Here is a 286,497-nt window from a genome sequence, read left to right on the forward strand (position 1 = left end):
TTGTAGTCATTTTGAGTTTGAGATGTCTATGCTATAACTCATTCGAAATATCTAACAGGCAATTGGTGATTTCTGGCCTGGAATTCAAGAGAGAGACTAAGTCAGGATATGTAGATCTGGGAATCATGTCCACAGAGTTGATATTGAATCCATGGATGCTGATGACATCTCCAAGTGGGAAAATGTTGAGAGAGAAGAGAATGGGGCCTGAGGTAGAGTCTTGGTGCATACCTATATGGATGTGGGGGATTTGGATGATGACCCAGCAAAGAAGATTGAGAAAGAGTCAGAAGAGAATCAGGAGAGAGCAATGTCACAAAAGCCCAGACAGGAGAAAGAGTCCAGCCAAGAAGAATAGACAGTCATTAACATCAAATGGGGAAGAAAGGTCAAGAAGGATGACGACTGAGAAAAGAACATTGGATTTGGCAGTTTAAAAAAAATCACTAATAACTTTGGACAAAGTTGTGATAAGGTTGAAGGCCAGATTGCAAAGGGTTAAGAAGTAAAGGAAATGGAGGTAATGATTGTTGGATAGAGATTTCTAGGACTCTGACTAAGAAAAGGAAGAAAGATATAAAATGATATCTTAAAGGGATGATAGGGTCTAGTAAGAGGTGTTTGTTGTTTTGAGGCTGGAGATACATATACACTTATGGGGGTCATGTTTGTAGACAGTGAGGAAGGAACCAATTAAGAAGAAATCAAAGATTACTGAGAGAGAGGATGATTGTGGGGGACAATTTGCTGAAGAAGACAGAGCAGGATGGGATCAAGGGGACATCTAGAGGGGTCAGCCTTGGTGACAAGAGTCACTTTGTCAGTGAGAGCTAGATTAAAGGAGTAAAGCATGAGGAATTGTCACACGGTTGGGGAACACAGAGAACAGGAGAATAGGGACCTCACTGTAAGGGTAGCTGGAAAGGCTATCTTTTCAGGGAATTGCCACAAACCTGCCTGAGGCAACAGTGCTACACAAGCATTTATCACCATTTTACCAATGAACAAACTGAAGCATACAGTGTTTAAATTACTTTCCTCTGTTACATAACCAGTAAGTATTAAAAGGCCACATATGAGCCTGGATCCTCCATTGGTAAAAGCCTATTATATATTTGTGGGGGAGTGTGAACGGATCCATGAGAGAGGCAAAACTAAAAACAGTGCCCCATTATACATGTGTGTATGTATCAAGAACCAATAAAATAAAGTCAAAAGAATGAAAAAAAAGAAGACAATCTGAAATATCTCATCAGAAAAACAAATGACCTAGAAAATAGACAGAGGAGAATTGTTGGACTACTTGAAAACCATGATCTAAAAAAGGGCCTAAGCATCATATTTCAAGAAATTATCAAGGAAAACTGGGCCAATATCTTGGATCCAGAAGATAAAATAGAAATTGAAAAAATCCATCAATCACCTTCTGAAAGAGATCCCAATATGAAAACTCCTAGGAATATTATAGCCAAATTCCAGAGCTCTCAGGTCAAGGAGAAAATATTGCAGGCAGCCAGAAAGAAACAACCCAAATATCATGGAGACAGAGTCAAGATCATATAATATTTAACACCTTCCACAATAAAGGAGCAGAGGGCTTGGAATAGGCAAAGAGGCCAGGATTGCAAACAAGAATAACTTACCCAACAAAACTGAGCATAATCCTTCATAGGAAAAAAAACAGATATTCAATGAAATAGAGGACTTTCAAGGATTCCTGATGAAAAGACCAGAGCTAAATAGAAAATTTGAGATTCAAACACAAGACTAAAGAGAAGCATTAAAAAGGTAAACATGAAAGAGAAATCATAAAGGAATCAATAAAGTCAAATTGTTTACATTCCTATATGGGAAGATGATACATGTAACTCCTAGGAACCTTATCATTATTAAGTTAATTAGAAGTCTACATAGACAGAGGGCCTGGGTATGAGTGAATTATGTTGTGATGATCTCAAAAATAAAAGGAGTGAGAAAGAGGGATGCACTGGAAGTAGGAGGAAGGGAGGGGAAGAATGGGGGAAATTATCTCATATAAAAGGGGAATGCAAGAAAGAGTTGCTACAGTAGAAGAAGAAATGGGGGAGCAATGCTTTAACTTTACTCTTGTCAGAACTGGTTCAAAGAGGAAGAATATATATACATACACAACTGGATATAGAAATCTATCTTATCCAACAGAGGAATGGGAAGGACAGGGGATACAGAAAAGTGGTGGAGGGGCAGTGATAAAAAGGAGTGTGAATTAAGGGACGCAGTGGTCAGAAACAAAACGGTGAGGAGAGACAGGGTAAAAAGGGGGAAGGACATACAAAAGAAAATAGCATGAAGGGAAATATATGGTTAGTGATCATAACTATGAATATGAATGGGATCAACTCACCCTTAAAACAGAAGTGGAGAGCAGAATGTAGTAGGAGCCAGAATCCAACCATACACTATTTATAAGAGACACACTTGAAACTGAAAGACATACACATAGAGTTAAAATAAAAGGCTGAAGCAGAATTCATTCTGCTTCAGCTGAAGTAAAAAAGGCACGGGTGGCAATCATGATCTCAGACAAAGTAAAAGCAAAAATAAACCTAATTTAAAAAGATAAAGAAATTATATTTTGCTAAAAAGGGTACCATAGACCAGTGCTGTCCAAAATACGGCGCACAGTGCAATTTGTGCAGCCTGCCTATGAGCATAGAAATTTACATAAATGCTTTAGTAAACAAAGCTGGGCTAGTGCAGAACTCTTGCTAAAATGGTAAATTAAAATATATTGTCTATTGCTTCAATAAAAACCTAAGATTGGACAGCCCTGCCACAGACAATGAGGTAATATAAAAAAATACTGTAAACTTCTCTGATAAATTCTTCATTTCTCAGATGCATAGGGAAATGAGTTAAATTTATGAAAATAAGAGCCATTCCTCAATTGATGGTCAAAGGATATGACCAAGCAGTTTTCAAAAGAAGAAAACTAAGTTATCTATAGTTATATGAAAAAATGCTCTAAATCATTATTGGTTAGAAAAATGCAAATTAAAACAACTCTGAAGTACCACTTCACACCTATCATATTGGCTGATAATGACAAAAGGAAAATGATAAGTGCTAGAGGGAATGTTGAAAAATGGGGACACTAATGCATTGTTGGTGGAGTTATGAACTGATCCAGCCATTCTGGAGAATAATTTGGAACTATGCCCAAAGGGCTATAAAACTGTGCATACCCTTTGACCCAGCAATACCAATACCAGGTTTGGATTCCAAAGAGATCAAAGAAAAAAGAAAAAGACCTATATGTACAAAAATATTTGTAGCAGCTCTTTTTGTGGTAGCAAAGAATTGGAAATTTGAGGAGATGCCCATCAATTGAGAATTGATTGATTAAGTTGTGGCATATGATTGTGATGGGATACTATAAATTATAAGAAATGACAAGGGGAATGGTTTCAGAAAAACCTGGTAAGTCCTATATGAACTGATATAGAGTGATGCGAGTGGAATCAGTAGATCATTGTATGCAGTAACAGCAATATTGTAATGATGATCAACTGTGACAGACTTAGCAACTCTGGTCTATACAATCTATACGATGATCCAAGATAATTCTCAAAGACTCCTGATGAAAAACACTAACCACCTCCAGAGAGAGAACTGATGAGCTCTGAGTGCAGATTGAAGCACGATTTTTTTCACTTTATTTTTTTGCTCTATTTTTGCAACATGGCTAATATGGAAATATGTTTAGCATGATTTTACATGTATACTTGATATCATATTGCTTGCCTTCTCACTGGGTGGGTGAGGAAAGCAGAGAATTGAAACTCAAACATTTTTAAATATTAAAAATTAAAAAAAATTGAGTGAGAGCAGGAAATGCTCTTAGTTTTGCATTTATATCCCCAGCAACCTAGCACAGTGCCTGGCACATAATAGGGCCTTAATAAATGTTTGTTAAGTGAGTGAATGAAATAATGTATTAAAGTGCTGTGTATATGTATAGCTGTATATAAATGTCAACCATTCTAAAAAGGAGGAAGAGGAGGAGGAGAAAGAGGAGGAGGAGGAGGAGAAAAGAAAAAAGAAAAATATTTGTTCATATCCTTTGACCACTTATCCATTTGGGAATGTCTCTTGATCCACAAAAACACTCCAATACATCCATATATTCTAATTTGTTCATCTAATCCTTCATCATTTTCAACTTTGTTCTAAAGGCTACTATACAAAATCTTCTCTCTGGCACTGCATAATTAAAGACAAGAAAGCTATATCCCTCTCCACCCCCCAAAATATAAAGCTTTGACACCCCTGCTTGGACCCCTAGTTAGTTCTTTAAAAGTGATAAAAGTTGTCTCGGTTTGCTTTTGGCTTCATATTGAAAATAACTCTCTAAAAGTATTTTAGAGTTGGTCTAGACTCATGTACTATGTTGAAAACAGATGGTTCAAGAAAAATCATTAGCCCTGCTGGATCCAAATCTTCAAACACTAACATTTTTCAATGATAACAGTTGTTTCTGAATGGGCCTTAGTTCCTTTATGCATAGAATGAGGGTATTGGACTAGGTGATCTCCAATTACTCTTTCAGCTCTACATGCTGTTCCTTTCCAGTCAACAAGCATTTATCAGTGTCTCCCTTTTAGGCACCACTGATGATAAAAAGATGAAAAAATGACACAGTACCTTCCATCAAGGAAATTACTATAAGAGGAGAGGGATATGAAATATATACAAATATATATGACACAAGATAGAATACAATAAGACTAAAAATTAGCTCAAATTTCTTTCTTCAAAGAAGTTTAAAGAGTGAGAATAACCTTCACATTAGGGGTGGGAAAAGTGGGGAAGGAGGCAGGGATGTTAGAATATTCCTTGCTCCCCACTGCCAGTTCCAGGTTCTCCCCCCACCTCCATCACTGAGTAACCTCTCTTCTTTTGAGGATTGTTCTATTCATATCTACAACCCAAACCAAATCTGGGTAGCTGTTGTCCAACCTTAGTCTATTGACTTTTCACCTCCCGTTCTGCCTTCCCTTACAAAACCTACTCTCCATTTGTACCATGATCTCCAATCTTTTGGATCCTCGATTCTCTTCCAGGCCATCTCGTCTGCACTACCCACTCTCTCTACTTTTCTACATCTTGACCCTTTGGTGAATCAATTCAACTCTAATAAGTTATATATCTTGACCGGCTTGTCTCCTGCTAAGTAAAGAATGGAATTTCTGCTTGTTAACACAGGTCTAGGTATTCAGTGATTCTTTATAGTAATATAGTCAGCCAAAGAATAGCTATGAAATGGCAAACAATGAATCAGGACAGTGAGTAATAATGCAAAAAAAATATTATCAGAACCCATTCCTGAATTAGTATGAGAGCCTGTTCCCCTCCCCCCATTAGTAATTTTGGAGACAAGGTCCTCTGAAAGACTCAGAGCTCTTCTACATGGATTCCTACATCTTGGGTGATCTGGGCATGCTCCAAAGCACATATAAAATTTATACACCATAAGCAACCTGGTAACAGTTTTGAAAGACTTAAGAATTCTGATGAATGCAATGACTAACCCTGACTCCAAAGGACTAACGAAGCATGCTATCCACCTCCTAAGAGCAGGGTGATGGATTAAAAATGCAGAATTAGATAGATAGATAGATAGATAGATAGATAGATAGATAGATAGATAGATAGAAAGTAGATACTTTGGGCATAACAAATATATGGATTAGTTTTGTTTAACTATGCTTATTTGTAACAAGGACTATTTTTCTTTTTATTTGAGGTGAGAGGAAATTTGGGATGAGAGGGAAATTAGCAAATGTGTAAATTCATAGTAAAATAAAATACATTTTAAATGATATTTTTTAAAAACTCAGCAGAATCCCTTTAGTAAGTTAGCACACCCTATCAGAGCCTGTTATTTAACTTTGCCTTCACTTTCTTAATGTCTGACCTAATGTCTGAAACCCAAGAGAATCAAACAAATTCTCAATGGATTTGCATACTTGGCAGGTTTTTCAGTCTTCACACTCTCTATTTCTGCCTTATTTTAGGTTGTAGTTACTCTCCATCTGCTGTTTTGAGAGAGAACTGAAGAGAAGCCAAAATACCAACTCTATACTATCCTCCTCCCTGGAATCCCTTTTCACCTCATCATATCACCAATTATGCCCAGTGAAGCCTCAGCCTTGCATCACTTCCACCATTCGTCACCTACACTTCTACATACAGGCTTCTGAACAAACATAAAGAAGATCACACAATTATTATGACTGGGTCAACTACAAATTTATGCAACACAACCTCAACTGAGACCCCATTGTTGCTAGACAATACTACTATACCTCCCTTATCAACTCATTATCCCACTGTCCACAGCTGCTTTTCCCAATCTTTTCATCTTTCTTCAAATCTTTTATGGCTCAGGCTTCAGAAAGCCTAAGTTTGCAAAATGGCAAGGCTTGATTCATCAGCAAGTTTTGAATTTGTCTGCGTACTCCACACATGGCTTAGTTGTGACAGAGTGTATGAGAAGCACATGACTTTGAGCAGCGGCTAGTCAGGTTCTGTTCATCATTTGTGTGAGCTGGTCTTGTGAGCTTTTTGCCTTCATCAGTTTAAACTGAAATATTTTCACATGTGCAAATTTCCAGACAGCAAGAAAATTTGGGGGGTTTGGCTTTTTTTTTAACTTAGCAAAACACTTCTGGGGAATCTATACATGAAAAGTTGAAAAAAAGTTTTTGAGTGGCAAGAATAGAACAGTTCCTTGTACAAGGGGGTGGTAGGCACTGGAGTGTAACACTTGAAACAGTTTTGTGGTACTATAGCTACTCTTTGTCTCTCAAGAGGTATTAGTGATGAAGATACTTTGTAAGCCTGGAGAGCAAGCAGAGAGAGTTTAGCAATTCCTGTCTCTTCAATCCTTCCTCCGATGAAGGTAGGTGAATATATGAGATAAAAGAATAAGAGCAAGAGGTAAAAGGAATCCCCTTCCCTATTCCAATGCTTCTGCCACATATTTTAAATGGCAACAGAAGAGAAAATAAGAGCTTTTCATCCCAAAAGAAGATGTTCCACAAATATCAGTTTCCCCATCCCAAAAATATTTATTAGTTTCCTACTATGTGGAGCTATACAATATAGGGGGATACAAATGTGGCTTTCCTTTCTGGAGTCACCCTAGAGAGAAAATACTTTCTCAAAATTTTACCAACCACTGACATGGAACTGGGGCTATCATGGATTCTTTGCAAGGAATTCTGGGAAGTCAAGGAAAGGAAGCCAGATCAAAAGGAAGAAAGCCATGCACAATCTAGCTCCAACCTATCTTTCCAGCCTCATTGGACATTGCTCCTCCTTTCACAGTCTGTGATCCAGCCAAACAAGGCCTTCTGTCTGTTCTTCATATATAACATTCTATATCCAGTCTCTTTTCCTTTGCACTGACCACCCCAATGTGCCTGCAATACACTGTCTCCTCACCTTTGCCTTAGGGCATCACTCTTTTCCTTTAAGTCTCAGCTCAAACACCATCTTCTCCATGAAGCCTTTCCTCATTCACCCAACTTCTAGTGCCCTCCTTCCTAAACTACCTTGTATTAAACTACTTTGTACGTATTTGCATTTATTCACTTTATGTTGATGTTGTGTATATTTATGTATGTATATGTTGTCTCTCTCATTAGGATATCCAGTCCTCATAAAATAAAGATTGCTCCATTCTTTTGGTACTTGTATCTCCAATAACTAGCAGTGTCTGGCACATAACAAGTGATTAGTAAATACTTGTTGGTTGATTCACTAACTGAAGATGAAGGGATAATAGCTGGACAGTTCAACTGCTAAGTTAAAATACGCTGAGAAAGGCCTCCAGGATAATGAGTGGGCCTTCTATGGAAGAGTTATGGAAGGACATGAATAAAAGCCGTTGTAGAATTAGAAGGTTTAGATTGGTTAGGATCTGAATTCTTGGAGGAAGGAGCTACATCAATGAATTCAAAGATACGTTGAAATACTTAAGTAATTAATAACCCACATTTCTATTGGTACTTTGAAAAGTGGGGTTAACGAACATTGTTTTAGTATAAACCTGGCAGGGCTGCATGCCTACATAAGTAAGGGTTTTCTCATCTGAGAATTATCTATATTGATTAAAAACTAATTGAGTGTAAGCTGCTTGAGGGCAGGGATTGTCTTTTGCCTCTTTTTGTATCCCCCATCCTTTAGCACAGTGCCTGGCACATAGTAGGTGCTTAATAAATGTTTATTGATTGATTGATGAAATCATATATCTAGTCCCTATCATTTATATAGCAATGTAAAATAAGTTGTTACCATTCAGTTGTTTTCAGTCCAACTCTTCATGTCCCCATTTGGGGTTTTCTTGGCAAAGATACTGGAGTAGTTTGCTATTTCCTTCTACAGCTCATTTTATAGATAAGGGAACTGAGGGCAATAGGTTAAGTGACTTGCCCAAGGTCACACAACTAGTAAGCATCTGAGGCTGGATTTGAACTAGAATCTTCCTGACTCTGGATGTGGTCCTCTATCCACTGTGGTAGCTGCCCTAATATAAAATAAAGGAAATACCAAAAAGCAAACAAACTCAAAAGAAAAGGCATGGACAATGCTGCTGCCAAATTTATTAAAATTAAAGCACACATCATGTTTTTCTGTTAACAAATGTTAAACTACCAAAAATGGAGAGTGACATGTGCTATCAATAATAATTACTCCATTAAATGGTTTCGCTTAACTGTTTTAAGGAGATATTCTTTGTGGGAGACTTTTCACAGGAACACAGTATCACAGATTTAGACTCAAGAAAGCTTAGAAGCTACGGAGTCAACCTCTTCACTTTACACATGAGGAAACTGAGCCACAGAGTTCAAGTAGCTGACCTGGGATCACAGAGAACTAGCATGTTGTATATATGTTGTATCTGAGCCCGAATTTTAAGCTAGGTCTTTAGCAGTCCAAGTTCAGTGCTCTAATACACCATACTGTCTCAGCGTCTGCTGTTCCAAGACCTAAGAAAATAGCAGTGAGAATGGACAAGAAAGGAGAGATTTGAGAAATATTATATGACTGGGTAGATTTTAGTGTGTGTCAACAATGACTCTGAGGTTTCCATCCTGGTTCACTGGAAGCATGATGACACTGTTGACAGAAATAGGGAAGTCAGGATTGGGAATTGGTTTTGGGGGGAAGTTCAGTTTTGAATACTAATTTGAAGTGATACTGGAAAATCCAAGTGTTAGCGTTCAGTAGAGAGCTGGAGATATATGACGACATTGGGAGAAAGAAAGCTTTGGGTGAACAAGTATAGTTGGTTTGGTTTGGGGAGAAATTTGATTTTTAAAAGTTATGAAATGCCGGGGCAGCTAGGTGGTGCAGTGAGTAGAGCACCGGCCCTGGTGTCAGGAAGACCTGAGTTCAAATCCAGCCTCAGACACATGACACACTTACTAGCTGTGTGACCTTGGGCAAGTTACTTAACCCCAACTGCCCTGCCTTCCCCCCTCCAAAAAAAAGTTATTAAATGCCAACTATTTACAAGCCACTAAACAATGTTATAGAGATACAAGAATGGATGAGACAATCAATCCTTGCCCTCAAAGAACTTATAATATAGTATGGAGGATAAAGCAATGACACAAATCACTACAAAATAAATTATAATGTTCTAAACATATAGGAAGGGAAGCTAGGTGGTGAAGTGGATAGAGTGCCAGCCCTGGAGTCAGGAAGACTCATCTTCATGAGTTCAAATCTGGCCTCAGACACTAGCTATGTGACCCTGAGCAAGTCACTTAACCCTGTTTGCCTCAGTTCCTCATCTGTAAAATGAGCTGGAGAAGGAAATGGAAAACGATCCTTGCCATAAAAATCCCAAATGGGGTTACAAAACACTGAACATGACTGAAATGACTGAATGACAACAATAAAAATGTGTGGGAGAGTTCTAAATTTTTTGACATTTTATGACAGATTTGAAAATGGAGAGATTCCCTTGAACTAAGCTGATCAGAGAAAGTTTCTTAAAGAAAGATGCTATCTGAGTTAAGTCTGGAAGTTGGAAGGAATTTCAATATGTAAGCGCTGGGGAGAGAGGCAAAGGGAATGCAATCCAGATACTGGGACATAGTTTATTAAAAAAAAGATATGTGCAGAGCATACATTAAGGGAAAATTAAGTAGGGCAGTTTGGCTAAGCAGAGATTATATGAAGAGGAGTCATGAAAAATAAGGCTGAAGCTAGATTATGGAGTTCCCTGAATGCCAAATGAAGGAGTTTGGGTTTTGACGGATATTGGGGGGACACTGAAATCTTTTTGAGCAAAGAAGTGACATGATCAGATATATGTATTGGAGAGATTAATCTGGCAGTGATGTATAGGACGGATGGGAGTGAAAATGAGACTGGAAGCGGGGAGACCAGTTAGGAGGCTCTAATAATGGTTTAGGTGAGGGTTAATAAAGATCCAAAATTAAGGTGGTAACAGTCAGAATGGAAAGGAAGGGATAAATTTGATAGATATTCCAGAAGAAGTGACAGAACTTGGCAATTGATTAGTTATGGGAGGTGAGGGAGAAGAAGGTATCAGTGATGGCTCCTAGAAGTATAGACTGTCCAACTTGGAAAAGACCTTAGAAGTCACTGAGTCCAACCTACACCTGACCAAGAATCCTTTCTATTGTGTCCCCAGCAAGTGATCATTCAGGCTTGTCTTGGAGAACTCAAGTGAAGGAGAATTCACTATCTCCTTAGGTAATCCATTTTACTTTAAGAGAACTATTGGTAGGAAATATTTCCTTACATTAAGCCTACATTTGCTGTTCTACACCTTGGACCTACTGCTTCCAGTTTTTTCCCTAGGTCAAGCAAAACAAGTCTAATCCCCTTCCAAAGATAGAACTGATGTCAGAGAATGAATCAGAAATGGAGTAATTAGAAGGTTGATAGTACCTCCCTTATGTGGTGGTTTTGAGGGTAAAATGAGATGAAATACTCTGAAAGACTTTAGACCTATCAACGCAAAGGTAAATCACAAGTCCAGAAGCCTGGAGATGAAACACATCCATCAATCACCGCCTGTGAGAGGGGTGATGAACTTAAAACCAGACAGAGCTATTTTGGAGCACGGTCAATGTGGAAATTCATTTTTCTGTATTATGCATATTTATGATGAGAGTTTAATGTTTTTGTTGTTCATTGGAAGGGAGCAATGGAAGAGACAGATTATAAATGCAAGTAAAAATAAGTGAATACATTTTAAAATAAAATACAAAAATAATTGAGATGATGTATGTAAAACTTTGTAAACCTTAAAATACTATTAATTTAAACTTTTATGTTTATCAGTATATGTCAAGGGAACAGAAGCTCAGAGTAGAGTTCCAAGAAGTAGGGCCACATCAAATGCAACAGAGGAGCTGCAGATTGAAGTCTGAGAAAATCTGACTACTGGATTGGCTAATCAAGAAATCCTGGATGACCTTTGGGAGAGCAGCTTGAGTAGGAAAGTGAAGACAGAAGCACAATTTAGGGCAGTGAGCTGAACTAAGGAAATCCAAGTAACATCTATAATGTTGAAAGCTGAAACATGATTTACTTATGGGGCAGCCATTGCTACACTTACATTTGAATAGAGATTACTTAGTAGAAGAATGCACTAAGTAAAAGGCTGAGTGCCATGGTAAGGGAACATGATATAACTATATGCTAGTACTCCAGGGGTTCCCCAACTTATTGGGCCTACCACTCCCTTTGAAAAAAAAATTACTCAGTGCCCTGGAAATCTACTTTCTTTAACCCTTTAATGTTTTTTTTTAAATTTGTGTCATTTCAAAAATATATAAAATATTTTTAAATGATGCATCTTAAATTTAATAATTTATTGTTAATTTGTGTTATTTTTCTGCATTGAAATTTTGATGATGCAATAGTGCATCATATAACTGATAGTACTGTATCATAAACAAGTCATTACATGCACATATTCCTGCTGATGCATGCTAGACTTCCCAACCACGGGCGACAGACTCACCTGCCAACACTTGCTTGTTAAGACCTTTCAGTAGACTTGGTCACTGATCAGTTATAATTTGCATTTTGTGGGTTTGTTTGGAAAATCATGTAATCACTATGGCTTTAATTCTGTTACACAACAGATGAAACGTACAGTTTTTTCAAAATTCTCTTCTTTCCCTACGCTTCCACTGTCACCTCATTTTTATTCAATGCCCCCCCAATTGCACCCAAGGCTACTACCCACCCCCATCATTCCAGTGCCCCCTAGGGAGCAGTATCACCCACTTTGGGAACCTATGTAACTAGAAGCAATCTTTGATTAGCATTTAAATTTGTTTTCTGGGGTCTTAATGTAGGTCCTGATTTTAAAACCAAAAAAGGCACTGTTGTCATCATCCCTACCACAAATATTTTCAAATGCCTCACTGTTAATCTAAAAGGTATTTGTCATTGAGTAGCTTACCATCACAGGAAGAATTAATTGCCTGTTTTCCTGGAGCTTTTTATCTCAAGATCTTCTTGTACTTTTTCCGACAACCCAACAGCTTGGGGAACAATATATTTCACTTTTGTTCTTCACTTCCATGCACTTCAAATTTATTTATTCAAAACTAACTTCGGGATTCCCCCCTTTATTTGGTGCCTGTTAAGAACACATTCCTTAGCATTGCTTCTCATATCTATCTAGACTTGTTCCCCCCACCACCCCACCACCCATTAACTAGCTTTCCCTATAAATAAGGTGGGGAAGATAGTATGAATCAAAAGATTCTGTAAAAATTTAAACTGTGGATTTCTCTACTGAACTTTTCACCCAAGAAATGACACAAGAAACTGTTGACTGGATCTGAGGGATCAGAGTAGAGAAAAGGATATCCTTAGCAAAAAAAAGGCAGAGACTTTGGGGGTCTGGGTAAGAAACAGTGGGCCAGTACCACTGTTCTCAGGTCAAATTTGCTGTTGCTGCTACTGTGGTGTTTTCTCTCTCTCTGTCTCTCTCCATCAGTTGTCATGGGCTTTTCCATCCCCTCTCCCTTTCTACTATGCAATATCCTTTTGCCCATCTATGCTCTCCACCTGTTATTCCTTCTTGCAGGAGAAAGTGCCAGCTCTCAATTATCTAGATGGAGAGGAAAGGGCTGCTAACATCCCAGCTTTTTAAAAATGAAATATCTAGGGCCAACCTGCCTCTGGACTATTGGTATTCTCTAGCTCTTTCATAAGTATGGGGCCAGAACGCTTCTAAACTATTGAAAACCTACTTTTTCATTCTGTTCCCATAGTATCCACCTTCCATACTAAGGGTCACTTTAAGTAGCTGTGGGGATTTCACTGAGTCTACATTTTTCAGTTCTTTCTGAATTAAAGTCTTTCCTTATATAATTTCTCTCTCCATCTCTCAGGTGAGGTACCTGCCACTCACTCAAAGCCTCCCATTGAGTATTCCAGTTCTGAGGGAATCCCTTCATTCCCTCTCCACACTTGGCTTCCCATTCCATGTTTTTGTCTTATGTGGGCCATGGGAATTAGTCTTGAAAAAGAACCATGCAGGGAGCCATCCTGGTGGCTGCTGCTCAGATTGGCACCTTTGATAGAAGTTGTGGACAGAGAGAAGGTCAGCCCTGCCAAAATGTCAAAGTTTCATGGTTCCAATATAGCTATCTTTGTGGTACCTTGTGCTACTAGGCTGTGAGCAGAGAAACTTTTGCTGGCAAGATTCAGAAACTCCCCAAAATAACTGGGTTTCTCAGCAGCACAAAGTACAAATAGCATAAGTGGTTAGGCTAAAAGGCTATAATTGTTTCCCTAGGGAGGAGGGAATAATGATTTGGTTAGGTCAGGTGGTGGAAGTTAGCTCACATTTTCACCATCTCTAGGCTTTGTTGAGGCTCTTAGCCCAGTGCAGACAAGAGACATAGAGTATGGTATTAATTTGTAATTTTTAAAAATGTGGCTTTATAAGAGTAAGGGAGGCAAACAGGTGAGTATTCTCCATTTATGGGACCCTGGGCCACCCCAGATTTGCTGCATCATTCCGAAGTGCCAAAAACTTCAGCCCTGAGTTAGACCACCCCATGGTCCTCCAGAAGCAGTCCAGTGCCCTGCAGATCAGTGGGGTCACCTGTTTGCCCCCAGTATGTAAACAGGTTGCTTTCAGGTCAGTAAGAGCTGTTATTCCAACTTAACTATCAGCTCTTCAAAGGTAAGGGAGAAATCATCTATTTCTTTTGAATCCTTCAGCTTAATTCCTCTCCCCTTTATACTCCATGTTTAATAATAAAAATAATATTCATTATCATTCCTATAGGGCTTTAAGGTGAACAAAATATTCTCTTCAAAACAGCACTGTGAAAGAGGAAGTGCAATAGTATTACCTTCATTTAACATATATGAAAGTCGAGGCTTAGCCATGTGAAGTGACTTGCCCAGGGACATTCATGCATTAAATAAGTCCTGAAGCTAGGACTAGAGCCCAGGTATTCTGACTCCAAGTCTATCATACCTTTCATTATATCATGCTATTTTTCTGTATGGTATGATCCAATGTACAACTGCAGAATATTACTAACAGGGAGTGAAAACAGAAATACCAAGAAACACAGAATAAACAAATCAGACATTCAAGAATTTCTCCTTGGAACCATAAAGATTGCAAAATAGATAGTTAAACGAGATAAACATAAGGGCCTTCCAAACACTTAACCCAACATTTATAGTTCTATATTTCTTTTACTGGAGGAGCTGTTGATTCCTTTGAGCCTTTCAATGTTCATAGTTTTACAACTGGGGGAAAGGAGAATCTTGTCCTACTGTAATATATTATCATATGACATGAACATAAAGTGTCATTAAAAAATTAACCTGGGGAATGGCCAATGGGGGTCCAGCCTTTGGGGCATGCCCAGTATACCCTATCTGGCATCAATCGATTGGGTAGCCATGGTGAGCCTGCTTCCAGAAGTGCATGACTGAAGTATAGCCTTTTACCTCCTTACACAAGGCACCTATGTTGCTTCTGTCCCTGTTGTGTTTATTTTTTTCCCTAATCTTACATGATAAAGTATCAGAGAAACACATCAGGTTTTTGACCTTATGACCAGACCATCAAAAGTCAAATTAAAAAGCATTTATTAAGCACCTGTTATATGCCAGGCACTGGGTTTTACTGACCTTTGAGAAGTCAGAAGAGTCAACAGAAGGTCCAGCAATAGGTATGTTTAGAAAAGTCTGCTGGTAGCTGCAGTAGCTAACCCTGGTGAGGAGCCAGCCCTGAAGAGCAACTGGTACGACTAACCTAATGGGGGTTAACCCAGTAGCCAAGACACTTTATCCTGTAAGTGAGAAAGTAGCTCATTTTTCAGTTATGTTACTCCCAATAGTATATTTGAGGAATAATATTGGAAAAGTCACCACTTTTAAGTTTGACTTCACTCTCTCCAGGGACTATGGTGGTTGAAAAGAGTACATTCTTGATTTGGATGAGTTTCCTTTTGTTTTGTCTTTTGTTTGTTTTGCACGTCAGGTCTTGCTTTAACTTTTCAGCAAATAACCTGTGCTGTTGAATAGAAAATGCTTGTTGAATGTTTTTAAAAGCTAATTAAGTCTGGCTAGCTAATTGATATAAACTGGAAATCAATGTTAGAAGTAGTCTTGCTCCTTTGACCCAACTTGCTAGTCTAAGAGTGGGTGGAAAGGCCCTTTTTGCACCACAAAAACAAAGCCTTTAAATCAAAAGAGAAATTAGAGTGAAGCCATGGAATCACCATCTTGGGTCTATATCCAGGATTTAAACCCTGAACTCCAAAGTTAAATGGCTATCATAACAACCTGGCAGGAGAGTGGAGGGTTGTTCTTGAGGTTATAAAATGTTGCAGTGTTCTATGCCACTTAGCCTTAGGATTTACCCTGGTGAAAAAGGCCAGGCACAAGTAGCCAACATTTCAAAGTTAACACAGTTCTGAAACTTCCCCTCACCAATGGACCCCAAGCATAACACCCATTGGAAAATTCCAGCCTGACCTCACTAGAACCCAGAGAGCTGTGAGTATCCTAACCTAACAATCATAGCTCACATTTCTCACTTTAGGGCTTACAAAGAGCCTTTCTCAAAACAACCTGCTATGATAAATAGTATAAATTAAGTATCATTATTTTACAGATGAGGACACTAAGGCTGAGAGAGGTTTCAATTGACCTACAAATGCGCAGCTTATTAATTTCAGGTATAGGATCTGAACCTACATCTTCTGACTCCAAGACTGGTGCTCTTTCTCTAACATCATACTAACTCTACCATGACCAATTAGAAACAGGCAAGAAGCTGTTAGGTCACTTTGAAGTTTTTCAGTCACTAAGTAAGAGGAATTCAGGAACTAGAAATGCTGGTGTCATATATTTCAGTCCCTGTGCAATTCCCAGAAAGTGGGTAAGCAGGTTAATTCCCACATTTCCATTGTTCCTCCCTTTTTTTTTTAAAGGGGAAGTAAGCAAAAGATGACATTAACACATGCAAAAGACCTGTTGGGCTGATGCAATATGTTCATCAAAGCAAGGACTAGCAGGAGCAAAAATTCAGAGGCCTCAACTCATTGGAAACACAAAAGCAAAATCAACTTTTTTTTCTATTTCAAAAATCCATGATTTCATTGATGTGGGTTCTCCCTCCACTGATGCTGATTACACCCCTTGGTAGACATGCCTTGGTAGACAAGCTTTAACAGATGCTGTGCCCAAAAAGTCCATTCCCTTGCTGGCCAACCTTTAGATGAGCTTCTGCATACTAGGGTACCCATTCTAGGGTAGCTGGTTGTCAGATGATAAGAATACAAGCCAGAACCCATGCTTGACTGACATAGTGTTTAAGTGTCACCTCTGTGCCACAATGAGACATAAGAAGAAAATTTCAGTGGAGGAATACAATGTACTTTCCCTTTATTCTCCATCCTAAAAACATTTCTGAGGGGAGTATGCAGCTTCTCCTCCTAATCTCTTTATCCTAGATATGGTTGCCTAACTTGAATAACTCTGCCAAGCTGCATCTAAGAGAAATTTCTGGGGTCTTGAGAAACAGCTGGGGAGGGAAGGAAGAATTAGGATGTTTTGTTAAACCTCTAGACTTATAGGGAACACTTATAATGGGAGGAGACATACCATCTAGGAACCTAAAGAAAAAAGAAACTCAGGCTTTAGGGTCACCATGTCTAAATTTGATGTGAATAACTGAGATGTCTTAGGGATGACAAGGGCAATGAGTTCCTAATGTTGGGGTGAATTTTGGAGAGGTCAGCATGAACTGTAGTATGGTGGAGAAACTACAGAACAATGCATTGTCTGGATGAGGTAGAACTGTGAAGCAGGGAAACTCTGGAGTCTTCCTCTCCATAGTTCTGAGATGGGGCCCATGGCAGAGAGGGCTTTTACTTCCCTCTGGAAAAGGGAGAGTAACACCTGAGGAGCTACTGTAGCTAGAAGAACTGAAATGGGGAGGGAGAGCCATAAATGGGCACAGATAACTAGGGATTTTGACACAAAGCATCAATAATTGGGGGGGAGGGGCAGGTGGGCAGCATACTTACTCACCATGGGCATTCTTTGGTTTACCATGGCAGAATTACATTGTATCTCTAGGATCTTGCCTCTGTCTCTGCTGTGTTGGGGGAGTTGAGTCAGAATCGCTATCCATGAGGCAGGTGATAAAGTTGGAGTTTTGGAGATAAACCGCCCCACTTCCCAGCATAAGTCTATCCAACCAGGATGGGTTTACTCCCCTGGACTGAATTTGCCAAGGTGACAAAATTCATAATTAGGGTTCTGAAGAAGAATACCACTGCCATCTGCTGGAATCTATGCAAAACTGCAGGAGAAACAATCTGCTGAAGTACTTTGAGAGGCAATGCCTCCTTGGACCCCTGCTTCATGCATAACTATATACAGGCGCTTGGGGACAATCACTAATTGGTGTAGATATTTCCATGGATTATGTAAATACAGTGAGTTTCTTAAATTTTCAGGATGGAACAAAGTATAAGAGAATTGAGAAATCTCCCAAAGTATACCTGAGTCATTTGTGTCATATGAGAGCTTCTGATGAAAATTTGCATAAATGTGGAACTTTTAAATGTGATCATGGAGCAAAACTTTAAAAAAAAGTGTCAGGTAAAAACGTTATCAATAGGCAACCATTCCAGTTTAATGATTTTTAAATTATTTTTTATTTTTCATGATTTGTCACATTTTTCCAGCTTTTTAAATAGATGGGATATTCCTTCAAGGTTCTTGCTTATTATTTCATTATATCTGTGACACTGAAGAGTTTAGAAATTTCATGCTGCAAGTTTATAGGAAGAAAATGCTGCTTATTAAGAAATTCAAATTTACCTTTCTCCACAGGGCTGGTCTAAGGCAAAATTGTGAAATACATCAAGTTTATCCTGAGTACCCCAATATCCATATCTTCAATAGCCTTTCCCCCTCACCCCATCAAATTCCCCCTGTAAAGAAAGACCTTGGAATTTGTGAACTTTGAGGGTGACGTGACTATCAAATTGAAATTTGATCTTTTTGAGATGTCAGAAGCATTGGATCTGTTCTGTAAGTAGGTACCTCTTCTTTCTTGGCAAAGACGACAAAATATGGGAATAGTCAGGTTGTTTTGAATCAGTACAACCATTCTGGAAAGCAATTTGAAATTACACAAAGTGACCGAGTGACACAGAGATTCCTTCGGACATATATTTACCCCAAAGAGGAAGCATCTACATACGTCAAAATATTTATAGTAGCACTTTTTGTGGTGGAAAAGAACTGGAAACAAAGTAGATAATCATTGACTGGGGAATGGCTAACAAATTATGGTACATGATCTGAAGGAGAATGAAGAAGAGAAAACAACGTATGTGATGATTACAACAACGTAAATGTAAAGAACAACAATACAAATATCAAAAGTAAATGTAGCAAAATTGCAATGAACAAGCAAGATATGAAAAGATACCTCCAACCTAGTCCTTTGCAAAGGTGGGAGGTTCCCAGGTGTGGAGCACTGCATATAATAATTATAATAATAATAAACATTTATATAGTAATTTAAAGTTTGCAAAGAGTTTTACAAACATTATCTCATTTTATCTCCACAATAATCCTAGGAAAAAGGTGTTATTATTATCCCCCATTTTACAGATGAAGAAACTGAGCAGACAGATGTTAAGTGACTTGCATTTATTTTCAGACTTTAACATGTATTGATCAGTTTTTCTCTTTTTCCTTTTTATTTTCTTCTTTAAAAAGTATTTGTTGCTCTGGAAGCCCAAAAAATATCACCCCAGGAAAAACCCTGGAACAGCTTAGCCAGCAGAAAGTTGGGGGTGTAGTAGTCTTGTAGCCCAGGAAGCTTGGGGGATTAAGGGAAAAGGCCCCTCTTGCTCTGGGGGAAGAAGAGCAGTACAGATGGGAGGCGCCCCAGGAAGCCAGTGGCAAGCCCTACCTCAGCAAACCAGGGGGAGATCCTGAGCCCCGGGGTGGTGGAAGAGTCAAGCAGCAACACGAGGACCCCTGAGTGCCTCACCACAGGCAGTACAACCCATAGACACCAGCTCGGAAAACCACCAGCATTCTCCAGCAGCCAAATTTCCCAGTGCTTCAGCACAACTCTAGGAAGCCCAGCTCCAGGAGGCACAGCTCTAGGTTGACAGACATCCTGAAGCAGCCAAACATTCTAGCGCAAGGCTTGGGTAAGCAGGCATCCTCTAGGGGCTGGACTTCCCACCCCCACCCTGAGAGCTCCAGTGTCGCTGACCCAGCTTTAGCACTAGGTAAGCTGCCAGATCCTTACAGCCTCTAGCTGCCAGCACCTGTGGCACCGGCACACAAAGCAAGTGACCAGGTCCTGGGCTCCTAGTACAAGAAGCTTGGGTCAGTGCCCCTTGTGCTCTAACAGGAAAGTTCAATTCTAAAAGCCAGGAATTAGGCAAACACCATGTGCAAAAAGCAAACGGACAATGACCATAGATTTTTTATTATGGGGACAGGGAAGATCAAGAAACAAATTCAGAAGAGTACAATATTGTCAATATACCCACACCTGATACCTCAAATGGGAATATGAACTGGTCTCAAGCCCAAAAAGCCTTCTTGAAAGAGCTCAAGAAAGATTTTAAAAGTCAAATAAGAGAGGTAGAAGAAAAATTGGGAAAAGAAATAAGAAGTATGCAAGAGAGAGTCAATAGCATGGAAAAGGAAGGACAAAAATTTATTGTAGAAAACAAGTCCTTACAAAATAGAATTGGCCAAATGGAAAAGGAGGTACAAAATCTAATAGAAGAAAACAGTTTGTTAAAAAAAAATTAGAATTGGGCAAGTAGAAGCTGATGACCCTATGAGAAATCAAGAATCGGTCAAACAGAAACAAAAGGTAAAACAAACGATAACAGTAAGGCGATAATAACAATGTAGATGATAACTGTCAAAATGCCTATGTGGTTCTGTATCAAAAAGTACACGAGACTCTCCCCATAGAAGTTAGAAGTAAACCATTTATTCAGACACAAGAGAACTATATTCCACAAGCCATTTGTCCAGTCTACCACAGCAGTAAACATTCCACACACAATATAACAACCTGGAGCCTCACCATCCCAAAACCTCTCCGACCCCCTGCTGTGATCTCCCCCAAAACAAACTCACAGTACAGCTAAGTCAGCCTGTTCAGTTCTAATAATCATGAGGGTGACCACTAGCAGCCATTAGCAGTCATAATGTCTCTCTCTCTCAGCATTTCCTGTGACATAACTTCCTTTTCCTGTCAGGAAGCTCCTCCTACCACATACGTCTTAGGCTTCTTATGACGTAAGCAGGTCACATGGCCTATTAATGGGTGGGAAAGATCTTCAAATCCAAATTGCTACTATAACAACTGACCTGGAAAATAGATCCAGGAGAGACAATTTAAAAATTACTGGTCTACCTGAAAACCATAATGAAAAAAAGAACTTTTATAGCATCTGTCAGAAAATCATCAAAGGAAAACTGCCCTAAGGTCCTAGAACCAGAAAGTAAAATAGTCATTGAAAGAATCCACTGATCACCTCCTGAAAGAGACTTCAATTGAAAATGCTGAGAAATACTGAAATTACCAGGTCAAAGAGAAAATACTGCAATGAACCAGAAAGAAACAATTTAAATATCATGGAACCACAGTCAGGATTACACAGGACCTTGCAGCCTCTACATTAAAAGATCAGAGAGCGTGGAATATAATACTCCATAAGGCAAAGGAGCTTGGATTATAACCAAGGAACAATTACCCAGTGACACTGAGCATAATCTTTCAGGGGAAGAGATAGATATTCAACAAAATAGGGGACTTCCAAACCTTCCTGTTGAAAAGACCAGAGCTCAACAGAAAATCTGATCTTCAAATACAAGACTCAAGAGAGGCCTAAAAAGGTAAACAGGAAAGAAAGAAACAATAACATGTTATTAATAAGGACAAACTGTTTACATCCCTACAACAGAAGATGACACCTATAAATCCTGGGAACTATTGTTGTTATGCCATTTAACATAGACAGAGGGTGTGGGTATAAGTTGACTTTGATGTGATGATAAAAAAAATCTAATTAAATGGTGAAAAGGGATTGTACTGGGAGAAGAGGAAAGGAGGAGGCAGGCAAGGGTATTTACATCACATGAAAAGGCACAAAAATGTACTTCAGTATAGTAGGATTTGTTTATTTTTTTGGGGGGGGGGAAGGCAGGGAAATTGGGGTTAATTGCCCAAGGTCACACAGCAAGTAAGTATGTCAAGTATCTAAGGCCAGATTTGAACTCAGGTAGTAAGGGGAAAAGGAAGAAAAGGGAGGGGGATAATAGAAGGGAGGGCAGACTGAGGGAGGCAGTGGTTGAGAGGAAAGTTCTAGTGAGAAGGGAAAGGAAGAAAGGAGAGAGAAAAGCATAAGCTGGGGGAAAATAAGATGGCGAGAAAGAAACAGATAGTAATCATGACTGTGAATGCGAATGGGATGAACTCTCCCATAAAATAGAAGCAGCAGCAGAGTGGACCATAAGAACCATAATCCTACAATATGTTGTTTAGGGGAAACACATTTGAAACTGAGGGATACACACAGAATAAATGTAAAAGACCGGAGCAGAATATATTATACTTCAGCTGAAGTTAAAAAAAAAAAAGCAGGGGTAGCAATTCTAACATTAAATTGAAAAGTTTCTGCAGAAACAAAGCCAATGCAACCAAGATTAGAAGGGAAGCAGAAAGCTGGGAAACAATTTTACAACCAGTGTCTCTGATAAAGGCCTCATTTCCCAAACATATAGAGAACTGAATCAAATTTATAAGAATGCAAGTCATTCCCCAATTGATAAATGGTCAAAAGTCAGTTTTCAGAGGAAGAAACTAAAGTGATCTATAATCATTTGAAAAAATGCTCTAAATCATTATTGATTAGAGAAATGCAAATGAAAATGACTCTGAGAAATGCAAATCAAAACATCACACCTATCAGATTGGCTAACATAACAAAACAGGAAAATGATAAATGTTGGAGATGTGGGAAAACTGGAACACTAGTGAGCACTAATGGTGGAGTTGTGAACTGATCCAACCATTCTGGAGAGCAATTTGTAACTATGCCCAAAGGGCTATAAAATTGTGCATACCATTTGACCCAGCAATACCACTTCTAGGGCTATGTCCCAAAGAGATCATAAAAATGGGAAAAAGACTCACATATACAAAAATATTTATAGCAGCTCTTTTTGTGGTGGCAAAGAATTGGAAATTGAGGGCATGTCCATCAATTGAGAAATGGCTGAATAAGTTGTGGTATGTTAATGTAATGGAATACTATTGTGTTATAAAAAATGATGAGCATGATTATCTCAATAGATGCGGAAAAAGCTTTTGACAAAATACAACACCCATTCCTATTAAAAACACTGGGGATCATAAGAATAAATGTAGTCTTCCTTAAAATGATAAAGTAGCACCTACCTAAGACTATCAGCAAGTATCATATGTAATGGGGATAAGCCAGAAGCATTCCCAATAAGATCAGGGGTGAAATAAGGATGTCCATTATCACCAATGTTAATCAATATGGTACTAGAAACATTAACTCTACCAATAAGTGAAGAAAAAGAAATTGAAGGAATTAGAATAGGCAAAGGAGAAACTAAATTATCACTGTTTGCAGATGATATGATGATATACTCAGAGAATCCTAGAGAATCAAGTAAAAAACTCTTGATGTAATAAACAACTTTAGCAAAGTTGTAGGATATAAAATAAACCCACATAAATCATCAGCATTTCTATACATTACTAACAAAGCCCAAGAGCAAGAGATAGAAAGAGAAATTCCATTTAAAACTGTAGACATTATAAAATATTTGCGAGTCTACCTGCTAAAACAAACCCAGGAACTATATGAACACAATTACAAAACACTTTTCACACAACTAACAATCTAAATAATTGGAAAAATATCAGTTGTCCATGGGTAGGCCGAGCTAATACAATAAAAATGACAATTCTACTCAAATTAAATTGAAAAGTTTTTGCACAAACAAAGCTAATGCAACCAAGATTAGAAGGGAAGCAGAAAACTGGGAATTTTTACAACCTGTGCCTCATTTCTAAAATATATAAAGAGTCAAATTTGTAACAATACAAATCATCCCCCAATTAATAAATGGTCAAAGGATATGAAGAGGCAGTTTTCAGAAGAAGAAATTAAAGTTATCTACTATAGTCATATGAAAAAATGCTCTAAGTCACTATTGATTAGAGAAATGCAAATCAAAACAACTCTTAGATACCATATCACACCTATCAATCAGATTGGCTAACATGACAAAAGAGGAAAATTATAAATGCTGGAGAAGATGTGGGAAAGTTGGAACGATAATGCTTTGGTGGTGGAGTTGTGAACTGATATGGAGAGCACTTTGGAACTATACCCAAAGGGCTATCAAAATGTGCATACCCTTTGACCCAGCAATACTTCTTTTGAGGCTGTATCCCAAAGAGATCATAAAAATGGGGAAAGGACCCACATGTACAAAAATACTTATAGTAGCTCTTTTTGTGTTGGCAAAGAATTGCAAACTGAGGGGATACCCATCGACTGGGGAATGACTGGACAAGTTTTGGTATATGAATGTAATGGAATACTACTGTGCTATAAGAAATGATGAGCAGGCGGACTTCAGAAAAACCTGGGAAGACTTACATGAGCTGATGCTGAGTGAAGGGAGCAGAACCAGAACACTGTACACGGTAACAGCAACATTGTGTGACGACTAACTTTGATAGACTTAGCTTTTCTCAGCAATGCAAGGATCTAAGACAATTCCAAAAGACTTAGGATGGAAAATTCTATCTACATCCAGAAAAAGAAATATGGAGTCTGAATGTAGATGGAGGCATACTATTTGCTCTTTTTTTTGTTTATTCTTTCTTGTGGTTCATCCCATTGGTTTTAATTCTTCTTTACAACATGACTAATGTGAAAATGTTTAATATGAATGTACATGTAGAGCCTATATCAAATTGCACACCATCTTAGGGATGGGCGTTGGGAGGGAGGTGGAGAAAATGTAAAACTCAAAAGCTTGTGGAACTGAATGTTGAAAACTAAAAATAAATTAATTTTTAAAAATGATGAATAGACTTCAGAAAAACCTGGAAAGACTTATATGAACTGATGCCAAGTGAAATGAACAGAACCAGGAGAACATTGTACACAGTAACAGCCACATTGTGAGATGACTGATGTTGATAGACTTAGTTCTTCTCAGCAATGCAAGGATTTAAGACAATTCCAAAAGATGGATGAAAAATGCTATCCACATCCAGAGAAAGCAGTGGTGAGTCTGAATGCAGATAGAAACATACTATTTGCTCCCCTTTTCTTTTGTTGTTTTGTTTTGTTTCTTCTTTCTCATGGTTCCTCCCATTAGTTCTAAGTCTTCTTTACATCATGACTAATGTGAAAATGCTTAATATGAATTAAGTAGGGCCTATATCAGGTTGCCTGCTGTTTTGGGGAGAAGGGATGAGAGGGTGGGGGAGGAAATTCCAAACTCAAAATCTTATGGAAGTGAATGTTGAAAACTAAAAATAAATAATTATATATTAAAAATAAAAAAATATTTGTCCTATGAAGTAGCTTCTTGGAAGGTGAGAAAAAGATACAGGAGAAATTCTGATGCTATAAAAAGCAAAATAAATCTTTTATTTTTTAAAAAGAAAGTTAATGCCACAATACTACAAAGAACAAGCATGGCCCCAAAGAAGATTGATGAGAAGACACCTCCTCCTACTCCTTTGCAGAGGTAAGAAGACCGCAGTTAGAGAGTACTGCATGATTATTTTTTGTATTCTTCCTTTTTCTTTCTTTAAAAAAATTTTTTTGTCATATAGGAGGGCTCTGTGAGGGAAGACCAGGATTAGGATGCAGGGGAAAATTTAGGTGATGTAAAAACCCCAAAATACCAGTACTTATTTTTTTAAAATTTTATGTTCCTAAGATAAGCTATATAGCTTTTTAAGATTTGGAAATCACTTTACATCTGTTCTCTCATTTGATCCTCACAACCTTGTGAGATAGGTGCTATTACTATTGTAATTTTACAGATTTAGAAACTGAGGCAGAAGAGATTAAGTGCAAGGAGTGCCTGGGGTCACACAGTATGTATCTGAGGCAAGATTTGAACTCAGATCTTCCTGACTCCAATTCCACCATTCTATCCACTGTGCCATTCCCACTAGTGTACATCAAAATCCCTCCACATTTAATTTTCTGCTTTTCTTGTCCATATCACTTTCCATAAAGGAGCTACCAAGGATCTACCTAATATGTTGGAGGCTTTCTATGGTTCTTTAATATCTCAAGGGTAATATTACTGTACTCAATGATTCATCTATCCTCTTTCACTCTCACTACATGACAGAATCACTTTCTCTTCTGGTGGTATGTGTCTTTAATAATGTCTTTTATGCCACTTATATTGCCGTTTGCAAAACTCACTAAGTGTCTGCTCATGGCTCTTTATAAAATTATCATTATAATCCTTTATTGTAGTTAATATCAATAATACTTTTCTTCCAAATATCTTAAAGATGGTTATTAAAGGATTTTCCTTTAAAGTTGCAAGGGATCTCTGGTACTTAGTGAAGATTATTTTCATGCTCTAAGTAATGCCTTTTCCTTGGCTTCCTGGGGAATCTGCAGCATAAAATGTCTATTTCTAGAAACTCCACAATGTGCTGTTAAGAGTGTTACGGTGATTCATTCTAACAAACTCCTGAACTAAGGGAGAGTGTGAGACAATATTTAATTCAGCACGGAAAGAATATGTCTGAATCTGTGTGATTTGGAGCTGGTCAGTTTCAGTTTCCCTAGGTACAAAAATGAAGATAATTTCTTCCCTTTCTGGTCCCTCCTATCTCTCCACTTCAGCCAATGGGGCACAATAATGAAGCTTTCCACAAGGTATTGACAACACGGGTCCTGAAAGGAGCTGACTAAACGTTGCCAGAATCTCAGAATTGGAAGAGGTCTCCAAGGCCCTCTAATCCAGTCCATACCTGACTAAGACTCCATTCTGCAACATCATTGATTAATGGTCATCCTTTGTGCCTTGCCTTGGGGACTTCTAGTGAGGGGGATCCCACTAGTACCCAGTTTAAAAAGGCTCTCTGTTAGCATACAAAGCCAAGAGTATACAAATTTCAGAAGGACTTGGAAAGGAACATAGCAAACAGATTTTTGGTTGTGTTCTGTCTTTTCATTTATTTGGTTCTAATTTATTAAATGCTAAGCATCTCCTTGTCTGAAAGACAGAGAAAGAAAGGGTTCTGTCATTGTTGCCAAGTGAAGTCTGGGGCTTTCACAGTAGGTTAAGGGTCCAAGTCCCTTCCTGGCAGGTTTCCTCCTGCAACAACTCTTTAGCTCGAGAGGAACAGCTGAGAACTCTCAGGTGCATCATCTGTGTCTGGTGACCCGACCTGACAATGACAGTGGGAATTTATGTGGTTCTGATATGTCTACCCACCTCCTTTCTCAAGATTACAAATTCAGATTAATCTCTGTGTGAGATTAAGAAAACAGTATATGATTTGTACTTTATTGAGGGCTAACTCAGCACAACTTAAGGACTTTCAGTAAAAGAACAGAAAATGCTTTCTTTGAAATAAGAAAATTCTCCTAGAATTCAAAGTTGGAAAGGGCCTTAGAAACCATCCTGTCCAACCTCTTCATTTTACAGTTGAGGAAAATGAATTCTGGAAAAGTTTAAAAATTTGCCCAGTCACATAGGTAGTAAGTACTAGAGCCAGGATTCAAAACCAGATCCTCTAACTTAAAACTCAGTGGTGCGGCTGGAGCGGGGAGCGGTTTCCTATAAAAACAATTTGTCTGCTATTTGGGGGACAAGATGCTGTTTTTGTTGTCCGTCCTTCATTTTTGAAGAGGACCAATGACATCACGATTAACATCTTGACTTATGTGTAAACTAGATTTAAGTGAGGCAGAGCTATACAAAGTCATCAGCCCCACTCTCATTTCGAGTCATCAAACTCGAGTGGCAAGACAAAAGTCAGGATGACTGGCAATGGCTCAGAATGCAGTGAATGACCTTCGGGTCTTCAATGTCTGACCAAGCTCTAAGTATTCCACAGCACCTGCTTTAACCACCTTTGCGGCCATTGGAACAAATTGTTCTCATCTGCCCATTCTGCTAGAGAAATTTTCACTTGCTGGGGTAGACACCTCCCTAATTCACTGACGGGTTTGAGGAGAATGTTAAGAGTTGAAAGGAGATCATCTTATCCAATTCCCTCATCAGATAGATGAGAAAACTGAAGTCCCAGAGAGGTTAAGTAATTTATTCAAGGTCACACAGCTAAATATAGCAGAGTTAGAAATAAGATCCTGTTCTCTTGATTAGCAATCCAATATATCTTGCATTTAGCTATATTGCTTAGTGTACTGGGTAAATTAGTAAGGAGATAACCAGGGGTGTATTGAAGTCTGTGTAAACCAGCTCCAGAAAGCTAGTCGCTAAATTTCCAGTGACAACATTTATGCCTTGGAAATCAACAAGTGATACAAATTAGGGCTTGATTTATTGTTTTGTTGATTAAAACTTAGGAAAGTGATGGAGAAAATGTTAATAATGCAGACTAAATGTAAAAAAAAGTCATTCTCCTCTACCCCTTCCCCAGAGTCAGGTGACTGATGAGGTTGAGGATTTCAGGAAGGAATGATCAAGATCACAAGCTCTCTCATTCTGCAGATGAGAAGAAAACCGAACTGCTGAAGGAGGAAGTGGCTTGCCCTAAAATGCACAGGAAGGAAGCAGAAGGATAGGGATCCAACCATTGGGTAGTGTGACACCAGACCCAGTTCCTCCTTCTCTTTCATTGTTCTTTCTGAGTTCATGGTTATGAATCCCAGTCTAGCCAGGTTAGCCTCACACAGAAAAGATCATCTCACTTCTCTAATCCCCACTGGCCGACTATATCCTTAACCCAAACATTTACTTTGAGTAAAAAGCAGAACCAGATGAGAGAATAAATTTAATGTGCCACAGTTATGCATCAGACAAGCACACATAAAAAGGTTCATTATCAGGTTGGTCACAGGACAAGGAGCTGCCAGAAATTTCAAACCATCCTGTCCAACTCCCTCATTTTATAGTTGAGGAAACTGAGCTCTGCAGAAATTTGACACAAATATCTCAAAGAATATTTGTATCAGTGGAGTGGCTATACAATGATTAAATCATAGATCCTTAAAGTACTGGAATAAGCATATATTAAATACCTACTATGTCCAAGACATAAGGCATCTAGGTGGCACAGGATAGAGCCCCGAGCCTGGAGTCAGGAAGACTCATCTTCTTGAGTTCAAGCTGTGTGACCCTGGGCAAGTCACTTAACCCTGTTTGTCTCAGTTCCTCCTCTGTAAAATGAGCTGGAGAAGGAAATGACAAACCACTCATAGTATCTTTGCCAAGAAAGCCCCAAATGGGTCATGGAGAGTTGGACATGACTGAAACAAATGAACAACAAAATATCTAAGACAGCAGCAGGCTGAACTTAGAAGAACTGGGTTTAAAGCTTGCCAGAGATACTTAATAGTTATGTGACTCTAGGTAAACCATTTAATCCCTCTTTGACTTGATTTCTTAGCCTGAATTTTCCAGACAACTCTATTTTCCATCAGCAGCTATAGTTTCTACTCCACAGAATATCACGCCTCACATAATATAAGCTGATCACCTGAAATCTCATCATCATATGGATTGACTCAGTTTTTGATATTCAATACCCTGACAAGCCCCTCAATTGCCCTTCCCCTCTGATTGGAGGGCTAGAGGCTTGTAGCTTATCCTCATTAGAGATAATGCTTGATGATGGTTTTAGCTAGAGACTACATATCATTGTAAGGAAAGCTGCATTTATTCCTATGCTTTCTAGTGTTTTTAATAGGAATGGGTGTTGTATTTTGTCAAAAGCTTTTACTGCCTCTACTGAGATAATAATATGATTTTTGTTGGTTTTGTTACTGATATGGTCTATTATGCTGATAGTTTTCGAAACACTGAATCAGCCCTGCACTCCTGGTATAAATCCCACCTGGTCATAGTGCAGGGGTGGGGAACCTGTGGCCTCAAGGCCACATGTGGCCCTCTAGGTCCTGAATCCAAATTTCATAAAACAAATCCCCTTAATAAAAGGATTTGTTCTGTAAAACTTGGACTCAGTCAAAGGGCTGCACCTGAGAACATAGAGGGCCACATACAGCCTCGAGGCCCCAGGTTTCCCACCCCTAGATGATCCTTGTGGTATACTGCTGTAATCCCCTTGCTAACATTTTATTTAAAATTTCTGCATCAATATTCATTAGGGAAACTGGTCTATAGTTTTCTTTGTCTGTTTTTGCTCTTCCTGGTTTTGGTATCAGCACTGTATTGTGTTGTAAAAGGAATTTGGTAAGACTCTTTCTTTGCCTGTTTTTCCAAGTAGTTCATCTAGTATTGGAATTGTTTTTTTAAATGTTTAGTAGTATTCACCTTTGAATCCATCTGGTCCTGGTAGTTTTTTCTTAGAGATTTCATTGGTGGCTTTTTCAATTTCTTTGTCTAAAGTGGCATTATTAAATATTCTATTTCCTCATTTGTTAATCTGGGCAATTTATATTTTTGTAAATATTCATCCATTTCACTTAGATTGTTAAGCTTATTGGCATATAGTTGGGCAGAATAGCTCCTAATAATTGCTTTAATTTCATCTTGATTGGCTGTGAATTCATCTTTTTCATTTTTGATACTGGTAATTTGGTTTTCTTCTCTTTTTTTAATTCAAATTAACCAACAGTTTATCTATTTTATTATTTTTTCCAATAAAATCAGCTCCTAGTTCAATTTTTTAAACTTTCAATTTTATTAATCTCTTCTTTGATTTTCAGGATTTCCAATTTGGTGTTTAATTGGGGATTTTTAATTTGTTCTTTTTCTAGGTTTTTTTTTAGTTGCATGCCCAGTTCATTGATCTGCTTTTTCTCTATTTTATAGATACAAGCTTTCAGAGATATAAAATCTCCCCTAAGTACTGCTTTGGCTGCATCCCATAAATTCTGGTATACTGTCTCATTGTTATCATGCTCTTTAATGAAATTATTGATTATTTCTATCATTTGTTCTTTGACTCACTCATTCTTTAGGATTACTTAGTTTCTAATTAATTTTAATCTATCTTTCCATGGTATTACTTCTATGGAATCACTGAATATAATTTTTATTACATTGCAGTCTAAAAATGAGGCATCTAATATTTGTGCTTTTTTGCATTTGGTTCTAAGGTTTATATGCCCTAATATATAATCAGTTTTGGTGAAGGTGCCATGTATAGCTGAGAAAAAGGTATACTCCTTTCTATTCCCATTCAATTTTCTCCAGAGGTTTATCATATCTAACTTTTCTAAAATTCCATGCATCCCTTTAACTTCTTTCTTGTTTATTTTATGGTTAGATTTAACTAGTTCTGAAAGGGAAAAGTTGAAGCCCCCCACTAGTATAGTTTTTACTGTCTATTTCCTCCATAAGAGCTCTTTATGGTGAGTTGTTTGTTTGGCCAAGCTGCCAGCCTACTTCTTGACTTTGAATTTTATGTTAGAGCTGAGTTCTGCACGCATTGGGGAAGGGAGCATGGAGGGACGTCTGGCCTGATCTTCTGTCCTCTTATATCCTTTTGGTGCTTTTCACAACTCAAGATGAACATCTTAAAGCTTTCAATGCTCTGAAAGTAGTGTGATCTGGGAGGAGGTCTGTTTATTGTCTTCCTGATCTGAGTTCTACAAGGTCCTGACTCAGGTCTGAGTCTTTCAAGTTGTCCCTGATTGAGAGTTTTAGCAGGCTGCTGCTGGACTCAGCTACTATTAACCGACTTGGAGGTTCTGCAATATTCAGAGCAACCAAACTGCAACTTCCCTTTGTTCTTGGACACTGAGCTTTGCTTCTAGAATAAGAGCTTTCTACAACTACAATTCATTTCTAGAACTTGTTCCTCACTCAGTGTACAGCTAGGGTCAACACTCACAAAGGATCCTCTCCCCCTGTGACTTGGAACTGGGTAGTGGGCAACAGAGCTTCCAGACGACTATTCCTGCACTTGACACTAGTTCAGGGATGCCCTAGGATCCCTTTCTGGCTTGGTGCTTCCTGCTTTGGTGTCCCATATTATCTCTCAGTCCTGATGCACTAGACCTGGCCAGACTCAGACTGCAGATCTCAGTGTCCACTGACCTCTCTGTCTTTCCCCTAAGCTGCCCTTGGCTGGAAAAAATGTTCATTGTAATTTTTCCTGATCAGAATTCATTTTGGTGCATTTTCCAGATCTTTGTCAATCAAGGAGGCAAGGCAGGTAAGCTAAGGCTTCCTTTTACTCTGTCATCTTGATTCTGTCCCACTAGACTTAGAATCAGGAGACAAGTATCATTTGAATCCTCAAATTTACTAGCTGTAGGGAAAATCTTATGATAAAACTCTCTGAGCCTTAATTTTCTCATCTGTAAAATGAGGATAACAATGCCTTTAGTTCCTATCTCAAAGGATTGTTGTGAGGATTAAATGAATTAATACACATAGAGTGCTTTGTAACACTGTAGCTAACAGCAGCTAACATTTATGTAGCACTATTTCTAGGTGCTCTGCTAAGCACTTTACCAATATTATCTCACTTTATCCTCACAATAACTATGGGAGGTAGGTCCTATTATTATCTTCATTTGACAGATGAGGAAACTGAGGCAAACAGAAGTTAAATGACTTGTCTAAGGTCGCAGATCTAGTAAGTGTCTGAGGCTGGAATTGAACTCCAGGTCCAGCCCTCTATTCACCTAACCACCTAGTTCCCTGTAAAACTTAAATATATCAACTATTATTAACTAGACACATGGCCTTGACAAATCTAAATCCTCGGAACGTATGACATCTCTGAGTGTCTGTTTTCTCATTTGTAAAATAAGATTACACTAAAATAAACCCTATCTAATAGCTCACATTTTATATACAATTCTCTTTTTCTGTTCTTTATATTTTAAAAATGTCTGCATTTATTGATGTTTGTTAAATTCCTGATAAAAACAAAGTAAAAGAAGATTAGACAAGATAACCTCCTAGTTTCCTTCTAGCTCTAATGTTGTATATTCATCACAAAATTTTTTTATAAGGACATCACATTTCTATTCAGAACAGTTCCTTATAATATCATAATACATAGCTCCACCTAGTGTCTAGGTGCACATTTGAAAATTTCTTCAGAAAGAATCATACATCAGAAGATCCCAGATGTAGAGCTTAAATGGACATCAGAACCTACCTAATCCAATACTCTCATTTTACAGTTGAGAAACTGAGGCCAAGGGATGTTAAATATCTTACCCAATTTCACACAAGCAGTAATCGGAATGAGGATTTGAATCCAGGCTTTCTTATTAGGGAACTCTACAGTATTAGTAGAAACTACAGTACTCTTCCACTAAAAGCTTTGAGTATAGATCCATCCCATTTTACCTGGAGTCTAATACATTTAAAACCACCACTTAGCCCTAAAGTACTCTAACCTAGAAAACTGTCATTATGAATTACATGCTTTGAAATGTATTCACCAATGCAAAGTCACCATTTCAAATGACAAAAATCATTATTTTCAACTCTAATCAATTGGCGTTGATTAAAGGTCTACTGTGTACCAGGCACTAGGCATGGGGGACACAAATATATCTCTCAAGAAGCTTACATTCTAGTGGGAGAAAATAAAATGTAAACATAGAAGTAGATACACAATATTTGGGGGGAAAAGAACACCAACTACAGGAGGAATCAAGAAAAGCCTCTTGTAGGAGGTAACAATTTAGTTAAGCCTTGAAGAGAGTTAAGGATTTTCAGAAATAGAGGTAAGAAGGGATAGAATTCCCAGCATGGGGGAATAGGTATAGGCCTGACTACTCTGTTTATCACTAGATGTATTTTGAATCATAGTGGAAGCAAACTGTCTAAAGGCTTAGGGCCTTAAATTCATTTTGTTTCACTAAAAATTCTTAAACAGATTTAGTGTTGAGGGGCATATGATCTAGCAGACATGGCCCTAAATGATGCTAGTGGATAGAACTACCAGGTTTCAATCCCTAGAGACTTGCAGGTAACCTTTTGCATATCACCAAAATTTCTCCCAGTGTCCACATTTTCCCCTCCCAGAGACCCAAGTCATATAACAATAATTTTAAATCAACTTTTTCAAATTTATTTTTAGTTTTCAACTTTCATTTCCACAAGATTTTGAGTTACAAATTTTCTCCCCATCTCTACCCTCTCCCCCATCCCAAGATGGCATGTATTTTGACTGCCCCTTTCCCCAGTCTGCCCTCCCTTCTATCACCCCACTCCATCCTCTTTACCCTTACTTTCTTGTAGGGCAAGATAGATTTCTATACCCCATTGCCTGTATATCTTATTTCCCAGTTGCATGTAAAAAACATTTTTTTAACATTTGTTTTTAGAATTTTGAGTTCCAAATTCTCTCCCTTCTTCCCACCCCACCCACCCTCCTTGAGAAGGCAAGCAATTCAATATAGGTTATATATGTATCATTATGCAAAACACTTCCATAATAGTCATGTTGTGAAAGACTAACTATATTTCCCTCCATCCTATCCTGTCCCCTTTTATTCAATTTTCCCCTTTGACCCTGTCCCTTTTCAAAAGTCTTTGCTTTTGACTACCTCCTCCCCCAATCTATCCTCCCTCCTATCCCCCTCCCCTCATCCCCTTCCCCCCTACTTTCCTGTAGGGTAAGATACCCAATTGAGTGTGTATGTTATTCCCTCCTTCAGCCAAATCTGATGAGAGCAAGATTCACTTGTTCCCTTTCACCTGCTCCCTCTTCCCTTCCAACAGCTCTTTCTTGCCATTTTTATGTGAGATAATTTACCCCTATCTCTTCCTTTCTCCTCCCAATATATTCCTCTCTCACCCCTTAGTTTTATTATTTTTAGGTATCATCCCTTCATATTCAACTCACCCTGTGCTCTCTGTCTGTATATATGTATATTCCCTTCAACTACCTTAATGTTGAGAAAGGTCTTATGAGTTACAAATCTCACCTTTCCATGTAAGAATGTCAACAAAACATGTTCAACTTTAGTAAGTCCTTTATGATTTCTCTTTCCTGTTTACCTTTTCATGTTTCTATTGATTCTTGTATTTGAAAGTCAAATTTTCTATTCAGCTCTGGTCTTTTCATCAAGAATGCTTGAAAGTCCTCTATTTCATTGAAAGTCCATATTTTGCCCTCAAGTATTATACTCAGTTTTGTTGGGTAGATGATTCTTGGTTTTAATCCTCGCTCCTTTGATCTCCCAAATATCATATTCCAAGCCCTTTGATCCCTTAAGGCTGAAGTTGCTATATCTTATGTTATCCTGATTGTGTTTCCACAATACTTGAATTGTTTCTTTTTAGCTGCTTGAAATAGTTTCTCCTTGACCTGGGAACTCTGGAATTTTGCTATCATATTCTTAGGAGTTTTATTTTTGGGATCTTTTTCAAAAGGCAATCAGTAGATTCTTTCAATTTCTGTTTTACCCTCTGGTTCTAGACTATCAGGGCAGTTTTCCTTGATAAGTTCTTGAAAGATAATGTCTAGGCTCTTTTTCTGATCATGGCTTTCAAGCAGTCCAATAATTTTTAAATTATCTCTCCTGGATCTATTCTCCAGGTCAATGGTTTTTTCAATGAGATATTTCACATTGTTTTTCATTTTTTCATTCTTTTGGTTTTGTCTTATAATTTCTTGATTTCTCATAAAGTCACTCACTTCCACTTGCTCCATTCTAATTTTTAAGTTGGTATTTTCTTCAGCGGTCTTTTGGACCTCCTTTTCTATTTGGCTAATTCTGCCTTTTATGGCATTCTTTTCCTCATTGGCTTTTTAGAGCTCTTTTGCCTTTTGGGTTAGTCTATTTTTTAAGGTGTTACTTTCTTCAGTATTTTTTTGGTTCTCCGTTTGCAAGTTGTTGATTTGTTTTTCATGATTTTCTTGTATCATTCTCATTTCTCTTCCCAATTTTTCCTCTACTTCTCTTACTTGATTTTTCCAAATCCTTTTTGAGCTCTCCCATGGCCTGAGACCAATTTATATTGTCCTTGGAGGCTTTTGATGTAGGAACTTTGACTTTGTTGACTTCTTCTAGCTGTATGTTTTGATCTTCTTTGTCACCAAAGAAAGATTCTATAGTCTGAGTCCTTTTATGCTGCCTACTCATTTTCCCAGTCAATTACTTGACTTTTGAGCTCTCTGTCAGGGTATGACTGCTTCCAGAGTGGAGAGTGCTTTGTCCCAAGCTTCAGGGGTTTTGCACTGTTGTTTTCAGAGCTACTTCTATTCTGAGGTGGTATGATACTCCTCTCCTGGCTTGTACTCTGGTCTGTGAGTGCAAGCACTCCTTTCTGCCATGTAACTACTAGCAGGACTCCCTCTCCACAGCCACCACAAGCTCTGCCACATCAGCACTCCTCCTCTCCCAAGGACTGCCAACCAGGATTGTGATCCAGAACCAAGCAAGGCAAAGCAAGAGAATGTTGCCTCAGCACCAGCAAAGACATCCCTACGCTCCTGCTCTGATCAGCCACTTGATTCCGCCACTGTCTGTGGGCATGGAGCTCGAGAAGCAGCGCAGCAACTGCGGCCACCTCTGCTGCCCTGAGGCTGGGGCCAGACCATGCACTTCTCTCACCCATGTCCAACAGTTTTCCCACTAACCTGCTAAGTTGTCTTAGGTGTTTGTGGGTTGACAAGTCTGGAAACTGCCACAGCTGCCAGTGATTCAGTGCCCTAAGGCCTGGTCTCTTCTGGCACAGCCCATGCTGGGCTGCGCTCTGCTCCCAGCACGGTGTGATAGACCCTTCCCGGTGACCATTCAGGCCTTGTTGGGCTGGAAACTTGTTTTAAATCGATCATTTTGTGGGTTCTGTAGCTCTAGTATTTGTTTAGAGTCATTTTTACAGGTGTTTGGAGGGATTTGGGGGAGAGCTCAAGTAAGTCCCTCTTTTCACGCCACTGTCTTGGCTCTGCCCCCTAAATCAATTTTTTTTTAAATCAGCAAAACTGAGCAATACATTGAAAAAGTCTGAAAATATGGCAGTGTACCACACCTGTGGACCTCCAGCCTCTTGCAAATATTCCTCTGGCTTTTGATAAGCAACTTCAACCTGTCTGTATCAGTCACCTCCACTTTGAAATATCACCTGCTTCCCATGTAACAGGCAGTACAACGAGTAAAGTAGAAAAATTTAAGTCAGAAAATATAGGTTTGGTTCCCAGCTCTGCCACCAACTACAAGATGTCACAGAGTGTGCTTGGACAAGTCCCTACTCTGGAACTAAGTTTCTGGCTTTTTAAATCTATAAAATGAGGGTGCTGGTCTAGGTGACTTCTAAGTCCCTTCCAGCACTAAATCTATGATCCTAACAATAGAATTCTAAATCAGATAAATCTGTTATGAATTTCTATTCAAAGAAAAACCTAGTGAATAACTCCAGACCTATCAAAAAAGTATATGCCAATATGGTCATCTCAGGAAACTTAGGTAGCAAAGCCATGAGAACTCCAACTCAAACCTATTTTTCATTTTTTCATTATAAATATTTGTTCCCTTGTCTTTATTTTTAAAACCCAACTAATTATTTCATCAGTGTTGAAAGGTCCAGTAAGAACCTGTTCTGCCAGTACAGATGGGACTTGTTCTGCAATTTGTGACCTAAGAAAGCTGCTTGGAGTCACATAGCTGTGTGGTCCACAAGGTCCCAGAGGTGGACTTTCTGACCTTAGGGGAAGACCTGGAAGTCCCTTATGATTTGTATTCTCCAGAGCACCTGGCTCAGGAACTTGCACTTACTAGGTGCTCAATAAATATTTGCTGAATTGGAAACTGTTTACAGGGGAGATCTATGTAACTCTCTGGAAATCAGATTAATTCAGAATTTACCCTCCAGGCTTATCAATATAATAATGAAATTTTAAACAAATACACAAGACCAGCTCCCCCATGTTCATCTGAAATGCTCCCCTCACCATGAGCAATAACAATTCCTTGCTTCGAACTGCTTCTTTCTCCATTCTAAGCACCACATGATGTGGCACCATATTAGATCCTTCTAGATCCAATGGAATGAAACCTTAAGCTATACAATCATGGAAAGGTTTTTCTCTTAAGTCTCTAAATTAAAGGTCTTCTGACTCTTTCTTGCAGCTATCACTAGCCTCAGATACTGGCCTCAAATTTCAGACCATTTCAAACCCTTCTTTAGGCAAACCATAGGAAGCTTGGATCCAGGTTGGTACTACAAGAGATTTTAGACTACATGGGATCATTTGATCCAACTTGTCCATTTTACAGAAGAGAAAACTGAACCAGCCACAAGGAGATTAAGTGACTTTCCACAGGTAATAAATTAATAAGGATAATAAGGAGCAGAACTAAAATTTAAGTCCTGATTCTCTCACCCCTAATCTAATGCTCTTTCTAATATGCTACATTAGAACCTAATCAACCTTCCAGCAACTGATTTGGATGAGTCTATTTTTGTGTCCTTCTATGGTTGACTCTCCATGTTCCTATTTTGGATGTGGGTATGGACTATTCCCCTCCAGGGACATTCCTGATTCCTGCAGTGAATGCTTAGTTCCTCTATTTTCTTACCAGAATTAGTTTATTTTGACAGCTTAGCAAGAACTGTTCCGCTTTTTATTCTTAGCTACAATAGGAAAATGTTTTTCTCTCACAAATAGAAGAGATATTCTGAATAAGAGATATTCCTCAGAATCATCACAATGTAGTTATATAACTAGACTTGGACTCTGCAAATAACAGGCCATTTCTACAATTTTATAATCCTATTTTATGATTTTTTTACTTTGGGGAAATAACCAGGGTATCAAAAGCAAAACCAACAAAGGTCAGTTCAAAGTTATTCCTGGTTGAACTTCCAAATATAACTTGGGAAAAATCACATTTTAAAGATAAGGGGTGGTTGGTTCCTAGCTTACCATCCATTTATCTTGGGCTTCTTTACAATAACAGATGTCAAAACATTACAAGTCAAATTTCTTTAGGATGAAAATCTAAGTCCTAGCCAATGGCCACTTACTTTGAATTGATGATTCACTGAGTGGCAATGTGGCATAGACAGACTGAACAATGGACTTGGGAGTCAGGAGATCAGAGTTCAGATCTTTGTTTTGTTGATATTTTCTAGCTATGTGACTACATATCCTGGGTTTCCTGGTCTATAAAATGGGGAAAACATATTTCCTATTGCACAGAGTTGGTGTGAAGAAAGCACTTCATAAACCTTGAAGTACTATATAAATGTGAAAGAAAAAGCCATTTAAAAGGCAGCATGCATAGTATAGTAGATGGAAAGCTAACCTTGGTTTAGGCCTTGCCTCTGACACATATTGGTTAAGTGACCTTGAGAGAATCATTTGACTTCTAAGGTCTTTAGGCCTCTCTTTAATTCTATAAGTTGTAGAGAAGGTGCCGATCTTCACTGATAGAGGAAGTTCCTTCCCAGAAATTCCCTACACAGAATTAGTGAAAAAAAATTATTTAACAACCATGTAATAAGTGCCTGCTTATTAGGCTTTATGGAAGATACAGTGGTAATTAAGGCACAGGCCCTACTTTATAGAGCCTGAAGAAGGAAAATGTACAACATATGGACAAATATACCATACAACAGCTACCCCAAAGAACAGAATATAAAAGAGGTACAGAGTGTTATATAAAGCAGGAAGAAGGAAAGACTATAACCTACTGAAGGGATCAGTAAACAAGTTGGCCTTTGAAGTAGGCCTGAAAGTGTGAATAAAACTTCAAAGGCAGTGAGAGAAACGATTATTAATAACCAGTGATTTAGGGAGATCCAGAGGTCCCCCCTTTTTCTAAAGTCCTGATTTTAAAAGTTCAGTCTCTTGAAGGACATTCCATGTACCACGGGGGGAAGACATTGTGCTCTACTCAGGTTAGGGTAAGAATAAATTCTTTTAATAGACTGACCAAGGCTGGGAGTAACTTAGAAATGACATAATTAAAGTTTAGGTCCAGCCCCTCATTGTAATATTCATTCTCTCTGTTAACCAATCAGAGTTGATTGCCACCCTCAGGAACACTCCTCTTCCAAAAGATATAAGCCATGAGACTGCTGCCATGATTGTCTTTGGAGAGAGAGACAACCAAATGACCATCTTTTTATTAATAAATATGCTGGCATTATTAATAAAATTCCCCAGAAATTATGCCTCAAAACTTTTTAAACATCACAGCAGTGACAGTTGGTGAAGGCACAGGGCATAGCATGGTATGAACAAAGGCATGGTAGCATAAAAGTACTTGGAAGTATACGTATGTAAGTAGTCTCAGCTTGACTGGCATATATAGTGCACTTCTAATGGGGAATAATGTGTTCTGGAACTATTTTCTCAAAAATTTTTTTTGGGTAATGGGGCAAGGGATCCTCAAAACAAGTTCTATGGATCAGACATGTATCTGAATTGTCTCTGAAAGGTCCTTTCATCACACTCAGTCCTTACTGGAATACTGATCTTGGCCCTATAGGTTTGGAATCAAATGCTGCCATGAGACAGCAGATATACAAAGAAGGGACATAAAAACGTATACATTGTCCCTTGAGCACTTCCTTGTTGGTTTTGTTGCTAAGGAAGGGATTAACCCTTGCCAGAGAAGTTTTTCCTCAATTAGCCCAGACAATGCAGTAGTGAGTGCCCTTCTTATATATTTTGGCCCACCTTGGCACTCTTCCTTTATTCAAAATCCAGCCTATACAAAGTTCCAAACATTAGCCAGACTAACTAAACCTACTATGGTGTCACCAGTAACAGCTCTTTCTCCTCTTTAGAAATCCTCACTGATACAGGTTCCCACATGCTATAGAAGTTGACAAAATACAGGCCAGCTATAGTGTTTTGCTAAATCAGCAAGATGCTCTCAGGCTCTCTGCCGATCATAATGACCACTTATGTGACCACTTCTCTGGTAACTTTTAGAAGTAGGAGATAAGACTTAATAGATAAGCAGGTGTCAGCTTGTGGGAGATCGTGAACGCCAAGAAGACAAGTCTGTACTCTATTTGGAGTCACTTATAAAAGTTTTGAGTAGAGGAGTAGGATGATGAGATCTATGCATACTTCAAAAAATGTATGATTTTGTCGTACGCTCACTCACGGTCCTTCTATGCCTTAATAGATGGCTTAATGAATTGTTATGAGAATTTCTGAGAATTCCATTACCTGATGGCCAGTCTTTGGTTGATGAGCCTCTCTCAACTTAGCAAGGCTTGGGCAGTCCCTGGATGAGCCCATCATTGAAGTTATACTCAAAGCTTGATAGGACTTGTTAAAGCTCAAATTCTCCTGGCGAAGGCTTACAACAGTCCAAGATAATTTCCAGTCTATTACAGAACTTCAAAGGCAGCAAAATGGAGTCTGAACTGGAGGACAAAGAAACTGAAGGCAAGGAAATACAATAAAATTAAAGAAACTAGGCACTACCTCATGGCAGGGTTCGTTATATCAGAAGTTAATCTAGAGTAGAATTTTTTTCTTTTGATGATCACTATTCATCCAGAACTGGGCCAAAGTCACCAATTTCTTTCCTGTCATAGAAACAAAAAGATTATTACAAGAGTTAATTTGATAATGGCTTTAAATATAGCCTTAGGTATCCTTACAAAGGTATCTTACTTTAAGCAACACTAGTACATAAGAATCCACATTAATAGAAAAGATAAACTGGGAATGATTGATTATTCACTTAACAAAAGGGTAACTTTTTATACAAAAGAATTTTCAGAAGGATTCTTTTGGATAGGGAGTTCCATCAGGCATTATAGCACATGCTTGTAATCCCTGCTACTGGGAAGGCTGAGGCTGGTGAATCACTTGAGTTCAGGAGTTCTGAGATGAAATAGGGATAAAACCAATCAGGTTTCTCACTAAGCCCACCTCCAATGTGATAAGCCTCAGGAGCACGGTCCACTAGGCTGCCAGTTAAAACTTCTGTGTTGATTAGTAGTGATTGGCCCATGGATCACCACTGAATTTCCATCCATGGCGAGATATGGAGACACAGTATCAAAAAAAAAAGCCTTCCTCGTGCATTTATAACATAAAATGATGATTCAATTTATTAGTATTTCATGAACACAGATTATTTCAGGGGAAAGCATAACCATTGAGAAGCTAAGTAGGAAAATGCTTGTCCTGGGAGCTAGATCTGAATTGTACCCAAGGCTCTTTTATTAACTATTTATATTATGTCGGGTGAGTCACTTTCCCTTTCAATATCTGTATCTTCATTTACCAAAAAGGAATTGATTTGGATTAACCTCTAGTGTCTCTTCTAGTTCCAGAGTCCTAGGAGTTACCCGCTGAATGATGAGCTACTACTTAAAGAGACTACATCATCACTTACAAAGATTCATTTTTATTTAAGGTTATCAAGGCAGACTCCTTCCCTAATTGTTTCTTTTTACTTTAAGCTATTCTGTTCTCTTTTCCTAAGATAAATCTTGGTAAATTCTCAGCTAAAAGAGATGGTTTTTATTTTGGAGTTTGTTTCAACTATTTCATCTATGTAGTGAAGGGTATGGAGTAGATGATCTCCATGGTCTCTTCTTACTCCACCATTGTATGACTTTATGGCTCTTATAATTAAGCCTTCTTAATTACTGATGAATTTAGGAGAAAAAACATCATGTACAGAGGGAGACTAATCCACCCCCTCCATAGGACAAACAGATGACTTGGGGACAATTAACTAGCCCAGAGGAAAGAATCCCACCCCACAGAGAAATAGGTCATGGTTTAAGTCATGGACAAAGAGAATAAACAGGATGCCCGGTGGAGTCAAGCCAAAGCTCAAAACGTAAACAAATCTAAAGTCTGGGAAGTAGACAGGAAAAGAAGTTTGTAGTCTTGGCCCTGAGCTGGAGAAGTCTACATAGAACCACGGAGAACACCTTAAAAAGGGAAGTGGCAGGCATCAGCAAGATACCTATTTGTCCCATGAACTTCTCTGCCCATTTAAAAAATATATTTTATTTCCCTCAATTACATATGAAAACAATTTTTAACATTCTTTTTTTCTTTTTAAGTTTTGAGTTCCAAATTCTAACCCTCCTTCCTTCTCTTCCCCTCTCCCTGAGATGGTAAGCAATCTAATGTAGGTTATACATGTTCTTCCCATTTAAAAAAAAAAAAAAGATGGCATTGGTATGCTAGCCACACCAGTTGTTTGATCTGCTATAGTGTCCTCATCATGGTTTGGAACATGACATAAATAGTCCCAAAATATAATCATTTATTTTGCGTGAGATGTAAGGCACATAGGATTTCAAACGCTATTTTGAAAAATGTGTTTTGTTTCAGAGAAGGTCAGATATTACTTTACAGAATCATCCCAGAGGGTACAGAGATTTTTTAGTGACAGGAAAAGCTGAGCAGGATCCACCCAGTGTTTACGTGCTATATGGCTGGGTTTTAATGACCCCTTGAGATTTTCCCAAAAGTCTTGAAGTTCTTACCAAGAGTCTCCTTTGGATAATTCTGAGAAAGAGAAAGAAAAGTTGGAAAATCAGAAAATATGCCGAGGAACATATGAACCATATAATTTCACTAGATTTAGGAATTCCAAAAATACTTATTGATGTCAAGGGAGCTCAAGTTCTAGCATTTCCTTGTGGAGACCTGTAAGTCCCCTTTCTCTACCAACTTTTTCTTTAAATCCAAAAGATAAAATGAAAGTTTGAGTGTGGAGTTTAAGAGTAGAAACTATATATGCATTCATAAAGTTCTTTCCTTCTACCTTTTATCAAATTGCTAGAGCAGAAAACATACTGGATCTGGAGTTGGGGGCAGGAGAGGGGGGAGGAGGCTGGGTTCAAATCTCAGCTTTGGTACTTATTACCTGTGTGACTTTGATCAAGTCACCTCCCTTCTTTCGACCTCAGCTTCCACTGTACACCTCCCCACTTTCTACCTATTTTCATTCTATCTTCTACACCTTTAAGACTATAAATAAGTTGGCTATTGAACAGAAGGTTTAACACAAAGGATCAGGAAATCTACAGCCTTTAGTAACCTTCCATCTGGCCTTTTCGTATACATGTCTACATAAAGATCAGGGATTCATTCTGATAAGACAACAAACAGAGACTTAGAAGTAAGCAAAATATCTGCCTTTTTTTTCTCTAGGATTTTCTCATTTTTTTTCTTTATAATCACAGTAATGATTATAATGCATTTATACAAAACTCAGGAAAATTGCTTCACTGTTTAAAGTGGGTCTCATGCAATGAAGAACCATGGTGTGTAAATCAATATTTTATGCATGACCTGAATAAAAGGGTGCCTGTATACCCATATGGTTTATATGGCTAGGTTTTAAATGACCCCCTTGAGATTTTCCAAAAGTCTAATCCTTATTAAGAGTCTCCTTTGGATAATTCTGAGAGAGAGAAAAGTTAGAAAGTAAGAAAATATGCCTGGGATCATATGAACCATATAATTTCACTAGATTAAGGAATTTCAAAATATATATTAATCTCAAGGTAGCTGTACTTCTAGCATCTTCTTGTGGAGACCTGCAAGTCCCTTTCTCTAAGGACCAGGAAGACCAGCCAAGGTTGAAGATAACAACAGAGAATAAAGAAAAATCCTCGTTTCAGTCTCTTCAATGACACTTGCTTCATTATCACTAAAAAAGAATTATGGTAAACATGAAGAAATACAACATGTCTTTTGTGTGCTTTTGTAAACATGTATCATGTGGAAAATGTAATCTCTTTATTCCTTTGGACATAACACGGGCTTTTCTGCCTTATCAGGTTTGCACAAAACTTGAGTATGGCCTATAATCAGTGTTATTTTTCAGTGTATACTTATAATTTTTTACCTTTTAAAGAGAGCTCACTATAGAGATGCAGTCTGGGTGTCTAATGTACAGTCTTGAATGTGTCACTCAGTTTGGTATTTATAGTCTTACACAATCTAGCTCTTAATAACTTTCTTTCTAAACTGCTTTCACATTACTCCCTCTCACTCACTCTACATTCTAAGGAAACTGGCTCCCTTGATGTCTTGGCTAGTTGGAATTACATCTCCCACCTCCTACATGCTTTTGTATAGGATATCCTCTATACGTGAAATGTTCCCATTCCCTACTTTCTTTCAAAATCCCTAGATCCCTTTAAGGTTCAGCTTAAGAGCCATTTCCCACAAAAGGGCTTTACTACTTCCCCTAGTTGTTAGTGCCCATCTTTGCCCCTCCCCCATATCACAAAAATTACTTTGTATCAATTTTCCATATATTTTGTATTTGGTATCTGTTATACATGTTTCACCACAGTAGAAGCAAAGTATCATAGATCTAGAATAGACCTTCGAGGTCATCTAATCCCATTCTCTCGATTTACAGATGGGTAAACTACGGCCAGAAGAAGTGAAGTGATTCGCCCATAGTCACACAGATAAGGAGAAGAGCCAGGATTTGAACTCAGATACAGTGACACCAAGTTTAGAACTCTTCATTGCACCATGTTATAATGTAAGCTTCTTAGGGACTGTATCTGTTTTGCTTTTATTCTACCTATCTTGTTCCATTTTGAATACGGTATGCCCTTCTAGCTCCTAACATAGTGCCGTACATACTACTAAATGGAACTGAATTGACTTTAGACCAATATGCTCATTTCCACTGTCTATTCTGTGGGCTGATGAAAACTCTGTGGATCAACTTTTGTCACACTAATGAAGAAAGTTCCTCACTTCTGTTAAGTCAGTCCTACTCACTGAGAATTGTCTAAAAGTTGTGTGAACTTCAAGACTAGGCCATTTAGCTGTCTGTTAGGTAACCTGGCTACACAAGTTTTTTTAGTGTAATAGAATTTGCCTGTAGTCATAATAATAATAATACATATTTCTGTAGTACTTTAAGGGTTTAGAAAGTAAACCTTTCCTCCCAACAACCCTCTGAGTCACAACTGAAAGCATTAATATCCCCATTTTACAAAGCATTAGCCGACATTGACAATAGAGAGGATGGCTTCCTTCTCAGGCCATGCATCCAGGACATGACAAAGAGATTTCAGTGACATGTCAGATCTGATGATAACTACCCATTTCAGTAATTCACATGAAAACCAATTATACCGCTAGAAAAAGTCTAGAAAGAATTGCCACCATGGGAATGGTTATAATGCAGTTGCACAAAAGTCAAGAAAATTGTTTTACTCTTTAAAGTGGGTTGCATGCAATGAAGTACCCTGGTGTGAATTTTTGATTCTTGAGCTAAAAATTGAAAACCTGAGGGTTAGGTTTCATTTCTGCTGCAGCTTGCTGGTAGAAAGCAAGGGCTTCAGAAGACAAATAAACATTTGGGAAATAAAATGCTAGTTACTATGTTGTAGGCACTGGGCTAAGGATTGGAGCTGTAGATAAAGGCAAAAACATGGTCCCTATCAATCTATCGATCAATAAACATTTATTAAGTAACTACTATGTGCCAGGCACTGTGCTAAGCACTTGGGATACAAAAAGAAGCAAGACAGTACCTGCATTCAAGCAGCTCACATTGTAGTGAGACAACATGTAAATAATTATAAATATAGTTGGTTTCCTTTGCAATCTTATATACTTGATCTTATGAATTTTTAGGCAGGGAGGCAATCGGGGTAAGTGACTAGCCCAAAGTCACACAGCTAGCATTTCAGGCCACATTTAAACTCAGGTCCTCCTGACTCCAGAGCCAGTGCTCTATCCATTGCACCACCTAGCTACTCCTATTTTATGCATTTAAAAACACTATTTTGAGGAGTCCATAGGCTTCACCAGACTGCCAAAAGGGTCTATAACACACACACAAAAAGATTAAGAACCCTTGCCATAATGAAACATTAGAGAAAGACTTTAGGGGAAGAACTTACCCATATTTGTACATCCTAAAATCTACACAGTCAGCACTTCCCCCCATCCCCTTCCCTGCCCCTTATATTAATAACCTAGAAATTTGGGGAAGTTTTCTTAACTTATTTAGATTGCATTTAGCTCAATGAAGAGGTAATTTACCAAATGGCACCCTAAAATCTTAAAAGGACTTATTAGGTTTCCGGGGGTATCTGATTTTATTTTTAACATGTTAACTGGTCAATGGGATAATATTACATTGTTACATAATGTATGACGTATATAGGAATAATGTATACAACAGAGATAAAGCTGCATGGTATATATTAGAGAGAGTGCTGGACTTGAAGCCCAGGGGACTTGGATTTTAATTCTGCATCTGACACTTAGCAACCATGTAACCCTGGGCAAGTTAAAGAACCTCTTGTCATTTCTATCTGTTGTAATAATAATATTATTAATAACATACAATCATCATAATACTTGGATAATAATAACCATAGTACTTGCCTTACAGGATTGTTGTAAGTCTCAAATGAGATAATTACATCAAAGTACTTGGCAAACTTTAAAGCTCTCTGCCAGTTTTTATTATGAATTAATGTTATTATGAATTGCTAACTATCATGCTATGAAATTTTGAATTTCCTGATTCTTAACACAAATCATCCTACCTGGTAACTGACATTATGCTTGTTACTAAAATAATAATGGCTTATATTTATCAGTAATTCACAGTTATAAAGGACTAAACTGAACATCATTTGTTTGGGCTTCATTATAAAACTATGGGTATCTTAAATTATATTATCTCCATTTTAAAGATGCAGAAAATAAAACATAGAAAGATTAAGAGATTTGCCTGAAGTCACATAACTAGAAAGGGGTTGAGCCCAGGTCTTCTGTCTCTTAACTCTAGTGGAATTTCTATAGTCTACATGTTGCCTTCAACATACCATGCACAGAACAAGACTTTAATTTTTTTCTTCCTTCCCTCCTTCACCTGTCTTCTTCCTTCGTCTCTCCCTCCTCTCCTCCCTCCCTTCCTTCCTGTCTTCCCCTCTCTTGCCCTGGCTGGAAGTGCAGTGGCCATTCACAGAAAACCAGATGCCACTGCTGACTACAAGAGCTCCTTGATACTCTCGTAACCTGAGCTGCTTTACCCTTCCTTAGGCAGCCTAGTGGTCTCACGCTTTGGGGGCTCATCACATTGGTGCTGAATTTACTTTGACACTTGATTCTGCTCAGAACTCTCAAACTCAAGTGATCCACCAGGCCCAGGCTGTCTGCTAGCTGAGATTACAGGTCTGTGTCACCATGCCCAGCTTCAATTTCCTGATGTCTGCTATGATGAGCTATGTGTAAAATGGTGCTACTTTAGTGTATACTCCCAAGAACTCTCATTAATGAACCCACAATGGAAAAAGCTGCAATAACAAATTATTTCAATAAATTCCTAGGAAATCATAAGGCAATGAATGTTTAAGCAGGTATTTCTGCTAAATGGCTTGGCCACCAGAGGGAAGTATTTGAACAGTGGTAGAACATTCAAAAAAGGTACTATTTAATCCCTTAAGTGGTGGTATCCTAAGATGTTTGCCATTTCTTGGTAAAATATACCTATGATCTATATGTATATATACACCTATGGCATTTATACCTATAATCTGTGTCAGAGAGGGGAGCTTTGCAACCTGTACTGGTTTTTAACCACAGGGCTTGGTGACAATGTATATATAATAATTAGCTCTACCAAAAATGTCTGGCATCTGAGGTAATAAGAATCTGTTTATTTTCAAAGCTGACCTGAACATTCTGGGGAATTAGTTATTTGCCTATCACATATAATGCATTTTCCCCCAGACATAAATAAGAGTAAATAATTCATTTATAAATGTTCATAATTCATTTTATCAACCAATCAGCAAATATTCATGAAGCGCTTATTTTGGCCAGGTATTGCACTAGGTGCTGGCTGTAAAAATACAAAAACACAATACTTTTTGACCTCAAGAAATTTACATTCTACTAGGAGATGCTACATGTTCATAGAGAAAAAACAGAATATATACAAAATAAATATATAAATCACCATGCATAAAAATGCATAGTAATTCGGTAAGGGAGAAGAGGGAAGGGCAAAGTGCTAACAACTGGTAGAAATCAGGAGATGTCACTTGAGTTGATCCGTGAAGGGAGATAGTTGTTCCAAGAGGTAGAGATAAAGAGGAAGAAAGTTCCAGGCATAGAAAACAATGTGCAAAGGGACAGAGGTAGGTGATGAGATATTATACATAGAATACAGCAAACAGACCAGTTTGATAGAAGCACAGAGTAAGTGATGAAGAATAATGTGCTTGGAAAAAGTCTGGACCCAAAATGTGAAGGGCTTTAAAGGCCAAACAGTGGAGTTTGTATTTTATCCTCAAGGCAATAGAAAAACATTGAAGCTTCTTGAGCAGGGGAGTGACTTGTTCAAGCCTGTACTTTAGGAATATCAATTCAGAAGCTGAGTAGAGGATGGACTGGAGAGAGGAGATGATGGAGCCAAGACGTCCAATTAGGAAACTATTAGAGTAGTCTCAATAGAGATGATGAGGTCCCAGATGAGGGTGATGGTGGAAAGTAGAAAGGAATGTATGCAAGAAAAGTTAAGGAGGGGGAACAGAAAAGACATGGCAAATGACTGGATATGAGGCGGAGTGAGAGTGGATTATGTAGGGAAAGATGTGAAAAGGGCTCAGAGAAAACCCTGAAAGACCCTTATGCATAGGAGGTAGAGCAAGGGTGACAATCCTGCAAGGGGGACTCAGAAAGATATGTCAGACAGGGAAAGAATTTATATAGCTAAAGAAAAATCCCACCTCCAAGTGAGTCAGCCACTTCTTTTAAATACCCAGACCAAACTATCCAGTCTGGTATGGGTCTGTAGTACATAAAGAGCACTGCCTCTGGAGTCTGAAGGTTGAGGGTTTGAATCTCAGACATATTCTTATGAGCTGCATCAGTAAACAAACATTTATTAAGCACCTACGCTGTGCCAGGAATTGTGTGCTAAGCGCTATGTGATTCTATTGATTTATAATCTAAAACAAGGGTGTCAAAAACATGGGTTGGCCACAATGTCCCTACAGACCCAAACCATACTAAAGTGTAAGCAGGAAATATTTAACGTCATAAAAATTCAACAGAAGATAGATAATGTTAATATGTGGTTTTCTGAGTCAATATGTGGCCAGGAGGAATCCTTATGTATGGTTTAGTGGCTCTGCTTCTATTTGAGTTTGACCAAAACTATCCTTCAATGGTAATAGTAAATGATATATAACTTCCTTCTGCAATCCGTTCTTGGGTCTTATAAATAAGAAATCTATTCTCATGGCTTATCACTGATATACATGCAAATGACCTCCAAATTTATATCTGCCATAAGCTCCAGTCCCACATTTGCTGTCCTATTCCTCCTCCTGTAACACATATCCTCACATTCTTTCCCTTTCTAGGTTCTCCCTTAACCAAATTTCAAGAACACTCAGGAGGATTAGAGGGTAGGACCGGGTAATATGAGGGGTAAAGAGGAGACTATTGTACGATTTGCTATGTGTGCTGAACTTTAAATCTTCACTTGTATAATGTAATGTATATAATTATTTATACATTGACAGTGTTTGGTAACAGGCTTGAATGAAGCACATCCCATAAAGCATATATGGAAGAGAACTGAGCTTCCTTGCCATTTCCAGGGATATATGTGCTATAGCTTAGCGCTGGAGGACTTCCACTTTGGGATAATGAATGAATCAATCTCCTTACTGGTACCATGGTTCCCATTATGGAAGCGGGGGAGGGAGGTTATGTCAAATGCCCATTTAGCAGCTGTGACCCCGGACAAGCCATTTAACCTTTTTTCTTAATTTCACCAGCTGTTTCTAAGAGTTCCTCCTGCTCCTTGTGGCTGCTTTGTACCCAGATGGCCAGGAAGTAAGGTCAATAGTCTGAGCCCTTAGTCCCCTGAGCCAACCAAGTCTAGAGGAAAGTATCAATACTCAATAGGAAAGACTAATATAACCTGTAAGGAGGTAAGGGTTGGGATATTAATCCCACCACTAGAGTGCTTTTTAATGATATGGGAGAAATGAAACTGTTTTTACATAATCATAGGAAAGGTGAATTCACCAGGAAGAACAGGGATCTGTTGATTAACTTGAGAGTGATCTGAAGTCCCTCTATGAAGAGTGCAATCCCTCAGCAGAGCCCTCTATAGGAACAAAACCTGCTATCATCTCCTTTCTGAGATTCTCAAGGAGGGTGTGGTTTTTGCTGATGTGTTAAGGAAAGATGAGTGAGTTAATTTCAGTATCAATTTAGATCCCAGGACTGGTTGTAAGCAAAAAGCTTATGACCTTTTACTTAACTTGCTACAAGTGACCTTGACCTGTGATGGGATTTGGAAATGGTGTCAGAAGAGTTGTCATTAAAGCTGTGGCCCTGATATGCCTGATGCTTCTCTTTCTTTTCATTTTATATGGGGAGAACTTTCATGAATTAGCCCTCATATCATCTCTCTGGCATGGATTATACTTTTTAAAGGCCCTTTTGTAGTATTTTGTGTTTTTATCATTTGTATTACATTCCTCTGGTACTGCTTATGCTAGGCTTCTTCCTGAGGTCGGAATTGCTTTAAAAATCATTTTAGTGGTAGAAGATGCCTTAGAAAAATTTTAGAACATTGCCATCAAGGGGTGGGGTATGGGAGGAGAAGCACTAATTTTATGTAGACTGGCCTGGTTTTCCTTAAATGGTAAAGGGAGGGTGTTCTTGGATTTTGGTTGGTCCAACAGATATGGGTTTGAATCACTGATTTGGTTCCTTGTTGCCTGAAGGATAAAAGACCCAGCCTAAGAGGTCTGGGTGGTAAGGAGGTAGTAAAATTTCTGCTGCCCAGAGGGGACATCTTTCTGGCCTAACAGCCACTACTGTGGGGAATATGAAGGCAGAGGAGAGAGAAACAGTTTTTCTTTGGTTATTAACTAGAAATTGAGAAGGTAGCCTGAAATGATGAAAAGTGCATCAAGTTAAGAATCAGAAGACAAAGTCTTTGAATCTTGGGCTCTACCACCTACTGAGTGACTTGTACCTTTCAAATCCAAATCTTATGATTATCATTTTCCCACAGTCGCCCTGCTCTCCTGATCACAAATCTATTGCTATTCTCTATAGACACTGCCTCTCAAAGGGCTTTTGCATTTCTAACATTCTGTGCTTCTGTGAATATAGTGCCTGCAGATTCCCTCCCTGGGATACTGTCGCTCAATTTCTCTGTCTTAGATTACTTGTTTATGAAATGGGTAAACTATTATATCACAAGGTTGTTGTGAGAATCAAATGAGATAATACGTGTAAAGTTCCATGATAACCTTAAATGGCAATACAAATGTCAATATTGTTATTATCCATCATCCCTAGCAGTTACTGCTAAACTTGAATCAATCCACTGACTTGATAGAAATAGACCCTCTTCTCCTCTCTCTCGACACTCTACTCTTGATCCCATGGACTTCATTACCGTGTCTATGCTGATGACTGCATTTCCAATCTTAGCGTCTCTCTTGAGCTCCAGTTCTGTAACATCAACTATCCACTGGGCTCAGACTCAACGTGTCCAGTATGGAATTCATTATCTTTCTACCTCAAATCCACTTCTGAATTTTCCTATTTCTATCACGCAACCACCATCATTGCAGTCACCTAGGTTCAGTCTTACTGCCATCTTTAACTCCTTACTTTCATTCAACCCCCTGAGATTATCTTCAATTTACTCTGTACCTGTTTGTATATAGTTATGTATCATCTCCCTCCTTAGATTGTGAGCTCGTTTTAGTCAGAGACTGTTTCTGTCTTTCTCTTTATCCCCAATACTAACTATAGTACTTGGCGCATAGTAGGCATTTGATGATTTGACTTGACCCTACATACCCGGTCACCAAAATTTGTTTTTACCTCCACAACACCTTTCCCCTCCTCCCCTCCCCCCCTTCTCTCCACTGACAGTGACCACTCCAATTCAGGCCCTCACCACCTTTCACCAGGCTCCTATTGCAACAGCCTTATATTTGGACTGTGCCTCAAGTCCTTCACCTTTGCAATCCATTCTTCACACTTGACGGTGCAGTCTGGCCCAACTGGCCTTTTGGCTGATGCTCACACATGGCACTCTACTTCCTGCCTCCTGGCAGGGGAGTGATGGAAATGAACTCCGTTCTCTCTGCTCCCCATTGTCCTTCGAGGTTCAGCTCATGCTCCATCTCCTACAGACCTTTCCTGAATTCCCTTGCCTATCCCGTCCCACTCCTATCACCTTGCATTTATTTTGGTTATACCTACACAGATACACGTTCTTTCTCTAGACAGACTGAACGCTCCACGAGGGCAAAGGCTTCTTTCAGGCGTGTCTGTGCATTCTCAGTGTCAAGTACCTAAGAGGAACTTAATAAACCTCGTGGTTTGATTCGGATCCCCCGGCTAGAGCCACCCCGAGTTTCCGCCCCGAACTCTTAGCTCAGCTCTCCACGAGATTAACCAGTGTGAGTCAAGCACAGACCAGATCCCGCCCTTTCTCCTTCCCAGGTCCCCACCTGAAGATCCCACCAATGGGAATGCGGGGATCACGAAGGGAACCACGCTCAGCCTGACCTGAGCTTCCTAACTCCGCTGTCGGTTACATGCACCACCCCGAACTTGTTGCAGTGATGCGCCCCAGATACCTTTATCTGAGCTTTCTCACGGCTTTCTCTTATAATCCGCAGTGCTGTTTTCCACACAACACTCCTGGGTGGCATATAGGTAGTGCAAGGTTTATCCCCACTTTACAGATGAAGAAGCTGAGGTTAGAAACCGATCGTTTATTAAGCGCCCGGTATTGCAGTTAACGCCGGGAAAACAAAAAAGCTAAAGGAAAAGCTTTCGACCACTCGGTACGACAGGGAGCACCCAGGGCACCCCGGCAATGGCGCACGCGCACTGAAGCCTCCAGGTGGGGGTGGGGGGGGGGGTGGGGGGCGTACTCGCGAGACAAGTAGGCGTAATTTCGAGGGGCGGGCACACGGGAGAGCGCACGCACTCACCTGCTTCCCCCCACGTCGTCACTCCCTCCTCGCCACTACGCCGCTTGGGGCGTGCTGACGCACCGTGCGGCCGAAGGAAGGGGCGGGGTCAGGGCGGGGCTACAGCGGCCCCCCCTCCCCTTCCACCCTCGACCCGCCTCCCTCCCTCCCTCCTCCCCCTCCCCCTTCCCCTCCTCCCTCTCCCCCTCCTTCCCTCCCTCCCTCCCTCCCTCCCTCAGCCCCGTCAGCTCCGGGGAGCGAGCGTCGCACAGCGTCGCGTCGGCCTGGCCCGACCCGGCCAGCGGGCAGATGCCCCGAGCAGCCACCGTCGCCGGTGCTGCTACCGGTGTGGGAGGCAGGGGTCCGGCCCAGAGGGGCTGCGTGTGAGAGGGGGGGGTGGGTGGGGGTGGGGAAGGGTCCGGGGAAGCAGGGCCGGCGACCCGGCGGCGCAGAGGCGGCGGCGGCGGCAGCGAAACAGCGGGGGCCGGTTCGGGGAGGACCATGTATTTCCTGAGTGGCTGGCCCAAGAGGCTGCTGTGCCCCGTAGGGAGCCCGGCGGAGCCTCCCTTTCACATCCAGACCGACTCCCAGAGAGCCTTCTTCGCCGTGCTAGCCCCGGCCCACCTCAGCATCTGGTACAGCCGAGTAAGTCCAGGAGGATACCCCGCCGCCTGCCCAGCTCCTCCCCCTCCCCCATTGTCTCTTCCCCTCCCCCCTCCCTAAATCCCTCCGCGGCCGGGACCCCTTCCCCCCGCCCGGCTGCCCCGGGACTAAGTACCTACCCCCCGAACTTCTGAGGCTTACCCTCCTGCCGGGGATCTTCACTCCACCAAACCCCCCCCCACGTCGCCACCGTGACATTCCCCAAGCCCACGCATCTTGCCTTCCCCGCGTTGTAATTCCTCTCCCCGCGCACCCCTTGCAGTCCTGTACCTGCTTAAAGGAGAGTCAAGGAAACTCCCAGTTCCCTCCTCCCCTTTCCTGTCTACCTCCTCCAACTGGGGGCTGGAGGCGAGGGGGGAGGGGGGCTGGAGAGGGAATATCCTAGGCTGGAGCTTTAACAAAAAAAAAGGTGGTTCATTACAGTCTCCGAGCATGTCCGCTTTTAGGAAGGCTCCTCGGTGCCAACTCAAGTTGCACCCCTGCCTGGGCTCCGACTGTGTGGTACAGAAAACATTGGCAAAGTCCGTCTGAACTTTTTTTTTTTTTACAATTAAAAATAAATGTCTGGGGAGCGTACACCCCCAGCTTTCCCGTGCACTCATTCTCTCTGGCATAACTTTGGTACCGGAAAGTTGTAGCTGATCTCTCCCCCTCCCCCTTTTTAAAGCGCTGGATGATAAATTTGCGAATGTTTAAAGTTCTCGTTTTTTTTTCTGCGCCCCCTTCTCCCCCCTGCCCCATATATGTTTTTGACCTTAATCTTTGTAGATTGTTTTCCTAGAGGAGAGACAGCGGATAAGGACCGTGTTACTCCAGTAATTGTTATATTCCTTAGTACTAGCTCTGGAAAAAGACTTTTTAAAGGAAGGCGATGTTCAAGTTATTTTTCCCATTTTCTATGAATTTTAATCATGTTCTACTTATAGCTTATTGTCGTGGACAAATGAGAGTTAAGTTTCAAAATAAACCGTGCATGAGATTTTCCTCCCCCAATCTCCCAAGATGCTGTAGGCCTAATTTTTGAAGTCTGCAGAATGCGAAGATTGATAAGAAATGTCCCAACCTTTTGTTTATAAAGAAGACACTACCCACCTATGTCAGGGGGTAGTGTTTAGATGTTAAACATCTTTTTTTCTTTTTGAAGATAACAGGACTCCGTAGAGATAGGCTGTGACCTCATGTCATGTGACCATGTGAACCAACTGGCCCAATTAAGTTAATACCAGAAATCCCTCAAAGTTACCATCTAAGTGTCTATAATGCCCTTGACTGTCCTCGAAGTGTAGGGAGATTAGCTTTGGGATGTTAGTAATGCTGCTACATTTCATGATTTGTTACATTAAATATATGCCTGATTAGTTTTTCAGTCTTAGAAATAGGATAAAGAACAGTAAATTTTTGAGATAGGACTATTCTGAGCTTGATTGTGTTTGTGAATACGTATTTTGTACATTTGATTATTGATTGAGGTACTACTAACCAGATTTTACATTGTAAACATCAGTTTAAGTAGTTATATCATTCATAGCACTTTGATTAGCAGTGATCTTTTGAGCATAAATTTAGAGCTGGAAGAGAAATTAGAATTTATCCATTCCAATATCCTCATTATACTCATGAGGAAACTGAGGCCCAGAGAGGTCAATGACTTGGCCAAAGTCACTTAGCTTTGTCACAATGGCAGAATAGATATTTGAAGCAGATTTTTAGACTTTAAAATCGAACCCAGCCTCTATATCCTACCAAGCATAGGCAGAAATAATCGTTTGGACTCAATTTAAAAAACAAACTTTTTTGTCTAGAATTTTGCCAGAATGTGATATATTGCCTTTGTAATAGCTGGACTGCAATACTTTTGTTTTTTCTTCCTTTAAAATACATGGCCACTTTAGTATTAGATAAAACTAATAGGAGAGTACTGAACTGAAAGTCACTTTATCACACTCTAAAATGGATAACATTCTAAGACTGTGGTCAGGATAATTCATTCCAACAATACTTTTCATTAAACTTTTGATAGTAATACACACTTAGTTTGGAGGAAAGGTACTATATAAACTCAGTAATCTAATACAGGCAGGAAATAGGTCCCTTAGAAACAAATGTCTGTCTCCTTCGGTGGTGGAACCCCTAAATTGCTACCATGAGAGTCACTGTGAAAAATTTTGAAGATATTGTAGACTCTGAGGGTTTAAAGTGGAGGAAAAGAAGAAACCAAAAAGTTTGGAAGAGCTGACTTAAAATCAGGTCTTTCAGATGCCAACGGACAGACTTGCCCTGTGTATTTGCCATCTTGCCCCAATATGTTTTTTCTTTCCTTTGTTACACTACTTGAAATCATAAAGTTTGTATATTATTTAGTTTGTATTTTAGTTTAACCTGATGGCTTATAAATCAGTTTCATTTGACATTTAAGTGTTTTTTTCTGTATGGATTTGTGCATTATGCTTCACTGAAGAAATGAGATCTTTGAAAGGGGAAAGGAGGTAGATAATTAGGGAGCAAAACAAAACATTGGGGAAGTAATGGGTGGAAGGTATGAAGGGCAGGATAGACCTACTTAAACTGACCTCCCAAGTGAGAATCTTACTTGGTGGATTTAAGGCAACTTGAGGTCTGTGGTTAAGGGGATCAGGAGGTATTAAAAAAAAAAAAGGAGATGGGCTATTTGAAATCTAGGCCTAGTGATACACGGAAAAAGGTTTCTTTCTTCTCTTTTTTTTTCCTGGGCCATATTACCCATTCCTCTCAGGATTCAGAACTTTAGCTAGTACTATATGTGGTTCAGTTACATCTGCTTTCATGAACTAACCTGCCGAAGCTCAGCATTTTTTAATTTGTAACATTGTTTCTGTGAGAAGAATTTGTTCTACTTCAAACATAACCTCATCTGGACCTCCATTGCTCTTGGAAATCCTATTCTACTCTTACTAACTACTTCTCTCCTTCCCAACAGCAGTTGTTCCAAATCTTTTCCTCTCTCAATTCCTCAACCTCTAGATTTATAACAGATGATTTAACCTCCTACTTCCCGGAGAAAATTAATCCATCAACTCCTCAGATTATCAGTGACATCACTTCTTTCACACATGGGGAATAGTTTATCACTTTTTTTCAGAGGCTAATCCTTCAACCTGTATTCTTGATCCCACTTCCTTCCTGCTTCTTTCTATATTTGTTCCTAGGAATCCTCTCTATTGTGTGTGTGTTCTTCTCCACTGGCTTTTTCCCCTTTGCTCATAAAAACATATTCAAGTGTCCCTAATCCTTAAAAACCTTTCCCTTGTCCCTTCTACCCAATCTAAGCTGATTCCTGTCTCTTCACTCTTTATGCAACCACTTCTTCATCTTGCATTTTCTTAGCAGTTTGTAATCTGACAACTACAACTGCTCTACAGAATGTATTTTCACAAAGCTCACCATGATTGCTATATCTAGCGGCCTTTCTCAGCCCTCATCTGCTGTGACTGTTCTGCAGCATTTGACAGTGTTGATTGCACCTTCCTTTTTCTTTGGTTTCATGATTGTGATTTAGTAAGTACAGTCAAATAATGCACGAAAGTGAACAGCCACCACACTTTGCTTGTTCTATTACACTTTTGGTTATTCTTTCTTTTTTTCCTTCCTTGTCCATTTCCTAGTGCCTTGAAGTGGGTATTCAGTATTCTGCCCTTGGCACTCCTCTCTATAATCTTTCCCTTGATAATCTTACTTGCATGAGTTCATGCCTGCTTTCTAATTTTATATTATTTCTGTCATTGGTGCCATCATTTCCTCAGACTCCCATATTTTAAAACATTGATTTCTTTAAACACTTCTTTCTCCCTTTTTCTTCTTATTGAATTGTTACTGAATCTCATTAGTTTTCACTCCAGTATTACTAAGTATTGAATTCCCTTCCCACTGCCACTATCGTAGCTAGCACAAAGCCTCATTACTACCTTGCCTGAACTATTGGAATAGCTTCTTACTGGCTCCATCTGTCTATTGTTTCTCCTGTTGATTCTTCATTAGTAATACCATCAGATTAATTTTATTTATTGTCATGCCATCCTTTGCTAAAAACCCTTCAATGGTTCCCTGTTGCTTACTGAGTAGTTTTAATTCCTTATCCTGGCATTCAAGACTTTCCACATTCTTGGATCATTCTACCTAGCCAGCTCTTCTTGTTCTGTCCCTTACGTCTATACTTTATGACCCAACCAAAGTAGACTATTCACTGCCATTGCTAAATACCCATATTTTACAAGCCTCTGTATCCTTGTTCATGCTGATCCTTATGCCTGCAATTACTATTTACTATTAAATTCTTCCTATCTTTTAAAGTCCACCATTAAAGTTGTTTATTCTGTGTTCCTTTAAGTCACTAATGACCTTTTCCCTTTCCAGTCTCTTTACTTGTGTCTTTTGTGGACTTACATATTATGGTTACATGCATATGTGTCTTTCCCCTGACTTAAGTTCCATTAGATTAGAAAGCATTCAAATCAATTTTGGTATTTATTGAATGCCTACTATGTGCCAGGCACTATGCAGTTCCTCTGACTCCAGATTCTGAGCTCACCCCAACATGTCACTTAAAAAAAAGTTTTTTGTTGATATCTTTTGCTTCTCCTGTGATTATAGTTATCCCAAGTATCCTTCCCCACCCTGTCCCAGAGAGTACTTCCATATAATATATAGTTGTTTTTTTTTGAGAGGGAGAAAAATCAGCATTACTGATCAGGGCATTGAAATAGCCAGAAAACATGTGTGATGTGTAACCACCTGTGGGCTTCCCACTTCCACAAAGGGGGGATGGGTTGGGGATGTCCTCTCATATCTCTTCAGTTGAGTCTTGCTTGATCTTTATAATTTGGTTACCTTTACTTTTGTTTTTTTGGTATGTAGTTTTTTTTATTTTACATTGTTGCAATTACTATGTTATGTTCTTGATTCTGCTTAATTCACTCTGCATCAATTCCTATAGATCTTTCCATGCTCTGATCTGGCTACGTTGTTCAAATGTAAAACATATACTTGCCCAAAAGGGCAAGTACTACACGGAGGTCAGAAGATGTGATACAAGGACACTCTCAAGGTCTCTGTTAAGAACTTTAGAATTGGTTGTGTGACGTGGGAGACACTGGTAAAGGACCACTCAGCATGGTGTGCCCGTATCAGCGAAGGAGCTGTGCTCTATGAGCAAAGCAGAATTGAAATAACTCAAATATAGTTTCCTTGTTTATTCCGTTTTATTTTTTGAATTTTTCTTTTTTGCTTTAGCAAACAGCATAATTGCAACTCCTGCTTTTTGGATTCACTTGATGAAAAGTAAATTTTCCTCACCTCCATAGTTTTATTTTGTGTCTTTGTTTTTTAAATGGCCTTTTTGTAAGCAACAGATTGTACAGTTTTGTTTTCTTATCCAATCTGTCACTTTTTCATTTTACTGAATTATTTAATCCATTCACATTTAAAGTTAAGGGGTAGATTTATATTTTTCTCCATCTGTCTTTAATATTTTCTCTTCAAATTATGATTTTTTCCCCTCTTCTGCTATAAACATAGTACTATGTTTCTTCAGTTACTTTACCTTAATCTTTTTTAAGGTGGCCCTGTTATCACTGGCTCTCTTCCTCTACCCCTGATTTTTTTTTCTCACTTGTTAGTCCTTTCCTTTTGGGATTTTGCTTATTAGTTCCTTTTTCTCTGCTAGTTAAATAATTCCTTCCCCCTTTCCCTCTCAGTTGATTTCCGTATTCTCTCCTCCTCTTTGATTAGTCCTGTTCATTAGTTTTTAAAATTTAATTTTTTTGTGCCCCTTTCCAAAAAGGCTTTCTCTCATTCTTTTCATTATTGTCTCTTCCTGTCTACTCTAGATCCTCATTCTCTGATTCATGACCCCTGTAATTATCTGGTCTCTCTCTTTTCTCTGTATTCCTTATGGAATCAGAATTTCCAAGGTATCCTTTCTTCTATATGTGGTTTCTGCCACTGTCTTGTGGAGCTTGCCCCTTTTCTATTGTGCCTCACTTCCAGAACAATGCCAGCTATTGAAGGTGTTAGAGAAGATACTGCCCCATTGTAGAGCCCCTCCCTCTACCTCATCCTTGATTATGCAGCCCAGTACCTATTCCCCGCCCCCCATTTGTTCCAGAATCATCTTCCTGAGTTCATACTCTCCCACTATCCCACTTGGCCTCAGGATTTCTAAATCCTCTCCTCCCCAAGTTGGACTATTGGATTTTTGAAGCACCAAATCCCCCATGACATATTCAGCACAAGGTTCCTATCTCCCTTCATAGATCTTCTCTCTTTTCCCAAAGGCATGCTCATCAGTGGAACCCCCTCCCACCACTAAAGCAAGCCCTTTTTCCTTCCACCTCCTTTTCAAACTCCCCCCTCTCCATCCTCATTTGCCCACTCCCTTGTAGGCTTTTCTCTTTCTGATCCCACAGAGGCCAAATTCCCCCCGTTGCTAGTCTTCAGTTTGACCTGGGCACATCACACATTCCTCTCCATCCTATTCCCTTCCCTCCCCATTCATGGACCTTCTCATATTGTGATTTAGTCTCACACACACAAAAAAAATAATTCACCTGTAGGCAGTGTTGCTAAATTCTGTCCCTGGTGCTCCAGGCCTGTCTTTTCACTGTTGTGTCTATAAGACTTCAACCTTTACCCGTTAACTTGTATATATTTAGAAAGTTGTTTTTTTTTTTTACTGGTCTCTCTGCTATCACTCTGTTGTTGTCCTTGTCTGCTGCATTCATTCACTCTTTCTGCATTTCTATTGTTTGGGGTGTTCGAGAAGCAAATAATCTCTTCATTTCTGGTTTTCTTTCTAAAAAAATGTTTCAAATGTCTCTTTATTATTAAAGGTCCATCTATTTTTTTTCATTTATGTCTAAGCTCAGATTTGTAAGGTAGGTCACCGTAGGCTGCATCCTGAGTTCCATTGCTCCTTGGAATGGATTGTTTCATTCTCTCTTGAGTTTTCTGGTGGGTGCAGAATAACCTTGCATTTTATTTCCTTTCCTTTGTATTTAAAGATCTTGCTTCTGATTATTTACAGAACTTCCATTGTTAAATTCAAGCACTGTGTTTTAGGTTTTTTTCTGGAGGTGAAATGTGAATTTCATTTTTTGTGTATTTCATTTTCTTTGTCCAGAAGTTCTAGGCAGTTCTCTTCTATTATTTTCTGAATTACGTACGGTGTTAAGGTTTTTTGTTCTGTCACGTTCTCCCAGGAGACCTCTGATCCTTCTGTCGTCTCTGTGCATCTTGTCTTCAAGGTCAGTATGTTTGGTTTGCATAGTGAGAATATTTTCTTTTAGGGTTATTGTTTCTTACTTCTCTTCTAGCTTGTCTTTCATTTTCGTATATTCATATTCCCAATCTGTTGTTTTCTCTTTATTGCTTGGGTGGGACTTGCCTTTGAAGGTTCCAGTTTTTCTATTTCCCATTATTTTTGCTGTGAAGGCCATAAATTCTGCTCTAATAATTCCCATTTTTCTTTTGAACCACTCAGAAACTGAGTGTTGTGGTTCCATGTTCTTAAATTCCACTGAGTCTTCTGTCTTACCAAGCGTTGGATAATTTTCCTTTGTTTGTCTGTGTTTATTCATAGGTACTTGAACAACTTCACTAGATCTGTAGGCTATGTTTCCTTCTGTTAATGTCTTCCTTCTTGATTTATCTGCTTATGTCCAAGGTCTTTGAGTTTTTATCTTCCAGACATCTTTGACTGTCCTTTCTTATTCTTTCATCTTTTTCTGACTCTATCCTCTCTAATGGTTATTACTTTGGCGACTGGATCTCAAAGTATCTCATCCTCCTCCCATGCTTTGCAATTCTTAGTTCACCAGCCCAGATCCGTGCCACAAGTGACTTGGGTGGTTAGTAAACTAGCCCCAGGTGGATGCAGTGCTCTTTCCCTCAGGATTAATAGAATACTGCACAACACCTTCACCTCCCACACTCACCCACACACCGTGTCCTCCCCCTCCTGATTCCTCTGAGAAGATCAGAAAGCTGCTGTGCTGGTACGACAGGGTTGTCTGCCCCATCATGGGCATTTCAGACCTTTGTTTCAGTGGTACTACAGGGTTTGGGGCCTTAGCAGGCTTTTACTCCTGAAGAGCTATTACCAGTCCCACTGGCTGGCTGTCTCTGCCTGAGCAAACTTCTGCAACTTTGAACCTAGGTCATACTGTAAGGAAGGCATAGAGATGGAGTGGTGTTTGTTTTTGTTGCAAGCCCTGACCTGTAAGTAGAGTTCTGGATTTGCTAGTGCAGCCTTGCACCCTGTAGTGTGAGAGGTGGGAGAGGGGTCAGTGAGGGTCATTTTATGTTTTGTTTTTTTTAAACCTTTTGTATTCTCAGTGTCCTAGACCGTAGAGTCAGCTGAAGTTGCTTTATCTTTGGCACATTACTTATGTTTTGGAAGGTTTAAGAAGTTGTGGGGAATCAAAAAAATGTCTAATCATCCATCTTAGTGCTCATTCGACTCTATATCAGCCTTATCATTTGCTTGTCCTAGGTACAGATGAGGTATAAGATCAGCTCCTTTTTGCATAGGGATATTTATATTCCTTTCGAGAAGACAAGATTACACAGAGAATATGACTTAAAATTAAGTCTTAAATTGTATGCTCTAGAAATATATGTATGTTTACTTATTAATAAATTATGTATATAATTACTTTTGTATAATTATATGAATACTTAAACCTATTATAAAACTTATACAAAAGGTACAAGAAAATAAAATAAAGTTTAAAATATTATTTCGTTATCAATGGCATAAAACTTTTTTGTTCTCCCTAAAATATTACAAATGACATTTTTAATGAGAGAATTTGAATTTGCTTGAATATTTTTGAAAGGCTTTGCTTAACACTTTGTGGTAGAGGGATTCAAAGGTCTGATTCTAAGTTCACTTTATTTCAGTGTTTGGTTTTAATGATTGTCATAGCTAGTTTCACAATCATATTTAGATCCACAATTTCCTGTACCAATAATGCCAAAATTATTGTTGGTATTTGGCTAATGTATTTTCATCTTTCCTGATAATGGTCTTTGCAGGTTTTCATTAGTTCTTGCAAACTAATGGGAAGATTTAGCATCTTCCATAATTTTAATAAATTAATTCAAACACACTGAAACCTGATTTGGAAGATTTTTAAACAGGCAGTTTTGTTTCCAAGTTTTTTAACTTTACAAATATGAGAGTTTTTATAAGTGATCATTTTCAGCAAGACATGAAAGATTAAGTGTCCAGGAGGAAAAAGTGATCAACAGCGTGAAATGCTACAGAAAAGACAAGAAAGATGAATATTGAGAAAAGACCATCAGCTTTGGCATTTGGGACCCTTGGTCACTTTAAAAAGAACAGTTTTGGTTAAGTGAGGAATCAAAGTTAAGAAGGTTAGAACTCGGGAAATGTAAAGGAGCCTCATGTCCTTGATGGAATTAAGGAAGTTGGAAGAGGGATGGGAGATATCATGTGATGATCTCTGCCATGTAGAGAATAACCCATCCATGTTTGTTCATCCAGATTAGTTTATTCAGTTCCACAGGGGAACAACAACCACAAACAAAAATGGAAAGCAGAAGGGGAATATGACTTATTTACCCACCGGCTGCCTCAGCACAGAACCCACCTGGCTGAGGGGTAACTAACTGCCATGAAGTAATTTGGGAATAGGATGTGAGTATCCCGGGAAGTGGAGATTGTTCAAATGGGTCCTGCATACACATTGTACAGAAGGGGAGAGTTTGAGAGTTTGCATAGCTATTGGGAGAGCAGGTCAGATGCAGGAATGGTGCCTTATGATGAATAAGGATGGTGGTGTAATTGTGTTAGAGGAAAGCTCAATGAATGACTACAGCTAGGAGGGTGGACTGAGACCCATCTTTCCACTCTTGATTTGTTACCTCTTATCATTATGCCACTGTCCACTGGGGTTATGCAGCCCCCATATTGGAGTCCACTGCCACAGCCTTCTAGTACTATGGTAATTCAAGGATAGGAGAGATTGTGTTGGCTGTCAGGAAAGGTTTCTTGAAGGAAGGACTCGGGGCAGGTGGCACAGTGAGTAGAGCACTGGTCCTGGAGTCAGGAGGACCTGAGTTCAAATTCGGCCTCAGACACTTTACACGCTTACTAGCTATGTTACCTTGGGCAAGTCTCTTAATCCCAATTGCCCTGCCTTCCCCCTTCCAAAACAAAAAAAAAGGAAGGACTTAGTCTGAGCCTACCAGTGATATAGATAGGCTTCAGATAGTCAGAAAAGTAGAGAGGATATTCCAGGAAGTAGAAGGTGCATGAACAAAGATACTAGGTGGTAATGACGGAGAGTGAATAGAAAACAGTGTGATGTTGGCATGAGTGTGGCAGAGTGTTGCAGCAACTTGGCTAGCAGCTATTGTGGGGGTGAAAGACCAACACAAGCCCAACAACAAGAATGCTGCCAGCATAGGTTCTTTTGATCTGCTTTACTAAGGAATGTAACGTTAAGGGGTTAACAATCTTACATTAATCCAACATATACATATAAACTCCCTTAGTTCAGGAGGAAAAGCCAGCAACCTGAATTTCAGAGCAAGTAACAAACAAGTTACAAACATACACAATATAAACAGACCAGATCACAATTCATAGTTACCAAGAAACCATCAACATTTGGCTTGACCAGCCGGGAGGCTCTTAGAGTAGCTGCCCAGAGTCCCACACCAACATTCCTCCAGGAGCGAAAGCCTCAAGCAAATAGCTCTGTTCTCTCTTTTTATACAGTCTTTGGGTGTCATCAAACATTATCTGAGCCACCAGAACTTAGCCGCATACTATTGGCTTTGGTCTTAGCAACTCCCCTTAGGGCTCTTGAGGGCTTCAAGCCCACATGGGTTTAGCATGTAGTAAATGGGGGTTTGGGCCTGGGACTTTGCACCTGGTAAGGCTCAATCAAAGACAGTTAATTTAGCATTCTAAAACAGTAAAAAAAATCCCAACTTAATTAATATTACAAAGAGGATCTGTATTGAGGAGTTGTGAGATAAGATTGGATAGTAAGGTAGGGCCTAAAATAGGGCTTAAAAGTTAATCAGAGTTTAGACTTTAAATATAAACACTAAGAAGCTACTAACAGTTTTTGATTCTGGACGTGACATGATGAAAGTTTTGATTTGAACATTGTGGTTTTTTTTTTTAAAGTTTACTCTGGTCTTCGTATGTAGAATAAATTTACAGAATGGAGCTGGCATTTAAGATCCATCCCAATCAGCCTCACTCTACCTTTCCAGCACTTCTTATAACATTCTGTGTTCCAGCCAAAATTGACTGTTAAATGTTTCCCAAATTTGACATGCCATCTTCTGTATCCATGTATTTCTTAGGCCATTCTCCCATGCTTGGGATTCATTCCATTCTCATTTCTACCTTACAGAATCCTTCTCTTCCTTCAAAGCTCAGCTTCTGTGGCCTCTTGTCTAGAAAGCCTTTCCTGATCTTCCTGGGCGAAAGTGTTCTTTCTCTTCTCAAATTTTTAGTATCTTAGCAAAATTTGTCCTTTGCTTCACTCATACCCTAAGTAATATATGTCTTCCTTATTTCTGTATATACACATCTCTTGATCCTTTCTTCCTCCAAGTATACTGAAAGCTATTTGAAAGCAGGGATTGTCATTTTTTAAAAGGAGTTGTAGTTACTACTTAATCATTTAATAAATATTTGTTGAATTAAATTGAAGTCAGGAAGACAATAAAAGCTGTTGCAGTAGGTTATATGTTAGGTGACCTGGACTAGTTTATTAGCAATTAGAATGGGGGAGAGGAGAGTGAAAGATATTTTTAAGGATAACAGATTGGTTGTACGGGATGAACAAGAGGAAAGAGTCAAAGACAACTCCAGAATTCTAACTAGACACCGCCCCCCCCCCAAATGTGTCATTACTGACAAAAACGGGGTGGGGGAATGCGGTAACTAATGGGTAACTAATGTGTGAATCAGAGAGAAGCCGCACTTGTTTAACTTTTTGGAATAGCAAGTTCTTGATAAGGACTGCAGTGCCAACAGTACAAAGGGGAAGAAGTGACTCTGTAGACTGGTTAAATAGATGAGGCCAAAGTCAAATTGTAGCTGGTGTAGATGAGTGAAAGTGGGTCCCAGGCCAACCTGGACTGAAAACATCCTCTCAGCCAGAGGTTGAGTGTGTGAAGCTGGGCTATATATATGCCCTTTTTTTTTTTTTTGAAGGGGGGAAGGCAGGACAGTTGGGGTTAAGTGACTTGCTCATGGTCACATAGCTAGTAAGTGTGTCAAGTGTCTGAGGCTGGATTTGGACTCAGGTCCTCCTGACTCCAGGACCAGTACTCTACTCGCCGGGCCACCTAGCTGCCCCTCTTTTACCTTTTTCAATGGCATATTTTGATACAATGTGACACTTGTTTCCTTTATCAACTTTTGCCCTAGCTTTATTAGTTCTCCAAGAGAACTATACAGTGTCTGTAGCAGGGAACATTTTCATTCTTTGTCAAGAAATGCTATTAGGACAGCATTTATTCATTCAGGAAACATTTATTAAGTTTTTACTATGTGCCAGGAACATGGTCTTTATTGAAGAGTGAATATTAGTGAGCTGGAGACCTAGGTTTTGTGGAATGACTAGGATCAGCCCAGAGGGTGAAGTTTGGAGATGTTACTGCTATGTCTAGATACTCAGAGTGGTTTATAATTGGCAGTCGTGTTGTATGGTGACTTTTGAGTTCTCTGCTCTGCCATGGATGCCAGGGACTGCCAGGTTCTTGAGCTATTGTTAAGCTGAAAACATGACATTTTTAAATAAAAGATGTATATTTAAGGTCTTGACGGTAATCATTTTGAATGTCATAGATCCATAGAATTAGGTATACATTGTTTTATCATTTTTTCAGCCCCTAATTACCCATACAGTTGAAAGGGTCCATAGAGTGATATAGTTGAAAGCCTATAGCTCAAATAGAAGTTTTTGGTACTGCCATTTACTGGCTTTGTGACTATCTGCAAACGATTTTACTGCTTTGAGTACAAGTGCCCTTATCTTGTAAAATAGTCAAGTTATTGTTGTCATTATGTCCCATTAACCAGGATTGTTGTGAGGATCCAATGAGATAAACTGAATATAAAAGTTCTATACACTATAAAGGGATATTAATATATCAGCTGTTCTTATATGGTACAACTTTCTTCTTACTTAGAAGTATGTGGGTAACATCTATAACATCTTCAGGGTGAAATTGGTCTAGCATACTAACTGTGATGGAGAGCTGACTACTTTGAAAAGAAGCCCATTTCAAGTTAGCCATTCTTGAAAGAGTTCCTATATCGAAGTGAAATTTGCCAAATTCACTTATACCTGTTGGTTCTTCTTTTTGGAGCTATACAGATGAAATCTAATGATAGCTTTTCAAACATTTGAATAGTAAGCATACCCTTGTTCATCCTTTTTTCAGGTAAAAAACGTATAGTTCCTCAAACTGTGCATCATGCAGCACTATTTCAGTATTCCTCACCAATCTGGTCACTCTCTTATGGATTTACTCTAATTTGCCAATATTCCTTTTAAAATTCCATTCTGAAGTGAACTTTGCACTTGAGATGTGATCTGACCAGGTCAAAGTACAGTAGGACTATCATACTCTATTCTAGGCACTGTACTGCTGTTAATGCAGCCTAAGTTTGCATTAACTTTTTGGCAGCCACTGCACACTCTTGATATAGTTCTGAGTTCGTAGATATTTGCTCTAAATGGTCACAGGGATGAAGGAAGAAAGGGAGGAAGTGATATGATGGGTGAAAGAAAACAAGGAAAGTCTTGAGCTTCCTAGCATATCGATTTGTTAAGCAATGCATACCAATTGCTCAACAAACCAAGACCAGGCCTCCTCAGCTTTGGCCCTGGACCCCAAACACAGGGGGAGACAAACTTCTATGCATCAGGCCAATTAATTAAAAGAAAACAATTAACCAGGATATGAAATTAGGTAATCTGATTTCCAGTTGGATAAATAATCTTTATTAGGAGCATTTGAAGTTGGGAGGAGGAGAGTGAACAAATACAAATTCCCTGAAATCAGAAAAAGAGGTGTCCCAATCGCTTAACCCTAACCCCATCCCCATCCCCACCCCCTCCCCCTGGCCGCCACTGTATTCACTCAAAGGAACATGGAAACAATAACTGACTGACCAGTAGGGGGCCAATTTTCAGATAAAAGATATGAGTTGCTTGAGATGTGTAATTGTGAAAAAATTCCTTGCATCAGTCTTTGGATCTGATTGGGTTTCTGATTGACATAGGCTAGACCCTTAGTTAAGGGTTTCTTTATTATTATTATTATTATTTTTTATTTTCAACATTCACTTGTATAAAGTTTTGAGTTTAAAATTTTTTCTCCTTCCCTTTCCTTCCCCCTCAGCATGCAGTCTGATATAGGCCATACATGTACAATCATATTAAACATATTTCCACATTAGTCATATTGTAAAGAAGAATTAGAACCAAAGGGAAAAACCACAAGAAAGAAAAAACAAAAAAAAGGAGAAATAGTGTGCTTCAGTCTTCATTCAGATGCCATCATTCTTTCTCTAGATGTGGATAGCATTTTCTATCATGTGTCTTTTGGAATTTGTCTTAGATCAGGGCTGTCCAACCTTAGATTTTTATTGAAGCAATAGACAGTGTATTTTGATTTGCCATTTTAGTGAGAGCTCTGTGGTAGCTCAGCTTTGTTTGCTAGTTTACTAAAGCATTTATGTAAATTTCTATGCTTGTAGGTGGACTGCATAAATCCCATAGGCCTCATTTTGGACAGCCCTGTCTTAGATCATTACACTACTAAAAAGAGCTAAGTCTATCAAAGTTGGTCATTTCATAGAGTTGCTGTTACTGTGTACAATGTTTTCCTGGTTCTGTTCACTTCATTTAGCATCAGTTCATGCAAGTCTGTTTAAGGGTTTCTAAATACTTTCACAGCCACATAGGGCTAGGTTCAGACAAATCAATAAGATTTTCTCACAATTCCCACAGTTGAATAAAGTTTTCTTACAAGACAGAAATTGGGCTGGACCCGTAATTGAATAGAAAGAGAACTGAGCTAGCTCCAGAGTTGAGTCACAAGATGGAGTCAGTGTGGTTCACTCAGTTCCCACTACCACTTGCTGTTCTAAACCCCTCAGTTTGTGCTGGGTACTGTGTTGAAACATTTTACAAATATGATCTCATTTGGTCCTCACAACAACCCTGAGATGTAGGTGCTGTTTTTCAGTTGAGAAAACTGCGGCAAAGAGAGGTTATGACTTACACAGAGTCACACGGCTAGTAAGTATCTAAGGCCTCATTAGCCTATTGAGCTGCTTTTGATAGAAATCTCTGAAAAATAAAATTGAGAGTATAATAAGTAATCCTGATGTGGACTAAAAGAGAGAGGCATCTAAAGAAACCATTTTATCACAGAGATATACAATAAACTTGGACCTTAAAGAACATGCCCTCCCCAAAAGTTAGAAGGAATAACAAAACACAAATACAAAAGAATTACTTGACAAAGAAGTAGTGCCAGAAATTCAATAAGTATTGAGTACCTGCCAAGGGCTCAGCAGTATGTTAGGTATCATGGTGGGTGCGAAGACATAATCTATGTCCTCAATATATTTTTCCAAATTAAATTTATTGATACTTTTTAAAGATAAGATGCTTCCCACCAAACACTCATTTGTTCCCTCCATGCACATACATTCCCTGAAAACAATTTGTTTATTGTTAAAAGAAAAGAGAGATATATCCTGTTGTCTGAGTAGAGTTTTGTGGCCTCTCAAATTTGTCTTTATTCATGTTATCATAGGCATTGTCTATATTGGTCTAGTTTTTTAAAAAATTGGTTCTACTTTCTTTATACTACGTTACTTCAATTACATTGCTAATGACTAGTGTACTAGTCTTTTTGTGGTTCTCTGAATAACAATTAATACTGTTATGATTTTTTTGTATATATTGATCTTTCTTTCTGTTTGGAGCTTTTGGAGGGGTACATTTCCAGTAGCAGAATGTTTGTGTCAAAGGACATGAACAATTTAATAAATAATTTGAGAACGTTTTCCAGAAGTTACTTCAATGTACTTTAATTTTTGGTAAGCCTCAACTCTTTCTGGGCATTATTCCTCTTGGCACTATTTTTATTTGTTCATTACTGCTTTCCTGTATATTCTCTTGATTTAGATATGCTAGCTTTTGTGAGTGTCTTTTTAAAATCTAAGTCACTTAGAGAACTCTCTCCTCCCAAAGAACAATCCTTTCTCAGGGGTTCCAGAACGGGGAGTTTTCCTTTGCTAGACTGGCTCACTACTTATTGCTATTTTTGTAGGTAAGCTCAGGGGTGTGTGAGGTAAATAAAATGTGAAGACTTCACAGGGAAGATATGTATAAATATATATATATATATATATCTGTATCTATACTAAGAAATGTTTAAAGATCACGAAAAATGGGAAGTGGAAAAATTCTGAGGCCATGAGAATCTGATGGCTCAGCCTCTGGGAAAGTTTTCCCTGAAACTTTTTGTTCTTTTTTCTGGTTCTGGTTTAAAGATTTGCTCAGTAAGAACAGGGTCATAATGACCTGTTTTTCTCTACTTAACCTATTCTCCTTCTTTAGATTTATAGATGTCACCTCAGTTGTAATCATTAAGGGAATGGAAATTGGAGTTTCTGTGCCTCAGTTTCCCAGTTCTTTGTCTAGCTTTCATGCTCAGATTGTAAGCCCACCTCCCAGCCAGTGGTGAGAAGGGTCAGAGGTGGGTGGGAATTCTCTTGTGTTAGGTATAATTATGGGTGCTTTGCCCCTTGTAAAGCACCTCCCTTGCTGGATTTGTTCTAGTGGGGGATGTCCAATTCTCGAGAATTGGATAAAATTTATTTCAGTTCCCATCCTGAGAAGGCTCTTTATTAACTTTTAATTGGTGAGGATCTTTCATCCCACACAGGGATATGTCTGATTCTTTTAGCTAGTTATAAGATGTTTCTTTTGGTGCACCATCTGCCTTCATCCAGCAGGCCAACCCTACATTTCTTTCTAATTCATAATGGAGTGGATTGAGTTGTTTTCGGTGTCTAAGCCTATGGTGATTATTTTAATTGAGATGAGAGAGGATCATCCACCCTTACTCATGAAAAAGTAGCTCTCTTGAATCATGGTCTCTTTAATCTACCTTTGGGACTTTTCCTCTAAAGCCCTTCCTTATTGTCCTATCTTAGAGATGACCGTGAGTTATCAGGTCTGGTAAGTCCTTCCAAGATGGAAAAGGCTGGAATTTGGGCCTAGTTTGATAGGTTGGTCCTCAGATGAAAGCCTACTCTAGCTAAGACATAGGTAGTTTTTGGAGAGACATTACTGGTGGGTCGTCCAGCAGTGGATGGTGTTGGATTTTGGCCTCAACAATTCACAAAACCGTAATTTGTTTCCTTCCACTTTAGCAGCCATGTTTTGTGCTATTTATTTACACAATTTATTTTGTTCCTTGTTGGAAATCTCATTAATCCTTTATGGCCCAACCTTTCATGAAGCATTCCATGAATAACCCAACCAAAAGTGATGTTTTCCTTTTCTGATTTTTTGTCTTTTCTTGTTTAAACCCCCGTATGGCACTTAACCTATTTCAGCACTTAAGGGAGTTGTGATTTTATCAGATTGAGTACTTCTATCAGTATAGATATCTAAACCCCTAGAGTAATTAGATGGTTATTGTGAATTTGTTGTGGACCGGCAAAGTGACATGAGAAATTTGAGGAGATTGAGAGTGGGGGAACTGTCAAGGAAGGCTTCAGTAAGGAGGTAGGGACCAGGGGTCCATATTTTATTTGGCAAGCTATGGGGAGTCACCGAAGGTTTTGGGGGTTTGCTTGTTTGGGTTTTTTTGTTTGTTTTTGACTAGAAAAGTTTATTAGGAAGATTACTCAGGCAGCAGTGTAATGGATAGATTGGAAGAGGATAACCTGTTCATTTTTATATGATACTTTCTGGTTACAAGAGGCTTTTTATGTGTGTTCTCTCATAACTAGTATAGCAACAATATGAGGCAGATGCTACAGTTAGTGATATACACATGTTATAGGAGAGAAAATGAGCGTCTTGTGCACAGTCAAACATGTCTCAGTGGCAGAGCTATGGAGCTGTTTTCTGTTAACATTCTGACTTGGAGGTTCTGAACCTGACTGTGAGAAAGGTATATTACCGTTAGTAGAAATAGGGAAATTAGGGGGAAATGGTTTTGTTGTTGGGTTTTTTTTTGGAACAGTCTTGCTCTCGCAATTTCTTCTGGCACGTTTATCTGGATTTCTTCTTTGCCTTTATTATATCCCAACTTGTACTTTATCCCTACAGCATGGGGCATTTCTTCTGCATGATAAATATCTGATAAAATGTTTCACAGTTATGAATTTGGTTTTAGACAAGTTGAGCTTGAGGTTACAAACATCAGTAATTAAGTGTGGGCTTGGCAAGTGAAAGGTAGTTTAGGTCTGGAGATAAAGATTTGGGAATGATCTTTGTAGAAATGATAGCTGAAGCCATTGGAATAAATAGGATTTCAGAAGGGGAGTGTATAGAGGAACTTAGCAAGATATTGCATATTCAGATTGTTTAATTCTTTTCCTAGTCACAATTTGATCTCTGTACCTTAAAATCAACCATGCTGTTAAGATATGTAGTTTCATATATGGTAAACATTAATTAGGAAGCCATTAATTCCAAATTTGTGAGAGTTAAGGCAGGGGCTTAGCAGAGGTTTACATTAACAGTATTTGGAGAGCAGTAGTTTAATAGTATAATTGCAGGGAATGTTTCATGCTACACAAGAAAGTGCTTCTAAAACATCTACATTTGTTTCAGAAATATTTACTTGAGCCACTGATATACTAATTATTTACTTATGAACCACTGATAAGATAATTACAAGTAGTTTTCATAAAATTAAGGCCTTCATTTAACTGTGCTGTTTACTGTATTACAACGAGGGGCTGGACCCTAACTCATGATGGAAAATGCCATCCACATCCAGAGAAAGAACTATGGAGTCGGAGTGCAGAGCGAAGCAGACTATTTTCTCTTTTGTGTTGTTTTGTTTCCTTTCTCATGGTTTCTCCCATTTGTTATAATTCTTCCATGCAACATGACTAATGTGAAAATGTGTTTAATAGGAATGTATGTGTAGAGCCCATATCAGATTGCATGCTGTCTTGGGGAGGAAGGGGGAGAAATTTAACTTATGGAAGTGAATGTTGAACACTGAAAATAAATTAATTTTTAAATTTTATATTTATAATGTATATAAATTAATACATAATAATATACAATTATAGTGGTTAATTCTTAAGTCTTTCCTCCCCTCGGGCAATCTATTCAAAATATTTATCCCCAGCCAAACCTGATTACTGCACTATAGCTGCCTCACCTGAGTGGGGTCTGGATAGAGGAAAAGGTTAGCTCAACCTTTAGAGACTGAGGTCATAAAAGAAAAAGGGGGAAATCTGAATTTCCCCAAATCATTGGTTATTAATAATAATTTCTCTCACTTTCATATGTTGTATATTTAATCCATTCCACTAACTAACCTCGCTATTTTTTAGCCTTCATTCTGGTGACTACTACTTTGAAGTATAGTTTGAGATCTGATCCTTTCCCCAAATTAGTATGGGTGTTACTGTCCGGTTTTAAAGACCTTGCTATAACATTTTATTGTCAGTCATCATGTTTCAGTTGCTACCTCAGATTCTTCAGTCTTGCCAAACAACTTTGGCTTAACTATAAAGCATTCTTAATTTACGTATGAGATTGTGGCTAGAATGGTGTGGGTAAGATCTCTCTTCAATCATAATTGGCTCTTGGGTAAATTTCCCCCCTCCCAAATTGTGTTGTATCTTCTCATAGTATATAACTTTGATCATCATTACTGACCAGTTTTAGGTTGACTTTATTAGTCTTACTTATAGGTATAGTCCCTTAGTTTTTCAGTCTGCTACACAAATTGTTGATACTTATTATTGTCCTATTATTATTCTGTGGTAAGCGGATTTGAAGGGGGATTCATTAAATATTTGACTATTAACATCCTGATATGGTGATCACTGCTAGGTTTCTATTGTTATGCTATTTAGGGATGGAAAGATGGTGATACATGTAAGTGGGGCCACCACTACTTAAAAAAAAATAGGTTTATAAATTTGTCTGCAAGGATGTTTCTGAAAGACAGCTTAAAAAAAGTATTCATACTTAGACCTATTTTGAATAAAGTTGAGTAAAGACTGCTGTAAAATGGAAGTGGGAAGATAAATTGCAGGAAGAAATGAGGATGTAAATATGAATGGGTAATCTTTTTAAGTTTCATGTTTAGCATATTACAGTATTTCTAGATAAAGTAACATCTTATTTCCCATGGCAATGTTGGTAAATAAAAAATTTCATTTCAATTAATTTTCCAAATAACTTAAGCTTACTCCTTTAAGCAACATTTTTTTCCTGACCCATCTTTTTGGAAATATTTTGAAGTATGAGTTACATACTTGTGCCCTTTTTGAACAGAGTATTTGTTTTGGTCTGAATCTGTGACCTCATCAGTTTGGAAACTTGGCAGTTTTCCTGTAACTTACAGTCCTAGAAAGTTGCCTTGGATAGTGAGGTTAAGTTATTTAACCACAGCTACATACAAAGCTAGTGTGTGCAGAGGCAATACTCAAACCCAGATCTTAACAACCAAAGCCAATTCTATCTACTACATCATATTGCCTCTCTTGAACAGAGTATATTGAAGATAATGGAACCTTTTCTTGATGACTCGGGGTCATTATTGAATAATAGCTACTCTACTATGCTGGGCTATAATGACTTGAGAATTTTTAATATGTCTAGGGCTATTTTCCTCCATCCTAAAATGGGTTCCATACTGTTATGCTTACATGATTTTTCAGTCTTTTCGTAGTTCCTTTATCTTTCCTACTTTCATTAGTATCTCGCAGCTCTCTACTTCTTTACTATTCATTTTCAGCTGCCACAATTTTTATACACAGTTGTTTGTGTGAAAATCTGGAGGTGATGGAATTCTTATGGAGTACATGGGCTTTGTGGTAGCTGTTTTTTTTTTGGGGGGGGTGCTGTTCTTACTATGAATAAGTATAAGACTTTAAATGGTTTTATACTTGGTGACTGTGACTACTGAAATTTGCCCTCCAACAAAAGTTGAAAGAAAAAGTTTGATTTTCTAGATAAGCAGATGGGGCATTATTATCTCCTTTTTGCCATTAAAAAGTTTGACTTCTTAACAGAGTAACTTAGATCTTTCTAATTGTTATAATTCTATATTCTTTTAACTTGCTCCGTTTTATTTAACTCTCTGACAGCTCTTGTATACTTAAAATTTATCTTTTTTCATATTATAAAGTCTATTCTTGTAGAAGTTGGAATTATGTCTGCCTTACCTTTTGAATAAATATCACTAATATTGAATTGTCTGTTTAGAATTGAACTGTTACTTGAACTGATTCTGTTCAGGTACTTATAAGCTGGTTTTCATTGATCTATTAGCATTCCAGAGAAGCAATCTTATGACTGTTCATGTTTGAGAATAAAATCTTCCCCTGGCCATTGAGGAGATGTTGATTTATACTTAGTTTCTGTCAGCCTGCTTTCCAGTTTTCCCAACAGTTTTTGTTGAATAGTGATGGCCAGGTACTGTGGTAAGTTCTGGGAATGCAAAAAAAGGCAAAAAAAAAAACCCATGATTCCTTGGTTCTTGAACTCTCTTTGGCTTTTGTAGCATTTTTTTTTTCTTGAAGCTTTGGGTTTTGCAAATGACTATATGTATATACAAGAATATATGTGTGTGTATATGTATGTATAAATGCCTGTGTGTGTGCCTGTGTGCTCTTGCACACACACACACACACACACACACACAGAGGAGGAAATCTCAGGGGGAAGGATGGTGGGGGGAGCAAGAGAGGTCTCTTGTAAAAGGTGGGATTTGCTCTTGAAGGAATCAAGGGAAGAAGCCAGGAGGTGGAGGAGGAGAAGAAAGAAAGTGTTCCAGACATGGAGGACAGCCTGTGAAAAGACAGTCGAAAGTTGGAGGATAGTGTCTGAAACAGCAAGAAAAGCTGATGTTGCTTGATTATAGAGTATGTGGAAGGTAGAAAGGAATAAAGTATAAATAAGAAGGCTGAAAAGGTAGGAAAGGTTCAGGTTGTGAAGAGCTTTAAAAGCCAAAGGGAGGATTTTATAGTTGATCCTGGAGATGATAGGGAGCCACTGGGGTTTAGGAGGTATCATGGTCAGACTTGGGCTTTAAGATTATTTTGACAGGTGAGTGCAGGTAGACTGGAGTGGGGAGAAACTTGAAGCAGGAAGACCAAGCAGAGGCCTATTACAGTAGTCTAAGTATGAGGGCATGAGGGCCTGTACCAGAGTGGTGGCTGAGAAAAGGCAAAGACATACATGAGGATGGATGGAAGAGGACAAATATTTATTAAGTCCCCTCACTGTGCTAAATATTTCATAAATAAATAACTCATTCGATAGTATTTGAGAAAGAGAACATTTGGCGATAGATTAGATTTGTGAGGTAGAGTGAGTGAAGTCATTTCAGTGCACAAAGAATAAATGTTTATATACACACAGAACAGAAAAAAGACAATCGCATGGGAAACTGCAGATCGCCACTGGGTCCAGCTTTGTTACTTTTTCATTGAGGGGAGAACTTATTGTGGAATGGGAGTCTCCTTATCACTTTCAGCAACAACTGTTGACCACTGGTCCCCAATAAGAGGGTCAGGTGCAGGAGCTCTGGGAATGGCAGTAGCTCCCCAGACCATTAGTCCTTTCAGCCCAGCCATCATCCAGGGAAGCAACTGCTTTGGAGAAGGGACTAAAGGTTATCACCACCAGCTACTAACTACCACCTACAAGGCAGGAAACCTGCAAGGGAAACCACCATCACCACCTTGACCCACCATCTCCCTTCAAATCCTGATGAAGATACATCCCAGTACCCCAAACGCCAAAGCCTTGGGAATAGCACAGCTTCCAGCCCAGTGCCCTCAGCCATCATCCTGGAAGCAGTCGCTGTGGAGATGTAGACTGATACAGCCACAGCTTCCAGAAAAAAGTTCTTGCAAATGGTTCAATATCAGAAACTGCCGTCATTTTATCAGTGGAGATGACATTAAAGAAGTATTTAATATGCTTTGATGCTGTACCCTAAGGACCACGGAACCTTTCTAGCTAACCTGTAGCCAAATCCTTCCATGTGTTGTCTCCCCCAATAAAATAGGAGCTCCTTGATGGCCCCAGCACAGTATTTTGCACATAGTTAGTGATTAGTAAATGCTTCGTTCATTCATTTTTTTAAAAAAGGTATAAAAATTCAGTGGAGAGAGTGGGTGGCATAGTGGATTGAGAGGAGACCTCAAAGACAGGAAGACTGGAATTCATATTCCACTTCTGTACTGCTTCTGTGATTGTAGCCATTTAACTCAGTCTCTTGGTGCTCTGGGCAACTATTGAGATTTAAATTGCAGAGAAAGGTGTGGACTTGCAATATCTGGAGTTTCCTCATCCATTCTCTCAGTAACACAGGTTCTATCCCCTAATAAATTCAACATGAGGCATCTGGGTGGCGCAATTGGTAAGTGCTGAATTTGGAGACAAAAAGACCTGAATTCAAATCCTGTTTGACACTTAATAGCTATGTGACTGCTAGGCATAGAGCAGTAGGTTTCTCTAAGGGCTGAGCTGTTATTTTCTCAGATGGTTTGGTGACACAAGACCAAGTAGCAAAAGACACATGTAGCAGAAGGTTCCGTTCATCCAAACCTACTCCCTAAGAGGGCCCTAGGGCCTAAGTCCTACTTTCTACTATCCACTTATAGAGAGTGAGTAATAGGTGCTTGGTGTCTTATTGCTCCCACGTGCCTAGGTGCTTAGTACTAATGGAGTGCTGGGTCATTATTATTCTTGTTGTTTTTAACATTTTGGTGCTATGGGACAGAGTAGGTAGTATATTAGCATTGTAGGTTATGGATGCTGAATCTCAGGGACCCAGGTAGAGTTGTTTGTGAATCAGTTGCGTATAGGCATTTTAAGTTCTTGTGGGAAAGGTTTTAAGCTAGAGATTTAAAGTTCATTTGTCTAGAGATACTAGTTGAAGCCATGGGAGTGAATGAAATCACCATTTGGGAGTGGATACTAAAGAGAAAAAGGTAACCTCGAAAAAATACATCCATTAAAGGTTTGGGAAGAAGAAGGAGAGCCAGTGATTTAGACAGTTAAGATAGCTGTGGGAAAACCAGGAGACCGTAATGTAACAGAAGACAAAGGAGAGAAGAATTAAAAGAAGGAGGAGAATAACTTTTGAATTGATTAGGAGATCCCTAGAAAGATGTGGAATGTTTAACTGATTGGTGGGGATAGAAACTCAGTGAAAACCAGGGGTTTGAGAAATAAATGAGTGAATAAGCGGTAGAATCACTGGCCTAAAACTCCTAGATTTAAATTTGGGTTTATTACTAGTTATGTTAGCATATCCAGAAAACTTTACCATTTTGCGAAAGTTCTGGAATTATTTTTTAAACTGTAACTTTAAGAAACTATGAAAACTCCAACCCTATTTATTGCTCAGGGCAGCAAGTTTGCACTCATGCTGGCATTGTGACCCCATTATATTTCAGTCATTGTCAGTCACTCAACAAACATTTATTCAGAGCTTATTTTCTGGGCAGTATGGATACAAAGGCACTACCACACTGCATGGACCTCCAGACCCCTCAATAAAGTTTGTTTTCTTATTGTCCTTTATACACTCAAATTCAAGCCTGCCTCTCTCTTCCTTTCCTTTTCCTTTCACCTAAAATGCTCTCCCCTTTTCTCTTCTCTTATTCTAAATTTTTCAAGACAAATAAAATCACATTTCTTGTGAAGACTTCCAACTAATCTAACCCACATAGATCAATGACCTCTTACAGCACTGAAGAGTTCGTGTCCTACATTTTAGTGCTCAATTATATACTACATTGTATCTAAGGGTATCATTTTTTCTCCTTGTCCGGATTGCAAACCCTTTGAGAACAATTCTATCATATATATAATATGTTTTATCTCTCTTAAGAACAATTGAGCACGTCATAGTAAGTTCTTGACTGAATATTGGCTATGTTGCCTTCTCAAAATCCTTTAGAATATTTGATGAGAATTGCCTGAGATTACTTATCTGATTGAAATTATTCTGTGTATTGTTTTGATGTCAATAAAAATGCAACTTTTTTTTTTCTTGGCCAGCCTAGCGTGTTAATCGTAACCTACAAGGAACTGGCAAAATCATCTTCTCAGTTTGGATCCTACAAGCAAGTTGAATGGAGGCCAGATAGTACCATGATAGCTGTATCAGTAAGTAGGGGATTTTCTAGCTTTGATAGTACCTTCTTATAAAATAATTGTCTTGTGGTGTTAAAAAAAAATTATCTTGGATAAATGGCCTTCCTATAGCATTACACATTGTTTTGAATCTATTTCTTCTTGAAAAAAATTTCTCCCTTTAAAAAAAATTTCCCTGGCTTCTGTGGCACTATGTTGTTTTCTAGGTTCTTTTCTTACCTGTCAAGTCACTTATTTGTTTACTTCACTAGTTTAAAGTTTTCTTCCCACTCTGCACTCTATTCTTTGAAAATCCAGTTTCTTATTATATCAGCTATTACTTCTATGGAGATGACTAAGAAATCTGCATTTCTAGCCCTGACTGCTCCTCGTGACTTTTAGTCATACAACATCAGGCTTCGAAACATTTCCACTTGAATATTTTGTCATCAGCCAGTGCATTAAATGTCTAAAACCAATGTCATCATCTTTATGCCGAAGTGAACTCCATTTCTAGATTTCTCCATTTTTGTCTTTGGTACCATACCTTACTAGTAATTCAGGCTTAGAATCTTAGACGTGGAAAGGAACTCAGTGGTCATCTAATCCAAACTGTAGCTGAATACATATCCTCTCTACAGCATATCTATCAAATGGTTGTTCGGCTATCATTTGAAGATCTCTAATGTAGAGGAGCTCACTGCCTCTTGAGACAACCTATTTTACTTTTGGATATCTCTAATTGTTAGGAAATTTTTCTCTATATCAAGCTTAAATTTACCTCTCTGCAACATCAACCTATTGCTCCTAGTTCTTTCCTTTGGAACCAAATGGCACAAATTGAATTCTTTTACAGAATAGCCTTTCAGATACTTGAAGACACCTACCTTATCTCCCCCTGAGTATTCTGTTTTCTAGACTAATTATCTCCGATTTCTTCAAATAATCCTTAAGAGAATATACTCAAGGCTTTTCACTGTCTTGGTCTCTGGCTGTTCTCAAACTTATCAGTCATTCCTAAAATGGGCCCAGAATTGAACATAGTTCAGATGTTGGCTGACTAGTGCAGAACACAGTGAGACTATTACCTTCTTTGCTCTGGACACTATTTTTTAAATCTAGGTCACATTACCTTTTTTGGGCTATTTGATTATACCGTTGATTGGTACTGAGTTTGCATTTCACTGAAGTCCCAGATTTTTGAACATTGCTTAGGGCAGAGCATTGAAGTTATACAAGTTTGACTGGGTGGAAGAGCCATTGCAGGTGAGGGAGAACAATTATAAGCAAAGGCATGGTGGTGAGTTTGGGAAATGATGAGTTTGCAGATGTGGAGCATTGAGTATATGAAGAGGAATACTGCGAGGTGTTAGTGGCAGAAAGAAATACATTTCAGACATAAAACTTACTGATTGAATGTTATCTGCAAGATACTAAGCAATGGACTGAGAGATACTGTATAAGACTTGACCCTTAACACATGGACTCTTGTATTATGGTTGAGGAGATTAAGTATGAAAAGATAACTAGCAATAAAATTTTAAATTTAGGGCTTCTAAGAATCAAGCTTTATCTTACCCACATACTATCCATTTCCTGTTTAGTTATCGTGAGAGTATTTTAACTATATTGTTCTTGCTTGATTAAAATTGCTTGGGAAATATTTTGTTCAAATCACTTTGATTAGTTTATCTCTGTCTGAAGGGTCTTGAAGATGCATTACCGCTCCCTAGATACTTTTTATTGAACAGTTCCTAAATCGCCCACAAAGTAATGTAGATAGATTTTAAAGTCTGTGGGCATATGCACTTTAGAGAGTCTATTGACTGACAAATTAAACATCTTTGAATGGTGATTGCTTAATACAAATTAATTTACTTAGATTCATTGGTGTTATGGTGCTATTGATAGGATCATAGATCTGGACCTGAAAGGGATCCTACAGGTCGTTTAAGTTCAACCTTCTCATTTTTACAAATGGAGAAAATTGAAGTTCATCAAAGTAGAGTGACTTGTCCGATGTCCCTCAGGTAATAAGTGGTAGATCTGGTATTCTAGTCCAGGTTCTCATACTCCAAGTCCAGTACTCTTTCCCCTGTAATATATTGTCTCTCTAGTATTTTTTTTAATTCACTGATAAATTTTTTTTTTGATGTAGTCACTTTTGAAAACGCACAGAAGTTTAGCAAAATTCTAGTAAAGTGATTTTGACCAACAGTATTATAATTTTCTATTTTTGTTGTTTACTATTAAAAGATATAAAAAAAATGTCCATTACATTTGACCTAAGTTTTGTTGCTTTTTGTATTGTAGTCAGTGTATATATTGTTTGGTTCTGCTTTCTCTGTACCAGTTCCTCCTACACACCATTCCATGTTTCTTTGAGTCCATTCCTTTTGATGTAATACTGTACCATTACATGAATGTGTGCTTCAGGTTGTTCAGCTGATTCCCACTTGCTACCACTATTTGTTTCTAACTTCTTGCTATAATAAATAATGCTGCTAGGAATAATTTAAAACTCTGTGACCTGGCCCCTTCCTTCGTTTCCAGCCTCTTTAATACCTTACTCCCCTCTGTACTACTTGTACTTCTGGCCTACTTGCACTTCCTCAAATATGACACTCAATTTTCCATCTCTGTTGCTCTTGCACTGGCTGTTCTTCCTGTCTGGAATGCTCTTCCCCCTCACATCTGCCTCTTGGTATCTTTGGCTTCCTATAATGATGGTAATGATAGCTAGAATTTATATAGCACTTTAAGGTTTGCAAAATGTGTTGCAAATATTATCTCATTTTATCCTCACAGAAACCCTGGAACGTAACTGCTGTTGTTACCCCATTTTACAGATGAGGAAACAGGCAGACAGATTAGGTGACTTACCCAGGGTCACACAGCTGATGAGTATCTAAGGACACATTTTAACTCAGGTCTTCCTGACTCAAGGTTATATGCTCTATTCACTCAAGTAGCTCAAGCCCGCTTCTGAGGCCTTATCTCTTCCCTCCATCTGGTGGTGACTTCTCTCAGATTATATTCTATCTACTCTGAATATATCTTGTATATACCTAGTCATTTACATGTTATTTCCCTCATTAAAATAATATGCTTTTTAAGGCCAAGGCTTGTTTTTTGCGTTCCTTTTTATCCCTAGCATTTAGCATAGTGTCAGATATATAATAAGCATTTTAAAAATACTTGCTAATTGATTGGCATATATTAGCCCCAGTTGTGGTATTAAAGAATGTGAACAGCTCAGTAATTTTTTTCAGACAATTCCATATTATTTTCCAGAATAATTAGACCAGTTTATTGCTCTACCAGCATGTTTTCCCTTAGCTACAAAAACACTTACTTTTTTCATTTTTTTTTTCAGTTTGATAAGTGAGATATCTCTGTTATTTTAATTTGAATTCTTTTATTAGTGATTTTATATTTTTTATATTGTTGTTGATGGCATTAGTCTTAAGGGTCTTAATTGTCTTAAGTGAAAGTCTTGTAAAGAGCTTGATAAGATATAATCATGGTTTTATTTTTTTGCTTTTTTTGGGGGGGGGCAGGGCAATTGGGGTTAAGTGACTTGCCCAAGGTCATGCAGCTAGTACATGTGTCAAGTGTCTGAGGCCGTATTTGAACTCAGGTCCTCCTGACTCCAGGGCCAGTGCTCTACTCACTGCGCCACCTAGCTGCCCCATGATTTTATTTTTGCAGTAAAATTTTCTTGATTTTTGAACATGCTAGATTCAATGTGTCCAACAAATTAAACTAGGCATTACTCTGAAAAATTCATTTCTTTAATGACCTTCATTATTTTTAAATGGCATAAGCATAGGCTTTAAATATTAAGTTAATTTTTCAGGCATCTTTTTTCTTCCCCTCACTCCCTTTACCCTCAACCCCCCTGCTTTTACAGCTACTGTCACCCAATAATAATGTTTTTTATTTCAGCAAGCACTAAAGAATGACTGGTATGGTGTTCAAAATAAAAAGCCAAGCTTACCACTTAGCATAGGAATGAGATGTACACAACTAACATTAAGTTTAAAATGGTTGAATACGTAGAAGAGGCAAATGGTAGATTAAGGTATTCAAGAAACAATAGTTTATTCCTACCTAGGGGACTTAGGGAAAGGATCAAAGAGGAGGTGGCTTTTGAGCTGATCCATGCAGGAAAATACTAGGAAGATAGGCTGATCTGAAGAGACTAGCATACAGAAAGCCACAAAGGTGGGAAAAGTCAGGGTTACAGGGGAAAGAACCCAGGCTCTGGGGTCACATCTCCTGGGTTCAGATCCCACCTATCAGTTGTTACCTGTGTGACCTTTGGCAATTCACTTCGCCTTCCTGAACTGCAGTTTCCTCATCTGTAAAATGAGGTTTTTGACTAGATAGCATCAGGTCTGGATTAGGATCCTAAGCTCAGATTTATGATCTGTTACCTTAAGATAGAGGAACCAGCTCACTTTTGCTGTAGTGGAATGAAGAGGACTGCTGAGAAATAAGGCTGGAGAGTTGGGTTGGACCTGGATTGTGGAAAGCCTTGAATTCCAGTCTGAAAAGCTCTCACCTTATCTGTCAGCCAGTAGGATGTCATTGAAAGTTTTGGAACTGGGTAATGTGATGTCATTAGACCTGGGAATTATTAGGAAGGAGATTTTGGCAACTGTGTAAAGGGTGGACTACAGAAAAGACACTAGAGGCTAGGAAAAGTTAGGTGACCATTACAATAGCCCAGACCACAGGTGTTAAGAATGTGGTAAATTTGAGGGTTCACTTAGGGGGAGAGCAATGAGTAAGTATACTATGTGCATAAAGTCTTTTTTTTCCCCTGGCCCCGAGGGGTCGACAGGAAAATGGTTCTTTTGGGTACAGTTACTTCCCTGCCAAAAAAAACTAGTTTGTTTTAAAATTTTATCTGAGCTTCTAGTTCTGGCGGTTGTCCATATGTTTGTGGTTGCTGAAAGACTAATCTTTTTTACTGCTGTATTATTCTTTTGAGAACTAACTCAGGTATTTCCTTAGTTTATATACTGTAACTGAGACACTTATTTACAGCTTTGAAAAGAAAGATTGCTTGGTCTTTAGCCAATTAACTTGCTATGTTGAATAGGTTTAACATAATGTGGTGTTTTTGTCTAGGCATATATAATTATATCTGAGATATGACATATTAGTAACTATAGTGCAGGAAGTAGACAAATAATTTATGGACCCATGAAGATATTTGCATGAACGGTAGAGTCTTTCACTTTCAAGCATTTTTCCCCAAGATATTTTAGTAATACCACAGGGTTTAGGCTATTTGTCATTTGCAGGTGATTTGGATTAACATTGCCAATGTCTATTTTACCAAAGACAAATCTTACTTCCAAGAAATCAAACTTATAAAAAAGTTATAGTAGTTATAAAGATCCTTTTTTGTACTGTGTACTGGTTAGCATTTTTAACATTCAGTATTACCTCTCTTTTGTTGGTCATATACCTGAAATAGTTAAACTGAGTTACTACAATGATTGAGTCGCATTATGTAGACTTATGGATGAAATTGAAAAATTGAAATGTCTGTATACTTCCAAATATAGAGATGCTCAATATTTCAGTCATCAAGTACTAATACATAGTTGATATTTAGCATTTTCCAGCCAGAGTGCATAACCTATGCAAGTACATAAAGAGCTTAAATGTTTGTCAAATTGTTGAATTGAGTTTTAAAAAATAATGCTTTAACCAAACTTAAAATGTAACATTTTAAATGTTATGTATTATAAAATCAATAGTTGCCCATTTAATGTATTTCTCTTTTCTGTCTAAATTGGGTAGGCTGCTAGGTGATATGTTATACTTGGAGTAAGAAAGACCTAAATTAAAATTCTACCTCAGATACTTATTAGTTGTATAGCCTTGGACAAGTTACTTAGCGTCTTTCAGCCTCAGTTCCCTCATCGGTAAAATGGAGATAATAATAGAACCTTCCTCACAGGAATGTTTTGAGGATCATATGAGTTAATATATATAAAATGTTTTTCAAATCTTAAAGTGCTAAATAAATGCTAGCTATTATCATCATTATTAAACTGTTCCTTTTTCACCGCCTTCATTTTTGTTAGTTTCCTAATTTCCATATCTGGTACCATACCCTGAATTTCAGTATTCCTGTTCCACTCCTATTCCCTGACCTCAATTTCTGGCAGTATTGTGCCCGAGTTCCTGGTTGTGTTTTGATTATAGGTACATCATTTTCCAGTCACCGTCATGGTGCTGCTTTGGTCTTCCATTTACATTTTCTGTTCTGTGCCCTTTCTGATAGTCATTCTGACTTTCTGGCTTTAAGCAACATTGGCCTTTTAAGTACTCTTACAACTATAAACAGCCCCTGTGTGTGAGGCACACACAATCACAGAATCTCAGTTAAAAGGGATCCCAATGACCATCTAGTCCAGCCCTGCCTATATAGAAATCCCCTATCCAGAATCTTGACAAGTGCTCATTCAGTCTTTGCTTAAAGACTTCCAATGTTGGAAAATTAACTGTTTCCTGAAACAGCTGATAATCCATTCACCAGCTAAGGTAGTTAGCTGTCTCACTTTAGGTCAGCTTTAATTATAAGGATGTGTTTTCTTACAATAAGCTAAAAATCTTCTGTGCTTTCCACTTCTGGTTCCTGGCTCTGCCCAAACCAGTCAGAATAATCTAATCCCTTTCTACATGTTAGCTCTTTAAGTACTTGAGAATTGTTTATCTCCTCCACCCATCCACCCAGTTTGCCAAGTCTTCTCTTCTCCAACCTAATTATCCCTAGTTCCTGTCCCAAGTTGCTTGCTATCCTTTCAACATACTACTACTGAATACTTGCATTTATATAGTACTTTTAAGGTTTTCAAAGTGCTTTATAAATATCCCATTTTATCTTTTTTTTTCTTTTTTTTGGAGGGGGGAAGGCAGGGCAGTGGGGGTTAGGTGACTTGCCCAAGGTCACATAGCTAGTGTGTCAAGTGTCTGAGGCCAGATTTGAACTCAGGTCCTCCTGACTCCAGGGCTAGTGCTTTACTCACTGCACGACCTGGCTGCCCTATTTCATTTTATCTACACAACCTAGGAGTTAGGTGATATTATTATCCCCAATGTTTAGATGAGGGAACTGAGGTAGACAGAGATTAAGCGACTTGTCCAGGTTCACACAGCTAGTAAGTGTCTGGGGTCTTTTTGATTCCAAGTATAGCATTCTATCCACTGCACCACGCAGCTACTTTCTTGAATAATCCTCTTGACCATTAATTCTTTAACAACTATGAAACCATCAGGATAATTCTCCCAGTGCCTTGGAGCTTCTAATAACTTTCATTTGAATTTTTCTACACTGTTTTACACATACAATCTTACTTCATTCCCATAGTAACCATGTGAGTTGTATAGGTCAAGAATTAATTTATCTATGATGGATCTGAGGCACAAAGACATTAAGTCACTTCCTGAGGTTCCACATACTAAGTAGAAGCAAGCTGGTGATTGAGCTAGAAGTAGAACTAGATTTTCTGATATCCCAGACCAGTACCTCTCTACTTTACCATACTGCATTATGCTACCATTTGCAATGAGCTTCCAACAAAAACGTTTATCTAACAGGCTTTATAAAACTCAATGACTGTAGTAGTTTCACTAGGCTCTTCAATCAACCAGCTACTCCAAACAAATATGATAGCCAATCTTGACATTAGCAGCTAACAGTCACCCATGTTATAACCTTCTTCATTCATTACATGAGGCCCATTAAGTATTTAACCTAGCCACTGTTGGTTGTGGCAAAGATAAATTGGGCCCAGAGTATGGAATCTATTTTAATTTTTTTCAAAATAAGTAATTGGGAATGGAAATTACAATTTTGAGTTAATTTTGCTTAGGACTTTTTATATGTTGTTCTTATTCCATTTGTACAGTAAAGTATGTTTTCTTCATAAGTGATGAAGACATCTTTGGAATAAACTATAATGTTTTAGAAGAGAATCAGGATTGTTAAAATGGGTGTCTAAATGTTTTGGTGGTAGTGATAAGAAATTTAAGGAATATAGTATCTGAACTCAGGAAATGTAATTCTCATAGTTCAGGAAAGAGATACATCTTTGACCAGAAACACTGACAGTAAAAAGGAAAGCAATGAAGAGGTATGGGAAATATATTGAAAGAATCAACAAAGATGGTATAAAAATGAGTTAAATCACCCAGGAACATCCTAGTTTAGGAGAATTGAAGGTGATGGTGTTACTCTTGATAATGTCGAAGTTCTTTATTGTAAACTTAACTTAAAAGCCGAGAGTAGACTATACAGTCTAGAATGTCTTATAGCCTTTAGGAATAATTAGAATGTACTCATAGTGGTGTGATTTGGAGGGAATTAACAAGGCTTCTTTGCCTTTAAATATCTCCTCCAAACAATTTACTAATGCTGAAATTCTTCTCTAGGTTTGCTAGTGGTAAATTCCCATAGGAGAGATCAGAATCAGTGAATGTCACAGCAAATTCCTTTATCAGGTTTCTGAGAGCAAGACAATGGAAATTTTCATCATGGAGGGAGGAGGGAAGGAATGTGAGAGCTTAAATATAAGTAGGGTATTTAAGCAGGTGTCCCTAAAGGTAGAAAGATGGCTCAGAAAAGGCAGAGCTAGAAATGGAAGAAAACACCACTGTATTTTAGAGTTATGCATAGGTGCTGCTATATACCTGTAATAATTACCTTCTCCTGATTCTCCTATCTTAATTTATATGAGTAGTAGTCTTCAGAATCCTGAAGATTAGAGTGCTCTGCATGTTTTCTTTGTGACATATCATTAGACTCCAGCTTCTATCTTAAATCACTTCTGGGATTGGTCCCTTTTGACATCCTGACTCTTTTAAAATGTTGTGGATTTTGCAACTTCTTTCATTGCAGTATTACTCATGACCCATGGCTTGGTCTTACGGTTTTAAAATTATAGATTATTTTCATGTATAATGCAATATTTTGTTCGAAATGAAAGCTAATAGGATGACACTGAAGGTTTTGGTCAGTGGAATGTAACAGGAGTAAACTTGTGTATTAGGAACATTATTTTAGCAGCTATGTGAAGGATAGACTAGAGAAGAGAAGCAGGAACTAGGGTTGCTGAACTTAGATAAGAGAAGGGTTATAAGGGGTCAGCATACTAAGTCTTCCAAGTGTTTGAAGGGTGTTTGTGTGGAAGAGGTATTACAACTGTTCAGTATGGTCCCAGAGGGCAAAACTTGGACCAGTGGTTTAGAAGCTGCAAAGAAGTAAATTTGATTTTGGTGTAAGGGAAAATGTCTTAACATTTAAAGTTATTCAAAGGTGAAATGGACAAAGATTTCCCTTTATTGGAGGTCTTTGAACAAAGGCTAAGTAACCATTTGTTGAGAATATTTGAGATGGGCTGTGGTTTCAGATAACGGTTTGAATTTGATATCTTTTTCATCTCTGAGATTCTGTGATTATACATGGAGTTTCTGAGTGGTATCGTAATTTGTAGATTAGAAATACTAAAATAGGCCAGTGTAATGAAGTCTTATTTTTTTTTTTTTAGTGATTATGTGAAATATCTGAACATTATGCAGAGAACTAGTGGGAAGATGTGGAGAAAAGTTGCAAGATGAAACTAGGTGTGTAGGTCTCCTTAGATAATTGGATTTAATTGCATCCTTGAATTCTATGGCCTGTTTTTTCTGCCAAGTAAGTTAAACCATACCCTCCTAGGTTGGACCAGATGTTATTTGTCCTTCATTTTCATGACCTAAATGGGGTCGCAAAGAGTCAGACACAGCTGAACACCTGAAATTGGTAAATAAGTTGTCACCATAAGAATTCAAACACAGAGGCCAAGACCATATACAAAAGAAGTTAATAAAGGGCTTGTATTCTGAGTGGAAGACTGAACTAAGAGATTCTTCCTAGGGAGACTTAAGCTATTATTATTCTATTTATTGAATCATTACCTTTAATAGCTACTTTAAACTAAATTATTTTTCGTCCTTTGTTTTAGAAGTGGACCAGTGGGGTCATGTCTTGACTCGAGGGTGAATTCACCCTCTATTTAAGGGAGGCAGAGTTGCATAGTCATCAGCCTCACTCTCCCAGAGTCATCAAACTCCAAGAAACTGGCAAGAAAAAAGTCAGGACAGCTGGCAGTGGTGGGGGTGTAATGGATGACCTTAGTGTCTTTGATGTCTGACCAAGCTCTAAGTGCTCAACAGTACCTGCTTCAGCTGCCTACTGTTCTCACCCACACATTCACTGGGGAAGTCTTCCTATGGTTGGGGTAGACATCCCCCCAAATCCCCTATGGGTTTGGGGCCTGTCAGTTAGTTACCCTCAACCTGGTTTAGCTTGTCTGCAGAGAATGGTTTTTACCAAGGTATGGCTGCTGCACATGGCTACAGCTTCTTGGAGCCACAGGTGAAGAATGGACACAGAGTGAAGGTAGAGTTCACAGTTGGATGAGCAGCCCTGAAAAGAGCTCAGCAGGCCCTCACACCAGAAGTGCTAGCTCTCCCTGAACACCCTGTAAACCCCAGACCAGATAGCCTACAGTCCAGGGAAGTACCTGGAGTCAGTAGCAAGGGGAAATGGGATGAGTGGATTTCATTTTACTCATATTTCATGGCTCCCAATTAGACAGTTAACCACAATAGTTTAGCAAGGAGAGCTACTAATAGAAGAGAAAGTGCTGTGGAAATTTTCTGTAAGGGTATTAAGAGATTAATTCTCAAGGGATATGAAGAGAGACAAGATAGTAATTCAGTTCAGCAAGCATTTTGTAAGCACCTACAACAATGGGAAAAGCAGTTGTATCCAGAGAAGGTGACAAAATTGTGTGGATCTTTAGAGGTGAATTCTTCAGGTTTTCTGAAGTAAGAAGAGAAACCAACGGCATGAAAAAAGGAAGGAAAAAACTCAAACCTTATTAGTATCAGTATCATCTACCACCAGCCAACATACCTAGTTTCCCATCTATGTACCATTTTTATGAGAATCATCTATATCAACACTTCTGAAAGTGTGGTCCTTGGACTCCTGGGGGTTCCTGAAGCTCTTTCAAGGAGTCCTCAAGGTCAAAACTTTTCATAATAATACTAAAACTTTTTTGCCTCTTAAAATATTCCTCCCTTTTCCAAGTACATATCTTTATGAGACCAGATTTCCTTCATATATATTAACCAGAATGACATTGGAGCAGATTATATTCAGAAGCAAATATGAGAATCCAGTTATCTTTTATTAATAAACTAGATATTAAAGGGATTTTCAAAGATATGTAAAGCAATGCCATTCTTTATTTTTTTTTTTGTTTTGGAAAAATAGCATTATTTCTTATAATTTTATTTTGGGAAAATAATTTATTTTTCATTAAAATAGTATTTATGTTAATATGTAATATGTTTATTTTTAAATAGACTATTTTTAAAACTTAGATTTTTGTTTATAATACGGTAAATACCAGTAGATATAAACAAAAGCCCTTTGTGGTCCTCAGTAAGTTTTTAATGTAAAGGGATTCCGTGATCAAAAAGTTTGAGAATAGCTCTTCTGCATATACATAAAGAACATTATTGATGGTATTCAAAGGAAACAGGTGATATTCCGTAGTAGACAAAATCTTTAACATTACGCAGTTATTTGAAAGATTTCCAGAATAGAAGAAAGATTTCACTCCGTTTCTTGTTTGTCAGCTATGTAAAAGTACTCTCTAAAAAGGATGGTAGGGTCCAAAAAGATCTGGACAGATTAGAACATTGGGCTGACCCTAATAGATGAATAGGAACAAATTATGAGTTTAAGAAATCATCTTCACGAGTACAAAATAGAGGCGTCATTGTTACTCTGAAAAAGATCTGGGGGTTCAAATAGACTATAAGTTTAATGTGAATCTGCAGTGAGAACAATCAAAAATGATAATGCAGCCTTGGACTGAATTAAAAGTCATAGATTCTAGAAATAAGGAGGCAATTCTACTTGGAGTATTACATTTAGTTTTTGACATACAGTTTATAAAGGACATGGATTAGCTGGTTCTAGAAATGGGTAGCCAGGAAGAGTTTTGAGTTTATATCATGGGAAGATCAACTGAAGGAACTGAGAATATTTAGCCTGGAGAAGATTCAGGTGTGGTTATGAACTATGTTCAAGTATTTCAAGGGCTACCACATGGAATAAGGATTAGACTTGTTCTTTTTGGCCCTGGAAAGCAGAACCAGGAGCAATAGGTACACGTTTCAAAGAGGCAAATTTGGGTTTAATGTCAGGAAAAATGTCCTAATAGTTAGAGCTATCCATAGGTAGAGTAGGTTGTCTTGGAAGATGGTGGGTTCCTCCTCATTGTAGGTCTTCAAGCAGATCCGGATGGCTACATGTGGATTCCTTTTATGTAATAGCTTGGAAGGGATGGTCCCCGAGGTCCCTTCCAACACAAAAATTATGTGATTGTATCGTTCTCTACATGTTCTTCCTCTACAACAGATGTTGGCATATGAGCAGTAATTGTTTTCAAGATGGTCTTTTTGTAAATGTTTATCATGAGTGTTGGAATTTGGGATGAGAAAATACTCCACAACCTGTTTCTTACTGACTTTGGATGCATAAAAACCAACTCCATCAATTCCTTTATTTGCCTTTTCAATTTGTCTCCCTATACTCCCTTTTCATTTAGCTTTAGCTTCCTTTGGGAAGTTAGAGTGTCAGGTTTGATGCTGTTTAAGTCCTTCAGTTCTCTGTTAGCTTACTGGAGAATGGTCTTATATTTGGAATACTAGCAGCTAAGTTAGTGTTTATAGACTCCTCTTACCTCTGCTCTCTTTTTGGCCACTGCTCCATTGCTACTTTTGAATCAGAATGGTACCTCACTGGTCTGAAGACTCTTTTTTCACTGTTTTGTGAGTTGCCAAGAATTCATCACCAAATGACTGATGAAGCAACCTAGTGATAGTCTTGTTCTGAGCTAAGCTGGCGTTCAGATAGCAGATAGTCCATGATTGGGCTGGTATTCAGATACTTTCCAGCCTAGTAGAACATTCCGCACAGCTTGTTCTCTGAATAGTCTGTGTTTAGATTCATTTAAAAGGTTGCACTTGAGGACCTAGAGGGCCACGTGTGGCCTCAAGGCTGTAGGTTCCCCACCCCTGCACTAGTGCCTTCCCTCTGTTAATTATTTCCAATTTATCTTGAATATAGCTTATTTGTACATAGTGTTACTTTAGCTGTTTATATATTATCTCCGCCACTAGATTGCTCTCTCCAGAGCTTAACACAATACCTGGTCCGTAAGTGTTTATTAGCTGACTAATACCCTGATAAATACTCATACAATATATATTCCCTGAAAATACCATTAAGCTGTTAATGTTAAGAGAAAGGAGGGATGTGTCTTTTATTTTAAATTTTTTTATTGATAAGATTTCATTTTTACATCACTTTCATCTCCCAATATCCCTTCCATCATTTTGCAGAGAGCTTTTTTTTTTTTTTTTTTTGCAACAAAGAATAAAAAGGGAGGGAGAAGGCAATTCAACCCAAGGGACATCACCTTTAACTTTGATTGTATGGTATTGGCTTTATTTCTAAATAAATTTTGATTGATAGCTTTTGTTTCTATACCACCTACATTTTCCAGTATATCCTTCCCAGAGAGCTGTCTCCCATGACAAAGAATAAAAAAAGAGAAAAAAAAAACCTAATTCAGTAAAACCAACCAAGTATATACAAAATCTGATGTTACATGCAATATTCCATGCCTGTAACCCACAACCTCTGCAAAGAAAGTGAGGAGGTATCTCCTCATTTGTCATATTTGAGAAGAATTTTCCATTTTGACCTCATTTATACTGACTTAATTTGACTTTATTTATGCTTATTTATACTTATATATACGTTTGGTATATTGCACTATATTATTTGGGTTCTATTTTCTTCCCTCTATGTCATATACATGTTTTTCCATGTTTCTTCAAATTCTTTGTTGATTCCTTAACCTGTGGTAATATTCCATTACATTTATATACTGTAATTTGTTCAGTAATTCACAAATTATTGGATGGTATTTTGTTTCCAGTTTTTTGTTATTACACGTAATGCTCTTAACATTTTTGTACATAGATTTTTTTCTAATCTACTTGATGTCTTAGTGGAATTTCTAGGTGAAAAGGTATGAATAATTTAGGAACTTCTGTTGTTATATTTAATTTTTAAAATGTTTTGTTCATTCTTTTTGCACAGTTCATTTTCCAGTACTGTCCTCCCCTACCACCATGTTCTCCCTGATAACAAAAAAAACTACCAAGCAAAACAAAATGACACCAAAAGCTAATTTTTTTAAAAAAGATTTATACTAGTTATTTTTGTTAGTGAAAATCCTCATATCAAATGAATTGGATACACTGTACTACTTTTATATGGAATATAGACTTTCTACTGAATCTGTTATGTGTATAAAATATGAAACACAAAAATGTATTTAATTAAAATTATCTTCCTTTTAAGAATGATCCATTTTAGAGCTGTAGCAGAAAACCTTAATTAGCAAAGAAAGTTTGTGGATTACTTTTTAAGTGTACATAGTATAGCCTAAAGTTAGCGTTGTAAGTATTGCTTTCATGTGTATCCAGTGTTCAGGGAGAACTAGCACTTCTGGTGTGAGGGCCTGCTGAGCTCTTTTCAGGGCTGCTCATTCAACTTTGGACTCTACCTTCTTTCACTCTGTGTCCGTTCTTCACCTGTGGCTCCAAGAAGCTGTAGCCATGTGCAGCAGCCATACCCTGGTAAAAACCATTCTCTGCAGACAAGCTAAACCAGGTTGAGGGTAACTAACTGATAGGCCCCAAACCCATAGGGGATTTGGGGGGATGTCTACCCCAACCATAGGAAGACTTCCCTAGTGAATGGGTGGATGAGAACAGTTCATTCCAACAGCCATGAAGGCAGCTGAAGCAGGCACTGTGGAGCAGTTTGGTCAGATATCAAAGACACTAACGTCATCCACTGCATCCCAGACCATTGCCAGTTGTCCTGACTTTTTTCTTGCCAGTTTCTTGGAGTTTGATGACTCTGGGAGAGTGAGGCTGATAACTTTGTGCAACTCTGCCTCACTTAAATCCAGTTCACCTTCAAGTCAAGACATGACCCCAAGATGTCACTGGTCCTCTTCTGAAACAAAGGATGAACAATAACATAGTTTAAAGTAGCTATTAAAGGTAATGATTCAATAAATAGAATAATAATATCTTAGTCTCCCTAGGAAGGATCTCCCAAGTCAGTCTTCCACCCAGTATATGAGTCCTTTATTAACTTCTTTTGTATATGGTCTTGGCCTCTGTGTTTGAATTCTTACGGTGACAGCTTATTTACTGATTTCAGTTGTTAAGTCATTTTCAGTTATGTCTGACTCTTCATGAATTTTGGAGTTTTCTTGGCAAAGATACTGGAGTGGTTTGCCATTTCCATCTCCAGCTCATTTTGCAGGTAAGGAAACTGAGGCAAACAGGGAGAAGTGACTTGTCCAGCATCACATATCAGCTGAGGTGAGAGGTCAACTCAGGAAGATGAGTCTTCCTACTCCAAACCTGGCATTCTATCTACTGTGTCACCTAGCTGCCCCTATTTATGGATAAGCATTGTATATAATTAGTATGAAATTGAGGCATCTAATATTGGATATCTCATAGGCATCATAGGCATTTGGACATCCACATGTCCAAAACAGAACTCTTCATCTTCACCCCAAAACCCAACCCTTCTAAATTTACCAGTTTCTGTTGAGAGCACTCCCATCCTCATAGTTGCCTAGGTTGCAACTTTGCAATTTCATCCTGACTTCTCACTTACTTATACAATCAGTACCTTATCTTGTCATCTCCTCAGCATTTTTTGATTACTGTTTCCTTCTCTCTACTCACTGCCCATTATCCTAGTTCAGACCCTTATCACTTCTTCCCTGGCTGTGGCAATGGTCTCCTAATTGGTATCCCTATTCATGTCTTTCTACATTCCAATTCATTTTCATACAGGTGCCAAAATTGTTTTCCCAAAGCACAAGTCTAACCATGTCACTGTCATGCTAAATAAACTTCAGTGGTTCCCTGTTACCATTAGAATCAGATATAACTCCTCTGTTTGGCATTTGCAACCTGCCCCTGTAGGGTTAATGGAATATAAGATCTTCCCCATCCTTTAATAGGCCTATGTGACACATGTTTCCTTTTTCCCTTGGAATAGAGGCCGTCTTCCTGGGACTAAAGGTGCACAGGTATTTCAACCACAGATGTCTTTCTGCTTTGAGCTCTGGCCCAGTTCACAGCTGTGATATATCCTGAGTCACAGAGAGCCCATTGGGGGAGGAACTTGCCTAAGAGGAAGCTTTCTAAAGGGAAGCTTGCTTACAGGAAGACTTTCACACCTTTTGGTACTAAGTTAATTAGGCACTGAGTCATGAGGGTGGTGAAGCCTTCTGGCTGTGGGCCTATTAGCCGAAAGTGTATATATATTCTGGGGTGAGATTTTGCTTTGGGTCTCACTCCTGGGGAGAATGTTTGCCTGAAGTCAACCCCCCCCCCCCCTTGTGAATCCAGATGTTGGTGCTCCTGTCTGGTGATGTATTACCCTGTTAAGACAGTTGGAGCCTCTGTACTAATTTCTCTCCTTATATTTTCTCCATGTTCAGGGTGCTGACCTTTCCCCTGAACTGGTGAATGACCTTTACCTTCTTTACTTACATTGTTTTATTAAAGTAGAATTGTTAACCCCTTTTGAGCTGTCTTTCCTTTATAAAAGCAGATCAAAGAACCTGTGCTAGCAGACCCCCACGTGTGCTAGGATGCTTGCTAGTACAAGCCCCGACTCACCTTTTTAACCTTATTGCTTATTATTATTCTTCCTCATGTTAAATTGGCCTCCTTATTGATCCTCTTAAATGGCACATCATCTCCTTTCTTCATGTTTTTCCCATGCACAGAATTCACTCCCTCCTCATTTTCTTCAAAGCTTAGCTCGAATGTCACTTTCTAAAGGAAGCCTTTCCTGATCCCTCAGCTACTGGTGCCTACCTCCTAAAATTAGTTTACATCTATTTTGGGTGAATATGTGTTTGTACGTGTGTATACACATACATATTGATATGTATGTATGTATGTTTATATACCCCCAGGCCTAACCCTATCCTGCACAGTTGCAGGAGCTTTGTTTAATTGAATTCCGTGGACATAGGTCAGCCTCGTTCATTCATGTTCAGATACACATTTTGTTGACTATTGCTGATATCTGCAAATATTATCAAAACAATGTTTTATATTTTCCATTTGACTTTTTATCTTTATTTTAAATGAGAATAATCACACATTTTCAGTTTATTTCTTATTTTGAAGATAATTGTTTCCTTTTTCCCTTTCATTTTCCTGCCTGCTTTTTTCCTGTAATACTAATGTAAGTCCACCCTCCCATTGTCCAGTGGACTTAAAACACTTCCTCAAGGTTTCTAGTACATATTTCTCCCTAGTATCTAATGTCTTAGATAATCAAGAGCCATTATATTTAAAATGTTGTTGAGCCATAGGGAAAAAAAGCTCTTAATTTATCATGAAAGTTGTATTGTATTAACTTGATATATCCAGAATAAGCAGATTGGACCAGAGCTGGAAGAGAGCTTTGAGATCATCTAATTATGGTCTTATGACTCTGTATAACTAGTAAGTGAAGCAGTACATTTCAGTTTCAGCTAGTGTGCTAGATATAAAACAGGCTGGCTGTTTGGATTCAGAAAGATAACCTAGCCTAGTACTCTTTTCTTTACTCCTTTTAAAAATTAAATTCTGGGTTCGTTGTTGGCATTTGATACCCTTTTAAGTGGTGAGCCCTTGGCCTGAGTGAATGGAATTCAGGAAAGCTTTTGTATGTTTATGTCATCACTGTTGATACTTTACAGTATTATTTTACTTTTCCTTTCCATGTAAGATTAAAGAAGAGTTCTAAAAATTTAAAAGAGTATGTAATCATTAATACCACATAAACATTGATAAATTAGAGAGGAGCCTTTTCTCTAAAGTAATATTCCCCCTTTTTTAGTTTTGTTTTTCTAGTCCTGCTTTCAATGTATGAGATGCTTTAAAAAGGAATGAGGTTCATGACATTCTCCCCCACCCCCCCCAAAATGCTGCTTTTGCTACAAGTTAAGTGTGTTTCCTGTCATTCCTTTAATAAAAAACAGGAAGCTAATACTGGAAAGGAATTTGGAACTCTGAATTGTTTTGCTTTTTGCTTTTAGTCATGCCCATTTAGCATTAAAATGATAGGAATTTTGAATTGGCATAAAGTATCTTAATAAATTCATACTTCTATCATTTCACTAAATGATGTAACAAATATTTGGTTAGAAATTTAATTTTAGGAAGGTCTTGATATTTACTATGTTTCATATTTGTGCATGTGTTGAATGGTTTGTTCAAGGCTATATCATGTTATATGTCATGACCAGTTAAATAGAACAGATTGTTATTTTGGGCTTAGGCCTACAGACTTAATAGCCAAACACATCCTTCAAATATTTTGATAACTTGGAAAAATAAGCTACTTTTGCTTTAATCTTGGGGATTCAAACTTGGTTCTGTTCCTCCACTTGCGTCTCAAGAGATAATGGTGTTAATGTTGGTTTCTTTCAGTGGTAGAAAATTTGTATATATTCTGGACTTATTATATGTAACTCTAAAGTGAAAAAAAGCCTAGAATTCTTTTTCTTATGATTTTTCTGCAGATCAGTAGTAATTCATGTCCTTCTTGATTTGAAAATAATACCTTTTTGGTCAATGGATTATTTAGTTAGGCAGTGTTTGAAAGGCAACATGGCATAGTACACAGATGGGGTTCTTAACTTGGAGTCTGTGAACTTGATATTTTTTTTAATTTATTATTTATTTTTCATTTACAACACTCAGTTCCACAAGTATTTGGGTTCCAAATTTTCTCTCCCTCCCACTCCTCCCCCTAACCCTCCCGAGACAGCATGTAATCCAATGTAGGTTCTACATATACCTTCACATTGAACTTCTTTACATAATAGTCCAGTTGTAATGAATAATCATAACCAATGGAATGAATCATGAGAAAGGAGAAGCAAAACCAAATGAAAAAGGAGGGACGAGCAAAATTTTGCCTCAATCTGCATGCAGACTCCGTAATTCTTTCTCTGGGTGTGCTTTTTCCATTATGAGACTTTTGGAGCTGTCTTTGAACCTTGCATTGATGAGAGAAGTCAAGTCTATCATAGTTAGGCCTTACAAATATTGTATGTTTGTAATCATGTATAACAGGGCTGTCCGACCTTAGGTTTTTATTGAAACAATAGACAATATATTTTGATTTGCCATTTTAGTGAGACCTGTGGCTCAGCTTCCTTTACTAAACCATTTATGCAAATTTCTATGCTTGTAGGCGGCCTCATAAATCACACTGCTGGCAGCATTCAGCCTGCAGGCCGCATTTTGGACAGACCTGGTGTATAATGATCTCCTGGTTCTGCTCCGCTCACTCAGCATCAGTTTGTACAAGTGCTTCCAGGTTATAATGAAGTCCCTCTGCTCCTCATTTCTTATAGCACAATAGTATTCCATTATATTCATATACCACAATTTGTTTAGCCATTCCCCAATTGATGAGCATCCCCTTGATTTCCAATTCTTTGCCACACAAAAAGAGCTGCTATAAATATTTTTATACACATGGGTTCCTTTCCCACTGTGAACTTGATTTTTGAAAGATTTTGATAACTAAATATAATAGGTTTTCTTTTTAATCCTACATATTTAAAAGCATTATTCTGAGGAAGGGTCCAAAGACTTCTCAAGACTGTCAAAGGGATTATGATTCAAAAGAGTTAAGAACTTTTAGAATAGCAGGTTGGCCTTAGAACTGGAAAAACCTGGGTTCCCTCTCACTGGATCTGGCCAATTCTCTATATTAGCAGTTGTTAATCTTTTTATGTAAAAACTCTTTGCCAGTCTGGTGAAAATTGTGGACTCCTCACAATATAATGTAAATAATTAAATGAAATGCTGAATTTCAGTTAGAGGTTAATAGAAATAAAGATTCATTTTTTTCTTCTTCAAGTTTATCTTACCCAAGTTTATGGAACTTCTGAAATGGGCACCAGGTTAAGAACTCTTGCTCTAGACTGTAGACTGCAGATGAGCTATAAAGCTGCACCTGTAGAGGGAGTTTTCGTGAAAATTCCCTAACTGATTAAAAAAAATAGATGAAGATAAGGAATAAGTGTTCAGAAAAATGGTGTTCAGAGTATAAGATCCAGTTATTTTAACATTTTATAGCTAATTAAATGCATTCACAGTAATCTCTTGTTTTAGAATGTTTAAAAAGGAGCAATATAGTACAGATTGTACAGTATGTTTACAAAATCCTTTTTATTGATAACTTCAAAGAAGCAAAGGTGTGTTTTCTTGGGCAAAAATTTAGCATCATTTAGCACCATGGGCAAAAATTTCACCATCAAAGTTCAATAAATTGATAATTTTTAAAAAATAAATTTTATTGCTACCTTTTGTTTTTATATAAACTATATTTCTCAATTTATATTATTTTCCTCATTCTGCTTACTTCACATTGTATTAGTACATATAATTCTTCCCAAACTTCATCACATTCATCATTTCTTAATAGCATAGTAATATACAACTTGTTTAGCCATTTCCCCAATTGATGAGCATCTACCTTATTTCTAGTTATTTATTACTACAAAAAAAGTGCTATTATAAATATTTTGGTTAACATGAGATATCTTTCTTTTTATCACTGACTTCCTTAGAGTATGTTCCTAGTAGTGGGTCAGTTATAGACATTTTAGTCACTTTATTCACATAATTCCAAATGGCTTTCCCACATTGTTGGACCAGTTTGCAGCTCCACCAACAGTGCATTAACATGCCTATCTTTGCACAACCTCTGTAACACTATTCGTGTGTGTGTATACATATATGTATGTGTATACATATATGTATATATGGAGAGAGAGATATGAAACCTCAAAGTTCTTCTGATTTGCCTTTTTTTTAAACTCGTGATTCAGAGCTGTCTTTCGTATAGTTACTAATAGTTTACACATCTTTTGAAAACTGTTCATCAGGATGCTATCTTTCAAAAGGCTTATTTTTTTAACAGTGAAAGTAATGATTAGCAAATGTGAAGATATAATTCAGAAAAATAAGAACTTTATTAAGGTGACAGGAAAAAAGTATTTTTACTCTATAATTAATAAAATGTATCTCTTTCAGACAGCAAATGGCTACATCTTATTTTTTCATATTGTATCAGCAAGAGGAGAAAAGTACCTTTATGAGCCTGTATATCCCAAGTAAGTTTTTGTTTTTTATCTTTTATTCTTGATTTGTATATTATACCCTTGAAAAAGCATTACAGCTTTGTGAATTCAAAGTAGATTCAAACAAGGGTAGGCTGTTTTGAATATATATCAGATCCCTTTGCCAAGGGACCGTCCAAATTATTTTGTTAGTCCTATCATTTGTGTGTATATGTGGAATGAAATATAGGTTAAAATAAATTAGCTATTAGCTGAGTCTTGGAAATATTTTAAATATTACAGAGATTGTTATTATTATGATATACCTTGTGCTTTTATTTTTTTCCAGTAAAGTTTAGACAGAAACCTGTTGGAATATAAATGACTATTAAATTAAGAGAGAATAGAATAATACTCTGTAATATTTACTGGAAATCATTGTGCTAAATAGACATTTTTATTTAATTTTACACATACACTATAACTCCTGATATTTTAATAAGTTTTATAATTTTTGTCTTTTTTCGAAACTGTAGTGACCAGTTGCTTAAATTTGATCCTCCTTGTGAATCTTAATTGAAATTAATTGGCTCCTTAGTTATGTTTATCAGAAAATTTGTATTCAATTTTTTGTGATTACTACTTTCTGGTTTCTGGGTGAGAGATTGGCAAACACTTGCTGCTCTTCATGGAAGGCGGGTGAAATGAGGGTAGCTTGACTTAGTGGATAGAGGGGTGACCTAATTAGAGAACCTAGAAAGACCTGGATTCAACTGCTAGGCCTACACATACTGGCTATGTAACCTTGGGCAAGTCACATGACCTTTAATTGCCCCTTCTTTCCCCCATTCTTTAAATATGTAAATTGTATTACAATTGCATATCTACTTTGATAGTGGGAGTTTCCTCCTAGTAAACTCTTTATACTTATGGAATCACCCTGCTGCCCTCTCCTTTCCACACCCCACCCCATCAGTATAATAAAACTCAGATATGTACAAGCTACATTATTTCAAACCTAGTTCACATAGTGAAAATTGTGATGTCTAAAACGGTTAGACTGTGTTTTCTAGCTTTTCTTACCATAGATTGTTTCTTATTTTGTAATCATTGGGGAGCATTTTCTAATCCTCTATTTCAGTCACTAAACAATTTTTATTTTTAGAAACTAATGAGAGAAATTGACTAAGTATGGAAGGGCGGTTATATTAAGAAAATTCAGAAAATTTCACTTGTAAGCTATACTTGGTTGGATATGATGGTTATTGGTTTAGAACAGTTTGTTAATGTTAGCCAGTTATGTCAGTAGAGCCAAACCTGTTTTTCTGTATCCCAGGAGCTAAGAATGTTCTTTACATTTTTAAATACAATTAAATATGTTATGGTAAAAAATAAAGTAGAAAAGCTGAATTGTAAAGGAACTTTTTATATAAAAATGTTGCCTATTTATGCTATAAGTTTTAATTTTACTGCTTTTATGATACAACCCTTTTCTGAAACTCTAGGCCAACCTGGTGCCCCTTTTTATGGCTGCCTGTAGAATATGTTGTTGTTGTTCATTCGTTTCAGTCACGTCCAACTCTTCATGACCCCATTTGGGGTTTTCCTGGCAAAGATATTGGAGGGGTTTGCTATTTTCTTCTCCAGTTCATTTTACAGATGAGGAGACTGAGGCACACAGGTCAAGTGACTTGCCTAGGGTCACACAGCTAGTAAGTATCTGAGGCCAGATTTGAACTCAGGAAGATGAGTCTTCTGATTCCAGGCCTGGCACGATGCCACTTAGCTGCCCCCTTGTAGAATGTGTAGTGTTTTGTTAATTATAAATGGAAATACTAAGGTTATGAGAAGTAATGGGCTATGAGTCAGTGTTGACATTGGCCTGTCTAGTGTTGGTGATGAAGTATGGAAGTTACAGGAGGATACATTAGGACACAATTTAGAGGAGAGTTTACTAATTCAATTTGACAGACGTTCATCAAACAGGTATGCCATACAAAGGCACTGTGATAGACGCTGGGAATATAAAGACAAAAACACAAAACATTTCCTATTCTCACAGACCTTACATTCTACCTGGAATAAATCATGTGTACTGACAAATAACACAAGATAACTTGAGGAAGGAGAGCACTAACAATTGGGGGAAACAAGAAAGGACCAAAAATCCCATAGGCAGGGGTAGCTGAGTGGACCCTTGAGAGAAATTAAAGATTCTGAGAGACAGAGAGGGTGGGGGAAAAGCCTGTGCAAAGACACAGAGATAGGGGCTAGAATATGAACTTCCGGGATCAGCTGATAGGTCAGTTACTTAAGGGTCTAGTAGCAAGATTTTTATCCCATAATGGAATGGACTCTATTTAAAAGAGGTGAGACTGCTACTTTTGAAGTTATTAACAGTAGACCGTTACTAAGTGGCAGCTAGGTGATCACTTATCAAAGATGTTATAGAGAGGCTTTGGGTTTTATTTAGGGGCTGGAAATAGGATTATTGATGTCCTTCGCAGTTATAGTCAATAAAAGGTGCCTTTTTGTGCATAGGATCCTAGATTTAGAGCTGAAAGGGAACTTAGAGGGTATCAAATCCAACCTTCTCACTTTACTTCTTTTACAAATGAGGAAACTGAGGCTGAGAGAAGTTAATGACTTGGCCAACATCACACAGCTATTAAGTATCTGAGGAAAAATCAGAACTTGAGTCTTCCTGAACCTAGGTCCGGTGCTCTTATCCACTTCGTTATCTATTATATGAATGAACATTATGCTCTTAGTCAACATACGTTAATAAATCATAGAACTTTAGAGCTGAGATTATCAAGTCTGACACCCCCATTTTATAGATGAGAAAAATGAAGTTGAAAGAGGTTGTGACTTCCTTGTAATCTGATATATGTTGTTTAAAGCCCCTCAGCTTTATCAAAGACCATCTTTTTCAAATCAGGCTGAGTAAAATAGGTATCTGCTGTGCTGGCAAGAAAAAGAAGGAAAATAATTTCAGCTGGGCTTTATGTCAGGGCTTAGACGAATAAGAAAACAAATTAATTGTTTTGGGCCATGGACCTCTCAGCTTCGATTGTGACTCCTTTGTATTGCTTTGGATCTTGTTGAGAAAAAAAAAAAAGGCAGAAAAAGAAAAAAGTAAGGGAAATTAGAACTAGCTTATAACTTTGAAAAATGGAGGGGACAGCATCAGTTGGGAAATGGCTTCACAAATTGTTATAGATGAATGTAATAGACTATTATTACTGTGCTATAAGAAATGATAGATATGAACGTAGGGAAACATGGAAATAGATTGCATGAACTGATGCACAGTGAAGTAGGCAGAGCCAAGAAAACAGCATATACAATGACTGCAACAGTGTAAATGGAAAGAATACAATAAAAAAAAAGAACCATAGAAATTAAATTCCACGAAAGTGTAATGACTCAGCTTGGCCCCAAAGAAGAGGTATAAAAAGATACCTTTCCTCCTTACTCCTTTGCAGGGAATGGGGAGGCAGTGATACATGGATGTGGAACATTACATATATTGTCAGATTATTGGGGTTTTTTTTTGAAAACCTATCAGTTTTGCTTTTTAAAAAAATTATTCATTTATATGGAATAGCTTTCTGGGAAAGAGAGAATAACAGAGGGGGACATTTAGTTGATATAAAAAACAAAAAAGAGTTGATACAAATTTACATTTTTTAAAATAGAGAGGCAGAATTAAAATGTCTCACAAGGATGACAGCTCCTCTTCTGACTCATGTGTGGGACAGTTTTCTCTTGAGCCTCTTTTCTAAATCTTACGAGTACATCAGCTTCTTTTATTCTCTTACTTTATCAGATGCCCTGTATTGGGTGGCAGCACACTTCACCTTAGAAGTACATATCTTTTCCCTGTTACACATCTGAGATAACAGGTCAGATGCCCATATTCATTAATAGTTTCCAACAATATGTTGTTTCAGCTCTGCTTTTAGTTCAGCCTTGGGTGACTTACATTCTTTCCTTAGTTTCCCTTCTTCTCTCTCTCCTTAACTCTGTGAGTTTTATATTTCTTATATGACCTTTTAAAAACCTTTTTAGATCACTGTTGATTAAGCATATCTGATGAAGAGGAAGAAAAACAATAGGATTTAAAGCTAGAAGGCTTTGGCGTCATCACTAAAGTGCCTTTTTCTATCAGTTTTTAACAATTATACTCCATGAACATTTAGGGTGATTTTTTTTTTAAAGGAGCTGTGCTACATTTAATCCAGAAATACTTTCTATTTAGCTTTAGAATGTATTTTCATATTTATACTTGAATGTATTTCTCTTACCTTAGAATTTTCATTAAATATTAAGTTGCTTGAGAGCACATTTCAAAAAAAGTTTTGTATAATAATTTCCTCTCTTATATAGTGTGTTAAGGTTTTTAAAATTTATTTATTTTTAGTTTTCAATATTCAGTTCCAGAAGACTTTGAGTTTTAAATTTTCTTTCCCTCCCCAAGACAGCATATGGTCTGATGTAGGCTTGGTGTGTTAACGTTTTCAAAGCTGTTCAGTAGCATCAGCCTTGTGAAGTAGAGTAGGTAATATAAATATTATTCCTGATTTATGGATGAAGAAGTGGAGAAACAAAGAGGTAAACAGACTTACCTAGGGTAGCACAAGTTATAAGTGTCAGTGTCTGGACTTGAATTCTGATCTTTTGATTGCAAGATTAATGTTCTTTATACTATAATGTGCTGGCCATACTAATCTAAACAGTCAAGTCTCAGCCAGTAGCCTATAGTGACATTAGTTTACTGACCAAGTGATAATAAAACATTCTACACTTAATAATCAAATATTATAATGTGTTCTTATTCCATGTACCTGCTATACATTCTTGATGCCAAAAAAAATACATAGAACACTTAATTTGAGTGTCATTTGTAAGTATGTTGTAATCAGCCTGGCCTTTTATGAGATGATTCTCATTAGCTGATCCACTATGAAAGAGAAGTAGATTTTGAAAAGAAAAGGAAGAGCTAAGCTTTTCCAAGCTTTTAAATTTGGTTTTGGCCAGTGAACAACATTTGCCCTCTAATTCTAGCTACTCTGCTCCACGTTAACCATCTATCAGAAAGAAAGGGATAATTTAAATACCAATATCATGCAATGAAAGGAGGAGTCGACAAGAATTTATTCAGCACCTACTGAACCTCAAACTCTGGACTAAGAAAGAGCTGGAGATACAAAGAAAGGCAAAAATAGCCCTAGTTCTCAAAGAGTTTACAGTCTAGTAGGGGAGACAACATGCAAACAACTACATGCAAACAAGATTTATCTCAGAGGAAAGGCACTAGTACTAAAGGGGACCAGGAAAGGCTTCTTGTAGAAGGTGATATCTTAGCTGAGAATTAAAGGCAGCCAGGAGACAAAGATGAGAAGGGAGGGCATTCCAAGCTAGTGGGACAGCTATTGATAATGTATGGAGTGGGGAGGTGGAATGTCTTGTGAAAAGAATAGCAAGGAGGTCATTGTCATTGGATCATATAAGAAAGATAGGAAGGGACCAGATTGCAAAGGGCTTTAAAAGACAAACAGGAATTTATATTTGATGCTGGAGGTGATAGGGAGCCACTGAAGTTTTGTTGAATAGAAGGGATAACATGGTTGGGATTGGCTGTGGAGTTAGGAAAGATTAGATTCCAAGTCCTGCCTCTGAACATAATAGATGTGTGACCATGGATGGATAAATCATTTAATCTCAACACCCCATGCCCTAGGACTCTTTTACAGAAAAATTGTTGGTCTACCGCTCCAATTAAATCACATGATTGAATCCCAAAAAAATTGTTCAGAAATAGAGAAGTAAACTATGGGTCATATAAACATGTTGGTACAGAATGAACTGGAATTTGAATATTGGAAGATAACACTGACAAAGATGATAGCCAAAAATTACAAATAACTTGTATCAGAAGTAAATATTGCACTCAATTTAGTCACACAGATACGAACAAACTTCTTAATATTTCTGGGAACTTTGACAGCAGTGTTAAATTGCAGTAGCACTTGAAATTTTCAAGTAACAACAAAAATAACTTCCTAAGGATTGTGGCAAACTATTTTATTCTTTGGTCATTTTTCATTAACTGATATTTTTACTGAATATAGAAACATTTTTTGAGTTAGCAGTTTTTATTTACACACACACACACACACACACAGAATCAAAAAAGAGACAAAAATAAAGTAAGGGTACAATATGCCAGTAGTTTCAAAGGTATCTAGTCTGAAGCTATTTTGTTTCATATTTAAAATTAAACTATATGTAAATAAAGACAGATGACTTCGTTTTGTTTTTTATCTTGATCTTTACAATTATATTAGGTTTTGAGCTGCTTCTATTGTTAGCTCACCTTCCAATTCATTTAGTATCTGAAATCTAACTACATTGATATATTCTATGTGCTTAAATTGATATAATAATTTAATAAAGGTGATTTTAAAGGCTTTTATTGGAGTTTTAAATCAGTCTATCAGTGAGCAGAACTATGTACAGAAATATTTCTTGGAGAGTTTACTTTGACACCACACTGTAAATTCAGTTTCTTTCAGAAAGGGCTCACTTCTTGCCTTCCCCTCTACCCCATTACACTGTTGGCTGATATACAGACGTCAAGACTCCCTTCTACTTGTTATATACTTCCCAAACGCAAAGAAAAAAATCTCTTACCTATTTGTAATTTTCAAGTAAAATACGTGAATAAGAAAGTTTTAGTCTTCAAATTTTTTGCTCTCATTCCTTCCTACCCTCATGTTTCTTTTAGGGAAATTTGACCAAAGGAAAGGGTAGAACTTTTTAAATAAGAACTGAACCAAATGTTATTAAGGATTAGCTACCCTTTGTCCAGCTGATGAAGCAGAAAAAATTTTTCGAAATTTTATGTTCCTGGCTGGAAGTAAAGGCATATGTTAGAGTAGTAAGGCTTGTGTTTAAATATAAATACTGTGTCTTTTAAAGCAAATATTTTGATTTTTCTGTTTGATTTTAGGCATGAATGCTTTCATGAATCTCCATGATTTGTAGTTACACATAAAGGAGGAGATGAAGAGATTCACTCATTTAGCAACAAATCTTCATTGAACATTTATTAAGTGCCTACTTAGTGTGATTTACAATTCTAGACACTGGGAGTGAGATAAATATAAATGAGATGCCATCTCAAACCTCAAATTTGGAGTCTATTGGGGGTGTAAAGGATGATGCAGATAAATAGTGTGCATTTTAGAATGTGATAAGAACATAAAGACCTGGCAGAGTTGGCAACATGAAAACTACCAGCTAAAGGCAGTTCCGCTGAGAATCACCTCAGGAATGATAAAGAAAAGTTGCAGATGAAACAGATTCAACAAAACCAAAGAGAAAGACCACTGAACTCTTCTGCCCTTTCCAGGCCTATACCGGGAGATAAGGACTGACTCTTGTGGACTTGTAGTTTGGGGGATGAGGTGGGAAAACTGTACTTTGCTGGAGGATTGGGCCTGGCAATATGGTTTCCCAGTCAGAGACTGCCAGGAGATGGAGAAAGAAACCATGTACTTTGTCAGTGGGTGAGGCCCACACCAGGCCCTAAGCAGTTTCCCAAGCGAGGCACTATGTATGGTAGGGGTGATGGGACCAAGCCCAAGCTACTCCACCAGAATTGTGGCAGGGCAGCAGCATCTGGATTGCAGTAGGGAAGTTACCTAATCTTCAGGCCACAGGCATAGATAAGATTTTGTCCTATCCACTTTACCCAAGGTTAGACAAGGGGACAAAATTTATCTTTTACTCAAAGACCCAATCCAGAAGCTGAGGCCAAAATCATATAAGTAAACAGAAAAATATTTCTACGAATGGGGAACAAAAAATACCCACTATGTGTCAAGAGAATTCCAAGAAAAAATATCTCAGAAGAAAATAACCATAGTAATTAGAAGTAGGATTACAAACACATGAATTGTTTCACAAGTTCTCCAAGAGTAGGTAGAAGAAATGAAGGAGAAAGAGCTTGAAAAAAGAGATAAGGAATGAAATTAAGTCACTTTAAACAACTTAGATTAGACCAGGAACTTTTTTATGTCATGGACACTTTCTCAGAGTAATGATTTTAAATGCATAAAAATAAAATAAATAGGATTGTAAAGGAAGCAAATTATATTGAAATGCAGTTATCAAAATATTTTTTAAAAACAGACTTACAAACCCTTTTGAAGGGGGTTTTTTGGACTCTTTTATAAGAATCTTTGGATTAGATGATGGAAACCATTACTCAAGAAGTGGATACTCTGAAAAAACAGAATGTTGCAAACATTTTCCAAAGTTCAATCATTAAATGAGAATATTAGAATAAAATCAAAATACTGAAAAATTGTAAGAACATGTGAGATGACAGTTATCAAAAATAGCTTGGAAAACAGCATGAGGAGACAGTTAAAGAATTAATTGTACTCCATGGATACCATGACTGGAAAAAAAAATCCTGGATACCATATTTCAAATGATCATAAAAGAAAACTGCCCACAAGTATTATAACCAAAGGACAGAGTGAAAATTGCAAGAAACCACGATTTGATCAGACCCAGAAATGTCATAGCCAAAATTCAGAGCTTCCAGGTCAAAGAAAAATACTGCAGACAGGAAGAAAGTGATGAAATATCAAGCAACCTCAGTCTAGATCACACACACACACACAAAGGACATATTAGATTAAGACCAATATGTGTTAACTTTATATACCACAATTAGCTTCAAATAGTTGCATGACCTAAACAGAAAAAGTTATATCAGAAAAAAACATTATAAGATAGATGTTAACTTGCATAAATATGGCCAAGAGGAGAATTCTTTACTAAATAAGAGGTAGAGGTGGTCATCAAAGATAAAATGATCCGTTTTAATTAAGCAAAATTAAATTTAAAAAAATTTTTTTGCATGTTAGAATGAGAAATGCAGCTGTTAATTAAGGGGAAAAATCTTCACAGCAACTATCCCTGAAAAAGTCTGTTCTCCAGGATATGTAGGTAACAAATACTCAAATATACAAGAGCCATACTTAATAGAAAGAAGTGGAAATAAAGTGAGTGCTAATCAACCTGGTAATGGCAATACAAAGTCTAGTATTTAAATGTAATAGAATATTATTATGCTATAAGAAATGTTGCATCAAGATTCAGAGGAACCTGGGAGGATTTGTATAAACTGGTACAGAGTAAAATGAGTAGAACTGGGACAATAATTTAAATGATGACCACAATAATAAAAAGAAAAATAATTTTGAAGGACTTCAGAAACATAATTAACAAATCATGATTTTAGCAAACTGATGATGAAGCATTCCTTCCATCTCTGGATGGAGAGATACTGAACCAGAAGTGTAAAATAAGTTATATATTTTCAGACATGACCAGTGTGTTATGTTTTGCTTGACTGTATCTATTTGTTATTCTGAAGGAGGGCTTCTTGGGTGGGTGAGGAGAGGGAGTGGAGGTGCGTTATCAGATAGTGATAAAAATGTACCCTTCCCCCCCTTCAAAGGATCACCAATAAAATCTTTAAACTATGGAAGGGGAATTGCAAAGGGCAAAAGGGGACAATTTTCCTTTTAAATTCAGTGTATACTTTAAAAAACTGTAATAATAGCAGTTCAACTACAGTCTTTTTTGTTTATTTGTGAGCCAGTGAAAACTGATGTGGCTGGTACAGCCCCAGCCCCCAAGATGCATGTATGCTAAAGTTCAGGCAACCTGGACATTGTCCCCCTGCCCACCCACTTGCTGTGGCGTAATTAAAAGTTAAGTTTCCTGAGTCCCTGCCCTTCATTTCTCATTCTTTATTAGGCAACTCAGAAAATACCTTGATTCTAGTGGTCCAGAGTACCCCTACTGCTTTGCCCACAGATGACACACAGTTTCCTATTAGTATCTTATCAGCATTTTGTCTAAAACTCATATAAAGATTGAGCCCTGAGTGGCTTTGGGGTCTGGGATTTTAATGTGCCTGCCTTGCCATCCTCCCCCCCCACTCTAGATTGAATGTACTTCAACATCATACCTCAAATGCAGTATCCCGCTGGAATCTACCTCACTTCCTGAGGCTTGTTCACCCTTAAACATCCATCTATCCCTGCAGATTTTCCATTCTTCAACACCATCCCCTCCCATGTGTATGCCTTCATTCCACTCCTAGCCCCTAATCATTTTCCTTTTGTGCGTTGTCTTTCTCCATCTGAAAGCTCTTTAGGAGTAGGGGCTGTCTTTTAGCTTGTCTTTGGAAATGGTTGGAAAGTGGTGTGATGTGGCTTAAGGCTAGATAGGGTAAAACCTCATCATTCAGAGTTCAGAATCACAGAGTTGGGAGACTTCATTCAAAGGTGAGTCAAAGTTAGGAGGGATAGTTATGACAGTGAATGACAGTCATAATATGCAAGGTTCTTGGCAGGCCAAAAAGGCTTTGGGCTGAATCAGATAAGATTGAATTCAATAGGGATACATGTCAGGTCCAGGGAATGATACAAAAATTCAGCTTTACCAATATATGGAGGAGGAGCAGTGCTCAGCAAAGGTAGGGACTCCATGAGTCAACGATGCGATAGAACAAGGAACACCCTCCTCCCTCAGATCCTGGAGGAGACCTAGCTCATCATCAGAGACTGCAGTAAAGGAGTATGTAGTGGAGGATGTCAAAAGATTCTAATATGTGGAATCAAGGAGAAGGAGGTTATCACCATCAGTGATTTATTTGTCAATAAAGCATGGGTCTAAGTCCTCAGCTAAAAGGGTGGCAAGAGTGTAGAAAAGTTGAGAGGTTTGGGAGAGTTAAAGAATCACCATTACCTAATTGATTCAGGCATGATGTAGGCTATGTTGAAAAATGTTACTACACATTTCTAACCTAAGAACTGAGCAACCATCTGATTGTTGCTCATTTGGTAAAAGGCATTAACCTAGAAAGCTTTTGCTTTCTAACTTCATTTTATTGCGTTCTACATCACCAGCTCAAAAGGTCACCATCAGTTTCAACACCTTGTCAGTTTGATTTCAGGTTTTATCAAGCAGTTGGTTACTTTCATTTTTGTGTTGTGCAAGCATAATGTACCTGCATTCACTTTCATTATGTTAAAGAACTCTATAAATGAGTTATGATGATGATGATTTGGGTATTGTTTTATAATTTCTCAAACCATTTGATAGTCTCTGGCATTTACGTAGTACTTCGTCATTTGTAACATGTTTGTTATTATTTATGTTTGTGTTTCATGTTTGTTTTCTCAATTTGATCGTCATAACTTTGTGGGGTAGATAGTACCCCCCCAATATAGATTGTCTCCATTTTGCAGACAGAAACTAGCTACTTATAGGTAGTAAATGGCAAAACCTATATAAAATCTTGATTTTCTGGTTCAGATAGTCTTCTTTCTACCATATTGTATTCTGAAATGAGGATGAAGGATAGAAGTAGTAGTAATTAAGAGGTAATATGCAGATGCAATGAAATGCAAATTTTTGTAATATTTCTACACAATAAGAATATTTGTAGGAGCTCTGTAATCCTTGGAGACAGGATCTAGTCTGCTAAAATTTTTAAACAATAATTTGATTTTGTCATAATTATGTCGTAATAATATATTAGATACATTACTCTTGGAACTGTCCTTCTGAATTTGCCTCACAATTATTTATCCCTAACAAGTTCTGTTGTTACTTGTTTTTGGTTTTCCACTATTTAACAGGCATTGTAGGGATAATAAAGTAGCTATAGTATTGATTGCCTCCTTGGTTTTTGTTGTGATGCTTGAAACATATCCAAAGCAGTTTACCTATTGAAGTAGCCAAAACATAAGGTTGCTGTAAGGTACGGGCCATGAGTATAGTATTACAGCAATGTTTAAATATAGTAGTACCCCAGTGATAACACAGGAACTGAATTACTTGGAAAGTGGTCAAGGGGGCTTCATTGTTTGCATATTAATCCTAAAACTAAAGGTTATAGAGGAGAGACCAACCAAAAATGTAATAGGGAAAAGCAATTTAGCCCAGCTGTCCTCCACAACTACTCTAAAAAGATGCTTAAAAAAAAGAAAGGTGCCAGACTGAGTCCTGATCCAGAAATCTGAAGAGTCAGCCATTTTTCCAGCCCAAGTTGGCATAGGGAGAAAGATAGAGGTCTCCAGACACTGTGGATGAGAGCTAGCCAGAAGGGTCCCTCCTACATATGGAGACTGAATTGTGGGGGAGAAAGAGCCTGTGGCTGTACATTTGGACAAGAAATATATATACACACACATATATATGTATATATATATATATATATGTATATCACATTGTGCATAAACATTGTGTTATGTGTACATGTATGTATATAGGTATGTATGTATGTATAACTTGCCTGGAAAATAGATGGAGAGAGAATGTAAGAATCATTTTTAAAAGAGCCTGGATATATTTCAAGAAATCATGAAAGAAAACTGACCGGATCTCTTGGAAACAGAGAGAAAAATAAAAATAGAAAGAATCTTCCAGACACCTCTTGAAAAGAAATCCAAAAATGAAAATGCCCAAGAATGTAATAGTACAAATTCAAAGATTCCAGGTCAAAGACAAAATACTGTAAGCAGCCAGAAAGAAGAATTGCAGTATCACAGTGAGAATCATATTCTTTATTAGGAGCAGAGAGCATGGAATACAGTATTCCATAAGGCAAAGATACTAGGCTTACATCTAAGAATAATTTACCGAGCAAGACTGAGTATATAATCTTACAGGGTAATAAATGACTCTTTAATGAAATAGTGTTCTTCTGAACATTCTTGATGAAAAGACCCCAGCTGAGTAGAAACTTTATAATATAAGCAAGAGTCAAGAGAAATATAAAATGATTAATAGAAATCACCATTGGAAAGGGACTAAATAAGTATGACATGTTTACATTCAAATGGGGGAGCCAAACCAACAAGCATTTATTCAGCACTTACTATGTGCCATTTACTGTGCTAAGTGTTCAGGGTACAAAGAAAAGTGTTATTTAGTCTCCAGTTTTAATCATTTTGCCAGTGATTTTGTTATTGAACTTATTGAATGATATTGAATTATATAATTGATTTATTATTGAACAGAATTTTATTGCAGTGTGATCATTAAAAGTTTTGTTTAAAATGTCTACTTTTACACTTCTTTGTAAGGTTCTTAGTGTCTTAATGGCATGGTGAGTTTTCATAGAGGTGTCATATATAGCTGAGAAATATGTATGCTTTCAATTTTTGCCAGAGATGCAGCTAAGTTTTTATGAGATTTGTCTTAGTCTGAAAGTGGTATGTTGTAGCCCCTAACTAATATATAACTTTATTGTATATTTCTCATTGTTACTCATTTAACTTTTTCCTTTTAAGTATTTCAGTGTAATGTCATTCATTGCATATATGTTTACTATTGATATTTTTTGTCTATATCTACCAGCATAAATTAATTTCCTTGTTTATCTCTTTTAACCAAGTCTATTTTTATTGTTTCTATGTCTGAGATCATTATGGATACCCTTGAATTTTTTACTTCAGCTGAAGCATAACAGGTTTTGGTGCAAAATCTCCCCCCTTTTTTTAACAAGGTTTAAAAGTAACTGGATAGCCAGCAATTTTTTTAAAACCCAGTTAAACACCAAAAATAGGCATTTCAGAAATCAGAGAGCTTAACAAAATTTAAAGCCAAAAAAAAAACAACTCAATTCTTTTGAGAAAACAATGATATACTAAAACAAATAGATATACTATTAGCTAATTTGACTAATGAAGAGGAAAACCAGATGACCATTATCAAAAATGAATGTTCACAAAATGTTAACAAAATAATAGCAGCACATATCATTTAAGGTTTACAAAGCTTTACATTATTATCTCATTTTATCCTCACAACAACCCTGGGAGGTAGATGCTATTATCTCTATTTTGCAGATGGGGAAACCAAGGCAGAGTTTGAATCACTTCCCAGGGTCATACAATTATTAAGTCTTTGAGACCATATTTGAATTCCAGTCTTCCTGACTTTAGGTCCAATATACTCCTCATGGTGCCACCAAAATGAAGAGCAAATAAAGGATGTTATTAGAAACTAGTATGTCCAGTAATATGCAAATAAAACTAAGAATCTAAAAGAAATAGATATTTACAAAAATATAAGACACAAATAGAATAAGAAATATGGAATTTAAATAACCCAATCCTAGAAAAAGAAATTGAGTAAGCCATAAATGAACTTGCAAAGAAAAACATCAGATGATGGATTTTCAAGAGAATTCAGTCAAAATTCAAAGAACATTTTACTCCAATATTACATTAATGGGGGTGGGGGGGGAAGGAGGGGTGAATCTTAACAAATTTCTTCTGTGAAACAAACCACAGTCTTGTTACCTCACCCAAGGAAAGGCAAAACAGAGAAAAGAAAACTGGAGAACTGATATCCCTAATGAACGTTAATGCAAAGATTTTTAATAAAATGTCAGCAGGGAATCTATAGCAACATATCACAATGATTACACACCATAACCAAAGTGTATTTCTGCCAGGAATATGGAGCAAGACTGCAGAGTACCAAAAAAATATATAGCTTGTCTCAATCTCACCATTGAACAACCTGATTACTAAACAACTCACCTCTCAAACAATCTGTAAATATGATCCAGATCTTCTTAGAGAATGTACTGGCTTCAGATCTTAACTATAATAAGTCCCCTGTGGAAGGAAAGTAAAAGTGAAAGACCAAAGGTCTCAGCTGCATCAACAGGTGGTAATCGTTCCTTGAAGGACTGAGGTGCTCAAGACTTAGGTGCTAAGATCAAAGAAGCAAAAAACTGAACATTGGGGGAGGTAACACTTGTCTTGAGAGGAAAAAGCATTCTCTCAGGCTAAGAAAAGAACCTAAACCCTGCTCTCTACTCCCTCAGAGAAAAGTCCTCAAGTAAATCTTTCACATCTGAGGTAAATATTCTGGGATTTAACTGAAAATTACAGAAAAAGCCTCTCTCTTCATCCAAAAGGATGATTACAAGAGAGGACAACTTTGGCCTCTGTAGTGAAGGGAGAGGGCCTAAAGAAGGACTGCTTCAGCAAAGGAAAGGTCCTTAACTTGATTTGGTCCCCAGAGTAGAGGAGCCCTAGAACTACTACTGAGACTTCAGCAACAAAAAATAATATTTTGTGATGGCAGGGATAATCAGCACACAAACCCAGAAGAGGAGAATAACTCAGTGAGAATTCTTGAAGAAGTGATGCAGAAGCTTAAAATGTGGGAAAATTGGGATACTAGTGCATTGTTGGTCAAATTATAAACTGATCCAACCATTCTGGAGAGCAGTTTGGAACTATGCCTAAAGGGCTATAAAGTGGTGCATACCCTTTGACCCAGCGATACTACTTCTACATCTGTATCCCAAAGAGATCATAAAAACAGGAAAGGGACCCACATGTACAAAAATATTTATAGCAGCTCTTTTTGTGGTGGCAAAGAATTGGAAATTGAGGGGATATCCATCAATTGGGGAATAGCTGAACAAGTTGTGGTTTATAAATGTAATGGAATACTATTGTACTATAAGAAATGATGAGCAGGTGGACTTCAGAAAAACCTGGAAAGGCTTATATGAACTGAGGCTGAGTGAAATGAGCAGAACCAGGAGAACATTGTATATGGTAACAACCACATTGTGCAATGACTCACTTTGACAGACTTAGCTCTTCTCAACAATGCAAGGATCTAAGATAACTCTAAAAGACTCATGATGGAAAATGCCATCTACATCCAGAGAAAGAACTTTGGAGTCTGAATACAGATGGAAGCATACTCTTTGCTCTCTTTTTCTTTTGTTGTTCTGTTTCTTCTTTCTTGTAGTTCCTCCCTTTAGCTCTAATTCTTCTTTACCTCACTACTAATGTGAAAATATGTTTAATATGAATATGTAAGTAGAGCCTATATCAGATTACATGCTGTCTTGGGAGGGGGGAGGAAAGGGAGGAGGAGAAAATTTAGAACTCAAAATCTTATGGAAGTGAATGTTGAAAACTAAAAGTAAATAAATTCTATAAAAAATAAAAACATTTTATGAAAGAAATGAGAACTGTAGAGAAAAGAATTGAAAAAGATCAAAAGCTTAACAGAAGAGGTATAAAATCTTTCCTTAGTAACAAACTGCTCTAAAAAATCAGAATCAACCAGATAAAAATTAATGACTCCGAATGGCAACAAAAAGTCTTATAACAAAGTCAAAAGAATGTGAAAATAGAGGAAAATGTAAGCTATCTCATATTTAAAACAATTGTTCTGGAAAACAGAACATGGAAAGATGATTTAAGAATAAAAGGATTAAGTAAAATTCATGGCACCAAAAAAAAGAGCCTGATTATCATGTTTCAAGAAATCATTAAAGTAGCCAGATGTATTAGAAGAAGAAGGCAATGTGAAAATAGAAAAAATGTACCAGTCACTCCCAAAGAGAAACCCCAAAATGAAAACTCCCATGGATGTCATTGCCAAACTCCAGAGCTTCCTGACAAAAGAAATAAATACTACATGCAGCCAGAAAGAATTCAGATATTGAAGAGACACAATTCAGCCCACGTATGATTTCGCCGTTACAACTAAGCAGAAATGAAGAGCATGGAATAAAATATTCAGAAAGGTAAAAGAGATAAGTATATAACCAAGCATAACTTATACAGAAAATTTATATCATCCAACAAGGAAAAACTATACATTCAGTGAAAAGAGAGGATTTTCGGATATTCTTGATGAAAAAAATGGGAGCTGAAAAGGAACTTTGAAATATAAACATGTAAGTCAAGAGAAAAATAAAAAAAGATTAACTATGAGAGTACATTCAGAAGGGATTTTATAACTGTTTACATTCTAATAGAGAAGGGTGTATGTTAAAAGGGTTTGTTTAGAATCCCATTGCCATAAGGAGTCATAGGAGTAATCATTTAAGATAAAAGACTTATAAATACTTTAGTTATACTTTGAAAATGTGGTAAGAAAAAAGAAAAGCACTGGGCCTGGAGTCAGGAGGACCTGAGTTCAAATCCAGCCTCAGAAAATTGACACACTAGCTGTGTGACCTTGGGCAAGTCACATAACCCCAATTGCCCTGCTTTCCTCCCCCCCCCCCCAAAAAAAAAGAGAGAAAGGCTGTGTGTATAGAGGATAGATTAAGGGGCAAATGGGAGAAAAACTGGAGAACCTGTTAAAACGCGTAATCAGATTATATAAGTAGAACTATATGCAAACATGGCAGTTAAGGGGAGTGACCATCACTTGAACTTCAATTTCATTTAAACTCATTAAAAAAGGGCAAAACATAAATTGGCTTAGAACTACATTCAGCTCAGCCAAGATAGAGATAGGAACCAGAAGAGAAGAAAAGTGATTATGAAGAGAGTAGATTAAGGAAGGTGTTAGTTATAAGCATAATAAATCTTAAGCTTTTTCAAGAGGGGATGGAGAAAAGATGGGTAAAAGGAAATAAAATAATAAATTGAAATACGCAGAGAGAGGATTGTTGAGAATAAAAATTAGAACTGAAGAAAAACAATTATAATTGCAAATGTGAATGGGATAAATTCTTTCACATAATGGAAGAAGTTAGCAGACCTTAGAAAGCAAAATCCAACAATACATTGTGTACAAGAAACATACAGAGTTAAAATGATGGGCTGGAGCAAAATCTATTATGCCTTATCTGAATTCACACACAAAAAAACCAAGAGTAGCAGTTATAATTTCATATAAGGCAGTAGCCAGTAATGATTTTTGAATGGAGAAATGAAAGAGTATACATATATGTGTGGCATGTTTACAAAAATTGATGGTGTCCTAGGACATAAAAACAAAAAGGCAGAAGTATCTCATGCAACAAGAATTATATTTAAGTGCAACTGAAAAAAAGTGTTAAAGATCAATTGGAAACCAATTAATGCTAAAGAATTGTTGGGTTAAAGAGCAAGTCATAGAAATGGTAAATAATTTCGTTAAAGATAATGACAACAATGAGACAACATTCAAAATTTGCAGGGGGTGGGGGATACAGCTAAATCAATCCTTAGGGGAAAAGCTGTATTTCTAAACACTTATTAACCTGACGGAAAAAAAAAAACAACTGATCAATGAATTGGGAATGCAATTAAAAATACCATAAAGCTAACAAATTAAAAATTCCAAACACCAAATAGTAATTCTGATAATTAAAAAAGAAATTAACAAAATTGAAAAGAGAAACTCCATTAATAAATAAAATAAGTTGTTTTTAACAAAAACAAAGTAGACAAACCATTAACTAATTTGATTTTTTAATTGAGAATTACCAAATTTCACCAGTATCGAAAATGAAAAGGAGAATTCAAAATAAGTGAATAACAAAAGATAATAAAAACAATTTCACCCAGCCATATCTCAGTTAAACCACAACTTAAATGAAATAAAAGACTGTTTACAAAAATATAAAATACTCAGAACAAGAAATAGATAATTTAAACCTAATTTCAGAGTAAGAAATTGAACAAGCAATAAGTGAGCTTCCAAAGAAAAAAACTGCAGAACCAGATAGATTAACAAATCTCTAATATTACATAAATTGTTTTCAAAAATAGCAAAAATACCAAATTCTTTCTTGACACAGATATGGTCTTGATGAATAAAACAGATGGAATCAAAACAGAAAAACAAAACTGTAGGCCAATATCCTTAATGAATATAAATGCAAAAATTTTAAAGTATTACCAAAGAGACTAAAACAGTATCACAAAGATAAAACACTGCTATGGGTAGGTTTTATATAAGGAATGCAGGGTTGGTTAAATATTAGGAAAATTATATATTCAATTAACCATATTAATAACACTCAACAAAAGTCTTGATTGTGTCAATAGATGCAGAAAAAGCTTTTGATAAAACAGCATTATTTTAGTTAAAAACACTAGAAATCATAGAAATAAACAGACTTTTCTTTAAAATAATAAATAGCATATATCTAAAACCAAGATCTACCGTTATTTGTAACAGAGATAAACTAGAATTCTTTCCAATAAATTCAAGGGTGAAACAAAGGATGTCCATTGTTACCACTTCTATTTGATACAGGACTAGAAATTTGCTAGCCAGAACAAGCAGAAAGACTAGAAAGAGAAACTGAGGGAATAACCAAAAATAAAGAAGAAATAAAATTATCATTTTTTGCAGATAATATGATGGTGTACTTAAAAACTCTAAAGCATCAACTAAAGTATTAATTGAAACAAGAACTTTGGCAAACCTGGAGGACATAAAATAAATCCACCCAAATCATCATCATTTCTTTATAATGTCAGTAACACCAAGCAGGAAGGGAGAGAAATTCCATTTAAAATTACCACAAACTGTATAAAATACTTGGAAGTGTACCTTCTAAGAAATACACGAGAACTGTATAAATATAATTACAAGCATCTATCTACAGAAATCATGACAGACCTAAATAACTGGGGAAAATATTAATTCTTTGTGGGTCAGATGAGCCAATATAATGAAAATACTACATTAATTTATTCATTCCAAGCCATTCCAATCAAGGTATCAAAGGATTACTTTATATGTTAATATATAGATTAATTTATAAATTAGTTTATAGTTATAGAACTAGAAAAAATAACATATGAAGAGAAAAGTTCAAGAATATAAAGAAATAACTAAAAGAAATGAAGGTATGTGAATTAATGAGATTTCCAAGGGAGAGGGCATAAAAACAAAAGAAGGCCAAGGACAAAACTTTTTTGCAAGTTCATATTTTTTAATGTATTAAAACATGCCAGATTGGGAGCATTTTTAAGTTTTAAAATTCTGGGAGGGCCTAGGAGGAGGGAGTGGATGGTGAGGTGAAGAGGAGAGAGAATGTGTAAAATTAAGAGATTGTTCTTATCATATGTCTTTACTTTTTCTTTTAGAGGAAGTCCACAAGTAAAGGGAACACCCCATTTTAAGGAAGAACAGTATGCTCCATCATTGCATTTGGAGATGAAAAAAGTACTGGATTTACAAGCACCTATCATTAGGTATGCCATGTCTCTGTTAGGTTCAACATTTTGTTATCTGCTGGGCCCTTTCTTACAGCACAGAGTGGTCAGCTGCTCACAAATTTAAAATGGGCATATGAAAGGATAGGTCAGAGAATTGAACCAATAAAACTTGTATTTACTATTTTTGGTGGCGGAAACCCTTTAATCTTATCACAATTTTGTTTTTATGTCTTTAAATAAATTGACTAAGATATCGCAATCATGCACTCGATTAATACTTTTGTGTTTCATCAATGATATCTTTGTACAATGTAAATTATTTGAAGTCTTGAGTTTACATTAGAATCCACATTAAGTAAATCCTATCTACATAATTTTCATCAAATCCTTAAATAATTGAGTAGTCATTTTCATTTAAGCATTTAAAGATATTTAAATTTTCTAGCTACTACCTTGGCCAATTATGAGATTTTAATTTGGGGCGGGGATACTACCCAATTGTATTTGGCAGACTATAAAGTGACAGTTTCTCTCATTTTGTTAAGTCAGAGCTATTGTGAAATGGAGGAAAGCCAGAACTCATTCCCACATGGTCTGTCTACATAATGAAACAACAGGTTATAATACCAGTATTGTATATCATTTATTATATGCTGCTTTCGTATATTCAAACAAAAAAAAAGAGGAATTGAGGAGAAAATGTTTTGGTGATTTGATTTTATCCTTTCCTAAGGGGAAAAAAATTGAAAGAAAAGGAAACCAAGAGGAATGAGAACACTAAGTCATAGTGTAGGGGAGGTGGGTGTAGAGAAATCCTTCACTTACACAGAAATATGTATAGGAAGGAATGGTTGGTGGATTGAAGAGCACACAGAGGCAGCAGAAGCATGCTGCTTCTCAAAAAACAGATTTTCCTATTAAAAGGGTTAATAGATTTTTTCTCTATGAAAGAATACTTGAGTTAGAATGAATTTCAGGTGAACTCAAGATAAGACTCACTTTTACTGAGCCTGGTAGGGAAAAGATCTAAATTTTAGACCTATGTTTTTACTGCACTTCAGCTACACACAGGGTGGTCATATCATTGATCTTGCCATCACCTATGAGTGTTTCACTCAGATGTCTGTGTGCTGTTAAATTATTTTATCTGCTTATAATCTTATGCCTCATAACTCCTAACCTGCTTCTTTGTACCCAATGAGACCTTCACATGCTCACCTCTCAGTACTTTATGCCTGATCTTCACACCTATAATGGCTGTACTCTCTTCCTCTCCCAGTCTTTACCCTTTCTTTGGTGAGCCAGTTGAGTTGTACGCATCCTCAATGTTCAGATTCCTTATCTGCTTGTCCTATCATCTCATTGTGTTTGGCCAGCTCTGAGTGCTAGATTACTCTAACCATCTGTCTCCTTTACTGTTTCTCACCTGCTACTGAATGGAACTGGAGAAAGTCATGAGACTGCTGATTAGGTCCACTGGAAATATGTTATCCACTCTCAACTAGGCCCTCCCTGCAGTAAGACAGGCCTTCTATTCCTCTCATTTATTCTCTGTCCTGCTCACCCCTACTGTCCTAGCTGATTTCCTCCACTATTATTCCTACTCCTCTCTCAGAGCTTCAGGCTCTCCCTATCTTCTGGCTCCTTCCTTATCATTCAATTGAATTTGCTTTTTCCAAAGTTATCAATGATTTATTTGACAGATTGAATGGCCTTTTCTTCCTTTTCATCCTTCTTGACTTTTCTGCAGCATTTTGCACTGTTGGGCACCTTCTCCCCCCTGTACACTTTATCTTCTTTGCCTATTTGTGACTCTGCTTTCTCTTGGTTAACCTCCTGTCTCTCTTACCACTCCTTCTAAGTTTCCTCTGAACTTCCCTTTTACCATTAAGGGCACCACTGCCCTACTCACCCATATTCACAACCTCTGTGTCATTCTTAACTCCTTAACCTCACTTCACATATTCAACCAGTTGCCCAAGCTTGTTTCTGTCTTTACAGCATCAGTCATACATGTTCCTTTCTCTCCAGTCACACATCTACCACCCCAGTTTTTAGGTTTTCATTCTCCCTTGCCTGGAATATTGCAGTAGTCTTCTAATTGGCCTCCCTGCCTCATCTCTCCCCACTCCAGTATATTTTTCATCCTTTTGCCAAAGTGATTTTCCCAAAGCTTAAGTCTGGGTCCCAAAGCTTAAGTAGGTCTTAGATTCCCCCTACTTAGTAAACTTCAACAGCTCTCTCTTACCTCCAGGATCAAATATAAAATCCTTTGTTTGGCATTTAAAGCTCTTCCCATCCTTTCCAGTCTTCTTATACCACATACCCCTCCACACACTATGTTCCAGCCATGTTGGACTACTTGCTGATCTTCAAACTCAAGATTCCATCTCTACTGTCTGTGTCTTTGTAGTGGCCATCCCCTACACCTGTAATATTGTCCTTCTTTACCTCTGACTCTTAGACTTTCTGACTTCCTTCTAGGCTTAGCTTAACCAATTAATAAGCATCTATTAAGTACTTACTATATGCCACAGCAATAACTTCTTTCAGGAGTTTGTACCTATTTATATACATAATTCCTCCATTAGAATGCAGATTCCTTGAGGGCAGGGACTATTTTTGCTTTTCTTTATGTCCCTATGGCTTAGCACAGTGCTGAGTAGTGACCTAGTAAATTAATGTGTAACAAAGGATTGTTGTTTGGTTGGTTGGTTGATTGTTGAGTGGAATATGATAGAGACACACCTTACGGCATTTTTAGTTTTAGTTTTTCTCTACATGTATTACTTCTTATGACACTGATTTGTTGTTTATGTTTATATTTATGCATTATATATGTTTATAAAAGGGTTTTAGGATGTTATTAACAGATTTTTTTAATTCCTTTGAGAAATAGCATTCGTTTTTCTACTATTTTTATATTTTCTTTTTCCTCAAGAGACTTGTCATAATATATATCCACAGTACCTTATCTCATGCTATTCCTCTTCCTATATTATACATTCAGCTACTTTCTATTACCCTGACACCTTTTTCTATTTTTGTTTTTTTTCCTCATGCCTTTGTTGAGCAGGACCCTACCCTTGCAGTAGACTCCCCTCTATTTCCATCAGAGTCTCTTCCATCTTTCAAAGTGCGGTTTATGTGCCACTTCCTACTTAAAGCCTTCTGTGATCATCCCAGATGAAAGTCATCTCTAAATCTTCAAATTTCTCATGTCACTTTGCTTGTTCTTTTAGGCTATCATTTTCTTCCTTATCATATATATTTGTATGTGTGTCCACTTCTCCTTTTTGGAATATATGCTTCTCAAGGGCAGAAATTCTCCCTGTTTGTCATTGTATTCCTAGCACTTTTCTTAGTGACATTTTTGAGTACTTAAGGTAATGTTGAATTTGTCAACCTCATACCTTCTGCCACTTGGTGGCAGCAAAATATGTTGCTGAGGAGAGAAGAAACAGGAATAAAGAATTAACCCTTCCCAATTCACTAAAACACCAATCCAGTGTTATAGTGAGATGGGAGAAGAGGGTGGAAAGCCTGTCTTCATCATAGTGAAAGATTGCACAAGCTCATTACTTGCCACTGAAATATTGAGAATATTAGAAATAACGGTGATAGGGACTAGAGCTGTGGTTTTATTAGGATATAGAACTCTGTTAAAAGCACCTTTGCAACTTCAGTATTAGAAAGTTGCCTAGTGCACTGAATAGTTCACTGCCTTCCCCAGAGTCACACAACCAGCATGGGGCAGAATGTGAACTCAGTTCTTCCTAGCTTCAAGACTGCCTTTCTATCCATTCTTACCATGTTGCCTCTATTAGAAATGATAGTGATGTTAGTAAGGTGGACTACTGCCCATTTTGTTGCTTAATTATCCTTGGAAGAGTTTACATTTTTTGTTTTACTTTAATTATTAGTTTTATGACATTAAATAACTGATAATAGGCATTGCGTATAGATAGCCATCCATGAGTCAGGGAGTTCATGTCCCACTTCTGGCACATGTTTACTGTGTGACCCAGCATCAGTGTCTTATTATCTCAGTGCCCCTAACAACCCTCTAAAACTATGGGTTGCAGAACAATTTCTGATCTACTTAGTAGAGTTTCCTTACCAGGAGTTGGCCAGAGCAATGAAATCCAAATCAGGACTTGACCCTGTACCCACCTCTTCCCTGACCCCACCTCCTGTAAATTAGTATTACGGCTTTAAAAAAATTTTTTTACAATGCTACAATGATATGTGATCCTATAAGAACAAAATGTGTAGTAAAGGAAAAGGGAATAATGATTATCTCTTATTTTAATGACAACAGTGTAAATAGTCTGTACTGTCAGAAGTACATTTGAGATTCTAGCAGAACACATAGTTTCCATAGAGAATCATTTTGTTCATTGGCTTGTATTTCATTTTTTGTTGAAAACTAGTCCTTAATTGTAGATGAGAAGAATAGTAACTCTGTATATTTTAAAGAAAACATACCAGCAATTAGATGTTACCCATGTGTACTCCTAAAATAGTAACTGGAATTAAAAAATTATATAGCATACTGATATGACTATAATTTCCCAACCTGGCAACAAAAACATTTGTTGTGTGGCACAAATTATTCCTACTATTTTCCTAAGAAAACAAGATCTAGGAGAAGCTAGGTGGCACAGTGTAACCACTGGCCCTAGAATAAGGAGGACCTGAGTTCAAAATCAGCCTTCTACACTTAACATGTACTAGCTGTGTGACCCTGGGCAAGTCACTTAATCCCACTTGCCTTACCAAAAAAAAAAAAAAAAAGCAAGATCTACTTTTGTGCTGATTAATTTGCTGACACTTTTAAAATTATGATTAAGTGAAATGAGTTGCCCATCTACCAGAATCCTTAAGTAACTGCGGTAGAAGCTGTATTTACACCTTAACATCTGTATGACCTTTTTTAGGAGAGAAAATCCAGCTTAATAAATCCACATCTTCCATATAGGAGTTTGCCAGACTGTTAAAAGTGATAGCACTGATTAGGGAAAGGTATAGCTTTATGCCATAGCCAATTTCAGCTATGTACATATAAACTTTATTGCAAGAAAGTAAATCAGTAATGTAAGCTTTGTTCTACCAATAGTGCCAACTGTACTCCATTGGTTTAGAGACCAAAAAAAGTATTTGTCAATTGTTTTTATTTAAATAACTTGTCTTAACCTTCCACCAAAAACTTCTGAGCTTGCTGACTGCCTGCCCATTGTAAAAGGCCTGTCTTATGTAAACAAATGGCTTAGTAATGAGTTAATTAAATACATATAATAACTCTAACTTTGCCCTGTTCCACAAATGGTCCTTTTAATTTTTCTTCCTAACAGTTTGCTTTTCTCTCACGATTTTATACACATGCAGATGTGCGCGCGCACACACACAAAGACCTCATTTACTTTCTCACCATGTCTCAGAAATTTTTATGTTCTTATCTCCACAGCAAGTGTTTCAAACCTTTTCTCATTTTCAGTCAGACCCTGGCCCCCCACACTTTTGGCATAATAGGCATTTAATAAATGCTTATTTACTGACACACACACACACACACACACACACCCCCAGTGCTTTTCCGAAAGCTAAGTCATACAGAGACAGTTGTCACAGCTTAGTTTTCTTTTTTTTATTTTGAGGGGGGAAGGCAGGGCTATTGGGGTTAAGTGACTTGCCCAAGGTCACCCAGCTAGTAAGTGTGCCAAGTGTCTGACACCACATTTGAACTCAGGTTCTGCTGACTCCAGGGCCGGTGCTCTACTCACTGTGCCACCTAGCTGCCCCCCTTAGTCTTCTTTTGAGGAAACTGAGTTGATTTGGACAACTTTGTAAAAAAAAAAAAAAAAAAAAAAAAGGTAAGTTTAGCTGGTAGATTCATGAGATCCATACTACAAAGAATAATAATAAATAAATAAAAGCCAAAGGCACTTAATGAACTCTAAGTGAGTCATGCTGAGTGAGCACAGTTCTCATTCATCTCAGAAGGTTCACTGATGTTCTCTTTTAGGTTAAGATAACAAACATTCTTTCATTCAACAACTATTTAGTCTGCTCTGTGCCAAGTACTAGGAATGCAGAAGACAAAAACTGGAGTAGCCATTTCTTTCAAGTAGCTCACATTCTACTGAGGAAAACAACACATATACATATAAATAGAAAAATATTTTCAAAACAAATAGGAAGTCTTGTTGGATGCTAGGTATCTTAACAGTAAAAGAGATTGTCTCACAGCTTCCAAGCTTAAAGGTCCCCAAAATTCCATTTTGCATTATAAACACCTGGGTTCAAATCCTGGCTTATTTAGTTATGATCTATGTGACTTCCAACTCTCAGTTTCCTTAAATGTAAATGAGGGCTTTGGCTTAGATGAGGGTTTCTTTACCTTCTTATATGTTACAGATAACTTTGATAGTCTGGTGAAGCCTATTCCTTCTCAGTATTATATTTTTAAATACATAAAATACATAGGATTATACAAAGGAAATCAAATATTAGTGACATAAAGATATAGTTTGTTTTTTCCTCATCTTAGTTCATAGACTGCAGCTGTGGATCCTATGGATCCTGATCAAAATCTGTGACATCACTAACCCATTTAAGTAGCCATTTTAGATGGAAATCTTCCTGTAATGTACTGCATACTTCCTTGACTTCTTTAACAGACAGTGCTGGAAAAAATTAAACTTTTTCTTAATGATTCAAGCATTATTATCAATGTCATTGATCTTGCTGTTATGATACAGTGATGCGATCAGTGACTGTTGAGGTTAATAGCTGGGAAACTTTACAGTTGGATTATTCTTTTAAAAAATCAGATTTCTTTTGTTATCCCAAGTTTTAAAACTTCCCCATATTATGCTTGAATGTATGTGTTTGTGTGTATATATAGAGACAGAGAGAGGGAGAGAGAATCCATATAAAAAAGCGAAGAGCCATTATTCAAAATAATGCATTAAAAAGAGGCTTTTTTGTCTTTGTTGGTCTGATAACTAGGTGGAACCAGTAGCTTTTTTTCATGAGGGGGACTTTTGAACACTTAAAAGTACAAATTCTTCTTTACCAACATGAACTGTAATAAAGAAGTTTGTTCCAGCAACCATTTGAGTTTTAAATCACGTGGTCTTAAAGCCTGAAGACTTCATATTTTCTTTCTTTTTAAGTTGTAACTCCCTCCTCTGCAACATGCAGCAGTTCAGTTGTCGCTGGCTTCACTGTTGAAGCTCCCCCTACACAATCCTTGTGAGTTCTGGGTAGAGAGAGGAAAGGCAACTAGATGGAATCTTTGGAGTTGAGCTTGAAGTCATAGGACTTGAGTTTGAATCCCACCTTTGTCATTTACTATCTGTGTGACCTTTGACAGGTTACTTCACTTTTCTGGACCTCACTCTCCTCACCTGTGAAACAAAAAAGTTGGGCTCAATAACTTTTTAGGTCCCTTCCTTTTAGCTCTAGATCTCAGTCTGTCAGTAAACCTGTATCAAGTACCTAGTATATGCCAGACACTGTGCTAAGTACTGGTGATACAAAGAAAGTCAAAATGCAGTCCCTGACCTTGAAGAGCTCACAGTCTAGTAAAGGGAGATCTATGCTTGTATTCTGGTCTAACCTCATCATTTTATAGATGGGGAAACTGAGGGAACTGATCTGTCCAACCTAACCATAGAAGAGCTGTAATTTGAACCCTGCCCTCTCTTTCCATTGCACTGTACTATGACTAAGGACTATTTATTTATCTTTATAATAGACTACAGTATTTTTTAAGTAACTTTTTCTGCCATCTTTTTTTTTTTGGTCTTTTTATTTTCTTTTATGCAACCAGTTCTCATTTTTGACTGTGTACTTGCCTCTAGCAATGCATCTTCTTCTTGGCTATGTCTAAATTTGCCATAGGCTTAGAAAGCAGATAAACTTGTTAGAACTGTAGATGTGAGTGGGTATCATATTTTTTTAACCTTCTTAATGGGTGGGAAAGGGAGTGGAGGGAGGGAGAGAATTTGGAACTAAAAATTAAATTAAAAATTTTTAAAACTGTGTGTGTACATATATATGTGTGTGTATATATATGTATATATACGTATATGTGTGTGTGTGTGTGTGTGTGTGTGTGTAGATATATATATATACATATATATATGTAAATGAGCTTTAGGTTTTGGACTTTGTAACCTTTATTTTGGCTACTCTGGTTCTTGGCTATGTTCCAGATAGGTGAGCTGTGACTGTAATTTGCTTGTGATCTTGAAAGCTTATGAAAATTTTTGAGGGTCTGTACTAATGTACAGTCTCAGTGTCTCAGTGAGCTAACAATTTTTAAAGCATTGATTCTAAATTATTGTTTTCCTTACAGTTTGCAGTCAATGCTAGAGGATCTTCTGGTCGCTACATCTGATGGGCTGCTTCATCTTATTCACTGGGAAGGGATGACAAATGGAAGGAAAGCCATCAATCTCCGTACAGTACCGTTTTCAGTAGACTTGCAGTCATCTCGAGGTAATTATACCTCTCTATGTTTGAAGTGGAAGAACCTGCTTTTAAAAATTGTTGATTTTTTAAAAAAAATTTAAGTAACTACAATAAAACAGTCACTACAAATAACAGATTGTAAAATGTTTTCCTTATGATTTCATAAACATATTTTTACATAATTAATTAAATATGTTTCATGGTGGGGTTTTTTAAAAATTCTTTTTTTCATAGATCTTTCTGTTTCTGCACAGACTATGTTTATACCTCTTGATGTACAACACACCATATAGCCAATCCCTAGGTGATGGACATTTGTATTGTTTACAATTTTTTTTTCTATTATGTTTGGGGCAGCTAAAAAACATTCTTAAAAAAATAGATTGGGTTTTGTTTGTTTTGTATTATTTCATTAAGATATTCCTAGTTTTGTATTATTTCCCCAAGATATTCCCGGTGTGTGTCAAAGAGTATATGTAGACTTTGTCTTTTAATTCAGTGTCACATTACTTTCCAAAAATATTCTGTTCTCAGCCATTTGGATTTCATACTGCTTACACTCTTATCTTTCACCTCTCACCCAAGTCTCATACTCGCACCTGTGTAACCTTGGACTGTAATTTTATTAAAAATGTATTTAATGTATTTAGTTTTCAGCATTGATTTTCACAAGAGTTTGAATTACAAATTTTCTCCCAACTTCTACCCTCCTGCCCACTCCAAGATGGTATATATTCTGGTTACCCTGTTCCCCAGTCAGCCTTCCCTTCTGTTACCCCACTCCCCTCCCATCCCCTTTTCCCTTACTTTCTTATAGGGCAAGATAAATTTCTATGCCCCATTGCCTGTGTATCTTATTTCTAGTTGCATGCAAAAAAAAATTTTTTTGAACATCTGCTTTTGAAACTTTGAGTTCCAAATTCTCTCCCCTCTTCCCTCCCCACCCACCCTCCCTAAGAAGGCAAACAATTCAACATAGGCCACATGCATATCATTATGTAAAACCCTTCCACAATATTCATGTTGTGAAAGACTAACTGTATTTTGCTCCTTCTTAACCTATCCCCCTTTATTCAATTTTCTTCCTTGACCCCTGTCCCTTTTCAAAAGTGTTTGTTTTTGATTACCTCCTCCCCCTATCTGCCCTCCCTTCTATCGTACCCCTTTTTTATCTCCTTCCTCCTTCTTTCCTGTGGGGTAAGATGCCCAATTGAGTGTGTATGTTATTCTCCTCTCAGATCAAATCTGATGAGAGCAAGATCCACTCATTCCCCCTTACCTGCCCACTCTTCCCTTCCTACAGAACTGCTTTTTCTTGCCACTTTTATGTGAGATAATTTACCCCATTCTATCTCTCTCTTTCTCCCTCTCTCAATATATTCCTCTCTCATCCCTTAATTTAATTTTTTAGATATCATCCCTTCATATTCAACTCATCCTGTGCCCTCTGTCTATATATCTATATCTATATCTATATCTATATATCTGTCTATACACACACACACACACACACACACACATGCATATTCCCTTCAGCTACCCTAATACTGAAGTCTCATGAATCATACACATCATCTTTTCATGTAGGAATGTCAACAAAACAGTTCAACTTTAGCAAGTCTCTTGTGATTTCTTTTTCTTGTTTACCTTTTCATGCTTCTCTTGATTTTTGTGTTTGAAAGTCAAATTTTATATTCAGCTCTGGTCTTTTCACTGAGAAAGCTTGAAACCCCTCTATTTTATTAAAAGTCCATATTTTGCGTTGGAGCATGATACTCAGTTTTGCTGGGTAGGTGATTCTTGGTTTTAATCCTAGCTCCATTGACCTCTGGAATATCGTATTCCAAGCCCTTCGATCCCTTAATGTAGAAGCTGCTAGATCTTGTATTATTCTGACTATGTTTCCACAATACTCAAATTGTTTCTTTCTGGCTGCTTGCAGTATTTTCTCCTCAATCTGGGAGCTCTGGAATTTGGCAACAATATTCCTAGGAGTTTTCTTTTGGGGATATTTTTCAGGAGGTGATCGGTGGATTCTTTCAATTTGTATTTTACTCTCTGGCTCTAGAATATCAGGGCAGTTCTTCTTGATAATTTCTTGAAAGGTGATATCTAGGCTCTTTTTTTTGATCATGGCTTTCAGATAGTCCAATAATTTTAAAATAATCTCTCCTGGATCTATTTTCCAGGTCAGTGGTTTTTCCTATGAGATATAGACATTGTCTTCCACTTTTTCATTCCTTTGGCTCTGTTTGATAATATCTTGATTTCTCATCAAGTCACTAGCTTCTACTTGCTCCAATCTAATTTTTCAGGTAGTATTTTCTTCAGTGGTCTTTTGGACCTCCTTTTCCATTTGACTAATTCTGCCTTTCAAGGCATTCTTCTCATTGGCTTTTTGGAGCTCTTTTTGCAATTTGAGTTAGTCTATTTTTTAAGGTGTTGTTTTCTTCAGTATTTTTGGGGTTCTCCTTTAGCAAGTCATTGACTTGTTTTTCATGGTTTTCTCGTATCGTTCTCATTTCTCTTCCTGATTTTTCCTCTACTTCTCTAACTTGCTTTTCCAAATCCTTTTTGAGCTCTTCCATGGCCTGAGACCAGTTCATGTTTTTCTTGGAGACTTTTGATGTAGGCTCTTTGACTTTGTTGACTTCTTCTGGCTGTATGTTTTGGTCTTCTTTGTCACCAAAGAAAGATTCCAAAGTCTGAGTCTGAATCTGAGTCTGTTTTAACTGCCTTGCCATGTTCCCAGCCAACTCCTTGACCCTTGAGTTTTTTGTCAGGGTATGACTGCTTGTAGTAGAGAATACTTTGTTCCAAGCTTGAGGGGATGTGCTATTGTTTTCAGAGCTATTTCTAATGCAGCCAGCTCTGCTACACCAGCGGTCTTCCTCCCCCAAGAACTACCAACCGGGATCACGACTCAGATCTAGGCATGCTCTGCACTCCTGCTCTGATCTGCCACTTAATTCCTCCTACCAGGTGGGCCTGGGGCCAGAAGCAACTGCAGCTGTAGTTCTATAGCTGCACCACCCCTGTTGCCCCCTGGGGCAGTGGCGAAACCGCCAACTCTTTTTACTCTGTCCCCTGAAGCTTTTCCCACTAACCTTCTCTGTTGTCTTTGGAGTTTGTGGTTTGAGAAGTCTGGTAACTGCCACAGCTCACTGATTCAGGGCACTAGGGCCTGTTTTGCCCAGCTGCCGGTCTAGTTGGTCCACTGCCCATGCTGGGCTCTGCTCCACTCTGCTTCCAGCTCCGTGCGTGATAGACCTTACCCAGGGACCATCCAGGCTGCCCTGGGCTGGAGCCCTGCTTCCCTCTGCTATTTTGCGGCTTCTGCAATTCTAGAATGTGTTCAGAGCCATTTTTTATAGGTTTTTGGAGGGATCTGGAGGGGAGGTCACACATGTCCCTGCTTTCCAGATGCCATCTTGGCTCCACCCCCAACCTTGGACCATGATTGGTGAGCATTCACCTTTTTTTGCCTAGTCTTAGGCCCCTCTTCCTCATCTCCAGCTTTCTTTCCATCTTTGCCATGTTATCATTTGTGTGCTATCACCCCAACTAATTGCTAATTTAATACCCGTGAGCTGTTATATAATGGTAAATAATTTAAAGTACAAAGTGTTATCTGTGCCAAATCACTGCCAGACACTGATCTCTTTTCAGTAATGAAATGTTTGAGATCTGGGACATTTCTTTTGCTTTTTCTTAAAAGTAAATTTTTTTAAAAGTTGATTTTTATTTCCCATTACTTTGGTTTCCTCCCTCCCCTCTATCCAGAGTATCATCCTTTGTAACAAATAATAAAAAAAAGGCAGTACAGCAAAAATAACACTGCATTAGACATATAATGTTCCAAACTCATAGTCCTTTTCTGTAAATAAAGGAGAGAGATGTGTTTTCTCCTTTTTTTTCAGAGCATTTAATCATTATGATTAGAAAACATTCAGTTTCATTATTTGTTCTTTACATTAAAATGGTTGCAGTTACTGTTTATACTGGTTTCCTGGTTCTGCATACTTTTTGCATTAGTTCATATAAGTCTTCCTAGGCATCTCTGATTTTCTTCCTGTTCATCATTTCTTATGGCAATCATATTTCATTATAACCAATACTGCAGTTTGGTCAGCCACTTCCCCATCATTTGGTTCTTTAAAATGAAGTTATTCAATTTTATTAGATTATTAAATATGCAGTTGCATATAAGAAACTAGTGATCTTCCAAATAATACTGTGAGAACATTGTTTAACTGTTGTGAATACTCATTTCGATATTTTTTTCATCAGCAGGTTCATTCTTGGGCTTTGAAGATGTTCACATCAAAGATATGGAATATTGTGCTACACTTGATGGATTTGCTGTTGTGTTTAATGATGGTAGAGTTGGATTCATTACACCAATGTCAAGCAGATTTACTGCTGAGGTATGGCTTATTTATTACATGGAGGCCAAAGCTTATTTTATTTTTATTAATTTTTCCCATTAGGATGAAATTTCTAATCATCTGCTTTTCCCTAATATTTAAAAGAAGTTTTTATTTCATTGTGTATGATTTTAGGCTCAGTGAACCTAGTAAGCATTTTAAGTTATATTATAACTCTACAAATAGCAGGATATTAAATTGTCCACTTATGAATAGTTACTTCTTCCAATAAAATAGAATGGAAAAGGAGGATTTTTGTTGGCTTTAGCTTTGGGAAAGAATTGCAGAAAACTGGTGATTATGAATGTCTATTAAAATATTTATAAAAAAACAGTTAAAATACTTCTACAAAATACTATTGTTTCAGTGAATTTTTTTCTGAGCATTATACAGTTAAGTTCATATTTATATGAAGTAGATATTTAATATCTCTGAATATTTGTGACTAAAGAAATTACGGGCTATTTTTCAATTACCACTCAATCTTAAAAATATAAGGGTGAGAGTGGTACCACATAAGATTGTGGTTATAAATTTTTTTTTATTTTTTTTTTTGAGGGGAGAAGGCAGGGCAATTGGAGTTAAGTGACTTGCCCAAGGTCACACAGCTAGTAAGTGTGTCAAGTGTCTGAGGCTGGATTTGAACTCAGGTCCTCCTGACTCCAGGGCCAGTGCTCTACTCACTGTGCCACCTAGCTGCCCCATGGTTACAAATTATTAAGAAAAAGAATGTGTTCTACAGTGTACCAAATATATCAAACTGTATTGTACTTAATAAATATTTATTGAATAAATGAATATTTTTAAAGTATATAGAACTTTATAGTTATCAGCTGTCTTAAAAATGTTTCAAAATATGTCTAACAGATTCAAGTCTAAACTGTTGACCAAAAGGATGGTTTTAGATATTATTTCATTTTCTGTCATCAGTTAAAGTAATACACTTTTATTATTAAAATGCTTCATATGGTATGTACTAAGCATTTTTTATAAAGTATATTCCTGTCCTTAGGATTAAATGAACTCTGGAAATCTGTCTTCCAGTGCCTCATTATAATTAAACCAGATATACTTAAGTTTTTCGTAATTGTCTAAGAAATTAAGCACTTTTCTCAATTTAGGGTTGTCCTAGCTTTCGTAAATTGCTAGTTAGATGTGGTGTGTGTTGTAGGTGGGGTTAATGTAAGAAAGAACCAAGGTAGATGAACATATATTTTTAAACTAAGGGGGCAGGGGGAAGCAAACATGCATTTATTAAACACCTATTAGGTACTAGACACTGTGCTGAATGCTTTACAAGTATCTCATTTGTTCTTTACAACAACCCTGGGAGGTAAGTGCTATTATTATCCCTATTTTATGTATGAGAAAACTGAGACAAACAGAAGTTACGTGACTTGTCCAGTCACACAGCTGGGAAATGTCTAAGGTCATCTTTGAACTCAGGTTTTCCTGACTCCAGTTCCAGGGCTCTATCCATTGTCTCACTTAGCTGCCTCTAACAAACAATTGAGCTACCTAATATATTTATAAGAAAAAAGGATAATTATATAGCTTTGTAAATGAAGAGGAATATCCCTTGAGAAAGAGTAGGACAAGGAGAATTTATTACCTCTTTTCTAGTTAGAAAAACCTTCACTGAGGCAAAGAGGTTTCAGAGTCTGTGTAAAGAAAAATAATTTATTAGATTGGGGAGGAGATCAAGGGTGGACATTTTAGACCAAAGTCATCAGAAACCTGATAATTGGAATCAAGGGAATATTAGCCCATATGTCTCCACAAGCAGAGGAATAAATCAAGCCACAGAAAGCAGTAAAAGTGAGTGCATGATGGCCAATAAAGGACAGAAGATCTGGTAGAAGATATTGGCTCTTATCAGAGCTACTCTAGGGCCTTTCTGTAAAGGAAGAATAACAGTCAAGATGATGGGTAGAATAGGTAGCTGTAGGAGTCATTTGGAACAGGGGTCGTAGGGGACAGTATTTGAGCTGGAACACTGGAGAGGAAAATATTGTAGGAGAGGAAAATAATTCCAGTGAGATAAGTGGCCTTTTAGAAATAAGTGAAGGTCATTCAGAAGGTGAAATGAAAAAAGAAAGGAGGCAGAGTGTAGTTGACTGACATTGCAAACAAGGAATACTGCTAATTTGAAAATTACTCAGAAGTGTCCTGTTTGGGAGCTCACTGGATGGCATTAACCCTGATCGAGACTCCCTGATTAGTTAATTCTCTTGTGAAACCATAGTTAATTGCTTGGAAGGGCCCTTTAGACATTATTGAGTTTAATCCCTTCGTTTTACAGTTAAGAAAACTGATTTTCAGAAAGGTTAAGTGATTTATCCAAGATAATATTTTATTAGAAACAGACCCCAGGTCTCCTAATTTCTAGCCTCTTGCCATCATAGCACAGTGCGTGTGGACAGTTTGCTTTGAAATGCCTTATAGCCAAGGGTTATGCAGAAGTAAACTAGGAGAAATTTTAAAACGTAATTAATTTTATCATTTGCACACAATTGAACTTGTGCACTTCAGTCTTCAATTCAACAAACATTTATTGAGTGCCTATCACATGCAAGGCATTGTGCTCCAATCCAGGGAACAGAGAGGAAAAATGAAACTCCCTATCCTCAAATCCTGACCCAGAGTTCTTTAGGCAGATCAGAAGTTCATTTGATGCTTCTTTTTTTGTGTGTGTGAAAATTATATATTTGAATACAAATGTAATTTTTAAAATAAAATAAATGTAACACTATATACAGAGATTATAAAACAAACATTAATATAATTATACATAATTATTATAATCATTAATAAAATGCATTAGATGGGCTTGTTTTTTGGTGCTAAGTTTCTCAAAATGTGATGACTTTGACCTTGTTACTCATACCTCTTTTTCAGCTGCTTATTTTTCCTTTAATAATTTGTCCTTCCCGATAAATGACATTCTCAGTTTTTCCCCCTCAAAATTAGAGGGAAAAAAATAAATAAAAAATAAAGCTCTCAATACACACATGCATAGTCTAGTAAAAAACAAATTCCTACATTGGCTGCATCAGAAAATGTGTATTTCTTTCTTCATTTTAAGTTCATTACCTCTCTGTCAGAAGGCAAGTGAATTGTTTCATTCGTCTTCATTCTTTTGGACTTATTTATAAATAATTGTGTTGATCAGTGTGCTAATAAAGTATTTCAAAGTTATTGTTCTCTGTAATGTTATTATTGTATAGATTATTCTCCTAGTTCTTTTCATTTCAATTGTCGTCAGTTCATAAGTCTAACCAGTTAGGTCTAAAATTGACCATCTTATATTTTCTTATGACATGATAATATTCTATTATATGAATATGCCATATTTGTCTATCCATTCACTATTAGGAAGATACCACCTAAGTTTCTTGTTTTGAGCTACCATAAAAAGATCTGCTATAAATATTTTTTTATATGCAGATCGTGTTCCTCTTTCTTTGGTTTGTTTGGAACATAGACTTAGTAATAGTATAGCTAGGTCAAAGGGTATATACACAGTTTAGTAACTTTGGGGGCATAATTTCAAATTGTTTTCCAGAATAGCTGTACCAGTTTACAACTCATAGCATATAGGTTACCTGTTTTCTCACAGCCCCTTCAGCATTTCACATTTTCCTCTTTCATTATCTTTGTCTGTCTAATGGGTGTGAGCCAGAACTTCTCTAATATTTGTGATTAAGAACATTTTTACATATGAATGTTGCTGCTATGGATTACTTTTGAATACTGCCAGTACCTGTCCTTTGATCTTTTCTCCATTGAGGAGAAAGAAATTTGAATTAGTTCTTTAAATATCTTGTTTGTGAGACCCTTATCAGAGAAATTTGAAACCATATTTTTCTAGTTACCTGTTTCCCTTCTAATTTTAATATCAGATTTGTTTATTAAACAAAACTTTTTAGTTTTGTATAGTCAGAGTTCCTCATTTTATCTTATGTGATCCTCTCTATTGCTTGTTTAAGCATGAACTGTTCTACTCTCCAATATCTGAAAAGTATTATATAAATGTTATTATTGTTAAAATAAAGAAAGAAAAGAGAGAGTTCAATCAGATTAGGTATACAAGGAAGGAGGAAAAGCATTTATTTAGTGCCCCCTGTGTGCTAGTCACTGTATGTTAAGGCAGTATTATTTCATTTGATCTTCATAGCAACCTAAGAGGTAGATTCTTCCTTGCTCATAATTTATTCATGTGACCTTTTATGTCTAAATCACATACACATTTGATGATTATTTTGGTGTATGGTGCGAGATGTTGGTCTAAAAATAATTTTTTGTCAGACTAAAGTTCAATTTTTGTAGTAGTTTTGTCAAATAAATGAGTCCTTCCCTTAATAATTTGGAGTTTGGGTTTTACTAAATACTATGCTACTGTAAAATGGGGATAACAGTAGTACCTATCTCCCAACTTATTGTGAGGATCAAATGAAAAAATATTGTCAAGTGTTTAGCATAGTGCCTGGTACATATTAGGTACTTAATAAATGCTTGTTTCCTTCCTTTCTTCCTTGTATATCTAATATTATTGGACTCTCTTTTTTAATAATAGCTGACATTTGTATAGCACCTTAATGTTTGCAAAGCATTTTACAAATATTATTTTATCATCACAACAACCGTGAGAGATAGGTGCTAATATCATCCCCATTTTATGAATCAGGAAACTTAGAGACAGAAATTAAATGACTTGCTCAAAGGAATTTAGCTACTAAGTGTCTGAGACGGAATTTGAACTCAGGTCTTCATTCCATCCTACTGTACCACCTAGCTGACAGTACCAAGTACCAAGATTGTTTTAGTAATATCTAAAGTGTAATGCCATTTAAGATTAATATTCATAGACTCCCTTCCTTTGCTTTTTTCCCCCATTATTCTTGAGATTTTCTATTTTCTAATTTCTCCATGTGAACTTCATTATTATTATTTTTCTTGCTTTAATAAATTTTTTGGTAGTTTGGTACAGCATCGAACAAGTAAATTAATTTAGATGATATTGTCATTTTTATTATATCAGCTCAGCCTATGCATGAGCAATTAGTGTTTCACTGATTATTTAGGTCTGTCTTAATTCTACAGAAGAGTGCTTTATAGTTGCATCTACATATGCTTCCTGGGTGAATCTTGGTAGATACATTTCCAGATACTTCATAGTGTCTTAGTTATTTTGAATAGAATTTCTCTTTCTAGCCCTTCTGCTTGGCTTTGTTGGTAATATATAGAAATATTAATAATTTTATGGATTTATTTTAAATCCTGTAAAAATTTGTTGAAGTTATAGCTTCAGTTAATTTTAGTTGGCTCTCTAGGATTTGCTAAGTACACTATTGTATCATCTGCAAAAAAGTGAAAATTTTGTTTCCTCTTTCCATGTGCTTGTTAACTTCAGTTTCTTATTGCTATAGCTAGCAATATGTTAAATAGTAATGGTGATAATGGGCATCCTTGCTTTACCCTTGGTCTTATTAGAAAGGCCTCTACTTCTTCTCTATTGCAGATGTTTGCTTTTAAAGTTAGATATTACTAAGGAAAGGTACATTGGAGTTTTTAAATGAAAATATGTATTGGATTTTATCAAGAGCCTTTTCAGCTTCTATTCATATGGTTTTAAAATTATTTACATGGTTTATTATACTTATATTATTCCTTATTGAATAAACCCTGCATTACTGGTATAAGTCCAACATAGTGTACAATCTTTCTACATGTCTCTGTAATTTCCTTGCTAATGTTTTATTTAAAAATTTTTGCATTGATGTTCATTAGGGAATATTAGTCTGTACTTTTCTTTTTCTGCATTGTCTCTCCCTGGTTTAGTTACCAAGAACATAGTTGTATCATATAAAGAGATTAGAAGGATGTCTTCATATTTTTTGTAAATAGTTTATATAGTATTGGAATTAATTTTTCTTTGAATATTTGATAGATTTCAGTTGTGAATCCATCTGGTGTTGGAGTTGTGGTGTTTTTTTTTGTTTTTTTTTTTTTAGGAATTCGTTTGTGGCTTGTTCAATTCCTTTTTCTGATACTGAGTTATTTAAATCTATTTCTTCTTTTTCAAAAAAAAAATTAGAGTACCTTATATTTTTCTAAGTATTCATCTGTTTCCTCTGAGTTATGAGTTTTCTTAGCACATAATTGAGCAAAATTGTTTCTGATAATTTCTTTTATTTCCTCTTCAATTGTTTTGAGGTGTTTTTTCCCCCTATGTTTGTTATGAACAGCTTGGTTTTCCTCTATCTTTCAAAACATTTGAAACTGTTTAAAATTGTTTGAACTTTAAAAAAAAAAGTTCCTTGTTTCACCATTTGAATGGTCTTTCTGTTTTCATTTTTATTAATCTTAATTTTCAGGGTTTCTACTTTGTTAATTGGTTGGATATTTTTATTTATTTTTTAATTGCATACAGAATTTGTTGATTTGTTCTTTTTCTCTTTTGTTGACAAAAGCATTTAAAGATTAAAAAAAAATTTCCCCCTAGATCTACTTTAGTCATATCCATAAGTCATATCCATAAGTCATTTTCTTTCATGAAATACCTATTGATTACACATTTGTTTTTTAGCAGGACAGTTTGATGTTGCTATTATTTGTTTTGGCTGAATCTCGCTATTTTATCCAGGCTGGAATTACAGCAGCCACTCATGGGCCCAAATCAATTACTAATAAAGAGGGAAATTTTGACCTGCAGCATTTCTCACCAGGCCTGGTTTGCTTTCAGCCTGCTTGCCCCATATTCCCAGTGGAAGGGGGCTCACTGTATTGGTGCCAGACTTATTGTGAACACTGGTTAGCTTTTAGTCCTACTACAGCTCAGAACTCCCAAGCTCAATTGATCTACTAGCCTCAACGTCACCAGTAGCAGGGATTACAGGTATACACCACCATAACCTACGTGTTCTATAGAATTCTATTTTTCTGTAGTTACTTTTATTACTTGGACTAGCTAGGTGGCACAGTGGATAGAGTACTGGGCCTGAAGTCAGGAAGACAACTTTATGAGTTCAAATCTGGCCTCAGACACTTACTAGCTGTGTGATCCTAGGCAAGTCAGTTAACCCTGTTTTCCTCAGTTTCTCATCTGTAAGATGAGCTGAAGGAAGGTAATGGCAAATCACTCTGATGTCTATGCCCCCCCCAAAAAAAAAATCCAAATGGGGTCACAAAGAGTCAGACATAACTCAAAAATGACTTGACAGCATTTTGATTCTTTGAGTGCCCATTATTGAGTATAATTTATATTGCATTGTGATCAGCAAATGATACATTTAGTATTTCTACTTTTCTGTGTTTTTGATGAGGTCTTTATGATCAAAGATGTGGTCAGTTTTTGCAAAGGTGCTATATACAGCTGAGATATATGATAATTCCTTTGCAAAGATACATCTTTTCTAGCTTTTCCAAAATTATGTTCAGGTCCTTACCTTCTTTCTTATTTTTCTTTTAGTTAGATTTGCTTTGATCTAAAAAGGGTACATGAAGGTTCCCCTCTGTTGTAGTTTCAGTATTTCTTCTTCCAATTAAATTAACTTTTCCTTTAAGTAAATAAATTTTAAAAAGAAAAAATGTGTGTATACATGTATAGATATGGATAGATATGGAGAGAGAAAAAGATAAAATTGATATGCATTAATTATCTCTAATGTTTTTATATGTAATATAATTTCCCTGCTTATCTTTTTATTATGCCTATATTTACTATAGCCTTATCTGAAATTATGATAGCTACCCCTCCTTTTTTGAGTTCAGCAGAAGCATAATAGAGTGTGCTCTAGCTCTTCATTTTACTTCAGTTTATTTTTTATTCTTATGAACAATATATCATATTTTTATATATTAATGTATTGTATGAACAATATATTATAAGGGATAAGGGACAGTTGAAGAGGGCTCTAACAGAGATGGTGGGATAGGTAAGGGAATGGCCATCATCAAAACCAGTGTTGGAAATTAGAATGTGAGTAGGGGATTAAAAGGAAAGGAAGAGTAAAATCCTGGGATCAAAGGCAAGGTTGTAAGAGTTGTAAAGAGAGAGAAAGCAGGTTGTTTCATTTATAAGATCACTAATATCAGGCACGCTCCTTCCCTTTTATCACCAGCTTATTTGTTTTTTTAAACCATCATTTCTTTTTCTTTTTTTTTTATTTGGAGAGGGGAAGGCAGGGCAATTGGAGTTCATTGACTTGCCCAAGGTCACACAGCTAGTAAGTATATCAAGTGTCTGAGGCTGGATTTGAACTCAGATCCTCCTGACTTCAGGGCCAGTGCTCTGTTCATTGCACCACCTAGCCACCCCTCACCTCCTTATTTGTAAAGAGAGGCAGCAAAGAGAGGAAAAGTTACAAGACGGCAAGATAAGGAAAACACAATTAACAGTCATAACTAACACTATGAATGGAATGAACTCATTTGTTTTCTAATCCTGTATTTTCTGTGAGCCCAAGACAAGAGATTGGAACTAATTTTTCTTTGCCACTTATTAAATAGTTGTGTGTGACCTTGAATAAATTACTTGCCTGAGCCTCCTTTTCCTCATCTGCACAATAAAGTGATTTGAACTAGATAGGTGATCTTTAAGGTGCCTTCCAGCTAGCAATCTGTGTTACCTGACAGAATCTCAGTTAAAAGTGTTCTTGAAGGCCATCTCATACAACACATGCCTTATTCTCAATCATCTCTACTTTGTCAGAAGGATAGCATGCTGTGTTCTTCTGGAATCATGGGTGGACATTGCATTGATCAAAGTTGTTGAGTCTTTCAGAGTTGTTTTGCCTTTACAATGCTGTTATGGTAATATAAATTGTTCTCATGGTTCTCACTTCACTCTGCATCATCCCATAAGGCCTTCTCATGTTTCTCTGAAGCCATCCTCATAATTTCTTACAGGACAATAGCATTCCATTATGTGCCATAATTTATTTAGTCATTTCCCAATTAATGGGCACCCTAGTAGTTTCTAGTTCTTTGCCACCACAAAAAGAGCTGCTATGAATAGTTTCATATATGTGAGTCCTTTCCTTCTTTCTTTGATCTCTTTCAGGGTATAGGCTTAATAGTGGTATCAGTGGGTCAAAGAACATGCACAATTTAGTAACTTTTAGGGCATAGTTGCAAATTACTTTCCAGAATGGCTGTACCAGTTCACAGCAATCAACAGCATATTGGTGTTCCTGTTTTCGTGTAGCCCCTCCAGCATTTATTATTTGTCTGTTTTGTCTACCTTCCCAATCTGATGGGTGCCCAGTTGAGATTATGTAACTTATAAATTTATAGTGGACCCAGTCAATTTTGAGATTTTTCTCTAGCTTCAGTCAGCAGCACATGAGAAGGAGCAAAGGCAGTGGATGGTGGGAATAATCCAACGATGAGGCTTGGGAGGGCAAGTCTGGCAATTGGATAAGGAGCTTGAGAGAAGAGAAGTGTACAGTTGAACAGGTTTCCCAAGGGTCAAGATGGGGAAAGGAGCACAGTATAACCAGCACAGGGGTGAAGGCCTGGGAAAGAATTGGGGTGTAGAGCAGCTGAAGATTGTGGTGAAGCCAAAGTACAGGTACCCTAAAACCAAAGTCAAGAATCATATGCATTGGAGATAAGCTCAAGGCCTTAACATAAGATCAGGAGTACAATAAGAACATCAGTTGTCATAACTATCATTTGATATAGTGCTAGAAATTCTAGCTGTATCAGTAAGGAAAAAAGGATTGAGCACATGCAAACAGGCTAAGAGGGAACAAAATTAACACTCTTTTGCTGATAACACGATGACTTAGAGAATCCTGGAGAGTCAACTAAAATCTAAGTAATAAATAACTTCAGCAGAGTAGAAGGGTATAAAACAAACCTACATAAATCATTTGTATTCCGTATATTACCAACAAATCCTGCAGCAGGAAGAGCTAGGAATAGAAATTCCATTTAAAACAACTACAAAATGTATAAGATATTTGGGATTCTGTCTACCAAGACACACATTGGAACTATATGAATACAATTACAAAACATGCAGAAATAAAGGCAGACCTAAATAATTGGAGAAATCTTTACTGCTCTCAAGTAGGCCAAGCTAATATAATAATGATGATAATAGTAACAACAATTCTTTCTACATTAGTTTACTTCTTCAGTGCCATAACAAACTACCAAAGGACTACTTTATGGAGCTAGAAAAAAAATAAAAATTAAATTCATGTGGAGTAGCAAAAGGTCAGGAATATTAAGGGAAATAACAAAAAAAATGGAAAGGAAGGGGTCTAGCAGTACTAGATCTAACTATCCTCCAAACCTGTAATCATCAAAATGATTTGGGACTTGTTAAGAAATAGGTCAATCACAAATTAGGTACACGAAAATACAGAGCCAAATGCACACAGTACCTAAATGTCTTTTATATAGCTGTTTTCATGTTCTTTCCCCATTTGCCTGTGAGCTTCTTGAGAGCAGGGACTGTTTTGTATTTGTATCCCTAGTGCCAGTAATGTAGTTGGTAATTAATAAATTATTGTTGATTTGTAATGCTTATGTTAAGGAAAGGTCTATTTATTTGTATGTTTTTTAGTAGTAGTTTTTTTTTTTAATAGGAATGAGTGCTATATCTTGTCAAAAGCTTTTTCTTTGTATAATTAAATGACTGTATATACATACATATTTTATATATATACATACATACATATGTATTTGTGGTTCTTGTTAAATTTTGCTGGTTGTGTTGATAGCTTTCTTAATAATCAACCAACTCTGCCTTCCTGGTCAGAGTGTAAAATCTTTATTATAAATGGCTACATTCCTTTTTCATTTAACGAGAATTTCATTTAAAATTTTTGTGTAAATATGTGGACAGGATATTGATCTATAATTTTTTGTTGTTCTTTTGACTGTCTCTGATGTTTATGTATCAAGATCCGACCCTCTCTGATATTTTTGTATCAAAGTCTTATTTGTATTATTGAAGGAATTTGTTCAATTTCCTTCTTTTCCTATTTTCCCAGCAGTTTATATAATTGTTTAATTGTTTCACTCATGTCCATCTATTTCATTTAGATTCTAATTGCTACCTCTCCTTTTTTTAGCTCTTATTTAAACTTTATGTGTGTCTTTATATTTCAGATGTTTTTTATAAGCAATTTAATTTTAGATTCTGCTTTCTAAACTATTTTTCAATCCACTTAAGTTTTATGAGTGAGTTCATGGCATTCACATCCACAGTTATTGTTATTAGTTGTGTATTTCATACTCTTCCTTACACTTTTTCCTCTCTTTGCTCCCTGCTCCATTTTTACCTAAAAAAAGAGATAGTAAGAGAAAAGGTGTGTGTTCAGCACCAGTTCTCTGAGCATATTGCACTCTGCTTCTGTTTTCATATCTCTCTTCTCTTTCCCTCTTCTCTAAGTAAAATTCTTTCTCTTTCTTCCCTCTTAAACCTCTGTTAATGATTCACCCTCTAGTGTTAGAGATTGTTTTGCTTATGAATACAGTTATCCTTTCCATATCACTTGGGTTAGGGGTGCTGTGCCCCCTGGACCTGGCTCTCCCTTCATACCAAAGAATATGTCTGATTTTTTTTTCTTTTTCTTTTATGGGATGTTTACACTACTCTATTATAAAATTTTGATTAAGTATTTGGTCATTGGTTCTGTGTCGACTACTGGCCTTCATGTGTCATTAGCAGCTTTTGCAAAATACCCCCAAAATTCCTATTTAATTTCTTACGTTAACCCATGATATATTGAAACCATGATGGGGAAAGTCATGATGTGGAAGGGATAACTGTAATCACTCTGTGACTATGCCTTCCCTCTTTCCTCCCGCCCCTTTCTCTCTTGTTTTCTTGTTCAATTGACTATTTCTGCTCTGCTTTGTATATACTTGTATCTGTCTTTTACGTGTGTCTTTGTATTCTACCTTTTATTCATGTAAAAGTGAGATTCAAACATTGCCCTCTCCCTTGCCCCTCCTTCCTTATTTGTATAGTCTTCTACTTAAACACCTCAGTTATATGAAGTAACCTCTTATTCTTTCTCCTTCTCATTTTCTTTAGTGTATCACTTTTACCTTTCCTTTCTTTTTTTTAAGATCATCATCTCTGGCTGTCACTCATTCCTGGAATGCTCTCCTTCTCAACGCCATTTCCTGGCTTCTTTTAAATCCCAACTAAAATCCCATCTTTTACAGGAAGGTTTTCTAACCTCTCTTAATTCTAGTGCCTTCTCTCTATTAATTTATTTCCTATTTATCCTGTTTGTAGTTTGTCTTGTATATATTTGCTTATTGGTTGTCTTCCTTATTAGATCACCAGCTAACTGAGGACAGAGACTACTGTCTTTTGCTGCTTTTTGTATCCCCAGTACTTAGGACAGTGCTGGCACATAGTAGGCACTTAATGTTTATTGATTGATTGTTCCAAAAGGTTCTTTTTGGGGCCATCTTAGCTGGACCCCCTACCTACCTCCTGAAAATCTCTGGCTTTCTCTCTATTCTGACTTACCTGGAAATATAACTCATTGTGATTTCTCCTTCCCTACTCAGTCTGGTCCTCTTCCTAGAACTTTATTGGAGTCAGTGTGGAAGAGAACTGGGACATTCTGTTGCTTTTTACTCTTCTATGTTTGCCATCAGGATCCTGCTCTTTCCAATCTCCATGTTTTTGCTCATGTTACCTTTCATGTCTAGAATTGTCTTCCCTTCCCTTCATGTCTTCCCTTCCACTAACAGCTCCATTTTTTTTTTAATTTCCAACCATTTTTTGAAGGTCTAATTCAAATGTCACCTCTTCCATGTAGTCTTCACAGACAACCTTCTCAAAACCTTCCCCCACCCACTTTCAGGTAAAAATGATCTCAGCCTCCTCAGATTTCTTATAGCATTTTGTCTGGACCTCTTTTCATTTTTACTTTGTGAACATATGTCTTTCCTTTTGGATTATAAGCTTCTTGAGAGCAGATTCTCAACTCAGTTTAATTCACCAAAATTTAAATACCTATTATGTATTAGATATATAATGTATTGAGTCATAAGAATTCAGAGACAATAACTAGATGGTTCCTTTCCTCAAGGAGTTAACATTTCATTGAGTGTACGGAGTGGATGTGGGAATGGTTTTGAGATATACGACATGTTCCTAGGTAATAAATTGAGGAGAGGGAGAGTATACTTACAACTTGGAGGAAAACATAGGAGGTGGCATCTATACTGAGACTTGAAGAAACCTAAATATTCTAAGAAACATGTGAGGAAGAAGCACTTTTAGGGAATTTGGGATGAACTGCTCCCCAGCATGGAGAAAGAGAATGGAATGCCAAGTTTGTTTGGGACATAGAGTATGTGAAGGGGAGTGATAAGAAATTAATCTGGAAAGGTACTTGGAAAGCCAGATTGCAGAAGGTTTAAATTGAGGAGCTTGCATTTTATCCTAGAGGGAATAAAGACCCACTGAAAGTTTTTGAGCCAGGGCAATGACATGGCTAGAGATTTATTTTAGGGATATTATTTGGGGAGCTATGTAAAGGATGGATTTGAAGAAGGGAGAGACTGAAGGATGAGAGAGCAATTAGGAGGCTTCTATAATAGTTCAGATAAAAGGTGATGAGGAACTGAAGTAGGATGGTTTCTCTCTTTCTCTCTCTCTCTCTCTCTCTCTCTCTCTCTCTCTCTCTCTCTCTCTCTCTCTCCCCCCCCTCTCTCCCCCTCTCTCCCATGTCTTTTATTGCCCTTACACTATCACCCTTTGAAACACATCTCTTACCCTTACCTGGCCCACTCAAACAATCATCTCCAGCTGCTCCATGTACTCGATGACCTGCTTGGCCAGCTTCCTGAAGAGGATGGTTTGTATTCTCTGGTTTTTGCTGCTGGCACTTGAAGCTGTAGTAATTGCTGGGTCCCAGTACTCTCCTCTCTTCTCGGATGTATGTAGAGTACTTTACATAAAATAGACACTTAATCACTGTTCGTTGAATACATATGTGGGGTTAACTTAAATCCCTCAAATATTAGGGCACCTTGGGAGATCACATCAGTGTGATTACTCCTGTCATCAGTGTAGGTTATTATTCCTCTGATGTCTTGCCATCCTATGTGATTCTATACCCTGGGAATAAGCCATAGAATTTGTTCAAAACAAGTATGATTTGAATACATTGAATATCTAATGAGATAAAATCATTGTTACTGTGAAATCTTTGGGAAAACATTTTAATTCCAAACTGTTGCTCTATTGTAGCAGCTCCGTGGTGTCTGGGCACAAGATGTTGTGGATGGAACTTGCGTAGCAGTAAATAACAAATACAGACTCATGGCATTTGGTTGTGTTAGGTAAGTACTATGTTTGTTTTAAGAACCATTGCCAAAATTTTTACCTTTTTAGTTGAATGGATATACTGTATACACAGCTATTTATTGGTAAAGTTTTCTCTTAAAATAATTACAGTTACACTGTGTTTTTGCTGTTTTAAAATATCAGAATTTTGTTACAATATATTAATATCAAGACTGTTTTGTTGATACTGTAGTTAGGTTTGTGTTAATTCATTAAAATTTTAAATCCTAAATGTAAGCTTTCTTCTACATCTTAAAGGTAGCACACTACTACACAGATTTAGATATTTAGATATGTTCACACATAATTACATATGCATCAAATATATTAAATCACTTGAATTTTTAAATTTCTAAATGCTCTTCCACATTTTTATTTATATATTTTTATTTTGATTTGAACGAGTAAGAAAGTTATTCCAGTAATCTCTGACTAGTGCTGCCATGCTAGAAAGGGAAGAGAGTTTTAGTCTGGGGAGTCACAAAGATTGTGAGCTGATGTACAGTGAGTGCCTAGAGTAAGAGAGAAGGGAAAGGAATATGGGAGTGGATGGGGAGAAGTACTCATAGGGCAGCAAGAGAATTGGCCAGAAGCCTGGGTGGAGAGCATGTGAAGGTGACACATCTGGAAGGTCTCAAATCCATTGAAGTATTTGGTCTATTGGAAGATAGGGAAATCACTGCCTGACCTTTGTCACTCGCTAGGCCTCTATCTACTTATCTGTAAAAGAAGAATCTTGGCTGGATTTAATTCATCAGAGATATGCTAAGCAATTTTTCTGTGAAAAATGGTCTCTGTTCTCAAGGAACTCTTCTACTTGGGGAAGGATGCAATAATATCCCAGAAATTAATACAAGGAAACCTAGAAGGAAAGAAAGCATTAACAATCAGGGTAACAGGAAAGGCTTCCCTTAGAAAGTAGCACCTGCAGCTAACCTTAAAGGAAACCAATGATTCCAGGAGATGAAGTTAAGGAATGCATTCCAGGCATATAAGACAAAACCTGAACTTTGGCATGAAGCAAGAGATGGAATGATGGAGTTTGGCGAGCAGCAAATAGGGCGCTTTGGCTTCATCATAGAGTGTGTGTAAAGGATTAATGTGAAATAAGTCTTAATAAGTAGACTAGAGCCAATGAAATGTCCAAATGAGTAGTTTCTATTTTTGTGTTTGTGGTAGTAGGGGGTCAGAAGAGATTCTAGGTAGGTTAAGAGGTAAAGGTAATGAGTACCATTGTGAACATGTTGAATTTAAGATTATAATCAGACATCCCAGTAAAAACATTGGTAATGCCGGGCCGGGGTTCAGAAGGTATTAAATCTAGGTGTATAATTTTGAGAGTCTTTTGTGTAGAGATGGTAATTAAACCTATGCTAAATCTCTGGGCCTTTTCCTATTTTCTTTTTATTCTCTTGTTTGGTGACTTTCATCAGCTCCCATGGATTTAATGATCATTTCTATATAGATGATTCTCAAGTCTTTATATCTAAGTCTAGCCTTTCTACTAAGTTCCAGTTTTGCATCTTGAAGTTCCTATTTAATATTTCAAACTGGATGGCCTATAGTCATCTTTCTCATCCTTTCCAACAGATTTTACCATGAAAGATGCAGTTGTCTTCAGTTATCTTCTTTTTCTTTTGCTCATCATGAGCACTGTAAGGCAAAATGATCAGTGTTCCATGAAATTGAAGGGTTTTGTTGCCTTTGGGTGCATTTTTAAAAGTTCACCAATTCCTTAACTTACCTCTCTAATGAGAACTTGTGGTACATCCTTCCATTTATCTGCAACTTCTTCTATCTTCTCATTTCATTTATAATGATAATGCCATTATTGAAGTATGTATGATTGTAAAGCCTAGCTGCTCTATAATATGAAAATAAAAACAACCATAGTTTAAAATCCTTTCTAAGATATATTTCAATCTGTTATTGTGTTGGTTATTAAAGAAGCAAGATAAGTGTAAAATAGCTAAAGTTAAGGACCTTACTTTTAAATATGCATATTTCTTGTGTGCCAGAAAGTTACTTTTGTGAGTAGTGATAATGTTACTTCTTATATTTGAGTTTCTGTGATTTTTTAGAAGTAGTTCCCCCCTCAAAGGTTGTGTGATTTACTTTCTAGTGGATCTGTGCAAGTTTACACAATAGATAACACCACTGGAGCCATGCAGCTATCTCACAAATTGGAGCTAACACCAAAACAATATCCTGGTGAGTTATTTTTTATGTTATTTGTAAAGCTTACTGGTGTTGATTTTTGTAATGTGCTAAATTTATGACATAAGTTGAAATGAATGTACTAGAAGTAAAATATTTGAAAATTTGATAGATCTGATGTCTCATTAGTATTACTGATCTCTAACTGGAACTGATTTCAACCCCCTCCATGGTTTCCCATGATGTCCAATTTTTATGCGCATCCATAGTTGATCCATCCCATGGCTAGAGGACTTCTTCTGGTTCTTTTATTATATTGTGACTTCCACTGTGGCATCTAGCTGTCTAATCCCTTACTCTCATTATATGAATAGCCCACCTTCTTTTCCAGTCATCATTTTCTTTTCTTTTTTTTTTATGGCTCTAATGTTTTCTTTTTTTGGAGGGGGGGAGGCAAGGCAATTGGGGTTAAATGACTTGCCCAAGGTCACATAGCTGGTGTTAGTTGTCTGAGGCCAGATTTGAACTCAAGTCCTCCTGACTCCAGGGCCAGTGCTCTATTCACTGCACCACGTAGCTGCCCCAGTCATCATATTCTTGATGAAGTTCATTAATACTATGATAAAATTCTGTAATAAAGATTTTCTTCTCTCACTGGTGATGTGTTCAAAGTAATACTTGGTATTCAGTAGAACTCTATAAGCATGGCTTGTGGATTTGAACATTTCTCTTCACACATCACATCTCTGTGTCATAAAAGCCTAACCTTAAGCTGAGTGTCAAGCCTGTCCTAACCCCAGTGTTACCAAGAGATGCCTAAGTAACCAAATTGCAGCTTAAAACATTCATTAGCTATGCAATTTGTTTAAATAAAATTTTAACCATGGAATAGTGTATATAATAACTTTGGGGATGTATATTTTTAAATTGGGGGTATAACTTAGGGATCTTGAATAATTTGATAAGTTTCTATTAGATATTTCATGCTCCATTTGCTTATAAGATTTTAAAACGAACTTTGATTTGTGATATTTAGGTAATTTTTGTCTGTTGGCTGGTTGTGTAATAGAATTCGTTGGGAGTTATGTAATAAAATGAAAGGGTTGATTTAGGTGATCTTGAAAATCCCCTTCTAGCTCTAATTCATTTGAAACCCATGAAATAGATATATTATGGATTATTAAAAGTATGTAAGTCATATGCATCTCTTTGCTACTTCATATTATTGCTTGAATAAGTTACACATTTAACTTAAAGTGTTACTCAGCGTGTTTGTTTCTGTCTTGGCTCAGTTTAAGTCCCTATACTAGACAAGTAGAGACCAGTACTGGTTATTCTGGGGTTTCAAACTCAAGATTTCTCTGGATTTTGCCTATTCTGAAATGGATCTTACCTGCAGAGATCCTGGATATTTATCTGCATGTCTATGTGTTGTGGGAAAGTTGTATTTTATAGCAAAACATTGAATATTAGCAGAATTGGAAATTTTTTTCTCCCTATCTAACTGTAGTACTTATGTTATAGTATTGCTGTACATATCAACTGAGGTAAGTAAATGACAATTACCAACAGAAGGAAGCCTTACCGTTGGGAGCAAAACCAATTTTAGCTAAAATGGTTAAAAATAAAAATTAAAGAAAGTAATTTTTAGGCAACTATAATACTAAAAAAAATTTTTTTTGCCAAAGGAACAGGCTAGTATTTTTAAATCTGAATTTACTATAGGAATAATTTTATATTAATATCACTAGAACTTTTCCGTCATAGTAACTAACCATAGAAACTGTAGAGAAGCACTACTGGACTCACCAAAAAAAGAAAAGGCAACCCTCAAGAAACTACAATTAATTGCATCTTGCTGAAGGTTACATGGATAGTAAACTGCAAAGCCAGAACTAGAACCCGGGTCTTTTAAACTCCAATTTCAGTGCTTATTCTACTGAATCCCTCTAGATGTGGAATATAACATGTAAAGTATGTTTATGAAATATCTTTTTCCCTTCTTTTAACATTTTTAATAGATATTTGGAACAAAACGGGAGCTGTTAAATTGATCAAGTGGTCTCCTGATAACAGTGTTGTCATGGTGACTTGGGAATATGGAGGCCTTTCTTTATGGAGTGTGTTTGGTGCCCAGCTGATTTGTACTCTTGGAGGAGATTTTGCGTGAGTGAATGAATTATAACTAGTATTAGAAAAAATAACTTTTACAAAGACAAAAAAGAACTTTGTATCCTGGGACTGTCTTCCTTGTTTTGTTTCCCCCCCTTTTCTAAACAGCAATTTCTAAGGAATTGTTTTAGAGCTTTTCATTGCTTTCTCACCTAAAAAGACATTTTTAATGTATCTCTGGAAACCTGTCTTCACAATAATTAAGGTGTCCTGAAAATTGTCTTATTTTACCCCACTGGAGGATAAGGTAAATATCCCAATTCCCCTTGCCAAATTAAGTCCTGACAGAGAATGTTTACCCCCCAAGGTTGTCTAACTTACCGTTGCTTATAGCTGGTATAAAGGATGGATTAGAGGGGAGTGACCTGCAGTAGTCCAGACAAGAGGTGACGAGAGGCTGAACTAGGATGGAGACTGAGTAGAGAGGAGAGGGTATTTGTAAGAGATGCTACAGAAGTAGAATTGAAAAGACTTGGCAGCTGATTGATATATAGGGTGAGGAAGAATAAGGGGTTGAGGAAACTGTAAGGTTCTGCAACCCAAGTGACTTGGACAGATGATAATGCCCCTGATAGAAATAGGGAGTTTTAGAATAAGAACCGGTTTAGGGATTAAGATGATGAATTCTGTGTTGGACATATTGAGTTTGACATGTCTTCTTGTTGTTCAGTCACTTTCCAATTGTGTCCAACTCTTTGTGACCCCATTTGGAGTTTTCTTGGTAAAGATACTAGAGTGGTTTGCCATTTCCTTCTCCAGCTTATTTTTACAAATGAGGGTTAAGTGACTTGTCCACAGTCATATAGCTAGTCAGTGTCTGAAGCCAGATTTGAATTCATAAAGATGAGTCTTCCTGATGTTAGCCCCAGCACTCTATCTGTTGTACCACCTAGGCTTTGGCATATCTCTAGGACATCTGTTGTTGATATCCATTAGTCACTTGATGTAGTACTGGAGAAATCTTCATAAAGATGATAATTGAATCCATGGGAACTGATGAGGTCACCAAGAGAGTATAGAGGGAGAGAATAAAAGAGGGTCCATAACGGCTTTAGAATCTTCCACATTTAGAAGATAAGATATGGATGATTCAGCAAAAGAGACTGAGAAGAAATTGTCAGGAAGTGAGTTGAGGAAAAAATATCTTAGGAGGAGAATGTGGTGGGCTACTACAGAGATGTCAAGAACGCTTATCATAAGAACTTTTTAAAAGCCATTGGATTTGGGAAGAGAAAGATAACTTTGGAGAAAGCAGTTTTTCAGGGGAGTGAGAAGAGAAGGGGAGTCCAAATAAAGGATAGGCATCTTTCTCTCAAGAGTTTAGCTGTGAGAGGGAGAGAACTATAGAATTGTGTATAAGATGAGTGTATGAAAGAGTCAAACAAGGACTTTTAAAGGATGGGGAGACTTAGTTGTGTTTTTGGGCAACAAAGAATGAATTGACTGATAGGAAGAGAAGAAAATTTAGGGAGAGAGGGTGGATAATTGAGGGAGCAAATCTGCTGGAGGAAGTTGGAGTAGGGTATGGTATCAAGGATATTCACAAGGAATATACAAGAATACTATGTAAGTATTAACAAGGGGGACTTGACTTTTTTCTATCCCCAATATGCTTGGTTAGGTAGAAAGTTCACTGTGCATAGTGCTTCCAGCTGCCATTCCTAGGGCCTCTTGGCAAGAAGCTACCCGTCCTGCTATGGATTGCTATATAATATGGATTGAGGAATTCTTTGCTATTCTATTGTATAGATCTGTAAAAAAAAAAAAAACCAGATAGAACTAATATTGTAGTGGTGGATTTTTTAAAATAAATTCTTTGCTTTTTTTTTCAGACTGACAAAAGAATTGTGCAATTTTAAATTGTTAAAAAAGATAATTTGACTTAAAACTTATATTTAAAAAACATGAATTGTATAAATTTTTTCAAAAGAAGAGTCAACGTCTCATCAGAAACTGGAGGAAAAAAATGAGACTGGAAAAAGATGTCATGGGCTTTTGAGATGAAAAGTAGGGTTTAGGGACTTCATGGTGAATAAGTTAAACTCCTATACTAAGAATGTCTTTGTTCTTTTAGTTACCGGTCAGATGGTACTAAGAAAGAACCTCTTAAAATCAGCTCTATGGTAAGTATACCTATAAAAATTAGCACTTTGTGAGAAGTCTAAATTGTGTTTTGTCATGTGTGGTGTTTCTTGTTTATGTGATTTAATGTTCTGCCAGAATATGAATAAATTCTTCAGCATGTAATTTTTGATTGGCTAGAACCATTTTTAAAGGTAAAGGGGAAAACCTAGTTAGTCTTTAGTGTTTCATTTTTTTATTCTTTTTGGTGACGGTAACTATCATGTAGGGCAGAGTTTGTTGTAAAGAAAGTATACCTTTTTTTACTTGGGAATACCTCCATTACTTTTATGATTCCTTTGCAGCTATTTTTTTATTCTTCTCTTTCATATAACCAGGCACAAAACTAAATATATGTTGGACATGTTGCCTTTAAGGTCTTGCTAACAATTTACTACTAAATATTTCTTGAGAATTACTGTTATTATATTATTTTAAAATAAATTGAATATCCTTCCTGATTTTACAGAAATCAGTGGGATAAACCCTTCTATATATAACGTCAGACATAATTTTACACTACCCCACCACTCATAAGTTATGTTTGTGAATAATCCCATAAGAATTACGGAAGCATTTCTTCTAGAAATAAGAAAGGAGACTTTTCCCTGTCATCTTTTTCTGGATCATGAACCTTTCTAGACAGTGCTTCCATAGTTATATTTCCTTTATCATTCAGTGGGGTGGGGAATGTGTGTGGTGTGGGGGGAGAGGAGAATAAAAGAAAGCATGTAGCAAAAAGGTTTTGATATTTGATTATTTATTTGTGCCTTGGACTCTTTTTATTGATCAAACGAATTATCTAAGTCAGAAATGGTGATTTTATATTCTCTAATCCTCTTTTCCTATAATCCAATTAAAGTAATTTAAATAATAAAGTAGAGAGAAAATTTTCCTGAGAATAAAGTCCTAGATTTGGTGATACTGGTGTTATCTATAATTTGTTCCACTGTCCCAAGTGCGGGGCAAGGAATGTGACACTCAGAAAAACTGAATTTTAATGTGATTCTAAAGCATGTTGAATTTAGCAACATTTTGCAATCTTCTACAAGTCAAGAACAATTCTGGCATGCAAGTAGTATGAGAATGTATGCAGTTAAGATGAGATGGAAGAGGTTTTTTTGCTGTTCAAGAGTAATTTTTTGTTTCCTTTTCACACAAGAGTTGGGGTGCAGAAGGTTATCATCTGTGGGTAATTAGTGGATTTGGTTCTCAAAATGCCGATGTTGAGTCTGACATCAAGAGTTCAGCTAATCAGCCTGGCATTCTACAATTTCAGTTCATCAAAAGTGCACTCACTGTTAACCCTTGTATGGTAAGTAGGTATTTATGACCTATAGCATTTTAAAGGGTTTTTTTTCAATTATCTTTTGGGATTCTTAACATTTAAAAAAGATGTCATTTTATAGTGTTCAAATCTTGAACCACTCTCATAGGTTATAACTGTTTCTGATTTTGTTTTCTATCTTGGTTTATTTTGTGCCAGAAGTTTTCTTTCTGGGTCTATTATATGTCCTTTTATATATTTATAGGTTCAGTAAAAACAAGGTGGGTTCAGTAAGAACAAAAGTGGGAGAGAAAGTAGTCTCAAAAAATTGAGTTAGCACTCTGTCCTGTTTGTATTTTTGCTTCTATAGAGTATAACTGTATTCTAACCCCAGGCCCCAGGAGCTATAAAGGAAACTTTTTATAGCGTTTTGTCCATCAGGGTCAAGCCCAAGTATTTATTATTTGCACCTGAAAATAATTTCTTTTCAGTTTCTACAATTTTAAAGTTTCTTTCAAAATCATTCCTTCCCCTCAAAAACAAACAAAAAAATTCCATCTTCAGAATGTTGTGGATTTTTGAAATGCTATTTGACAGCTATGCATAGCCATCTGTCTTTTCGAGTTCTTACTAACTCAATTTCCTCCTTTGCCTCAGGCATTTTTAAATCTTTGGTGCATTTCAGATTGAAACAAAGCATGAAAATGGCCTTTTCTCAAAGCCTTTCCTACAATTTCAACTAAGTGGTCCCCAGAAAAACAGAAACACTCGCAGAAAAATAGCATTGACTTTTATGTAAAAGAAACACTCATAGCAAAGTGACAATAACTGGGATTTCTTCTTGTAATAGAAAGAATAAGTAGTTTTGAAAGGCAAGGCTCTAACTAGCTGATTTATACTTCTCTAAACTTGAAAAACATAACCTTGAAAAATTATGTTCTTTTTATGTTATTTTCAATTAATTTTTTTTCAGTTAAGTATTTTCTCTCTCCTATGTTTTCCTCCCTTCTGAAAAAAAGGAAATCAGAACTCTTATAACAAATTACATAGTCAAACAAAAGAAACATGGGGAAATAACGTATACGAAGGAATGTGGGTAGATAATTTAACTTTCATTTAATTTCTTTAATTTTTATTTTAAAAGTTTTATCTATGCTTTTTTTATATAGCATAATTCCTGATAAGCCCTTCCCCCATTGAATCCTCTCCTGTTATATAAAATTAATCAATAATCATTTATTAAGCATAAACAGTAGACTAAAAAATTTAATCCAAACCAGTTAATACAGTGGAATCATCAGATAGCATATGCAATATTATGAATCCCTAGGCTTCCACCTCCCTAGTGAGAGGAAGGAAGTATGTTTCATCATCTGTTCTCTAGTGGCCAAGATTGTTCATTATACTTTATCAAGGTTCAGCTGCCTCACACTGTTCTTTTTATTTACAGTATTGAAATCAGTGTTATATATATTTTTCCTCTAGTTCTGCTCTCTTCACTTGGCTTAGTTCACTTAGTTTTACTCAGGTCCCTTTTTTTGTTTAATCTTACAGTTGCTGTCTCTATCTTGAATCTTCTACCTACTCCAACCCATGTTCTACTAAAATATCAAAGAATCTTTCTAAAATGCAAGTCTGACTATGTCATACCCTTCTTCTTTTTCTCCAGTCCCCTTCCCCTGCCAATAAACAACAATGGCTCCTTATTACCTGCAGGATCAAATATAGCATTCTCTGTTTGACTTTTAAAGCCCTTTATAACTTGGCCTCTTCCTACTTTTCCAGTCTTCTTATACCTTACTCTCCTCTACGTACTCTACAATCCAAAACACTGGTCTCTTTGCTATTTCTTTCACAAAGACATTCCATCTTCTGACTCCATACATTTTTACAGGCTGTCCCTCATGCCTGGAATGCCCTCCTTCCTTGTTTTCACCTCCTCCTTCCTGGATCTCCTTCATGTTTCAACTAAAATCTCACATTCTACAAGAAGCTCCTCTCAGCCCTTTTTATGTGCTCCTGCTGTTCATCTGAGCTTACCTACAGTTTATCCTTTGTGTGTGTGTGTGTGTGTGTGTGTGTGTGTGTGTGTGTGTTATTTGTTCATAGTTATTTGTATATTGTCTTCCCCTTTAGATTGTGAGGTCCTTGAGGGCAGGAACCATTTTTACTTTTATTTGTATCCCCAGTGCTTGAAACAGTGTATGGCACATGTTGTTGTTGAGTAGTTTCAGTCATCTATGACTCTTCGCAACCTCTTTTTGGAGTTTTCTTGGCAAGGGTACTGGACCACTTTGCCATTTCCTTCTCCAGTCTGTTTTACAGATGAGGAACTGAGACAAACAGGGTTAAGTCAATTGCCCAGGGTCACACAGCTAGTAAGTATCTGAGGCCAGATTTAAACTCATCTTACTGACTTTAGGCCTGGCACTCTATCCATTGCACTATCTTGGTGCCCACCATGGCACATAGTAGGCATTTAATAAATGCCTGTTGTGGGGGCAGCTAGGTGGCGCAGTGAGTAGAGCACCGGCCCTAGAGTCAGGAGGATCTGAGTTCAGATCCGGCCTCAGACGCTTGACACACTAGCTGTGTGACTTTGGGCAAGTCACTTAACTCCAATTGCCCTGCATTCCCCCCTCAAAAAAAATGTAAAAAAAAACTTTAAAAACAAATAAATGCCTGTTATGGTGCAGTATCATCTCTTGACATTATCATACCACAATTTGTTCAGCCATTTTCCAGTTGATAGGAACCACTTTGTTCCCAGTTTTTTTGCTACTAAAAAAAGTACTGTTGTGAATATTAAGACCTTTCTTCTTGACCTCCTTGGGATAGATACCTATTGGTGCCTTCGTTAGTTCAAAGGATGTGCAATTTATAATAATTCACAGCTCTTCCAACACTGTTAGTGTGCTTTTATAGTCCATTTTGAAAACCAGTTTTTGATCTTTTCAATGTAGTAAATGAAGACCATAGAGGCAATGAGATGTACTCCATGTCGTCCATGTTTTCAGGCCAGGAAAATTCCTTTGAGGTCTCTTTTACTTGAGCTGGAACTATTACTGCTCATCCCAAAGCTGTACACTACTGTGATCTTATTCTACCAACAGTAGTCCAACCTTTCCAATATTACTAGCACCTAAGAAATCATTACCCTTGTCTGCAACTACTAAAACTCCTTGTTTTCACACTTGGAAATTTGGTTCATTATTAGCAATGAAGGTCTTCCATGAAGTTACATTGCCATCTATTGGCAGTTCTGGAAATTGCCATTAAAATAGCTCTAAGTTTGGATGTGCTTTTGGCCCTTTTGAATAAAATGAGTTTAAACGAAAAATTCATTTATGGTTAGAATTTATAATGTAGTTTATCTACCAAATAATCCCATTTGCATAAATCATCATATTTTACATTCGCTCAAAAGGTAATTATAGAATCTAGGAGTTCAAATTTACTTCAGGGGGCATTTAGTCTAATCTGACCCTTACCAAGAATTCCTTGTATAGAATCCATAACAAACCATCATTTATCCCTTGTTTGAACACTTCCAGTGAGGGAAACATAGTAACATCTGACGCTTTTGAAAAGAGTAATTATTAGAAAAAATTTGTTTAAAATAAGCCTAAAGTGGGGGGCAGAGCCAAGATGTCAGCTTGAAAGCAGGGACTCACTTAAGCTCTCCTCCAGGTCCCTCCAAACACCTGTAAAAAATGGCTCTGAACAAATTCTAGAGCTACAGAACCCATGAAATAGCAGAGGGAAGCAGAGCTACAGCCCAGGACAGCCTGGATGGGCATTGGGAAGGGTCTGTTACACGGTGATGGGAGTAGAGCTCAGCCCAGCGTGGGGGCCAGGACTAGCCAGACTGGGAGTTGGCTGGACCAGGCTGTAGGGCACTGAATCATTGAGCTATGGCAGTTACCAGACTTCTCAACCCACAAACGCCGAAGACAACAAAGCAGGTTGGTGGAAAAATGGCTGGATTGGAGTGAGAGCGGTGGGCCCCAGCCCCGGGGGCAGCTGAGATGGTGCAGTGCAGTGGGCAGCAGCAGCTGGAAGCTCCTGCGTCTGTTTCCAGAGCTCCAGCTGCTGTTGCTTCCAGCCCCAGGCCCACTCGGTGGGAGGAATTAAGTGGTGGATCACAGCGGGTCGTGATCCTGTTTGGCAGTTCTTGGGGGAGGAGAAGCACTGGTGTGGCAGAGCTTTCTGTGTAGAAGTAGCTCTGAAAACAGCAGCACAGCCCCTAAAGCTTGGGACAAAGTACTCTCTACTCTACAAGCAGTCATATCTTGACAAAAAGCTCATGGGTCAGGTAGTTGTCTCGGAACATGAACAGCCAGCGAAAATGGACTCAGACTTTAGAATCTTTTTTTGGTGACAAAAAGATCAAAATACACAGCCAAAAGAAGTCAACAAAGTCAAAGAGCCTACCTCCAAAGCCTCCAAGAAAAATATGAATTGGTCTCAGGCTATGGAAGAGCTCAAAAAGGATTTGGAAAAGCAAGTAAGAGGTAGAGGAAAAATTGGGAACAGTGATGCAAGAAAATCATGAAAAACAAGTCAGTGACTTGCTAAAGGAGAAAATAACACCTAAAAAAATAGACTAACCCGAATGGCAAAAGAGCTCCAAAAAGCCAATAAGGAGAAGAATGCCTTGAAAGGCCGAATTACCCAAATGGAAAAGGAGGTCCAAAAGGCCACTGAAGAAAATAATACCACCTTAAAAATTAGATTGGAGCAAGTGGAAGCTAGTGACTCTATAAGACATCAAGAAATTATAAAACAGAACCAAAGGAATGAAAAAACGGAAGACAGTGTGAAATATCTCATTGGAAAAACCACTGACCTGGAGAATAGATCCAGGAGAGATAATTTACAAATTATTAGACTACCTGAAAGCCATGATCAAAAAAAGAGCCTAGACCAGAAGGGTAAAATAGAAATTGAAAGAATCCACTGATTGCCTCTTGAAAAAGATCCCACCAAGAAAACTCCCGGGAATATTGTCGCCAAATTCCAGAGTTCCCAGGTCAAGGAGAAAATAATGCAAGCACCTTTTAGCTTCTCCTCATTTAGCATATTTGCCATTATTCTGACTATCCTTCACACCCTCTTCTGGAAACGTATCATATGATCTATAAAGTTCCTAAAATGAGATGTCCAGAACTGAATATAATAATCCAAACATGGCCTTACCAGAGCAGAGTAAAATGTATAAATATACTTCACTTGTCCCAAGTACTGTGTTTCTCTTAATGTAAACTAGAATAGCATTAGCTTTTTCCAGTTCTCTTCTCATACGGTTGACTCATAATAAACTTGAAATCCACTAAAAGCTCTAGATCTTTTTCACAAGAATGGTTGTTAAACCAGGTGTTTCTCTTCTCTGGTTTTATGAAGTTGATTTTTTTTAACCCAAGTGTAGAACTTTACATTTGTCCTTTACAAATTTTATCACATTTGATTGGACTCATTCTTTTGGCCTTTTTAGATGTTTTTGAGTCTAGATTATCATCCTCCTCTCAAGTGTCCACCTTTATATCATATGTAAATTTCATAAGGATGCCAGGATAAATGTTGAGGTAATTTGTGGACATCATCAATTCAGCAACTACTTGATAAGCCTCTGCTATGTACAGTGCCTTGTGCTAAGATTCACACATAATGTATCCTGCTTTTAAAGTGTTTAAAATTGAATGGGGATACACATATAGACAAACAACTATTATATGAAAGAGAGTGAGACAAATGAAAAGAAAAGTCCAGGCAGTAAGCCCTGAGAGATTTCGAGAGGGAGAAGTCGCTTTCACCTGCAAGGAGAGTTAGGAGTATGTTTTATGGAAGAGTTAGCGCCTAAATTGTACCTTGAAGAGAGGCCTTCAGCAGGTAGCTGTCCAAGTATGAGGGATAGCAGGAACAAAGGGACAACGATGGGGGAGAGAGAGTAGTCCATTTTATCTGAAATAATAGGAATTAAGATTGGAAAGATGGGCTGAGACCAGATTATTGAGGGCTGTGAATGCCAAGAGTGTTGAAGAGTTTATTTGGTAAGCAGTAGAGAGCCACAGTAGTTTGAGTAGAAAAATGATATAATCAAAGTAATTGTTAAGAAGATTAGTTCCAAAGTTCTGTGAAGGTTAGATCGGAGGGTAAAGACATGGAAGCAAGAAATTGATTCTGTTTCGAATAAGTTAAATGTATAAGGTACTGACAGGGTATACTGATGGAGATATATAGTTGGCAGTTAAAATATTTAACTAGAGCTCTGGGGAGAACATGAAGGGAAGTACATATAGGTGATAATGGGAGATATGGAAGTACATGAGGCTGCCAAGGAAGAAAGAGTAGGAAGAATAAAGAGGTCTGTGGAGAGATGCTTGGCAAATTGAGTATAAGGAGTAGAAGAGGGATGAGGAGCTAGAAAAAGAGATAGAGTAAATGGTAGATGAGGTAGGAAAATAGTGAGGATATAGTGCCATCAGAGGAAAGGGTTTTCAAGAAGAAAAAAAGGTGGTAGTCCAATATTGTCAAGTGCCACAGAGAAGTCAAGGAGGCTTTAAGAGCAGAAAAAAGAATATCGTATCTAGTGATTAGGTCTTTAGTGACTTTAGAGGGAGTTGTTTTGATAGAACAGTTGGGACTGAATCCAGATTGCCACTGGCTGAGGAGAGAGTAGACAGTGGTGAAGTGAAGGTGGCACATAGAATCTATTTTTTCTTAAAGTTTGGCGGTGAAGATGAAGAGAGAGAGAAAATGCTTTCTCCCCCATGAAGCTTTTCTTGATCTCCCTAAATGAAAACATTCTCTCAGTCACTATTTTAACTAAATCTTTTCCTTTGTCTATATCACTCCCTAATCTGTACTACATTTGTTTAACTGCCTGTCATACCCTTCCTCCCTTAGGGCAGGGACTACGCCTTTTTAAAAATTTTTATATACCTACTTTGGAGCCATATCTTGCTCATAGTGCGAGATTTAATGAGTGTTGGATAAATATATAAGGGGTGGCAGGGTTAAGGAAGGGATTATTTTTCATTTTGTTTTTAGATGTGAGCATATTTATTGTCTAGGAGAAAAGAATCAGTAACCAGGGAAAGATTGAAATTGTAGGAGATAGAAGCAAGATTCCAGAGGCAACTGGAGGGGATATGAGGTTGAAAGTAAATATGGAATGTGGTAGCTTTGTTTTCCTTCACTGAGACCTAGAACAAGGATGGAAGGATGGGTAAGAGTGTTGGTAGTCTTAGAAGAATGAGAATGCGACATTAAGAGAAGCCAGGTGGTACAGGGCAGAAAAAGGTAGAATTGAGGGTTTAAGAAGTTTGGAACTGCCATTCCAAATAATGCAGAACAGTCATTAAGGGATGAATATACAGATTGCTGTGTGTAGTGAGGGCCTTGCAAAGATTAGCTGTAACACAACACTTATTATTTAGCTTCCATTTTATCCTCCCTAATTACTGGAGTATTAATTTTTAAAATTGTTTCTTCCTTCTTTGTCTCCTCTCGCACAGAGTAACCAGGAACAGGTGCTACTTCAGGGAGAGGATCGCTTGTATTTGAACTGTGGAGATGCCTCACAAGCCCAGAATCCTAGAAACTCATCAGCACACTCTGAACATAAGCCCATTCGGGAAAAGAGTCCATTTTCAGATGGAAGTTTAGATTCTCAGGGTTTAAGCACTTTACTTGGACACCGACATTGGCACGTTGTGCAGGTAACTTCATTTCATGCTGAACTGCTGCCTTTTTGTAGTACTTGGTGAGATTTCTCCTGAGACTAGTTTTCAAAGTATTTTTCTGTTGCTGCAAAAAAATGGAGTGGCTTTTGCCCTCTTGTGTCATGTCTTTTTTCCACTTTTATGTTCTACCTTTTTTAGTTTCTTCTTTGTTCTTGCCACTTAATGCAGAATGGATTATTCTCTGCTTTAAATCTTTTATCAGTTTGCAGTGTCTTCAAGGACAGGAAGTTCTGCCTGTTACTCCTCCATCACAACTATGTGAAATGCTTATTTACTCTTTCATATTTTTCAAGAAATATACATCCAGCTATGTTGTAAACAAAGGCGTGGTCATGCAAATTATCACTGGAGATTAGTTTTACCCAGGCCAGTTCTGTGCAGGTGACATTAAATCAAATGGAAGAACTGAGTCTTCTATATAGACTTAGAGCCTCTGTCCCATATTCCTGTGTCCATTGTAGAATTTCTGCCATCAGTTGTGCTTATAACAAAATATTTAGCTCTTCAAACATTTTTTAAAAATCTTTTTCAGAATATCAGTATATTAGCATTCAGAAAAAAAAAGAAATACCATAGTTTGGTGCAAAACATTTATTTCAGAAATTCACTTTTTGGGAAAAAACTAAGTTAAAATGAATTAATGAAAGTAACCATCTACTTGTAGCTTTACCACCCTAAATCTTCCTTTCCACTACAATACCAAATTCTGTACCTCTTTCTCATAAATAGTCTAGGCCAGGGCTGTCCAACCTTAGGTTTTTATTGAAACGATAGACAATATATTTTGATTTGCCACTTTAGTGAGAGCTCTGCAGTACCCCAGCTTCGTTTACTAAAGCATTTATGTAAATTTCTATGCTTGTAGGCGGGACAGCCCTGGTCTAGGCTTAACTATCCGTGGTCAGAAACTATTTCTCCACAGTGGAAAGGAGGCTTGTTTCTCAACTTCCTGATGCTAACCCATCTCTGTGCATACATATATGCTTCATTACCTGTATCAGCAAGGCAATAATTACAACATAGATGATAATTGTCAAAAAGCTTATGTGGGTCTATAGCGCAAAATATATGGGACTCTTCACATAGAAGGCAGAAGTAAACCATTTATTCAGACACCAGAGGACCAGATCCCAACAGCCATCTGCCCAATCCATCACAGCAGCAAAGAATTCAATATGCAGTATCACAGCATGGAGCCTCGCCATCCCAAAACCATCTGCCCCCTGCTGGGGCCTTGCCACCAACAAGCAAAACTTATAGCACAGCTATCACAGGTTGGCTGTCTTTCCCTCAGCTCTGTCGTAACTGCTCTCTCAGCATTTCCTGTGACACAATTTCCTTTTCCTCTCAGCAAGCTCCTCCTACCACATGTGACTTAGGCTTCCTTTGATGTAAGCAGGTCACATGGCCTACTAATGGGTGGGAAAGATCTTCAAATCTAAATTGTTGTTACACTACCCCACTTAGTTTGTACCTTCCCATGATTACTTTTTTATGATTAAATAAAACCGAATCAAGTATTTCCTTTATTAAAACTTTCCACTGCTCCCTTCTCTCTTGTAGCCATTTCTCTGCTATTTCCATTTCCCCATACTATAAACTATTCATTCTACACTGACCTAGCATCAATGCCAGTTCTACCTAGCCAGGTCTATGTTACCAAAGAGCCAAGTAGAACAGAGGATTAGAGCAGGTAGGTCTGGAATTCAGGACAATCAGGAAATAAAATTAATTCCCCTTCAGCTCTAAAATTCCATGATTCTAGAAATCCATTAAACTACCTTGAACAAACACTTGAATTGATTTAGGACAATAAAGAAAAGTGTTTGTCTATTGATTACCAGCAGTAACACTGTCGTTATACCATCTATATATGAGATTCTAACATATTTCTGTGTCAAAACCAATTTCATTTTCTGAATTTTTCAGTTTTTCCCAGAGTTAATAAGATTATGTCAGAGCTAGTAATCCACTGACAATTATATTAGAATAGAAGCATGGAATTTTCAGAGCTAGAAGGAACCATACAGATTATTTAGTCCAGCCACCTCTTTTTATAGATAAAGAGACTCAGCCCCAAAGAGTTGTTCAAGACTTGTACAAGATCACAAAGCTAGTTAGTGGCAGATTTATCATTATTCTTATCTAGTTAAAAATAACACTGAAACCAAAGAACCTAAATCCAATAGAAACTATTTCTATTTTTTAGTAGTAGCCTGAATTTACTAATTCAGGTCTTTAATTCCATTTATCTTTTGTTTCCTTTTCTTATGACTCCACCTGGATAATTAAATGAATTGTTTTCCCAATGTGGTTTGTATAAAATCATTTTAAATGCCCCCAAACTGCATATTTTTAACCTGGGCATTTTTGGATAAACAGTGATGTCTCCTTGAACCAGCTACTGTTATAACCTTTAAGCTTAACACAGGTACTTTGTCTAATTCCCTATTCAACATAAGATCCTATTTAGATGTCCACTTTTCCTGAAAGATTTTGCATTTTATGTGTTCGTGATTTTCTTGTACTTAAGCAAATAAGTTCAGAGTTAATTCTGTCTTCCATTTTCCTCCTTTTCCTAGGTTTAATCTGTATTTTCTCTGTTATTAAATTTAAATTATCTTCAGCTTCCTTTCCCTAATCTCCACCCAAATCCCTGCTCTTCACTTTAAAAGATTTTAGGTTGTTAGTCTTTGCATTAAGTTCAAGAGAAAGAAAAAAAGTATCTACCTTTTGGAAGCAGGACTACTCACAGCTGTTGAAGAAAATGCTTATTCTTAACACAATGTTTTGTTCTTTCTCCATCCTATTTTCCTAGTTACAAATTTCAGATTGTAAAGCTTTAAGAGCCAATGGCCAATACACAGTTTACACCTGTGGTGGTTTGTACTTGTGTCATTTGTTCTTCATTCTTAAAGATGATCATGACATGAGGAAGATGATGCCATGACTTGCAAGAGAATTGGATTTGAATGAGGGAGGACTGTGCAAAGTCACCAGACTTACTTTCTCCCCCAGAGCCATCTGGGTTCAGTGGCCAGATATAGATCAGAACAGCCTAGAGATGGCCCAGCACACTTTACACAGCTGAATCCTAAATAATGTAACATTTTCTAAATTAATTCTTTTTCTTGGCAAAGTCCATTTAATTCTTGAAAGGTGCATAATCATATTGACCAGTATTCTAAAAAAGTTGGCTGTATAAGAAAGTCTAAACTTATGCTGTTAAGTGCAAGAAAAAATTATTGCTGGTTATTCTGTAGCCTACCAAATTCTCTTATTAATTCTGCTTTTTATATAGGGTAATTCTAAATAATCTATTTATTGGAAAGATATAAAGGTAGACATTCACATGTTTTTCTGTCTTTGGAAAGGATTAATAGCTATTCACAGATCTCTCAATGTAAAGATAATTGCTGCTTTGCTATAGGACAATGTTGCAGTGATGGGGCAAGTGTAGAGTGTTTGACATTCCACAGACAAATTCTCTTTGGTATGCTGTTTCCCCACTGGTATATTTTTAATGGTTATGGCTTCATGTCCAGGATTTCTTTTATTATCAATTAGCTACTGACCTTCCATAATCCAGGCTTCCAGGAGTTGTTATAAAAATTTCAGAAGTCTCTCAGATGGCCAATATACAAATAATTAGTTGTAACCAAAGTTATAGTGACCACTTAAGAAAGTAAGCTACTTCATGCTCCCACATGAATTTTTCAAGCACAGAGGCATTATATGAGAAGGAAAAGTTTACTTGAGGAATAAGTCAATTACTTTTGCTATTTATGAGACACCATTGTTTATAAAAATGAAATGGAAATTTTGCAGATAAAGAGAGGGTACTTAGGGAAATATGATAGGACAATGATTACGTATTTAAGGATGTAAGTAAATCTCTAAATGTATTTTGATTTAAAGATTAATTTTTAAACTTCTAAAAATAGATAATAAAATCTCATCACCAAAAAGCTTTGTGTTCAGTTCTGCTTGTTAACTTATTTTAACTCCCACTCTCCACATTGCAGCCCCTTCTGCTGAATGAGTTCAAAACTGTATTGTGGCTTGAATAAGTTTTATAAGCACTGCCATAGGGGGACCAGATATTACTGATTCAAGCAGTGGTGATGTTGAAGGAGATTGGAGCCTGAGAACTTGTGCCTAGTCACAGGTTGAAAACATGCACAACTCAGTCCCAGACCGCAATTTTTTTGTTTGTTTTCTTCATAAATAAAAATTACCAATCTCACAGACAGTCCTCTCCAAAAATCCTTTCAACTTTCATCCTTCTCTTTCCCTCCCCTCCCATTTTCTATCCTACATTTGTTTCATCTTTGGGGAATTTTCTCCATACCTACAGTGATTTTCTGAATTGATCTAATTGGTAAGATTTTAACCTTAAGATTAAAGGCAAGAGGGGCAGGTAGGTGGCACAGTGAGTACAGCACCGCCCCTGGAGTCAGGAGGACCTGAGTTCAAATCCAGCCTCAGACACTTGACACATGTACTAGCTGTGTGACCTTGGGCAAGTCACTTAACCCCAATTGCCCTGCCCCCCCAAAAAAAAGATTAAAGGCAAGAATCAGAGTCTATGTCAGGTCATACAAAGTGTTCCCCATTCCTGTGTAACAAAGTAAACTTGAAAAGCCCCTACTAAGGAAAAAAGCTAACGACAGACTATTCATTCCAGCACAACAAATATCTATTAAGCTTCTATTATGTACAAGACACCTTTAGGTGCTGGGGATATAAAGCAAAAACAGAATAGCCTTTCTGTCATGGTTACCTTCTAGTTGGGGAACAAATTAGCTGCATTTGAAGATAGTTTTCTCAATGATAGGTGCATTCTGAATAGAATCTTATGTTTATTTAATTTAGTATTTATTAATGCTTAGAAATTTTTATTGTTCAGGCTATGTTCAACATGTTTTTTTCCACTAGAAATCCAACAAAATCTTAGACTCGACCTGTGGTTTTAGATTATAAATAATTTCCTCTTTTTTCCTCACAATAATAATAATAATTGATATCATTGTACAAATAATTAGTTAGAACTTGTAAACTTTAAAGTTTACAAAGCCCTTTCCTTATGATAGACATGTTACATTGGCTGTATAATTATTATTAGTATCCCCATTTGGTAATGGAATCTCATAGGGAAGAAATTACTTGACAGAAGTCAAATAACTGATAGATGTCAGAGCTAGATCTGGAAACTAAGTCTTTTGATTGCAAGTCCAGCATTTTTGCCCCTACCTCATGCTTCCTTTTTAAGACAAAGAGAAGTTGGCTGGATTAAATACCAATTTAGTTGATAATTTGAAATTTTTAAGTTTTTGAATCCTGAGTCGTGGGATCTAGGTTGCCCACTGGATAGAGTGCTGGAGCTGGAGTCAGGAAGACCTGAATTCAAATGTGACCTCAGATACTTATTAGCTGTGTGACCCTGGGCAAGTCACTTTAACTTCTGTTTGCCTCAGTTTCCCCCTCTGTAAAATGGGGTTAATAATTTGCACCTACTTCCCAAGGCTGTTGTGAAGATAATAGTAGTAAAGCTCTTGGCATACTAATTATCATAATCATTATCTAAATGCATTTAATGGAATTCTAAAAATGGAAAAGATAGAACTTTTACTTAATTTTCATTGTGCGGAGCTACATAACATCAAGCTAGAGAGGTCAGCTGGGATCCCGGGTTTCCAGTGGAGCTAGAATTGAGGTCACCTATGCTGACCTTCCAGGTCTCATTGGGACTGTGGTAGCACTTAGGGCTAGAAATACCACCCATCATGTCCACTTTTCAGACCTTACGATTGTGGTGGAGCACTCAAAGGGTCAGATCTTTTCCATGACCCTGTACGAACCACTTGCCCCATTTGGCTTTTCCAGATAGTTATTCCACTTCTCTAATTAGAAACTCTGACTTTCCCCATTTGACCATAACCTCCTATCATTTCACCTTTCTCTACACCTCATCCTTCCTAAATCTGTCCTTTGCCTCATTAAAATCCTTCCATTCCCTCGCCCCCTAATCTGACTTCATTTTTTACACCCCCCAGTATTGACTCAGTAACCATTTTCAACTCAGTGGCGCAGTGAATAGAGTTCTAGACCTGGAGTCAGGAAGACTAATTTTCCTTAGTTCAAATCTGGCTTCATAACAGCTGTGTGGCCCTGGGCAAGTCTCTTAACCCTATTTACCTCAGTTTTCTCATCTGTAAAATGAGCTAGAAAAGGAAGTGGCAAACCACTCCAATGCCTTTGCCAAGAAAACCCCAAATGGGGTCACAGAGAGTTGAACATAACTGAAAAACAACTGAACAACAAGAAGCCATTTAACTCTGTAGCGTCATCTACCCTCTAGTTTCTTGTCTTATCACTGCTCATCTCTTGCCAAACCTCAGCCTTGGATTATTCCCACCATCTACTTCCTTCCTGTTCCTACTCATGAGCTGCTGAACACAGCTGGAGGAGGTCTCACAACAATTATGTAGACTGAATATATTACAAATTCATGTTATCTGATCTAAACTGGATTCTCACTGAAGCAAGGCAGTCCTTTTATTTTTTCCTAATTGATTCCTTATCTCAGTCCCCTCAGGAGCTATTCTAAACCTTCTCTGATGCCTCTCTTTCCCCTGCTTTCTCTCAACTTTCTCTCAATCTTTGCCTCTTATTTTACTGAGAAATTTGAGTCCATTTGATATAAACTGCCTCTTCTCCCCTTTTCTTTATCTCAAAAACCTCTGACTTCATCTTCCACTCTTTCCCCCTAGCTTCTGACAAGTGTACTTTCTCCTTGTCAAGACCATGTATATTACATATCCTCCATCTCCTCCAGCAGGTCCCCCTTCTTTTGAATCTACAACCTCGCCTTATCTATCCCCTTCCTTTATGCCTTCAGACAAGCCCAAGTCTCCTCCATCCTTAAAAAACAAAACAAACAAAAAAAAAACAACCAACCACACCTTCACTGACTTACCTTATCCTTACTAAAAGCTGTCCTATATCTCTCCTCCCTTCCTTAGCCAGATGCCTTGAAAAAGCTATCTGGTCTCCTCCCAGTTAAATCACCCCAGTATTATCCTCAACAGTTCCTTCTCTTTGACCCAACATATCAAATCAGTTGCTGTTTCTGTCCCACGACAACTCTTGAATTCAACTCCTCACTCAAAGATATTACCCTAATTCAAGGCCTCATCACATCACACTTAAATTATTCCAACAGCCTCTTAGTTGGTCTCCCTACCTCAATTCTCTCATCCCAGTCCACCCTGCACGCTACTGCCAAAGTAATTTCCCTTAAGCACAGATATAACCATCTGATTCCTCTACTCTTTGTTGAATTTTTAAAGCATGTCATAACCTGGCCACAATCTGTCTTTCAGGCTTTATTGTTCATTATTCTCCTTCCTGCAAAGTGGTCTTCTCTCTGTCCTCACCCCACAATACTCCACCTCCCAAACCCATGCTTTGCCTCAGTCACACACATGCCTGGAATACATTCCCTCCTTACCTCCGCCCCATAATCAATCTTCTCTGCCTTTCAGACATGACTCAAGAACCATCTTCTACATGAAGCTTTTCCTCACTGTCCCCCCTCAGCTGAAACTGTTAGTGCCTTCCCTCCCAAATTACCTTATATTTTAATTACTTTGCATGTATTTGTATTTATTTTCTTTATATATTATTGTGTGTATTTGTGGATGATTTTGTCCTCTCCACTCTCCATCAGAATCTAAACTCCTTGCAATTAGGGACTGTTTCCTTCTTTGTTCTTGTATTCCCCTGTATTTATATCCCTAGAACACTGTATCAAACAATACTTGTTTGATAAATTTTTTTTTTGGAGGTGGGAAGGCAGGGCAATTGAGGTTAAGTGACTTGCCCAAGGTCACACAGCTAGTAACTGTGTCAAGTGTCTGAGGCTGAATTTGAACTCAGGGCCTCCTGACTTCAGGGCCAGTGCTCTACTCACTACGCCACCTAGCTGCCCCCTTGTTTGATAAATTGATCAACATTTATTGACTGTTCCCTGTGTATCCAAAAACCACTTTAGGGAGATAGAAGAAATTGTGGTAAACATAGACTTTGTTCTTAAGAAACTTAAAATAAACTAGAGTAGATAGAAAGAATACATTTGAAACCATAAGAATAGCTACAACAGAAATAAATCTAATTACAGAGCCATATGAATACTGAATTGTTGCTTGGAATTTTGGAATTGCATTGTTGGAAATGATTATACAGAAATAAGATTAGTCTTAAACTCAAGTGGTCAATTAAAAGATCTCTGCCAGTAAATAAACAAGAAACTAAGATTTCTCTGAGATTTGCATACTTCTGGACAAAATATTTTCTGCGATATGGTTTTGACAATTGCATAGGAAAATGAATACCGATATATAAGAACTAAGTAGTTATTTGACTCCAAGTCTGTTGTTTTCCCCAGATTTCCAGCACTTATCTAGAGAGCAATTGGCCTATCAGGGTGAGTTACTTTATCTATGACTTCATTTGTTTTTAAGTGCTTCTTTCAGTAGCTTTATTTCTTCATGCAAGTGACATTTAACAAAGTATGTTGGTTTCCAGAGAATTCTCTTAATTTTATTTTATTCAAACAGTTTTCAGCGATTGACAAGCTGGGACAAAATGTTGCTGTCGTTGGCAAGTTTGGTTTTGCACATTATTCTTTGCTCACCAAAAAATGGAAGCTCTTTGGAAACATTACCCAGGTCAGTCCTTTTACAAAGTAGGGAAATACCTGTGCCATCAAATATGAAATCATGCTCCCTTAGAAATAATTTTATGAAATTAAACATGAGCAATGGAAAATAATCTAAAAGAATAGTTATACTAAAGGAGCTTGAATTTTCTTTTTGTTAAAAGAAAAATTTTGCTAAGAGAAAAACTCTGTAACATTATATGCCATGTTCCCTACCGATAATCTTGTTAATGAAAACAAGAGAGAGAGAGTCATTTCCTTCCTAAGTTAAATGTATTAAATACGTTCCAAGTGAACTGATGTAAAGTAGGGGATTCTCAGTGGCTTAGAAAAGCCTGTGCTATTGCCAGCTTTTGAGGTCCATATCCATAATTTTTTTAAGTGATGATACAAGAAAGGCACGAAAAACAAGTATTTTTTTCTAGATTTGTCCTATGCAATTATACTAATTATTCAAGAGAAACCTAGCTTTCATGGCTTGTGACAGTTAATTTCAAATAGGGTAAGACTGTTCAGATAATCATTCCATAGTTGAAGGGACATAGTTTTTTACCTGCCAGATTTGAAGCTGCACCATTCACTTTGAGCTTAAGGCCCAAGTCTTCCTCATCTTTTCCTGTCTGGGGCTACACATTTCTTTCTCAGTTGCTACTAATGAAGGTATTACAAAATTACCTAATTTTGTGGTTGAAGAGTACAGCAGAAATACTGGGGTGGTTCTTTCACTTTCCTGGGAATATTTCACAAGTATATTAGCTTCTTGAGAGTCACTGTGATATAGATGATAGAGAGCTGGCTTTAAGTGTTAGGGAGAACTGGGTTCAAGTCTTGCCTCTCAAATAAACAGGTTGTGTGGCTCTGGGCAAGTTGCCTTTTACCCTTCACTGCCCAAGGCAACTTAAAAACTATAAATTGCAAAAGAATGAGCTAATTTCTGTTGCTAGAGGAAGTGTTCCAGTGGGTGCTCCTTATACTGGTGAAATTACAGGCTTCATCAGAAATAAATGTAAGGGTCATATAGCTTGGGGTATCTGTATAATTGAGTCATGAAACTAACATGTTGTTTTTTTCTCTTGTATTTTAAGGAGCAAAATATGATTGTGACAGGTGGCTTAGCCTGGTGGAATGACTTTATTGTCCTGGCATGTTATAATTTAAATGACCACCAAGAAGAGGTAAAAAGAAGTTGTAAAAGTAACAGTTTTCCATATTTTAATCATAAGCAGTCTTACCTTGTTGTTTGAAAACAACAAATCCAAAAATATTTTCCCTCTCATCATATTTTCCCAGTGTGCTTTGCCTAGATCTCTCCTTTCTCCACCCCCACCCCCCACAATCTTTCATTTTTACATCCCCATAATTTCCAAATATATTCCTTGCCTTTTCTCTTCAAAGAATCAAACTTTATAACAAAATAAAGGGGGAAAAAATCAGTTCAGCAGAATTAACCAACACATCAATCAAGACTGGAAACACATGCAGGATTTCACACTTCTAATCCTCAACTTTTGCAAAGAAGAAAGCAAAGGTGCATTCTCATATCTTCTTTGGGATTGAGCTTGGTCAATATCATTTCAGAACATACAGTTCAGTTTTTCAGTGGTTGAAAAGGCCGTGTGGCGAAATAGTTAGAGAACTGGCCTTGGAGGGAGCGAGCCCCACCTCTGTAATATAGTTAGTGACTTTGTGACCCAACTTAAACTCTCAGTGCTCTAGCAACTCTCAAAGAAAGTGCCAACCTGCATTGGTGGAAGAAGATTCCTCATCTAGGAGTTCTACACTAATGAAATCTCTAGTCCAATTCCTCTTTTTACTTATTTGATATATGATTATATGGGTCTAGTCCCTATTCCTAGTCCTTTTTGGTGGTGATTTTTCTTTCCATTTACATCGTCATGAATATAATTTTCATGGTTCTTATTATTTCATTTTGATTCCACTTCTATAAATCTTCCCATGCTTCTCTATATTCTTCACATTTTTTGTTTCACATAATAAAAAAATATAGTATTCTATTATATCCGTGTATCACAATTTGTTTAACCATTCCCCAGTTGGTGGGTATTTTACATTGTTCCAGTTTTTTGTTACTACAGTAAGTGCTAATAAGAATATTTTGGTATATTATGGGACTTTCTCTCTTTGACCTCTTTGAATTAAATACCTGGCAGTGAGATATCTTAGTCAAATGGTACAGACATTTTAGTCACTTTCTTTGCTTAATTCTGTATTGCTTTCCAGAATGGTTGGCCAAATTCACAGCTTGACCAATGGTGAATTAATATGCCTGCCTTTCCATATCCCCAGTACTGACACTATTCCTATCTTTTGTCATATTTTCAGTGTGTGAAACCCACCTTCTTCAAGAAGCCTTTCCCAGTCCCCCTTAATGCTAGTGCCTTTCCTCAGATATTACCTCCAATTTTTTTTATTTATGTATATATATTTGTGTGTGTTTATATGTATATATAATATATATATAAAATCTTGTTTTACATAATTATATCAGTTTGCATTTCTTCTTTTGAGAACAGTTGATTCATGTCCTTTTACCACCTAGCCATTGGGAATGGCTTTTTGTCATATATTTCTGTTGCATTGATAGAATTTCCTTTCCTGGGAGTTCCCTATACCCCTGAAATTGCAGCCATGTCTAGAACCTATCCCTGTATTCCTTATATGTCTTATGTGTCAGACTCTTATCAGAGATATTTGATGAAAGAATTTTTCCCCAACCAGTTACTTTTTCTTCTTTAACTAGTTGCATTGATTTTGTTCATGGTTCTTTATCACCACTGCTCCAGTCACACTCTGCATCTTATTATACTTAAATATGTGCACATTTAAGTGCAGAATTTTGTGCAAAAAAATCTTTGTATACATCAAATCAAGCACACGAATTGAACATAATAGACTATAAATATTTGTTGAATTGAATTAAAAATTTAAACAAAATATTTCATTCCTTGAGATGAGTGTTTTGAAGCAGGTTTCAGGTAGTTCTGCTTACCAAATCTAAATTCTGGGGTTTCTTTTACTGAACACTAGTAACTTTACATGTTTTAAATGATGTAAAATCTAGACTTAGGTGAGTTCTCTAAAGATTGGAAGTTGTGGATGTAAAGATTAAATGACTCACTCCACACACTTTTCAAGCACCAACTGTGGGCAAGGTATTAGGGACTAGGGCAGATACAAAGGTGAATTATATAAGTCCCTGCCCTCACAAAGCTTATAATCTAGTAGGAGAAAATAAAAATAAACAAATGTACCTATAACTGTAATGCCAGATAGATTGTGACAGATGTACAGTTGAGGTATAAACAAGTGAGAGGCAACATAATGGGCTCATTTTGAAAGTGATCCTCCTCTTATCTGAAGATAAGCCTAGTTAAACGTGACAGCCCAAAGCAAATATCTCTATAGATTGCAGCTCACATTTTCTACACCTTGCTTTTTTTGTATGTATGATAAGCATAGCCTTCTGAATATCATTAGTCTGTGTTTGTTAACCAGTCACCAATATGTCTTTTATTAACCAATTACTGATATAGCTTTTAATTGCCTATTAATAGAAAAAGATCAAAGAAAATTCACTTCTAAAATAGTCATTGTCTGTGACCAAAAGACTGAATTGCTTGCTTTTTATTTTCTTTTTTGTGGGGTCTTACAGCTAAGAGTTTACTTGCGAACATCCAACCTGGACAACGCTTTTGCTCATGTCACCAAAGTTCAGGCAGAAACATTACTGCTTAGTGTTTTCCGAGACATGGTAATATTATTTAGAGCTGACTGTTCTATATGTCTTTACAGTATTGAAAGAAAAACTGATGGGTGAGTATAGCATGAAAGAAATTGATTTAAGTTATTATTTATCATGTGCCCTCAATTTAGCTTTTATTTTCTCAAAAAGTGATTTAATTTTATCTAAGAGCATTAAAGAAAGATTTAATCAGTGGAATTAAAATTATTATCACCTCTTTTAAGCTATAGATAATAGAAATTAAAACCAACTTCTATATTAACTCGTTTAGCTAATCAACATGCTTGAGGCTCTTTGGGAGGTGAAATGATATCATGAGAAAAGGGCTAGATTTGGAGCCAAAGGACCCTAGCTTGAATCCTAGCCTTTCCTTATATGACCTTCAGCAAATCACTCAATCTCTCAGGTCCTTTATCTGTGAAATGAGGGAGTTATACTTGAGGATTCCTAAAATACAGAATTTCATTTCAGTTCAACAAGTTTGGATTAAGCACCTTCTAAGTTCCAGACATTGTTTTCATACCTAAGATTCTAAATCATCTTTATGCTTTTGCAAAAAATTTTGAAATAAATAGCCATGTGTATTGTTTAACATGGGTCCTCTAGCTTAGTATTCAAGATGATTGATAATGTTTGTTTGCAGTTTGTAGAGTGATGAAGCTTAACGTAGCACACATACTATTAGCTACCAGTTTACCTCATGCCCTGTAGCATAGTGTTATCACAGGTTCCCTCTGTTTATCTGATGAAAAGTTAATAGAGTAACTGAATGGTATTTAGAAGATACTGCTTGACCAAAAATAGTTGGTAGCTATTCATGTTTAATTAAGGTTATAGTAAAAATTAAAGTTGTATAAATAAGTGAGGCTCTACTCAGAGAAATCTATCTCCTTGCTAAGATAAAATCAGAGAGCCTACCTTCTTGTTCTTACCATTTAACTTCCTTCCTCTCAACCATCCATCACTGCTATCTTCTGATTTCCACAATTTTTCCTCTTTTTTTGCCATTATCCTCCCTAAGTATGGGAAGTGAGGGAGAAGATACAGATTATAGGTAGGGAACAGGTCCTTTTCTTCTGTAATTGGTAGATGAATAGATAATGTATATGACCCATAGGAAGGGAGGGCTGTAATCATGAAATTCTAGTAAATGATATTGCTGAAAGGGGGAAGAAAAACTTGAGACTAATGTTTTTGAAATGTGCATTTGTTTTTATAGTCTAAATACTACTGCCAGTATTCAGGTTCTCCAGGAGGTCTCCATGTCTCGCTACATCCCTCATCCTTTCCTAGTAGTATCTGTGACTCTGACATCAGTGAGAACAGAAACTGGGATTACTTTGAAAATGCCACATCAGGTACTATTCATATTTGGGCTTTTGTCAAATGGAATGGTTTGAATGAGAGTTTTTGAAGGAATTATCAAGTTGCCAGGTGGTTGAGAGGCATAGTGATTATAGAGAATTTCGGTTTTAACATCGAATTTAAATTGGGAAAGGTTGTTAACTTGAGCAGGTTAAGCACATTTTTTTCCATCCTTACATTCTAGAATATTCTGATGTTATTCATCTTCTTCATTGTAAAGCTAAAACAAACTGAAAATAATACAAAAAATACCCTATTTATGAGTATGGGTTTGTGTTCAAAATAAACTTTTTTTTTTTAATGCAATTTATTTATTTAACATATTTGGTTTTCAGCATTGATTTTCACAACAGTTTGGATTACAAATTTTCTCCCCATTTCTGCCCTCCCCCCCCACTCCAAGATGGCGTATATTCTGGTTGCCCTGTTCCCCAGTCAGCCCTCCCCTCTATCACCCCCCTCCCCTCTCATCCCCTTTTCCCTTCCTTTCTTGTAGGGCAAGATAAATTTCTACGCCCCATTGCCTGTGTATCTTATTTTTTAGTTGCATACAAAAAGTTTTTTTGTTTTTGAACATCTGATTTTAAAACTTTGAGTTCCAAATTCCCTTCCCTCTTCCCTTCCCACCCACCCTCCCTAAGAAGTTGAGCAATTCAACCTAGGCCACACATGTATTATTATGTATAACCCTTCCACAATATTCATGTTGTGAAAGGCTAACTACATTTTGCTCCTTCCCAACCCATCCCGCTTTATTGAATTTTCTTCCTTAACCCTGTCCCCTTTCCAAAGTGTTTGTTTTGATTACCTCCACCCCCATCTGCCCTCCACTCCATCATCCCCCTGCCTTTTATTTTTTTTTATCTTCCTCCCTCTTCTTTCCTGTGGGGTAAGATACCCAACTGAGTATGTATGGTATTCCCCCTCAGGCCAAATCTGATGAGAGCAAGGTTCACTCATTCCCCCCTCACCTGCCCACTCCCCTCCTCTCCTAGAACTGCTTCCTCTTGCCACCTTTATGCGAGATAATCCACCCCATTCTATCTCTCCCTATCTCCCTCTCTCAGTAAGTTACTCTCTCATCCCTTAATTTCATTTTATTTCTTTTAGCTATCTTCCCTTCATCCTCAACTCACCCTGTGTCTGCTCTCTCTCTTTTACATATATATATATATATATATATACACATACATACACATACATACATATACACATAGATACATGCATACATACACATTCACTTATATATATACATAAACATATATATATGCATATATATATGCATATTCCCTTCAACTACCCTAATACTGAGGTCTCATGAATCATACTCATCATCTTTCCATGTAGGAATGTAAACAAAACAGTTCAACTTTAGTAAGTCCCTTGCAATTTCCGTTTCTTGATTACCTTTTCATGCTTCTCTTGATTCTTGTGTTTGAAAGTCAAATTTTCTATTCAGTTCTGGTCTTTTCACTGAGAAAGCTTGAAAGTCCTCCATTTTATTGAAAGACCATATTTTGCCTTGGAACATGATACTTAGTTTTGCTGGGTAGGTGATTCTAGGTTTTAATCCTAGCTCCATTGACCTCCGGAATATCGCATTCCAAGCCCTTCGATCTCTTAATGTAGAAGCTGCCAGATCTTGGGTTATTCTGATTGGGTTTCCACAATATTCAAATTGTTTCTTTCTGGCTGCTTGCAGTATTTTCTCCTTGATCTGGGAGCTCTGGAATTTGGCAACAATATTCCTAGGAGATTTCTTTTTGGGATCTATTTGCGGAGGCGATCGATGGATTCTTTCAATTTCTATTTTGCCCTGTGGCTCTAGAATATCAGGGCAGTTCTCCTTGATAATTTCCTGAAAGATGGTATCTAGGCTCTTTTTTTGATCATGGCTTTCAGGTAGTCCAATAATTTTTAAATTATCTCTCCTGGATCTATTTTCCAGGTCAGTGGTTTTTCCAAGGAGATATTTCACATTGTCTTCCATTTTTCCATTCCTCTGGTTCTGTTTTATAATATCCTGATTTCTCATAAAGTCACTAGCTTCCACTTGCTCCAATCTAATTTTTAAAGTAGTATTTTCTTCAGTGGTCTTTTGGACCTCCTTTTCCATTTGGCTAATTCTGCCTTTCAAGGAATTCTTCTCCTCATTGGCTTTTTGGAGCTCTTTTGCCATTTGAGTTAGTCTATTTTGTAAGGTGTTGTTTTCTACAGTGTATTTTTCAGTATTTTTTTGGGTCTCCTTTAGCAAGTCATTGACTTGTTTTTCATGGTTTTCTCGCATCCTTCTTATTTCTCTTCCCAATTTTTCCTCTACTTCTCTAACTTGCTTTTCCAAATCCTTTTTGAGTTCTTCTATGGTCTGGGGCCAGTTCATGTTTTTCTTGGAGGCTTTGGTTGTAGGCTCTATGACTTTGCTGTCTTCTTTAGGCTGTATGTTTTGGTCTTCTTTGTCACCAAAGAAAGAATCCAAAGTCTGAGACTGAATCTGGGCGCGTTTTCGCGTCCTGGCCATATTCCCAACCAACTAACTTGACCCTTGAGTTTTTCAGTGGGGTATGACTGCTTGTAGATTACAGAGTTCTATGTTCTACGTTTGGGGGGGAGGTGCCAGCTCTGTCAGAGCCGCACTCCTCCTTCCCCAAGGACCCCCAGTCCAGACTGGGCTCAGATCTTCGGCAGGCTGTGCACCCCTGCTGTGATCCGCCACTTAATTCCCCCCACCAGGTGGGCCTGGAGCCGGAAGTAACAACAGCTGTAGCTGCCCCACCTCCGCTGCCCCCGGGGCTGGAAGCCGAACCGTGAACTCCTTCCATTCCCGCAGCTTTTCCCACTAACCTTCTCCGCAGTCTTTGGTGTTTGTGGGTCGAGGGGTCTGGTAACTGCTCACGTATTCAGGGCGCTAGGGCCCCCTCCGCCCGGCTTCTGGACTGGATCGTCCACGCCGCTCAGGCTGGACTCTGCTCCACTCCGTTCCCAGCTCCCAGCTCCCAGCTCCCAGCTCCGTGTGGAATAGAGCTCACCCAGAGACTATCCAGGCTGTCCTGGGCTGGAGCCCTGCTTCCCTCTGCTGTTCTGTGGGTTCTGCCGTTCTAGAATTGGTTCAGAGCCATTTTTATAGGTTTTTGGAGGGACTCGGGTACGGAGCTCACTCTAGTCGGTGCTTACCAGCCGCCATCTTGGCTCCGCCCCAAAATAAACTTTTAAAAGCATTTCTTTTGAGTTAAAGGCAGGGGAAGAAAATCTGAAGAATTTAAAATTGTCACTCCTTTGCCCCATAGTCTTAAGTCTAGCCAGAAAATCTAGATGCTACATTTTAGACTTGTGATTAAAGACATCCTGGTAATACTACTTTATATTTGTATAGTACTTTTTGTCTTTTCAAAATGCTTTCATGTACATCATCTGAGTTGACCTTTAAACCAGCCAGGTGAGGTATGTTGTTCAGTATTACTATCTCTGCTTATCACATGAGGAAACTGAAGCATAGGTTACTTAACCCAAGATCACAAGGGTATTAGTGATAGAGCGAGTCTACAAGTACACCATAGTACCTCTCCAAACAAATTGGATTCTAGAGGAACAAGAGAGAGAAAGGTATTGCTTTTTCTTTTATTATTGTTATTATTGCTTTGTTTTTATAATGTGTTTACTGACTTTTTTAATTGGTACAAATTTCCTGAATACCACTCCTTAGCTTAGCATATGAGACCCTCAAAAATCTGTTTCCAGCCTACTCTTCTACACATACCTCACACTGCTTTCACTAGCCCTAATTTCCCTTTCAGATAGATCATTCCCTAAATATGTTCTATACTTGCCTCCCTTTGTACTTTTGTAATGCTTTTCCCCCATAACTTTGGCGCTTGAAATTTTAACCATCTTGTAAGGCCTAGCTAAAATATCAAATTGTCCACGTTGCTTTCTGTTCCTCCCACTCCTGTCTCCCACAGTGAGACGTGGTCCCCTCCCATTTGTGAACTCTCATAGCACTTCGTGGTTCTCCCTATGTATTTATACTTCATTATATTGTATTGTATTTGAGTAGTCGTAGCTTTATACAGCCTATGCCTTCCTGATGTGTGATGAAAAATCTCGGACAATTTAGAATACATCTGCCAGAAGAAGCAGTAATAAGATAGTGTTTAGGAATTTGACAGCAGTGATTTTATGTAACTGTCATGTAACCCACATCTCTAAATTCATGTGCAAAAAGCTGGGAAATATTTTGGACTGAAAGTAACTAGACTGGAATTTTTAAACAAGTGTTTTTAAAGTTCCTCCAAGAGGATGGATTAGAATGGGGAGAAGCCTGAGGCAGAGAGACCATTTGGAAGACTGTTGTAGCACAGGCAAGAGGTGAGGAAGGTTTAACCTAGGGTGGTGGTCATGTGAGTGAAAAGAGGAGATTGATAGATACTAGAGATGTTGTAGAGATGGAATTGGTAAGACTTACCAGATGATCAGAGATGTGCCTTAAGAGAAAATGAAATGTTGAGGATGATTCCTGAGGTGACTGGAAGAATAAAAATGTCCTCAAAAGAAAAAATATAATAGGAAAGGGAGGAGATGGCTTTGGGGGGTGGATGGGAGAAAATTAATTCCTTAGATTGTAAGTTTGAAATGCTGTTAGAATATCCAGTTGAAATTTTCCCCAAAAAAGCAATTGATGATGCAGGACTAGAGCTCAAGAGAGAGACTAGGGCTGGTTACATAAATCTGGGAGTCATTTATCAAAAGAGGATAATTCAACCCTTGGGAACTTTTCTGTTTATAACCTTGACACTCAGCTTAGTATTCTGCACATCATAAATATTCAAATGCTTTTTCATTCATTTCTTCAACTGATTGAGCTCACAGAGAAAGAGTGGAGAAAGAGAAGACAAGAGGACCCAGGACAGAGCCTCTATGGATTTATGGCCTGGATAATGATAGAGCAAAGCAGACTGAAAAGGAGCAGTCAGACAATAGGGAAGAAAATCGAGAGAGAGCAGTGTCACAAAACCTGGTGAGGAGAAGGTGGTCAGTTCTGTCAGATGGCGCAGAGAAGTCAAGAAGTATGAGGATTAAGTAAAAGCCATCAGATTTCACAAGTAAGAGGTCATCTGGTAACTTGAAAGCAGCAATGAGGTCAGAAGTCAGCTTGCAAGGGTTGAAAAGCAGAAAAAACAAATGCAGTCAACTTTTTCTAGGAGTTTGGCTGTGAAAGGGAGCAAAGATACAGTTTGGGGGAATGGTAGAGTCAAATGAATATTTTTTCAAGATGAGAAAGGCTTTTTAAAAATAAATTCTTAGCTTAATTTTTTAACGCTATCAAGCATTGTTTTTTCTCTCCTGCTTGAAATATAAAATATGCATAGTCAAGTAAAATACATTTCCTTATTGACCATGTCCAAAACTTTATGTCTCATTCTGCATCTCAATTTTATCATTTCTCCCTGGTATTCATCATCAGTCCTTGTGTTTTGGTCATTACATTAATTAGAGTTCTTGAGTCTTTCAAAGGTGTTTTTCTTTGCAGTGTTGCTGTCAGTTGTTCTGGTTCTGCTTACTTCATTCTATGTAGGAAAGGCTTATGGCCTCAGGGATGTGGCCAGTAGATAGGGAAAGAATGAAGATTAGTAAGAGGAAGAGGATGATTGAGTGGGAAAGTTGCTGAAGGAGATGAGAGGGATGAGATCCAGGGGCATAGGTAGGAGGGCTGGCCCAAGTGAGAAGGGCCACCTCTTCATCAGAGACTGGAACAAAGGAGGAGAGAATGGGGAATTTAAGGAGGTTTAAGATGCACAAGAGGGACGTCATGACAAATGGCTTCCGTTTTTGATTAAGGTCTTCTATCAAGGAGAACTGAGGAGGAGTTAGTGTGAGAGGTTTGAGAAAAGAATAGGTTTGGAATTGTTTCATGTAAGTCAGCCAGTAAACATATATTAAATGCCTTCTAGGTACCAGGCACTATGCTAAGCTCTGGGAATACAAAGAAAGTAAAAAAAAACAAAAAAAAACAAACAGTCCTAGCTTAAAAGGAGCTAGCAAGCAGACCAGTGAGGGAGACAGCATGCAAATAACTATGTTACAAACAAGTTATATATGGGATAAATTGGAAATAATCAACAGAGGGAAGTCCCTAGAATTAAAGAAGCTTCTAGAAGATAGGATTTTAGCTAGGGCTTGAAGGAAACCAGGGAATACAGGAGGAGAAAGAATCCCATTGAAAAATGACCTGGAGTCAGAATCTGGAGTTTCTTGATCAAAAATAGCCAGGAGACCAATATCACTCAATTGAAGAGTACTTGGGAATGGGAGTTGTAAGGTATAAGAAGACTAGAGAGGATGGGGGAGGGGGCATGTTACTAAAAGCTTTGAACACCAAAGAAGATTTTTTAATACTTAGTCCTGAGAATGATAGGTAGCCAGGAGAATATATTGTTTTGTTTTGTTTGGGGGGAGGGGGAGGGGGAGAGGGGGCGTGACACAGTGACTGTTAAGTGGAGGATGGACTGAAGTGAGGAGAGGCTTGAGGCAGAGACCAACCAGCAGGGTCTTGCAGTAGTCCAGTAGGTGATGAAGGTCTGCACCAGGGTGGTAGCAGTGTCAGTGGAGAGAAGGGGAAATGTAAGAGAAATGTGAAGGTAGAATTGGCCTGCCTTGGCAACAAATTGGATATAAGGGATAGGGGGGAGGAGATTGGAGGTGGGGGCTGTGAGAGAGAGTGAGAAGTCATGGATGACACCTGAGTGACGGGGGGGTGGGGGGGGGGGTGGGGGGGGGTGGGGGGGTGGGGGTGGGGGTGGTACTCTCAAAAGAAATAGGGGAATTAGGAAGAGGAGAGGATTTGGCGGGGAAAGACAATGAGGTCAGTGTTGGACAAGTTGAGTTTAAGATATCTAACAGATATCCTATTTGTGATGTCTGATAGGTATTTGGAAATACAAGTTTGAAGGTTCAGAAAGAGGTCAGGACTGAATAAGTAGATTTGAGAATCATTAGAGTAGAGTTGATAAGTGAAACCATGGCTGCTGATGATATCACCAAGTGAAGAGGGAGAAGAGTAAAGGGCCTAGGACAGAATCCTGTGGACCACCCACAGTTAGTGTGGGCATGACTTGTATGAAGATCTGGCAAGGGAGACTAAGAGAAGTGGTCAGATAGGTAGGACCGGGAGAACCAGGAGAGAAGAGAGTATAGAGGAGAAAAGGGTGATTGACAGAGCCAAAGCTGTAAAGAGGTCAAGAAGAATGAGGATTGAGGAAAGACCATTAAATTTGGTAATTAAGAGAGTGTAGCTTTGGAGAGAACCGTTTTGGTTGAATGAAAGAATATCATTAGGTTGAATGATAGAATAGATAGCAGGGAAGAACAGCTCAGATTAGATGACATAAATTTATAATGGACCCAGTCAGCATACTTGTGCAAATTTCTCCAGTGCTATTTGACAGTACATGAATAAGAGTAGAAAAGTTGGGTCATTGCACTAACCCAGGGTTAGAATTTCACAGGGCATGTATTGTGATAAGACAAGGGTTCAAGGCTTGTAAGGATAGAGGACAGGATATAGTTGCATTGGTTAACCTGAAGTTCAGGTTAGAGAAGAGAGGAAATTGAAACCAGGGCAAGAGTAGTGGCCTGGAGAGCATAGTAAGGATAAAGGATTAGGAGTGGGTCCCAGAAAAAGGTGGAAGGATATGAAATTATGATCAGTAAAGGAATTTCAGAATTCTCAATTATGAATCTAGAATACTTAATGTGTGACACTAAGGTATGACCATCTCTGTGTGAGTGAATTCGGGCTCTTGTTAAATCTCACATCCCTTGATTATCTTACCTCAGTTTTTATCTACATATTAGAATAAGGGAATAACCAGTTAAAAGAGACTGCATTGTTTTACAAATTATCCAAAGTAATACCCTTACCCTAGTCTCTTTATCTGCGATGTTGCACTGGTGGTTAGGAATCTGATGATTGTTATCTAGGCTATTCATAGAGTTTATGGTAAATCAGCTCAACAGAAATTTATATCTAGATTTTTTTTTTAGTCTGTTAACATTAACCAGAGTTAGAACAGCTTTATTCTCATTTGTGTTGGTCTCATGCTGGTAGTAAGTACGTTATTTTCTGTAGAAGTGTGTTTAAATCTCTTAAGCGTCTCAGTGGGTAGAGCGCTAGGCCTTGAGTCAGGAAGACATAAGTTCTTTATCCAGTACGACCCTGGGCAGGTCATTTAACTACTGTTTCCATTTTCCTCAACTTTAAATAGAGGTAATAACAGCATCTGCCACCCGGGTTGTTGTGAAGATCAAATGGTATATTTGTAAAGGCTCCAGGCATTATATAAATGCTTGTTCCTTTGCCTTCCCTGAAGCTTAAACATTTTTTTCACTTCCAGGAATGCTATCACTGCTTAACCCTGTGGTTGCTAAAGGAAAAAACATGCCTTTTTGGTGTTACTAAAATGTAATCATGTCCTAGGGTGTCTCCTTTAACATAGTTTTACCATATCTTGATGCTGGCAGTAGAAGGAGTTCAACCTACTAAGCACAGTAAAAAAAGTGAAGGGCTTCTAGACTGAGTAGGTAATTCTTTTAAAATGGACTTTTATGTTGTTTTTTCTTCTATTGGGGTAATAGAACCCTTTAAACATATTCTTTTCCTTTCTTCAGAGATAAATGTTGAAAATTGTTATGCTGTTATCCTATAGGTAAATTGGCCTTATTGTGGAACGCTTCAAGAGCTTCTTAGCCAAGAACCACAGTAGGAAAAGTACTCGGTTTTAGGGTAAATTTAATCAGGAAACGAGTTGTTTCAAATAAGTTAATTTTTCATATCACTGAAACTTATTTTTAAGCACTAAAACTTTGTAAAGTGCAGTGTACACTTCCCTACCTTAACATACACATTGCTTAGATGAAATAGAGAAAACTTTATTAACAGATTTTTAGACGCATGAAGCAGGGTGAAAAAGCTATTGTGATAGGTAGCTGATAGGCTGGTCCAAGACTAACAACAATATGATAGGAATAAATGTAAAAGTATAAGATGAGGCTCACATAAATCCTGTCATAATTGTTTAAAAAAAAAAGTTATAGTGAATCAAAATCTGACCTCAGACACTTCTTAGCTGTGTGACCCTAGACAAATCATTTCCCCTTTTTGCCTCCATTTCATCTGTGAAATGGGATACATATCACACCCACCTCCCAGGGTTGTTGGGAGAATCAAATGAGAGAATATTTATAAAGCACTTAGCATAGTGCCTGGCAACATAGTTGGTGTTTAATAAATGCCTGTTCCATTTCCCTTCCTTTTCCTTTCTTGTTACAAAGGTCTTCTTTCTCTTCCATATAACACTTTACATATATTTGATAACATGTATCAGATTCTTCCATAGTATTTTCATGTTCAGATTAAGCATCTCCATATCTCCATACAGCTAGAACCATCTTATATTTGTCCCTCCTAAACATGATATCCAGAACTGAACACAGTATTTCAGATGGGGTTTGGCCAACTTCCAATATAGTTCAGACTTCTTGAACTTGGTACTATATTTTTTATTAATGTAGACCATATTTGCATGGACTTTTTAAACAGCCTCTCCTCAAGCTTATAGGATCCAGTAGTGTGATATAGCTGCTAAAAAAAAAATTGACACTATCATGTTAATAGAATTAATAGTGTCAGAATCACACTAATTTTCACTCTGCTATGTGCTGGTCAGATATCTGGGGTGTTGCATTCAGCTCCAATAGGCAGATGTCAAGAGGGGCACTGATAACTAGGATAGTGAAGGAGTAGTTTGGAATCATCTCTTAAAAGAAATGGTTAAAAGTATTTCAAATGTTTAACCTAGAGAAGAGAAACTTGACAGCTATCTTCAGATATGTTGCAGGAAATTATAGAACAAATCAGCCTCAATGTATGAAAATTACAAGGAGATAGATTGCAATCTAAGATAATAAGTAAAGTATATAGGTGGTTTTAAAACAGTATTAAATGTGTAGAGCAGTGTATTGCCAACACAATATTCACAGCACTGATGGTGACTATGAACATGCTGGCGTAGTTCTGAATTGCAAAATATAACAGACTCTCTATATGGAAGACAGAATCAAAACATTTATTCAAACACCAGAAAGCCAAATCCCAACACCAGAAAACAAAGCCCATCAAAGCAACAAAGAAGTTTATACACATTACCACTGCAGGGGGCACTGCTGTCCCAAAGCCTTCCCCCCTGCTCAGGCCTTCCCACAAACAAGACACAGCTAGCTGCTGTAGCTCTAACTGCTCTGATCAACTTCCTTTCGGCTTTGCTCCACCCTTCGTATTTTCATCCTTTCTTGTTCCAGTCATTCAGCAAGCTTCTCCGACCACAGGCTTCATGTAACTTAGGCTTCCATGTGACTTAAGCAGGTCACATGGGCCTATAAATGGATGGGAAGATCTTGAAATTTACATTACCATTACATTAGCAGCTAAAAGCAAGGACTGTCATAGATACGATGTAATTTTTTTATTAATGATTCATGATCATTGTCATCATTTTGTGATTTTATTTATTCATTTATTCTGTTAATTTTGTGATTATCATTGTCATATTACCTTGTTCTATATTACTACCACAGTGATGCTTTCAGGAGCTTTTGCAATGTATGCTGTTGTTTGCCCCTGCCTTAAGGCCCTTTGATTTTACAGCTCCTGTACTTCATTTGTTTGAATTCTGTAGGTTTTCTCTTCTCCCTTAGTGGAAGTGTATCAGCTGTCACTTATTTTTATTAGTGTGCCTGCTTCTGATGTCTTTCTCTCCTTTATTTGATTCTTTTAATCTATTATGAATAGTCAGATGAGCAGACTTGTTAGAATTGTGTTATTAGAAATTATGGATAGCCCATCAAACACTGTCACCTCCTGGTTCATCAACTTATTCAACTCCCATGACCCACGATTTTATTTCATATCAGCCACGCACAGGGATGGTCATATCTTAGATCCCACTAAAATAATAATACTTTCATTATGCACTAGCACCATATCATAACAGAACAGGATTCATGTTGTTTTTAGGCAGTAGTACCCTCAGCTACAAGTCTTCACAATGGTATACTGCTAACCAAAGCAGAGCAGTCATAAAAAATAACTTAACCAGTAGACCTAGATTAGCCAGAATAAGAGATGAAAGTGAGGAAGCTACTACAACCAGAAGAGGAAAATACTGGGAGAAGCTAAAGTCATTGAGACTTTTCACTTACTGCAAACTTTAGACATTATATCTAATAACAAAATCGAGGAAAAACAGTGCTGATATCCCAAATGATTTTGAGAAGTAGATGAGCATACTTAGACTGCATTCTGAAAAGCCTTTTTGAGTTTGACAGAAATGAATCCAACTAACAGACCAATTATACCAAGAGAAAATAGTTCAAAAGCTGGTAACTATTGTAACCATCATGAATGAAACTTGTTCTCCCCCAGTACTTAAGAGAAAATATAAAAACATTTCTGGGCCAGGACACATAATATAAGAAATGGTTACTGCTGGAAGCTATAGGAGGAAAAGTGAAGCTATCAAGGAATTTTCCCAAGGACTGGAGTCCAAGACAACTATGGAAGAAACTGAATGAGAGAGCTCTCTACAGAAAGAAAAAAAATTTTTTAAAAGTCTGCAGAAAGACATTAGAACATTACCTCGCTATCTAGCTGACATGTGCAGTAGATGGCTTGCAAGCCTAATTAAAGACAACAAAAAAGAAATAAGTAGGAAGGAATACAGAAAAAAAAAACCACATCAGAAATTCTAAACAATCACTCCCCCTTAATCAGCAATTGAAAGTAAAAATCAAAAAGTGAAGCGATGCAAGGCATGAAAGTAGCACAAAGAGCAAAGTAGAAATTCAACATCAACTAGAAACTTTACAACCATAGATAAATAGTTAAAGAACTTACAGAAGGGGTGGAGCCAAGATGGCAGGCTGGAAAGCAGGGACTTGCCTGAGCTCCCCCCAGGTCCCTCCAAAAACCTATAAAAAATGGCTCTAGAGCTGCAGAACCTGCGAAATAACACAGGGAAGCAGGGCTTCAGCCCAGGACAGCCTAGATGGTCGCTGGGTAAGGTCTATCGAGCAGAGGGGAGCAGAGCCCAGCATGGGCCTGCACCAGGACCAACCAGACCAGGAGGCAGGCGGAACAGGCCCTAGTGCCCTGAATCAGTGAGCTGTGGCAGTTACCAGACTTCTCAACCCACAAACTCCAAAGACAACAGAGAAGGTTAGCAGGAAAAGCTGTGGGTACAAAGTGAAAGGAGTTTGGAGTTCAGCCACCACCCCAGGGGCAGTGGAGGTGGTGCAGCTCTGAGGATAGAACTACAGCTGTAGTTGCTTCTGGCCCCAGGCCCACCTGGTGGGAGGAATTAAGTGGTGGATCAGAGCAGGAGTGCAGAGCCTGCTTAGAGCTGAGTCGCGATCCATGTTGGCAGTTCTTGGGGGAGGAAGACTGCTGGTGTGGCAGAGCTTGCTATGTAGAAATAGCTCTGAAAACAACAGCACATCCTCTCAAGCTTGGAACAAAGTACTCTCTAATCTTCAAGCAGTCATACACTGCCGAAAAACTCGAGGTTCGAGTAGTTGGCTGGAAACATGGCCAGGCAGCAAAAACAGACTCAGATTCAGACTCAGACTTTGGAATCTTTCTTTGGTGACAAAGAAGATCAAAACATATAGCCAGAAGAAGTCAACAAAGTCAAAGAGCATACATCAAAAGCCTCTAAGAAAAACATGAACTGGGCTCAGGCCATGGAAGAGCTCAAAAAGGATTTGGAAAAGCAAGTTAGAGAAGTAAAGGAAAAATTGGGAAGGGAAATGAGAAGGATGCGAGAAAACCATGAAAAACAAGTCAATGACTTGCTAAAGGAGACCCCCCAAAATACTGAAGAAAATAACACCTTAAAAAATAGATTAACTCAAATGGCAAAAGAGCTCCAAAAAGCCAATGAGGAGAAGCATGCCTTGAAAGGCAGAGTTAGCCAAATGGAAAAGGAGGTCCAAAAGACCACTGAAGAAAATACTACCTGAAAAATTAGACTGGAGCAAGTAGAAGCTAGTGACTTTATGAGAAATCAAGATATTATAAAACAGAACCAAAGGAATGAAAAAATGGAAGACAACATGAAGTATCTCATTGGAAAAACCACTGACCTGGAAAATAGATCCAAGAGAGATAATTTAAAAATTATTGGACTACCTGAAAGCCATGATCAAAAAAAAGAGCCTAGATATCATCTTTCAAGAAATTGTCAAGGAGAACTGCCTTGTTATTCTAGAGCCAGAGGGTAAAATAGAAATTGAAAGAATCCACCGATCACCTCCTGAAAAAGATCCCAAAAAGAAGACTCCTAGGAATATTGTCTCCAAATTCCAGAGCTCCCAGATCAAGGAGAAAATACTGCAAGCAGCCAAAAAGAAACAATTTGAGTACTGTGGAAACACAATCAGGATAACACAAGATCTAGCAGCCACTACATTAAGGGATCAAAGGGCTTGGAATATGATATTCTGGAGGTCAATGGAGCTAGGATTAAAACCAAGAATCACCTACCCAGCAAAACTGAGTATCATACTCCAAGGCACAATATGGACTTTCAATACAATAGAGGAGTTTCAAGCTTTCTCTGTGAAAAGACCAGAACTGAATAGAAAATTTGACTTTCAAACACAAGAATCAAGAGAAGCATGAAAAGGTAAACAAGAAAGAGAAATCACAAGGGACTTACTAAAGTTGAACTGTTTTGTTTACATTACTACATGGAAAGATGATGTGTATAATTCATGAGATCTCAGTATTAGGGTAGCTGAAGGGAATATACATACATACATATATAGACAGAGGGCATGATATCTAAAAAGAAATAAAATCAAAGTAAGGGATGAGAAAGGAATATATTGAGAGAGGGAGAAAGGGAGAGATAGAATGGGGTAAATTATCTCGCATAAAAGTGGCAAGAAAAAGCAATTCTGTGAGGAGGAAAGAGGGGGCAGGTGAGGGGGAATGAGTGCATCTTGCTCTCATCAGATTTGACCTGAGGAGGGAATACCATACACACTCAATTGGGTATCTCACCCCACAGGAAAGAAGGAGGAAGGAGATAAAAAAAAGGGGGGGGGAACGATAGAAGGGAGGGCAGATAGGGGGAGTTGGTAATCAAAACCAAACACTTTTGAAAAGGTACAGGGTCAAGGGAGAAAATTGGATAAAGGGGCATAGGACAGAAAGGAGCAAAATATAGTTAAGTCTTTCACAACATGAGTATTGTGGAAGGGTTTTGCATAATGATACACATGTGGCCTATGTTGAATTGCTTGCCTTCTTAGGGAGGGTGGGTGGAGAGGGAAGAGGGGAGAGAATTTGGAACTTAAAGTTTTAAAAGCAGATGTTAAAAAAAAAAGCATGCAACTAGAAAATAAGATATACAGGCAGTGGGGGGATAGAAATCTATCTTGCCGTACGAGAAAGGAAGGGAAAAGGGGATTGGGGGAGTGGGGTGATAGAAGGGAGGGTTGACTGGGGAATGGGGCCATTAGAGTATATGCCATCTTGGAGTAGGGGGGAGGGTAGAAGTTGGGAGAAAATTTGTAATTCAAACTCTTGTGAAAATCAATGCTGAAAATTAAAAATATTAAATAAATAATAAATTCCAAAAAAAAGAAAGTAGGAGTAGTAAAGGAGGTAGGGGAGAATATGTGTGGCAAAGAATGTGATTCAAAAACTAAAAGCATTATATAAACAAAAATTAAGATGGAAAAAAAAAATACAGGTGAGGGAGAACCTAAAAAAAAAGGAGGATGTGAATAAGTTGTGGTAATCTAATATGGTAAAAAGAATCCATCATTTGTGAAAATACAAGTTGGATCAAACAAAACTGTAATGCTTGTCTGCCATCAATATAGTAAATGATAGAATAGTTAAATCTCAAATGGAGGTCACTCTTGCTCCTTTGCAAAACCGAAAACTGGCACTAGGAAAGCACCTCACCAGCTTCCCTTCAGATAGAAGCTTAATCTCTTGGTAGACATTCTCAGGGCATGTAACAAACAGGTCAGAAAACTACAGACATACTTTTGGGACAAGTAGATACCATCTAATTAAGCAGTGCTAAAGGTTGTTAACAGGCGACAAAGAAGTACGCAACAAATGAAGTTATATGTATTTGTGAAAATAGAGGAGTTTTTTATGGCAATTTAGACCAGGTCATTGCTACCAGTTACAGAAGAGGTCCTCTTTAAGGAGCCCAGACAATGAACAATATAAATTTTGAAGAAGAAAAAGCTATTAAAAAACTAACTCATCACTGTAGGCTATAAAAAGTTAGTATCTAATAAATAACTAGTAAGACGTAATCTGGTGGGTAGAATTAATATATCAGAAGTTTGCTGCCTTTGGTAGAATGATGGTAGATAAGCTCTTTAAACTACAGATAAAGATCTGAGAATGCAAGTCAATAGAAAATAAGCTTACATCATCTTACTATTTTTATTCAGCTACAAGAAACAGTTATTTCATCTCTCTGTGTAATAGATCATAAAACATTAAGTATAAAGGAATATCAGGACAGCAGCTTCTCCTCAGAAGTCTTTTTGAGATCTATCAAAATAAGAATCAAAGATAGAAACAATAATAGTCGCTCGTGTGTGTGTGTGTGTGTGTGTGTGTGTGTGTGTGTGTGTGTGTAGTGCTGCAAGGTTTGTAAAATGTTTTAGATACGTTAACTAATTTGAGACTCAAAACAGCCATATGAAGCAGGTGATATATTATAGATGAGAAAAACTAAGGCTGAGACTCACATAGCTATTAATTATTAGAAGGATTTAAACCCAGGTTTGTCTGACCCCAGGTCCAGCACTTTATCCCCTACAGAGTACGTACACTTCAACCTAATTTAATTATGCCATGAGCTTGAACTTGGAATTTTTTTTGCTCTCATAAGCTTCTGGACTTCTGTCTCTCTCTTTTCCTCATTCGTCCTAAACCCATCATCCTCACCACTTTGTCCGTGCTGTCATTTAACCTCTATTCATCACGCACCCTGTGACCTTACTATCTCATGGCTTACTAGCAATGGTTTGACCTGTTAACCATTATTAGTAGCTTTCAGTCTGCTCAGAAAAAATCCTTACGCCTTTTGAACATAAGTGATTGCTTAGCCATATCTAATAATAATAGTGACTGTACCTCACATTTATACAACATTTTAAGACTGCACGGTGCTTTACATAGCTTAGTTCATTTAATCTTCACAGCAACCCTGTGGGGTAAGTGCTCTTACTTCCATTTAACAAATGAGGAAACTGAAGCTGAGAGAGAATAAGTTCTTTGCCCAGGGTCAGAGAGAACTTAGTAAGTCTCTGAGGCAGGAGTTGAACTTAGATCAAAGGACTTGATTTATCCACTGTTCCTACTGTGCCTATGTAGTTCATTTTCTAATCAAAGTTCAGAGCCTTTACATTTATCTCTATTAAAGTTCATCTTGTTAGAATCAGCCTACCATTCCAGTCTATCAAGATCTTTTGTTCTCTGACAGAAAGACAAATAGCACAAATCCCACAGGTGACTGGAACATTCCCTCAGTTTTGATACTTCATATTAGGAAGAGTTACTCTCTCTCAAACTGGTTCATAATCATGTGGGCTCCTCCTGCTTTTAAAAAGCCAGTCTTTTCATACCCTTCTCCCTATGTCCCACAAGTAAATTGCCAGATGAGTCTGGCTATTCAGGTATAAACAATTTGTAATTCACACCAGGATGGCAGCTACTATTTGGTCATTTGCTCAGGTTCTTTAAGCAATCACTAGATAATCAGCAGGATTGTAATCAGATGAAAACAAGTCTGTCGTAACTTCCCATGTCTTCTATTTTTGTTTGCTAGGCCTGATCCAATACTTCTGGGTTGTGAAGTGTTTATCATATTTAGTTCAGTAAGATTAAGTGCCCACTATGCACACAAAATATAGGTATGACATAGGAGGAATTTAAAATCTAATGAAAAGAACAGGAATGAAAATAACTGTAGTGTGATTGGAAAATCCAGGCAGAATTCCATGAGAAATTTCAAGAGATAGAGAACACATCCATTTCGGGGGGGGAAGGGCCTTCAGGGGAGGCCTTTTGGAAGAAGTGTTATATGAGCTGGGCCTTAAAGGAAGATACTTTAACACATGATAAGTGGAAGTGAAGGGGAGAATGACATGAGCAAAGGCGCAGAGAGAGAAAGGGGTAGAAAGAGTTTTGCTGTCATGTAGAAGATGGGATAAAACTGATCAAGTAGGCTAGAGCAGAGGTGTCAGACATGCGGCCTGTGGGCCATATCCAATCCACAGTGCTACTAAACCAGATTAAAATATAATTGGGAAATATTTAATGAAATAAAAATGCAATAAAATGTAGATAATATTAGTATGTGGTTTTCTATGTCAGCATGCAGCTCATAGGGATCCTTACGTACAGGCTAATGGTCCTCATTTCTATTTGAGTTTGACACTACTGGGCTAGAGCCATATTAAGCCAAGAGATAAAACTTTTTCATTAAGCACTGGGGAATTGCTGCAGTGTGTGTGTGTGTGTGTGTGTGTGTGTGTGTGTGTGTGTATTCTAAGGGTAATGATAGTGCATTTAACCTTAACGTTAAGAAGATTCCCTAGTTAGTAGCAAAGAGCATAAATTGACAAAGCGTGAGACTGGAGGCAACCATGCCAGTCAGTAGGATGCTATGCTACTACAAGTGAAAAGGCCTAAACAAGACTGGTACCACTAGAAATGAAAAAGAGAGACTAGGTCTGAAAATTACTGAGGCACTGAAATGATAGAGCTTGCCAGCTGATTAGATCTGCAGGGTGAGGGAGGAGTCAAACATCACTCCAAAGTTTTGAAGCTGGAAGGATAGTGATATTATTAATAGAAATCGATAGGCTTGGATAAGGAACAGATTTATCGGGGAAGATGAGATAGGCTTTATGGACATGATTTGAGGTGCTCTGGGGATACACAGGAGTTGCTCTCTAGCAGACAACTGGAAACAAAGGATCTTAACTCTGGGGAGAATGTGGGAGATTTCCACAGTGGAAATTTCCAGAGATGGAAATTGAGCAATATTTGCAGAGATGATGATTGAGCCTTGAGAAAATATCACTAGGGGAAGAAAGTATAAAGAGAGAAGAGCCACAAACAGAATACCCACATTTAAGCAGAATTAGCCACATATAAAACAGGGAAGAGAAACACAGGTTCATAGGAGGAGATACCAAGAAGGAGCAGTGTCACAGAAACTAATGAAACAACATTGTAGCAAAGGAGAGAGTCGGCCATCCATTATATCAGAGGGTACAGAGAAACAAATATGGTGATAATGAAGAAAGTCACAACACATTCACTTATGACCTGGATTGTCTTGTTAATTTGTGGTATCATGTGCATTAGTTTTATCTCCTTGCTAAATAGTTAAAACTCCTCAAGGGCAGATGCCCAGTTAGAGTGCTGAGTACCTGAGTAAGTTTTTTTTTATTGACTAATAGCTGCAAATATGAAAATCTGCATGTTTATTTATGAAATTTATGCATAATTCACTAGAATGAATGGTGAACTTGAGAAAACTTCTAAAATTTAATGACAAAGCAGATAAATTTCTCTTCCTCAGGCATGTGATGCAGAAAGCATCATGCTAAATTTGGCAGGACAGCTCATCATGATGCAGAGGGATCGATCCGGCCCTCAAATCCGGGAGAAGGACAATAGCCCTAACCAAAGGAAACTTGTGAGTAAAGTGGAGGGCTTTTCCTAAGAGTTGAAGAAGTGTGGTATAGTAAAAACAAACAAAAACCCCGTTATATTTGAGATCAGAATACCTCGGTTCAGATTCCGATTCGGGCACTTATTAGCTGTGTTATTTAATTTGTACGGACCTCAGTTCTCTCCTCTCTAAAGGGAAGGGAGTTGGACGAGATGATTTCCATGATCACCTCTGGCCCCAATAGCTGTGACTCAAAGATTCCCTGAATTCGACTCTCTTACCACCATTTCCTCTGCAATCTAAAGAGCCTAAGAAAATGAGCAAAGTTATCCTCAGTCTTCCAGCTAAGAGAGTGACAGTTTTTGAGTGGTGATAGATGGTGAGTTTATGTAATTCCTCAGTCCACATCCTGAGCGTCCAGAGCATTGATGGTTCAGGCCATTTCTGACTAAAAATTATCCATTTTCAAGTGGAAAAAAGACTAAGTGGCTGGGGAGAGAAAACTGATGGTCAGCAGATACAGCAGCTGTCAGTTGGGAAAGCCTTCTAAGTGTCTTTAAAGTAGTTTTCCAAATATCCTTCCTACATGATATGTATTTTCAAATAGTGGAATTAACTTGCCAGTTTATCAGAACATTTGACACAGAAGCAAGAGACTTTTTTGAGACTTGAACTGTGACAGGATCTTCTATATTCTTTAGTGAATCCACCTTACATTTCATAGCAACTTGCCATGCTGCACTTTGAACAAGCTAACACTAGTTGTTTATTAATGGCAAAAAGTGAAAGATACAGTTCTCTCAATTTATATTTTACTAAAAGCTGATATATTACATCTCTCATTCTCCAGCTGCCATTCTGTCCTCCTGTTGTACTAGCCCAATCTGTTGAAAATGTCTGGACAACCTGTCGAGCCAATAAACAAAAACGCCATCTCCTGGAGGCACTCTGGCTGAGCTGTGGTGGGGCAGGAATGAAAGTATGGCTTCCTCTTTTTCCTCGAGATCATCGAAAACCACATTCCTTCCTGTCCCGACGAATCATGCTGCCTTTCCACATCAACATTTACCCCCTGGCTGTCTTGTTTGAAGATGCATTGGTCCTTGGTGCTGTCAATGACACTTTGCTCTATGACTGTTTGTATACCCGTGGCAATGCTAAGGAACAGTTGGAGGTACTTTTTCCTTTCTGTGTTGTGGAGAGGACCTCCCAGATCTACCTCCATCACATTCTGCGCCAGCTTTTGGTCAGAAACCTTGGTGAACAAGCCTTGCTTTTGGCCCAGTCTTGTGCCGCATTACCTTACTTCCCTCACGTGCTGGAACTGATGCTCCATGAAGTGTTGGAAGAAGAAGCTACCTCACGGGAGCCTATTCCCGACCCTTTGCTTCCCACTGTCGCAAAGTTCATCACAGAATTCCCCCTCTTCCTGCAGACAGTTGTTCATTGTGCCAGGAAGACTGAGTATGCCCTGTGGAATTATCTTTTTGCAGCCGTTGGGAACCCTAAGGATTTGTTTGAGGAATGTTTGATGGCACAGGATTTGGACACAGCTGCCTCATACCTGATTATCTTACAGGTAACAGTAGTTTCTGAAGTCATTGCAAGAATCAGCAAGCACAAAGTTTGGGCACTCTGTGTTTAATACAGTCATTATAGTCTTGTCTGTTACATTTACAATTGTGCCTTTCCTGAAAAGAACCCCACTGTCATTTGAAGATATGAACAGTGTATTCAAGTGTTGTAAAGCAACTCATTGAGTTTTTTAACTCTTTATATAGCATTAGTGCAGTAAATTAATGGGTGCAGTGAATACCATTTTGCAAAACAGTGGATATAGCTGAGCTTCCCCCAATTGTGAGATTCATCATTATTTCAAAATAAAATTCTCTGTTAGAAGAGAGGTTAGAATAGGCGACCTTTAAAGTCTTTTACAACTCAAGATTCTCTAATTGTAAGATAGTTTTATCTTCTGAACTGATTAGAGGTACACAATACATACTTGGCTACCTGTAATAAACAAAGCCCTGTGGTAGACCTGGGAGATAAACCATAAAAGTGCAAACCTGTGATTTTAGTTAAATATAATAACAGTGAAAACATTCCTGGTAAATGCTTGTGTTGGTTTACAACAGCATAATATGAATGTGCCAGACATCCCTCTTAATTGTGGCTCTAGTTCTGAAAATCAACAAAATAAAACCAGGGTCCTATTCCATTATTACTAGCTGGAGTATTTCAGTGACCCAAACAATTTTAATTTAAAATAAAGATGAACTTTAATTTTTCCAAAGTAAAATCTTGGAGTCTGTGGGAAACTAACATCAAAGTGGAAGGGGAAGAGCCTGGGGAAACTGGTAGCTCACCTCCATGAAAACCACTAGCTCAATCCTAGTATCCAACTACAAGCTTTTTAACTGTAGCAACTTGAATAATATACTTGATTAAAACTGGAATTACAGGCATGCTGGCACCAGACTTGTTCTTTAATGAAAAGAATCATGGTGGAGTACATACAAAGCTGGCTTTGGAGTTAGGGAGGGGAGGGTTCTAGCCTTCCTTTGCCACATAATGGTTGTGTGAGCTAGGGCATGGGATTTCACCTCTCAGCTCCCCATAGACTCTTTTAGACTATGAGCTGCCAAAGAGGTTCTAATCTGCACTTGGAGAACTCTAAACTCTTCACCAGGAGCTTCCCTATACCCATGCTATAGGGGGTACAGGCCTAGTGTGTGTGTGTGTGTGTGTGTGAATTAATACTAGTTATTTTACATAACAAAGAACTTTATACATAGTGAGGTAATAAGGTATTATGATCCTTATTTTAGAGATAAAAGAAACTGAAGTGTTTTGAAAAGACAAGTCGGCTTCCCTCAGAGGCCCAGTGAGTGAGAAGCCTCAGGTCTTCCAGCTACAAGGCCCATGATCTTTCCACTTCATCACCAGGTCTTATATACCCTTATTAGCATAATCCTCCCCATCATTTCATTCCCTTCTCCCCTAAAAAATGATAGGGCTTTTTGTATTACTGAAAATGTTTAATTCTGTTTGACAAAAGATTCCATTTACAAGTTCAGTTTTGAAACCTATTCTCCAGATGTCATCTACTGTAAGGGGAAAAAATGTGCTCTTGAAGATATGGTTAGTGATAAAATTTCACATCATTGGACTATACTGCAAGACACAAAGTGCCAGAAGCAGGATCCCAAAGAGAATGCTAACCTTTCTAACTGCTGGTATAGCCAGAGAAGGGTAGCCTAAAAACAGAAAGAGAATTAATTACCTTAGTTTAAATAAAAATTAGATTTTTATATGTGTGTGTGTATGTATGTATATATATATATACTATAGTGAAAGGAACACTGAATTGGAATCAGAGAAACTGAGTACAGATCTGACTCCATTACTTGCTTAGTCATTTAACTGCTCTGGGCCTCAGTTTTATTATGTATAAAATGAAAGGGTTGATGTAGAATAGCAGTTCACAGACTTTTTGGTCCCAGGACCCTCCTAAAGAACTTTTATGTGGAGTTATATCTGTCAGTATTTGCTGTATTAGAAATTAAAAGTCTTAGTATTTTCTGAAAATAGTTTTGACTTCACTGCTCTTTTAGTCTCAGGGACTTCTTGGGATCTCCTCCAGACCAAACTTTTAAAACTGGTGGAATAGAAGATCTTTATGATCTCTCCTAGCTAGTTATCCTAAGTTAGCCACTTAATAATGAGTTTGTGATTTATTCCAACTTCTTCAGCCACCTTTCAGAAACTGGGCCATTGGCTCTTTCTTTAGTAGACTTTGAAACATTAATGAGTATTTGTTAAGCAGTTACCACATGCCAGGCATTGTGCTAAATGCTAGGGATACAGTGAAAGACAAAAACAGTCTCTGCCTTCAAGGAGCTCACATTCTGATGGAGGAAAAAATAACTGTGTATACACAAGATGTATAGTGTAAATGGGAGGTCATCTCAGAAAGAAGGAAGCAGCTGGGGAGACCAAGAAATGCCTCCAGCAGAAGGTGGGATTTGAGCCAAGTTTCGAAGGGAGCTAAGGAAGCTAAGACATGGAGGTGAGAAAGGATCTCATTCCAGTCCTAGGAGATGGCCAGGCATGGAAACACAGGGACAGATGAAGCATCATGTGCAAGGAGCAGAGCAAGGCCATTGCATCCAAAGGAGTAATGTGGAAAAAGACAGGAAAGGTAGGAAGGTTTAGGAAGGGTTTTAAGTGCCAGAGGACTTTTTATTTGAACCTGGAGGCAGTAGGGACCCAATATAATTTGAGTAAATGGATGACAGTCAAACCTGTGCTTTAGAAAAATTACTTTGGCACGTGAGTGGAGAGTGGATTGGAGTGAAGAGGGAGATCATTTAGAAGGCGATTGCAGTAGGCCAATTGAGAGGTAATTAGGATGATGGTTATGTGAGTGGAGAACAGATGTATACTAGAAATGTAAAGGTAGAAACAAGATTTGGCAACAGATTGGATAGGTGAAATGATATGGAAGAGTCTGAAATGATTGAAATTAAATTTTTCCTCTTGGCACCCTGCAGGAAGGATGTGGGCAAAATCAGGCAGTAAGCTTATTAGGTATATGTACAGTAATTAGAACTGTATGCATGTAAACAAATAGATGGATTCACTCTACTTCCAAGTACCAGTTATTTCATAGAAACTCTAGAAGTTCACTGGATTGCCCTATGCTAGTACAGTAATTCCCTCACCTTCCCATGGGAATCAGAAACTTTTATTATTTGTATACCTTAATTTTAACTCCACTAATAAACCAGCTCTCTAGAACTGCTTATTCTAGAAAGCCATGGAAGAAATGGGCTAGTCACATCAGACACTCCTCCAGTGATACATATGGCAAGCCATCCGTGACTTCCTGAGGCCCTTGTACTTGCATAAATCTACAGTGGATCTACCTGGCACCCTGGAAGGTTTCCTCTGGGTCTTTTAATATTTTCTTGGAACCAATTTAGCATTTAGGCTCTTCTTTATCCTTAGCTCATGCTCTTACTACATGCTCAACCTGCCTCCTTTTCTGATCTTAGATTCTCTGATAATCACTTCTGGTGTGTGTCATCGTTTATAATTTGCTATAACCTCCTTAGACCCACAGTGGGTTTCCATTCCCCTTTTTGTCACCACTATTACTGGTAATAGGAATCCACTTTTCAAAGGGTAGTGATATCTGAGTGACCCTGTTTTTTCTTTACTTTTTGGCCATCATTGTTTCTAGAATATGGAAGTCCCAGCGGTGAGCAGGCAGCATGCCACTCTTCTCTTCAATACTGCGTTAGAACAAGGAAAGTGGGACCTCTGTCGACACATGATTCGATTTCTTAAAGCCATTGGCTCTGGAGAATCCGAGACACCTCCACCAACACCTACTACTCAGGTTTGGAATGAAAATGGTACCATTTCAGATCACCCTTCAGCACTTGTCTTTTGTCTTTTGTCCAGTGGAATTGCAACTTAAAACTCCCTTTTCTTTGTCCTATGGGCATTTCCCATTAGGAACCCAGTTCAGGTGGTGGATTTGAGTTCTTCAGGAACCGAAGCATCAGTTTGTCACAGTCAGCTGAAACCTTACCTGCTAGCAAGCTGAACTTGCAGAAAACCCTCAGCATGCCTTCTGGTCCTTCTGGGAAAAGGTAAGGTAAAGAAGAGGAAAGTCAACAGAAATGAAGAAGCAGAAAGGAAAAGAAGGAAACAAAGCATTGATGAAGTGCCTGCTCTATGCTAAGCACTTAACAAATATTTAATCCTCACAAGAAGCTTGTGAGGGAGCTGCTGTTATGATCCCCATTTTATAGTCAAGGAAACTGAGGCAGAAAGAAGTTAAGTGACTTGCCCAAGGTCCCACAGCTAGTAAGTATCTAAGACTAGATTTAAACTCAGGTCTTCCTAATTCCAGGCCCAATGCTCCATCCAGTGTGACTCCTCAGAATATTCTAACGTTTGTATTACCCAGTAATCCTGTGCAGTTACTCTCACGTATGGTAGGTAGGTAGTTCTAAGGATTTACATAACTGAGTATCAGCTGAGGAAATGTTTTGACTCACAGTTAGAATTCTTTTCTCTTTCCCCATTTTCCTCCTCACCTAATAGCTTTGCCATTTAGTGTTGTTTGCTGAAGGATGAGAATAACAGGGGAGGAAACTGAGAGAAGAAAGACAACGGAGTGCTAGTGGAGGTGGTTATTTTTCTTTGGTGGGGGAACAGTATGGACACAGATAAAATGGATAGTTACAATAATCTCCATACTTTTTCTTGGCTAGTAGTTGGACATTTTTACCCCCAAAGCTTCTTTATACCTTTTACCTTGACTGCCCTTGGGTGGAGCCATCAGGAAGAAAAGAAAACTGCCACCTCCCCCTTCCTGCTCCAAAAGCCGGCCATAGAGTAGAGAAGCAGGAAGCCAGACAGCATTCCAGAAGTGCTGCTCTCCCTCTCTGAATTCCACCTTCTGTCTTCTGCTCCATGAAATCTCTCGATCATATTTTTTTCTCTAATCTTGTCAAAACACTTTCAATTCCTGCTTCCTCCTCCCATTTACTTTTTCAGTATTTACTGTAGCATCTCACTAAATACCTTTACACTTAGAAACAGATTTTTGGATTTTTGTTTTTTTCTAAATAGTAAGAAAGGTGTGGTAAAAAGAGAGCTGGACTCAGGCCAAAAGACCTGAGTTTGAATTCCAGGTTTGCCTCTAAACTGTGGGATCCTGGGCAGGGCAGGTTTATTTGGCCCCTTGCAGCTCTCAAGTAACTGTATGTATATAGTGCTTGGCAAATAGTATGAACTTTTAAAAAAAACTATTAAGTGACATACTAGTTTTATAGCTCCTAACGTTAAATCTCTGGCTGTGGTTGCCTTACTTTGCCCCCGCCCCAGTACAGTCGTGTCTGTTTTCTTCTTCTTCTTTGTCACGTCTAAGGGGTCTATGAACTTTGATTTGGCTTCCTTCAAACGCCAGATAACATCAATGGCCAGTGTCATTCAACCTTAATATTTTGTATTTATGAACAGTGTGTGAAATCAATTAAGAAATTAATTAAAAAATTAATACCTTGGACCATATGTGTGGTACGTGCTAGTAACCCCAGCTGCCAGGGAAACACAGGCTGACAGATCTCTCGGGCTCAGAATGTTGAGTCATAGTGAAGGCCTGAGGGCCCCATTTTTCCCCCTGAGGTAGAGAGCTGTCAGGCTGCCAGAGGGGGAGAGAGCTTGGGCGCAGGATGGAAAGTAGAAGTCACAACCCCCATGGCAGTCGGTGGGATGAGATCCAAGAGCAGCACACTTGCAACCTGAGTGAGATGGAAAGATCCAGCCTCTCAATAGACAGGAGAGATTCATTATCTGTTTGAGTAGTTCTAATGCTGATGCATCCAGGAAATCATTGACCCTTGTGAGTTATCTTTAGACTTCAGCTGTCTTAATGCTCTGTCCATTGCTCATTTCCCTGGACGTATCTCTGGTACGAATATTCTGTAGAATCTTGCCACACTTTTCTTGTATACCCATTCTCAGGTGGAGCAAAGACAGTGACTCTGCTGAAAATATGTACATCGACATGATGCTCTGGAGACATGCTCGGCGCCTCTTAGAAGAAGTTCGGCTGAAAGACCTCGGCTGCTTTGCTGCCCAGTTGGGCTTTGAATTGATTGGCTGGTTGTGTAAGGAGCGCACCAGAGCTGCTCGAGTGGAAGATTTCGTAATTGCTCTAAAGAGACTTCACAAGGATTTCCTGTGGCCATTCCCAGTCATCCCCATTTCTTCCATCAGTTCACCATTCAAGAACGGGAAATACCGAATAGGTAACAGTCTGTGATCTCTCATGATAGAAATGGGCTGCTGGTGGGTGTTTGGGGAAATTCATTCACTGGCCAGACTCTTATAAGAGTGAGGGTACTTTTGGGCCTGTTGTATACACATCAGCTAGGGAGCCACGACTGACCACTAGTTTCCTGCACACTTCACACAGTCTGCTCCGTACCGCATCAATTAAGCATAGAGATGGGTGAATGTACTTGGCAACAGGTCAGCACCTCCGAGAAGCAGTGTCCTGTGCTGGCTATTAGCAATTGCCCTTGAGGAGCAAAGTTTGTAGTCTAGAGGAGTAAGACATACACAGCTGTATATGATATATGGAAAAGTTCACAAAAGGGTTAAAATATTGGGTGAATTTTGAGTAGGGATTACATTAAACTATTTAAGACTTCTTATTCAGAAGAATAATTCTATGGGAGCAGTGGTTGGGGCAGTCAGCTTTGTAATTTAATAAATTTGTGTTGACTGATGAAGAAACAAAGGACTAAAGTTTTTTTTTTTAATTTCAGCTATTTTTCATAAAGCCTCTCTTCCTAATTCCCCTTTGTGAGAATGTAATCTATAATATCCCTGCTAAATGTCATTAAGGAAAGCTCTTTATGATCTCCACATTGTATTATCTCAAAAATCATTGTCATCATTTATTCCAGAGACTGCAGTATAAGACCAGGAGAAAGTTGTTCCTTAGGTAAAATGACTATGGCCAGTTCTTTCTTCACAGTAGTGGACCACTCTGCAGACCTTCCTCCCCTCTAAGGGGCTCTGTGTGGCCCCGCCCCCTCTGCTGCTCTGCCAGGGAGTTGAATTTGCATCCAGTGGGAACTGTCTGTAGTCTTCTGCTTATTTTAATTGGTGACATTTTGTGTTCTGATATTTTGGCCACAGTCAGTTAATATTCCCTAGTGTTGCCTTAATATAACTGTTTCAGTTGTGAGGCACTGGGTTCACAATGGGGGAAGATAGGTCATGGTGGGGTCAGTATACACCTTTTGTACTGATCTTACATATATTCACATAAAAGTTTGCTATGGACTTTCAGTGTTTTGAAGGTTTTCAGTTCAACAAAACTCTCGTGTGTGAGGCATTATGAGGTCCTGGGATGAAATTGAAAGAGTAATAGAGTTACTGTGTAACACAATCTAAGCATTTGTCCTGGAAGAAAGCAGTGCGAGTTCTACTTTTTTTGTTTGTTTCTACCCAGGTGGGGGAGAACAGTTACTAAAGTCTCAGTCAGCCGACCCTTTTTTAAACCTTGAAATGGATGCTGGAATGCCTAGGGCCCCAAGAAGTCAGAGTTGGCTTGGCATTGGCAGCATTGGTTCCACCCACCAGGAGATAGATACAGCCTCATCCCATGGACCACAGACACAAGATGCCTTCCTGTCACCTTTATTAAATAAAGGTACATACCATGCCATTTTATATCAAATCTTTCTTTGGGAAAAAGCAGTTAGAGCATGTAACCCTTTTTGCCTTAATTGGCAGAGGATAAAAAAGATTTTGAGGAATCAGTGAAAATAGGTTTATAGTTTGAATTTTTGATAGGAATGTCTTACCTATGAGCTTGTTAAAACATGTTTAGGTTGCATTTCCAAATGAGCAGTCTTTATCAGACAAATGCATTGATCCAGACTCTTCTTTCTAGTGTTTCCAACAGAAAATGCTATTCTAGAGCTCTAAAAATGAGCATGGAGAACTTCAAAGAGAAAACTAGAAATCATAGTTGTACCATAAGTAGGAACTAAGTATTAATATAGACCAGATTCTTCACATTGTTGGTTTTGTCAGTGTTATTTGTTCCTTATGTAAGGTGAGTGAATTCTAGCCTAAAGTAATTTCAAAATAATTTATACAGAGATATATATTTACAAGAAATATATTTAAAAGAGCTTAACTAGTTGTAAAAGGCATATAATTATACTTGCACTGCCAACTTTTACAATGTTATTGTGTAGAGAGTAAGTTAAAAGTCCTATAGAAAAATGAATTATTCCTTTTTTTTTCACCCTGGCTCTTAATCTATTAGTGTTTGAAAGTGTTAATTTTCCATTAAGTGATTTAATGTCAGACTCAAAATCCTTGAGTTATCATCTTTGTGGGGCCAATTGATAACTATTGTCAATTCCTGATTAGGGGATGAATGCAGTATTGGTTCAGCCACAGACCTAACTGAAACCAGCTCTATGGTGGATGGTGACTGGATGATGGTGGATGAAAATTTCTCTACTCTAAGCTTAACACAATCAGAGCTCGAACACATCTCTATGGAGTTGGCCAGTAAAGGGCCACATAAATCCCAGGTCCAGCTCCGGTGAGTCTCATTGGCCTATTTGAGAGCAGAGAAAGATTTTTATCATACTGGTGACAACAGATGACATGAATAGCTCTTCCCCTGCTTCATTTGTTTTTTACTGTTTGCAGGCCTTCCCTGCTTTAACACACGGATTATTTTAATTTTGTGCAGGTATTTGCTGCATATCTTCATGGAGGCAGGATGTCTGGACTGGTGCATTGTTATAGGCCTTATTCTTCGAGAACCTTCTATAATTAATCAGGTGTTTGGTCTGACACAGTCTTCAGAGGTAGATGGAGAGATGTTACAGAACATAAAAACAGGGCTACATGCTATAGACAGATGGGCTTCTACAGATTGGTAAGTGACAACTTCCATGGAGCTTTCAGATTATGAAATCTCTTGCACAGTTCTATATTTTTATTGCAAAAGCTAAAAACAATTTCATTTTCTGGTTCTTCTTAGTTAATATCTTAGTTAATCTTACATGAGAAATCATCATACTAGAGAAATTTACAGACTGCTGTCTTCCGGGAAAATGTTATATAAAACTGAGACTGATTCAGTGGAGAACCTCAAAAGATTCCATGGAAAGGGACTAAAACTAAGACCTTCCATTTTAAAATGGGGAAAAAGTACTCCAATGCAAATTTCATAACAATAGCGTATTCAAAATTTTGGTTAACGTTAATACTAGCAGTCAAGGTGTACGGAATTGGGGCCATAAGAAAGAGATAAGAACCATTAATTTTTAAAAATGTATTTTTATTTTATTAAATATTTACCAGTTATGTCAAAAAAATTTTTAACATTTTTTTAAATTTTTGAGTTCTAAATCCTCTCCTTCCCTTCTGCCTCTTCCCCTTCCTTGAGAAGGCAAACAGTTTGATATGGATTATGCATATGTGAAGTCATGCAAAACATATTTCCATATTAGCCATGTTGCCTCCCCCCCCCCCCAAAAAAAAAAAGAGGAGAAAAATATAAAGTTTAAAAAGTATACTTCAATCTGCACTCAGAGTTCATCCAGTACTGTCTCTGGAAGTGAATATCACTTTTCATAATGAGTCCTTTGGATCATTGTGCTGCTGAAAATAAGTCTTTCACAGCTGACCATCCTCACAATATCGTTACCGTGTACGATATTCTCCTGGTTCTGCTCACTTCACTTTGCATCAGTTCATGTACGTCTTTCCAGGTTTTTCTGAAAACCCCTCCCTTGTCATTTCTTATAGCACAATAGTATCAAATCACAATCATTTCCACAACTTGTTCAGCCATTCACCACTTGATGAGCATCTCCTCAATTTTTAATTCTTTGCATCACAAAAAGAGCTATACAAAGTCCTTTTCCCTTTTTGTACTATCTGTACAAAGAAGTCCTTTTCCCTTTTCTTTGTTCTTTTTGTGATATAGACCTGGTAATGGTATTGTAGGGTCAAAAAGTATGCAGTTTTATCACCCTTTAGGCATAGTTCCAGATTGTTCTCCAGAGTGGTTAGAATGGTTCACAACTTCACCAACAATGCTTTATTTGTACTTATTTTTCCACAACAACCAACACTTGTCATTTTCCTTTTCTGTAATGTTAGCCATTCTGATAGGTATGAGGTAGTACCTCAGAGTTGTTCTAATTTCATTTTCTAATCAGTAGTGATTTAGGGTATTAACTACTGCTAGTTTTGATTTCTTCTTCTGTAAACTGCCTGTTCATATCCTTTGACTACTTATCAACTAGAACCACTACTTATTCAACAATTCAGCATTTTCTAAGTCTGCATGTTCAGGTCATATCCTAGAAATATAGTGATGGACAACAGGCCTTTCTCTGAGGGAGCTTTGCAGTCTAGTGTGGGAAAGTTGAAGAGAGAGAGAGAGAAAGGGGGTGTGTGTGTATAGTATGTGTGTGTTCCATGTTCTGAATTTTAGTACTATGGTCCAGAAAACAAAATAAAACAACAAACCCTCCTCTAAAGGAAACAAGATTAGAAGTTGTATTTAGGAGCCTCAGAGCATGGCACTATATTATATGTATATACTTGTTGGTTTGCTCATTGAGTTCCCTTTGCTCCCTTTAGCCCTGGATACAAGCCATTTTTAAATGTCATTAAGCCACAACTCCAGAGACTAAGTGACATTGCAGAAGAGCAGATCCAGCCGGAAGCCTTTCAGCCAGCAAACAAGGTTCCTGAGCAGGCTGCCAGCCCCAGAGCTGAGGAGAGCAGAAGCTCTGCTTGCCACAGCATCAGCCCTCCAGGTGAGGCTGGCAACAGCAGTGCTGCAAGCTGGACTGAAGGCCCCATGGCTGGATCCCAGGAAGAAGAACCTTTTCAGGATGGGACCTACGACTGTACAGTCTCCTAACAGGAGTGGTCTTCTGTCACCATGGGCAGTATTAACAGAGTGCAACTGAGTCCACTGTGAACAAGTCAGATGATTTAAAGGGGAGAAATCTGTTCGAACTACTTTTTAACTCAAAAGAAATTTGTTTGAATCCATGAACAATGTGATTTCAAATAAATGTTCTTTCATAAAAATGTTTTTTAAGCTGCAAAGTAATAAAGATTATTGTACAGATGTACATGAGAATATCTGGTTTTATTTTTAAGGGTTTAGAACTATTAATAAACCATAGGATGGTTCTCCATCAGCCTAGACTTGTTCTCTCTATTGTTGTAGCAAGTGGTTGTTTCCAAAACCACTGTCATCTGTTACATCCGCTGTCTGTGAACTTGGCTACCTAATGCGCTTTGTGCAGGACCATACTCAAGTGAATTATGTGCCAGAGCTCATGGAGACACTACAAATGGCTTGAAACTAGTATATTCAACCCAAGAACTGGAACTATAACAAGTTCCTTCTTAAAAGACTGACACCTGTTTTACCTAGTTCTAGGCTGACAAGCTGGGGTCTAAAGGGTACTCATGAATTATGCTGTTGGAAACAACAAAAATATTTTGTACTAAAAAGTGTATCTTTCTCTCTGTGAATAGTCTTATCTGTAAATATTCTCAAAGGAGCTGCTTCTCTGCTTGAGGCTTTGTATCATATTTTGTAAGGTTTTAATGACTCTGTACTCATGACATGCAGAAAGGACACTCTGCTTTGGATCAAAGTCTCTCTCCAGTGGACATGGCAATAAGAGACAGAGCCTGATACCTTGATCATGAAGACAGACAATGAAGAAAGGCTTTATGCAAACGCGTGGAGGTTCTTATTTATTGCTTTTGTAAATGGATTTTCTTTTTGTATATACACTTGCTAATCCTGTATCATAGCTACTAAGCATCAGTAATGTAAACAATGCTTGCTTCACTGTCACTTTAGAAGCATTTTATAATGTATTTCTGGATAAGGAAACAATTTTTCTTTTCACGTAATGCTATGGAAACATGTCTACATAATTTTTAAGTTGCTTTATGGTACTTTCATCCCAGCCTACTATATCTACCACAATGTATGTAATACTAAATATCTTACAACAGTATTAATTTAGGTAGCTTGTTTGTACTGTGCAATTTGAACAAAGGAATGCAACATTATTTTATAAAAAAAAACAAAACATTTATTTTTGTAATGACAATGTATCTGATTGATGTGGACCAAATTCCTTCCACCCAGTAAGACACTCTTCTTGTAGTGTGGTTGTAAGCATACATCTTACTCTCAGAAAAATACAACTGTCCTGTTTTTGCTTGCTTTTAGAGCAAATGCAAAGCAGCAAGGTTGGGTTTTCTTGTAGTTTTCTCTTAAGGGGAAAGCTTAAGACCATTTAGGATACTTTTAGCTGAAGTCATCAAATATATTTGAAATTATTTTAGAGTGTGGTAATTTGCTGTTGCTTTACTTTTGATATCACAAGTGCAATAATATCAAATAATAAAATTCCTGGCTGGGTGGAATTTAAGTGATTATTGATACTTGGGTCCCGTGGTGCTAGTTTTGAGTTTTAAACACCTTTCATATTTTGCTCTACCCACATAAGCAGGCAGAACCTTGCATGTGAGTGATAAAGTATTTAAAACATTTTGAGAAAATTCTTCAGTTCTGTTACAAAGGGCACCTTACTGGAAGGAAGAGCTGGGCATCACAACACATCCCCGAAAGCAATTACAATCCTTATTCCATGAAATGATCTTTCCTAATGCCCTGGGAAAAGATGAGCTTAACAGTTTGTAGAACTTTTCAGCTCATATGTTCTTTTGGAATGTGCAATAATAACTTAAGCCCCACATCTCTACATAGTAAAAGATGCAAATTTATTTCTGATGAATTACAATTAGGAGGCCTTGAAGAAAAGATTCTGCAAAGTTTACAGGTTTATTTTCTCTCTCCAGTAATAAATTTGTTATATATACTTTAATAAAAAAATTCAAATTATCCTTTCGACTGACTTATTGTACAGAAAACAGATCCACTGTTTAAGCCACATCTTAAATATAAATATACATGTTATAATTTGTCTACTCCTAGGATGACTGCTAAGCAACAATATATAAAGGCAAGAAAATATTTGGGATAAATTCAATCTTTATTACAATTCTTTAGTATGTATTTTCTAATTGGTGTACATAACAGCAAAAATAAAACCATTCTAGGAACCTGACCTTATCTGACAGTTGATAGCACATGTGTTTCTAGAAGTAGCTAATAAGGAAATGTATTCTTGATGTCCTGTGCTGCAAGTGAAGTAGCACTGCCTGTTGGAAAATCTAGATTCGAATCCTCCCTATGAGCAGCTGTGTAACCTTTGGCAAGTTGCTTAAATCTTGGTTTCTTTCTAAAAGAGTACATGAAAGAAACCATCACTGTCTGGTATTTAGACCTGAGCAAACAAGACTAAAAAGCAACAGCATTCTAATAGTTTATACTCTAAGCTTAAATTCAGGAATGCAGCTAAATGAAAAACATACTTATGTAAGTACTTATAAAGAATGGAAAGACTTTTTTGAGGCAAAGAATCAAAAAGTAGAACCACCATGACGATGAACGACATACATGATGCATGTAGTACTACTACTACTGCAAATGCGCCCCTTAGCTAGAGTATTAATCAATGTAACAGGCTCCCCAAACCTGAAAAATGACCAAATTTAAAGATCTTTTTCTGGAGCAGGAATAGCATTTGCTAACAATACTCAATAAAATCATGCCTATTTTTAACCATACAACTGTGGCAGCTGAAAGAATAGAAAAACAAAGTGTATGCTATCAAAATGCTCATACATACTGAGGCCCTTAATACCATCCTATGCCTCTGGCCTTCTCACCAGTTTTCTACCAACAACACTGCCAGGAGAGACTGGCTACTAGAGAAATGAAACTCATGTTTCTAGTTTTAAGGCCTTCTGGGAGAGAGGATCATAAGCCTTTTCAACAAATGTAGTGTTACAGCATCTCCAGCTAAGTCTCTTACCCATAATTAAATCTTAGAAAATAAAAAAGGTTGGTCTAAAGCCCCTTCCAGTTCTAAATCTATTGAAACTGGAACTGGGGACATTGAGCCAAATAAGAAAAATTTAAGAATGATAGTGGTTAGTCTTCAAATACTTGAGAGATGTCATGTAAAATAATATTTATTTTGACTGAAGGCAGAAAAACTTAAGGCCTGTAGATGAAAGTTAGAAAAGCAAAAGCAAAATAAGGAAAAATTTCTAACTTAAAGAGAGACCCAGATAAGATTATTCCTGAGTTCCCTTCCACCAACTCAAATTCTTCCTAAGAATTTACTTGAAATATTTTATAATTCAATGCACTCATGGGTCATACCCAATAGGAGAAACTTTGTCCTTACCTTTCCCTACAGAAATTCCTCAAGGTTGGACCAATCAAGATGTCAGGTGCCAACTACATGCCAAACAGAACTCTAAGCACTGCTACCTCTTCAGTGAAACCTTCTCTATAGTGGAGACACTGAATTTAGGAGTTAAAGGACCTGGGTAAACTCTGCCACCCCCTACCTACCTGCATGACCTTGACCCCTGGGGTTGTCTCACTCACAAAATGAATGGATTCAACAGGGTGGTCTCTAAGGTCTGTTCTATAGCCTATCATTATAGAATGTAAATAAAAATGAATACTCTCTAGCTTCAGATTTTTCTAGGACACTTCTGAAATTTATAGTCATAACATACTCCAGCTTATAACATACCAAATCTATTGTGGTACTTATTTGCATTAATTTACTCCATCAGACTAAGCTTCTCCAAGGTTACCACTGTCACTTTTCATTTTTGCATGAGGACAGCTTAGCTACAGAGTGGATAAAGCACTGCACTTGGAGTCAGGAAGACCTGGATTCAAATCCTATCTTAGATCTCTTTAGCTGTGTGAATCCTTAGGCAACACATAACTTCACTCAGTTCAGGTTCCCTATCTGTAAAATGGGGAAAGTAATAGCAGCACCTATCTCACAGGGTTGTTACGAGGATCAAATGAGATAGGTAAAGCGCTCTGCAAATATTAAAGTAATAATGCTACGTTGTAATAGCAAGCACCATGTTATGTAAACTGTAGGCACTTAATACTTAATCTCATGTATTTCCTAGAATTATATCACCCACTCTTTTTAAATCTTACCCTCATCCTTACTCTTAGAGAATATGATCAAATAGCCAACCATTGTCTAACCTACACAATTTTTATGGAAGGTGTTCAGAAATTTCCACTTGAGCACAAATACGTTCTATTTTTTTCCCCGAGAGGTCCTAGCTCTACCGAGCTCAAAATCATTTTGGTTGCAGACATGTGATTATTTTAAAAACCAATCAGTCTTTTTAGGTTGGTAGCCAACTCATAGTCAGTTACATGTTACAAACATGTAGGATCAACAAAACATAGTTTTCACATTTTTTTTAATGTGGTTTCAAAGTCTTAAAGGCTAAAAGCATGAAATTGGCCATAAATAATCTTCTTGAGAGCACCCACTGAACATAAATATTTTGCATTCTGTGTGGAAACAAAAAACTAGGTATTATTTTGAGTTAAAACTCATTTATGTGATTTCTTTTTTAGAAGTCAGACTTCGAGGAAAAATTGTTATAGATGGCACCCTAATTTGTCCTCAGTAAAGCACAAGGAAATAAATAATCAAAATGACTCCTGAGGATATCAGCTTTTCCAAAGAGAAGGGTTTAACAAATCATGGCTCCCAAAATATAGACAAAGCCAAACAGTGAGTGAGAGAGTGAGAGCGAGTGTGTGTGTGTGTGTGTGTGTGTGTGTGCGCGTGTGTGTGCGCGCTTTGTTGTTGTTCCTAAAGGTAAAGATACATAATTAATACAGGTCCTTAATTGCTTCAACTTTTAATGACAGGTTAAGGTTAAAAGCCACATACAGTAAGGAAAAACTTGGGAGGGTTTCTAGATCAAGAGTGGATGGCAAAAGGTAGGACGATAAAAGAGAAAAGGAATACAACATGGTTGACTAGTTGAGCCTCAACTCATTTTTACTATCTCTTTATTTTAAAAAATGTATTAACACTTCAAATGTTGATGATTTAACAGTAGCAATCCCCTCCAATCCTCTGCAGCTGAGCAACTAGCAACTCCCAAAGAACTTGACTAATTTCTATGAAGCTGAGATGGACAGTTTCAATCAAAGGCAGAAGTCTTACCATAATACACATTCCAGTTAAAATGTTGTATTCTTTGGTCATATCATTCATCTTAAAGAGCAATCATAATTGTATTTTAATTGCAATTTTACAAACAAAACAGATTTTTAAAAACTTACGCAACCCTTGAATGGAAGAGAAAGGAATTAGGGAGAATTTCAGAGGCTGAACAATGTTTCCATATAAAAAGAAAGCCGGATGTTAAAAAGTTTAAGTCACATAAGGCAGCAAGTAAATCTTCAATAATCCAAAACAAACCAGGCAATTCAAATTAACAATTGTGTGTGTGCGTGTGTGTCTGTGCACGTGTGCACGCATATGTACGTACATACACACAATTTGTGTGTTTATTTTTATAAAGAAGACTTCCTGAGTCAACAAGCTGGCTATCTATTCCTCAAATATGCACACAATTATTGCTCCAGTGGTAACATTTTAAGGGTTAATAGCATGCTTATTTACATTTGTTAAACTGTGACAACAGGAAACTGCATGTGACAACCATTCTTAAAGTCAGAGGCACAATGTAAAATTCAGAAACAACTAAGTCAGCCTTCTTCACACTTTCCCCAAACATTGTGCTACTTACAGCTAAGATGCTGTATAAAATGGAACATTTGTTATGATTTTAAAAGACCTTTTTCAAAATGAGTCACTGATCTTGTCAGAGGCTCTAAAAAATATGAGCTCATTTATTCCAGATGCTACTGATGTGACAAGAACAGCTCAATGTGCTTATTAAATAGCTCTGAGTGTTTTATTTATTTGAACATTTCTGGCATATAATGTGTAAATGGAATCTTTGCGTTGACATTCCAATAGACTAGTGGGTATCTCTGTACTAACCACCTGGAAAGCCCAAGTCCTATGACAGCCAAACTTCATAATGATCAACCCAATTAAATGCAGACTATTTTTTTTAAAAGGACAAATATTCTAAAAAGTAAAGAAGAAAATCATGATTATCATCAAAAGTGAGTAGCAGCATCCCTCCTTATCCAGGAAAAACTCACTGGGGAAATATTACTTTTCTTTCTAGGACAGTTATATCTATTCCTAATAATAAATCTAATTATTTCAGATTTCAGGTTAGGCACAAGAACAGAAAATCTGCACCTATTTAGCAATTTCTAGAGAATCTCTGTTCTATCCATCTCCTTTTCATAACAGTGGGATAGAATTATCTACAACAGCTGTACCCAAATACCTCAAACCTTCAGCAACACAAAATCAGAAATGAACTATCATCAAAAGGCCTAGTGGTAGCCAGACGCAGACTCTGCAGCCCTTTGAAGTGGGTTATGAATGGAAAGTGTGGTGTCTCTGAAAAAGCTAAGCTTCCTGAAAGCAATGCTGCAATAAGATAGGCCTTGTGGCACCTAGCATTCAGGTAGTCATGCTGTCTGCAGTCTACAGAATCCACTTTAGTTTGAATGAGCCACATATTAGGCAACTTACAGAGAAGGTTTAAGCAAACTATCCTATTCTATGGTCCTCAGATTGTGAAAACAGATCACCCTTTCTCTCCACCTTCCTCCCACTTCAATATATTGAATATATTCAATAGATTGTGCTCATTTCAGAGAGGTAGACACTTATTTGTTTATCATCTCTAATCAAGGGGCCTCATCTACTTTATCTTAATAAAACAAATGAATTTTTAGTCTATGGTTCTGTGTACTTGTTGAAGCTCAACAAGTATGTCTATGTACCCTCTTATTTTATTTTTAATTAAAGAAAATCCAGTAGAGTTTACTATCCATATGATGGCATTTCTCCTGCTGGAAAGCCACCTATAAGAAGCTATATAAAAAACTTTTCAAAATGAAAAAACGTCACAAATCAAATACCAAATTCCTGGGCATTACCACACTTTCACTGTATGTTCAGGTGTCCAATCTAACTAAAACACATCTTCAAACTCAAGGTAAACTAGTCACGCTAAACAATAAAGAAATGGGTTTATAGAAATAATCATACTGTAGAATGCGACATGAACCCAGTGCAGTGTCTTCTGCATAAATAAATATCTAAAAGATGCAGAAATAACCCAAAAAAATAACGAATCCTAAGTAATAAAGAAATCAGAATAAATATTTCTAAAATATTCAACCACACTTTTAAAAAAAAGGCCGAAGTGGCAGCTCAGTGCTCTGATGCAGGAAGTCAGGATCATCTTGCATCTCTCTCTGTCTGGACCCAGTACTAACAGTACTTTGAAAAGAAAGGCCTGTGAGAATCCAAAGGAAAATCTGGCTTCTCCATTCCCTAAAGAGCAAGTACGCAGATTTCTAGGAGAATATAAGGCATTGAAAACACCAAAGCCAAGATACACAATGGTGATCCAAGACACTGGCATGCAATTCCCAATATTGGTGAATATTCCAAGTGCAGTAATGCATGGGCACTCTTCAGTTTAAGAATTCTAGTTCATTAGAGCTAGAAAGAGACTTTGAGAGATCATCTGTTCAGTTCCAACTCTTCACACAATCATATTATCCCCTATGCAGCCCAGTTCTAATTAGAATCACTACTTCATATGTTGTTCTACCCACTGAACAACACAAAAATGCTCTATGGCTTTAAATGAGAAATGCTATTTCCCTCCATAACACTAATTCGACATCATTTAATTTCTACATGATCCTGAGGGAAAATTTTACAGAGTAGTGTTTTTTTCCCTTTTTTTTTTTTAAAAAGGTCACATAAGATGAGACAGCCTTACAAATGGCAATACCCACATGGGCTTCACTCCCTGGCATTTTCAAGAATTAAAAAGGCCATACCCCAACATACCATCTAGTGTTCTGCTGCTTGAAGCTTTTTCCCAGCCTCTCTTCCAGCTGAAGCAAGGAAAAGCAAAACCATTAGTTGTCAAGAGGGGCTCTCCTCCCAATTTTTAAGAAGTTCAGCTTCCATACCACACTTGAAAGCAACAGAGCACTCCTGAAAATAACTGCTGAATCAAGCCAACTACCTTTCTATGGTAAAAGTCCGTGTTGCACAGGAATGGAGTATGGCACTAGCCATGTTCCTACAACCTGACAAAGGAGACTAAAATACATATAAGTCGTAGGTACAAACCCAACCAGAAGGAAATGTCCAGTCTGGGAACCTGTCCTTCAAGGCATCCAGCTGGGGAGACCCCTTGTCCTCTCCAGAAAAGTAATGACCAGCTATAGCCACAGTGACCATTTCTTCAAGATGTTCTTCTGAGACCTGGCAGAAAGAAAGGGGCAGATTTCATTTAGCATTGAGTCCCTCTTATCCTGACCTAATTATCATCATTTCATTCCAAATACAATTTAAACCTGCCTAAATGGGAGGCACTAGGGAAAATAAAAGGCATATATCTGTATCCCATAAAGAGCCTCAATGAGCAGAATGATGATGAGTGAGAGAAATGGGCAGTTTACATGCCAGAATAAAAAGAAAAACACAATTTTGTCATCAAGCTTGTGTCAGTAGCCAACTTAAATAGCTTGGAGAAATTAATACTTTCAATGACGTCTTGCTGTAAGAATTTTAAAAATATTTTTTAAATAAATTTTTTAACCAAATAAGGTAAAGTCTCCAACCAAGCTGCTCTGTCTTATGCTAATCATGTTTCCCCAACAAGGCAGAAGAGAAACTCACTATCATGAAGCTCTTCAACCTGGGTCAGAGTTCAAACAAAACGTATCACTCAAGGCACCTAACATGTATGGAACAGGTACAAAGTACTGGGTGATTTGATTCTGCTTTAAATTAATTCCAGTTCAGGTAGTCCATTTCACAGTCACCCTGGTGCACACATTTTGTAAACATCATGCCTAACCACAAGGAGGTACCACTTTCCTTCTGGAACCACCTCTCCCCTGAACCATCACTCCCTTTAATCTCCAGTGTGGTGATTTTAGCCCATATGGCCTAGCTGAGTTCAATGACAAGTTCAATGTTATAGAAATTTCTAAAGTAAAAAGTGCTGGAAAACAAAATCAATTTTCTTCTTCCCACCTGCACATCTATCCAGAATTGCCAGGGAGAAGCTTGTAGTCCATGAGAATAAAATACAAAATAATCTCCTCCTTTACTGGTAATTGGTGTACCATTGCCAAGAGACCATTGGGAAAGTGTTGACCCTTCATGTGTTCGGACATAGAATGACATGTGACTAGGCCCTATATAATAAAAAGTAGAATAATTTAAATTAAGGAAAATCATGATGGTAAAAAGTCAGCACTCTCCTGCCCAAACCCATCTGTGAGTATTCAAGTCCCAAATATTTTTTGACTCACCCCAAAACCCTAGTTCATATTTACATAGTTCAGACCTGTCAGGAGAATGAGTTTCAGTTTCTGGGAGGGCTGATATGTACAACCCTCAGCACAGCCCCCAAACATGCCATGGTTCTGATGAGGAGAGACATCGCCTATGAGATCTGGCATTTGTGCTCGCTTTCAAAGAGCAACTCTACCACATTATAGAAATGACAACTATTCCCACATCAAATACTGCCCTGTAAATAAAACTACCAAACAAAACAAAGAACCATAATTTGGATTTAGGCCATGGGAAGAACAGCAAAAGAGGACGAGATCAATAAAACAAGTCTACTTGTGTCAAAGGAAAGGCTGAACTTAAGCCCAGTCTCCAAATCAAGGTAGTAAATGCTAACTCGAAGTATGATAATGATCCTAACCAGGCTCAACTATTTTTAGAGAAACTACAAACCTTTCTAAACTTACTGATCATAATATTAGATTAGAAAAACACCAAATAAAAGAAAGTAAAAAGAAGGCTGATTAATCTTACCTGTTACTTCAAAAGTTAACTTCATAGACAACTCCCAGGGTGTTTGTTCTTTGGATATAAGCCTAAATTGAGTGGGCTTTCTGGGAGAAACTTCGGGTGCAGGAAGATACCAGTTTTTCCTTATTTGAAAAAAAGGATATTTAGAGCTTTAGAATTGTTTTTCATATATTACAGAATCTCAAGTGAAGATGCAATAACATACACTTTTTTCAGCACAGCATCTGAATCACTGAAGATGTCTCCTGCATATTAAAGTAGTAGTTTCTATGGCAATAAACTGTGATTTCAAAAATCAACCAGTTAATTCTCTCTGTGGGTAAAGAATCTAAGCAGCACCTCCTGAAAGCCCAAGGGAATTAGTCAATAGTCAAAAATATATCACCAAAAGTCAGGTTAATAAAAAAGGCTTCAATCCCTGCTACCATCGCCCTCCTCCTTCTCTCTCTTCTTGCCTTGGGCCAGGCTTTCCTTCCCAAAATATAAAGGCTTTCCAAAAAAATTTTCAGATTTTTCAAAAATACCTAAACAAGCTAAATGAGATCGAAGCTTCCTGTTCAATTGCTGTCTCACAACAGAGGCTCCTGAGCAAGCCTACCCTTTCCAAAGTTCCCAAAGACAGAATCCCTGAGGTTGACAAACCTCAGCTGAACCATCACAGTAAGAAACTTTATCCCACAAAACAAGCAGAATTCGAAATAACATAAAGTAGAAAGGGTTTATGATCCTTCATCAGCATAAATAATAATGAAACACTGAGTCACTAATAGATATTAGAAAATCTCCATCCACAAAGGGACCTACAAATAACAATGTTCCTACCAACCTGATTAAAAAGTGCACTGGAAGATACCAAGGGAAACCACAGAGGGGAGCTGCCTCCTCACAGGGGGCTCTGATGGTGTCATTGATCTCAGGGATATGAGGAGTGATGTGAGACATTCCAGTGTAATCAAATCCATTAATCCATATTCCAGAGTCTCTCTTCACTACACTTCCATCCAAGCCATGAAATGTTCTAGTTACATGCTTTAGAGAAAAATTAAGAACACTGATTAATAAAAAATAAACAAAAAATAAAAAAGGATAAAGCAAGTTTTAAAAATAAAAAATGCAGTTCTCCCTGAACAGTGACGTAAACTTTACAGTTACTTAAGTACTGAGATAACCTGAGTCACTGAAACCAAGGTGAACCTCCCATAAATGGTTCTTTAATGTGGTAATGATAAAACAAGATTTCTCCATACCATATGTATTCATTTGTTCCCCAAGTTAATTTCCTATGACAATTTATCTCTATTCAGGAACCTCCTACTTTAGTTCTTCACTCATACTTTGTTTCAAGATAAAGTATATCCAACTGTCAATAACTTAGGGGCCATTTAAACAACCTAAGAATTATCCAGGATTCCTAATTCCCTTCTATTTTTCTTTAACAACCTGTTAACTTCTATCAAAAATAAGGGTAAGAAGACAACAAGGAGGCCGAGCCTAATCAAGTACTAGTATTCCTTTACAGCAGCTCAGAGTGGTGGATTCCAACTATCCAAAAGGATGAGCAAGGATCATGTTATTCAGCAGTTTCCATTATCATGTGATGCTACAGAAGTCATTTCAAATCAATTTCACCAAAACAGCCTGATTTTGCCAAAGTTTAGGGGCGTTCAGATCTGTTGTCAGTCTAGGGAAATACAACTTTAAATTTATCCTAAGACAATTTATATAAATATATTGATAGCAATTATGTATTAAAACTTAATATCTATTCCTCACACATTTCCTCAATGTAGTCATTTTGAAAACATGTCATTTTATTTTTGCTTGTTCTGGTGTGGCTAAGTGAACATGTTTCTATTAACTCTCATGTCCAGCTGACAAATGCTCCTCTTGATGAGCATACCACGACTTAGCTTTTTCCTTACTGCTATACACCAAAAAGGCCAAGATCAGCTTAGAAAGTTCAGACCAAGAATGGGAGTCTGGCTTCCTGATGACTAATGAAGCTCAAAATCTTCCTAAAACCTTAAAATAACTAGAATAAAAAGGTTGTTGTTTTTAATATATACATATACATATACATATATATATATATATATATAGTTTTGTTTTTACCTGAAGAAAGACTCTCTTGGGCTTTGGATTAACAGGATCAGCACTATATGGAAAGAAGATGCCACTGCAAACAAGAAGGAATGTAACTGCACATACTGAAGCCAAAGCAAATACTGTCACCTTTGTGTTCTTGGCAAGGTAGATGAAAGTCATCTGAAGTACAAAACACAAAAATAGGCATCAATAACAAATAACATTGGTTAAGATACAGTTAAAAGCACTCAAGTTGACTTGAATCATACTGTAGGCTTTTTCTACCATATAACAAAAATAAAGTCACAAGGAATTTCCTACATAGAACTATCCAGTACTTCTTTGACACAAAGAGGCTACTGATTGGGTGAGGGGATCCCGGCAGAGCAGATTTTGTTATACAGAGAGCTGTGTATGTCACATCAGCCATAACACTGCCTGACTTTACACGCAGCTAGTCAGGAACTGGGGAAAATAAAATAGGGGGTGAATTTTCTGTATGCTCTCAAATGATTACGCGCCCCATTCACACCCATTCATTCTCTTACCATAACACTATAATACTACCTTGGCACCGCACCAAAAAAGAATAATATCCAATTGTGCTGCCAAGTAAGAAAACAGCAGCAGCAGCATTAAATTGTAAGAGTGGTATCTCTAAATCTCTTCAAAGCTGGTAATAAATGTTTAAAAACAATCAATAAATAGTAAGTATCTACTGTGTGCCTAGTACCGTGTGAAGCAATGGGGATATAAAATGAGATGGTAAACTTCCCTCAAAGAGCTTATTTTCTACATACAACTTCTAAACAACACAGCCTAAAATATACTGACATGGCTTTACAGCATTTTGTCAATGGCAGAATTAAACCAGCTCTAAATTGGCATTTGGAAGATCATCCTGGCCTAAGAGATAATGCTGGATTTGGAGTCAAAAAGACCATGGTTCAAATTCCATCTTAGACACTTACTAGCTGTGTGACCACAAACAAGTCCCTTAACCTCTCTAGGCCTCAGCTTCTGTATCTGTAGAATGGTGCTAATAATAATACTTCTAATACATATTTCACTAAGTTGGGAGGATAAAAATGTATATAAAAGACTCTGCAAAGTTTAAAGCATCATATAAATGTCAGCTATCACCACCATTATTACTGGATTAAAAACTAAGCAAACAACTAGAAAATGAGGCCTAGAGAAGTGACTCACTTAAGATCGCATAACCATTAAAGTTATCAACATCCAATCAATAAGGAAGAGAAATAAAAATAAACAAGATGAAAGTAGGCCAGTTAGTTTGGAACATCATATGTATCAAAGGGAGTAATGTGGAAGGAGAATGGAGCCATATGGCTTTAAATGACCAACAGAAGAGACCGCCTTTTGTCCTATGGGTGATAGCTAACCAAGCACTATACTGCTAACAATCCTTGTCTGCTGCTAGAGGACTCACAGCTAAGCAGAAAAGTGCCTTACCAGAACCTCCTGAACTATGTAAAACCTAGGGAATGTCCATCCTAGGAGGTAGATTCCACACAGTGGTAGAAAGAACACTTGCTTAGCACTGTGCCTGGCACACAGTAGGCATTTAATAAAGGCTTGTTGACTACTGATGGGATTTGGAAGCGAGAGGCCCTGGGTTCATATCCTAGCTGTGCTATTTATTATCTCTGTGTCCTCAGGCAGGGCACTCAATCTTTCTAAAGGCTGGGAGGGGCCTTGGAGATTTCTAGTCTAACTGCCTCATGTTACAGATGGTTAAGTGACCTATCCAAACACAGGTAGTAGAGGCTGAAGATAAAAATAATGTCAGAAGAGTTTCAAATACTTTTCACCTTCCAGTACAAACTAAGGAACTCTAAGTAGACCCAGTCTTAGCAATTCTGTCCACACTTAAACCATATAAATAACAAGCAAAGTAAACAAAGTGCTTAGTTATTCCAGCCTTCCAACATTTCTCTTCTCTAACCTGTATTCACAACTGTGAAAATCTAGCTGTTACCCCCAGATAGAACGCTTCTGTGAGGTACTGATCTCTTTTCCCTTTAAGCTAGAGGGTGGTAAATATGAGTAAGGTAGTCTAGCACTGCCCTGTCCTGGATTGGTTCACCATTCTATCACGTCTATTGTCACACTTCAGACATCTCGATTATCCATAGTCCATGGAAGAAACGTATGGCAGAAACAATCAAAAACAAGTTAGCCAAGTTTAAGCAATGGTTTCAACTTTCTCTCAGCTTTCTGAGATGTAAAAAGTATTCATCTTTGTTTTTCTATGCCCACCTCCTTTGGAGGACCCAACAAACACTGACATAGCAGAGGAAACAAATACCCTTAACAAAAGGAAATTCTCCTCCCTTAATAAACGGATTTATTCTGTGAAGTTTGGATTCAGTCAAAGGGTTGCACTTGAGGACCTAGAGGGCCACATGTGGCCTCGAAGCCACAGGTCCCCTCCCCCCACCCCCCAAACCTATTCCTTTTGGTGAAATAAGGAAGATCAGGCCACACCATATGCTCTCCTACTGTCTCTCTGGGTCCTCTAGGCCCCTGGCACTATCACCTGACCTACTGATATAAGCTCAGAATCCTGGAGCCTTATTCCCACCCTATAATTGTACTCTTAGGAAATCTGGCCCTTCCCATCATCCCTGAGACTGAACTTTCTTTATACGTTGTCTCCACCATTAGAATGTGAATACCTTCAGAGCAGGGGTTCTCTCTATTTTCCTATCTGCATGCCCAATACTTAGCTCAATTCTTAGAACATAACAAGTGTGTTAATCTATGCTCATTCATTCATCTCATTGTGTTCTTCACAACAATCATCAGAGGCAGAAGCAAGTATACTCCCCATTTTACAGAGAGGAAAAGTGAGGCTCATAGACATTAAAGTAGCAGAATCAGGGTTCAAACAAATCTTTTGACTGTGTGGTAATCCTAAAGTTTTAATTAATATGTTCCTTAAATCAATTTTAGTTGGATTCAAGAAAATAATTTTAATAATTTTAATAAATCCACAAGGATGTCAAGAAAAGATCACTGAAAGACATAGTAGGTTTCAAGTGGCATTCTTCAGAGAAGTTTCTTTGTTAACAAGAAACTAACTCTGATATTGCTGGGAAATATAAAAATCATTATAATCTACAACGTCAAGAAGTTACCTAGTTATTTCATTATAAGAAGTCTTCCAAGGGGCATTCTTCTCTCTTAAAAACCTTAATGAATCATAGCATGTTTGACTTCTCTTTCCTCTAGTTTCTTCCCAGCAATAAAAGCAGAGGAGTTTCACAACATACCAGGTAATATAATTATAGGATCACAGATTTGGAACTAAAAGGAATCTTAATAGGTCATATAGTTCAACCCTCTCATTTTAATAAATGCTTATTGACTAATTACTTAGATCAATCGTGCACCTTGAGTAGGATATTACTACTAAATTATTACTAGATCCATGAATATTGCTTCCCCTGCCCCAGCTGTGATATGTGACCTAAATGCTATGTGTTTACTCCTAAAGGTTCGTAAAAAACATCAATAACCATTCAGAGAGGTTCCGTACCAAGTGAACTCCACTAATGGAACTCAACTGTCATCTACAAAAGCTTCTGCAATCTCAAAGCAGAATTTAGAAAGAATTTTAAGTAGAGACCAGGGTCAAAATTAAATAATTTGCTTAGGTCATGTAACCCAAAGATTTTTCATTCAACTATACTTATGATGCTATTTGTCCCTTTTAATTATCCTCTCCAATTACTAAAATATAGACATAACCTAGTACTGCTACATTTACCACAAACTGGCACTTGAAAAGATTGGCTACTGAAAAGAAAAACTAAAATTTATCTTACAAAATAGGAAGACAAGATCATTGCACAGAGAGCCAGAATGGAAGCCAACACAACATCAGGTGGGATTTCTGAACCACTTCTTCCTAAGATGGGTGTAAACATTTCAAACACTGCCCAAATGAGGTACAGTGCATAAAGATATGGAATAAACATGCCCAGAAGGTAAATCATGATAAATCTTCCTTTGGCACCTGTAAGGCAGAGAAAAGAAAAAAAAAAGTTTACAATCTATCCTTAAATCAGATCTAGATTTTAAATCATCAGCATAAATTTGAAGAGGATTATAGGATATCTACTAGTTACTTAAAACATTTAGAGGAAGAATGTTCAACATTATTATCACCCTTGTGAAACTCCAAATGGAGAATAAGAAGGCAGGCTGATTCAGATATGGTAGTATATAAAAAATATACGTGTGTGTATGTAATACGTGGGTGTGTTTGTTGAAGACAAATGAAATAGTCGCTGATCCCGAGAACTTAACATTCTACTGGAGGCAGGGCTACAACATGCACACAAGCATGGGATGACGAAAACTCAGGATGTAGGGATTATTTACAATGTGGGGGAGCATGAAGTGCTTAAAAAAGGCTTCACAGAAAAGATGGCATCTGAACTGAGCCTTGAAGAAAGACAAGGAATTAGAGATATAAAGCAGAGAAAATTTGGATTTATATCAGGATGTTACAAGGATAACAGGTTATCACGCCTAATAGAACAGAAATGACCCAGGTTAAAGAATCCAAGTGACAGAAGCCAAGACGAATAAGATACTAGAAGTACAGCAGGAGCACAGGTAGACAACAACAAGATTCATCTAGTCAGGACCAAAAAAAAAAAAGGAAGACACTTCCTTCCCAGGGCTCAGTTCATGTGCCATCCATATACTAAGGGAAGTCCCTCCTAATTTCCTTCTCTTTCTCTTTAAATTATCATGGAAAGCCAGTATCTGTCTCTGTATCTCCCTAAAAGAATGTAAGCATCGCAAGGGCATGGTACTGGTTTTCCTTTCATCATCTAGCTCCATCTCCTGTGATTCAATGAAAGTATACTGGATTCAGCAGGAGAAAAGCCTAGGGGCGCATGTTAGTAGGATAACAGAGGCCTCTGAACTCACACATAATTGACTTTCCAACAGTTTCAAATCATTCTTTAGATTTGTTTTTGTTTGTGATCTATATCGAAGGGGCTGAGAAAAAAGAACAGCATAGGGGATTTCAAAGGGTGCTTTTCTCTCCACTGTCTAATCATTAACTTCAAACTTAGGCTGGGGATCCCACCTACTCATAGCATCTGTAACCTGAGGATCTCTGGAAACTAGAGACAGAGTTACAAAGTACTTAAAATTTAAATATTTTTACCGTTTTAGAAAAATTCAAGTGAAGGCTACAACAGGTCTTGGAAACTAATAAGACTACTGCTTGACAGACTAACCGGAACCCCATATCAACAGCCAGAATGAGGGGACTGTGAGGCAATTCCTGCAAATTGAAGAAACTCCCAACGGAGCCAAATTAAGGAGACTACTGTAATCTATAGGAGATGGTGAATTACTTATTCACCAAGTCCTGACAAGTACATTATTGTCCCATTTTGAAGGGAGAAGCAGAAAGGAAGACAAGTAGCTAGTGGTAATTACCATGTCCTTAGCTAAAGAAAAAACAGAGACTATCCTGTGGAAGGGATAATGGAACACTATTCTAGAAAACTCAGCCCCAAAGCAAGATGAGCCTAATTTTCTCTCAAAGCACTCATTTCTGAGCCTAGGTATTTCAATTTTTAATGTTAGAAGTCACTCAGCTATATCTGCTAGAACAGCAGGTATACTTTTTTATCATTTTTTACTTAGATTATTGTAAAAGTCTAACAAAATAAGAAATAGCAAAATGAATTATCTCCTATACACGACCCCTATCAATGTTAACCTAGAGAACTGAAAGGAAAGAGAACTATTATGATAAAGTAGTCTGGCACTTAAAACAAAAAACACCCTACACAGCACAGATCAAGGTGAAAAAACATGCCCAAGAAACATACCTGGATGTATAATTGGGGGAAATTTCTCCCCTTCAATTGTATGAAAAAATTTCCTACCATTTTGCTTGAATTCTTTATTGACAAGCAGCTTTGTGATCAACGGGAACACCACCCAGATAGCACTAATAAATGCAGAACACAGTCCTTGCGAAGTGAGCAGAAGAAGAGAACCACAATGCACGAACAGAGAGATGTCAAAAAACACCTCTCCCAGGTATTGTTCACTTGTGTGCTGCAAGAAAAACAGAAATTTTCATGGGACAGTTTTTTTTTTAATTTAATGTAATCATGTCAGTATCCTTTTAAGTTAACACTGACAAAGCAACTCCTCCCATACAGGCACACCTAGGCAAAGAATTCCTCATTATTACTGTTCTGCAGTATTATTAATACCTTATAACCAAACCAAAGTTGTGAAACTCTATTGAAACACTATTGAGCTGAGAGGTTGTTATGACATTTTCTCCTATGGAACTGTGCCCTAAAATATTAATCCACCTAAAACCATGCTTCTTCTGGAACTAATTAACTACTCTAAATAAACAGTTCACATTTATATAGTGCCTTAAGTTTTACAAAATGCTTCCCCTACCATCACCCTGTGAAGTAATATTGGTCTGCCCATTTTACAGACGAGGTAACTGAGGCAGAGAGATTAGATGATTTGCCTAGGGACACACAGTTAATAAATTATCAGAGACAAGGACTGGACCCCAGTCTCCCAACTCTGAGCCCATTAGATCACATGGCCTCCATGCTAACCTGACTTTTTTTTGTTGGTTTTTTTTACACCTTTTGTTTTTACTAACTATAACACTTATATCTTCCAACTGCCTCTCACCACCTTGGAACTGAACCCTTTCTTATTAAAAAAAAATTAAAACAAATATGTAGCCTACATCTGACAATGTAGTCTCTGTATCTGACTACATGTGCCCTCATAGCATCCTCTCCTCTGCTAATAAGGCCATCACTCTTGTTGTTCAGAGTTGTAATAGTAACAGCACCAGTGATAGAATACTAATAATGTACATTTTAAATGGGTACCCAAGTCTCACTAAAAAAAAAAGTCATTTTCCTTTTCATCTAGCTTTCCAGTATGAGGCACCATGATTAGAAAGCTCACATAGGCTTTGCCTACATCATACTGTATCAGGCTCCTCTTACCACCCAAAATCCCTGCTCTTATTCTGGCTCCACATCTCTGCCCTGGGAACTACTGTGAGACATTTAAACAACAGGAAGGTAAGAGGAATGGAAGGGAGTGGGAGAGCAAAATTCTTCTAGACGCGAAGACAATTCAGATAAAAGTACTGCTCCAACCATCACTACAACACGTACCTTAGGTTCAGTGGATCCTGCTCCCCAAAATAGATCTTTCGGACACCAAATGAAAATAACAACTAATTACTGATACCAAAGGCAATCTGCTCCCCTAGCAGCTTCAATTAGTCTCCCCTTTCTTCATTCAAGTGGTCTAAAAGTTGGCATTCAATTCAATCGTTCAATTCAACAAGTACTTATTAGGCACCTACTATATACAAGGCAGTGTTCCTTATCTATACAATTTATGTGTTGGTAGGTAGGCATGTGTTTGAGAACACACACATGTGTGCACGCGCGCACGCACACACACACACACAATTCACAACGAAGGAAATAAACTAAGACAGATTCCCATTCTAGAAGTTCAAAGGACACGGCTCTGTACTTCACTATAAATTATTTCCATCCAACCTGCATACTGATTCCTAATTTCATCTTCACCAAAGCTAACTCACACAGGTGAAACTACACAGTGAAGTAATTATCTGAACTGCGACCAAAGAACAAGTACTTTCCGAAGCCCTTACCATCTCCCTTCACCCTCTCCTTAACTGTCTGGCTGTCTCTGTCATACATTCCTGAATAGGGAATCTGGACCAATAAAAACAGATAGGAAAAAAAGGAACAGAAAAAAGTCAAAAAATAATTTTATAAGTAACAATAATAAAATCTCAATTGGAAATTTCCTGAGAATGAACTGTACACAATCTGTATACGTATATTTTAAAAACATAAGACTTTACATTAATACCACTGGGGCCCTTCTAACTCGATCATAAAGTTGAAAACAGTTCTTGAGGAAACTCTTGGTGTACATGTCAACCAAAAATGATTGCCAAAGGAGTACCATTTCAGCAAACTCAAGGAGAACAGAGATCTAAGTGATCACAGATCATGACCTCATACTTTCTTTCCCTGTATAGGAAGACCTGTTTTCAAATTCTGGATCTCTTACTTCCTGGGTGACCTTAGACAAGTCCCCCAGTCTCCCTAGGAGTTTCCTCACTGGTTAAATGATGAGGCTAGACAAGATAGCTTTAAAGTTCCGTTCAGTTTTAAGTTCTTTGAGAATAAACATATAACCAAGATTAGACGAACTTTTGAAAATTCTCCAAATTTAAACTTCGGCTCAAGTTAGAGAGTCAACTTCCAAGCTCTTTTCTTTTTAAAAAGAATTAAGTAAGCTATATTTAAGAATTTTTAAGTTAATAATATTAATTCTATTAGTGTACAAAGAGGATTCTCTTACAGGAAATTGTCTACATGAGATAGTAGGACATTCTGCTGCCTCTAATAACTAGAGATAGGTTCCTGTAAAGACCCAGAATATACAAACAATGTGCTCTCTTACAAACTCACAGCATGATAAAAGCTTATAAAGGGAAAATTCAAGAGCATTAATGAAATTAACACAAAGGCAAAAGGAAAAGAACACAGGAAGCAAAAGAGTCTAACAAATGTCCAGAATTCAGTTATCTGAGTTCTTTATCATCCTTTAATTGATATTATTTTTAATAGCAAACAAGTATCTTTACAAATTGGTCAATGGGGAAAAGTCACAAGGTACAAAAAGAAAAAAAAGTCGCAGATGTAATACAAAACTCATTTGTTTAAAGTTTTTAAAAGAAGAAAAACTGATAGTCTCTGAGGTATAGAAAGCGTTCTTATGAAAGCTGATTTACTTAGAATTTTAACTGACTACAGCTAAAAAACTTCAAAGGTCTCTATAACTTTCCAAAGAACTTAGGAACAGCAACATAAGCACCATGAGAAGACACGGCATAAAACCTGTCTGAAGTTGGTCTGGACAGAGAGCTGAATGGATCGAGTAAACAAAACTTCATGGCTTGAATTTTTGAGCACTTCTCTTCTTAGGTAGTAGCTTAACCTATATCCTAGTTCCCAATTTTTTGAAGCATCTATGAAAAATATTGTTAAGCAGCCTGCCCAGTTTTTACCTAAAAAAAAGTATACTCAATTGAAATCTACGCCACACAAAAATAATATTAAAAAAAAAGAAATCTAACAATAATGCCGATTTTCGGAATCTAATTAGCACTAAATGTTTCCATCAATTGCCTTGAATCTACAGAGAGAAAAGACACATGAAATAGTACCTATGTCAAATACTTGATTCTAGGATTTTTTTGACCTATTTTCTTCTGGCTAAATGGCTGATTCAAATAAGTTTACCTCCCTCAGGGCAAGGATTCTTCATTACAGGATTGGTTTGTTTTTTAATATTCATGCATTAAAACCAAAAACTTTTTGGAAAAATATAACTTAAACCTTCTTCTAAGATAATTGTTCTAAAAATGTTTCACTGTGTAACTCTAACTAAACATTAAAAAGTTTGGCAATATTTCTTTTCCACTGATAATAAATAAAGAAAACATCTTTTCTTGGTTACACAAAGAAGAAGGGTAACAAGGAGAGGGCTGATGGGGAGTGAGTTATATGTATAAACAGGAGGACATAAATAAGAGATGGAAAGAGCCTGTGCTAACAAGCCTTATGTGTTGGTAAGCAAAATGGGCTCTTAGCACTTAGTTCAACCAAATGCTCTTGAAGAGTTTGGCTTTTGTTTCCTTTGAGTAATTCAGTGTATTTCATTGAGTCTTACTAGGTGCTAAGCCCCAGGCCCAAAGCCCTATTAGGTGTAAAACCTACGTGGGTGTGGACTGGGAACTAAGGTGGGGCCCAAGGTGGAGCTAAGAGGAGGGCCTAGTTTACATGTCTGGGACAGCAGAGGCTTTTAGACCACGTGGATTTAAGTCGCTTCTTTGTGACGATTCTAGGTCACATGGCTGAGTCACATGTGTGACTCACCCCAACCCTGAAAAATATATAAAACCAAGGGTTGGCTTTCTCTTCTTTGGTGCTCTTACCCACAGCAGTGGTGGCTCACGTGACTCTGGGCCAGCCCTTTTTATGAGCTTCCAGGCTGAACCTAGATGTTGGTAACTATGAATCTGTATTTGGTCTGTCTGTTGATGTTTGTAATTTGTTTGTAATTTGCTCTGAAGTTCAGGGTGCTGGCTTTTTCCCTTGAACTAAGTGAGTGATATTTGTATGCTGAATTAAAGTAAGCTTGTCAACCCCTTAACGTTGCTTTCCTTATTAAAGCAGATCAAAAGAACCTGTGCTTTTGCAGCATGCTGGTAGCGTGCTTGTTGTTGGGCTTCTGTTGGTCTTTCACCCCCACAACAGCTGCTAGTCAGATTGTTGAAACACCTTACTGATGAGAATACCAAATACTGTAATGCAGTTCAGCATACTACAAGCTCCCTGACCTATTTAACATAACCCCTGATTTGGGAAACACTTGCAGTATAGCAACAAAAAGGCATCTAAGACAGTATCTGTCAAATGAAACTTTTAGGTTTAGTCCTTCTCCATCACCACAATTATGATCTCAGTTTTTCTTCACTTGTAGAAGAAAGCAACAAGCAACCACTAAATATCTACAACACTTACCACATAATAGAATCTTTTTGCAAGTGTGTGCACAAGTGTTATCTTAGCCACAGCTGCGGTCCCATATAGACAGACTGAGACGTAAAAGTGGTTATACCATGAAAGAGACTGTCCAATAAGAGAAATAAACACTGCTATAATAAGAACAGTAACTAAGCTGGTAAACCAACTTATCAGTGTGATGCCAAGCCCACAGAAGAAATCCTTTGTGTAGTTAGCAGCTAAAGAAAAGAAAAATAAAAGTTTAGATTACAAACTTTAACAAACTGACTGTATAACCAACTGGTAAAATTATTGCAGTAAAAGTTAAAAGAGTAAAATCTTCAATGTCATAAATAATAAAATGATTTACTGATGATAACATTTGTTAAACACTAATAAAGGCAATTCAAGTTATTAAAACTTGCCCTAAAGATAAGCAAGGATAATCAACTCATGTTCACTGGGTACCTACGAAATCGTGTCATCATGCTGGGCATTCAAATAAGTCAGCCCCAAATTGTTAATGTACAGTGCTGTGGATGTGGAAGAAGTCTAGATGGCTTCTAGATAGCATCTAGTATATCTGTTGTGTATACATGTCTATATGCATGTACACACATACACATATATATGTAAAGTGTGTGGCACACAACATTACAGGCAGCTATGAGGCACAACGGATAAGTGTTGAGCCAGGAGTCAGCAAGACCTGAGTTCAAATACAGATTCAGACATTTACTAGTGTATGATCCTGGGCAAGTCACTTAACCTCCCTTTGCCTCAGTTTCCTCAACTGTTAAATGATAATAGTAGTATGGGGTTGTTGTGAAGATCAGTAAGATACTACCTCTAAACTGTTGATTTCAACTGTTGTTGAAAGTGCTTAATACAGTGCCTAGCACAAAGTAGGCTACATGCAAATGCTTATTCCCTTCCCTTTCCCCACCAAATAGATATGTAGATATGTGTGTATATTATATACATTTTATTATAACATATTATTTACATGTAATTATTTAGGTTATATATCTAATATATCACATATTAGATACATAATACACATTTCCATTATATGAATATTAAAACATATCAGATTAAATATCTAATGTATTATATATATCATATATATCATCTATCTAGTATTATAATGATGTATTAGATATATATATATAAAATATACATACACCTATCTATCTAGTGGGAGAGGGGAAGGGAATAAGCATCTGTATATAGCCTACAATGTGCCAGGCACCATGCTAAGCACTTTACAATAAACACTTTACAAATGCTATCTCATTGATCCTCACAGCAACCTCATGCTACTATTCTCATTTAACAGTTGAGAAAACTGAGGCAAAGGGAGGTTAAATTACTTGCCTAGGGTTATACAGCTACTTAGTAAATATCTAAAACCAAATTTGAACTCAGGTCTTGCTGACTCCATGGCCCAGGACGCCAACCACTACATCTCCTACCTGCCTTTAATTAATGTCTATGTGTGTAAAAAAAATTTTATGTATACAAAGTGTGGGTATGTATATATGTATATATGTGTGTGTATATGCATACACACATATGCATATATACACATACATCCTACACATACACACACACGTGTGCATATGTACATATTATGTGGGTAGTGGGTGTTTATGTACAGTACTAAATACATACAGGAATATATGAAACTGATTTTATCAACTGAGAAAATTTCCAATGAGGATTCAGATCACATCTACCTATATCTATCTATCTATCTATCCATCCATTCATCCATCCATCCATCCATCTATCTCAGGCTGGGAGTCAACTGAGCCATAAAGAAGCTAAGTGACTTCCCTAGAATCACAGATTTGATCACAGTACCCTATATCAAGACTGAACCTAAGTCTCCTTAACTCCAAGGCCAATACCCTAACCATTATGCAACCCTTGACTTCTTGACTTGCACTTTAGTACATAAAATGCATAAATTCCTATTTTCTTTCAGACTAAAAGATTTTGAGAGCCATGAGATGCTCTAATGAACACAGGTGTGTAGAATAATAGACTACTTGTGGGAGTCTTTCTTAGGACCGCACACACTACACAGTTTTCCCATAACTTAATGCAAAGATAAAGATTTGCCTCATAAAAATTCTATTGTCCTGTATTTATGGGGAAGATATAGACTTACCCTTCTGTTTGGGCTTCAAGAATTTTTTGCCCAAATATAAGACAACAGCTACTACCACCATGTAGTTAATTATTGAGCCAACACGAGCTGGATAGGCTATGACAAACAAGCCAAGCACATCAAAAAAGACCATGTTTCCATGTCGATACTCAAAGGAAGAAGCCAGCCTATCAGATGTAGCTAAATATTTAAGCACAGCTAAAATGTTGTCACCTATAGGAAAAGGCAGACATAAACAGTACATCATTTTAATATACTATGTACAATTATTCTATACATATTTTCAAATAGAAATAATTAAGCCAGGGGAATCAACTGATCTTCAATTATGTTTTAAGTAAAAAAAAAAGAAATGTTTCTCTTCACATTCTTCCTATTTTTCTTTTTCCTTTCACAATCACATTTCCTGAAATATATTGTCTAAGTCCCCTGCTTCCATTTCCTGTCCATTCATTCTGTCCTTTATTTCATTCCTGCCAGTCTCCTGAACTACAACTTCAAAAAGTTTCCATGACCACCATCTAGCCAAGTTATATCATTTAAAGCTAGAAAAGTACAGTTCACCCATCATCAATTTTACAGATAACTCTGTATTCTGGGGTTCAAAAAGGGGACCAGTGACACATCAAGTGCTTTTCCATGCTCATCATCCTTGCCTTTTCAGCTTCACTTTGCTTACTGGTCACCCCCCTTCCCTCCAAAGTCACACCTCCCATAAAGTCTGTCACAACAGTCCATTATCACAGTTCAGCCAAAAAGAATGCTGCAAAAAACATATACTGACTGTGCCCACCTCCCTTGGGTTCACCAATTGAGAGAATTACTCATTTCTAATTCTATCTGCAATATCCAATTGTCCACTGGCTGCCATGGGAATAAACCCTGGTGTATCTGGATGGCCTAATAACTCTTAGGCAATCATGTGGCTCTTCCTTTACAGTGTCTGGTATAACCTAGCTAGGACCTGCACCTCACCATGGACCATCCAGTCTTATCCTAAGAGAGTCCAATTCCCTGGTGGGACCCACAAGGAAATCAACCTCCCTCGTTTTTGGAGAACAGTTATATCTGCTACCATCCCATACCAGGCATAGCTGCCTAGAATGAGTATGATAAAGCTCATATTGCGGTGGGCAAATATGTGGCATGGGAGATAGAACACTGGACTGAAGGGTTGGGAACACCTGAAGGGAAATCCTGCCTCAGACATTTCAGCTGTGTGACCCGGTGCATATCGCTTGACCTCTCTAAGTCTCAGAGTCTTCATCTGTAAAATGGGGATAGTGACATTCCCTATTTCACAAAGTTGTTGTAAGGATTAAAAGAGATAATGTATATAACATGTTAAAAGTGCTACGTAAATGCTGGCTATCATCATTATTATTCCTAACTACTAACGCTTTAGCTGCTGACTCCATCTACCTCTACAAGTAAAGATCAAGTCGGTAAGTGACCTAAACATGCCTCTCCTCTCCCTCCTTAGAGTGCTATGGAATAAAACTGTTTCACAGAATCTTTTTAAGATTTTTTGTTAGGAAACAAAAGTGAAACATAAAAGGAATAAAAAGGTTCCCTTTTATTCCCACTGGAACAGACTGCCCTTTGTTCACTAGTTCAAAAAACAAAGGCAACGAAGAAGCTTCAATTCCTCTTGGGCAAATGAAGTTCTTTCTCTTACACAAACATATAAACACTGGTATTCAAACCTCCTACAAACCCCATCAGAAGGCCTCACTGCCAAAATCATAAAAGAACCTGTGGCTCCCAGGTGAAAAGACCTTCTTATATTTATCAGCAATAACTCAGAATTCTCCTCAAAGAAAAAGGTTTCTCAATCATGGCTAGGTAGAGTTGAAATAGTATCATTTGCACGACCTTCAGCTACATTGTGGGGTTAGGCTTTTCTAGGCTGCCCAAGTATCTAGTCACCACTGATAATGTTGTTTCTAGAAGAAAATACATTCTGCATTCCAAAAAACCAACTAACAGAAGTAGAACACAGCTGGTTAGCGAGTAGAGGAAACTACCTGTGCAGATAAAGAGTGCAAACTTGGAAATACTATTCTATTTGTTTTCACCTGGCAGGATTCCTGCTTAGTCAGGTCCCTAGACATAATAAGCCCAGGTGGACTATACATGAGAAATTATTGCTAACATATAAGAGAAATACATTTTTAGCATGATAATTTTGAGCAAAAGCTGAAAAAAATCACAAAATTGTGAAAGTCATAGAAATTATAGTTCCTAAGGGACATAATAGGCAATACTAACCCAGAACCTAAAAGATAAATGAAACTTTTTGAGTAGAGATCAGCACTAACAATGGTCTTAGAGGCAAACAGCCTATGGTCTCATTAGATACACTTGAGTTCAAGTACATAGTGACTCCAGAAGAAATTACTCTCATATTAAAAGCGAAACAACTCTGGGAAACAACTATATCCATATGATTGCTTGTGAAAATCTAATACTAACCTGCTCTCTGAATCGAATCAGTGAGAATTCTGTCTGATGTATCATACTTGGTATGATAAATGTAGCCATTCTCAATAAAAGCCAAGTCTATTCCTAAGAAACGAAAAGGAAAACAAAAAACAAACACAGCAATTTATAGGTTAATATTATTTTTATTAAGAACATAAAAATTAAACTTCTAAGAACAGCCTCACTTACATCTGTTCATATCACATAAGCTCTTTTTGGTCCCCCAAAATTGTACCTTCCTAGCCAGAACCACAAATCAAGTTTCAAATAATTTGTATGAGGGGCTGCTCATTTAGGCACAGAAGAAATAAGAAAAATTTCAAAGACCCTTGCAGAACTAGCTATCATCCATATCGTGACAGGATAGATTTGTCATTTGGGGTAGACGGAAATTAGCTAAAGTAAGCAAAAGATACCAGGTTGCCTGACTCAAAAAAAAAAGTATAATTACCTTCACATATTTTGAGACTGATTTACTTTTACTCATTTGAAATCCAAAACTACAAAAGGATAAAGCCTACCTTCACTTCAGTGTAAATTACTTTTAATAATTACATCATAAAATTGTCCTCCCAACAAGCTGATGATTATTTTCAAAATAAAATAAGTTCATAATTGGATATGCCAATTTTTAAGCAATGCTTGAAAATAGTTTGATTTCTTTTCCACATCACCTCTCTTGATTCTCCCTCTGACCTGTCTAACCACTCCTAGCTGTCTCACTATTCCTCACATATGATACTCCATATCCCACCTCTAGGTCTTTGTCTAGATTGTCTGTCGTGAAATCTACTCCCTCTTTACCTCATCTTCTTAGAAATCTATTTTCCTTTAAAAACTCAGCTCAAGGACCAGCAACTTCAATCCTCTCCCACGCCTAGCTCCCTCATGTCCAAAATTACTTAATTTTGTCTAGACTTATGGGTGTTAGATGCAGAAGATAGTGTTGGACCTTGAATCAGGAAGACCCAAGTTCAAAACCAGTCCCAGACACACACTATGTGACCCTGGGCAAGTCACTCATAATCTGCCTGCCTCAGTTTCCTCAAATGTAAAACAGGAATAATAGTAGCAACTGTCTCCTGGGATTGATGTGAGGATCAAATCAGACAATGTTTGTTGTCTGTAAAACACTTTGCAAACCTCAAAAGTGCTGCACAAATTTGCTACCTATCATTGTTAACATATCATAACCCCAGACAGCAAGTACTTCTCATTTTTGTCTGTGCACCCCTACCATGCGGCACAGTGCCTTGCAAACAGTACGCCGTAATGCTTGAATGGCTGATGCTGACTGATGAGTGTTTCGTAACGATTAAAATCTCAACAATTTGGTTAATCAAGTAGGTGATTTCTATTACTGTGCTATTTTATATATATAAGGGAAATATGGAGAGTCTGTGATCTAACCACAAGAGAGCAGTTATGACTAAGATTCATATACTGAAGTATAAAATCTCTCAGGAAATAGTTGATTTTACAAATAGCTTTGAGGAATCTCTCACCAAGGTACACTTAGACAAACCACTATCATTTAACATATACAAATTTTCAAGGCCAGATGATCTAAGTTTCCTCTAAACTATTTCTCAGAGACTAAAAATGTTAAGAAAATGCCATAGTTTTAAAAGCTGAAGACAAAAATAAAATAAGTTAGAGCCTCGGGCAATTTCCATTCATACTAAGATTATTTTGCCCTCCCAAGGACATAAAGACAAGGGAGTAGATGAAGTGTCAAACTGTCTTAGAGGCTCAATGGTAGGTGCCACTGTTACTTGGAGCTGTGACCCCCTCATAGAACAAAGAACAAACACAAAGGGATGGACTTGATAACCTCTAAGTTCACTTCCAACCCTGACTGAGATTGGATTCAATGTGGCAAATCTCACAGCTTTCATTAATACAGAAGTCTGGCACAAGAATTTACTATCACAGGCTCTAAGACCCAAGTTCAAATTCTGAACCTGTTTCCTCAGCTACAAAGTGGAGATAATAATAGCCCCAATCTCACAGGACTGCTATAAAGAAAAATGAGGTCATGTTTGTAAAGCACTTTGTAAATCTTAAATCCTAATATAAGTGCTAGCTATCACCAAAAGTGTGCATGCTGTCATGCAAAGGATTGCCACAGACATAAAAAAAAAACAATTTGTTAAGAGATTACAAGGAACTATTAAAATTTTGTATTCTTATAACATAATATTTACACAAAATTGTTGATAATATAACATAGCATACCTGGAATGCTGCCAAAATCCCTGTAGATACGAAAGTCTGTATCTGAAGGAATAATTCCACTTTGAAAAACCTCCTGAGCTACCACTGAGGCAAAAGGGTGCTTTGCTGCTAAAACATATGCTTGGACCAACCAAGGATTTTCAGGACCTGCAAGGAAACATTAGAATACAACTAATAAAATTTAGCCAGAATTATCTTCCACAAAATGACACAGAAGACTACTGAACTTCATAGGAAATAAAAAACTTGGTTAAGAAGAGAAAAACTGAGTGTAATTACTGGACCCAATTTATGGAAGCATTTTATTCAATTGCATGGTGCTTCTGTTAAGCACTAATCTCGATAGCTAATACTTAAGCTATGGTATATTAACTGGAATGCTGATAGGTACAGAATTACTACAGATAGTCCCCAGTGGACAAACACAATTTGTGAATGACCTGTAAATAGGGTGCCAAGGAGTCCCAGTCCAATGGCCCGGATCCCCAGAGGGACAACTGTTTTTTGATGTCCAAGTCAGAATGGGAGAAAATTATCTAGAGAGACACTTTCTCTTTCACAGATGTAGAAAATTAAGTTGAGATGCCCAGGATCACCTACTTCTGCCCACTGAGGTGCGACAACGTTACTTGCAGCTACTATGGAGGTGTAAGGCCAATAACACCAACACACAGTAGGGATGCTAGCACATGTTCTTTGATCTGCTTTTCTAAAGGAAAGCAACTTTAAGGGGTTAACAATTTTACTTCTATTAAACATGCATACATCATTCACTTAGTTCAGGAGAAAAAAATCAGCACCCTGAACTTCAGAGCAAATACAAACAGAAATTACAAACAGATAAAATAACACAAATCAACAGACAGGCTTCTAACTGTCTGACCATAGCAATACATACATAGTTACCAGAGAGAGAAGTACCAACGTCTGGGTTTTCAAAGCCAGGGGGCTCCTTAACGGCTACCCAAAGTCTCATCGGGCCAAATCACACAAATGCTCTTCCAATGAGTGAGCCCCAAAGCCAAATGCTAACTTCAGAGTACATATACTGTCTCCCTTGATTCAATCAGACTCTAGATTCAAACAAAGGCACTTGATTGCCTTAGTGCTGAGAAGCACTCCAAAAGAAAAAACAGCACAAAGTCCCACTTTGCTTGCCATTACGTGAGGTTATTCTCAATAACCCTGCCAGGGAAACCACCACTGAGAGGATGTGGGGGAGGGAGAAGTAGAAAGGGGAAAGGGAATTCCTAACATCCTAATTAGCATTTCTGAGAGCATTTTCCTACAAAAAAAACAATGCTATAAATAAATGGCAGTTAGATATAAGTGCTATAAGTATTATGCTTCTTGTTCAAGAAGGCTTAACAGATTTTTATGCATTATACTCAGAATGCTAACTGCCATTTTTTTTGAAAGACTGGGTCTCCCTAATCTACCCAGGCTGAAAATTCAGGGACTATAGAGTCCTAATTCATAACCTGATAGGCCTGGGAACTCCAACCTATTACATTTCTGACCTATTTCTTTTAATCCCTTCCCAGGAAAAGTTACTACTTTGAAAGCTGGTGGTCTCTGGTTCCCAGGGGCTCACCATATTAACACCAAACTAAGTGGTTTAATTCACTGCAGCTCAGAATTCTCAAGCTCAGGACATCCAGCAGTCTTGTAACCTCAGTAGCTAAGATTTAAAGCATACATCATCACACCAGCTCTGTAACCATCATTTATAACAATATTTTTTAAATGTGTTCCAAATTACAATTTCCAAAAAAAAATTACGGAATAAGTTTGAGATGAAAAAATGCTACAAGGCTCCAACTTGTTATATTATCTGATATGGCAGTATGCAAATAATTTGAGACACATGAGTAATAAAATAAGTTTAATAATCATTGTTGACAGTTAAATTTAAACTAATTTTGATCCAGAAAACTGAAAAAGTCAAATTCCTACTTCTACAATGCCACTTCCAGGCTTCTCTAAAGGAAAACAAATGAAACATTTAAGACTGAATACCTAACAAGTGAGAAAGTATAATAAATAAAATACTAAACTGGGAGGAGGAAAGAACAGATCAGAGTAGCAAAATGTTGACACTCCTCTCCTCTCCTCTCCAGGTTTATAGAGATACAAAAACAAACAAACAAAAAGCACCAGACCAGCATCACTCTGTCCTCCATCTAATGTATTACCAGGCAATCTCCCAATGACATGGCATAATTCCCTCTGCATCTGTTCTGACATATACCTAATTATTTTTAAAATAGTAGAGAAAGAGATCAGTCTATAATTGCATAGGTCACAGACCAGAGTTTAGTATTCTCTCCATGAAAAGGAATAATAGGAATAACTGACATTTACAAGTTACAAGAGATTTAACTCACAATATCTCACTTAATGTTATATTTTACAGGTATTATCCCCATTTTACAGATGAGAAAACTAAAGCTCAGAGAGGATAGCAGAAGCTCATATATATACAGAACTTCAAAGATTAAAAACAAATAACTTTCCTCACCATCTGATGAGGTAGGACAGGGATAGCGACAGGTCCTGTGATTCACTGGTACAGCGAACTCTCAGGAGGCAAAACTCTCCCAATGCAGATTCTCCAAGTAATCTATATAGCCTTAGTCAGCTGCCTAAAGCAGGAAGTGATTCCACATCCGGTGCCTGGAAACTAGGAAGGTCTGGCTTTGAGACCTGTTCTCTACCCACAATGCTGCACTCCTTCCCCACCACAGGTAAAAACAAATTCAGAGAGGTAAATTGTAACTTGGGCAGGGTAAGAGGACTATGGATGTAGAGCTAGAAGGGATCCTGGTGTCATCCAATTCAAACCCTCCCCATTTTACTGATTAGGAAACTCAGAATCAGAAGGGTTCAATAACTTGCCCATAACCTCACAGGTGTGAAACTGCAAAGCTAAGGTTCACAATTCAAATGCTGCCTTCTTTCTACTGTCCCCCACTGCCTCTAGCATATTAAAAAAAAAAAAGACAAGGAGAACCAGGAGTTGAATCCAGGCTTATTTGATTTTTTGCTCTAACTAAAATGCTCTTTTCACCAATGCAGCCTTGAGGGTGGGGGCCAGAAAGGGGTAGGAGGTCAAGTAAAAGAGGAAGCTCCTCTTCCTGCTCTCTATGCTGAGGTAATTGCTACTTATTTTACAAATAACTTTGGTCATTTAATCTATTATTCATTTTATGTTTTCTTTCTGTACTTCACATAATTCTTACATGATTATTTTTGGTTTTAAAATGTACGATAAGTATGAAAAAGCCATCAAATTTGTAATTTAAAATATTTTAATACTTTAAGAATATGAAAAATATTCCTTTCCTCAATGCAGATTACAAATTCTTTTACTCCTTATTAGACTATTTCACAGAGCCAACCTGGTGACGAGCTCTTCTGAAATCAGCCAGGTTGGTCCTCAGACTACAGACAGTCTGTCACAAGATTTACACTCCAGGCCTCACTGTCAGATCTCGTGTATCACTGGAATAGTCTTTGAGAACCCAGAGTCACCTCCACACAAATAAGGCATTGGAAGAAAATCCTAGTGGAAAAAGACTTAAGGACAAAAGATTCCTTGGACTCCCAATACTAAGAGGCAAGATAAAATAATGTATAAGTTTCACAACATGTTTTTTATTTCAGTAATGCTATAATATATTTACTGCAATAATCTAGCACATCTCTAAGTACTGGCACCCAAGGGGTCTTTCTGGCCCATACAGCCTTTGTATGTGTTAATTCCCATCAATGATTTATTGACCACCACCCACTAGGTATAACATATAAACAGGTACTTGACAAGGGAAACCTATCCAGGCATGTAAACCTTGAACAAGTGACTTTACTGTTCCAGTTATCAGATTCCTTACCAGTAAAATGAGAGGGCTGGAAAAGATCGTTGCTAAGGTCCTACTCATTTCCAACGTACAATGATCTCTGATTCTTCACACAAGAGGCTTTAAATATCTTCCCTGAGACAACCCTTCAGAGCCCCCTAGTATAGCCATTACAGGAAGAAGTCAAAACACACAGCTCCTTGTGTGTTTTGCCTTTCGGCAAGAATAGGGTTATATTTTTTCCTAAATGTAAGTAGAACTGAATGACTGCTAAAAAAAACGGAAATATTTGGAAAGATTAAGACCATCTTCAGACATCTGCGTAGAAAACGAATACTTTTTACATTCAAGGGCACCTCTAAAAATCTGTTCCCTGCAAATGACAATGGAGGTATCCTACTGAGAAATTATTCCATCTTAGAAATATTTCTATTTTATAGTGCTTCCCTTCCCTTTCTACTCATCACTTCTACTTCTTGGCTTTCTACTTCTTCCCGCCTCTGATAATGTCTCTCTTTTCTCACCATACCCAAAAACACTTTATAGAAGTTAAGCGGGAGTAATGTGGTCAAAAACTCTTATGGGAAGCTATGTGGCAGGTTGAAATAATTGAAATATTGGAGAAATCTTCCTCGATACTAAGTTACAGATATATCTCTTTTACAGGCAATACTACTTTTTAACTGGCTTTTGAAATGAGAGAAGAAAGAAACTGACAGCTAGGGCAATCATCTGAACAACAGGAGGAGCCTAAGGAACTATCTCTAGCTTTCTGCTTTGTATTTCTTCATATACACTATACAGAAACAATACCTTCAAAGTAAACAATGCATTTCTTTACAGCTAAGAGGAGAGAGATAAAAAATACTTCCTTACTCTGTTTAAAGTTAAATTTTCACTTTTTTGTAGCTCAAATATTACACTGTAATAAAGCCCCATACAGATTTTTATAGATAATCTTTGCCATATGTGAACTTACTCTTTAAAAAAAATATTTCCTCTGTCTTTGAAAATTTAATTTCTGGCATCTGTAAGGTCATGGCTTTCACATTTTACTAACTGGCCATTTACTACAGTTTTCATTTATTCAAGTTTATCTACATATATAGAAGTCCTAAGCCTACTGCTCTATATAGTCGGGAAGACAACTACTTCGGCCCTCAAGTTCTATAAGAACTTTAACCTGCCAAATGCTTACTTAATTCATTACAACAAAAGATTGGCACCTTTTCTATTTTATTGGCACAAATTCTGATTTAGAAATTTTATGATACACCAATGGTTTTTAAGTAGTTCCAAGAATAACAAATATATTTCTAAGGCTTCTTTGGTTACTGTAGCTACTAGACCACATACAATAGTATGTTTGTAAAAGTTCTTCAATAATAAATTGTAGGAAATTACCACTGATGATTTGAAAACTTTACTACCTAAAGTATAGTTAAAACACCTGTTTTGCATCCTCTTTCATCTGACTGGTGCTTCAAAAGTCTATGAAAAATTACGTGGTAGCTCCATCCACAACGAATATTTCAATTAGGAGCACCTGCAAAGCTTTGCTTCATAATTCACTTTTTATATGGCCTCACATAGCATCAAGAACAGCATGGCTTTAAAAAAAAAATCAAACACATCAGATCTTATCAGATTTTAAAGTGGTTTTGTAAAAAATGCTGTTATAATGTTAAACTGTAAAGGCCGGAATTTAAATTTAAGATTCTAATGCTCTAACATATTCATAGAATAAGAAACTATATTCATATAACATTTTTAGAAAAAGATTTACGGGAGGCAGAGCCAAGATGGCAGTGTATAAACAGGACTTGCTTGAGCTCTCTCCCAAATCCCTCCAAACACCTGTAAAAAATGACTCTAAACAAATTCTAGAGCTACAAAACCCACAAAATGACAGAGTGAAACAAGTCTCCACCCCAAGACGGCCTGGATGGTCGCTGGGAAGGGTCTATTGCACTATGCTGGGAAAGGAGTGCAGCCTAGCTTGGGCTGTGCCAGGACAGACCAGGAAAGTGGAACAGGCCTCAGGGCACTGAATCACTGGCACCTGTGGTGGTTTCCAGACTTCTCAAACCACAAACACCAAAGACAACTTAGCAGGTCAGTGGGAAAACTGTTGGACCTGGATTAGAGAGGGACACAGTCCATTCCCACCCCACCCCCGGAGGCAGCGGAGGTAGCTGCAGCTGTGGTGACTGCTTCCGTGGCTCCACGCCCACAGTGGGGGAATCAAGTGGCTGATCAGAGCAGGAGTACAGGGATCTCTTTCCTGGCACTAAGGCAATGTTCACTTGCTTTGTCCTGCTTGGATCTGGGTCGCTGTCCTGGTTGGCTGTCCTGGTTGGCAGTCCCTGGGGGTGGAGGAGCGCTGGGGTGGCAGAGTTTGTTGTGGCTGTGAAGGGGCAGTCCTGGTAGTTACACGGCAGAAAGGAGGGCTTGTACTCACAGACCAGAGCACAAGCCAGGAGAGGAGTATCATACCACCTCAGAATAGAAGTAGCTCTGAAAACAGCAGTGCAAAACCCCTGAAGCTTGGGACAAAGCACTCTCCACTCTGGAAGCAGTCATACCCTGACAAAAAGCTCAAAAGTCAAGTAATTGGCTGGGAAAATGAGCAGGCAGCATAAAAGGACTCAGACTACAGAATCTTACTTTGGTGACAAAGAAGATCAAAACATACAGCCAGAAGAAGTCAACAAAGTCAAAGAGCCTACATCAAAAGCCTCCAAGGAAAATATGAATTGGTCTCAGGCCATGGGAGAGCTCAAAAAGGATTTGAAAAATCAAGTAAGAGAAGTAGAGGAAAAATTGGGAAGAGAAATGAGAGTGATGCAAGAAAATCATGAAAAACAAGTCAACAGCTTGCTAAAGGAGACCCCCCAAAAAAATACTGAAGAAAATAACACCTTAAAAAATAGACTAACTCAAATGGCAAAAGAGCTCCAAAATGTCAATGAGGAGAAGAATGCCTTGAAAGGTAGAATTAGCCAAATCGAAAAAAGGAGGTCCAAAGGATCACTGAAGAAAATAATACCTTAAAAATTAGAATGGAGCAAATGGAAGCTAGTGACTTTATGAGAAATCAAGAAATTATAAAACAGAACCAAAGGAATGAAAAAATGGAAGACAATGTGAAATATCTCATTGGAAAAACCACTGACCTGGAAAATAGATCCAGGAGAGATAATTTAAAAAACTATTGGACTACCTGAAGGCCACGACCAAAAAAGAGCCTGGACATCATCTTTCAAGAAATTATCAAGGAAAATTGCCCTGATGTTCTACAGCCAGAGGGTAAAACAGAAACTGAAAAAATCCGCCTCTTGAAAAAGATCCCAAAAAGAAAACTCGAAGGAATATTGTCACCAAATTCCAGAGTTCCCAGGTCAAGGAGAAAATACTGCAAGCAGCCAGAAAGAAACAATTTGAGTATTGTGGAAACATAATCAGGATAACACAAGATCTAGCAGCTTCTACACTAAGGCATCCAAGGGCTTGGAATATGATATTCCGGATCTCAAAGGAGCTAGGATTAAAACCAAGAATCACCTACCCAGCAAAACTGAGTATAATACCTCAGGGCAAAATATGGACTTTCAATGAAATAGAGGACTTTCAAGCATTCCTGATGAAAAGACCAGAGCTGAATAGAAAATTTGACTTTCAAATACAAGAATCAAGAGAAGCACGAAAAGGTAAACAGGAAAGAGAAATCATAAGGGAGTTACTAAAGTTGATGATGGAAAGATGATATTTGTAACTCATGAGACCTTTCTCAGCATTAGGGCAGGTGAAGGAAATATACATATATATAGACAGAGGGCACAGGGTAAGGTGAATATGAAGGGATGATATCTAAAAAAAGAAAAAGATTTACAAATAGGACACAATAAGCAATAACAAAGACTAAATTTTAATGAGATCCTAGGAGCTATGAAACACAGTACAAAATTTTTAAAATCATGCTATCCAGTGATACCATGACCTGTAAAGACTATCAGATCCCAGTAAGCATCTATTAATTTCAGTTTATTAACTATAGAATTATGTCTCTAGAGACATGTATTATCTATCAGAAATAAAAATGAAATAAAACAAGAGTATCTAGCATTATAGTCTTCCATGAGAGTCTGCACACAAAATGCAGCTTTTATTTCTCTCTAAATATGCAAAGTTTCCAGAATTAAATGAATAGATAATTGCCAGAACTGAAGGAGATCTGAGCAAGAATATTCCAGATGAACTTCACTTTATGAAAGAATAATGCAATGCTAAAGAATATGACAGGAAAGGTTAAGAGGCAGGGGACAACTGCTACAAATGCAGGGACTAGCAAGAGCAGCTGAAAGGAAAGACACACAGGACTTGTTACTGTCCACTCCACACTCTCCTTAGGTACTATCTTAAGTACTTAAGTGAGTGAAAGCTACCATCCTTAAGCATGATACCCATCATCAACCAGCTGATCAGAAAGCACTGTGATCTCTTAATATCTCTTAATTTAAAGATAACAGAATTTAGCCTAGAGGAGGAAAAATAACTGGAAAAATTTTAGGAGAAAATAGTTTATCCCTATCCTAATAACTTTGAGGGTGCAAGGTAGGGGAAGGGGAAGTGGGAGGTTTCTCCCTTTCAAAATGGAAATTACTCTTTAAATTATCATAAATTTATGGGAAAAAGTGTTGAAGATTTCTTTTGTCCAGACCTGTGATTTCACTAATGTAGGGAATGCCCAATGAGGAAATTGCCACTGCCAACGTATACAGGTCAGCAACATTTCTACAACTCCTAGGCTCAGAGTTGCCTCAGGCACTGGATGGTTCAGTGACGTGCCTGTCAGAGGCAGATACTGAACTCTGTCTTCCTGAATCTGAGGTCAGCTCTGTCCACTATATCATGCTGCTCCTCCTTAAGGGTAAGTTGCTCAAGTCTCCAATTAATTCAATTAATTCAAATGTTACATAAACTACAAAAATAGAAAAGAAGGCATCTTCCCAAACTCCTAAAATAAATATGATCCTTCTACTCAAACCCAGGAGAGGTAAAGCAGAGAAAGAAATCATAGACCAATATCTCTAATGAATACTGATGCAGAAGTTCTAAACACTAGTAAAGTGGCTACAACAACATATTCAAAAGATAATCCACTACTATTAGGAAAATGAAATGGGATGGTTATGCAGAAAAAAAAAGAGATAACAGTATGATACCCAATCTACTGCACTGGTACCCATGTAATGTTCAAAGATGCAATGGAAGGACATCAGCATTTTGCATGACCCCACTGTGGAAGAACTAGGGAAGACATTGACAAACATTTCACAAAATGAGATGGTATAGATCAACTGTGATCTGTACCACTAGAGTACCTAACTTCAATGAGATTGTAGATCCACTGATGTATTAGAATGTGATTTTAATCAATGGTGTTTTTTTAAGTACACATTTCCAAGTTTTTGCAAAATCAAATAATCCTTGCAACATAAATGACCCTAATCCTTTCTTTCCTTTCTCAAAATTTCCAGAATGAAAAATCCCTAGTCACAAGCCATTATGGAAACTGGTAATAATGGACAAATTAAGACAAGATTATAATGTCTGCTATAAGGTTAAGAATTCTGTAAACTGGAATAGCATTAAGTATGTTGGTACTGATCATGGAATACTTATACAGTTTTATAATATTAATAAATTGAAAAGAAATATGAAATAATGCATTGCTTAAATGTTATTGATTTTATATGCTTCTTAAAAATATACAGTACTGAATAAATTCAACTATAAAATTAAATTCCTAAATATCTGGGTAGATGCCAATTTTTAAAATTCATAACATTTTTTATGATCTAAATCTTGTATACATGGGTTTCTTAATCTTCTTACAGCAGTTGTATACTTTCAGGAAATATCCTATATATAATTTTCAAACTCTAAAGAAAAAACAATTATTTCAGTATAAGGATTTTAAGTTCAAAAGAAACAGTTCAACTGAAATGCAAAATGCCTGATCACATACCTGTCTGGAATACAAGCTCTTTTCCTCCAACACCGGCTGCTTCCAAGTTAATAAATGCACGAATCAAGTTAGCCCAGGGATGCTGAGTAATGAAGCCATGACTGGCCTTAATAAAAAATATAGGAAAAAAAAGTAAGTTGTGTTCTAAGGCACCAACACATTTTACTCACTATATGGAAAGAAATTCCCTAATGAAGAACAGGAGACACAAAATACATTTTCTCAAATGTATCTAGGATTCAGGGTGCTACAGTAGAAAAAAACAGTAAATGATGAGGAATCTTTAGTTCAAGGCTCTGGTCCAGTCCCTATCACCTAACAGACAATGTGAACATTAGCAAGTCACTTTCATGTGAGAGCCTCAATTTTCTCATTTATGAAATGGGAATAATATCTGCTTGTCTGCCTCATATAATTACTATAGGGATGTGTGACTCTGACCCTTAAACTCTGGGAAAGATATAAACTGAGTGGAAGTCTATCAATAGCCCAATTCATCAACCTCTTTAGGCCTCACTACCCCCAGTGAAGCTAGGGGGCTACCTCTCTCCCACCCCTAACCCAGAGAGAAAGAACAATGAGAGATAAAAAGAAATAGATTCCAAAATAAATTAGTGGAGGGAGAAAGAAGAAACAGGGAGGTGCATATGTTAGGAAGTATCAATTTTTGCAGGGCCAGACCTGTTAACTTAAAAAAAAAAAAAGAAATCTGCTACTAGAATAACTATTACCAGTGAGAGTGGCAAAAAAAAATAAGCAACTCGTCAAATCAAGAGCTATAGGGAAACTATTGTATCATGAACTTTGTAACACATTTAGTAACAAAAGTTAATATCTGAGAAGAGTTTTTAAAAATCGATCACAAAATCCTAAGAGCTGAATGGGACCTTAGATATTTAGTCCAATCCCCTCCTTTCACTGACAGGGAAAATGGAGTTGAGATAAAATCCTATTTTAAAATCACTATTTAGAGAAATATTGCAATGATTTATTTCTTAAATCAGATCATCTTCAAGTCACTTGAAAGACTCTCATCTTTACTATGTTTTAAAAGTTTATATTTTCATGAATTGTTTTTGTAAAAAGAAGCAACATTATTTTTAGAACTCATTTTTAAACCTTTCTCCAGCCATCATTTCCCTACACGTGTCTACCTATTAAAATGTTAAGAAACTTGAGGGCATAAACTTTTCTCTTTTGTGCTTGTATTCCCAGTTTAGCACAGGGCCTGGCATAGTAACCACTTAACAAATGCTTATCATTCACCCATTCATTCATTCATTCATAGTGCTGCCAGAAATTAGGTACACATATTCCATCTATCATTTGACACAATAAGACTTTTTTTCTCTCAGATAACAGACATTTAATCAAGCCTAGTATTCAAAACAGTGATAGCTACTTGCAAGACATTTTCTTCAGCTCCATTAAAGAGGAATATGACAGCATGCTGTAGGGCTTCTGATGATGTTGACAAAACTCGTAAGATTTCGAGCATCACTGAACAGCTAACTGCATCATCACTGGCACCTTTGGAAAAGAAATGACAGATGAAATGTGTTTCCAAATTGCTGTTTTTATAGCCTTTATAACCTAATCCTACATGACTACAAATGAAGTTTAACTAGTCATTTCTCTCACTGTTTATTCTATTGGGACCATGAAATTTAAAACACACTTTTAATTTCTTCCCATTCCCAATGCCACTACCTGGTTCAGGCTTTCATTAGCTGATTCTATATTCCATCCAAACTTAACTACTTGATATTTCCCTACTCTTAGAATGTCCTCCATCCCCTTCCCCCCATTCCTATTTCTAGCTGTTAACAACTCTTATCATTTAAGGCTCAATTAAAAATCTGAGTTGGGGGCAGCTAGGTGGCTCAGTGAGTAGGACACCAGACCTGGAGTCAGGAGGAGCTGAGTTCAAATCAGGCCTCGGACACTTGACACACTAGCTGTGTGACCGTGGGCAAGTCACTTGACTCCAACTGCCCTGCCTTCCCCCTCCAAAAAAAAACCAAACTGAGTCTGACATGTTAAAATTCCTGATCCCTGGACCTCTCCCTACTGAAGTTTGAAGGGATCACTTCCTCCTCTGATCACCTATCAAATCACTTGATACATCTTACACACTTCCCTCCTGTATCAGTCATTAATACAGCATCTTATTTCCCCCAATAGATTATAAATTCCCTGAGGGCATAGACTCCTCTTATTTTGAATGTCCTTAAGTGCTTACAAAAATACTTTGTACACAGCATAACCCAGGGGTGAAGAACCTGCAGCCTCAAGGCCACCTGTGGCCTTCTAGGTCCTTGTGTTTGGCCTTTTGACAATCCTTTTATTAAGGGGATTTGTTCTGGGAAGTTTAGATTCAAAGAGTTCCACTTGAGGACCTAGAGGGCCATGTGTGGCCTAGAGGCCACCAGTTCCCCACCTGGCATAACCTAAATTGTTTTGTTAAATTTGTAGGTGTTATATTCTTTCCTATTAGATAACTTATAAAGACATCATAAGATTTAGAGCCTGCAGGGACCTTTGGGATCATTTAGGTCTAATGGTTCCCAACCTGTGAATCACAATGTTACTGTCAGGAATCCAATAATTCACATATGTACCAGGCACTGTCACTGCAATTTCCATTCAGCTCCCACAAAATACAGTTTTAAAATGTTACTGAATTCATAGTTACTTTAGCCATCACATATTTTTTCTACCAACAAATGCTAATGTTCTAACTACTATCATGTGGGAGCCCATAGTTTTTTATATTGAAAATGAATCTTTATACTAGACAGGACCACACTCTCCTCTAGTCATTTAACAGATGGGAAACCAGAAACCAGAGAGGTAGGCAGAAAAGCCAAGCTTGGGGATTTGAGCAAAGTTGTTTTTTCTGTCTTTGAATCCAGTGCTTTCAACTAACTCTACAACACTGAAAATGAGAAGCAAGGAATTGCAGATATTCACCAAAAATGAAGTGTCTAACCAAAAAGGGACCCTCCTTCAAGGTTTCAATACTGGTAACATAAAAAAAAAACCCTCCACTTTAAAAAGCCCTAAACTAGGGCTTCATAACCTGGGGTCTACGGATTCATGTCTTTGTGGGTTTTTCTTATTTGGATAACTGCATTTTCATATATTTCCTTTCATAATCCTTGGTATATTTTGCCTTTACAAACATCATTCTGGATAGTCCATAGGCTTTATCGGACACTGCCAATGGGGTCCAGGACACCAAAAAAGTGAAGAATTCCTGCCCATACACAAATAAAACTGGTTCTCTTGGACCCAGCATAATCTCAGAAAACAAAGTCTTCTCAAAGACACAGACTGTTAGAGCAAGAAAAGAGTTTACAGCGTCTAAACCAATCCCCTCCTTTTCACAGATGGGCAAAGTGAAGCACACGTATATGAATGGATATAGTCATGGTAAGAGGCAGCAAACAGCAGAGAGGACTTAAACTGAGTCTGAGTCTCTAACGCCATTATTTTTGTGGTTGTTGTTCAGTCATGTTTGACTCTTCTGTGACCCATTTGGGGTTTTCTTGGGCAAAGATACCAGAGTGGTTTGCCATTTCCTTCTCCAGTTCGTTTTACTGATGAGGAAACTGAGGCAAACGGATTTAAAAGACTTGTCCAGGGTCACACAGCTAGTAAGTGTCTGAGGCCAGATTTGAATTTATGAAGGTGAGTCTTCCTAACTTCAGGCCTGGCACTCTTATCCACTGTGCCATCTAGCTGCCTAAATGCATTCATTAGCAGACCTAGAAAAGAAAGAACAAGATTTTTTTAGAAAGCAAATGCAATTTCCAGATAAATCTGGACATGGCTGTGATACAACCTTTAAAAAAATGCTCTCACTAACAAACTGAAAAGTCCAAGAAAACTTTAATCATCAGAATCATCATGTTTCAGATGCCCAAAATGTGAGGTTTTTTCTCAACACACTAATTTATAGTGATTTACATGATGAATTGTTTAAACTCTTTAATCAGAGTAATAATAATCTTTAGCTCAAGAAGCTAAACAGTATAGTTATTCTCAGCAATACAATGATCCAATACAATTCTAAAGGATTTATGATGAAAAATGCTATCCAGAGAAAGAACTAGTGGAGTCTGAATGCAGATCAAAGCACACTTTTTAAAATTTTCCTTATTTTTCTTGAGCTTTTTTGTCTGTATATTCTTTTGCTACATGGCTAACACTGAAATGTTTTGTATGATTGCATATGTGTAATCTATATCAAACTGCTTGCTTTCTCAAGGCCTGGGGAGGTATGAGAGGGAGAGAATTTGGAGCTCAAAATTTTTTTAAAAAAACTGTTTAAAAGTTGTTTTTACATGTAATGGGAACAACATTTATTGTAAAAAAAAAAAAACAGCAGCAGCTAAGTTCTAACAAAACACTTCTCAAACTATGGCTCGTGACACTAATGGGACTGAAGGGAAAAAGTTCTAAAGCTGGCGTAGGGAACCTGCAGCCTCGAGGCCATATGCGGCCCTCAAGTGTGACCCTTTAACTGAGTCAAACGTCACAGAATACCCTTAGTAAAAGGATTTATTCTGTACAATTTGGACTCAGTCAAAAGGCTTCACCCAAGGCCCTAGAAAGCCACATGTGGCCTCAAGGACATAGGTTCCCCACCTCTGGCTAAACTATAAGAGGCAGTGAATATTTAGAATGACTATTTCCAACTTGGAGGCCAGTAAGTCTAAAGCAAAGTACCACAAACCTGCCAACTATTCAAGGGGTAACAAAGGAGAACGAGTACGGGCCATGTGCCCAGGAGATGATTAGCCCTAACAGAAGTAGAGTTGTAAGGGACTGCAGGTACCCTCTAATCCAACCCTACCAATTGTCCGTTCCCCATCCCACCTTTTAAAGATAAGAAATGGCCCCAGGCATATGAAATTAGCAGAAATATCCATATTCAAACCAAAGTTATCTAGTGACAAGTCCAAAGTTCTTTTCATAATGCATTCAAGCCACCAACGCTGGATTATCTGACAACCTCAGCTCCTTCCAAACAGGGCTAGGCCTGTCTTTAAACCATCTCAGTATCTCATGAGATACTTAACTTCTGCTATCTGTCCTGCCCTAAAACTCTGTCTGCCACCTTGGAAGCTTCCCCCAAAATTTCTGCTGTTCATTATGATGGAGATCATTTTAACAGTGATAGGTGGTTACCATCTTTCTTATGGAAGGTATTTTTGAAGGCTTAACTCCAAGGAACTGATGAAAACATCTGAGAACTCAATCTAAAGCATAGCATACTGATGAGTTAACTAGAAGAGTAGAAAGGGATAAACATTATCAGTCAGAATCAGTGGTTTAAATATTTTCAAGAAATTGAGAAGGGATCCTCTCCCCTAGCCCCAGGCCATAATAAGAGGTATCGATGGAAAATGTTATACCACAAAAAAGTATCAATTTTTGTAAGTTAATCTATTAAGTCAGGAGGCTCTGAATATCATTCCCTGCCCTGTCACTGACAGTTTAACTTCACCTCACCAAGACTATAAAGACTATGACCCTAACTGTAAGATTTAAGTGAGCCTTTAGTTTTTTAAACACTATAAAAAATAACTATCATGATAAAACAGAATTTTACATACATTCCAAATTAGCAAAATCTCCTAACCTCTGCCTAAGTTACCAATTTTAGTAAAATCCATGCTAGTTTTAGAGTCAACAGCAACCTAGCTATGGCTCAAGAAGAAATAGTTTATAAAACTATACTTGCTTCAGTAATGATGCCACACCATGGCAGCAGAGTCCAAGATATTTACAAGGCATTACTGGATTGGATTATAACTAAATTAAGCTAAAAACAATAATGAAGGAATTATCTTATTCATACATGTAGCTCTCATAAAAACCTGAAACCATCAAATACCAGATCAAGTTGTGCCAAACGCTAAGCTCAAACTTTGTAATTGTTCTAAGCAATGCTTTGCAATTCAAAAAAAAAAAAAAGCAAACTACTAATTACTTAAAAGGATGAGAGAAAAGGAAATTTTAGAAAGGCTCTACATTGTGAAGGGATACTCAAAAGTAAAACAATTTGATTTTTTTTTAAAGTTTCAATTAATTCCTTTTTATACTAAAAATTCCAGTGTCTTAGATGCATCCTGAGATAAATCAAATATCTTTTCAAGACTCAAGGAAAACCAGGATAGGGCAGAGGCAGCTAGCCTAATGGACAGAGGTCCAGCCTTAGAGTCAATAAAAACAGAGTTCAATTTCTACCTGACATACGGTGGCTTCTGGAACATTGGCAAGTCACTAACACTATCAGTGCCCCAGGCAACTCTCTAAAGACTTCCCGTTATAATTGGTTTGCTGATGGAATTTCCACACTTTGAATTACTCTACGGAGATAAAGTCAAAGGACCAAATTAAAAAAAAAAAATGTGTGTATGTGAATGTATGTGAAAAAAGCTTGGTATTTAGTAGATGTCACTTCTCCTTTAACCTTAAATTTGAAGCACTCCCACAAATAACAATATCCCTCACATTAACAACCTAGAACCCCAAGGCAGATATAGATATATATGCAATTTCTGCTAGTAACGTTATTTTTAGTAGGTGTTACTTTACTTAGTAGGTATTGAGAAGGACTTCAGGTATATACCAATAGGTCTTTTCTAGGGTGGTGCAGTGGATAGAGCACCAGGACTGTAGTCAAGATCTGAGTCCAAATGTGACCTCAGACACGTACTAGCTATGTGACCCCGGGCAAGTCACTTAACCCCTATCTGCTTAAGTTTTTGTTCTGCAAAATGAGGACACACTTGAAAAGAAAATGGCAAACCACCCCAGTATCTTTGCCAAGGAAACCCCACGGATTTTGAGTCACGTAGAGTCCAACATGACTAAACAACAAGGTGTTGTCTACCTAAAGTTTCCATACCACAAGTGTCTACTATATTATGCTAATATAATTTTTGAAGATGGCATATTTTGGAGAATTTATGACTACTGAAAGTCACATTACTGATTCCTTTGCACTTTCTATATAAGTATTTAATGAACGTTTGTGGAATAAACGACCTTTTAAACAGCATGAACTCAGAATACAGCAGTATATAAAAAAAGAAGGCAAGAATAGTAAAATGCTGTAAAATCAAATTTTGAAGTAATTAAAATTGTACCCATTTATGTCAAAAACTAATGTAATGGAAAGATTTTTCCTGAATACAATACTATTTGAAAACAAGGGCTAAAATTATATGTAATGGAGAAACAGAGACACTCTCATTTAGAAGTTATTAAAAGTTGACCAGATCCAAGGATTTGGAAAAGACAGGTTCAAATCCCTGCAGTGTTACTTACTACCAGTAGTTTCTTTATCTAAGGAAATGAAAGGATTAGACTAAATGATGTCTAAGGTCCCCTCCAGCTCTCATTCTATGATTCTACAACTATAATCCACATCTATTTGGCAGTTATAGACATAGTAATAAGCAAGAAAAAAAAACATTAAGGGAATAAACACTAGTAACAAAAAGGCTAAAATATCTCCACTTAAGGGTCACATAATTGTATGTACAGAATGCCCAAAAGACCCTACAAAAAATTAATAGATGTAGTAGATTAATTTAGTAACAGTAAGATATAAGATAAGCCCACAACAGTGACTTATATTTTTATGTATCACTTAACAAAAATCAAGAAAAATTAAACAGAAATGCTATTTCTATCAGTGGGGGCTGGGGAGGGGGGAATGAATCAAATAATTGAGTACTAATCTACCAAAACATGCTTGAAACAACTTTAAAAGTTTTGACAGCAATTCTAAAAGAATACCTGAACTGGGAGAATCACCCTTGCCATGGCTAGAGTAGAATCAATAATAGAAAAATGTCAAAACTTCTGAAATTAGTTTATATATTCAACCGAATACCAATGAACACCTGACAGAATTTTATTAGGTGATTAAATTTATTTGGAAAAACAAAGACTAAAGCACATCAAGGAAAACTATTAAAAAAAATTAATCTTTGTTAGATTTTCTAATGGAAATTTTATAACTACCTGATTTTTTTAAAGCTAGATCAATGGAGAGAAAATCTAGAAATAAAATGAAATGTATAAAAAGATTAAGGATAGAGACTGGATCTGCGATTTCACTAATAAAGGCAACTTCCAAATGGGAAAACTCCTATCAAAGCAGCTTAAAGTTTTTCTAAGTTTCCTGGGGCAGTGAGAGGTTTAGGGACTTCTAGGCTTAGAGAGCCATGTGTCTGGCAGAGGCAGGCCTTGAACCCACCCAGATTAAAATGTAATGGGGAATTATTTATCAAAATAAATAAAAATACAATAGAATATAATGCTAATATATGGTCAATATGTGGCCAGCAGGGATCCTTATGTATGATTTAGTAGGACCCCATTTCTATTTGAGTTTGGCACCACTGCTCTACAACATTCTGCCTTGCCTAAAAGTGATCAGTAGTTAAAAACTCCAAGGCTATAAAACCACTGGGAAAAAATAAATAAATTCAATAAAAATTGTTTTGAAAATTATATAGCCATATAGCAAAAGATGATGTGAGACCCTAAACTCACCACCTATTTTGTGGTAAAATCAAATTAAATCAGTATTCTAAATGTGTTTACACATATAAAAACTTGTATTGAACAAATGGAAGAAATTATTAAATATAAAATCCATGGATATGATTAAATAAAAATAATTACATTTGCAAAATGAAAAGCAATTTATCCAAAATTTTAAAAAAGCAATTTAAGTATCTTTGCAGTAAACATTTCTGATAAAAATATCACTTCCAGACTCCATAAGGGAATGATACAGATTTATAAGAGTAATACCAAATCACCAACAAATAAATGGCCAAAGGATGTAGACTGACAATTCCTTTAACACAAAAATTGTTAATATCATTTTAAAAAATTCTCTAATCATCTGAGACGTGAAAATTAAAACAATTCAGAGATACAACCTGACACCCAAAATAACAAAGGTAAGTAAAACTAATCAAATTTAGTGTTGGCAGGGCTGCAGGGAAATAAGTATGCTATCACATTGCTAGTGAAGTTGCAAAATGCTGCAATCTTTTTAGAAAACCAGACAACACACAATAAATGTTATAAAACTGATCACACAAGTGATCTTGCTTGTAGGCCTACATTCCAGGGATGTTGCTAAAGAACTGAAAAAAAAACAACCTATCTGCACAAAAATAGTCAGACCCATTTTATTTGTAGTAACAAAGAACTGGAAATAATCTACGTATCCAGTAGCTGAGGAATAGCTAAAAAAAAAAAAGTAAAGAAACATTATTGTACCATAAAAGTGACAATTAACTGATGTAATAACTTAGTAACATAGCAAAGACACATAAACACAAATACATAAAAATATGGCAAGATTTCTACAAAGTAATGCAGAGACGAAAGAAAAAGAATTATATACTAATGCCATCGCCTTATTTAAAAAGGATAGCAGGAACAATGCTTTAAAAGTACCCAAAGGGAAATCAGAAAGGGATACAAAAAAATCATAATTGATATTTTTTGATAATTGATAATTTTTTAATCAAAATATAAAGTTTGGAGTTTTAAGATTTTATTAGACATTTTATTCTTCTTTTTTGATTGTTGGTATTTTCTCAGCTTCTTTTTAAGCTTGTAACTTTTCAAAACATACAAATAGTAAGGTACCAGTACAGATATCCTAATCAAATTTTAAATTGGGAAAAAAAATTTTTAAACTAGTGTCTAATTAAATCTGGTTGCAAAATAGGCACCATTACATTTTTTTTAACTGATTAGATATCTGGTGCTATAACCAAATATAACGTGCTTTTGTACCATTCTAGCAATTAAGCATGTCAAGAGAGCACCAGAAACTGTTCAGACCTTAGACACTTACGTGCTCAAAACCTGTTTCCACTTTGATCAAGTGAGGCAGTTGAGTGTGATGATTCTCAGATTCCTTCCACCTCAATATATCATTTACAAAACATGAATCAACATTTACTTTCTACTTCTTCACCTTTTACCTCTTTATACATCACCTAACTTTTACTTCTCAGGCTACTCTTATCAAGGATATTAGACCCAAGGAACATTAAGATGTCTTTCATTATTTTGTCAAAAGTATTTTCTGGGCAAGAATTGCTAATTTGGCACTTAAAACAGCATGGTCTACCCAAGTGGAACTAAAGTCCCCAAGTAGAGGTCAATGGCAACATGCCAAGTGAAATCACAGCTGACAGAGCAGATTTCTGGACCAAAATGACACTCAATGCCTGACAGTGCCAGTGGACAATGAGCCTGCTACAGCTACCGTAATGAAAAACAGGGTACTCATATGTCTGGTGTACAAAGAGCAAATCCTCAGTTAATTCACAACTTTCTAATCCTCGTATCCTCTAAAACAGCAAATACAGCAACAGAGAAAATCTAAATTGATGTCATTTACAGGATACCAGCAAGGCAATTTATTGTTCAATACGTTGCTAATGTTAACAAATAAGACTATCCGTGGGCAGAAGTGGTAGGACAAACCTATAATCTCTGCTACTGGCTGGTGTATCACTAAAGACTGGGAGTTCTGAGCTAAAACAGAACAGGTAAGTGCACTGACAATCAGACTAATAGGTGAGTCCCTGTCCCTCAGGCATTCCTAGGTTGCCTAAGAATGGGCAAAAAGCTCAAGTGTAGAAAAAAAGCATGTTAAATCTTCTGTATCAGTCTGCATTGGGATTAACCCCCAAGTGGCACTTTGAGATAAGGAGACTGTCCTACCATCACCTCCCTTGCCCTCAGCAAAAAAGAAGAAATTAAGACTATCTATGAAATGGTGAGTCATTACCACACAAGCTGGGTTTAGACCAAAGGTTCTTTGCCTTTTTTTTGTGTCATGGACCCCCTCCACCTTAGCAGTCTAGTGAAACCTATAGGACACCTTTTCTCAGAATAAATGACTGAAGGAAATGATAAATGTCAGATAAATGTTAGTGAAAATGAATCCGCATTTTTTTTCTCATACAAGTTCATGGACTCCTGAAATCTATCCACAGACTCCAGATTAAGAACCCCTGGTTTAGACAAGTGATAGTCCCTAGGAATTTTTAAATGATTAATAACAGCATGAGCATACCTGGAGAATTTGCTACTGAGTCAAAATGACAATTGCACAGCACTGCATGCTGTGCTCCATTGTTAGGTTCCAGCTTTACTACAACATTGGTTATGTTATCATAATAGCTAGTAAATCCTCCTAAGAAGTCAATGCTGAAGGACCCTGTTGGTCGTTGCACATCTACTGAAATGTTGTGAATGCTGCTGCTTTCAGCTTTGATCAGTTTAATCTGCTCCAAGAGGTAGTTAACTGTGAGAACTTCATTTTCTAGGCTTCCTGTAGTTCTGGGACCAATAGAAGTTATATGTTCAAGATAATTCCTACAAGAAACCAAAAAGAGTAAAATGGTAAAAGATTTGCTAAGCTAAAAGCACCACAGTACTATAGAAAAAGCCACACATACCTATACATCTTAAATAGGCATTTTATCAGTATTAAGAGGTCAAGCATATTTTGAAATAATCTATAAATTCCTATACATATAATCTATAAATTTCATTTTTGGCCCTCATCACTTGACACAAAGGTCTGGAATCTAAAAAGTTCTTTTTACAAACTCCAATATAATCAATTGTTTACAGTACGAACAAGTCAAGCAACCAAAAGCAATAAAAAGTTATGGCCAAAAATCATGCCTACTAAGAGCTAGATGGTAACAATACAACTTCTTTGCACAGAGGTTGACTGATTCACGTGATTAAAAGTCAGAATGATCTCCTCCTAGTGCACACAAATAACTACCCTACTGATAAAGTTGTATTTGGACCAAAACTGAACTTTTTCAAAAAGATAATTAACTAAAGTATGCAGTTACACCCCCTTCCAAAAGATTATGATAGAGAAACTACTAAAGAAAACAAGCTTTCTCTGCTTGGTGTCCAAAGCCACTTTTTAGTAAGCTAGTCTAGTGAAATGTTTTTCACATATAATTTTTGAACTTTGTCACACATAGGTTACTATACCCTTAATTTCAGTTTACAATAGGATGCATGAGGAACTTTTCATAAGGAACAACCAAGCCTACTTAACTCACTACCCCCTTTTCATCTCAAAATTAGCACAAAAAAATCATTTTATAAAAGAATATACAAAACCATCCTTCTTCAATCCACAATCCGACAGGGTTATGCTTTTTTTAAAGAACCCAGCCACTTATAAATAGAAGTAACTCCAAAAAGAAGAGAGGAGAAAGAAAAGTCATGTCTCCGAAGGACTAAAAGACATAAACAGTATATATCCCCAATTTTCTTCCATTTATTTGTAGTATCAAAAGCTGGATGGGAACTAGGTAGTCATCTGGTACATGAGAGGAGAGTGAAGTCCGGTGGTTTCGAGACACGCCCAGAGTTACACAGATAGTAAATAGATTCAGTAGTAGAACTGGGGAGCTCCAAAGGTGTCATCTTCTCAGCAAGGTCCGCAAGTCAGCAAGCACTACTTAATGTGCCACAGGCACTGTGCTAAGCACGCCCGGGACACAAAAGGAAGAACGGTCCTCGCTCACGATCCTGCCCGAGAGACAACGTGGAGAGAGAACTGTGCATACATCCCACTCCCACGTGCTCGCTCTCACTAGTAAGAAAGCAGCCCGGAGGCAGAGCAGAGGAGGAAAAGCTGGTCCCCAAAAGCACCATGATAGCCTGGGCTTCCTTTCGCTCCCCCGCGCTTGGCACAGCGCCTGGCAGGTGTTGAGTAAGAGCCTAATAAATGCTCCCCAGGGTGACTCGACTCAGAAAAGGTAAATTTGAGTCATTTAGAGCCAAAAGCGACCTTGGAGTTCATCGGATCCAAGTTTGGACCTGCTCAATTTGGCGAGGAAACTGAGGCCCGAGGCTGTTAAGTGACTTACACAAGGTCACCGAAGCAGGCGGCACGAGCGGGATCGGAACCCAGGTCCCCTCTGCTTCCAGATCCCGCGCCTGCAAGGATGTAGGCTGGTCAAGCTGAGGAGCACTGATTAGGCGCTTGCTGTGTGCGTGTGGAGGGGACGGTAGGAAGAGGAAAGGGAGCGAAGCGGCACATACCGGGCTCGGTGCGCGCTGAACTCCGGGCGGAGCCCCGAGGAGGAGGGCAGCACGAGCTGCCGCAGGGAGAGCTGCACGAGCAGCCGGAGCCCAAGCAGGTAGAGAAGGAGCGCGAGCGCGGCGCGCGCCTCCGACAGCCCGGACCCCGCGGCCCGGCCGCCGTCGCTCCCCTTCCGCGTCCAGTCCCGGGCGCTCGCGCCGAGGAGCGGCCCCTGCCCCGAGGCCTCCCGCTCCTCCTGCTCCGGGACAGCCGGGATCCCTCGGCGCTCCCCGCCGACGCGGAGCCGCCTCACGGCCGCCGACTGCGAGCCCCACTCCATGGCCGCGAGCCCTCAGCCCCGAGCCCCCGCTGCGGCCACCGGCCCAACCGCCACTGCCCGCTGGCGCCCCGGCAGCCCGGGCAGCGCCTCCTGAGGAGCGGACGGAAACTGCACTGGGACAAACTTGTGCTGATTGGTCCTTGTCCGGCAGGCTGCCCTGAGCCCGCCTCCTTGGGCGGAGGCAGGCTCGCGGGCGGGAGGGGCGGGCCGGGGTGGGGCGTGCGGACCGGGGTGTGTTGGGGGAGTCAGTTCAGGTGGACGGCAGAAATTTCCAGAATGGAAGACCGAGTCACAGGAGCTTCATTGGAACTGAAAGGAAACTTAGGAAGGCATCCAGGAAATGGACAGGGCTGAACGATCTGTAAAAGCGAACACGACAATCCAGTCCCTCCGCAACCCCGCCCCCAGCAGCCCGCAGATGGAGTGGGCTTGGCTCCGGGCGGAATGAAAATACGAAGTGGGACAAAGCCTAGGCTTCACCTTCCCTGCCGAATAAAATCCCGGGCTTCCCAAAGCCCCTCTAGCATCCGATACAAACTTCAGTTTCGTTTTTAAAGCCTTTCCGAACGTGGCCCCTTCCTATCTTTACTCCCGAACATGTATTCTTAAGATTCAGGACAGTGGTCTTCTTGCCCTTCCTAGCAAACAAAAATACTCCAACTCCTGGCTCTGTAAATTGTCACTTGGATGCCCTCCTTCCTCACCTTGGCCCCCTGGCTTCCCTTGCTTCCTTTAAGTCAAAGCTAAAACGTTGTGTTCTGCAAGAAGCCTTTCTGCAACCCCTTAATGCTAGTGCCTTCCCTCCAATATTCTCTCCAATTGAATGACCCTGAGGACCTTTTGTTGCTCAGTCATTTCAGACTCTGCATGACCTCTCTGGGGGTTTTCATAGCAAAGATACTGGAGTGGTTTGCCATTCATTTCCCTTTCCAGCTCATTTTACAGAAAAACTGGGACAAAGAGAATTACTTGTGATTTGCCCAGAGTCACACATCTGGGTGTCTGATAGTGGATTCCAACTCAAGTCTCCCTGACTCCAGGCCGCTTCTCTCTCTCTCTCTCTCTAGCTCTCTCTCTCTCTCTCTCTCTCTCTCTCTCTCTCTCTCTCTCTCTTTCTCTCTCATATATATATATGCTATCTAGGTATCTATCAATATATCTATCTAGATATAAACACATATATACATATATGTATGTGTGTATATATACATATGCACTTCTGTTTCTATCTAAAAGCAAGAAGAAATGGCACATGTCAATAAGCTTATGTCAAACACTATGTTCCAGGCAGTGCACAAATAATCTCTGCCTATACTTATCTCTCTATATATGTACATATACAAAGATATCCAGATACAAATATAGATATATCTTGTTTTTATGAACTTGTTTCCCCTATTAGAATGTGAATTCCTTGAGGGGAGGGGCTGTTTTTTTGGCGTTCTCTAACCCCAGAGCTTAGCACTGCTTGGCCACACCCGTGTCTCCAGGAAGCCTTAGCATGTGCTGTGGCCACACCCGCATGAACTGGCTAAACCAGGCTAAAGCCTGTTGAAGGCAACCAATGGACCTCAAACCTGTCCCTTAAATGTATCTCTGCTCCAAGCATGTGAGACTTTCCCTGGGGGAACTGGCAGAGAGAAAAATTTGTTATGAGGACAATAAAGGCAGCCAAAGCAGCTTAGAGCTGGCCATCCACTGCATCCCAGACCATCAATAGTCGACTTTCATTCTGCCACTGGGCATCAGTGACTCAGGAAGAGAGACACAGTGAGGCTGACAACCTTGTGCAAATCTGCCTCACTTAAATCCAATTCAAGCCCAAGTCAGACATCAGCCACGATGTCACTGGTCCTCTTCAAAAACAAAGAACAAACAACAGAAGGTGAATTTCATGGGATCAGGGACTATCTTTTGCCCTTCTTTGTAAGCCCCAGGGCTTAGTACTGCTTGGCATGTAGTAGGCATTTAATACATACTTATTGACTGACTGATGTCCCATCCTTTCTTGCTTTTAGATAGAAACAGAGGTTTTGTGGATTGTTGGCTTTTTGATGTGGTCAAGTGCTAATAACTTAGAGAACTGAAATCACAAAGATGAGCATTCATGGGTGGGGTCCAGTGCTCTATCCACTGCACCACCTCCTTAAATTACTTCTTATTTATCCAATTAAGCAAAGCTGGCTTTGTTTATATTTGTTTACATATTGTCTCTCATTAGATTGTAAACTCCTTGAGGGCAAGGACTATCTTTTGCTTCGGTATCACCGGTAAGTTAGCGCATTGTTATAGACTAGGTGCTTAACGAATGTTTATTGCTTGATTGAAGTCAACCACTCCGAGACTCAGGCAGCACTCTATGTCTAAATTATAGATGGGTTCCAATATATGTTGAAGGAGGGACTTTTCACACCAACAAAACCACAGATAACCTACTTTTTTTCTCTAAATATTGTATCCTTCCTAGAACAGCCTCACACCCACACACCCAGTAAGCATTCAGCAAATTGGACAGTGATGGTGAATATGGTGTTTAGAGAGGTTTTTGTTTTGTTTTTTAAAGCCATTTCAATTATAATTTTACTTGTGAGAATCTAAACCACTGTTGAGGCAAATGACAAGCCTGAGATCCAATGTAAATTAGTCATAAAGATGGGATTAAAGCCCAGGGCCCTTCCTAAAACGACTACTTGTCAACTCTCCAGAGTTGCCTAAATAAGCATACATTTCAACCCAAAGCTCCACTCCCATGGGGTATCTGCTTTATAGTTGAAGGTGGATTACAACTGCTAACCATACAGGCTATTTATGAAGACTCCAGGATGCTGGAGAGATCCCAGCCTTTTAGATTCAGAGATAGTAAAGCTGAGACCAAAACCATAGAGAAGTGAAGTCTAACTGGGTTTTTCTTGTTTATGTTTAGACCCTAACCATTTTTTAGCCTTAGGGCAAGGGACCAAATTATGCTCTCAGATTTGTGATTTTAAGAGCTTGCCCTGTGCCAGAAAGTACCACTAATTGCTTGGTCTGAGAAGGTTCCAGAAGCCATATGGCAGAATAAATACATATAGCCCAGGGATTCCTAACTTTTTTGTGCGTCCTTGGCCACTTTGGCAAGACTGGCAAAGCCTATGGACCCCTTTTCAGAATAATGTTTTTAAATACATAAAATAAAATACTCCAGATTACAAAGAAAGTCAATTATGTTGAAATAGACTCATCAATTTTTTTTAAAGCAAGTTCACAGACACCAGGTTAAGAACTCCCTGAGGCACAGAAATTTGAGCTGTCACTACTTTTCCTTCCTAACACTTTTGTACTCAGGGGCCCTTCTCATTAGAAAGTTGGTGGAACAAATGAGCAGGATGCCATTCTCACAGCCCTTGATGCAGCCACACACATCCTCCCCTATTTAACCTCCCTCCTACAACTAGTTGAACCACTGAACAAACAGGTCCAGCTGGATGGCTAGATTTCTCCCAGTGAGACACTTACCTTTCTACATAGTTGTCTGGAATGGAACTTTTACATCTGATTGCTCACCAGTTCTTGAGATTTAGACATAACTATTTTTGCCTTGTGACCTTGTAAAGATGGTAACTGCAGGACTTGAGACACAGGCGTAGGAGTTATGTATCCCTACTCTCTTATCTCAAATAGCAGCCCAATTTAGAACTCAGTTTTCCTTTCAAGGAATGCAAGGATGTGAAGTCAGGTAGAAAGGAGCTAAATGAGGAGAGGTGGGGGAAGAGGACAAGGCAGCATACCTAGAGTTAATTAGCAAGGAGAGTGTTCAGCACTATAATTTTAATCCTTAGGAGAACATTTTACAAACTGATTCCAGCATGGAAATGTGCCAACAGAAACTTAGCGTCAGAAAGCCAGTCCTTGGTCCAGGTTTCTAAAGGAGATAATTAAAGAGAAGTAGCTTAGGAATAAATTCCAGTTAGGAATAATTCCAATTAATAAGTTTATAAATAAATAAATTCCAATTAATAAGGCACTATCCTAAAAACTGGGGGTACAAAGTTAAAACCAAAAGCTCCTGCCCCAAGGACCTTATCTTGGGGGTGGGGAGCATACAAGTATGGACAGAGACAAAGGAATGAGAGAAAGAGAGAGAGAGAGAGAGAGAGAGACAGAGAGAGAGAGAGAGAGAAACAGAGAGAGTGAGAGAAACAGAGAGAGAGACAGAGAGAGAGAGACTGAGACAGAGAGAGAGAGACAGAGACAGAGAGACAGAGAGATAACACTAACCACAGGGGAGATCAGGGAAGGCTTCACAGAGGATGTGGCCTCTGAGCTGAGCCTTGAAGGAAGCTGAAGATTCAAAGAGGCGGAGGTCAGAAAAGAATGCATTCCAGGCATGGCACATAAACTATGCAAAGGCACAAACACAGGAAATGAAATAATGAATCTGGGGAACGCAGGTTAGAGGACATAGGTTCAAATCCTGACTATGCTACTTTCTGATGTGACAGCTGTTGTTCAGTTGTTCCGTTGTTTGACTCTTCATTACCCTATGGACCATAGCACTCCAGGCCTTTCTATCCTCCACTATCTTCCAAAGTCTGTCCGAGTTCATGTTCGTTGTTTCCATGACACTCTCTATCCATCTCATCTTCTGCCATCCCCTTTCCTTTTTGCCTTCAATCTTTCCCAACATCAGGGTCTTTTCCAATGAGTCCTGTCTTCTCATTACATGGCCAAAGTATTTAAGCTTTAGCTTCAGCATTTGACCTTCTTGAATTAATTTTTTTAAGTATTGACTGATTTGATTTCCTTGCCATCCAAGGGCCTCTCAAAAGCCTTCTCTAGCACTACAGTTTGAAAATGTCTATTCTGCATCACCCAGAGTCCAACAATCACAGCCATAAATTTCAACTGGGAAAATCATATCTTTGACAATACGGACCTTTGTCAGCAAGGTGCTGTCTCTGCTTTTTAGTATGCTGTCTAGATTTGCACAGCTTTCCTTCCAAGGAGCAAGTGTCCCTTAATTTCATGGCTGCAGTCACCATCTGCAGTGATCTTTGAGCCCAAGAACATAAAATCTGACACTGTTTCCATTTCTACTCTCTCTATTTGACAAGAAGTGATGGAACCAATTGCCAAGATCTTAGTTTTTTTGATGTTAAGCTTCAGGCCAGCTTTTATACTCTCTTTTTTCACCCTCAACAAGAGGCTTTCTCTTTTCTCTCCTCTTCACTTTCTGCCATCAGAGTGGTATTGTCTACATATCTGAGATTGTTGATATTTCTCTCAGTAACCTTAATTCCAGTTTTTGATTCCTCCAACCTGGATTTCACTTCATGTACTCTGCATATAACTCAAATAAATAAGGTGATAATAGACAACCTTGTTTATTCCTTTGCTAATATTAAACCAATCACATTCCATTTTCTATCCTGTTGTTTCTTGACCTGCACACAGGTTGCTCAAGAGACAAGTAAAATGATCTGCTACTCCCACCTCTGAGGACTTGCCACATTTTATTGTGAGCCACACAGTTAAAGGCTTTAGTGTCATCAGTGAAGCAGGAGTAGACTTTTTTTCTGGAACTCCCTTGTTTTCATCATACTCCAGTGAATGTTGGCAAGTTGATCTCTAGTTCCTCTGCCTCTTCAAAAACCAGCCTGCTTTTCTGGTGATTCTTGGTTCACATATTGCTGAAGCCTAGCTTGTATAACTTGGCATAACTTGGCTCCTGTGAAATGATCACAATTGTTTGGTAATTTGAACATTCCTTGGCATCGCCCTTCTTTAGGACTGGGACATAAACAGATCTTTTCCAATCCAATGGCCACTGTTGAGTTTTCCAAATTTGCTGGCATATTGAGTTCAGCACTTTAACATCATCTTTTGTGATTTTAAATAGCTCAGCTGGAAGTCTATCATCTCCACTAGCCTTATTGTTAACAATGCTTCCTAAGGCCCACTTGACTTCATTTTCTAGGATGTCTGGCTCTAGATCAATAACCACACCATTGTGGTTCTCAGTGATACTAAGATCTTTCTTGTATAGTTCTTTTGTGTATTCTTACCACCTCTTATTAATCTCTTCTGCTTCTGTTAAATCCCTACCATTTTTGTCTTTTATCATGCCCATTTATACATGAACCATTTCCTTGATATCTCTGATTTTCTTGAAGAGATCTCTTGTCTTTCCCATTCTGTTGTTTTCTTCTATTTCTTTGCCTTGCTTATTTAAGAAAACCTTATCTCTCCTTGCTATCCTCTGGAATTCTGCATTCAATTGGGCATATCTTTCTCTTTCTCCTTTACCTTTTCTTTCCTTCTTTCCTCAGCTATCAATAAAGCCTCATTAGACAGTCATTTTGCTTTCTTTTTCTTTGGAATTTTTTTTTTGTTGCTGTCTCCTGTACAATATTGCAAACTCTGCCCATGGTTCTTCGGGCATTCTGTCTACCAGATCTAATCTCTTAAATCTATTTATCACTTCCACTTCATATTCCTAAGATATCTTGTTTAGGTCATACCTATATGATGTGAAGGTTTTCTCTACTTTATTTAATTTGTCTGAATTTTGCAATAACAACCTCATGATCTGAGCCACAGCCAGCTTCAGGTCTTGTTTTAACTGACTGTATAGACTTTTTCCACCTTTGGCTGCAATTGATTTGAATCTAAGTAATGTATTTTTAATCCTTTTTTTTTTTTTTAGTTTACTGAACTTAAAAATACAAAAAACTTAGTATTATCTAAACTGCTGACTCACTCTCCCTGTATTCTGTTTTGTTATCTGAACCTGGAACTCAGTTTATAAGTAAAAGTAAATTATACTGCAGGAACACAATGTATGATCTTCAAACAAGTCTCTCGAAATTGGCAAGCTCTTGGGTTCTTTTCCTTTAGTAGGAGAATTTCCTTTCAAGAAAAAAAAGTAATGATAGTCCAAATCAACGTTATTTATGACTAAGGAAGAGTATGTTGAGCCATTCTTTTCTTGGATAATAGGGTATATTTTAAAAGACAGTACTGCTTTTAAGAACAAAGTCATTTGACAGAAATTAAATAGATTTTTAAAAATTGTTCAGTGATAAAGAATCATAACATTTAGATTTAGAGATCATCTAGTCCAACCATATCCTTTTACAGATGAGGATATCAGAGCCCAGAGGAGAGTTTAAGTAACTATAAGTAACCACAAGTTTAAGTAACTACAAATTACTTAAACTCTGGCCTTTATTTTCCTCATCTGTAAAAGGATATGGTTGGGGTAGATGATCTCTAAATCTAAATGATTTATATGATTCTATATCACTGAACAATTTAAAAAACGTCAATTTAACTGCTGTCAAATGACTTTGTTCCTACACACAGTACCATCTTTTAAAATACATCCTATTATCCAAGAAAATAATGGCTCAACATACTCCTAACATTGGTCATAACATTGGTTTAGACTTTCATTACTTTTTTTCTTGAAAGGAAATTCTCCTACTAAAGGAAAAGAATGCGAGAGTTTGCCAATTTCAAGGGACTTGTTTGAGGATCATACATTGTGTTCCTGCAGTATAATTTATTTTTACTTATAAACTGAGTTTCGGGTTCAGATAACAAATTGGAACATAGAGAGAATGAGTCAGCAGTTTAGATAATATTAAGTTTTCTGTATTTTTAATTCAGTAAACTTTGAAAAAGAAAAAGATTAAAAATACATTAGTAGAGCCAGATCAATGAGTACAGACTCATGTGACATTATCAATAATAATTCTTACCTCAGACCCGGTTCTAAACCTATAAACTTTTCCTGCAATGTCCTGAATACCTGACCTCTGGAAAGGTTTCATTTATTGAATCAGTTGACCTTCTTCTGACTACAGAGTCCTTGTGACCCAAAACAGCTTCTACAGCTGCTTGTTTTCCTTAATACCCCAAGGAAAAAAACAAACAACTATTTCATCTGTATGAGATAGAATAGATATTTGCAACCTAGACAATCCTGCCAAAAGGAAACAGGGTATATGAGAAGAGACTGATTTTGCCATTTAAGATCCTATCTTTGAATCAGTCCTCTACTGTTTACTACCTGTGTGACTTGGGGCTAGTCACATCATCTCTTAATATCTTATTTTTATCACCAGTAAAAGGAGAGTTTGGACTAAATGATTTTTGAGGTTACTTACAGCTTTTAATCCTATGATCTTATGGCATATGGCTTCTTGCAAGCATTATATGGATTGACCTACATCTCACCAAAAGAGCAGGGATCAGCAAGTTGATATGTTTGAAAAATGTCTGAAGGCAGATGGCTGGAGCAGAAGATGTCCTGTGGATCCTGTCAGTGCTGTCATTCTCGAAGTCCACCTCCAATGGTAGATGACCCCTGAAGTCCCTTACTGCTCAAAACCTGATTCCATGAATTCACACTGTGGAAACATTGCATTCATCCATAGCCCTGAAAACTGGGATCACAATGGACCTCCTTATAGTAAACCAGTCTAGAGAACAACATTTAAGGACCCATGTGTGCTAAGGTGGCAACAGGAGAGATGTTTAATATCAGGAGTGGAAGGATGGATTCAGAGAAGCCTGGGAAGACTTGTATGAACAAATTACAGAATAAAGAAGAACCAGGAGAACAATTACTACAATGATTGTAATAATATAAAAGAAAACAATTTTGAAAGGCTTAAAAACTCTAGTCTATGCAATAACTAATCATACTCCACATGACTGATGATGTATCATGTTTCCCATATCTTGGCAGAGATGTGATTGACTAGAGGAACAGAATCAGACATATATTTCCAGACATGCCAATGTATGGATTTGTCTTGCTTATCTATACTTATTCTAAGAGAGGGCTTCTAAGGGAATGGGGGAAATTATGAGGCAAAGAGTTGGTGGATGGTAATAGTAATCACTTTTTTTTTCTGGATGTGACCTTTGGTTTCCTTAATACAGGGAACTCTGGAAAAGGAAGTCCCTCTACCAATAATGATGGTAACTTCTCTGCAATTTACAGCCATAGAGAGTTGCCTGGGACACTGAGAGTTGTCACTTGCCCAGGGTCACGAAGACAGCATGTGTCAGAGACTTAACTTGAACCCAACAGAAGAAAATAAAATAAAATAAATTTTTAAATATAAATTTAAATATAAATTTAAAAACATTTAAATAAATATGCACAAGAGAGCAGAAGGAAATTCGGAAGGGGGCAAAAACAGGGCAATAAAATTTTGCTGCTACCATGTTCAACAATATACATTTTATTAAAAACTGTGGTCGAGTTTATAGTTCCATATGCAGTCCTCTTTTATGTTGTTTTTTGTATATTGAAAAGTTCACTGCTTTAATGTTTGTCAAATCAGTCAACAGTGGGCCAATAAACATTTATCAAGGGCCAAATATATGCCAGGCACTGTGCTAAGCATTGGAAATACAAAGAAAGATAAAATACAGTCCAAACTCTCAAGGAGCTCACAGTCTAATGGAGGAGATAAAATGCAAACAATTACGTAAAAATAAACTGTAATTGGAAATAATTAATGCAGAGAATGCACTAGAATTAAGGGAGATCAGGAGAGGCTTCCTGTAGAAAGTATGATTTTAGCTGGGACTTCAAGTTCATTTTTAAAAGGTTTTTTAATTCAATAATAGTAAAGACTTAGAACATTACAGTATTTAATCAGATAAGTTCAACCTTCACAGCATGGCTTCATCAAGAGCAGATCATGCAGGTTAGTTATGTCCAAGACTTGAAGTCAGGGAGAAAAGAAGTGTGAAGGACAGAATAGTAAATATATAGAGACTGTGCTTCAGGATTTGAAGAACATTTTATATACACTATCTCTTATCAATCTCATTTTACTGAATAGGGGGCTAGGAATTAGAAGAATCTAGAGGCTTGTTTATAGTCTATCATCTAGTAGATGTTAAGGGTATTTAAGCACTTGTGCTTAATAAGGGCAAATCACTGTGCTAATTGCTGGGCATACTAAAAGAAAAGTAAAATAATCTCTGCTCCTGAGGAGCTCACATTCTAATGGGGCAGACAATCTATATGGAAAACTTCAGCATCAAGTTAGAGGGAAAAGTCCCACAGACCTTAGGGTACATCAGCAAAGTAGATTTTGATTTCTCTTCTTTAATGTAATTTTCACTGATAAAATCATATCATTAACTGATGTGGAACCATTTGATAGTGTCAAGGACTTTTGGTGGCAAGAATTCTCTTTTCTTGGTTGTTAGAAGCTGTGGCATCTGTAAAGGCAGTGGCCAGGCTCATCTCTGACAGGGGCTGCTTCCCGAGATGATGGATGAGGGCACTGGGCAGGAATCAATGCTACTCCCAAGGCTCTTGGGTGGGGGTCCTGGGCTGTGTCCATCAGGCTTTGAGGGGACTATGATGGTTAAGTTGGTGGTGATAATTTGATTTGTTGTTTCCTATATCTCCCTCTGGGAACTTTGCTTGGCTTTCCTGCCTTGTGTGGGGCAATTGGTTGGTGGCTGGTGGGGATGGCTGGCCCCACCTCCATCAGAGTTGTTTCTATAATAACTTAGATAAAGACTTAAATGGCAAGCTTATCAGATTTATAGATGGTGCAAGGCTAGGAGACATAGCTAAGAGGTTGTCAGGATCAAAGTCAGGATCTAAAAAGATCTCAACAAATTAGAACATTAGAACTCTAATGAGATAAAATTAAGTATAAAATTTCAAATTTCAACATGAGTTAAAAATCAGCTCCATAGAATACTTCTATGGAAGAAAAGCATGGCTATCTAGCAATCTGCCTATGAAAGATCTAGAGGTTCTAATTACTGTATTAAGAGAGGCCCAATGTTCAGGAATAAAGTGGTTCTAGTCTCATGAGACTCTGCCAGATCAGACCATATCTGGAATAGTGTGTTCAGTTCTAGGTGCTACATTTTACAAAGTACATTGATAAACTGGAGGTCACCCAGCTTATTAGTGTGGAAAGAAGGATGGCCAGATTGGAGGGACTTAGAGATCATGTGATATGAAGATATACTGAAAGAATTGTAGAGGCTTAGGGTAGAACAGAAAAGACTTAGCATGGGACTTCAGATGCCTATTAGCTAGCTTCAAGCAATTAAAGAGCTATCCTTTGGAAATAGGATTAGCTCTGTTCTGTTGGGTTCCAGAGGTCAGAACTAGATGTGGGGAAACGCAAGGAGGCAATTTGTGGTTCCTATAAAGTAAAACTTCCTAACGATTAGAGCTATCCCAAAGCAGAATGGACCGCCTTAGAGGATAGTGGATTCTGCTGGAGGTCTTTAGGCAAAGGCTGGATGACATTTATCCAAAATGTGTAAAGAGAATTGTTGTTTAGGTATGGGTAAGTTGAGGCTCCCAAAATCATTTCTTAGCTCAGAAATTTTGTTGTTGTTTTAATCATATTCACAGCTCTCTTATGATGGAAATAGATATCAGGTAGGGACCTGCTAAGATGCTTAACTTCATGATTATAAGGAGGTTACAAATGTCTGTAGCAACGGCCAAGTTTCCTTTTGATAATTGAATTTAGTGGTGCGAGGAACCATAAATCATCTATTCTAACCTCTTTTTTAATAGATGGGGAAACTGAGGCCAAGAGAAGGGAATTGACTTGCCCATGAACATATATGGATAGAACAAAAGGATAGCTGAGATATGAACCTATCTAAATTCTCAGCTCTCTCCACTATGTCACATTATAATATTATTAATATTGTAAGCAGAGTAGATGTATTAGAAAATTATTAGCAACAATAAATACCAAAAAGGGATCCTGTTCCCAAAAAATCATTCCCAGGCATATTCTTCATTACTTATGGGACAGTGTGGCCAATAATACAAGAGTTAAAAGAATGCTTGGCTCCAATGAATGGAACTATAGAAAGTTTAAAATTTTGATAAAGCCGAGGCAATCCATATATTTCTTCACATTCTTACTATCTAATAACAGAACAAGGAAGGAGACTATTCATAGCACTTAGAGCTATAATGAATATTAGAGGTCCATCTTCATTTTACAAATAAAGAGACTGAGGCCCAGAGAAATTATGTGCCTAAGATCACACAGGTAGTCAGTAGCAGAATCAAAGTTAGGTTCCTTCACTTCTGTGGATTAGGCTTTATGGCTACTTTCCCCATTACATAGTTTGATAATTCTATACATAGATACACATACACTTATGTGTATATGTGTGCATACATATGTCTGTGTGTATGTTTATACGTGTGTGTGTCTATGTCTATATCTGGTCATTATAGACTAGTATTTATGGGCAAATATACCCCATACTTGCCTACATAAGACAGGTAACCGTAGGAGCTGTGACTGTGCCTTGAGGAGATTGTGTTGTCTCTTGCAAGAGGCAGGATGTCTAACGGAGTATCAGGTGAGTTAGAACACCCTAGGTGAGAGTTTTGAAGAGACTGCAGAGATACTGGAATAAGAATAGAGACTGATTTTTGAATAGTCTCTGGGGCCTAGACACTGCTTCCACCAACCATGACCAAGAGGGAGCCTGAGACCATGAGAGAGAGAAAGCCTGGGGTGGACTGATCATTCAAAAGAGAAAGACCTCTTTAACACATTTCAGATGAATGAGGCTCAAATGATGCTGCCTCACACCCTCTGCCCCTGATCCGTGTTCATATACTTTTTTCATACATTCTAGTTATGAGCAAGAGCAAGTTCTCATTCCTTCCTCCACCCTCATGTTTTGCAATCTCTGGTCACACTGAGAGACTGGGTTTGTTTGCCAGCACTGGCCCTGGATTTATTGGTAGCATCCTTTTCTATTGTCTCCAGGCTTCTGCCTGACTCCTTGTGTATTTCTGGGGTGGAAAAATTAATTTATTGTAGCTTCTCATTGTATGTCTTTATTATTGTTTGGTCTGGGGTGAACTTAAGGGTTTTGCTGAAGTAGATATGTGGGAGCTGAAGGACCTGCCTCCCTTTCAAGTAGCCTCCTTGGCTGGAAAGATCCCAATGACTTTTTAAAAAAAAGTATTTTATTTCCCCCCAATTACACATAGAAACAATTTTTAACATTCATTGTTTTTTTAAGGTTTGGGTTCCAAATTCTATTCCTCCCTCCCCTCCCCTCCCCCATCCCAGAAATAGTGAATAATCTGATATAGTTACACATGTGCAATCATGTAAAATCATGTAAAACATTTCCATATTAATCATTTTGTGCAAGAAGACTCAGAAAGAAAGACAAGAAGGAAAGAAGGAAGGAAGGAAGGAAGGGAAAAACGGTATGCGCCAGTCTGAATTCAGACAACATTCATTCTTTCTCTGGAGATGGATAATATTTTTCATTATGAGTCCTTTGGGATTGTCTCAGATCAGGGGTGGGGACCCTGCAGCCTGGAGGCCACATGTAGCCCTCTAGGTCCTCAAGTGCAGCCCTCTGAATGAATCCACATGTGGTCTCAAGACTGCAGGCTCCCTACCCCTGTGTTGGATCCTTATGCTACTAAGAATAGCTAAGTTTTTCACAGGTAATCATCCTTACAGTATTGTTACTGTGTACAATGTTTTCCTGGTTCTGCTCACTTCACTTTGCATCAGTTCATGTAAGTCTTTCCAGGTTTTTCTGAAACCATCTCCCTTGTCATTTCATATAACACAATAATATTAAATCACTATCATTTCCACAACTTGTTTAGCCACAATGGGCATCCCCTCAATTTCCAATTCTTAGCTACCACAGAAAGAGCTACTATAAATATTTTTGTACAAATAGGTCCTTTCCCCACTCCACCCCACTCCTTTTTAAATGTCTTTGGGACAGAGACATAGTGGTGATATTGTTAGATCAAAAGGTATGTACAATTTTATAGCCCTTTTGGCATAGTTTCAAATTGCTTTCCAGAATGGTTGGATCAGTTCACAACTCCACCAACAGTGTATTAGTGCCCCGGTTTTCCTACATCCCCTCTAACTAATGGCCTCTTAATTGCCAAATCTGGTGGTCTTTTTTAGTCCTCATCTTTCTTGACCTCTCTGCTGGATTAAACATTGTAGATCACCTTCTCCTCTCTGGGGTTCCATTATATTGCTCTCTGCTGGTTCTCTCTTAGCTATCTAACCAGTCCTGTTCAATCTCCTTTGCTGAATAATCATCCATATCACTATCTCTAACTGTGGGTGTCCCCCAGGCCTCTGTCCTGGTCCCTCTTCTTTTTTCTCTCTTGGTGACTTCATCATGGATTTAATTATAATCTCTATGCAGACAGCTCATGAATCAGTAACTGCAGTCCCAGTCTCTCCGTTTACCTCCAGTACCACATCATCAAATGTCTCTTGGTCATTTCAAACTGGATCTCTCATAGGCATCCATTTCAAACTCAACACATCCAAAACAGAATTCATTATCTTTTCCCCAAAATCCACCCTCTACCAACCTACCTTATTTCTGTCAAAGGCTCCAGTGGACTTCTAGTCTCCCAAGTTGAAAACCTCAGTATTCTCGACTCCTCCCCCCTTCCATATATTCAGTTAGTAGCCAACTCTTATCATTTGTGCCTCCACAAGAGCTCTCACAACCGACTCTTTCTCTCTTCACAAAGCCACCTTCTTAATTTAGATCCTTATAACCCACTGCCTAAATTGTAGTGACTTCCTAATTGGTCTCTCTGACTCGTGTCTCCCCTAGGCCATCCATCATCCACACAGCTGCCAAACTGATTTTCCTTAAGCATGACTCTTACCAATCATTCCTCTGCTAAATAAATCCTGACTGTCCTTCTAATTTGTTTAAGGAAGAACTTCACACCTTAAAGGGGTAACACTTAATTTATCACATTAATACGTGTTTGTCTCTATTACCTGACCCCCTTCATCAACTGGGATGGAGGTGGGAAGGGGTAAAAACCAACCGATTAGGAGTGTCCTGAACAATTCCCTCCCCTCATTATATATATACAACTACCTTGTATTTGTTATATATTTAATCTGTATATGTTTGTATATATACATTTTATCACCCCCATTGGACTAGAAGCTCCTTAAACCTGGCACATAGAAGGTGCTTAATACATGCTTGTTGATTGATAGCAACTGCTCTATTTTTTTGTATTTATATTCCCAGTGCCTGGTACATAGTAGGTAGTTGGTAAATGCTGAATGATTGACCAATTAATTAGTCTGTTGACAGATGAGCTCTCTAATGTGATTTCTGGCTCTAAATCTTATAATTCAAATACAGAAGAGAAAAGGGGTTCCCAAATAGCACAAAGCCCAATTAAAGATGTAACTTTAAATAATCTTTTTTTTTTACAATTCGAAATAACTCTGAGTTTTCACCTCACACCCAGAAAATTGGCAATCTTGACAAAACATTGCCATAGACTATAAAAAGACAGGCACAGTAATCCATTGTTGGTAGAGCCATGAGTTTGTCTAGGAATTCTAGAAAGTAATTAGTAGTTTTGCTTAAAAAAGAGGGGGGAAATAAAATAGTTTGTGCCTTTTGACCCAGAGATACCCCAAGGATGTTAAAGACAGACAGGTTCTACATGTTCTACAAAATATTCATGGGGCATTTTTTGTGGTAGCAAAGAAATGGAAACAAAGTAGATGCCTATTTATTGGGGAATAGCTAAACAAATTATAGTGTATGAGCGTAATGGAATATTACTGTGCCTTAAGAAAGAATAATTATGAAGAATTCAGAAAAGCATGTGAGATGAATATGATGTGAAGTAAACAAAACCAGAAAAAATATATATGCAATGACTGTAACAATATAAAAGCAAAACTGAATGCTTAATAATTGTAATGACCAAGCTTTGAGAAAAAGAGATTTTAAAATGCACCTTCCTCCCTCTCCCTTTTCTGCAGGTCTGGAGGTGTGGAATACGCTGTCAGACTCAGTTAATGTGTTGGTTAATTTTGCTGAACTGCTTCTCCCTCCCCCCTTTTTTTCTTGTTTTTAATTCTTTGGTAAAAGGGAAGGCATTCTAGGAAAAAGAGGTGGGAGAGATACGTTCAGAAATGAGGGTGATATAAAAACAAAATCTCTTGATAATTAAATATTTTAAAGAACATTTCTGTGATTTCAGTTTCTACCAAAATAATGGCATTACAGCAACAAATGACTTATTAAAATTTGGTGCTACTATTAGTAACTTCCATTTCTATAGTGTTGTGGTTTACAAAGCTAAGTGGAAAGATTATTGTAAGCAAAAGACTCGAGTTCAAATCCCAGTTCTGCCACTTATTATGTGCCCTTATGAAGGGATTGGACTAGAGGAGCTATGAGGTTCCCATGCAGTTCTAAATTTATGCCCCCTGTGAAGTTAAGGAAAGACACATTCATTCTGAAATGATGTCATCTTGAAACAGCTTTCTTAGAAAAACAAACAAGTTCCATTCTAGAGGGTCCCTTCAAGTACTCTTCCAACTGTTCCTGCCCAGTGTTCTAAGGGTAGTAACCCTAGACCAAAGGGTATATTAAAGGTTAAATCTAGTCCTCTAAAGTAATGGAGAAACCTTAACAAACAGCCTCCTTTAGGTCTGCTGTTGGATCTCGCTAACATCAGATAAGATAGAATCCAACTAGTTCAGATAGAAGGGTCTTCCAAAAAGGATGTCAGTTAATAGAAAACCTGTTTGCCTTTGGTTTGTTTATAAGAGAAGTTTCTGGGTTTTTTTCAAGTTCATCAGACTTGTAGGAAAATTTTAAAAGATATTCCCAGCCCTCCACCCTACCCCCTAATTATTCCTGTGTCTCCCAACCCTAGCTACTCCTTCATAGGTTGCATAATTGATTTATACTGGTAATAAAATAAACAAACTATCCCATTCTTCATAATGTTGGGTGCAACCCAATTTTTGTCTGCCTTAACCATGTAGGTCTCCAACTTCTTAAAAATACTGGACAAGGAAACATCCCCACCCACCGTTTCTTCCAGCACCTCCCCTGGAATAGGATGGTGCCTTTGAGAGTTGAAAAGACGATTGTTATGTCTAGGAGCCTGGATTTTGTTGTTAGTGTTTGTTTTCTTTTAATAAAGCAGGATCATCATTTGTTTTTAAGCTCCTTAAAACTTTTACATTTCTAATGGAGACTAGTCCAAAGAAATGAGACTACTTCCACACTGAAAGAAGATTTGTGCCTGGCGATATTAAATATTTTTTCAATTAACTGTATTAATCAATAAGCATTTATTAAGTGCCTACCATATAACAGGCACTGTGCTAAGCGCTGGGGATATAAAGAGAGGCAAAAGACAGTCCCTGCCTTCAAGGAGCTTACTATCTAATGGGTGAGACAACATTCAAATAAATATATACAAAGCAAGCTACATGTAGAATAAATAGGAAATAATTAACAGAAAGAATTAAGAGGGGATTTCTATAGAAGGTGGGATTTCAGTTGGGACTTGAAGCCAGAGAGGTCAGTAATCAGAGCATGGGGGATAGAGAGCCAGAGAAAATGCCCAAAGTTGAGAGATGGAGTGTCTTATTTGTACATTAGTGAACATTAGGATAATCAAAGAAAAAATGGAGCCAAACAACTGAATCCAAATCACTATTCTGTTTCTTGATACCTTGGTGTCTATAAAATGGTGATAAAACTAGGGAAAGAATTTTTTTTTGGAAGGGCAATTGGGGTTAAGTGACTTGCCCAAGGTCACACAGCTAGTACATGTGTCACGTGTCTGAGGCTGGATTTGAACTCAGGTCCTCCTGACTCCAGGGCTTATGCTCTACTCACTGTGCCAACTAGCTGCCACAATTTTGTTAAATTTAAAGCTCTCCATAAATATGAGCTATAACTGATTACTTAAAAACTAATTATCAGGTCTTCTTCAAGAATTCGAAGGCTCTCATGGTGGAAGAGACATTAGACTTTTTCTACTTAGCATCAGAGGGCAGAACGAGTAGTATTGAATTTAAATTGCAGAGAAGTTGTTGTGAAAATAAAAACTTCCACCTATATCTGTCTCAGAGTGAAATTTGTTGCCCTAAGAGGTAATATATTCCTCCTCACTAGAGGTTTTCCAGCAAAGGCTGGATGACCGCTTGTGTTTTGTAGAGAAGACATTCATGTTCATGTATTGATTAGACTAAATGAATTCCCTGACAACTCTTCCATTCTATCATCTTGTCCTCTTTCTCTCTGCCTGAAAAGACATTTGCTATTTATTGGCCTCTAGACATATGAAAGGAATGGAAGAAGAAGGGAAACTGAAATTGGCTCAGATTTTGCCACAGCTAGCAGCGCTATAAGGAAAAGGTTTAGTGGAACAATGTTAAGAATTTCTAAAGTAAGATTCAGTGATTTCTATATAAATTTCATTTTTTATTCCCTTCTTTGACCTCTTGACACATGCAGTCCATGGCTCAGAATTGTAACTCTGGGCTCTGAAGAACTGAGTTCAATCTTGAAAGTATCTTGATATTAATTCAGTAATTTTGGGGCCCTGGAAAGATCTGAATGTGGCTTGTTTCTATCTCTCTGTTTGGGATTTTCACTTCCCTGGAAATCACTGAGCTGTCAATAAACATTAAAGACATGTAAAGAACAGAAAAAAGAAATCATATTTCTTTTCTCCTCCAACTCCAGGGGTTCATTCATAATTCCTGCATAGCAACTTATCTGTAAAGAATGTTTGAATGAGGCAGAGAAATCTCCTTTTGAAGTGTTGTAGAAGGGAGAGTTAGGAATCTTATCGCTTTTCCTCTGGTTCCCACCTTTGGAATGAAAGTACCCTTAATCTTTTCTAGCCATTTTTCTCTGTCTACCAAGTGTAACCTATTGTCTAGTGGCTTCTGTCAGCTCCACCTCTAGACAGGAACTTCTTCGAGCATGCATGGAGGGAATAACAGAGAAGAAAGCCCAGAACCCACCACTTAGCCAAGGGGAAGAGGACCAGATACATTTCTTTATCCCACTTTGGGAGGTTTACAAATTGTTCTTAATTGCTAAAAATGTAATGGCAGCTAGGTGGTATAGTAGATAGAGCATGTGGCTTGGAATCAGGAAGACTCTTCTTCATGAATTCAAATCTAGCCTCGGACACTTACTAACTGTGTGACCTTGGGCAAGTCACTTAACCCTGTTTGCCTAAGTTCTTTACCTATAAAGTAAGCTAGAGAAGGAGATGGCAAACCACTCTAGTATCTCTGCCAAGAAAACCCCAAATGGGGTCACAAAGAGTTGGACACGACTAAACAGCAACAAAAATGTAATGATCAATAAGACTTTCTCATATAGATCAGGAGCCCTAGCTGAGATTAAATACTGATAATTCAGAGATATATAACTGTCCCTTTGACTTTTGTCTATACACATTGCCTTCACTACCTCCTTTCTCTTTTGTGGTTCCCTATTCATAAATAATGAAATATACACATCAGAAGCAATTATGATTGTTCAAACTTTAGCTAGCATTCACACTAATTAGACAGAAATCATTAAGGTAACTTTAAAGATGAGATAAGCTTTGGAACAAGAGCTCACATTTCTTGAAGCCTGGGGGAGAGACAGAGATGCAGAGAGGAGGAGAGCATCAGTTTCATCCTCAGATAGCTGGAGCATTCTCTCTCAGCCAAGCCACAGGTGGTTTCAGCATGGCTTTAGCCTTCTGTTCAAGATAGTGAGTGGCAGGGACTATGGCAGCAGCAAGCACTTCTTCCTGCTCTCTTGCTCCTCATTTGAATTACTCACACAACAACTTGGCTTACTCTTATGCCCCTCTCCATATCTTGTCTCTTTCCAGACTCTATCCATCAAGATGAGAAAGAAGCTATACTATCTCTTTAAGACACAACCCCTCTTTAGTCCATGGACCATAACAGATTGATGAAATTCCAGTTTGGCCAGCATAATTTTATTCCTACCTGTATAAGTCCTTGGTAGGGTGGGAGTAGAGGGGATTACAGAGCCTACACCTACATAAAAACATAGCACCAGCTAACCACTGTCTCACACAATGCTATCATGGGGCCTGGAACAAGTCCAGCAATTAGAAATTCATAGGAAAAATAGATAGGTGTCTATGTATTAAAATTCTAGAGCTGGAGGTCAGTCCAGGAGAGATGGAAAACTTTTAAGAGTAAAATTCTGAAGATGACAAAAGAACTATTTCTAATGGGGCAGAAAAGGGGGAGTTGTCTGAAAAGACAAATGTAGGTACACAGAGAACTCATCAAAGACATACAAATGGTGAAAACAAGGGTGGGTAATAGAGGGCGTATACAAAAGACATGATACACTACAGTAAGAATGATGTCTAGAGTGAGAGAGCTCTGAATAAATTGAGACTGATGGGGAATGCTAAGTTCAGCCAAAGGATCTCTGTTATAGAGAAAGAAGAAAATCAAAGAGGGAATAGGATCATAGCTCAGAGTACATAAGATGTTGATAACTGTGAAGATATAGAAAACAGAGCTTCTCAAACCTTATTTTGCTTCTATTTTCTCTGCCTGTGAGAACATTTTTAGGACTAGAACAAAAAGGTAAATTGGTAGTTGATATTCAGGATAACTAAGGAAATGACAAGAGATCATCTAGCCAGCCATGATAAATTTAAGTCACCTGGACCCAATGAACTGTATTTATGGGTACTGAAAATTGACAGATGCATTTACTGAGTCATCATCAATGATATTTGAAAGACGATGAAGAATAGAAGAGGAGCTACAGGACTGGAAAAGGGCACATGTTACATTGATTTACCCCAAAAATGGAAGGGAACAGAATCAATTGCAAACTACAGAGCAGTTAGTTTGATTGGATTCCTAGTGCAATTCTAGAATGTGTTACTAAAGAGATGGTTAGTTTACATCTAGTCAAGGAAGTGGTAATTGCTTAAAGCCAGCTTGGCTTCACAAAGAATGGCTTATAGCAGACTAATCTTATTTCCTTTTTCCACAGGGTTACCAAAGTTGTAAAATGCTATAGACAGAGTTTGCTTAGATTTTATCAAAACATTTGACAAAGTAATAGATGTTATTCTTAAGGAAAAGATGGAGAATTGTGGGCTAGGTCATAGTGCAATTAGATGAATTCAGAATAGGCTGAATGGACAGATTCAAATAGTAGTCTGTGATGAGTTATGTCATCTATCACCTTCTTTCCTGAAAATTTCACACTGTCCGTTCTCTATGTGGGGTTGGCAAGACCTAACACTCTCTAAGGTGCCTCCTACTCCAGTATGAAGCTACCTTCAGTAGGAAAGGAGTTGCCCTCCCCCCCATTCTATATCTAGTGACTCATGGAGGCACTGTGGTCTTAGGCTGAGAACACTCAGTTGGAGGTCAGAGGACCTGGGTTCAAAGCCTGGCTCCATCCCTTACTAGTCTTGGGACCGTGGGTGTCAACACAGTATCTCAGCCTAAATTTTCTTATCTGTCAAATGGGCATCATTATACTTGTTCTGTCCTGCTCAAAGGGTTGTTGTAAAGAAAGTACTTAAAATAGTATAGAAATAGGAATTACTAGAATTAAAGGCTGTGGTTCAGTCTTCCTTTGTGATTTTTTTTCAAGGTAAACTTCCCAGTTTCTAGCCTTGGCTACATCTTTTTTTTCTCCTGTTTCTGTGCCCCCAGGTTTCCCAGGCAAAGTTTGAAGGGGTCTAGCCAGTGCTACCCTTAGTATGTTGAATTTTGGGTCACTGGGTAAGAAAACAGGGTATTTTTAAAATAATATTTTATTTTTCCCCAGTTACATGTAAAGGCAATTTTTAACATTCATTTTTTTTAAATTTTGAGTTCTGAATGTTTTCTCTCCCTTTTTTTACTTCCCACCTCCCTGAGACAGTAAGCAATTTGATATTTTATACCTGTTCAATCATGCTACACATATTATGATATAAGTCATGTTGTAAAAGAAGACAGATCCAAAGAGGGGAAAACCATGAACAAATATGGAAAGTGAAAAATAGCATGCTTTGATCTGTATTCAGACTCCATCAGTTCTGTCTCTGGGAGTGGATAGCATTTTTTATCATGAGTCTTTTGGAATTGTCTTGGATCACTGTATTGCTGAGAATAGCTAAGTCATTTACAATTGATAATCCTGTAAAACTGCTGTTACTGTGTACAGTGTTTTCTTGGTTCTGCTCACTTCACTTTGCATCAGTTCATATTTAGGTCTCTCCAGGTTTTTCTGAAATCTGCCTGCTAATCAATTCTTATAGCACAGTAATATTCCATTACAATCATACACCACAACTTGTTCAGCCATTCCCCAATTGATGGGCATCCCTTCAATTTCCAATTCTTTGCCACCACAAAAAAGAGCTGTTATAAATATATTTTGTACAAATAGATCCTTACCCTTTTAGAGCAGGGGTTTTTAACCTGGAGTCCACAAATTTGGATGGAAAAAAATTACATCTTTATATTCACTAACTTCTAACTGAAACTTAGCATTTCCTTCAGTTATCCAAAAACATTATTCTAAGGAAAGATCCATATGCAATACCACATTTCCCAAGGGGCCCTTGTCACAACATATATTAAGAGGCCCTGATTTAGCAGGTCAGCAATTAATATTTACAACCTTAAAGCTGTGTAATTTTTAGCATTTACCTCTCCCCTTTCCACCATTCTACCAATCACTCTAATAGGTAGCATTTATATAGCACATTAAAGTTTGCATGGCCCCTCACATATGCTATCTCATTCATTTCTCACAACAACTCAGTTAGGTAGGTGCTATTGTTAGCATTTTACCATTTTGCCGAAGGTTATAAAACTAGTAAGTGCCAGAGGTAAGATTCAAACTCAAGTCTTCTTGATTCCAAGTTTAGTACTTTATCTGCCATGCTACAGAAAAGAGGGTCACACAGGACCGAAGAACATTTTCTATTTTCCTTTGTTTCTCCGGGTGTCATGCCCAAATAGTTCATCACTTCACGGTCAGCCCAGGCTGCTCCTAAGATAGCAAACATAGTCCATTGCCAGGAATGTATAAACAATCTTTCCAGCATGATAAAATCTGCCTAAGCTTGTGGCATAGTTTTCAAAAACCAAGGGTCACCTCCCCAATGTTATGATAAAGCAGAGGAAGTCTTCCATGGAATAGAACACCTTAGTACTAGGAAGAGAAAATGGTAACATAAAACCGAATGGAGTTTTGCTTTATTCACTGAACAAAAGAAGCTGTGTGTGTGTGTGTGTGTGTGTGTGTGTGTGTGTGTGTGTGTGTGTGTGTGTGGTGGTGGGGGGGGGAGGTAAGTCTGACTACATAAACATATAGTTCACAACAATTTGAATCTGATCAAGCCAGTCTGTGTTTTTGTTTGACAGGGCTGAATTCTCCAAATAACAAAACACCAATGTTGAAAAGGATTACAACCAATGTCCCTATCCTACCTTTTGGTACCCACACATTACCCATTAAATACCAGATAAAACCTGCTACATGTAGCAGAATGTTATCAGAAGGGCATCTTATGGGATCTACTACATGTGACATCTCTCCAGCTTGGCAGAACCTGCCAGAGCCTGTCCTCTGCTGGCACAACCTAGGATCCCCAACATACCAAGATAAGGCACTGCAGCAGGACTTTTGTCAACTGGTCCATGCACAAGCACATATTAAGAGCTTTTCGGGCATTGTGCTAAACACTGGGTATACCAAGCAAAAGCAAAAACAGTCCTTGCCTCCCAGAAGCTTTTGTGCTTATGGAACAGACAATGTATTCATAAATAGGAAGACACAAGGCACTTCTTATGTGGAGTAGATGGATAGTCACCTTAAAGGAGAATGCACTAAGAGCTGAACAGACTGGGAAATGCTCTCTGGACAAACTGAGTCTTGAAGGAAGTCAAGAATTCTAAAAGATGAAGGGAGAATATTTCATACATGGGAGGCAACCAGGAGATGGCACATTATATGGAGTACAGTGAGGAGGCCAGCCTGCAGAGGTGTGTGTGGACTGGAGTGATGTGTAAGAAACCTGGAAAGGTAAAAAGAGGTCTAAATGCCCAAGTGTATTATTGTTCACAATGAGGTCTGACCAGTATACAGCATGGTGCCGCTATCACCTGCCTTATTCTGAATGCTGTATTTCTAGGATTGCAGTCTGAGTGGTATTGAGAGAAATGTCATCCACGTACATATGTTTAATAGTAGTTCATATATCTTTGCACCTTTAAGATTCACCCTTGTAAGGTAGGTAGTAGTAGTGACAATAACAATAGGTATCATTTACGTAGCATTTTAAAATTTGTGAAGCACTTAATAAATACCATCTCGCTTTATCCTCACAAAAACTCTGGGAAGTAGGTGCTGTTATGTCCATCTTACAAATGATGAAACTGAGGCAAAAAGAGGCTCAGTGACTTACTCAGAGTCACACAGTTGGTATCTGAGGCAGGATTCAAAATCGGGTCTTCCTGATGCCATGCCTCAAGCCTCAGCCACTTTGTCACCTAGCTGCCCTTACTATAAACATTAGTTACCCTGATCACTTATGAGAGAATAGAGACTCAGGAAGATTACGTGACTTAGC

At 37.7% G+C, this 286,497-nt stretch overlaps 2 protein-coding genes across 5 annotated transcripts; one reads left to right on the top strand and one right to left on the bottom strand.

Moving 5' to 3' along the window:
• Positions 1-54,154: 54,154 nt before the first annotated feature.
• Positions 54,155-209,196, top strand: RIC1 (RIC1 homolog, RAB6A GEF complex partner 1). Of its 4 annotated transcripts, none has more exons than XM_036737720.1 (26): positions 54,155-54,354; positions 79,710-79,817; positions 101,091-101,170; positions 121,081-121,188; positions 129,518-129,660; positions 133,924-134,060; positions 148,300-148,391; positions 150,518-150,606; positions 152,574-152,718; positions 154,799-154,847; positions 156,008-156,160; positions 163,630-163,833; positions 172,307-172,345; positions 172,479-172,589; positions 173,665-173,754; positions 176,253-176,413; positions 177,562-177,700; positions 196,388-196,504; positions 197,331-198,059; positions 201,726-201,884; positions 202,004-202,140; positions 204,023-204,309; positions 205,524-205,724; positions 206,456-206,633; positions 206,787-206,975; positions 208,694-209,196. In XM_036737720.1, the coding sequence occupies exons 1-26, from the start codon at positions 54,211-54,213 to the stop codon at positions 208,977-208,979; spliced, it is 4,275 nt and encodes a 1,424-aa protein (XP_036593615.1). In that variant the 5' UTR covers positions 54,155-54,210; the 3' UTR covers positions 208,980-209,196. The 4 variants fall into 4 exon arrangements, with proteins under 4 accessions (XP_036593615.1, XP_036593617.1, XP_036593616.1 ...); XM_036737722.1 differs by having other exon boundaries at positions 148,303-148,391; XM_036737721.1 differs by having other exon boundaries at positions 133,927-134,060.
• Positions 209,197-213,903: 4,707 nt separating this feature from the next.
• On the bottom strand, positions 213,904-262,037 carry ERMP1 (endoplasmic reticulum metallopeptidase 1). Its single transcript, XM_036738961.1, has 15 exons — positions 261,718-262,037; positions 259,712-260,013; positions 249,974-250,101; positions 248,572-248,677; positions 238,681-238,827; positions 236,434-236,526; positions 233,959-234,171; positions 231,801-232,021; positions 227,055-227,229; positions 224,961-225,151; positions 221,134-221,286; positions 219,848-220,050; positions 219,025-219,143; positions 218,227-218,390; positions 213,904-217,449 (listed from the first exon to the last, which is right to left on the bottom strand). Exons 1-15 carry the CDS (start codon positions 262,035-262,037, stop codon positions 217,285-217,287), a joined length of 2,700 nt encoding a protein of 899 aa, XP_036594856.1. The 3' UTR covers positions 213,904-217,284.
• Between the last annotated feature and the right edge of the window lie 24,460 nt (positions 262,038-286,497).

This window comes from Trichosurus vulpecula, chromosome 9 (genome assembly GCF_011100635.1).
Source record: "Trichosurus vulpecula isolate mTriVul1 chromosome 9, mTriVul1.pri, whole genome shotgun sequence".
Lineage (NCBI taxonomy): Eukaryota > Metazoa > Chordata > Mammalia > Diprotodontia > Phalangeridae > Trichosurus > Trichosurus vulpecula.

What these genes read in the sequence shown, in the direction of transcription:
- ERMP1 (XM_036738961.1), bottom strand. Translation starts at nt 262,037, where the DNA reads ATGGAGTGGGGCTCGCAGTCGGCGGCCGTGAGGCGGCTCCGCGTCGGC. An exon ending in AGAGCTTGTATTCCAGACAG is followed by an intron (nt 238,828 to 248,571) that starts GTATGTGATCAG and finishes GTTTCCTTGCAG; the next exon opens with GTCCTGAAAATCCTTGGTTG. An exon ending in GTTAACTTTTGAAGTAACAG is followed by an intron (nt 218,391 to 219,024) that starts GTAAGATTAATC and finishes TTTATTATATAG; the next exon opens with GGCCTAGTCACATGTCATTC.
- RIC1 (XM_036737720.1), top strand. Translation starts at nt 54,211, where the DNA reads ATGTATTTCCTGAGTGGCTGGCCCAAGAGGCTGCTGTGCCCCGTAGGG. An exon ending in TTACAAGCACCTATCATTAG is followed by an intron (nt 121,189 to 129,517) that starts GTATGCCATGTC and finishes TTTTCCTTACAG; the next exon opens with TTTGCAGTCAATGCTAGAGG. An exon ending in AGATGGGCTTCTACAGATTG is followed by an intron (nt 206,976 to 208,693) that starts GTAAGTGACAAC and finishes TGCTCCCTTTAG; the next exon opens with CCCTGGATACAAGCCATTTT.